The following is a 231,636-nucleotide window of genomic DNA, read 5'->3' as shown; positions in this document are numbered from 1 at the left end:
ATCTTAAATAATGTACATTTCAAAATTGTCAACAGAGTAAATTCCAAATGTTCTTACCACAAAAAATAAGAACAGTATTTGAGGTGATGGATATGTTAATTAGCTCAATTTGATTATTCAACATCATATTAATACATCATAACATCACTTCATACTCAATAGATACAACTGTTATTTGTCAGTTTACAATTAAAAATAAGATTAGGTCGGGTGCAGAGGCCCATGCCTATAATCCCAGTACTTTGGAGGTCAAGGCAGGCAGATCACTTGAGAGACCAGCCTGGCAAACATGGAGAAACCCCGTCTTTACTAAAAATATAGAAATTAGCCAGGCGTGGTGGGGGACACCTGCAATCTCAGCTAGTCAGGAGGCTGAGGCAGGAGAATCGTTTGAACCCGGGAGACAGAGGTTGCGGTGAGCTAAGATTGCACCACTGCACGTCAGCCTGAGTGACAGGGTAAGACTGTCTCAAAAATCAAAAATAGGCCTGCACAGTGGCTCCTGCCTGTAATCCCAGCACTTTGAGAGGCCAAGGTGGGAAGATCACGAGGTCAGGAGTTCGAGATCAGCCTGGCCAGCATGGTGAAACCCCGTCTCTACTAAAAATACAAAAAATTAGCCGGGCATGGTGGTGCGTGCCTGTAATCCCAGCTACTTGGGAGGCTAAGGCAGGAGAATTGCTTGAACCTGGCAGTGAGCCAAGATCATGCCACTGCACTCCAGCCTGGGCGACAAAGCGAAACTCCGTCTCAAAAATAAATAAATAAATAAATAAAAATAAAATTTAAATTAAAAAAGCATTATGTTAAGTGAAGCAAGCCAGATACAGAAGACCACATACTATGTGATTCCATATATTTGAGATTCTGGAGAAGCCAAAACTACAGGAACAGAAAACAGCTTAGTTGTGGCCAGGGGCTGCGGGTGGGAGGTAGAAAACGGACCACAAAGAGGCATGAGGGAAGTCCTGACTGATGGAGGTATTACATCTTCATTGTGGGGGTATTTATATCACTGCATATATTTGTCAGAACTCATCAAACTGTACACCTAAAAAGGGTAAATTTTGCTGTATGCAGATTATTTCTTGGCCAGACACTGTGGCTCATGCCTGTAATCCCAGCACTTTAGGAGGTGGAGGCAGGAGGATTACTTGAGCTCAGAAGTTTGAGACCAGACTGGGCAACATGGCGAAACCCTGTCTCTACAAAAAAATAAATAAATCCCAGCACTTTAGGAGGTGGAGGCAGGAGGATTACTTGAGCTCAGAAGTTTGAGACCAGACTGGGCAACATGGCGAAACCATGTCTCTACAAAAAATAAATAAATAAATAAATAAATAAAATTAGCCAGGCATAGTGATACTTGCCTGTAGTTCCAGCCACTTGGGAGGCTGAGGTGGGAGGATTGCCTGAGCCCAAGGAGGTCGAGGCTGCCGTGAGCCATGATCTGCACTCCAGCCTGGGCGACGGAGTGAGACCTCGTCTCAAAAAATAAATATATTTCTTAATATACTTGAATTTTAGTGAAGAAGTGGAAGGGGCAGTGGCTGTGAACCAGAAATGAGATGGCCTTTGATGTCATATCTGAAATAGAGTGTCCTCCAGCTGCAGCGAAGATCTCTTCCCTGGCCGAGAAGCTCCAGGCTACTGCAACTCCCGCAGAGGGCAAGGTCTCTTTTTCTCACCTGGCACAGGGGCACTACCAGCTGGATCATGTCCCTTGGGCCCAGGATTCGGTTTCCCAGGGCACCACAGGCACTGTCTCCCAAGTTTTGGGGGTATCCATGTTGATACAGCAAACAGGGCATCTATTAGGACTTGCTTATTCAATCATGTTATCAAACCCGCAGGGAAAAGGCAGAGAAGGTAGCCACCTACCAACAAGAAAAAAGCACAAAAAATACTTAAGAACTTCTCAACAAGGAAGAGAAATGACAGCCGGGCATGATGGCTCACACCTGTAATCCCAGCAATTTGGGAGGCCGAGGCGGGTGGATCATTTGAGGTCAGGAGTTCGAGACCAGCCTGGCCAACACGGTGAAGGTCCGCCTCTACTAAAAATAAAAAAATTAGCTGGGTGTGGCAGCAGGCACCTGTAGCCCCAGCTACTCAGGAGGCTGAGGCAGGAGAATCACTTGAACCCGGGAAGTGGAGGTTGCAGTGAGTCGAGATAGCGCCACTGCACTCCAGCCTGGCGACAGAGCGAGACTCCATCTCAAAAAAAAAAAAAAAAAGAGAAACGACGAACAATCACTCTTAACAGGATATTGTGGTTAACTATGTTGCCAGTCAACAACAGTAATCCAAGCTGTAGCCTTTCTGTATATTTGCAAGCTTTGGACACCTGCTGCATTTTACTCTCTGCTTCCTGAGAGGGGGTACTTAGGACCACAGAAATGAATGTTGTGTCCAAATTGCCTGGACCCAGATATCAGGTTCCAGTTTTGCCCTAGCACACATCTGGTGTAGGGGAAAGCATGCCAAACACGGGCTGCATCTGGCAGTACAATGGTACGGGATTCCACTGGTGGCATTTTATCCAGGACTTCTGTATTCGTAGCCAGGAGTAAAATTGGTCTGTGGTTATCAGCATGAGGGTGGGTGGTGCAGGATAGCAATCTTTATCAGAGTTTGGTGTTAGGATTAGCTTCATAAAATCAATTTAGAAGCATAAAATCAATTCAGCATTTTCCCCATATGCTCTGGAAGAGTTTAAATAACAGAGAAATTCACTGTTCTTCCAGTTTGAAATAACTCATGCTAAAACTCTCTAGGGCTGGTGTCTTTTTAGAGATGATAATTTTTAAATTTTCTTCTGTGGTAATTGGTCTTTTTGTGCTTTTCACTTGAGTCAATTTTGGCAATTTAGAAGTACTAGAAAATTATTATTTAATGTTGGGACACTCCTATGTATAAGCATGCACTAGTTTCTTCAATTTGAAAAGTCATCTCCATGGCTGTGTTCTTATCCCTTCTAATCCCGTATTTTTCTATTAATATTTTGTTGACTAGCTGATGGTTTATTTATTTCTTTATTTTTGAGACAGGGCTTCACGGTTGCCCAGGCTGGAGTACGGCAGCACAATCTCAACTCGCTGTAACCTCCACCTCCTGGGCTCAAGCAATCCTCCCACCTCAGCCTCCCAGATAGCTGGGACTATAGGCGTGCACCACCATGCCCAGCTAATTTTTGTATATTTTGTAGAGACAGGGTTTCACCACGTTTCCCAGGCTGATCTCGGACTCCTGGGCTCAAACGATCCACCCACCTCAGGCTCCCAAAGTGCTGAGATTACAAGCATGAGCCGCGGCACCCAGCCGGTTTATCGATTGTAATTTACCCCCTCTCTCACCCATAAAGAACAATCTAAGTCTGAATTACACTACCACACTACTTCTAAGAGGAATTATACTTCTCGCCAATCCTTTTCAAGCTGCGGTTTCCAGGAGTCACGCATGATTCTAGAGGGCTCGTGGAGGAAGGAGGTGACAGTTTGAACAGTGCTGTGACCATGTTTCAGAGCACAGACCTATGGCTTCTTTGCTGGTCCCAGACGCCTTTGAGGACCTGGAGGAACCCATGCCCTGTCTCCAGAAATGTGCCTGTGTTGGAATTCTGGCTCTCCCATTCACTAGCTGATGGAACTGGGGCAAGTCACATGACTTCTCTGTGCCTCAGCTTGTCCATCTGCAAAATGGGAATGACAGCATCTCCCTCATAAGGCTCTTGTGAGAATTAAATGGCCTTAACCTTCGTAGAGCATTTAGGGCAGGGCCTGGCCCATGGCTAAGTGTTGAAGAAGTTGGTGAGTGTCACTAACATTATTGGCATTCCCCTGCTGGGTCTTTTCTTCTTTCTCATTTCTAGAAGGTACCTGTGATTTCTCATCTCAAGGGCCAGAATCCAAAGTTGATCCGTGAACCAAGGCACATGGCAGGGATAATGGAAGGTTGCCCCAGAGAGGAAGAGGAAAGGAGTGAGTAGTTAGGAGGCAGTGAAGACAGGCCGAGGAAAGAGGCTGGGAGAGTTCCCCAGGCTGGGGAGGTAGTGGCTATGGTCGTGGTGGTGGCTCTGACTCTGCTAATAGTGAGGACAGTGCCTCCTGGCAGTGCCCTGGGGAGGTGGCGAACCTCGAGGGACATGGCTGCCCATGTGCCCAAGCTTTGCAGGAAGTGGAGACACCGCCCCTAGAGGAGAGTGAATGAGCCAGGGATCGGTGACCGGGAGGACTGAAGACCGCAGGACTCCTCTCTGAAGTTCTGAAGTTCTAGGCATCTAGGGTGGGAGTAAATGATTCAGGTCTTTGAATTTCCCACCTAGTAGCCAGGGGGCTCAACGCATATTAAATGTGATTTTGAAACAGTTTTTTTTAGAAGCTATTTCACGTAAAAGGAGACCAGAATCCATACCTGCTTCCTCTGCCTTCCATATGTTGAGTTTTGTAGTTAAAACTTTTCCAGGACTTTGTCATGCTTCTCAGAAAAGCTCAGCTGCAACTTTCCGGGTGGTGTGTGTCACAGGCACCCTTGGGTCCCAGCATCTGGCTGCTCTCCTGACTCCTATGCATGGACTTTGGGGAGGTTCCTGGGTGTGGTCAGTGCCTCTCATTCTCTCTGGCCAGCTGGTGCCAACCCTGGCCAGGCCTGCTCACGGGCACCGCCTGCATGACTCAGTCTGGGGGATGCGAGGGGAAGTTGCAGGGAGGTGTGCAGTTGCTTTCCAACAATGCTGTGGTTGTGGTGTGGACCCGGACGCAGCTGTGGTGAGGAGCAGCTGGGGAGGGCCCATCCATATGAGTAGCCGGCAGGGACTCAGTGCCTGGACATCCAAGGGGGTGTGGTCTCTCTTGCCTTGACCACAAATGGGTGGAGAGGCCTGGCAGGAGCTGGGAAGTGGGCCCCCTAACCAATGCTGGAATAAGTAGGGAAAGCGGGAACCCCCCCCCCCACCCGCCAGGAGTTCCCCCCCCCCACCCGCCAGGAGGTGCTGAGGGAGCCCTTGCCAATGCCAGCGGCCTCAGGGGACATCAGAAGGGAGCCATGGCTTGTGGGCCAGCGTTAGGGTGCACAGAGTCAGGCTCAGAGGCCTCCAGTTCAGAGAAGAGGCTTGGGCAGGGTAAGGAGTTGGGGCCCGGGCTCCCACTCTCTCCAGGGTTAAACGTTGGAAGTTCTGTTTTCAAGGATCTGGAAATGTCCTTACAAGCCCTCCACCCCTGGCTGAGAAGTCTATTAAAGGGCTCTCTTCCAAGTCATTTTTTTTGAGGATGAAGAAACTCTTCATCTAAAAGTGAGACAGGACATGGGACCAGCGCCACCACTCTCACCTTGGTTATCAGGTGCTTCCTTAACATAGGCCCAGCTAACTTCTCAAAACAGGTGGGATTCTAATGGAAGGAGAGGAGACAGAATGGGTGGGATTTTAGCCTGGGCCCTCCCTGCAGGGGGCTGCTGCCCTGGGTGGGAGGGCACAGCGTAGTGCACAGGGTGTGTGGGCATCTGAGGTGCGGGGGAGGGAGAAGGTCAAGGCTGTGGCCGGGATGGTAGGCCATGGAGGGGTCAGGTCTGGGCTGGTCCTGTCGTGCTGGCTTTCAAAGCCCACCCCGCCCTGCCAAGGGCCCAGCGCACCTCTGTCTCTATCAGCAGGCCCTTCTAAGGGTTTCAGGCCAGCCCTGGTTTGAGGTCCAGTATCCCCACTTCAGGCCTCTGTCTGTGGCATCCTCCAAGCCAGATAATGCCCCAGCCCTCCAGGCAGCAGTCCCAGCAGTGCCTCTGCTGGCTCCCTGCTCCCCTTTTGAGGCAGTCCCCCTGCTGCCTGCTCACCTTCCCCCAGGTTGGACTTTGCCTACCACTCCCTACTCAGCTTTCTTCTACCTCCCGTTTCCTCCCCTCCCTCTCTTCTCTTCCCCTGCCCCCTCTTCTCTGCCAGGCAAGGACTAGCAAGACACTCAGTCCCCTCAGGACAGATGGGGAGACTGAGGCCCACTGAAGGACAGAGTCAGGGCCACAGCTGCGCCCCCTGCCAGGCGTTGCCTCTGCTCTCTCTGTCCTTCCTGCTGTCCAGTCACATCCACCAGTCGTTTACTTAGCAGACCCTGAGGACCAGCCCAAGGGAAGGCTGTGGGGTAGGGTGGGGGGTCTGTTTCACCTCAAGGTGTTTCTAACAGCAAATGTCTTGAGAAGCAGTGAGCTCCCCAGCACTGGGGCTGAGCAAGAAGAGGACAGGGAGGGATGCTGGGCAGGTGACTCCAGGCCCTTACAGCCCAAGTGGATTCCTGCACACCAGTGCCCAGTGTACCAGCAGAGACCCTCTTGGTCCGTGCAGCCCAGAAGGAGGTGCTGGGTCAGGAGCAAAGATGGCACCTATGATTGTTTGTTTATTTGTTTGTCTGTTTGAGATAGAGTCTCACTCTATCTCAGGCTAGAGTGCAGTGACACAATCTTGGCTCACTGCAACCTCCACCTCCTGGGTTCAAGCGATTCTCCTGCCTCAGCCTCCCGAATAGCTGGGATTACAGGTGGGTGCCACCGTGCCCAGCTAACTTTTGTATTTTTAGCAGAGGTGGGGTTTTGCCATGTTGGCCAGGCTGGTCTCGAACTCCTGACCCCAAGTGATCTGCCCGCCTCAGCCTCCCACAGTGCTGGAATTACAGGCGTGAGTCACTGGACCTGGCTGAGATGGCACCTACGTAACCTTTGTCCAGCATCAAGGCCTGGGTGCCTCCTCCCACACCCATGTGTGTCCATGGCAGGGTGGGGGTGGGAGAGTCCTCAGTGAGGCCAGTTGAAGGGGAGAGGGGATGGTTAAGGAAGGCTTCGAGAAATCAGGGTTTCAGCTGGCCTTGAAGGGGCAAACGGAAGGGTGAGGGGACCAGTGGGCCTGAGTCCCTGCGTCATGTGACCTGGCCTCCTGTGGGCCTCACACACCTCTCCCTGGGCCTGGCTTGGTGGGGTGAGCCCACCAGGTGAGCTCTATCTGGGGAGGGGCCCGAGCCAGGTGACAGCAAGAACAAGGAACAAGCAGGCTGTCTGCCACGCAGTGCCAGCCAGACAGATCTCAAGAGGCCGAGGCCGAGCTGGAAGGGCACTCCTCTCCCAGCCACCCCCCTCAGCTCAGTGCTTGCCAGGCTCCTGCCGTCTTGACAGTTTTTCTCTCCCCACTCCCAGGGAGACTCTGCCATTCTACATGGAGTCAAAATACCTGAGGAGACCCTGTCTCCTGAGGTGGGAGCAGTGCATCTCCTTTCCTGAGGGGCCATTACTGCTGGACAGTGCCATGAAGCTGCACTGATAGGGCACTGACAGGTCAGCCAGGAAGTGGTGAGGGCTGCCCTGGTCCCTGCGCATCGTGGCTGTCTTCTCTCTTCTCTCTCTCTCTCTTCTCCTTTGGGTGAAAGCCTTCTTTGCTTTTTGGGGGGGGCAAAGGGTTATCTGAAGCCCCTCCCCAGAGATCTAATCTCAGAGTCCTCCCAGCATGTGAGGACTGGCCCAGGTGTCCTCACTCTGAGGACAGGCTTGGGGACATCCACTAGCCCCCCAGAACCTGAACTCCAGGCCGAAGGTTCACGTGCATGCTGGAGCACTGTGTTTGGGAGTCTCCTTGTATGCTCCCCACCTCCCCACACTTCATGATGTGTGGGCTTTTTGGAAAAGCCACCCTTACTCTCTCCTTCCATCCAATTCTGTGTTCAGGGCCATAGCTCCCCCTTGAACATCTGCTGAAGGTACAGATCTCCCCAGAAAACTGCGCACACCCGGCATTTGGCCCTGGCCTAGGGCTTAGAGACGTGAGCTCCAGCACTGTGTCTGCCTTGAACTTGCCTGTGGTCTCAGACAGCCTTCAGTTTTCTGACCTGAGAAATGGGGGCTTTTGTCTCTACCTCATAGGGGCCTCCTGACAGCCTGGAATTGGTTGACCTTGTCTGCCCCGTCCCCAGCTCACTCCTGGGAGTACCTAGGAAGGAGAGGGGGTGGGGCTGCAATAAGGATGGCATCTTGGGAGGCACACACCGGCAGGGGATGCAGCAGAATTGCGGCCCTGGATGACAGACATGTGCCCGTACTCCTCTCAGCCCTCCTGGTCCAGCTCCAGAGGGAGAGTGGCAGAGCTGCAGCACCTACCCTGTCAGCAGAGTTAAATCCCAGCCAGACTTGCAGAGGGAAGGCGAGAGAGGGCTACAGCCACACCCACTCCACCCTACTGCCTGGGCTGGTGAGTGGCCCAAGGGCTCCAGGGTACTGGGCCAGGACCCTCCTGGATGCACAGCATGGCTCCAAGAAGCCCTCCCTCTCTACTGCATCAGAAAACCTCCTGGCTACCAGGGGCCCTGAGGCAAGGGTCACATCAGAGCCAAAAGCAGGGGACACCTCCTTGGAGGACCTCTGCTAATGGGCGGGGACCCACCAAGATCTGGAGGGGTGGGTGCCAACACCCTGTAGCTCCCCCGGTGCCTCCCTGGCAGCAGTAGCTCATCAACTCTCCATGTCAGTGTGGGAGCCAAGCAGGAGGGCATTCCCATCTTACTCGTGAGGAAACTGAGGTGAAGTCTCACTTGCCCACAGTCACACAGCAGTGAGCAGGATTGGCCCTGGAATCCAGAGCCCTGGTACTTGGACAAAGTCTCTTTCCCTTTCTCACTGGTGTTGCCCCCACAGGGAAGCAGGTGGGTCTGGAGGCATCCCGAGGGCTCACTGGTCAGGGGAGGAGGAGAGGCACCACCCTCTCGCTTCTTCCTGGTCCATCCCAGTGTCCAGGACCTCTGGGATGCCACAGCCAAGGCAGGGGACGGGGGCTGCAGGGCCATGGGGCCTCCCTCCATCTCCCACTCACACCATCAGCCTATAGCTCCACCCTATGATCTCTGCTCAAGGCGGTCTCTCTGCCAAGAATCCTCTTCTCCCCTCCCTGCCTGGAAGGAGGCCCTCTCCTATGTGAAGGCTCCCTGGTGCCCCTAGGTTCTGCCTCACTGGGCACTGCGTGCTCCCTGTTCCCTGTGGTTGTGCGCTCCCGGAGGGCAGGAGCTACGATGCTCCTGCGTGTGCCCTAGCACAGTGCCTGGCCTTCAGGAGACTGAATTCGGGAACCTGCAATTGTAAGGGAGTGGATGACTGGTAGAGAGCGAATGGTGTGAGAGTGAGAGGGCTGGGAGTGGGGGACGGTGGGAGTGTGAGGCTGAAGGCTGAGAAGGGGCAGCAGTGGGCACACGAGCCCAGATAGGAGCAGGGGCTAAGCAGGGAGAGCAGGCTGGCACTGCCCACCCCATTGCAGGGCCCTCCCCTAGTCGGATGTGGTCCCATTCCCATACAACAGGCTTGGCCAAGGGCTCAACCCCACAGGCTTCCACGATGGGCTCAGCGCCCTCATGGTCGCTGTGGTCCTGACCGGGTGGTGGCTGCCCTTTCCACATTTGGCGAGGGGAAGGATGACGCCCAAGGACATCCCCCAGGCCCAAACTAGCTGTGGCTGGCCAGCCAGCAGGCCGCACGCAGAGCCGCAGAATAGAAAAACCTTGTTTTATTCAGCCCAGACCTGGGCAATCTAGCTCTGTGGTATGGCCAAAGTATAAAAAATAAAAACCAACAACAACAAAACAACGCTGTAGAGAAAAGTGAAGTATAAAATGGGGTCTGGCATCCGGAATCCCTGTGGTTTCCATCCACGTTCGCTCCCTGAGGCCGGCAGGGAGGGATGCCCCTGCCGGTGGGTTGGGGGACTGGGCCCCTCGGCGGGAGGCTGCCAGGGGAGCAGGGCCTGCTTTAGAAGGGGAGAGATTGGCCATCTGTCCCTCCCAGAGATCAGGATCTGAGGAAGGAAAGACAGTGGGTCAATGAGGGGCTGCAAAGTGGGGCCCCCGTGGTCCCCTCAGCCAGGGCTTCCCTCCCGCAGCCCAGATCCCTCGTGGCAGGGCAGGCATGGGCCTCCATTTCCCTCAAGAGAAAGTGCCGACCCCCTCAGCCCAGCTCCAGAAGGAGGGGTTCGATGGACTCCCACCCACCCAGGGCACAGTCTCAGCACATTCCCCTCCCCATGCCCTAGTCCCAGATTGTTTTCTAGGCCATTAGCAGAGCTGCTACTGTCTGGAAATACTTTCTTGTTTTTTCTAACTCAGAACCTTTTTTTAAAGCCTCCTTTTTCCTCCAGAAGTACGATGGAAACCCACAGGCGTCAGTCCCGTGGCCTTTCTGGGAACGCTCTGTCCAGCTTCCTGTGCACGCTGGCCCAGCCGCCTGCCTGTGGTCAGGGTCACAGAGACTGAGACACTCTAATAAGACCCAGCCTTTCCAAGCACTTATGTAAAGAGCTCTTGGAAGGAAGGGATTTGGCACCCCCTGCTGCCCACAGGCCCCCGGGAGCTGGGAGGGCAGCGCAGGCTGCTTCTCCATCTGCCTTGCCGAGAGCCCCGCTGGCTGCTCCAGGCACCTGGGACATGGGACGCTGTTTCTGTTCCCATCCCCCTTTCCCAGCAGCAGGTGGGACTCCCTGCCTCCCTGAGCCCCCAGCAGCCTCCTTTGTTTCCTGGATACCCCATTCTTCCTTCCTCCTCCTTCCCTAGAATGGCTTCTACCACTTAGGTGACCCCTGGGTCTTGAATAGCTAAGACAGGCCCTGAGGAGCAAGAATGTGCTAGGAACCCAGGCCTACTAAAGAGCCAAACTGCCAGTGATGGGATAGGAGTTCGTCCTTTCAAACACGCTGTGTGCCCTCGGGAATTCTGATCTCATTCTACTCCTGAGGAACCTAATCTCTGCACTGAACTAGAGGCTGCTGTTCCCATTTTTAATATTCATGATGTGGTGGCAGCATGCTGTGAACAGTTAGGTTGGTGGTAGCAGCCAAATGTGAGAGGGCTGTCTCTAAATGAGCCTGGCCCTGGTCACAGACTGAGCCCTGGCCCTGGCCACACACTGAGCCCTGATCCTGGTCACACACTGAGCCCTGGCCCTGGTCACAGATTGAGCCCTGAGTCTGGCTACACACTGGGCCCTGACTCTGGCCACACACTGAGCCCTGATCCTGGTCACACACTGAGCCCTAATCCTGGTTACACACTGAGCCCTGGCCCTGGTCACAGATTGAGCCCTGAGTCTGGCTACACACTGGGCCCTGACTCTGGCCACACACTGAGCCCTGATCCTGGTCACACACTGAGCCCTGGCCCTGGTCACAGATTGAGCCCTGACCTGGCCATACACCACACCCTGACCACAGTCATAGGCTTAATCTCTCATACCTGCCATCCATTAATAAGCATACACTTTTAGGGAAAGATACCTCTCTGGGCCTTGAGATCTCTACTACCTTTCTCCCAGTTGATGAAGTAAAGCCGAAAGCTCTAGGACTTTTTTTTTTTTTTTTTTTTTTTTTTTAATGGAAAAGGATTCCTTTGATCTGGAGTGTGGTAGGGTTTCCTTGTGAGCTTGTAAGGAAGGGGGTCCCTCTGCAAAGTACTTCACGTGGGGATCAGGAGAAAGACTGAGGACCCTACCCAGCAGCCATGTGCTAAAATCCCAGGCCCAGGTTTTAGGGACTTCCTCTACAACAGGGGCCTAGGGACTGAAGATGGCTCCTTTTAACCAGAATCACTTCTAATCTGTGACTGTTTAATCCAGTCCACTTGATAAGGACACTAATGATCACAGCTGCTGTTCACTGTGTGCCACTGTGTGCTGGGCTGTTGAACATGCGGACATCAGGCCTATAGATCCTCAGCCCCAGCCTATGTGGAAATACCTATTTTATAGTTGAGGAAAGTAGCTCAGGGAAGTGCAGTAGTTACCCAATGTCACAGAGCGAGGAAGCTGTGGAACTGGGACTGCAGAGCTCGTGGCCTTGCACCAAATGACTCTGCCTTCTGCTGGTTTTCACTTGGGACATCTCAGGGAGCCACAGGATACAGCCCCAGATCAACACCCTACAGCCTGAGCCCCACCGTAAACACTCAGCTTGGGGTTGGCACGGACAAGGCTCTTTTTGCTGGGCCCTGCTGCAGCTGCATTCGGCCATCAAGGTGACCTAAAGTGCAGGTATCTTAGATATTTCAGGTGGCCTTGCCTGCTCCCCAGGCAGGAAAGGGACAGGGCTAGGAAGGATGGGGGGCAAGCACTTACTGGACAATTTTGCAGTTTGTTGTAGAAACGTAGCGACCTGTGTAGTGAATGTTGCATCTCACCACGTTGTTGGTGAAGTCAGACTCTAAAACAATATACTTTGGGTTCACGTGCACCTGAGGAAGAAGAGAAACAGGGAGAAAGGGAGTCTAGTCGGGGGGCTGCACCTCAACCGCTCACCAGAGAAGGTGGTAAGGAGGCAGACAGACAGACAGAGAGGGGACATAGACAGGAGACAGAGAAAGACCATGTGAGGCCAAGAGACATGGAGACAGAGACACACTGCTAGAGAGACACAGAGGGGAAAGAAGAGGCAGCTGGTAACCCAAGCAAACATCATCTGATCCCCCTTATCAGAAGATTGGATGTTTCCCTAGAGCGAGAGACTGTGCCAGGTGGGCCCTGCATGGGGCATTTGGGGTTGGAGAGGTTGGATCCTGCCCCTGGGAATGCAGTAATGAGGAGCTGAGCAGGGACTCGACACCTGGCCTCCCCAACGCCAAGGCTCAAAGTTGTTCCCTATGCATTCCTGTCTATGCTTTTTGTCTGAAAAGGAGCTGTTGGGATACAACACTTTTAAATGTTGGATTAACTAGGGAAGGGCCAGCTTTATTCACAGAACGTCTAAGAACAGATGCAGGGATGTGACTTTCAAATCCTGGTATGCTCCCAAAGCGCAGGGACTGTGAACTGTATTGCTTATGTGGTTTTTGTGTCCAGTGCCTAGAACTCAGAGGGGACTTCCTATGTGTTTGACTGAGTGGATGAATGAGGAAAAGAAAAAATATACTGGACAACCCCAGGCCCTGGAGGAGCAAGCTTGGAGCCTGCTGAGGGGCACTCAGGAGGGAACCGCAGAGAACCACTGCTGGACGCATCTCTCCACCAGCTGACTTTCTGCAGGGAAGGCCTCCGCCTGCAAATCTGGCTTCACTGCTCTTCCCTTACTGAGCTGCTTTTCTGCTTCTGAGTGGGTCCAGATGAACTGGTGGAATGATCCCTACTCATTTTATACCTGTGTGGAGGAGGCTGAGACATGGCTTCCCCAGGTGGGCCCATGACAACCTGGCCTACACGTATGTACCAAGTCTGGCTGTGTGTTGTTAATATGCTTTTCTACTTTTCTCCCAACCAAGGGAAGAGGCGATGGGGTGAGTGTCCATCAGAGTAGGAGAGGTTCAGGCTAAAAGGGTCTTGGTCACAGGAGCCCTTGGCTTTGCAGGGGTCCCTGTAAGGAGCCAACGGCCTCTCATCTGTCTCCCAAATGATACAAAGTCTGCCCTGTCCGAAGACAAGAAGAGAGACCACATGGTTCTCCAAGTCTTCCTTGCTCTCTCTGGTCCTTTGTCACTTAGGGAGACAATATCACCACTGCCTCTAGCATTACCACAGCTGGGGCAAAGGTTCCTTGGGTTCTTTATGGAGAGAGAGGCTATGCCAGCCTGAGACCTAAATCTTCGGCTGGGAAGCCTGAACCTTGAGGGATGCCTCGGATGCTGCCTCTGCTCAGCAGCTGGGGAGAAGGGAAGAGGCCCAGAGGCTGAAGCTTCTTTCAGGAATGATGAACATCCGGTTGGAGAGAAAGCCCCAGACTCAGAGGCCCACCTTGAGGATGTAGTTCCCAGGCTGCACATCGGTTATGTCAATCCACTGGCAGTCGATATCTGCGTTGTAGGTGTCATAGCAGCCTGGGCTCAGGCCCTGGGAAAGGGACAAGAGGAGCGGCTGATGCTGCTGGTTCCCCAGAGCCACCCCATGCCCACTTTCAGGAGTTTCAGGCCCATCTTCCCCTGGGTTTCTCCCCTGACCCTGGCCCAGGGCAACTGCTCAGGGTGGGTCCACCCCTTCCTAAAGTCACTGGCTAGACGGACCAGAGGAAAGACAGAGATCTCTAATAGCCAGGTGGGAGGGATGAGATGGATGTGCCGGTATGCGTGGGCAAGATGGATGGCAGAATGGATAAAGAGAGACGGGACAGACAGACAGTTTGTGGATGTTTAGGTTGGCTGATGCAAAGAGGGATATGGGTGGGTGAACAGGCTAATGGGACATGTTGCTCTCCAGACTGTTGCAATGTTTCCTTCTCTCCATGAGCAGATCGCCTGGGAATAACATGGGAAGGGGCTTGGGCAGGGAGAGAACAGTCTCTGCAGGGCACTGTGGCAGCCTGAGGACTGGTGAGAAGACCTTCACTGTGAGCAGAGCTGAGTGGCCAGAAGCCTTGGCACTAGCCAGGCCTCAGCCGGCCTCAGCAGGCCTTGCTCTGTCTCCCCACTCCTCATCCGCCTGTGCCCTGAACCCCATCTCTCCAGCCCAACCTGGGTATGAGAGGTGCATGCATAGCGCTTGAGGTTGCCGAAGTCACAGGTGCTGTCCTCCAGGCAGAAACTGGCCTTGTGGCCCTCAGCCACCTTCTTGCCTGTGGCTGCATCCAGTAGGTCGTAGTGGCTGAACTCATCCATGCTGTGGTAATGTCTAGAGGCAGAGGAGAGGAGAGAGAAAGAGAGAGAAGAGGGCCTAGTGTTCCCTGGGCCTCTCATCCTGTCCTCATCCTGAGATGGGCTCAGGTGACCCCGCTGTGGCACAGCCTCCTGGCCAATCTAGGCTCTCCTGTCCCCTGAGTCCTGCGGGGTGGCCCCTCTGTGCGCCCCACCTAGGTGGGTCACTCCAGGACAGCACATGCTCTGGACCCCTCACTTCCTTTTTGGGCTCCCACCTGTAATGGCCTCACTGGGCAATGCCCTGTATTCTAGACATTTCCATCCCTTATTGAGACCAATCCTTCCATTTTCCAGCCTACCTTTGGCTAAGACTTCTCTGAGAAACACTTGCCCCAGTGGCAAGAGTTGGCAGATAACACCTCCCTGGGCCCTCTAATCCAGTATCTGTGTCTCTCAGAGTGCTCGTGGCAGGAGGGGAGCTCAGGCACCAAGGTCCCTGGTCCAGAGGAGAAGTGGAAGAGGATGGGCCCAGCCCCTCCCCACTCACTGGTGGCAGCTGTGCCACTCCCAGGTGTGCCGTGGCCGGTTGGGGAGGAAGTCCGCTGTGCCCTGGTTCTTCACACGCTGGGGGAAGCGCAGCAGCACCCGCACATCGTAGTCGGTGGCCTCAGGGGCATAGGCTGTGCTGCAGGGACGACAGGGGAGGTAAGGGGGGGGTTGGGGCATAGTGACACCAGAACCCAGCATGGGCCCCCTCAGTCCCACCCCCAGCCCTTGGCCACTGGTTCTGCAGCCCCACCACTTGTCCCTGAAGATCTTCTCCTCTGACTCCCCGAACTGTGGCAGAGGCTCAGGCCTCTTCCTCTGTCTTCTGACCCCGTGAAATCCTGGCTGTCCCCTCCTTTCTGGCCTCCACCATGTGGCCGGCAGCTGCCAACAGCATCTTTCTAAAGCGGTACCAGGCACGGCAGTGTCCCTGATACCTGCAGGTGACTCAGCTGGGGTCAGCCCCTGGGTGCAGGAGCACATAAGAAATCTCTGAAGGGCCTTTGAAAAACAGCCCTGTTGCGGGAGCCAGGCACTTTGGCTCATGCCTGTAATTACAGAGCTTTGGGAGGTTGAGGCAGGAGGATCACTTGAGGCCAATAGTTTGAGACCAGCCTGGGCAACACAGTGAGAAAATTTAAAAAATTAATTTAATTAAATAAATTTTTTAAAAATTAAAAAATTAGCCGGATAAGGTGGCTTATGCCTGTAGCCCCAGCTACTTGGAGACTGATACCTTGAGCCCAGGAGTTTGAGGCTGTAATGAGCTATAATTGCGCTGCTGCACTCTAGTCTGGGCAACAGAGTGAGACCCCCTTTCTAAAAAAGAAAGAAAGAAAAAAAAAGTCTTCTCCAGGAGATTCTGATAAGTCTTCTTTCCTCCAGACAGAGCCCTAATTGTTGACAAAAGTATGCCATGTCTTGGGTGTGGGCCTGAAAAACAGACTTGAGGTCCTCTGGTCAAAGCCTCTTCACTTTTCTAGTCCCATCTGCCCTTCCACTCCCCTACACACGCTGGGTTCCTGCTTCAAAGCCTATTTTCCAAACAGGCTGAACTTTTTCCCTGACCCATACTTTTTTCCCCATGCTATTTGCTTGACTCAGAATTCCAAAACTCACCCAGCCTCCTAGGGTCAACTCAAAAGTCCCCTCCTCCAGGAAGTCTGCCTGGATTGCTCTACTTAGAGGATCCGATTGCCTGTGAGCTCTAACAGCACTGACTGCGGCACAGCCCAATACCACCTACATCTTGCACTGGGTTGGGTATGACCAGGCCACCTCTCCCTGATTGCATGTTTTCAGGCTGGCAACCTGTCCTTTTCTATTCAGGGATCGTGGGTCTGGTATGAATTGCCTGCTCACAATTCACCTGCTGACTCCAGATTTCCAACTGAGGCAGGCCTTGTGACAAAAGGAAAAAGGTGGAAAGAGGAACGAGAGGCTGCAGTGAGGCGAGACACACACATATGCACACATACACACACGCGCACACACGTGTGTGGTAGGAACAGGAAGGGGGGCTGAAGGCCCCTCCCCTCTTCAGCTGATGGCTGACAGCTAACCCTGTTGGCCTCAGGGGCTCTTCCCTGGCACTCATTAAAGTCCAGTCCTAAGGCCAGAGGGGAGTGGTGGCCAGTCGTAGGGATTAGCGCTCTCTTTGAGAGAATGTCTGGACAACAGGCGGCTCAGACTGTCTGCCAGGATGAAAGGCCCTCAGCCTTGTCTGGGGGAGGCTTGGAATCTGTCTGTGTCTGGGTTGAAACAAAACATCCTCCTTCCCTCTGTTCAGTTAAATCCTGCCCTTCTGTTCGGCTCAGCACACCGTGGGAAACCATAAGGGTCTAGGTTCTAGGCCCAGCTTGGCCACAAATTGGCGGTGAGACTTGGAAGCGGTCCTTTTCTTTCTCTGGGTTCTGCCTGCAGCGTGTGAACTGGCACCAGCCTGTGGCCCATACTTCAAATGATCTCAGAGGCCCTCCTGCCCCAGGGCTCCAGTTCTGCAGGGTTCTCCAGGTCTGAACTCTTGTGCCCACCTCCTCTGAGGCCTCAGCCCTTGCTGAGCCCTCCCTCCTCTGACCTCCAGCAGCCCTGGCCTGTGAACCAATCCTTCTGGCTCTTGTCCCACTCGTGTCTTGGTTCTGTCACTGGGGTACAGGTGAGGGCTGTTCTCTCCAGCTGTACCAGGAGACCCTCCAGGACAGAGAACAGGCTGCCTCCTCTCCCCAGCTGGGACGCAGGTCCGGGCACTCAGGATCCTTCATGAAGAGGCGTGATATTAACAGTTTGGCTTTGACTAATTCTCTTAAGACTGGAAGGGCTGTCATAGAGGCTGTAAGTTCCTAATTGCTGGAGGAATTCCAGCAGGACCATTACGTTCTCTTCCCCAGGACAACTGAAACAAGACAAGAACTGCCCAGACAGGCTGGCTGAGTGGTACTCAGCCTGTGGTCCCTGGACCAGGGGCAGTTTCCACACGGATGCCCGTCTGGGATGGGATCGGGAACTTGCACCAGAATGTACATCGACAACATTCCTAATCACTGTGCTTAGTTGAGCGGACACTTTTTCTTTTTTTAAACGAGACTTTCTCAATGAAGGAGTGAGTTGAGTTACATTCTGGTGCAAGCTCTTTTATCTTGTTACAGATAGATAAGGGTTTATGATCAGCTACTTATAGTGGCAGTGAACTAGAAGTTCTAGAAATGAGAAAATGTTGAGATTCTGAAGGGTTTCCTAGATAGTAGAAAGTCAAACTAAACACAGAGTTCAAATGTCCAAAAAGCAGGTAATTAAGAAAAATAGGTGCTTTCAACATAGAGGGATATTAACAAAAGAAGCAGATAACATAATCTTAACTAATTATTTTAGCCCAGGGAGGTATCCCCAAAGAACCTATATTCCAGCAGAATATGAACTGCTAATAAATTAGAAGCAAACACTGTGAGAGGCAGGATCACCCATGAACAATGGCGAGCCAGCTGTGCTCACCTTCTGGGTTCATGGAAACTGGTCTCCTTCCCCTCTTTCCAGTGCAACATACAACTGAAGCTTCTTTGTCTCCGGGGCTCACTGCCCCTGCTGTGACCAGGCAGAGGCAGCCTGGGCCAGCCAAAGCCACAGCTGTCCTCTGTGGACATGGCTCCATAGTCCTGGGCTCTATGCTGCAGGTACATCCACCCAGTAGGACTTCCATAGGTCCCTCTATGAGCACTGGAAGCCTGGGTTCCCAAGAGGAACCTTCTCATTAAGCAGCTCAGATCCAAAAGGTTTGAGTTCCTTTCATTGCTCCTCAGTTTCCTGAGGGGGCAACCCATGCCTTCAGGGCTTGTGTGAAGATGAAGTGCCACAGTGAAAGTGAAGTACCTTGTATAGTAAGGTACAGTATACAGAAATGCTGGGTCCCCGCTTGCTCCCCTCCCCTCCTGACTCCCTCAGGGCAGGCAAGGCTCACTGATGAAAAGGTCAGGGTCCTGGGAGGCCAGGGCATTTGGCCAGGGTCATCAGCTTGCAGACAGCCTAGCTGGCAGCCGCAGCTAGGCTGGGCTCTGGGTGACTCCCAGGGACTATCCCAACACTCTACACTTCTGCCTCAGCTGCTTACCTGGCCAGACACTTCTCCTCCGCAGCACAGCGCAGGGAGTACAGGTGGGCTCTCTGCACATAAGTGGATGCTTGCACATAGTTGGGGTCTGGGACCAAGTCAGGGAGACCTGGAGTGGGCAGTGGGAGAGAGGGAGGAGGGAGGAAGAGCATGACATTGAGAGCATCAGGTTGGCCACTGTTAATGCCCAGACACCTCCTCATACCCCAAACATCCTCTCATACCCCAAAACCCTTTGCCATTCTCCTTGGGCATTGGGTCCTGGGCTCACGTGTGGGGTCAGGGAAGTCAGGCAGCAAGAGCTTGCATCTCGAGCTCTGTGGTGTGGGAGCTGCTAAGACTTCCTGGAAAAGCTTGGACATGAACAAGATCTGGGAGATGGGGCAGGATTTAGAGAACCAGAGAGCAGGAAAGGGTGTCCTCGGCAGGGGGAACAGCATGAACGAAGACCTGGAGGCAGGAATGAGTGAACCATGTAACTTCCTGACAGAGGCCCTCCCTCGAGTCCTTACTCCCCAGGCCTCTGGACAGCAGCCCCCAGACACCCTCCGTTCCTCTCATCCCTGCAGTCAGCATTCTTTGTGAACCACCAAGAGAGTCCTGGGCTTCTGGCCTGGAGTGTGTCCCTGAAGGTTCATGGGCAGAGCCAGGTGGATGCAGGCTGGCAGGAGTCGGGGTGGGCAGGAAGGGATGGGCTAGAAGGAAAACATTTCCCCAGAGCAGGCTGCTGACAGGGCAAGATTCGCAGCCTGGGCACCCAGCCCGACCTTCTCAGAATTCCTTTCTGCCTGGCACAGCCACTCCTCCCCGTACCCCCGCCCCCAATCACCTGCCACCACTTCCTGCCATCAGCCCCCTAGACCTGACCACACCCTCCTCTGTCTGCAACCTCTGGCCACCAATCTGAGGGAGACCCTGGCTCCCTACCCTGCAAGGCCTGGGGTCAAGCACCCAGGGGAAGTCTGGAGGCTGCCCCCGTCCTTGTGGTCCCTTGTTCCCCAGGATGTGCCAGAGCCTGGGGCCTGTCCATCCTGTTCCTGCCCCTCCACCTTCCTCCCTGGGCATGCATTAGTCTGAGCAGGAGTTACTAGGAATAAGCAGAAACCACACTTAGGTGTCCAGACTCCATCCCGCATTGGAATGAAGAAGGAATACCTTAATGTTGGAGTGACGGGATGTGGGCTGGGGTGGGTGCGGGCAGGGGTGGGTGTGGGCAGGGGGGACTCCAGGGCCCTGGGCTCTATCCCAGCCCAGCCACTGACTTAAAGGGGAGTGGTCCTGGGGCCTCTAATTCCCTGTCCTCTCTGGCCTCAGGGATTTTGTCAGGAAAGTGATAAGATGAGGCTATAAGCTCCTCTTAGTTTCTTTGAAGTACTCTGCTCTTGAGGGATTCGGGAAGGGTGACAGCAGGCAAGGTGGGAGGACTTAAGTCCCATGGAGGGGTTTCCCACCCCTTTCCTGCTGCCAAGACCCTCTCATCAGCTTTTAGGTCTGGAAGATGAGGCCAAGGAGGGGAAGGCTGGCTTCTAAGCCATTGGCAGAAGTGTCTGCCTGCATGTTCCCCTCCCCACACCACCCTGAGTTCCCAGACCCTAGCGTTGCTCTCCCTGGGACCTGGGCCTCATGGGGGAGCCTGGTCCAGGCAGCCAGGGTGATCTCACCTACTTGGAATGAAGAGGAAGCTTGGAGTGCAAGGGTGGGTGAGGATGAGGTGGCTCCTGGCTGGTGGGGGACTTCTTGGCCAGCCTAGGCCCTGTTACTTGAGCCCCTAGGAATGTTTGCAGTCATTTCCCAAGGGACCCATAGGCCCTCAAGCCAGCTGGGAGCTGGTTCTCACTCTCTGGACCCTGGAAGCCTCTGGGGGAGGGGTGAGGACTGGGGATGGGCCCCGTCCCCATCAGCCAGTGCCTTTCCCTCAGCTGTGTATAGGGTGGGGTAGCTGGGCCTTTAAGACTCAGGAGACCCAGCATTTGACATCAGACAGCTTGCTGCCCCCACCCCAGGCCCAGTTTCAAGAAATACTGCACAGATGGCTCCACAAAGCTTTTCTTGCCTGACCCTTCCTCTCTAGGCTATTTCATGAGCTGGCTACGCAACCCCGGGAAGTTGGAGGAGTGGGGAGGAAGAGGCCAGGTGGGGCCAGTGAGGGCCAGTGCTGTTCCTGGCCTCTCCCAGCCCTGACTATGTACACACACTGAGCCCTGTGCCTGATCACAGTCTGCGCCCTGACCTTGGTCACAGACTGACCTCTGATCCTGGTCACATTAAGCCCTGACCTTGGTCACACACTGAACCCTGGCCCTGGGCACACCCTGAGCCTTGATCACACACCAAGCCCTGTTCCTGACCACAGTCTGAGCCCCGATGCTGGTCACACACTGAACCCTGATCCTGGTCACAGACTGGGCCCTGATCCTGGTCACAGACCAAGGTCTGATGCCTATCAGCAATTCTGAATCTCAGGCTCATTTCTGTTTGTCCCCTGATGATGGGCGAAAGCTCTTCAGCTAAAGAAAAAAAAAAAAAAAAAAAAAAAAAACCTTAAAAAAGGAATTGCTGTGATATCATCAAGCCTTTTGATTAAAACTGAGTGGGGTAGGGTTATAAGTGTCAGAGGTATGGAGAAGGGGCATTTGTAGAGTACTGCATGTGGAGATTTGGAAGAGAGGCTGAGGACAAACAGCTTGGGGCTGCTGGTCACAATCTGAGCCTTGACCCTCCCACAGATTATCATCTTCTTCCTCTTATTGTTGAGGAATCTCATGCTCAGGCAAGGGCCTCTTCCTGTGGGAAGTCTCCCCTGATTGTAATGATATCTCAGGCTGCACACACTTCTCCTCTCTCACTACCCCATTTGTATTGATCTACACTTAGATTTCACCATACTAACCTGTGTGTGTCTCCTCCCTTCCAGACGGGGTTCTATGGGCAGGGCCTGAGTCCTACTTGCCCTCAGTGGAGCAACTTTTGTTTTAGGGGTGACTGACTGGCCCAAAGCCCCTCAGGCTCTGTCAGGAGAGCCTCTTTAATGACTGTTCCAGGCAATCCGAAGTGTGTTCCATGTCCTGCCCCCAAGACACCAAGGCACACAATGTCTTTGGAAGCACTGGAGGAAACTGAGGCTCAGGCCCATAAATCTGCGCAGGGTCACACAGGGAGCCAGGGTACCCCAGGAGGGGATCCTAGGTCTCCTTGCCCTCCCAGGACTCCTCCTGTCACTCTTTATAAAAATAAACTTTTTTGAGCTATAATTTATACACAGTGAAATGCACAGATTTTAGGTGTACAGTTTGATAAGTTCTAACAAATGTAGAAAGCCGTGTAGCTTCCACCACAATCAAGCTGTGGATTGTTTCCATTACCCTCTGGTACCTTCCCTGTAAGTCCCCGCCCCGCCTCCACCACCCCAGGCAGCCACTGCACTGCTTCTAATCACTGTAGATTAGTTATGCCTTTTCTAGAACTTAAATGGAATCACTCTCACCATTATTTTGTAATTTTCTTTGTTCTACATCTCTAACCATCACCGGGGCCTCCTGTACTCCCCCAGTGGCCTCCTCTCTGTGCTCTACTCTGTCACACCCTCATGGCCGTGGGGGTGACACAAGAGGCAGCAGCTTGGGGAAGCTGCTGGAAAGGAGTAGCCTCAGGAGTTCAGGCCAGGCCCCCCCGCCTCACCCTCAGGATCCTTGCCGAGGTCCCAGAGAACAGCAGACCCCCTCCCACGGCTGGTATGTTTTTCCAGGAAGGAACAATGCCTCCTTCTCTGGACAGCTCTCCCAGGGGACATTTCGTCAGCAGTCAGGCCTGTAGGCTTGGGCTCTTGGCCCCTCTGCAGGGCTTGGGGCTGGGGGCTTATGTGAGGTTGGAAGGGGATAAGGAGGGGTTGATTGAGTTGGGGGCTGGTGGACACGCTCAGTGTAGGAGTAGGGAGGCTGGTCTGCAATTTCTGGCTTGTAAGGTACAATAGGCCCTCCAAGCAGAGTGGCCAATGTTGGGTGAAGTCCAGTTACTCTCAGACTGTGTGATCAGCCCTCACCTCAAAAAGTATGCATTTTAAAGGAAGATCCTGGACTTGGTGAAGGTACACATTCAGCTCCCCATGCCACCTCCACCTTTTCTTTTTTCTTTGAGACAGGGTCTTGCTCTGTTGTCCAGGCTGGAATGCAGTGGCATGAACTTGGCTAACTGCAGCCTCGATCTTCTGGACTCAAGTGATCCTCCTGCCTCAGCCTCCCAAAGTCCTGGGATTGCAGGCGTGAACCACTGCACCCAGCCAAATGAGGTCTTTTTGCTTACTCCAAATACAGGGGAAACCATCAGCCCAGGCTGGAGTGCAGTGGCACGATCTCGGCTCACTGCAACATCCGCTTCCTGGGTTCAAGCGATCCTTCCATCTCAGCTTCCCAAGTAGCTAGGACCATGCGCATGCCACCATGCCTGGCTAATTTTTGTATTTTCAAGCAATTCTCCTGCCTCAGCCTCCCGAGTAGCTGGCATTACAGGTGTGTGCCACCACGCCTGGCTAAATTTTGTATTTTTAGTAGAGATGAGGTTTCCCCATGTTGGACAGGCTGGTCTCGAACTCCTGATCTCAAGTGTTCCACCGGCCTCGGCCTCCCAAAGTGCTGGGATTACAGGTGTGAGTGACCGTGCCCGGCCAGCCTCCTGTTTTAGACCCCCAGGTTGCCTCTGACTCGCTCCACAAACATGCTACAGTGAATGGCTGTACATTCCCCTCCTGGGCCTAAAGATACACATCCAGCTCCCTGGGTCACCTACAGCCCTGCTCGGTCTTCTCCCAAGCCCCCAGCACCACTGGTCGGGGGTAGGCTGGGGCGGGCCTCACCATCCAAAGACTGGGTGGATGGGCTTGCTCAGACTGCCCAAGGAAACCCTGGCCGCCATCCATTTCTTCCTCCCAGGAGGGAGACAGGAGCCTGGGGTCTTACCCTACTGTGTTATAGGCCTGTGTGGCCTTGGGTTGACCCAGCCCCACTTCAGAATTCATTGTCTCCATTCTTCCACTTCTAATTGTCCTCCACCTGACTCGGGGCCTGAGGCCCTGTGCTGGCCTCTGTGGGCGTTCTTCCTTGGATGCAGGCTGCACAGAGCCTGGGCCAGGATGGCAGGGATGCTGAGTCACAGGGTGGCGAAGACCCTTGAGATGGCCAAAGCCAGGCTGCTTGGCTGGGGAGGAGCTGGGTGCAAGGAAATAGGGTCCCGGGGCCATTCATTTCACAGGGAGACAGCCAGCCACTGGTGTGGGGTAAGCCTTTTAGCTATAGCAGCCCCTTCAACCCTCCAGGGCAGTGAAGACATGTCCTGGCTCCGCCCCTGGAGCTTCCTCCGTGGGAGTGTGCAGGGGCACAGTAGGAGGAACCTGTCATACTGACTCTTGGGGCCCGTGTGCTTGGGACAAGCCCACCCTGTCCTCCTGCTCAACGCTGGGTCTGGAGCTGCTGATGTCTCCTGTGCCAGCCCTCGGGAACCGGGGACAAAGACCATCTGCCCCTTCCCTGGTGGGATGCAGCTGGGGCCTTCTCAGGGGTGAGGCTCCAGGGGCGAGTTCACTGTCTTGTCCGGTCTCCCCAGCCACCTTTCTGAGGCTCACTTTCTCCATCTGGACGATGAGGGAGACTGAACTAGCTGGCCCTTGAACACAGGTTGGATGGATCGATAAACACTTGGAGATTAAAATACTTTTTAGGAGCTCTTCAGTTCATTCCCCAGCCTTGGGCAAGAGCCCGAGACCTCTCACAACCCCTACAGACGATACTTTAGCAGTCAGGAAATTCTCCCACCGTCTGACCTAAATCCTTCCTGCTTCATTAGAAATCTGTTCCCTCCTGCCCAACGGTTCCTGGAGGCTGCCCAGTGCTGAGGGCCCTGTGGCTGCCTTCCCATTGCTCGTCCACACCTCACCTGTTTCCCTCTTGGCTTCCTTTTTTTTGTGGTTCAGTAAACCTTGTTTCTGAAATCTTTCCTCTCCAAGCCTCCTGCTCATGAGGGGCAGATGATGGAAAGTGGAACGCAAAAGAGCCCTAATCTGTTGAGCCCAGGGCTGGAGGATAAACAAAGTCCAGCAGGAACTGGTCAGTTGCTTGTGAAATATGTGCTGAGAGGGATGTTTTGGCTAGCACGGCCAGACTCCAGAGGAGCCCCTAGGTGGGGGAGAAGCAGAAAGCTCTGCAGAGCAGCGCCTTGAATAAAGATGAGCCAGAGAGGCCTCCAGGGCGGGAGCTGGCTGCCCGATTCCCTAGGAAATGATTATCTCATAATCAGGAAATTAACTTGTCAGCACCGGCCTGGTGGTGCCACACCTACTTGGTGAGCAGGCAGGCAAGGTGGTTGCAGATTCCACTTTGCCCCATAATGAAGGTGTAATCCCAGCTCAAGCCTGAGAGCTAGGACAGCCATCAAGCCAGGCCCAGAGTCTTCAATGGCTCCCCATTGCCCACAGAATCAAACCCAGAAGTCTTAGAGTGGCAAACCACAGGAGTCTGTGGTTTGGCCTTACCTAGCCTTCCAGAACTCTTAACCCTCAGGATCAGTAGGCAGGTCTCTAGCAGCATACCCCAACCTTTCTACCCGCTGATCCCATGGTGCCCTTGTCCTGGAATTCCCAGCTATGCATGTGTGTGCGTGCACGCACACACAGACACAGACACACACACACACCAGCTCTACCTATGCAGGGGTGCACAGTCTTTAGCTCCAAAGCCCACCTTGTCAGACCTGACCTCCCCTCCACCACCCTGCACCGTTTTACAGCACTCGTCTGTCCACCCCACTGATGGGGAGAGACAGCTAGCAGCAGAAGGGCCTGACTCACAGAAGGGATTTGTAAGTGTGTGCTTGATTGCACCAGCTGCCCAGGAGGCAGGCTGGGCTAAGGGGGAGGCAGACGACACTACCCACTGGAGAGGTCAGCTCCCTGCCCAGAGGCCAAGCCTCTGCTGCCTCTCTGCACACCTAATGCACATTTCTTCCCAGCGTGAACCCAACCCCTGCCCTTGCAGTCCTCCTCGCCCTTGCAAGCCCTGCCTGGTGCCCCCATCCCACCTCTAGGAGCTTCCCCTGATGCTTCGGTTACTCCAGGGGTTCCCTCTCTGCCCTCTCAGGCCCTGCAGAGTGACTTGAAATTTTTATATTTCTTACAAAACTTACTCTGCCCATAGCCTTCCCATCTCAGCTCAAGGCAATTGCATCCTTCCAGCCACACCAGCCATAAACCACTGTGTGATCCCTGACACCTCTCTTCCTTTCATAGCCCATATCCAACCCAGCAGGAAATGCCCTCAGCTCTATCTCAAGAACAAACCCTAAAGCTGGCTTCCTCCATTGCCACCACTCTTCCTGGTCTCTGGAACAGCCGCCTCTCAGTTTCCCCGGCTGACTCCCCACTGTCCACTCCTGGCGCAGCAGTCAGGGGCCCTGTTTAGCAGAAACCCATGTTTCTGCTCAGCTCAAACTCTGAGGAAGAGGATGCACAGAAAACAAAAGGCAAACCCGTCACAATGGCCGACAAGCTCCCCATGGCCTGGACCCCATTACCTCTCTGACCTGTCCCCCGTTATACCTCCATTTCCACTCCACTCTGTTCTAACCACACTGGAGCATACCTGAAAAGCCCAGAGAACTCCTGCCTCAGGGCCTTGCACTGACTGTCTTCCTATCTGGAATGCTCTTCCTGCAGACAGCTGCATGGTTCACTCATATGCCTCAAGTCTTTGCTCAAATGTCACCTTCATGAGGCCCGACCACCTTTGCAACCTGCCCCTCTCCTATACTCCCGATCTTTCTTATCTCTATTTTTCCACAGCACTTATTACCTTCTACTTTTTTTTACATATTCATTATGTTTATACATGAAAATAGAAGATCCACAAGGGCAAGAATTTTGTCCCTTTCTTTTCACAAATACCCAGCTCTAGAACAGTGCCCAGCATACAGTAAGTTGCTCAATAAATATTTGTTACATGACTATTTCCTCACGAGATGATATCTGCCTTCCGCAGCCAGGCAAGAGCCCATGAGGGCAGGGGTGAGTGGTATTGTCTTTTGCCTGTACTCAGCTTCTGGTGCACGTCTCCCAGGTGCACAGCAGATGCTGGGAGCTGGCAAAGACAGACGTGGGCTTGGGCCACTCTGCACCCCAGGTGTCTGTTTTCTTACTGCCAGGCTGAGACGTCAGTGAGGCTAGGGAGGGGTCTGAGGTGCCCCCTGAAATTCTCCATGCCCAGCTCAGGGCCTAGCACCTGTATGCCCTTGGCAAGTGCGTGAGCCAATGCCCACACTCCATAAAGGGTCTGGTGGCATTGCCTGTGTGAGCACAGACTTCATTGTCAAGCCGAGTCTGGAATTGATTCCCAAAGTCCTTTCTTTTGCAAAAGGATTTGCTTCGGGTTTGGAAAACCTGTGGTTCCAACTGGCCCACAAGCAGGGGGAAGGTTGGGTTGTCTCCTGAGGTTTGGATGGCAAAGGCCTCTGGGGCCTCGCTTTCCCATCCTGTGTCTCTTCCTGCTTTGGCATTCTGAGACCCCTCTCCCCATTTCCAGGTGGTACTGCAATGCCCAGTTTCTGGGTGCTCATCAGCAAGAGGGAGAAGGACCCAGACCCAACCCATGCCCTGTGATCATGAGTTCAGACGAAAAGAAGGCCCTTGGTCCAGCTGCCTGTGGAAATGAGGTGGCTAGGTCAGGGCCAGGGGAGGGGGCAAGTCCAAACCTCTCTCTCCAGCGTCGCAACCCTGACTGCTCTTCTGTAGGAATGCAGGGCACAGCAATTGGAAGCAGGTGTGGGCCACCTGGGTGGACCCCAGCTCCCTCCCTGCCCCTTTCCTCTCCTGCCCATGTCAGCCACTGTCCTGGGAAGTCTTCCATGTGTTTCCAGCTTAGAAAGGAGGTAGAATGGACTCAGGAGCTACTCAGGAGCTGCTGGAGAGGGGTACCCCTTCTGAGACCAGAGGATGCTGCAGTGGGGCCCCTGAGGTTAGGAGGAAGGAGAGAGGACAAAAAGCCAGAACTCCCAGGTCAAGTCTAGCAGTAGCCTAGGGCCCATAAAGGCACTAATGGCTCCCAACCCAGCTCTGCCACCATCCACAGCAACTCTGTGGGGCCTGCAAACTTGAGGCGAAAACCCAAATTTTGTTTTTTTCAGGTGTTCACACCTCAGGGGAACAGTGAACACAGAGACAGGTGACACAGAACATAAAACACCCTTCCCTAAGAGACAGAACAGAGGCCGGGCCCACTGGAGTGGACAGTCAGCCTAGGTCTAAGCTTGACCACTCATTAACCCTGAGACCTTGGGTAAGTTATTTAATTTCTCCAAGCCTCAGTTTCCTCATCTATAAAATGGAGATGATAGTACTATTAATCTCACAAGGCTGTTGTGGGAATTAAATGAGAAAAATAAAATGCTTAGCATAGTGTCTGTTCAATAAATATCAGATATTCTTACTCTTAGTATTGAAAACAGGAGCTGTCTCTTCTTGCAGGGATGGTCCGGTTTGAGACCAGGGGAGACAGAAGGTGTCTTGCAAGTGGCTGATAAGAGAGGAGACAGGAAGTCTGCCTGGGATGAGGCTGCTTAGGACTCTACTTGTTTGTTCAGACACTGATGACTCTCAAAGGAGAAACAGGGAGGCAGGAGGAGGGCCCAGAACCCTCCGATTCCACAGCTTGTCTGATCCAACACAGCTTTCTAAGCCTGAAGACTCTTTTTCTTTCTGAAGGAACAATCTGAGACAACTTCCGGGAAGGAAGGAGGGATGCTGATCTGTGATTCTGCCTCCAGGGCAAGTCGCTTAACCTCTCAGGGCCTCAGTTTGCTCATCTGCAAAATGGGGATAACAATCCCACGGTTGTTACAAGAATAAGTGATGCTTTTTTTTTTTTTTTTTTTTTTTTTTTTTTTAAGAGAGAGAATCTCACTCTGTCACCCAGGCTGGAGTGCAGTGGCACGATCTCAGCTCACTGCAAGCTCCGCCTCCCGGGTTCACGCCATTCTCCTGCCTTAGCCTCCCGAGTAGCTGGGACTACAGGTGCCCGCCACCATGCCCAGTTAATTTTTGTACTTTTAGTAGAGACGGGGTTTCACCGTGTTAGCCAGGATGGTCTTGATCTCCTGACCTCGTGATCTGCCCACCTCGGCCTCCTGAAGTGCTGGGATTACAGGCGTGAGCCACCGCGCCTGGTCGAGGCTTAAGTGACTCTAACTGCAAAGCTCCAAGAACAGCGTCCGGCACTTAGTATGCACTATATGAGTGTTTGTTACACAAACATTCTGGAATCAGCAATGACCATGACCAGGCTACACCCTAACACCACACTGGGGAGAGACTCTGCTTCCAAAGTCTTTCACACTCACTGTCCCATCTCACCCTGTCACAACCAGTGCCCAGAATCTAGCAGGCAAATATCTGTTGAATGAATGAATGACCAAATGAATGAGTGAACAAATGAGGTGTACAAGATAAGCAGTAATACACAACAATTTTTAAAAAATGCATGGTTGTTAAGAACTCAAGATAGGGAGTCACACAGACTCCAATACTGGTTCCACTACTAAAAGCCAGCAAGTGAGCTTGTCACCTTATCTGTAAGATGGGACAAAAAACAGTACCTGGCTAGGACCTGGGAATTAAAGGAGATGATGTGTAATGCACTCAGCAAATGCAAGCATATTCTTCCTCTGGATGCAGATGGGGGAGGTGAGGACCATGAGGCAAAGCTGGCAGAGGGTCTATGCTCACGCCCTGCCCCGCCCACAGGCTGAACATGGCATCCTCCTGGGTCATCTCACTGTGATGCATCAGTTTGAATTCAAGCTCGGCTGTACCCTTCTGTGCCACCTCCCTAGGCCTCAGTTTTCTCATCTACACCAGGAGCACCATAACCTGCACCTCATTAGGAGGTTGTGAGGATGAATGAAACTGCACATTGGAGTCACTAACCCCAGGAAGTGGTCTTCCGCAAATGGCCAAGTTGGCACTATTATCCCTGCCTCTGGGCTCTAACTCTAGAAGCTTGTTGGGTAAAGCCTGCTTTGGTCCTTCCCTGCATCTACTCCAAACTCTGCAGGGGAACGTGAGTGATCTGGAGGGCAGAAGAGGGCAGGCAACCTGTGGAGGTGGGGTGGAGCAGGCCCAGGTGAGCTAGGGGCTCAGGCAGGAGGGGTGGTAGCAGGCAGTCAGGGCTGCTCTCAGGGACTGAGGGTCCAGACAGGTCTGGCCTCTTGGGTGCAGGAGGCTGGACAGAGAAGGGGGTACCCTAGAAACACCCTTGCATGTGTCTAGGGAAGTGTAACATCTAGGCCCACGAGCAGCATGGTCCGATGGGGGCTATGGAGGCTTGAGAAAAGGAGGAAGAAAGGACAGGAAGGGGGTGCCTCTAGCTCTGAAGTGCTAGGCTGAGACACTAGATTTTGTCCTAAAGGCCCTGAGGAGCTACAGAATCTTCTTGAGCAGAGGAGTAACCTGGTCAGACTGCAGGGGTTTATCTGCCCACATGTAGGATAGACTGGAGACAGAGAGACTGGGAGCAAGGGACCAGGGAGGAGGCAGCTGCAGTTCCCTCCTGGCCTCTGATTGGCCATGTGAGGTCAGGGATAGAGGACACATGCCAGGCAAGGCTAGCACAGCCATCCGAGATGCCCTGGGAGGATGCCCAGGGCAGCCTGTTCCATGTTCCTTTCACAGGATTGCCAGAACCGGTGAGTCAGGCGGGGGGTGGGAGGGTAAGGCCTTGGGAGGGGAGCTTTGGTCTTCTGGGGCTGCAGGGCTTCTTATGTGGCACTAAGACCCCCAGCTCAGACAAGCTGAAACTCCAGGGAGGCAGGAGCTGAGGCAAGGATCCCAGGAGAGGAGGGCCTGGTTGGTGGTAGAGGGAGAGGTCACATCAAGGGAGCCGACACAGTGCAGGGGACCCAGCTGGGCCTGGGAAGTGGCTGGCCACCCTCCAGGCCTCTCTTCAAGGATTTGCTATGAGAGCCAGGCAAAGTATGTGACCCCCTCCGGGCCTGTTTCCCCTAGTTTCTTTTCAGTTTCGTGTTTCAGAATTGGTGAGAATGGTACTGCAGGAAGCAGTACCAGTGCCCAGGGCAGGAAGAAAGAGGGCACAGGTACCTGAGGAAGAAACTGGACTTGGGACAGGCGCTTGGAAACCACCCACCCATGGAGGGAGGTGGGTGGTGCTCACATGTGCTTGGTGTTGTGAGGACACGTCCACGCCCACACACACGCTCAGGCTGCCAGCGCCCAGCCTCAGACCCCTGGGTGTGTGGCCAGGAGGAATGAAGTCAGTCTCGGAGAATCTGCCTTGGGCTCCCACACCAGGCCTGGGGGTCTGATCTCAAGTACAAGGCTTGGCCTTCCTTGGGCTGGGATTTTCCACGGTCTGGCCTAGCAGGGTGGGGAGGGAGGAACCAATGATGGGAGAGACTACTGCTCCCTCTCTGGCCTCTTTGTGAGCCCTAAACTAGCCTGCAACCCCCTCCCCAGCAAAAAACACACTCCCACCCCACACCCTCAATGATTAGGGGAAGGGACACCTGGATGGTGCTGACGACCATCCCTTGCAGCAATGCTTAGACACTGCCTCCTCTGGAAGTCTCCCTGAGCCATAGCCCCTGACTGGGAGGGCCCTCCTCTGGGCTCCCAAAGCCCCTGGCCCCACCAATGCTTGCCTAATTACAGCACTGAGATGCCGCTCCTGCTAGACTCCCCCAGGGAAGGGCCTGGACTTGATGCATGTGAGCACACTCAGCTTGGCACCTAGGATGCTGCCTTCAGGGGAGAAATGTTTCCGACCCAAAATGAACTGTGGGGCTCAGGGGTAGTGGCCAGAGGTCTGCTAAGCACCAAGCACCCCCACTTCAGACATGGCCTTGCCCTGTCCCATTCCCCTCTCAACCAACTGGCTTCCTTAAGAACTAACAGCCCAAAGAGAGGCCCTAGAAAACCCACTGACTTGGTGCCCAGATGCCAAGTCCCAGGCCTGCCTCTGCCAGTATTGTGGCATTTGAGGGCTCAGTTTTCTCTGCCCAGAGGTGGGGCCCATCAGGCTGAGCCTCATGCTGAGGTCTTGCATTCTAAGAAAAGCCACTGCAAAAGCTCAGCACCCTCTAGGTAAAACATCCTGTCTTCCAAGGGGCCCTAGAGCAGCTGATGCATGGCTATAACGTGCCCTTCTGCAGGGATGCTGCAAGTACCTGATAAGGACCAGAGCAGGTGGATGCATCCTGCATCACACCACAGAAGGACCTGCCATCTGATTTTTCCTGAGCTCCTGCAGGTTCTTAAAGTGGAATTCAGCACACAACTCAAATGAGTCCCCTTGGATGTGACGGAGTGAGTGTTCCCAGTGGAGACACTCCTCTCGCCTAGTCTTGGCCTCCAGCAGTACCCAGGGAGACAGGCACCCCATGAGCAGCAGCCCCTTCCTGAGGTCAGCTTGGCTGGAGACAAGGCATCATCCCTCTGCTGACAGAGGCTGAGGAGGAGGCTGGGGTCCTAGCACCTATGCTCTGGGGCACTGTAGGGCTCAGCCCTTACTTGGTGGGCCAGGCACAGCAACCTCAATGGGGAGCAGAGGATTACGGGTAGAGGGAACTGACGACAGCTTGAAAGAGGCAAGGCAGGGTGGGACTGCATAAGTACCAGGCACCGACCAGAAAACCTTGACCCAAAGGCTGTCTGTATGGAGGGGGTAGCAGGGCGGGGGATTCTAGGACAGCAGAGAATGGATGATGGCCATCCGCACTAGCCAGACCCACCCGTCGGCCCTTGTCACAGTAGCCCTGACTGGTAACAGCATGGGTGGAAGCTGCCTCTCCAGTGTGTCCTCATGCGCAGAGGGCTTGGGCCTTCCCAAGAGGAGGACGTATCTTCACCCGCTGAAAAGCCAGAGGGAGCCCGTCCACAGCTGGGGCTCTCCCCCAGGACCAGGACCAGGGTGAGGGGAATGAGGCCAGCGAGGTGTTTTGTTTTTTTCTTTTTTTGCTTGGGGTGCAAAATTTTAGGGGGTGCCAAAAAAACTCAGTAATGGAGATAAGTAATATTTAACCCAATAGTTTTTAAAATAAAAATTAATGCAAAAAGATCTGTAATGAACAAAATATCCAAATTTCAAATTAAGACAAGATCCGTGTTGCTGACTTTTCAGTTTGCCTCAGGCTCCAATATGGCTTGGCATACCACTATTACTGACTCTATTTAAAATTTGGATATATCGTTTATCACAGGGTTGTTGTTGTTGTTGTTTTGCATTAATTTTGACTTTAAAAAATACATCTCAATATTACTCATCTCAACTACTGTGTTTTTTGGTAGCCTCTGAAATTCTGCATCCAGGCCAGTGCCTGAGTGGTCTGTCTTGCCCCAGCCTTGCAGACTCCCCCGAGGAAGTCTGGACTGCCGCCTGGAGCACAGGCTCCCCTCTAACCTCCTGCGCACTCAGGCCAAGCTCACACATGCCCAGTGATGGGCAACCTGCCACACCTCCAGGGGCATCCCTTAAGGCCTTTCTGGCCCTGAAGACTCAGGTTTCTGATGCTCCTTGCCTCACCCTGTAAGCTGGCATAGGACATCTCTAAGGGGAGAAGGAGATGCCCTCACTGAAATGAGGGAGAAGCTGGATGAGGGGTTTCTTCCTTTTGTCCTCAGATGACCCAAGCCAGGTGCAGAAGGCACACCTCCTCCCAAAGCTCGGCTAGTCCCTCCACCAAAGCCAGAATCAGAGCCCACACCTGCCTGGCCAAACCCTGGCACTGATGATGCCTGGGTTCGGGTTAAGCTGGGAGGTGAGGTGCCAGGGGGGCTGTTGGCTGGGTCGGGGGAGGTCGGCAGGGGGCGCTGCTCCGTGCTTAGCAGCTCAGGGGAGGCCTCCGGGAAGTTCTGAGGGGCCCGGCGCCCGGAGCAGTTTCGCGCGGCCAGGGGCACGCGCGGCCGGAGGGGCGTCGGGGGCGGTACTCACCGCGGCCGTTCTGGTTGGGCCGGTACACGCTGCCCACGCTGAGGCGGCCCTGCTGCGCGCCGTTCCGCTCCCCACCCAACGGGGGCGCGTCGGAGCTGCGCACCGGCAGGTAGGGCGGCTCCAGCGCGCGAGGTGGCCCGTACGCCTCGGGCGGCGGGTTGGCGTAGGGCGGGTACCAGCCCAGGCGCGGGTCTCCGCCGTAGGCCTGCGGCGCCTCGGGACCGGGGTCGGGGTAGGCCTGCTCGAAGCCGGTGGTGCCCTCGCTGTACAGGCTGTGCGAGTAGCGGCGGTCCAGGCCGTCGGGGGGCGGTGGCGGCGGCGGCGGCGGCACATAGGGCCTCTCGGGTGCTGGGTAGAAGCCCTGCGGCGGGTACTCCGGCAGCTCCTCGCCGCCGCCGTACTCCTCGTAGCGCGCCCGGGGCTGGTAGGGGTAGATGACTCCCGCGGAGGCCACGGCCGCCGCCCCCGCGCCCATGCCGCCGCCCGCGGGCCGGTAGTACACGAAACCCTGGTCGTAGGTCCGCGACGCGGGGTCGTAGTTCTCGTACTGGCTGACGAAGGGCGCCTGCGGGTAGGGGAACTGCTGCGGATAGGAGGGCGGCTGGCGGTAGGCGCTGGCGAAGGCCGAAGCCGAGACCGAGGAGGCGGAGCCCCCGTGCCGTTGCTGGGAGACGGAGGTGCGGGCCCGGGCCATGCCCGTGCTGTCCCCGACGGCCACCTCGCGCCAGTTGTCGGGCACCTGGCCGAAGCCAAATGGGTGCCGCGCCTGGCCGCGCACGGTGTCCGAGCCCACGCGCCCCGGCAGGGGCAGGGACGGCGCCTGCCGACGCCGGGGGCTCCCGTGGCTGCGTCGCTGCTGGGCCTGGGGCGCGCCGGCCAGCAGCACCCGGGAGCTACTCTCGGAGCGCTGAGGCCCGGCCGGCACGTACTCTGAACCCGAGTTGAGCAAGCTGTACACCTGCCCGTTGTTCTCCCACTGGATCAGCTGCCGCCAGCGCCCGGGGTCCGAGCCCTGCCCGGGCTGCGCCTGCTGCCCGTGCACCATCACGCACAGGCAGGCGCCCCACACCAGGGCCCCCAGCTGCTGGCTGCTTCGGGCCAGAGCCATGGTGACCCCTCTGCAGAGGCCTGGTGGACAGAGAGGCTCTCAGGAGTGGCCCCCTGGGCGTGCTTCTCTTCCCACGGCCTCGAGGACAGGAAGGCTCCTTGCTTGCCCCAGCTCTAGCTTTGTCCATGCTGGCCTTGTCCCGAGCGGGACGGCTCCTCCGATGACAGCATTTCGAGGCCAAGGGGTCAGGGCAGGGCAGGGGCGGTGCCCAGGGCTGCACGAGGCTCTCCGCAGGGCACCGGGCGGGCAGGACCGCCTGTGGGCCTTACATGGCCAGCCCCGCACTGGCTGGCCGCTCGGCTGGCGCTTTCCCACTCTGAATGAATAAGCAACAGGCTGGGAGCGTCGGGAGGCTTCGGCCTCTTGGTCCGCCTGCTGGGGCCTCCTCCGCGGGGCCCTATGGCCCGCCGGCTTTTAGCTATGTGCCGGTCCTACAGCTGCAGTGCTCCCTCCGTCCCTGGAGTTCCCAGCCAAGCCACAGACCTGCCTCTGAGGAAGGGAATCGAGCAGGGAGTAGGAGAGGACCTCTGGGGACTCGGGCCTGGTAAGTGGGGCTCTGGCAGGCAGAACAGGGCTGGAGTGTCAGCACCACCCCGCCCATTCCTCTCTGCTTTGGACACAGCATCCCTGGTCTCCACCTTGCTCACTGCCTTCTCCTTTGGGCTGGAATGGGCCTCTGACTCCTGTCTGCTCCAGCCTCCTCCCAGTACTCCCGAGTTTTCCCTTTTCCTTGTTCCCTAGAGCCAGTGCTAATTAAGAGACACCCTCTTTGTATGTTCCTTCCGCCATTATCCCACACCCTCAATAAGAAAAAAAAAAAAAAAACCACACACCCTCTTTGTTTGTGGGCCTCCTCGGGGAGATGCTGAACAGGGACCACTCTCTAATTCCAGGCCTCAGGTGCACCGCAGCTCTTGGACCTGTGTAGAGAGGCACTGGAGCTGCTGCTTTTCCCTCGTGGCACACCTCAGGGGCTTACTTTCCCAGTCTGAAGAGTGGGGTGTATCCCTCGGCTGAATAGCACTTGTGAGATCCTCGGAGAGGGCAACTTCCCAAACATCACGTATGGTTTCTGTCCTGCATCTCTTGACTCTGCATAGCCCGGGAATAACTTGAGTGTACACATGGATAAAACAAAACCAGGGGCTGTCTTTGATATGGGACAGGGGTCACTGTGAGACAGAGAAGCCTGTAATCATAAAACAACAGAAGGGTGGTTCCGGAGAACTAGCCTGGTCCTGTTGCTGTGTGGCTCAGTCCCTTACTCTATCTGATCCAGCTGCCACATCTCACCAATGGAAGATTAGGCCACTCCTGAGAGTGCTTTGGGTGATTCTCTGTTCCTTCTGGGAATGGCAGGGATAGGAGGCGGTCCCAGAAATTTGAACACTTCACACTCCAAATACTGCTCTTCCGGCCTCCCCTGGGCTGCCTTCTCCAACCGTATTCCTGGGAACCGAAGGGCAGAAATTGCCCTCTTGGGCTTATAAACAAGGTATGAAGGACCTGCCCTTAATTTGGCTCCTGTATATTCCTTCTTATTTTGGAAATGCCTGGAGCCCACCTAGGGAGGAGGTAACTAGAGTGGACATTCTTCGGGAACTGTAGACCTCCCAACCCCATCCTTGCCAGGCAGCATTTGTTCACCCATTGCACTGTTCTTCAGGACTGAGGCTTGGATTCTGGCATGTCTCTACCCTTTAAATGCCCGGAATTCAGCCCAGAGGTCAGGGGCTTCCAATATCTCCTGGCCAGCAACCTGTCAACGCTCACACCTCAGCTCCCTAGCGTGGGGTTTCCATCTCAGACTCCAGACAAGATTCCTCCAAAGAGCCATTGGTGTGACTGACACCAAGCAAGATGCTGAGGCAGGACTCACTAAGGGCCGGGACCTGGAGGGTTAAGCCTTCCCTCCCTCCTGCTTGCCCCCTGCAGTGTTGGCCTCAGCTGCTTGGAATCCCTGGGGTCCTGTAGAGCCCTCCCGCCAGCCAGATGGGCAGCTGCGGCAGCAGAGGAGGGGGAGAAGTGGAAACAGGCCTCAGGGTACCCCTAGGCAGGGAGGGAAGGGAAGAGGAGTGGAGGGAGGATAGAGGATGACTGTGAGGAAGGGAACTCAGTTGCCCTAAAATGAAGGCAGAACCCCTCGCCTTGATTCAGACAGCAGAGTAGGGACTGCCTCAAGGCTTTGGGTGTGGGGGGATCAGGGCACAGGCCATTCCACTCAGCGGGCCTCGGAGCCAGCTCTTGGCGTGAAACCTTACCCGATGCTGGCTCCTGCTCCTCTCTCTTTTTTCTTAATAAGGTCGAATCAGAGTGAGTCAGAGGAGCCAAGTTTCCTGTTAGGCTCTATTTGAATAAACTCTGCTCTGAACATAGCTTGGGCCTCTGCACAGACTTCCCTGGCCAGGACGGCGCTCCTGCCAGCCATCCCTGCTGAGATGGAGACCCAGGATCCACACCATGACTTAAGCGGGGGACCTGGCCTGGCCCAGCCACTCCCCAGGGAAGGTTTTTAAGCTCTCAGAGCTTCAGAGTCCCGTCTGTGACCTGGGGGTAATCATACCTTTCTTGTGGCATATTTGGGAGGATGGAATGAGAGGATTTTGAAAAGTTCCCAGCACAGAGCCAGACATGTGGCCACTATTTTCTTTCTTTCCTCTTGACTTGTGAGAGAAGGGAGGGGTGTATCTCTTGGGGTTGACCCCCATTCCCACTTCCTCTGTCTTTCCTGTTTTTATCTGTCTTCAGCATCTTTCCTTGCCCAGGGTGAACCTTGTGCAGGGGGGCCAGAGGTGGCCCCTCCACCAGAGCTGTCCTCTCCCTTCCTCTCTACTCCCTCCCTCTGACCTCATTCTGCTTGGGTTTAGGTCTCCTGCAGTGGCTGACAGGCCCAGCAGCTCTGTGAGCCCAGGGGAGCCTGCCTACCTTCACCTCTCCTCATGCTGAGCAAGGCCTTGCCTCGGTGGCTGGAGGTGTCCTGGCATCCTTAGGTTGAAACCTTCAGGGTGGGGTCCTAAAAGAGACCTGGGCAGGCTATGGAGGGTGCAGAGCTGGGGTCAAATGAGGGCGTGGACTTAAAGGCTGAGCTGAGCCAGAGCTGTCTGGGGGGAAGGGCAGCTCTCTCTGCCTGTCCCTACAGGCTGGGATTCACACCCACATTTTTAAGACCCAGGCATGTGCTTGAGGCTTGTTGCCAGTTCTTGGCACTAGGAACCAGTGTCAAGGGACCCTCAGAGGGGTGGTGATAGAAGGATGAAAGAGCCTGTTGATCGGGCACAGCTTTATTAAGCCCCTACCGCATGCTCAGCTCTGTGTTGCTGGGGCTCCCACGGAGCAGCCAGGGTCCTGTGACCCTGTCATGGAAGGCCGGGTTCTGGAAAGTCCATGGGGGAGCCAGGAAGCAGCAGGCCTGACCAGCAGCAGGTCTAGGGAGGAGAGAGGGGTCAGGAGCTGTGGGATTCCTCACTTGCTTTGCAGAGGAAAGTACTAGGAGGCCCACTGAGGGTCGGAATTTTCTGTGGTAGTGCGGAAGCCATGAGGGCAGGCCCCGGAGCACCCAAGCCCTCCATCTTCCAGGCTGCACTGTAGATGGGTGTTGGGCAGCACTGGGAATCCAAGACCCAACCCAGGCAGCTGCTGCCTCTGGAAAGTGGGCTGGAGGAAGTGCTGAGTGAGGAGGCTGGGCGAGCTGGCACAGAAAGCGCTGACTCTGCAGGGAGAGGACCACCAAGTGACCACTGCCAGCTGGGCCCCGTGTCTACCCCTCCCCCGCAGCCACATCTGGTGCAACGGTGGGGCGGGGGACCCAGTCCCCAGGGCCGAGGCAGCTGAGGAAGGGGCCTGAGGAGGGGGCCAGAGCCATGGGTTTGGAAGTGTTTCTTCAGGGCTGGAACTCCACTCCGGAAGTGGGGGAGGTGAGGTCAGAGCCTTTTCGAGGGACTAATGGGGTTGGGGGTGGAAGGAACCCACCCTTCTCTAGGACCCAGGGGAATTCTGTGGCTTTGGCTAGTTCCCAGTCCTTTTTCCTCCCAGCTCTCTGGGCCCCCTCCCCCAGGGCTCCCAGGGGATTGGGAAATAACCAAGCTGATACAGTACTCTGGGCATTCAGGTTGGGTTCTGTGGAGGCGGGAAGCCCCCTCAGCCCCTTAGAGCTTCTCCCCTCTCTGACTTTCACCCCTTCTCAGAGTCTGGGGCAAGCAGGCTCTGTGTGGCCTGCAGAACGGTAACATTCCTGTCTACCTCCACCTCCAGCCCCAACCCCTACCCAACCTGGGGGCCCTGAGCCCAGAGCCAGTAGAGGCAGGGGCCGATTGTTATTGCAGGAATGAGGACCAGCTGGGGAGAGGGATCTTCTCCCAGGGACCTGCCTGCATAGTTGTCTGGGCCTTCTTGGTGGGAGGGCCCTGAGCTGGCATGCCCTGGGGGGAAGAGGGCAACTGTCCCCTGCCCAAGGGAGAGAACTGGCAAAACCAAGCAGGGCGCCAGGCCCTGGGGACACAACCCAGCAGAGGCCTGCAAATCTAGGAGGGAAACTAAGGCAGGAACCACTGGTTCTGACTACTAACGTCCTGACAAGGTAAAGGGAGGGCTTGTGTGCTCTCTCTCCCTCCTTTTCTTTTTGTCTGTATATTTAACTTTCACTGGGATCTCTCTGGGTTTCTCTAGCTTTTTCTTTGTTTGTTTGTTTTTGTTTTTTTAAAAAAGCATAGTCTTGCTCTGTTCCCCAGGCTGGGGTGTAGTGGATTCACAGCAACCTGGAACTCCTGGGCTCAAGCCATCCTCCTGCCTTAGCCTCTGGGACTACAGGTGCACACCACCATGACCGGCTTTCTATCGCTTTTAAATTTTCTGCAGTAACCTCCCTCCATCTTACTCGTTCATTTTCTGTCTGTGGCCAACTGTGTGACTTGCAGCCTCCATCTGTCTCCATCTGTTTCTGTTCCTCCTCAACTCTCTTACACACTCCCTCCCGTCATCTCTATCTGCTGATGCTTCTCCCAATGAACGATTCCTTCATTCATCCACTCACTCACTCACTCACTCACTCACTCACTCACTCACTCAGCATGTTCCCTGGGTATCTGTGGAATACCAGCCCCTGTGCTGACTACAGTTGTCACAGAGAGCAGCCAGACCTGCCAAGTCTCCTGTGGGTGCCCAGGCTGGTGGGGGTGTCATAAGTGATAGTCCTGGGTAGAGGTGAAGACATGGCACTGGCTCTCTGTGGCCTTTGGGAGGCATTTCTATTTCAGTCTCCATGTCTGTCTGTCTGTCCGCCCATTTACCTATCCATCTCTGTCAGTGACTCAGTCCTTGACTCACCTTCATGAGGTGGCTTTTTTTCTGCTTTCTCAGAGCTCATGCAGTTTACTTATTTCCCCCTGGTGGGGGTTGGTAGTGGACCTGGAGAAGGGGAGGTGGTGTAGGTTGAGAGTGGAGGTGGGTGATGGAAGTGACAGAGGCATTCCAACCAGAGGGACTCCATCTTGAATGGGGGACTGGGTAAAATGAGGCTGAGACTTGCTGGGCTGCATTCTCAGGAGGCTAGGCCTTGGTAGTCACAGGATAAAACAGGAGGTCCCAAGATACAGGTCACAGGGACTCCACTGATAAAACAGAATGCAATTAAAATTTTTAAAAAGCCAGCTGGCTGGGCATGGTGGCTCACACCTGTAATCCCAGCACTCTGGGAGGTCGAGACGGGCAGATCACCTGAGGTCAGGAGTTCAAGACCAGCCTGGCCATGGTGAAACCCTGTCTCTACTAAAAATACAAAAAATTAGCCAGGCGTGGTGGTGTGCACCTGTAATCCCAGCTATTTGGGAGGCTGAGGCAGGAGAATCACTTGAACCTGGGAGGCGGAGGTTGCAGTGAGCCAAGATGGCATCACTGCATTTCAGCCTGGGCAACAAGAGCGAAACTCTGTCTCAAAAAGAACAAAACAAAACCCCAAAAACAGCCCAAACCAAGATGGTGGTGATCATGACCTCTGGTTGACCGCACTCCCCATTGTACGCTAATTATAACACATTAGCATGTGAAAAGACACTCCCACCAGTGCATGACAGTTTACAAATGCCATGGCAACATCCGGAAGTTACCCTGTGCGAGCTAAAAGGAAGGGGAACAGGGAAATTGTCAGTTCTGGGAACTCCCTACCTCTTGCCCAGAAAACTCATGAATAATCCACCCTTTCTTTAATATATGATCAAAAGATAATCATAGATGACTGATAATCAGCAGTCATTGGGGCTGTTCTGCTTATGGAGTAGCCATTCATTTACTCCTTCACTTTCTTAATAAACTTGCTTTCACTTTACTCTGTGGACTTGCCCCATATTCTTTCTTGTGTGAGATCTAAGAAGCCTCTCTTGGGGCCTGGATCGGGACCCCTTTCCTGTAACAGAAGGAGCAGGCTCTTGGGGCCAGTGGAGACTAGTTTTGCCCAACTGGGCGCTGGAAAGGAAAGGGCCACAGGGTGATGAAAGAAGAGATACCAGCAATCTCTCCCTTAAGGTTTTTTGTAATATAATTTTAAATCTCAGATTACAAAAGAAATAGGTCAATTATAGGAAATTTAGAATACAGAGTAAAAGAGAAAAAGTAATTCATTCTGTAACCTAGAGAAAAACCATTGTTCTAGGCTCCACACCCCCCCCCACCCATTCATTTAAAAAAACAATTACATCATAGTGTCTATGTCATTTTACAAGCTGCTTTGTTTGTGTGATAGCAGTTGATGAACATTTCCTTGTGTCAAGGTAACTGCTGTTTCAATGTTCATATTGATCACAGGAGCTCCTGCCTGCCTAGATGAAGAGGAGGTCAAGACTTGTGTCCCCCACTCCCCAAGATACCCCCTCTGTTCTGGAGTGGTGATCCCCTCCCCTGTTAGGACCTTGTCTCCCTCAGGACTGGACCTGTATCCTGGACCTGCAGTCAGATTGCCAGTTTCACTTGGAGGTGGAAATGTCAACCCACCGGTTGGAATGGGAAGGTGGGGTGTGAGGTGGGGGAGGACCTTCATTTCTATCTGCTGGAAGGCCAGCCACTTCCTGCATAGCATTTCCTTCCTGCAGTATGGGAAGGACCAGGCTTTCTCAGACCACAGAATCTTGAGAGCCAATTCCACATGGAGCAAGCCGTGGCTACCAGCCTTGAGTCTACGTAACTATGGCCTCATCCCTGACCCAAGAAGCCCGCTCCACAGCCTTATGGTGTCCCCGTAGGGAGAAACACCTGGCAACTTAAATTTTTAAAAATAACTTTTTTTTTTTTTTTGAGATGGAGTCTTGCTGTGTCGCCCAGGCTGGAGTGAAGTGGCGCGATCTCTGCTCACACACAGAAAAGTTCACAAATCCGAAGTGTACCACTTGATGAATGATCCCAATGTGAGCACACCTCTGCATTACCACCTGGATCAAGAAATAGGACATCACAGCAACTGGCAGCTTCCAAGGAGAAGCTCCGGAAAGTTCTGCCTGTATCAGCACCTGGCAGGATGGGAAATGAGTTTTCTTTAACCAGATTTTTAATGACTCACTTATGTGGACAAATCATAACTGAATGAATCACCTCCTTTGTTGATTTTTTTGGGTACTTTATTTGCTATTATAAATGATGCTGTAATAAGCACCCTTGAAGAAATCTGCATATCTGCCTCTGCTGTGTAGCAGGTCACAGTGCCTGGGTTTGGTTCTAGCCCTCATTTGTGAACGTGTGACTCTCCATGCCTTTTTTCTTTCTGTAAGATGGGAATAATGGTAAGAATTTAAATGAGGTAATGTGGAGTGTGTTTAGTTCAGAACCTGGTGCGTACAAGCACTCACTAAGTATCAGTAATTATTAGACCTTTAGATTAATTTATTAGAAGTTGCATTTCTGGTGAAAGGGTTTGAGTGTTTTTAAGGCTTTAGCACAGAATACCCAGCCAGATCCAGAAAGGTGGTTCCCATTTACCTGCCTGAAGTGCCCTCACCCTTACTCATACTGGGTACCGTTTTCTAAAAGAACTTTAAAAATTGGATAGGTTAAAAACAGGCGAATACATTTTTTTAGTTGCATTTTTTTTTTTTGGTTACATGTGAGAGTGAACATGTTGCCTTATGTTTGCTGACCTCCTAAATGGTCTATTTGCTCCGACTTTTGTACCCCAAAGTCTGCTCTCAAGACGGTAGCCAGAATGATCCTTTTGAGACATTTCACTCTTCTGCTTAAAGCTCTGCAATGGTTCTCAGGTTAAAAGCCAAAGTCCTGTTCAAGGTCTCCAGGATCCTCGCCACTTGGTCCCTTGCTCTTTCTGTTCCAGCCACCTTGGCCTTCTGCCCCTCCACCGCACCATGGCAATTTCCCCTGCTCTGTGTGGTCAACTCCCTGAATCTGTTCAAAGCTTTGCTCAAATGTCTCCTTCCTAATGAGACCTCCCCAGCCCCTGAGCTCCCCATGTCTCACTCCTGATCGCCTTACTTAACTCTTCTTTTTTTTTTTTTTTTTTAACCAATAGTACTTGTACCACTGTCTAAAATACTTCATAATTTACTTGTTTATTGTTTGTCTCTCTCCAGTAGAATGTAAGCTCCTTGGGGCAGAGACCTTTGTCTTGTTCACTGCTATGTCCCATGTGTAAACTTGTCCGGCACAGAAGAGGTGCTCGATAAATATTTGTTGAGTGAATGAATGATAAATTTTCTGTTCATATCCTTGACTATTTTCTAATGTAATGTTCATCTTTTTAGTATTGGTTTATAAGGTGTGTATTTAGCACCTTTTCATATATCGCTCTTTGTCACATATTATGCAATTAATTTATCATTTCCATCAATTTTTAAAATACTTTCTTGATGCTTCATTTTTAAGCTGTCAGATTATTAATCTTTTCTTTATTGTCTTGGACTTTATTGTTGCATAACTACTGCCTTCACCAGGAACATATACATTTTCAATTAAATGTGCTTCTGTGATTTTATGATTTCATTTCACTTTTTTATATTAAACTCTATTTTACCTTCATGTGTGGTGAGAGGTAAGAACATAACTTTAAAGCAAATTAACCAACTGTCGCCAAATGAATTATAAACAAATTAATCATTTTCCAATGATCTGAAAGGCCATTTTATCATACACTAAATATTTTTGTATGTTTGACTGGGTTTACCATTCTGTTCTGTTGGCCTATCACATCATTCTTACATTGGTATTTGTTGCCCTATTTTAATGATTGTAACTTTTTAATAAGGGTTAGTGACTGAGAATACAAGTCCCATTGTTTTATTTTATTATTTTAATTATTATTTTTTTTGAGACAGGGTCTCACTCTCTCGCTCAGGCTGGAGTATAGTAGCACTATGTCGGCTCACTGCAACTTCCACCTCCCTGGTTCAAGTGATTCTCCCACCTCAACCTGAGCAGCTGAGAGTGTAGATGTGTGCCACCACACCCGGCTAATTCTTGTATTTTTAGTAGAGACAGGGTTTCACCATGTTGGCCAGGCTGGTCTTGAACTCCTGGCCTCAAGTGATTCACCTGCCTCTGCCTCCCAAAGTGCTGGGATTACAGGCATGAGTCACCGCACCCGGCCCATTTTTTTTCTTTTGAGGTGTTCTTTGCAGTCATTCATATATTCTTTGAGATAAATTCTAAACTTTTTTTTTTCTGCCAAGATAAACCAGCAAAGAAAAATCCCACTGGACATTGCAATTGGATTAGTTTTTATTTTTTTATTTTTTTTATTTTTATTTTTTTGAGGCGGAGTCTTCACTCTGTCACCCAGGCTGGAGTGCAGTGGCGCAATCTCGGCTCACTGCAAGCTCCGCCTCCCGGGTTCGTGCCATTCTCCTGCCTCAGCCTCCCGAGTAGCTGGGACTACAGGCACCTGCCACCGCGCCCGGCTAATTTTTTGTATTTTAGTAGAGACGGGGTTTCACCATGTTAGCCAGGATGGTCTCGATCTCCTGACCTCGTGATCCACCCGCCTCAGCCTCCCAAAGTGCAGGGATTACAGGCGTGAGCCACCGCACCCGGCCGGATTAGTTTTGTAGATTAATTTACTGATAATCAACTTCTTTGCACCATTAAGTGTTTCTGTCCGGGAACGTGGCATATCTTTCTATTATTAAGGTCTTTTTTACTATACGTCTTTAGGAAGCTTTATTTTATAGGTGAATGTAGTGTGTTTGGTGCTTATTTTCATAAAATAAAGCAATGACATCTGTGGCAGGCAGCTTCTGTAATGGCTCCCAATGATCCTTACCTTCTGGTATTCACCCCCTTGTAGAATCCCTTTCCTTTGTGTGTGGGCTGGATCTAGTGACTTGCTTCTCATAAATAGAATATGGCAAAAAATGATGGGTTGTTACTTCTGAGATTAGGTTATAAGAGGCTAATTTCTGTTTTGCTGTAATTTTGTCTCTCTAACCCTCTTGCTTGCCTGTGCTCATGAAACCAGCTGCTGTGTTATGAGCCACCTTATGGGAAACCCGAGTGGCAGAGAACCAAGGCTGGTGGCTGGCCAACAGTGAGCCAGGAGCTGAGGCCCACAGCCCAACAACTGGTGAGGAACCACATGCTGCCAGTAGCCATGTGAGGTAACTTAGAAGCAAATCCTTCCCCAATTGAGCCTTCAGATGACACCAGAGCCCTGGCTGACCCCTTAATTCTACTCTTGTAGACTTTGAGCCAGAGGACTTAGCTAAACCACACCTGGATTCCTGACCCACAGAAACTTGAGATAATAAATGTTGTTTTAAGCCACTCAGTTTGGGGGTAATTTGTTACATAGCAGAGATAGCTAATATAGCCCCTGTTTTTTGCATCATGTTTTCTAACAGTTTATTAGGAAACGAAAATTTATTTTAGGCTGGATGCAGTGGCTCACACCTGTAATCCCAGCACTTTGGAAGGCCGAGGTGGGTGGATCACCTGAGCTCAGGAGTTCAAGAACAGCCTGGGCAACATGGCAAAACCCTGTCTCTACTAAAAATGCAAAAATTAACTGGGCATGGTGGCGTGAGCACCTGTAGTCCCAGCTACTTGGGAGCCTGAGGTGGAAGGATCACTTGAGCCCAGGAGGCAGAGATTGCAGTGAACCAAGATCACCCCCATTGCACTCCAGCCTGGGTGACAGATCAAGACCTTGTCTTGAAAAAAGAAAAGAAAAGAAAAAGTTATTTTATAACTAGCCACTTTACTAAATTCTTCTATTTTGGTAATTTTGTATTTTCTTAGTTTTTTATGGGAAGACAATCATATTTGCAAATAATTATAATTTGTTTCCCTCTCTTTATTTTCTATATAATTGTGTTAGCTAGGATCTTTAGAATAACGTTAAATAACAAGATACTAGAACTGTTTGTCTTGTTCTCAGATTTGGTGGAATGCTACTTGTATTTTACGCTTTTGATTTTGGCTGTTGGTTTGAGATTTATTATTTTTTATCATGTGAGATAAGTATACTTTGATTTCCCGTTTACCTGAGCTTTTAAAAAGAAAATCAGGAATGGATGTCCCAATTTACCAAACATCTATTCAGTATGTAAAATGATCTTTTTCTCCTTTGACCTATTGCCGTGGTAAATCAGTTCACTACCATTCTAATGTAGAATTATCCATGCATTCCAGGAATGTTTGCTCATGCCGTATTCTTTTAATACATTGTTGACATACATTGGACTTATCTGATTAAATTTTCATTAGGACTCTACATTTGTGTAAATGAGGCTGGTGTATGACTCATTCATTCTGTCTCGCTTTGTGCCACTTGTCAAGTTTTAGTATCAGGGTTATTCTGGCTTTACAAAAATAATCGAGGAGGTTTGAGTTAAGGTCCTGGCAAGAAACACTCACCCAAGATGGTTTAACTAACAAGACTTTAATGAAGGGACTTCTTATAGAAATGTGGATAAGGGGACTGGGTGCAGTGGCTCATGCCTGTAATCCCCAGCACTTTGGGAGGCCGAGGTGGGTGGAAAACTTGAGGTCAGGAGTTCGAGACCATCCTGGCCAACATGGCAAAACCCTGTCTCTCTAAAAATAAAAAAATTAACCAGGCATGGTGGCTCATGCCTGTAGTCCCAGCTACTCGGGAGGCTGAGGCAGGAAAATCACTTGAATCCAAGAGGCAGAGGTTGCAGTGAACCAAGATTGTGCCACTGCACTCTAGCCTGGGTGACAGAGTGAGACTCTGTCTCAAAAAACAAAAAAGGAAATGTGGATAAGGTGAGGTACCCAGAGACTAGACTAGACATGGTGAGTGTTACTGTCCTTAGGGCTTCAGGGACAATGGGAGGAATCAGTGTAACTGGAGCCCAGGGAGAGCTGGAACCTTGGAAAAGAGGTGCAGGCAAGAGCTGAGCTTGTGGAGGAACAAAGGCCTTGCCAGAGAGAGGGCACAAAAGAGGCAGGGCACAGATGAGATACACCAGCTCTTCTTACCTCCTGCCTTCCACACTCCTGCCCATACCCTCCATTGTCAGAGTCAGCAAGGAGCTGGAGGACAAGGGAGCCTGGGTGATGAATGCAGTTTGTGGGGCTCAGGGCTGGGCAGGGAAGGAAGTCGCTCTGGTGTGATTTCTGTCTCCTGACTGATACGTGCATAACCATGTGTTTAACATGTTTTTAATATTCACTTCCAGGGCTTTTATACAATTTCTCTATTGATTTTTTTTGTTTTTGTTTTTGTTTTTGTTTTTGTTTAGAGACAGGGTCTTACTCTGTTGCCCAGGCTGGAGTGCAGTGATGCAATCACAACTCACTGCAGCCTTGACCTCTCCTGCTCAATCTATCTGCCCACCTCCTGAGTAGCTGGGTCTACAGGCTCGTGCCACCATGCCTGGCTAATGTTTTATTTTTTATTTTTTGTAGAGATGGGATTTTGCCATGTTGCCCAGGCTGGATTTTTTTTTTTTTCTTTTTTTTAATTTAGAGAGTTTATTTGGGCCAGGGTTGAGAATTGCAGCCCAGGACTTGCTTTTTCACTTACTATTATTTTACTTATTTTGACTCTCGCTGGCTTGGAAAGAGTGCGTCTCTGAGTACTTTTTTCCCCGTGAAAAGTAGAGCCATACATGGCATGTGTCCTAAGTTCTGGCATGTAGGAAAGTCTTTTTCTGTTGTCCTCATGCATGAATGCACCAGGCAAATTGTTAAAATGTAAGGTCACAACTGTTCTCTCAAAATTCTATAGAAGAGTGGTTCCCAAAGTGTGTTCTATTGAACACCAGTCTTACCACATAGTCTATGGCAAAGGATTTCATAGTCATTATAAGTTTGGAAAACTGTGCTTGCTAATATTGCCAGTTTAACAACATGCATGAACACATTAAAAGCCCTGAGAAAGCCTCAGCATAGGGTTTTATCTTGTTTTGTTTAATTCAGCATTTCCCAAGCTTATTTTATGACAGAAACTTTTTTCCCCAGTATAAATAGTTAACAAAATTCCATGGACTCTCTCTTCCAATTATACACTTTAAGAAATGCTGGGCTGGGTGTCGTGGCTCACACCTGTAACCCCAGTACTTTGGGAGACCAAGGTGTGAGGATCACTTGAGCCCAGGAGTTCAAGACCAGCCTCAGCAACATAGTGAGACCCCCCATATCTACAAAAATCAAAAAAATTACCTGGGCATAGTGATACATGACTGTAGTCCCAAGCTACTTGGGAGGCTGAGGCAGGAGGATCACTTGAGCCCAGGAGGTTGAGGCTGCAGTGAGCTGTGATCACACCACTGTACTCCAGCCTGGGCAACAAAGTGAGACCCTGTCTCAGCAACAACAACAACAACAACAACAATAAATGTTGGAGATATTTCTCCATATTTCTGTCTGCATGGGTGCTGACAGAATTCTTTCCTTACCCTTGCAATTCAGAAATTCTACATGGCATTTCTAAGTGTTCATTTCTTTTTATTAATTTGACTTAAGGAGGAACCTTTTAAATGTATAAGCTCAGGCTTCTCATCAGCTCAGGAACATCTTTCTCCTGTAATTCTTGCTTTTATTTCATTTGTTTAGTGTCTTCTGTAAGCCCGGATACCTATCATGTTCTCCCTTTGTTTTTTTATCCTGTTGGGCTTTTCCTCTGCAGTCTCAGAGAACTTCTATCTGTCCTTCATATTTACAGATTCCATTTTCTGTAGTTCCAATTCTGTTCTTTACCATCTTGATGGAAATTAAAATTCTGCTGCATTTTTAGTTTCTTTGCAGTCTTTCTTTCTCTCCTCTGGTTTGTTTTTGATTTCCACCTGCCTCTCAGCCAGCAGCCTTCTCATTTCATTCTTTCCATCTTATTTTTCAACTCTCATTTCTTAGAGTGCACACTTTAATTAAATGAATTGAGTACAGAGCAGATGTGGTCTGCAAGTTATTTATGTTTATGTGATAAATCTTTTCAAAGGAATTACTTTTCTCTGCCCTTTTAGGGCTACATTCTCTTCCTTGCCTCATGCAGAGTCTTTTCAAAGGCTCTGTGTATTTCCAAGTATATGTGTGCGCATGTGGGTTTATGTGTGGGGGTGTGTGTTTGCTTTTCTCTGTACTCCTACTTTAAAGATGAGTGTTTTAAACTTTTCTACATTTTATTTTTTTTAAATTTATTTATTTAGAGACTGGGTCCCACTACATTGCCTGGGCTGTCCTCGGACTCTTGACCCCAAGTGATCCTCTGGCCTCAGCCTCCCAAGCAGCTGGAATTATAGGCAGGCACCACCACACTGAGCTAAAAATGAGTGTTTGATAAAATCTTGTTATTTTCCCCCAAACGAGGAGAAGGAAATGGATTCTCTTTAGGTCACCCTTCGCCTGGATGTTGCTCCAATTGTCCTGTCATATTTTAGGAATGGTTAATGCAATTTCACATCACCAGTTGGCTATGAACACAAACCGTCTATGACATGCCTCCCCACTCACTCATCACCAGAGGCACCAGCCAGTAGTCGAGCTGGCTGCAGCTTTGTGTGAGTGTTTGCGTGCAAGTGTCCCATTCTTTCCCCACTCCAGGTAGAGCTTCTAAGGGCATTACCAGCTCAGAGATCTAGCTGGGACGAATGTGTGGAGGTTGGCCGGGGCCAGGCCCAGCAGGGAACCTTGCCTCCTCTGCACCAAGGACCAGCTCTATTTGCCCGGTGTCCAGGGTTTCCAGGCTGTTCCTGTAGGTATTCAACATAGCTATGATAAGACTTCTGCCCACTCTAACAGGGAAGGAGGAACATGGTATTAGAGAGAAATTGATTGAGGGAGGAACTCCTCCCACCCCACCCAGCTCAGTTATCTACTTGACATGGCAACCACATACCCCACCCCAGCCCACCGCCCAGTCAGCTCCTTCCCAAGGCAGTTGGTAGTATGGAAAGGGCTTTCCAAAGATGCCCTGCAAGCCCGTGTCCCACCATCTGCCCTAATTGAGGGTCAGTACTTTCTGCCAGGACCTCATCTACTTCTCATGGTATAGTTTTGCTTTCTCAAAAATTAGAGTTGTGAATCAGCCCTTGGGGTCTTCTTTTAATCTGTCTCTTGCACATTTTACAGCAATCCCCAGCTTTCCTGGCACGAGAATGTACCTTCTCTGGCTTTCAGTCCAGGCCAACAGGCGTTCTCTTCTTTCCTAGTCTTTTGATCAATTCAGCTGGGATCTGGGAGGGAGGAGAGTTCTGCACCAGCATAACAGGATATTATTGTGTGGGACTCTTCCTCCTGTTCTGGAATTGCAGCTAACACCCAAAGCTGAGTACAAAAGGCACCGGGGACCCTGCCTTCTGCATTCAGAGAGTTGTCAGTGGGTGGTCAGCAGCCAGTACCATCTCCCTCCCGCAGGGCTGATGGCTCTTCTCTCATCAACCACCACCACCTCCCACAGCGACTGGAAGAGCAGGGGATGGAACCGTCAGTGGTTGCCGTGTGGGGAGGGCAGTGTCTGTGGTAGAGGCTGCTTGCTCCCCTCTTCACGGGAGATGAGGGGTAGGGTGGGGTGCCTTTCCTCCCTGATAACGTAAGATAATTTCTTGAGAGACAAGCATAGCATCCCCCAGGGAGGCATCTCCTTAGTCTGTGAACCCCCTTGTATACCTCTGAGCTGCCTGAGTTGGGGAAGAGGGCAATATGAGACAGAGGGCAGGGTGGAGAGAAAGAGCTGTGTGAGGTGGCTGGGCTCAAGTGGACAAGCTGGTGTCTCACCCATGAGGGCATCTCTCTAGGGCTTGAGAGAATGCACAGGCTGTCCACAAGACAGTCACCAGGGCAGAGAGGAGGCAGTGGAGTAGCCAGAGAAGCAGTGACAATCCACCCAGGAGAGGACATGTGAGAATTGCTTCCAAGTCCCTTTTCTGGGCCCCCTGTCACTAAGAGACTAGAAAAGTGATAGGGAGGTTGATCAGGAGCGGGATGCTCCCCTCCATTTTGGCCTTGTTGGGGTGGGAGGGACAATCACCGCTCTTGTCTGGGCGGAAGTGGGAATGGCAGGAGAGACAAACAGGAACAAGTCTTGGTTACTGAAATGAGACAGTTCTAGTAGATGAAAGTGACAGCGGAGTTGTGGGATGCAGCCACGATGTCATTAAGATCCCTACCACCCAGCAGGAAAAGGATTTCAAAGAGCACAGTTGACTCTGTGTGTGTGTTGCGGGAGAGATTATTAACAATTTCCCGTCTACATCCTAGGAAATTGAGGCCCTACAATAAATGTGCTACACTTGAAAAAAGTCCTTAAAAGTAAATGAGAAAGAAAACAGCTTTGGAACTTTTTAGGAGTAGAGGATTGCAAAACTGTGGGATGAGAACATGTGAGTAGTGAGGACAGATGGAAGAGACTTTCAGCAGAGGACCCAGGGGGTTGAGAAGCTAGTCCTTGTTCTCTGGCTTGCAAGTGACAGAAGCCCAACTCACAGTTAGCCTGAGCAAAAATGAGGATTTGTTGGAGGATCTTGGAGCATCTCACAGAATCTAAGAAACAGCTCAGTAATTGAGCCAGCAGAGGGGCAGGGATGTGGGTGGGCCTTAGAGACATCTGGGACCAGGGATCTGCAAGCCACGGCAGCCCCACCAGGTTCTTGTTTTTGCTTCTTGCTGCAGGTCAGCCTCATTCGTTCTTTCCCCAGAAGACTGGTTTTGTCTAAGACAGAAAATACGACCACTGACAGTTTCTGCGTGTTGTAACTTGGAGGTTATGTCATGAGAAAGAAGTGAGTCTCCGCATCCCTAAGTCTGAAAACACCAGAAGAGGGGCCTCCCTGGCTGAGCTCAGGCCAGGCACACAGCCCTGGACAGTCAGCTCGGCCTAGGTGAACAGCCTCATGTAGGGAGATGAGCGGTGAGTCCTGCAGAGGAACAAGGCTGTGCCACCCTAGAAGAAAGGTCAGACAATTGGGACAGGTGTTCCCAACAGGAGTCTAACAGCCTGACATCATGGCCTTATGCAAACATGAGATTCTGATGATCCCACCTTCCCTCCACTTCCCAGGAGTCATGTCAGCTGTAGAGGCCCTGATGAAACTATGTCCTTCATCTCTCGTGAAGCCCGTGGGAAGGGCAACAACACGACAACAGTAATGCTAGTAGCTAGCATTTAGTATGCACTTTGTGTCAGGTCCTGGGCTGCACTCTACATGGATTTTTTTTTTTTTTTTTTTTTTTTTTTTTTTTGAGACGGAGTCTCGCTCTGTTGCCCACGCTGGAGTGCAGTGGTATGATCTTGGCTCACTACAACCTCCACCTCCTGGGTTCAAGCAATTCTGCTGCCTCAGCCTCTGGAGTAGCTGGGGATTACAGGCGTGTGCCACTATGCCCAGCTAAGTTTTGTATTTTTAGTAGAGATGGGGTTTTACCATGTTGGCCAGGCTGGTCTCGAACTCCTGATCTCAAGTGATCTGCCTGCCTTGGCCTCCCAAAGTGCTGGGATTACAGGTGTGAGCCACTGCGCCTGGCCTCTACATGGATTTTTATTTCATCCTGACCGTAGCTGTCTTACTCCCCTCACTTTGCAGACGAGGATGCAGAGACATGGAGAGATTAGGAGCCCGAGGTCACACAGCTAGTGAGGGGCAGTGCAGGCATTCTACCTAGGTCAATCTGGTTCCCAAGTCCATGTTTTCCATCATCAAGCTCCCTAGCCTCCAGGATTGAAGTTCTGGGCCTGGGCATTCCCAGAGGAGGTGGAAAAGTTCACTGGTCTGGTGGATGTTCTGCCACGTGGAGTTACAAGGCATCACAGCCAGAGCCTGAGGAACTTTCTGGAGCCTGTGCCCTTCACACCACCAGCTGTGCCACTACAGGGTCTCTAGAGAGTCATCATGAGCACCTGGGAGGTGATGCTCCTGTCTGTAAGCAGCTGCTGTGGTCAGTGAGTGGCTGCATAGCTGGGTCCTCCATCCTGGTGGCTTTGGGGACAGTAAAGGCCCTGGTTCTCTTCTCCCTCATTCTTTACCCCCTTTCACTCTCTTCCCTTCTGGTTTTCCCCCTTCCTAGACTCCTGGCTTCCCTGGGCCTGCTGCACCGGGTCTGGCTAGGTTGGAGAGGGCTGCAGGCAGGACCACAGTCAGCAGAGGGCGCCAAAGCCTCTCAACACACCCATGGCCCAGGCCTGGCCCAGAAGGAGAGCGCTGGGAGCCAAGACAGTGGGGCTACGTGCGCCTGTGGATTCCCCCATTTCCCATGCTTCATCCAGCCATGGCCCTGCAGTGCACTCACAAATGTGCACATGCCCTCGTGTGTGTGCATGTGTGTGTATTACAGTCATCAAATTGTCTCTGAATGTGCTTGGCTTCATGTGTTCGTGTGTGTGTGTGTGTAGGGGGGGTGTCTGTTGTGTCTGGTTTCCCTAGGAAGCATATTTGACAGTCCCACAGTCAGGGTCAGGGCACAGGGACAGATACTGTGTCTATAACGATCTACAACACTGATTTTGTTCATCTCAATAAATGTGAGGATGAAATAAAAATTCGTGTAGAATATTTTGTACATCTCAATAAAGCCACTTCCTGGGGGCAGGCATTATAATTCTAGTCTCTGTTCTACTGTGTGATAGGTAAAGAATAACTTTCCACACAGGGAGAGGAGTCCACACCGTGCCAGGCCTGGGCTACAAGCTTTCCATCTAGGTTCCCTGGTTGACTGCACTAGCAGTCCTGTGAGCCAGGCAATAGTAGTCCCATTGTACAGATGAAGACAGTGAGGCTCAGGGAAGTTAGAAAACAATTTCACGTCTATACCCCAACAAATTGAGACTATACAATAAGTGTGTTACACTTGAAAAAAATCTTTCTTAAAAGTAAAAAAGAAAGAAAACAGCTTTGGAACATTTTAGGGGTAAGAGATTGCAAAAATGTGGGAATGGAACGTGTGAGTGAGGATGGATGGAAGAGGCCATCAGCAGAGGACCCAAGGGGTTGAGAAGCAAGTTCTTATTCTTCAGCTTGCAAGTGATAGAAGCCCAACTCACATTAGCCTGAACCAAAATGAGGATTTATCGGAAAGATCTTAGAGTATCTCACAGAATCTAAGTAAGAGCTCAACAACTGAACCAGCAGAGGATCACACAGCTAGGAAGTGGTCAAGCTAAGATTTGGTTCCTGTCTCCAATTTCAAAGTCTCTGCCCGCTTCACACTTTCTAAAGCTGCCCTCTCGAATTTGTGTTTTCCTCCCATGCAGACCCCACCAAACATGAACTTGAGAGCAGCCCGGTGAAGTATCAGGAGCAGCAGCTGCTCATGGCTAGAACGACTGAGCTGAGAAATTCATGTTGACAGACAGTTTGTGGCTGATTTCTACGAGTCAAAGAATAAGGAACTATATTTAGCTGCTTGCTTTGGGCTAGTTAGCTGGTGGGGAGTGAGGGCTCAGACTGGAGGAAAGAAAGAGGAGGAGGAGGAGCAGGAGGAGGAGGAAGAGGAGGAAAAGAGAGAGAAAGAGAGATGCCCAGTTGTCTGCTGTCTGGCCTGGGGTCCTTGCCCTCAGAGTTCAGTCTCTGCAGCAAGCTTTGCATGGAATTGTGGTTGGTGGGGCCTCTTCATGAAGTTAAGACCTGCCCATATTACTAGGCTGGTGGGACAGAGAACAAGAGCCTGCAGAGGAGAATCTTCCAGGCTTGCGGGTCTCTTCTCTACACACATGACATCAGTGAATGAGTCGTTCTACACTTGGGGGTTCTGGAGCTCTGTAAACCAACACTCAGCACAGCTCAGATCCAAAGAATAGTACTCAGCATGGCACATACATCCTTGATGGCATAGGGGTTAGCTTTGTCCCTTTGATTGACTTGACCTCAGTTTTCTCTTCCTCCTGGGTCAGGATAGCCCTTTTCTTCCTCAAAAGGGAAAATCAAGGAACTTGCTCTGGATGGACTTGTGCTTGGATTTCCCAGACAAGCTGCTTCCCAGAGGAAGAGAGAGGCAAGAACCTGCCTCCTCCTCCCACAGATGTCTGAGTTCTGCCAAGCCTGCCTTCCTCCTCCACATACCTTGTCCTCTCCACATGTAACCAGTGGGGCTGGTCCCTCATCCTTCTTTCCAACCTGCCGCCACGCTCTCCCCTCCAGATTCCACTCACTCAAAGACATCAGGGAGCAAGGTTGAGTTTACTGACAATTTAGGTGGGAAGATTCAGAAGATGGTCTCATACCCCAAGGAGACACATGAAATCCTTCTTCCATAGAGGCTTCCAGAGTTCTCTCCAGCCTCTCCCCAACCTCCTCCCACATAAGTCTCCCACTTCCCTAGCCCCTCCTGTCCCTAATTTGTCTACCCAGCTCCTCAGGATGGCAGCACAAAGGGCCACCAGTGACCAGGACTCAGCTTCCTGAGAAGGCAGTGGAGAGTATAAATTTATAGAGACAAAATTTTTCTCTATTTAGAAGTGCACAACAACAAACTTTCTGGGACTCTGAGTGTGAGGAGCTTAGAAAAACAGGACATGAAACCAAAGCCCAGCAGACATGCCCATCCCACCCACCCTGCTGGTGACCAGGAGCCAGTCCCTTGCTGAGCCTGGGTTTCCTTGACCAACACTGAGTGATACCTGAGTTCTCCCAATGTTCAGGCAGGCGCTCCTCATTCCGGACTGTGCTGTCTTGATGGGGAGGCACAGTGATCCCTGGGACAAAGGCCAGGGAAGGTCCCTGGTATCCCCAGCTTGGTCCTATGCTGCTCAGTTGACTCTCCCAAACCTCCAAGCCAACTGATTCTGTTCTGCCCCTTTAGGGAGGCTCCCAGCTGGGCCCTGGAGCAAATACTGTAAACCCACAAATCTGCTCAGGGTTTTATAACACTTGGGGGCCACAGATAGGTGGGAGTATGGGAGGTGAATAAAGGCAGTGGTGGCTCTTTAAAGAAAAAAAATGCCCTGGGTTGTAGCAGTTGCCAATTTCCATAGTGTAAATACTCCCACCACAGCCATTTTCAAGCTATCAACATGATGTCACTGAATGCAGAATTAAGAAAAGGTGTGAAAATTGCATTTTTTTATCCAGCAAGCTGACTTTAGCACACCACTGGACAAGGTAAAGGGCCTAAATCCGGGGACTCTAATCTAAAGGTTGTGCTGAATTCAGCCAGGTAGAGCCATGAAACAGACTGCTGAGTGTGCACCTCCCTTTCTCAGGTTGATTTAAGAAGGGAGAATAACTCAAGGGAGCGTTATGAGGGAATTTCTTTCAGAAACAATCAGATCACTTAGCAACTGAATTGTCTAAATATTTTTTCCTAATTTAAAGTTGTGTGTCATGTGGGTAACTGGACAATGCACTATTGAATTACTGAGGGATTTAATGCCTAAATTGGAGAAGCAATCAAACATTCACATCTTCAAGTAGTTGATGGACAGCTAAGGAGGTATTCACATGATAGCTGGGGCTAGGGGGCAAGGGAGGCCTTGTCCTAAGTGGGCCCTGAGCCTCTCTTACAAGCTGCCCCATGCACCATGGGCCCCAGCTAGGCCTGGGCTGCACCCTCCTGGGCCCTCTCTGCTGCTACGGTCTTTGTTTGTCACTCTCCAGTTTATGTTTTTGTCGCTGAATTCTTCTATTTCTGCCCTTGGCTTCCTCCACTCTGTCATTTCTTCCCAGTCTCAAGCTGTCTCTCGCTCTCTGTTTCTGCCTCTGTCTCTATTTGCTGTCTCACTCTGTCTTCCTCCCTCCCTCTGTGTTGTTTGTTTTGTCTGTGTCTTCATGTCTCTCTCTTCTCTCCATGTCTCTTCCTTGCTGTCTCTCTCCATTTCTCTTGGAGTCTCTCTCTTTTCTACACACACACACACCCCTGGCCCTTGTCCCCAAGTCCCATGTGCTCCTCTCCTCCCTCCTTCGGTTTCCACTTCACCCAACTGCACTGTAACCCCTGGCTCCACATCTGTCTTGGCACCATGCTGCCAATCAACACCCCTTCCCCCAAGCTGATTCTGCCCTGCCTCTTGAAGGACGTTCAGAACTGGGACTTGTACTAGGAACCCACAGACATACTCAGGACTATGGCACATGGTGGGAGGCCATGGTCACTCTTTGAAGAAAATGAAACTCCTGATTTGTAGCATGTGCCAATTTCCATGGTGTAAATACTCTTGCCATGGCCGATTTCAGACAACCCACATAATGCTACTGAATGCAGAACTGGAAGAGGTACACAAGTTTCATTCTTTTGAGCCAGTGCAAGCTGACTTCAGCACACCACTAGGCAAGAAGGGGCTTCCTGAATGGCTGTGGGGGCTGGGAGAGTGCCCACATGGCTGGCTACAGAGCAGCCCACTGTAGCCTTACGGAGCTCAATTTTGGGCCAACAGCCCACTCCAGCCTGGTTAGTTCTTCCTTGTGGCTGACTCATAGAAGTGCTCACCTTAGGATGGGGCAGGAAGCCCACTGACCTCTAGACTTGGAAGGAAGACTTCCTAGATGAAATGCTGGGCTAAGACACAAAACAGATGAGAAATTTTGTGTTGCCAGAGTATACTTTTTTTTTTTTTTGAGATGGAGTCTCACTCTGTTGCCCAGGCTGGAATGCAGTGGTACGATATCAGCTCACTGCAACCTCTGCCTCCCAGGTTCAAGTGATTCTCCTGCTTCAGCCTCCTGAGTAGCTAGGACTACAGGCGTATACCACCACACCCAGCTAACTTTTTGTATTTTTAGTAGAGAAGAGGTTTCACCATGTTGGCCAGGCCAGTCTCAAACTCCTCACCTCAAGACCCTCGGCCTCCCAAAGTGCTGGGATTACAGGCGAGAGCCACCGTGCCCAGCCCAGAGTATACATTTGAGGCTGGAAAAGGTAAGAGATGGTGTCAAAGAGGCAGACTGAGGGCAGGATCACTGAGGTCTTAAATACTGAGTGAAGGGGCCTGGTCTTTTCTTATTAGCATTGAGGAGGTAATATGATTGACTATGTTGCCCTAGGTTGGTTCCCCGCCCCCACTAAACAGGCCTTTTGACAAAGATTTGGGTGAAGTTGTTTGTTTGGAAGGTGATCCCAGGCAGCATGTGAGGGAGTAGGGAAGTGAGACAGGGAAGAGAAAAAGGTAGATAAGAGTGAGTTACCCAGCAGCTACTGCTGTGGAACACGGAGGTTCAGCCCCCTATGGACTCTCTGAGTGTACAGAACAGGTCTCATACTTGTCCCATCGAGGGGTGGGGAATCTGGGGTATGTATCCACCAGCTCCCTGCCCTTCCTTCAAGGGCTGCTCCTGGGGTGTGAATCCCCCTGGCATTCCATGTGGGCCAGATAGTTCCCTCATGAAGAGATGCAGAAGCCGGAGGCATTCGTGCCAGGACAGGAGGCAGCAGCAGCCTGTTACGGTAAGGACTGAGTGGTGTCCTGTGGACTGGGCAGCACAGAGGTGGTCGTGACTTTGGGGAGGGCAGTTTCAATGGGAAAAAGGGGAGCGAGTTACAGGGAGAATGAGAGAGAAGGACACACAGAGACTATGGACTACTCTGAAAAGTATGGACAGTGGGAAAACTGTTGCACGGTCGCTGGGGCTGGGGAACCGGCAAGCTTGGGTCTGCTTATGGAGTTGCTCTGAGCCAGGGAGACAAGCAGGCAGACCTGCAGGAGCAGCAGCGTGTCATCTCACCAGCTGCCAGACCCAGACTGATGGAAATGTAGAGGGGGGCCTCCCCAGGCCACCCCAGCCTGCACTGATTCAGACTGAGCAGTCAGGACATTCGGCTGACACCTCACACTTCTGTCTTCCTCCTTGGAAATTGTGGATTGGCTCAGCATGACCCAGTTCTGCAAGCATTTATTTGACTGATTGGAAGCAGACAAGGTCTCTGCTCTCCAGGGGAGCAGACGCCATGCTAATCATCGAGCGGGTGGGAAAATGAGAAAGACCTACTGCATAGTTGAGGGGAGAGGTAGGCATGCAAAGACAGACGCATGCAGTAGGCTGTGGGGTGGGCACCAGTGGTGCCACCATCGAGCATGGTGGAGGCTAGAGAAGAGGCAGCTGTTCTGTCTGCTCTGGGGAAGGCTTCTTGTAGCAGCAAAGTCTTGAAATGTGACATAGGCTGAGAGGCGGAGAAAAGAGGGGACGGGTATTTCTGGATTTCAAAGGCTTCCAGCTTGCTTAAGCTTTCCTGATAGCTGGGTATCACACATCCTCAGGACGATGGGGCTCACTGACTCCAGAGACAGGCCTTCCATAGCCAGACCCCTCCTACCATCCTGTGATGGAGTCAGACTGCCCTTGCTGGGGAGGTGTCAACAAGAGGATGCTTGGTAGGTGATGAGGAGGGCCACGGCAGCAGGCAGCTGCTTTCTTTGGTTAGGTTCTTTGGTGTGGTAGGCTAAATAATAGTCCCCCAAAATATCCACATCCTAATTTCCAGAACTTGTGAATGGCAAAAGGGACTTTGCAGATGTAATGAAGTTAGGGATCTTGGCCAGGTGTGGTGGCTCATGTCTGTAATTTCTAGAACTTTGGGAGGCCAAGGCAGGAGGACTGCATGAAGCCAGGAGTTCGAGACCAGACTGGGAAACAAAGTGAGGCCCATCTCTATAAAAAATAAAAAATAAAAACAATTAGCTGGGTGAGGTGGTGTGCGCCTGTGGTCCCAGCTACTCAGGAGGCTGAGTTGGGAGAATTGCTTAAGCTTGGGAGGTCAAGGCTGCAGTAAGTCATGATGGTGCCTCTACACTCCAGACTGGGTGACAGAGTGAGACCCATCTCAAAACAAACAAACAAAAAAAGGGATCTTGAGATGGGAAGATTATCCTGGATTATTTGGGTGAGCCTTCCTCTTATAAGAGGGAGGAAAGGTCAGAGGAGGATGTAGGAGATGTGACAATGGAAGCAAGGTTGGAGTAACATGAGAAAGCAGCCACTAGCCCAGGAATGCAGGCAGCACCCAGAGGCTAGAAAAGGCGAGGAAACAGATCCTCCCCTAGAGTCTCCAGAAGGAACCAGCCCTGATGACACCATGACTCAAGCCCAGTGAAACTGATTTCAGACTCCCGGCCTACAAAACCGTAAGAGAATGAATGTGCATTGTGTTAAGCCACCAAGTTTGTGGTAATTTGTTACAGCAGCCACAGAAACAATACACCCAGGAAGCAGACGCTGTGATGAAGATGTACACACGGGAATTTGCATGAGGAGTGCTCTTGGGGGCATGCCCCTCACCTGTGGGGAGAGAAAAGCAGAGGTGGGCAGTTGCAGGTGATTCCTTGGGCAGCTCCAGGGCGTGGCAGCCTGCAGAGTTACCGAGATTGAGGCAGGAAAGCCTGGCCCGGGGACTCACACAGTCATTGGATGGGGCTTCCCTGTGCAGGGGATGTGGCCTTAAACAGGGCAGCTCCTTTTGACCAAGAGCAGTTCATGGAGAGGGACCCTACTTTGAGCCCTCGGCCACTCTCACCTTGGTCCTGAAGCAGGCCCCGGGGACAAGCTATGCATCCCCCAGAGCTGTGGAAGGTGCATCTCTCTGAATCTTCTTCCTTTGCTCTATGGGCCTGGTACTTTGACAACTTTCTAATATCCCGGACTTCGTCATCTATTGAGGAATTCTGCAATGCATCCACATCTCTCCCTGGGCAGGAAATTGGGGTTTGAGTCCCAGCTTCTGTAACTGTCATTAAGTGCTTTACATACACTGCTGTCTTTAATCCTAGGAATAACCGTAGCTATGAGCCCCGTTTTACAGGTGAGCAGACTGATACTTGAAGAACTTCAATGAATGTTCAGAGTCAGAGCCAGGACTCTCCCTAGGCCACCTGATGCCTCTTCACTGCCCTGTGACTTTGCCTCTCATTGTCCACCCTTACTTATTAGCTGGGTCATCTTGAATAGACCACTGAACTTCTTTTGGCCTCAGTTTTGTTTGTTTATTTGTTTGTTGTTGTTGTTTTGTTTTGTTTTTTTAAAAAAACAAGACTCTAGTCTCTGTCCTGCCTCTCCCCTAGGGCTGTTCTCACTTGACTCCAGGAGAGAGGAGATGTATGCAGGCTTTGTGCCTGGGCCCGAGACTCTGCTGCTATGACTCCCTGGACTCATCGAGTTTGCTCTTGCCGTACCTCCCCTCGCCCAGTCCCCCAGTAGCTCTGGGCCCCTGGTCCAGGGGAGAAGGAGAAAGCAGGACAGGTAGGGGGTCTCATTTGAAGGTCTCTTCTCTGGTGCCTTGTGGTTTTCAAGTATGACTCACCCCTTTCATACCATTTCCCCCAGCACTGGGAATTATGCAGGACTGTCGTGCATGGTTACATGGTTCATGTGCCGGGCCTCAGCCAAGGGTGTGGTGGGGACTGAAACCCAGCCCGCGCCGGGCACTTTTTGCTTAGCACAAAGACACCATCTGCCAAGAGGCTGTGTCTGCTCAGAGGGGCCTGTCTTGTTTAATTCTCACAAAAGCTTTGCCTGGGTTCTCAGTGGCCCGGAATTATATGTTGGCTTTGCAGGAGCCCAGAGCTGGCAGCTCAGCCCTCAGACCCTGGCATTCAGGGCAGAGAACGGGTGGTGATGGATGTACAGGAGGGAGAAGCAAACCCACACCCAACTCACAGTCACATCCCCAGAAGCCACTGATTCTGCAAATCTCTCTGTAGGAGCTGTCCAGGTTCTCCCGGAGACAGGCAGAGGAGGTGGGGCCCCAGGGCTCGGTGCCCACCTCAAAGCCCTTGGCCCAGTTCCCTGTGCAGACTTCTGGCACACAGGCCCGCATCCCAAGCTGAGCTCCCTGGGGCCAACCACAGAAGGTCCAAGTGCTCTGCGTTCCTGCCTATGTTTTTAATTACCCCATTTACTTCCCCATTCATCTTTCCCTTCCTAGCCCTTTCTGTACAGCCCCCAGACTAATGTGCCTCAAATCCTGATCTCACTGAAATTCCTTCCCTGTCTCAGAGACTTCCATGGCTCCATTCTGTCCAGGCTCGGCATTTAGTGTTCATACACACACCCCTCTCCAAGGGCGATGGCTGTTCCTCTCTCTCAAGAGCCCAGCCCTTGAGAACCTCCTGGGAAGTGGGTGAGCCTTCTCCATGGCCCCTTCTCTTCTCTTCTCTCCCCTGATTCCTCCTGGGCTCCCTGTCATCTCCTGTCACCCAGGCTGGAGGGTAGTGGTGCGATCTTGGCTCACTGCAACATCCACCTCCTGGGTTCAAGCGATTCTCCTGCCTCAGCCTCCCGACTGGCTGGAATTACAAGCATGCGCCACCACGCCCGGCTAATTTTTGTATTTCTAGTACAGACAGGGTTTCACCATGTTGGCCAAGCTGGTCTTGAACCCCTGACCTCAAGTGATTCATCTGCCTCAGCCTCCCAAAGTGCTGGGATTAGAGACATGAGCCATCGTGCCTGGCCCATATTGAAACAATATATTATGAATATATTTGGCTAAACACATTTTTTTCACTTTTTTTTTTTATTGTGGCTATTAAAATTTTAAAATAATTGTGGTTCACTCACATTCTGTTTCTATTGAACACTGCTGGTCTTGGGAGTAGAAAACCACAGCAGAGGTCCATGGATGGTTTTTCACAGTGAAACAGGTCATGTTTATGAATCAGGTTGAGAAAATGGAGGAGGCCTCTGATTCCAGCCCCACACAACCCTGACCCTGGCGGGGGATGAGTGCTGGCCTAATGTCCTGCCCTGTGGCCAGAGGGCATGGCTTGCACAGCTGCACCCTGTGCCACACGGACCTGGAGAGGCACAGCAGGCCCCCGCTGGTGAAGCAGCAGCTCCCTGGGTAAGCCTGTGCATGGTGAGGGGATGGAGACCGAGAGCCCAGGGAGGAGGCTGAAGGACAGATCCTCTCCAGACTGCCCTCATTACCATTTGGGAAGATGACTCATGTGAGGTCTCTGCTGTCCTCAGGCCATGATGCGGGCCATTAGGACGATGATGACCACTCACAGTAAATCATATGGAACCACACTGAGAATGTGTGTGTGTGTTGGGGGGGCAGGCGGGATTCCCAGCCAGGAAAGGAGGAGTAGAGGCGGAGCGTGGGTCCCACTGCACCTGCTCACGGGGTCCTAGGGCTGCCGGGAAATGCTTCCGGGGGGACCCGAGGCTACCCTGGTCCCAAGCTCCTTCCCCAGCAAATCTGCAGCCAGAGTAGAAGGCATAGGGCCTCTGAGAGCCATAAACAACAACAGAGTCCTCCCTGACCCCCTTTCAGTCCCAAAGCAGCTCTGGGCCAGCCAGCTAGGCTTCCTCCCTCTCGGTAACACCTCTGCCCTACAGTACAGGGATTGCCCAGGACTCTTGCAACCTGGGCAGGGTGCCTGGTCCCTGGGGCAACCGGGCCTCCCCATGGAGTCCTGGGCTTGTAGAGGAGGAGGAGCGCCCTCTGTAGGCTGCCACACGCAAGTGCAAGCTCCACAGGAAGGAGAAGGTGGCTCGTCTTGGAGGCTGCACTTTATGGCTGTGGGAAGCCACAGATCCTGGAGAGGTCCTCTCTCCTGTGGCTACAGTTTCTTGGGTCACAAAATAATTCTGAGCCTGGCTCCTGTTGTGCCTTTCCAACAGCTACCATTTCTTTGAGTTGAAGTTTCCTGGGCTAAATGCATCATAGACGTAGCCATATTACAACCTGTAAGGCATGTATTGTTATTTCTAATTTCTTGGTGAGAAAACAGAGGCTCAAAGAAGTTAAGTATATTGTCCAGGGTCACACAACCATTACCTGGAGCCCGATTTCAGAGTACAAGGACTAACCAATTCACACTGCAGCCCACTTAGGGTCATTGACAGGAGACAACGCAGTCCTCCATGTCAGCCATGCCCATACCTAAAGGGACAGCTGCTGTCTAGTTGAACAATTGAGGCCATTAATCTGGGCTGCCCTTGTTTGCATAATGATTGCATACATTTGCATCCTATTTGCTCCCAGCCTCTGAATGCTGCACTACCAGTGTTCGGGTACCATTTGCATATTACTGCAGGTAAGGGTCAGACCTTTGAGACTGTGGCTCTTATTAACTCCCTAAATAAATTCTTTTATGTGCTGGCTTAGAATAGAACTTGGAATGCTTAATTCTAGAGTCAGTCAGCTGAAGGGCACTAAGGTGGGAGTGTAGGGAGGTCTATTCGAGAGCTCCTGGAAAGAGGGCAGCCATTGGTGTGGTCCAGGGAGGAGAGTAACAGGAGAGTCGACTGCGGAGACAAGCTCTGCTCCTGGACAGTGCCCTGCACAGTCACTCCTGTCCTCTCTGGGCCATAATCACTCACTGTGAGGACTTCCTTGAACTCCCTCTAAGTGGAAGGAAGGGGTCAAACCAGCTGATCACTAATCCCCCTTCATTAAGCTCCTGTTCTGAACTCAGGTGTTCTCATTCCTGACCGCACTTTAGAACCACCTGGAGGCTTTTGAAAAAGACCAGTGCCCTGGCCCCACCCCCAGATATGCTGTTTTAATTGGTGGGCCCTGGGAATTCGTTATTTTTAAAAAGTTCCCTTGGTGATTCTAATGTGCACCCAGACTAAATGCTATTGCTTGTGACTCCGCCCCCCTACGCTTGCCACCAGCCTCCCTCATTTCTGGTTGCAAATCTCTTCTGCACTACAAGCTCAGCGAGCCCCAGGGTCTGGCAGGACAGTTTGGAGCTAGTGCTTTTGTTTGAGGTCCCAGAAATAAGTCCTTTTCCCTCTTGGGCAGTGTGGCTGATGTCACTTGGCACCAACTGGAAATTCCCTCCTCTCCACCTTGGTCTTGTTCCATCCAAGGGGTCTCTGCCCCGGGGACTGGTCCAGAGAAAGGTCAGCAGGGGCAGGGATAGGAAAGAGAGGCTACTTCTGCACAGTCTTCCTCCACCCTGTCTCCCAGAGCTGCGCGGCTCTCCCCTCACACACTTGGCCCACCCCAGCTGCCCAGGCTTTGCTGCTGCTGCTGCTTCTGTGTGGGAACTGCCAGCCCCATCTTCGGTCCCCACACTCACCCCTGCAGACTGCCTTCCTGCAACCCCAGATCCCCAGCCCACTCCCCATCCTGGAGAAGGAATGCAGAAGGAATGTTCAGAGCCTTGTTTCAAAACAAGATGCAGTAAACATGGCTGCGTCTGGGCCCTCCCACACTTACTGGGGTCATCAAAAGCATGGACAGGGATGAGGGAAGTAGGGCAGAGCCTCCTGCACACATCACCCCCGTCATCCAGCCCTGGACCATCTCGGCCCATCGGTGGGGCTTCTGTTGCCAAGGGTGGGGTGGCCTGTGAGGTGAGGGCCTGCTCTGCAGAGGACCAGACAGGAGACTCAGTGTGGGCTGCGGGAGGATGGCAGACGCCAAGTGAGGCTGTGGGCAGGGAAAGAGGTGAAAACGGAAGCTGCCCAAGAGCCAATGCCGCGGCATAATGGTGGGGCCCTGGGGTTCACCCATTAGCATTCAGATCCTGACTTTGCCAATCACTAGCTGTGTAACCCAGTGCCTCAGGTTCCTCGCTGGTAATGAGAGGGCAATAACTGCACCTGTTTCTGAATTTGAATTCAGTCATGAGGGTGAAATCAGAATCAGAATTCTGATTCTGTTAGATAAAGCATGTAAGTGCTTAGCACAAGGCGTGGAACATATTAATTACCCAATTAGTACAGCTTCTGTATAATTGTGAGGGCAGGGGTCACGTGACCTTGTTCGTGACCTCCTGAAGCTCCAGCCCACTGACTGTCCTTTGGAGTTGGGTCCTGAGCAGTGGAGGCCCTTCCTGGTAGCTCTGTTCTTCCTCCTCACTGACCAAAAGTCTGGTGGCTTCAGGCCAGGACTGGGTTCTACTGGCAAGCCTGAGGGTGGGTGCAGAAGCCCACCTTCTTTCTTCCTCTCTGAGGGGGGAAACACAGACCCTGGGGTCCGGAGAACTTGGAGTTTTATCCATGATGCGTCTGTGCAGTTGTTAGTGGGTAGAGAACTATTATCCTAGCTTCAGGAGCAAAGAGTGGCCTTGGGGTCATTCAATGTAGCCAGAGAAGAAGGAATAAATGAATGAATTCTCCAGGGAAGAGGCTTAGAAGAAGAGTGAAAGAAAGAGAGGTGAGAGTGAGAGCATGGAAGGAATGCAGCCAATCCAATCCAAGCTTTCATATCTGGCTCAGGACTAAGTTTTGGAAAGCTTGGATAGGGCCTGGCTGCTTCCATTTTCTTTATCTCTATGCTCATGGCCACGGTGAGTCATTTAAAGATATTATGTCTAGGCCTTACTCATTGGAAGTGGACTGGGCACTAGTTTTTTCAGAATGAATTAGTCACTGCTTTAGTCTCCACCATGATTGCCCTCATCACCACTGCCATCATCAATATCAGAGCCCTTCCCACTGCAATCCCCTTCAGTCCCTTCCTTGAATCTCACATCTTTTCCTCTGGCGCTACTTAAGGAATACCATTAGAGACAGTCAGTTTTTGTTGGCAGAATGAAAGTCAGCACTATTGTCACCACCACCAGTGATGGCATCATTACCACTGACAGATTCTATATCACCTCTGCCACTGATGTCACCATCACTAGCACCTCCACCATCATAAATGACATCACACCTCTGCCACCAACACCACCATATAATTAGCTTCACCACCATCACTGACGTCTCCGACATCACCATCACCATCACCACCATCATCTCTGACATTACTCTTTTGTGTTATTGTCACGGAATCCTTGAGGTGTTACTTTTCCAGCTGGAAACCTCTCTGGACAGTGACACCTTTGCCTGGTTTTGCTTGGGCCTACTGGGCTTGTTTGCCCACTCGGCCTGGCAGGCTGCATTAGGCTTTCACTATTGGCCTGGCGCCCACACCTGCCAAGGGAGAGCCAGACATGGAGTGTTGAGGGGTGTGCAAACGAGTGAATGTGGGGTCTGGCCACTGCATACAGCCAGGCATGCCAGCTGTGGTGGGAGGGGCAGCTCCAGATGCTGGCATGGGTGCTGGCTCCCTGCAAGGTGGTGGCTGGACCAGGAGTACCACAAGCAGCATCCATGGCTGGCACAAGGGAATGCAGTCGTGCGTGGAAGCTTGGGGACACCAAGAACCACAGAGCCTCAAAGAGGGTGTCACAGCCCTGGCTCAGGGAGCTCCTAGGTCTGGGCTCCCCAAAGGGCTATAGCTCTTTTCTCCTTCTCTCTTCTCTCCTTCCTGTCACCTGCAACATGTCAAGGAAGGAGTGGGTTTCAGCCCTGTTTGTGTTATAGCTCTTTCAACCCTGCCATTCGGTGGATCTCAAGTTCTTGTCCCACATCCAGGAAGAATGAGGCATGTGGACAGGTGGAGGGTGAGCAAGGCAAAGAGTTGCTTTACTGAGCAACAGAACAGCTCAGAAGAGACCCTCAGTGAGTAGCTCCTCTCCACAGGCAGGTCATCTGGTAGTCTGCCTGAGCTGGCTGAGTCTGGGGGTTTTTATGGGCTTCAGAGGGGAGGAAGTATATGCTGATTGGTCCATGGGTGGCCACGGGCAGGCCCAGAAAAAGCCCCATAGGTTGTCACTGCAGTCCACGGAACTGGCAGCCTGGCCCACAGGCCTCAGACCGTCCCTGGCCTGAAGGTGGGGTTTCACCAGGATCTGCCCCCTTCCCACCCAGGGTCTGCCTGCCTCCTGCTGTCATTAACCTGCCATCCATGGTGCCCAGGCTGTTCATGATGAGGGGTGCCTGCAGGCCCATGCTGAGCCATCCTTAGCACCCCCTCAGTCTCTCAGCCTCTCTTCCATGCTTGTTGGTGCCCAAAGTCCAGAGGGGGCCAAGAAGGCATGGGGCTGGCGTGTCAGTGCTGCCCAGGTGTGCACACACCTGGCCAGGTTGTGATAGCACCTGGGCTCAGCCACAACTTTGCTCCGAAATCAGAGTGGGCACCAGGAGTGGAGAGAGGCCAGGCAGTGGGAGCAGGAAGTTCCGAGTCTGTGGGGGCATGGGGGTTTCCAGGGCCCCCAAGAGTGCAGAGATGCCTGGGTCCACAGCCGTGGCAGGGTGGCTGCAGCTGTGCCTGGGAAGGTGGGGCTCCCACCCCTCCAACTAGGAAGGGGGCGGGGCTCCTACCTGTTTCCGGCCCCCACTGGCTCCATGGAGCATGCAGCCCTCACTGCGCCTCCCCCACTGCAGCTGGCATCATGGCAGTGGCTGCTCCAGATGGGCCGCCACTGCCATCATTAGAGCAATCCAAATGGTCTAAGACAGTACTCAATAAATGCATGCTGAAACAAACTAGACTATCATAACACAAACTTAGGCTCTAGGATTTCAATGCTTCCTATGGTTCTGTCTCTGGAATGGACCCTACTAGAGAAAAACAACACTGGGCTGTATAAATTATAAACTAAGTGAGTTCACTAAGTGAGCCAGAGAAGGGGGAATAAATGAATGAATTATACAGCCCAGTATTATTTTTTAGGACCTGCATAGCAGCATGGTGGGAAGATCCTAATCTACAGTCCACCGGGCTGGGAGTGCTGCAGATGAGTTGAGAGAAGCTCCACTCTTCCAAGATTGTTACTTTCATCACTCTATCACCTGGAATTTATCTGAATCCGGATCAATTAGGTGTCAAGATTGAATCCACCTCGTCCTTAAGACCTAACAGGTTTTCAAATATGTGCTCTAGTAGACAAGAGGCTCCTTGCAGATAGCACAGGAAATGATGTGAGGTTCAAGGAGGGGGGCTTGAGAGGGGTTGTGCGGGGAGAGGGATCTGGGATCTGCACCCAAACTTCATCCACTGGGCTTCTGGGAAGGACCATGTAATAATAGCGCTCCAGTGATTTTAAAAACAGGTTTGGCAGCAAGTGGTCTAGAAGGTGAGTTCTTAAATTTTTGTTTTAAAATAGATGTTTGGCATTGCGTGTAGGTCCCAACAAAAAAATAATCGGCCATCTAAAGTCACCAGTCTAAAAGAAGCATTAGAAAATGTTCATTTGATGTTTCTATTGATTCTTCTCTTCCCAAGGCCAAAGCTAGCTCAGCAAGATGTCTTTTACTCTGGTTCTCTGCCTCTCTGGCAAAATGCAAACACAGCTTCATCCTTGGAGAACTGTCTTTCATGCAGGAACCCTTATTTAAATAAACTGCCTTAGGAACATAAAAGCAAAGGAGAAGTGTAGTATATGAATTTACCCATGTGCCTCCCTGCCCAGCAAACACGAGCTCTTTAGCCATGCAGAGAAGATGTTGCTGGGGGGACAGTCCCTCATTCTTCAGCATTCCTCCCTGACCTTCCAGCAAAGATACAGCCGCTAACAGACTCAGAGCCAGTCCTGGATGGGAGACTGTCACCTGAGGGGAAGGAGACCAAGCACTCACTGGGGACATAATGGCTTTGGAGTGATGGTCACTAAGAGTGCCAGGATGGGAGCAGAGGGAGGGGCAGTTGGCTAAAGAGTGAGAGGGATGGTCATGCCTTACCTCTAAGGACCATTTCACAGCAAAAACAAGGGACCCTCCGACCCGTGTATAATGTCAGCCCTCCTGAAAACTTACAGTCACTGGGCAGGGCAGTGTGTATGTGTGTGCGTTTAAGTGTGTGTGTGTGTGTGTGTGTGTTGCTGAGCAGCTCTGGGGGCACATAGCAAGCCCCAACCCTCCTGCAATTTCAGCCTCTCTGGCCCATCTACATGTTTTCCCTCAGAGGGGCCAGCCAGAGCATGGGGCAAGCTGGGCAGGGGCTCAGGGCTGTGGCATAGCCCAGGGGAGCAGGTGTGATGCAGCTTTTCCTCACGGAGCAACTGACTGCCTGGCCAAGGACAGAGTGCATTCTCAAAAAAGATTGATCAAGGCTGGAAAATAAAATGTAGCTTGAGGACACATTTACAGGCTGATAAATGAAGGCACAATTATGAGGGAGCCTTTGAAACCAGGAAGGGAATTGCCTGCTCGTCAGATATTTCTCCCTTCCAGGCCAGCCCCTTCCACAGACTAGCAGGGAATCTCTGGAAAAAATGACTTAATTGTGCGACTGATATGGGGGGACTCAGGGGAGCAGTGGGGGTGGGGTCAGAGTCCCAGGACCAGCCTTCCTCTCAGGACCTGAGTCCAGATGAATTAATCTTTATTAAATGTGCTCAATTTTGTCTTCCACGGGGGTCTGGAAATCTTTCAGAGTTGGTTCTACTCTAACCATTTGTTTCCAGATGTGGATCCACTGCAGCCTTGGAAAACTCTCCACTGAGGAGGAGCCACTGACCCAGTCTCTTCCAGTAAGCACCCTCCCTAGCCTCAGAACGTGTCTCTTAGCCAGCTAGCCTCTCTTCCTATCCTACGACCCTGTCTCAACCCTCACGTGCATCCCAGCCCCTAAGGTCAAAGAAGACATAACGCCCACCACAAACCATTATTCCAGAGGACTGTTTATATTGCAGCTGTTTCATCTACTCCCTCACTCCAGTGCCCCTGACCTTCATCCTGCCCATCGAGGGCATCGGTCCACTGTGGGCTTTGGTGTCCTCAGAGGAAGAAATCCTTTAATGTCTGAGGAACCTAGGGAGGAGGCAGGTGGGAGGTGCACAGACATTGGTCTGTCACTTTCATTCTTCAGTTCTTCTAAGCAGTGACATTCTCCTGAGGCCCTAGGTACCCAGACCCACTGGGATGGACACGGAATGTGGGGGGGATGAAGGCCATGCTGTCAAGTAGCACAGCCTGCTCAGGGAGGAAGGAGCTACATGTGCAAACAGAAAGAAGACCATGAGGAGCAACATGCGTGGGTTGGTGGTAGAGAACGCGGCACAGTCTGTGTCTCTGAAGTTGAATGTGCCTGCCATGGGCTGTGTTTGGGAGATCAGGGTAGGCTCCTTGGAGGAGGAGGAGGAGGAGGAGGAGGAGGAGGAGGAGGACAAATCACTGGGGTAACTTACATCCTTCTGGATGAGCTCAGCATAAACCACGCAGGCAGCGGAGATCAGCTCATCAGCATCAAGGTCAATGAGCTTGTTGCAGGCCTGCGCGGGAGCGTGGGAGCTGTTGTGGATGGGGCTGGGGCAAATGTCTCCCTGCACTCTTGGGCACAGGCAGCTGCCTGCAGCACCCAGGGAAGAAGGATGCTGCTCACAGCAGTTGCTGGGGACCACCTGACCTCTCCCCAGCCTGCTTGGCTCAATGCCTAAAATTTGATGTTTGGGGGCAATGGTAAATGTTAGCTTTCATGTTAGGCTCTAGGGAGTCCTGGAGTTCCACCAAGTGTCTTAGGGTCTTCGAAGGATGACTTGGTTTATATTTGGGGTGCCACCTAAGATTTGTTTCTTCCAACAAAGACTTCAGTAGCTTTTTTAAAATGATGGAAAACTCTAGGTCCTTCTGCTTCAGGAATATCCCAGGGCCACGGGGTTGACTGCGAGATGGTAGAGCTTAATGGTTAGGGAGTGTTCAAGGCCTCCGTTTCCTCATATGTTAACTACGAGTGATGACGATGGTTATAGCCTCTCTGTGTCAGGCTTGTGGTGAGGCTTAAATGAGCTAGTCTATTAAAAGCCCTTGGCACAGTAATCCGTACCTTAGCTCTCATTGCCCTTCCTGCCTGGGGGGAAAAGGTGGCACTGGTGCCCAGCACCCCATGAGCCCCGGTCTTGCAGCTGGGGTGGGGTGTCAGGGCCTCCAGGAGCTGGGCTGGTGGCTTGCCCGAGGGTGCTCTCACCAGGAGGATGTCGTCCCCGCCCATGCTTTCCTGCAGCACCTGCTCCCGCACCATCTGTAGCATGCTGTAGGCCACCAGCACCTGGAAGTTCCTGCAGGGCTTCCCCGTCAGCAGAACCTGTGGGTCAGGGCGTCTCAGTCTGGGCCCCGTAGCCTGAGACTGCAGATGCCCTGAGGATGGTGAGGTACCCACCAACCACGTGCCCGGGGTCAGCCATTCCTGGGTCTTGCTGCTGACTTGCTCATTCATTCCTTCCTTCATTCACTCACTCATCCATTCACTCAGGCATGTGCTCACAGGTACCCCTGACTCTAGGCATTGTGCTGTCTCCTGGGGGATTCAGAGATTGAGGCTTCAGGGAATTCATTAGATAGAGGAAGGGGAGGGAGGCAATGAGGGGTGGGAAACTGTCGAATTTGAGTGAGGTTTTGGCAAGCAAGGGTTGATGGGAATTAAATGACACAAGGGTGTCACCAAAGGCCTGGGTGTAGTCATGGACTTGGGCATGGAGACCAGCCAGCCAAGAGGGAGGGACAGGCAGGTGGGAATAGATCTGTGGGACCCTACATGTCAGGTGGATGGTTGGGCTGGACTCTGCAGGCAGCAGCGGCCATGGGACGGCAGTGATGGGTGGGCGTGGCATTCCTCAGGGGGTTCATCTGCTGATGGCTCTGGGTATTGTGGTCACAGGACTACAGGTGTCCTTGGGGACCCACCTTCTGTGAGAGAGTTCCACAGGAGCAGCACTCTGGGGAAGGGGAAGGCCAGGGCTGGGGGGACAGCTGGGGAAGTGGAAGCGTGGGGAGGCCACCTGGGCAGGGAAGCAGGGAAGTGAAGCTGCAGGCCCAGGCTCCCACCGCACAGGCCAGAGGGCCCTCCTGTGTTGACTGCCCACAGAAGTCACAGCCAGTGAGGCCTTTGTGTTAAATGAACATATGGACAAAGTGATGCTCCAGCTTCCTCCAGCAAGATGGGAGCAGGGTTGCTGACCCAACAAAACCCCAAGATACTGAACTCCATCCAAGCCAGAAGGAAAGGGAGACGCAAGGAAGACTTGCAGCTTCCACTCTGCCCGAGGGGTGGAGCCCAGCCTGATGATCCCCAGTTGGGCACCTCACCTCCCAGAGCCTCCAGACGTCATCGAAGGACTTGAAGGCACGCTGGAAGCAGAAGCAGAACCAGGGGAAGAGGGACTGCACAGCTCCCGCACCCTTCCCTTCTGTGGGGAGAGAAGCCGAGGCTGTAGTCAGGGAAAACACACATGATGCAGCAAACACATGCAGATGAGGCCAAACTATGGAGCCTGCCAAACACTTGGGAAATACAAAAAGCTTGCTACCCTTTTACCAGCTGCCCTGGGAGATGGTTTAGAGTCAACTTTCAACTGCCCAGACTCCAACCCCATCCAGATAACCCTCTTCCCAGGGCCTGGAGAGGCAATCAAATGACTCTGCTGCTCTCCAGCCCCCCATGATTAGGGACGACAGTTGGGTCCCAGCCCCTCTCCCATGCCTACCCTGGGGGGTGGGTGAGGTGGCAGGAGGTGGGAGCCACTCACTTAGGTGCTCAGCAAACATGGGGTCCAGGAAGGTGATCAGGGTGCTGAGCATGTCTAGGTTCTTGCTCACGCCAATGTTGATGACACAGCTGTGTTCCTGCACACGACGGTGGGAGACAGACCGAGTCCTCCTCGGCCTCAGGGCACTGTAAGAGTCAACTCTGCTTCCCCCAGCTTCACTTCTGGAGGCTCTGTGTGTCTATCTGTGCGCTGGGCCCCCATGTCTCTACAAGTCTGTGTGTGTGTGTGTGCACATATCTGTGTGACTGTGATCTGTATGCAAGTTTGTCTGTATATGTTGTGCACCTCTGGGTGGCTGTGTAGAGTGTGTGTGTGTGTGTGTGTGTGTGTGTGTGTGTGTGTGTGTAGTAGAGATTCTCAACTGCAGTTCACAGTCTAGTGAGCCCAGTTGCCCAGTTCTTCCCTCACACAATAGTGTTGGGGCAGAGCCGACTGGGACAAGGGAAAGGCAGCACGCACATTTGCAGGGATGGTGGGGTGGAGGGAGGCATGAGGGAGTGTTCTGGGCAGCCTCTCACAGATCACGAGGAAAGGCTTTCCAGGGAGGTGTTCCAGGGAGCTGCACCTTCAAAACCCCTCAACTTGGACTGTGAGGGAGTTCCTGGGAACTACTGAGTCTCTTGGTGTGCCTGAAATTCAGGTTATGTGAAGGGAACAGCCCTGAATAACTGGCTAAGGTTATTGGATTTTATTCTGGAGGCCACGGGGAGCCATTGAGGAAGGAGAGGTGAGGAGGGAGGAGAGCCGTGCTTGGGGAAGAAAATGCCAGGAAAGGGCGCCATCCCTGGGCCTGGCGGATTCATGCTCTTTCAAGGTTTGTTGAGAGGTGGACCCAGAGCTTTGCTCCATTCCCCTTCTCCACTTCAATGCCTCCCCACCACCACTACTTTGAACCACTGGGTTTAGCATCACCCTCCCAGGCTCCTCTGAGACCCAGAAGACTGGAGGGAATGGTTGGGGTTGGAGGGAATGGCTGGGGCTGCCAATGCCTGCCCAGCCTCAAGAAGTTGTTTGGGGAGTAGTAGGGGGTGGAGAGGGGCGTCCCTGAGCTCAGGCCTTGCCCTCACCGTTTTCTGCAGGAAGAACTGGAAAAGCCAGAAGGTTTCGTGGTCGTGCTCCACCATCAGCTGGAAGAGCATCACCATCTCATGGAAGCCCTGCTGGTACTCTGTGGCAAAGAGGGGGTTGGGGAGGAGGGGCTGGGTGGGAGGGCCTGGACCCTTGGCTTAGGCTGGGCCAGGTCCCAGGAGGACTTGACAAGGGGAGGCTGAGGCTCACCTGCCTGCGTGTTGCAGACGTAACTCAGGAGCAGGATCTTCTCTAGCCTCTTCTTGTCGATGAGGACGTTGCCCAGGGGGTCTTTGTCATAGAGTTTCTGAATGTCACGTGCTAGGTTGGAAGCAAGGGGCAAGTGGGTGGCACCAGATCACATCCAGCAGGGCTATGGGTGAGTTTCTTCCCCACTCTAATGGGCAGGCCCTAGGACATCCTGGAGGGAGAGGGAGCTGTGAAAGGTACATCAGCCCCTGCCAGGCTCAGTTCTTCACCACACCCTGAGCTGTCTGTGTTTCTTCCCACCTCCAACCCTTTGATGAGGCCATACCCTCGGCCAGGAATGTCCTCCCCCACCCTTCCTCTCTGTCCAGTTCAAATCCAACCTCATTCAAAGCCAAAGAAAGGAGAGAGGAAGACCAGACAGCAGGAACGTCATGCGCCCAGGGAAACATGGTATGGGGCATCTAGGGCCACACAGGAGAGACTGGTGGGGTAGATTAACCAAGGTTCAGCTGGCAAAACTCCAGGCACAAGTCAAAGCAACTCCCAGGATCCTGAAGCCATCCCTCCCTGGAAGTGACTGAGAAGGGGGCAGAGTCGGCTTCAAGCCCTCCCTCTGCCCAGCCCTCTCCACCCCACTTTGCTCACCAATGTTATTGCGAGTCTCTATGAAGTTCCGGTGCAGGTTTTCCAGAAGGGGCTGAATCTTCTCATACATTTGGCATAAGGCCTTGTAGTTCTTCCTGTGAGAACAGAACTGAGGCTGAACAAGGTGGCTTCCCCCTTCTGATAAGTGGAGAACGAGCAGCTGCAGCTACCTGCGATGCTCTCCCTCATCTCAACCTGTGACACCCTAACTGTCCTCCAACATGCACCTGGAGTGCAGAATGGAGACGGTTTAACCTCCTGGGCTCTGTACTCCAAGCGCTGCACCTGAATCCTGGCTCTACACCTTAATAACTGGGTGTCTGCCACTGGGGGCAAGCCTTGGGGGCATCGTTTTCCATCTCTAAGCCTCAGTTTCCCCATCTGTAGAATGGGCATAATACTGGCACCTGTGCCTAAGAATTGGAAGTGCTGAGTGAGGCGGTGTTTTGTCCTCATTATTAGAATATGATTAGTTGGTATTGCTGGCTGCATGGTGGCCTCCAAAAAAACATATCCATGTCCTGACCCCTAGGACCTGTGAATGTAACCATATGGGGAAAAGAGTCTTTGTAGATGTGATTAAGCTGAGAATTTCCAGATGAGATCCTTAACTTAAGACTTTCCAGGTGGACCCCAAATCCAATGACATGTGTTCTTATAACACACAGAGAGGAGAAGGCCTCACGACCACGGGGACAGGGAATGCAGTGAGGCACACCAGCCGAGGAACACTGGGAGCCACCAGAAGCTGGGAGGTAAGGAAGGGTTCTACCCTAGAGCCTTTGGAAGGAGCCAACACCTTGATTTTGGGCTTCCAGCTCCAGAACTGTGAGAGGACAGGTTTCTGTTGTCGGAAGTCACCCAGCATGTGGTACTTGCTAAGGCAGCCTCAGGAAACCAACACAGGTGGGCTCTTGTCAGAGCTCCCGAGCCTCTCTGAGCTCCCCAGCCCGGCCCTCACACCCCCGTCCCACCCTCGGTCACTCTGGCTGGCCCCGGCGTGTGAATCTTTTCCACATCCTGTCTGGACGCTCCCTTGGGGCTGGGCCTAGCTCCTGCTTCAGGCTCCCAGACCCGTGAGTCCACCTCAGGCTACACCGTGATGCAGCCACAATCCAAAGGAGTCCGTTCCTCTGATGGGAAGATATTCAGCAGTGGAGTCAGTCTGACTCAGCCAGTGTGGACGGAGACCTCCCATGGACAGGCAAGGTCAGGAGAGGGCCCAAGACAAAGGCAAACTGGCGGCAGCCTCTGCCCTTATTTGCATTCAACCTGGGAGGGAAGACACAGGCTCCAGTCTCACTACTGTGGCACCAAGTGCCCAGGGTCGTGGAAGTGCAAGTCAAGGGCCTCTGGTTTGAGGGAGGGAGGATTCCTGTCAAAATCATAAAAGCTACTCATTCCTCCCCTGTGCAAGGTGCCTTACCTGTATTATCTGATTCAGCCCCCACAACCACTCTGTGAAATAAACTGTAACCCGAATTTTATGAAGGAGGAGGCTGAGACTTCAGCACTGAAATTCTTGGGCAAGTTCACCCAGCGTGTAAATCAGAGTGCTGAAATTTGAACCCAGTTTCCAAATCCAAGACGGTCCAAGTTCAAAGCTAGTGTGTTGTCTACTGAACCAAAGTGCCTCATCCCTGGCTCCATTGGGAGATCTGGGAGGGCTGCTTGGAGGAGGTGCACTGTGGGATATGGGCCTTGAAGGAAGGGTGGGCTTTTGATAGGCGAATGATAGAAATCCATTGTGGAGGAAGGAGAAAGGGTGAACCAAGGACAGAGAGGAGTGCAAATGTGGTCCGTGCTGGGGCAGGGGTGGGGCAGGGGTGGGCAAATGAGGAGTCAGTGAGGCTGTCAGTGTGGTTGGAATGTCAGGCTCTGGGATAGTGGGCGATGTGGAGCTACGATCAGGAAGTTTTTGGAAGAGATGTGCTATTTGAAACGTTACCAATTATACCACTGGGAGTGTTTCATCTAAGGACACAGGCAGCCCATACTGGGTTTTGTACCTTCCGCCTGGGCACTGGGAGGAAACACTGGACACAGGCGGGGAGTGAGGAGACTAGACCCAGGAGGCAGCTCAGCCACAGGGGGCAGGGAGGAGGTGGAGTTGGGGTGGCACCCAGGGAAGTGGGTGGCAGACTGTGTTCAAAGGCTGCTTCAGAGGGAGAATGCATAGACCCTAGGGAAGGATGGGACTTGGGGACCCAGGGGTGGGAGGAGTGGCTGGGACCAAGCCCATGCCTGGCAGTTGGTAGGCTGGTAAATGGAGCTCAGGGAGAGAAGGCACTGGCATGAACTGGCCGCACCTCCTGTGGGCTGTGCCTGGGTCAGGAGGCGTGGGGTTCCTCTCGGAATGAGAAGTTGCATGGGGGCAGAAGACAGTCTGCAGCCTGGGGAGGCAGCACTTGCCACCTGCAGGCCCCCTCCCGTCCCAACAGGGTCTGGAGTGTTCTACCTCCTCATGCTGTCCACCGTGAGCCGCTCATCCTGGGAACTCTGCCATGAGAAGTAGCCCGTGAGGAACTTCCAGGCTTCAGTCCTCACGAAGGGGTGCAGACCCTGGGGTGGGGGTGGGAGGTAGGGGTCATGGGCTCTTCGATGCCTACCGAAAGGGCCTTATCCAACGCCACACCTGCCCCCTGCCCGTCCATGCTCCCAGTTCCAGGGCAAGGCCAAGGGTAGCTTGGGGACCCACCCTTTCCAGGATGTTAACACAAATGAAGTCCCGTGACTTGGCCAAGTGGCCGTTCTCATCAAAGAAGCTGTCCCATTCTGTCTTGTCAATGGGTGGTTTTCTCTTCACCTGGCAAAAGCAGCAACCAGTTCCACCTTATGTTAGGAGCCTTCAGCTTTTAAGTGTGATTTTAAATAATACGTTCTGGACTTTGCAATATGAATCAAAGCGCACAGCCTGACTTCTGGAAATCTATCTTGAGGACATTACTGAAAATATACAGAAAAAATCCTGTATGCACAATATAACTTTCATTGCACATTACTTACCAACATGAAAAATGCAAGCACTCTAAATGTTCTGCAATAAGGGGGTAGTTAAGTAAACTGTGGTTTATGTGCTCAATGGAATATTTTGAGGCATATAAATGTTGTTTACAAGGAATGAATAATAATCTGAAAAAATACAAATGTTAACAGAAAAAAGCAGAATACAGAATTGTGTATCTAGCATTTTCTCTATGTGCTATACTCTGTAGTACAACTATGGCACTCATAGTAATACCTCTCTATGTATTGTGTCTGTTATATATTATAATAACACCCCGCATAAACTCTAATATATAATGCATTGACTACTATAAAGTTGTTAGAAAAAGACTGAAAAAATACAAAAAAAGTCCCCCCCACAACTAAAAACAGCAGTGATTATCTTTGAGTGATAGGAAATAAGTACTTTTTATCCATTTTCTTGTTTTTTTTTTTTTTTTTCCTTTTTTTTTTCTTTTTTTTTTTTTGAGACAGTCTCACTCTGTTGCCAGGCTGGAGTGCAGCGGTGTGGTCTCAGGTCACTGCAACCTCCGCCTCCCGGGTTCAAGTGATTCTCCTGCCTCAGCTTCCTGAGTAGCTGGGATTACAGGCACACGCCACCACACCCAACTAATTTTTGTATTTTTAGTAGAAAGGGTGTTTCACCATGTTGGCCAGGATGGTCTTGATCTCTTGGCCTCAGGTAATCCACCTAACTCAGCCTCCCGAAGTGCTGGGATTACAGGCATTAGCCACCGCACCTGGCCTTTCTTGTATTTTAAAAATTTTCTATAATAATGTATACTGCTTTGATCATAGGAAAATATAAAATAAGCATTAATTAGACACAGTTATGAGCTCCACTTTACCTTTCCTGGAAATGTAAAATGGTTCATTATGAGGGATGATTTCTGCTTTTGATAAGGGAGTGTGTGTGTATGTGTGTGTGTGTTGTATATATCTGTGTGCTATGTGTATGTGGACGTGTGTGTGTGTGTATGTGCTGGAGAGAGGTGAGTGCACTGTATGCAAAGTAATTCAAAATGCTTATAAAACAATAACTAGGGTCAGGTGCAGTGGCTCATGCATATAATCCCAGCACTTTGGGAGGCCAAGGCAGGTGGATCACTTGAGGTCAGTTCAAGACCAGCCTGGGCAACATGGTGAAACCCTGTCTCTACTAAAAATACAAAAACTAGCCAGGCATGGTGGTGCATGCCTGTAATCCTAGCTCCTCGGGAGGCTGAGGCAGGAGAATTAAGTGAACCCGATAGGCAGAGGTTACAGTGAGCTGAGATCATACCACTGCACTCCAGACTGGGCAACAGAGCGCATAATAATAATAATGTCTCTAATAATAATAACAATAACAACAACAACGACAACAAAACAACTAGGAGTGAGGGTTCCTGTTGGAATAAGAGAAGATTCCTTTCTTCCTGGGGTATTCCCTTCTACTGGAGAGAAGACTATCTTGAAATGCCACATCGCAGACATAAAGATGTGCTGATGGACAAAGCTGAGGAGACAGGTAAATATACACACTCCCAACTTCCCATTAGTATATATCTGAATATGTGACTCAAAATTAAATTTGCATACAAATCACTTAAGTATCTTCTGCAGGTTCAGGTTCTGATTCAGAGGGTTTGGGGTGGGCCCCAAGATGATGTATTTCTAACAAGCTCCTGAGTAACAGGTGATGCTGCTGGTCCACAAACCACATGAGTAGTAAAGTATTAGAAGGTAAAACAGGCCGGGCATGGTGGCTCACGCCTGTAATCCCAGCACTTTGGAAGGCCCAAGCGGGCAGGTCACTTGAGGTCAGGAGTTCGAGACCAGTCTGGCCAACATGATAAAACTCCGTATCTACTAAAAAAAAATACAAAAATTAGCCAGGTGTGGTGATGGGGTGCCTGTAATCCCAGCTACTCGGGAGGCTGAAGCAGAAGAATCACTTGAACCTGGGAGGCGGAGGTTGCAGGGAGCCAAGATCGTGGCACTATACTCCAGCCTGGGTGACAGAGCAAGGCTCCTTCTCAAATAAATAAATACAGAAATAAATGAAGGCAAAGCAGCCTTGTTAACTAAAAATAAGAGCCCACAGGCCCCAAATCGGGATAATTTCCACTAACTGTATGTTTGATGGAAATGGATTGAGAAACACATTCTTTAATAACTCGTGCATGCCCTGTCATCTGGACCCAAATAGGACATATGGGCCAAGAAGTTACAAATCTCGGTGTGGGCCTAACCCTGGGAAGCAGGGTCTGCCCTGATGTGTTCCGCACCTGCATAGACACTGCCACTCATCAGAGCGAGCTTTCTGCCCCTCTGACTGTCATCATGTTCTCCCAACCTACACTCATTCAGAAACTGCAACACTCAGCATGCAATGTGGCAGGAAGCAGAAGGGAACAGGCAAAGCTGGGCTGTGTCCCGGGATCCTTAACTATAAAAGGAAATGCTTTAACTTTAGAAATGCATTTCCATAAGGATTTTAGTCAATTTGTCCATTTCTATAATAAAGGCAGCTGTGATTCTGGTGGAGACTGCATTGAATCTGTAAGCCAGTTTGGGAGAACTGATGACACTATTGAGTCCTCTGACCCATGAACACAGTATATTTCTCCGTTTATGTAGGTCTTTTAAAATTTCTCTCGGCAGTGTCTTGTAGTTTTCAGTGTCTACGTCATTCATATATTTTGTCAAATTTATCCGTAAGTATTTTATATTTCACATGCTACTATGAAAAGCATCATTTTAAAATTAAAATTTCTAATAGAAATACAATGTACTTTTATATATCGATCTTGTATTCCTGCAACCTAGTAAAACTCACTTATTAGTCCTAGTGGTTTTCTTGTGGATTCCATGGGATTTATGACATAGACCAGGGGTCAGCAAATTGTGATCCATGGGTCAAATGTGGCCTCCAATCTGTTTTTCTAAATAAAGTTTGATTAGGCCACAGCCACACCCACTCATTCATTTTCGTCTGTGGCTGCATTCATGCTATGATGGCAGAGTTGAGTAGCTGCAACAGAGATTGCATGGACACAACGCCAAAAATTCTATTGTGACCGTTGCAGAAAAAATTTGTCAACTCTGACATAGATGAGCATGTTCATCTGTGAATAAAGGCAGTTTAACTTCTTCCTTTCAAGTATGGATGCCTTTTATTTATGTTTTCTTGTTTTACCGCACTGGCTAGAACTCAAGTGCAACGTTGAATAAAAGTGATGAGAGAAGACATTCTTGCTTTGTTCCTAATCTTAGAGGAGCGGCATTCAGGCTTTCACAATTCAGTATAATGTGAACTCTAGGCTTCCTACAGATGCCTTTTATCAGGTTGAAGACAGTCCCTTCCCGTTCTAGCATACTGAGAGTTTTAAATTAGGAATGGATGTTGGATTTTGTCAAATAGTGTTCTGTATCTATTGAAATGGTCATATGGCTTTTCGTTTTTGAGTTTGTTAGGATGGTAAATTACACTGAATAATTTTGAATGGTAAATAAGCCTTGCATTCCTGGGATGAGCCCCACTTGGTGATGATGTGCTATGCTTTTTATACATTGTTGGATTCTATTTGCTAAAATTTTATTTAGAATTTTTGCATCCATGTTCACAAGAATCATTTGCCTGTGAGTTTCTTTTCTTGTAATATCTCTAATTTTGGTATCAGGGTAATGTTGGCCTCACAGAATGAGTAGGGATGTGTTTTTGTTTTTTTTTTTGTTTGTTTGTTTTTTAGTTTTCTGGAAGTGTTTTTATAGAATTGGTATCATTTCTTTTTAAAATATTTGGTAGAACCAGCGAAGTCATCTGGGCTAAACTTTTCTTTGTGGGAAAGTTTTTAACTACAGATTTCATTTCTTTATTAGATATTAGGATGGAGTCAAAAGAAATTGCTTTATTTTTGACTTTAAACATTAGGAATTTAAAGGAACAGGACATCTTCCTTCTAACTCACTTTAAAAAATAAAAGCAAGCAATACAGGAAACAATAAGGAATTAATAAAAGCATAAAGCATAAAAATGATAGAAATCCAAATAAATTAATTTTGAAAACAAATGCATTACATTCTCTTATTAGCTGTAAACATTAAAAAGCAACTGATGATGTGCCAGACACTGTTCTAAGCACTTTATATATATCAACCCATTTAATCTTCACAAGTATCTATGAGGTGGTATAGTTCTTGAACTGTTTTACAGATCAGGGAACTGAAGCCATAGGAGGGTTAATTAGCATATCTGAGACCACACAGAAAGTATCAGAGCTGAAGTTTGAACCCAAAGCTGTTTGATGCAAGAGTCAGAGGCCTAACCCTAATGCCATGCTGGGGGTGGGAGGGGCAGTGGGAAGGAATTAAAAGGCAAGGATTTTCCACTCAAATAAAAAATATGTATCTTACGTAAGCTGTGAACAAAAGAAATACCTTAAAATCAAATGTCCTACAATGATTAAAAAATAAACGACGAACAAAGGTATGAAAAAATGTCAAACACAATGGAGAGGTAATATTGAAATTAAAGTAATATGCACAGCACACCATAACAAAACATACAGCATCAACACAACAAGGCAGAAATAGTTAGAAACATCACAAGAAGACATCTGTTGAGTATTCAGAGACTTTGCATCTCTAAACCTCTACCTGCAACAATTGGCCATCTGCCTACTTTGCCATGGTTGAATTTGTTTATAAAACGTCACTGCTTCTTCCTTCTAGGAAACTTCATTCACCCACCAGTTCCCTGTATCTCTCCAAACCTCAGCAAACTATAGGCCACCCAAAAGACTATCTAAGACACTTGCTATTAAGCCAAGGACCAGAACAAGAAGGCTGTTGACCCGTAGAAGGCCAAGGGGGAAATGTCACTTAGAAGCCCCCTGTCTACATGCACACTACCTACCTGCCTATGCTAGAAATCAGAGAAATGTGTATCTAGGCTCCTTTAACGTGATGGAGATTGTCAGCACAGTGGCTTGTCAAATCAACCTTCATCTTCCCATGTTCCTCTGTTCATTGCTCAACCAACCTATTAACACACTTTCCCATACACTGGATATAATGAGCTGGTAATCCAGGAGGGGAAGTATGCAGTTTGCGAGGGGCTGGCTACCTCCAGCTCTGCAATGGTGCCTTTCCTAGTCTCCTGGGAAGCATAGTGCTAGATAGAGCAGCTGTGGAAATCTCTCACCTTCAGGGTGTGTCTAGGCAGGTTAAAGCTCTACATCAGCAAATCTGAGGAAGCCTTGGCCATTCTTCCCCTGGGGAAGGGGATCAGAAGTGGAAGCCCTAAGTGGCTCAGCCCCTCTAAAAGTTTCCTGCGCTAGAGGCCTTGGCTTCAGGCATAAATCTCCTCTCGCCACTGCATCATTGGGTTAGGGCTTTTCTCCCTTATTTTCAGTAAAATAAGAAAGCCTTTGGAGGACAAGAAAAACTTTTTATGAGGATTTTGATGCCAAGTTTCTCTGAATACTCATAGCCACAGAGCCTCCAATAAAGCCCAGGGAAGGTCATTGACTTTGCTTAAGGTTCCTTCCCTCCCTCCCTCCCTCCCTCCCTCCCTCCCTCCCTCCCTCCCTCTCTCCCTTCCTTCCTTCCTTCCTTCCTTCCTTCCTTCCTTCCTTCCTTCCTTCCTTCCTTCCTTCTTTCTTCTTTCTTCTTTCTTCTTCTTCTTTTTTTTTTTTGATGGCGTCTCGCTCCGTCACCCAGGCTGGAGTGTAGTGGCACAATCTCAGCTCACCGCAACCCCCACCTCCTTGGTTCAAGAGATTCTCCTGCCTCAGTCTCTTAAGTAACTGGGATTACAGGGCTCACTACCATGCTTGGCTAATTTTTTTGTATTTTTTAGTAGAGATAGGGTTTCGCCATATTGGCCAGGCTGATCTTGAACTCATGACCTCAGATGATCCACCCGTTTTGGCCTCCCAAAGTGCTGGGATTACAGGGGTGAGCCACTGCGCCCAGACAAGGTTCTCTTTTCTACTCCAGTTCACCTGAGGACAAGATACACTCCCAACCATAACAGGGGGTCCCCACTTCAGCAGTTATTACCACACCAGGTGTGGAGGGTGTACCATCAGTACAGCACAGTGATGAAGAAAATGGTTTTAAACAGTGGTTCACAAAGCTAATTGTGCATCAGAGTCCCCTGGAGGGATGAGTTACGAAAAACACAGATCTCTGGGCTTCGTCTCAAGTTTCTTGTTCAGAAGATCTGGGGCCCAAGAGTCTGCATTCTTACAAGTTCCCAGTTGGTCCTAATGCTGCAGGTTTGGGTGCTACACGTTGAGAATATTGATTTTTGCACCCCACCTGTCTGGGTCTAAATACAAGTTAAGCCACTTACAAGCTGTGTGACTGTGGGCAAGTGACAAAGTCTCGGTGGCTCCATTTTCTCATTTATAAAAAGAAGACAACAGCATTATTCACCTCATAGAGTTGTGATGAGAATGAATGACTATAAAGAAAGCATTTAGAACAGTCATCGTATATAATAAATGCTATGTGACAGTTTATTTTATTAGCCTTCTCTAAGCTCAGAGAAATGAGAAAGATGTAAAGAAAATTTAAAGCAAGGCCTGGTGATAATTTGCAATAAAGCAATAACATTTAAAATTCAGGGACGGGGTGTCCATTTTGCATTTTTATGTATCACTCTCTTAATCACTATGATTAATGAGACCTGAGATTGGCTAAAGTTATTGTAATTAGTTATGATTTTGAAAAAATACTGTGTGGAAAATTTTTATGACTGAAGCCGACTTCTAACAAATAGCTGTATCTTGTAAACTGGGTTTAGAACTAGCTACTAACAAAAGCGTTACTGCCACCTGGTGGCCGTATACCAAAATTGTTGGCAAAAAGCGCTGATGAAAATCTATCAGCATCTTCAGGGACGTGCTTGCAAACCTACACAACTCAATAAAGTTAGAATAGCACATTTGGGGAGAAGGTTTTGCTGGCTTGGAAAGAAGGTGAAAGGGTGCTTGGATATCTCAGTCCTGTTCTTGGGCTGATGGTAAGAGTAAGGTACAACCGCCCTTGCTCCACCTTCTATGTTAGCTCAGGGTTCTAGCTTTTCCCACCCAGCAGGGGAAAATGGTCCCAGTGTCAACCAGAGGCTGGGGAGGGAGGCACTCAGAACTGACGAAGAACACGCACCAGGATGAAGGAGGCTGACTGTCTGGCAGAGAGGCTGTTTTCAGGAGAGAGGGTGGTCATGGCCTCTGCTGTCTTCCAAACAGCCTCTGATCAGAACTCACTTGGAGCCCTAGTGATGCTTAATCAGCAGAGGAATGTGATCTTCCTTTTCGGAGATGGGTTGCATTCCCAGGAGGAACTGGCTGCTCCTGACCTCCCACACTGGAACAGGGCCGGCCAGCGGTGTGTCACAAGGCCCCCGGAACCCTCATCACAATGACCTGGAAGATAGGAGCACCCACCTTTAGAGATGAGACACAAGCAGGAGAGGAGGGATTAAAGCTGCTAGTTAGGAAAAAAAAAAAAAAAAAAAAAAAAAGCAAAACTGCAGTACACACAGTGGAGGTTGGATTCAGAGGACATGGGGATCAGTGTGGGCTATGCTGGTTAAGGAGGGCTTCCAGGGAGAGGTGGGTCATGAATCCTTGCTCTCTATCTCAGACTCTTCCTCTGGACTCTCTTAGCTGGACTCCCTCCCTATTCCATCAGACCAGTGCCCAAAGTTGGAGAATAGCTAGAAACCAGGCTTCAGATGTCTTGGGTACCAGTTACAGATTCAGAATTAGTATGTTAGGGCTGGGGCCTGAGGGGCTGGGGAATGTTTTTGATATGCCTCCTGGGGTGACTCAGCTTCAGCACTGGAATGGTAGCTTCTGGGGTGGAGATCAGTTTTACTTAGCTTTTTATCCAGAGCACTCAGGATCGTGCCTGAGTAGCTGAGTTAATGATTTAATTGAATGGGAGAATAAATGAAGCAGTCTTAGACCTCATCTCACTTCCCTCTCTGTATGTATGACAGAGATTTGTGCATGCCCCTTATCATCTCCTACCCTGAGTTCCTTTAGGTCAGGGTCAATATCAGATTCTTCTGTGGTTCCCTCTCCCGATGCCAGTTCTGCCATCAGTTGGCACTTGGTATGTGCTCAATATTTGTTGCATGGATCCAAGGAGTTGGCTCTGCTTGTCTCCAGCATCACTGTTCTCCACCTTAAGCATTGCTTGCTCTTCTACTCAGGTCCTATCTGGCTCTAAAGCATCCTTAGTCATTAGAAGACGACAGTAATTAGACCAACCAAATTGGAATCAGGAGCTGGGAATTGGAATTTGGACTCTGACCTCAAATTTGGATGCTCCCCGCTTCTGAGCTACAGATTCCCCAGACATGAAATCAGAATACAGTCAACCTCTGGCTTTCACCTCCTTATTAACATAATGAATCACCATCCATATGGAAGTCTTCCGCGGACACAATTCATTGTCTCATTTACTGTTTCTGTTCTGCTTGCCTGCGGCACTGCAGAAGCCCTTTTAAATCAAAATGCCTTATTATCAGCCTCTCTCCACTACCCACTACCCTAGCCCAACCTAGGAGAGAGTTAAGAGCCTCTTCCCTTTTATCTATTGCCCCTAGGTCTTCATGGAGTGGGAGGTGGGCAATGTTGAGTAGGGAAGGTGTGGAGTAAGGATGGGGCCCCTTGCATATTAGGGTGGCTTCATTCTAAGATCTGCAAGAAGTTTCCGAAGCAAATGTTTAGAGCAAGGGACATAGACATCATTTAGAATTATATATGTCTCTATTCTTCCACATTAACCACATAGGCAACTGAGAATTCACTGCAATTTTTCCTCGAGAAGATGAGGATCAGGTCGGGAATTGGAAATATCTGAGGGCTAAATTCAACCTGGCTTCTAAAATGAACATGGTGAATATAGATCAACTACCGAACTTCTTTTAACCTCTGGCATCCTATCTGTGAATTGGAGGTGATAACCCTTCCCCAAATGAGCAAATACAGTTTAGTCATATTACAAAAGCCCCATAGCAACCACATGGAGGCTTAATATTTAAACAGAATTGCAGGACTCTGTGACTGAAGCAAAAAGGGCTTTTATTCCATCCCTCTTTCTTCTTTTTTCAGATTCTGAAAGGGAATTACATGTGTCCATCTTTTTCCAGGGCTGAATGATCCTTACCATGTCCATTGATTTACATAATTGCCCAAGTGCCTTAGATTCCCGTATATTGCTTTTCTGTTATGTATTTTCTCATCTCTGATGGGAATTCAGCTTTCTGCTTTAAACTTCTGTACATGGGGATTCTTCAGGGAAAATATCATTTTAGGTGTTTGCATTAAAGAAGTCCAAGAAGGGAGAAAACCACTCAGTCCATTTTTCTCTGCAGAATCTGGCTGTCCATTAGCTGATGTGGCTGTGGTGTGAGGAGAGAGAGGAGACTTGGAGGGGCCTGGGGAAGACCTCTCATCCGTGAGAAAGCTCATAGGCTTTGGTGCCAGAAAGACCCGGTTCAAATCCTGGCTCTGCTGCACACCAATGATATGACCTTGGTTGAGAAAGGCAGTCTCATGCATGTGGTCTTTTAACCTCTGCTCAGCCCCATACAAATGGCCTTGAGCCAAAAACACTTGCTTACCAAGAGATAAAGAGCTCTCATAGCTTGTGTTGGGCTTATCGCCTTGTGTGGGAATATGTTTTTCCTGTTCCAGACTCAGTGTGTACTCTTTTGTTCTGCTTAAGCTTGTGCGTCATGTGGCAGGCACCTGGCCAACCCCGCTGTTATATCTGTTCCAGGTGGGGAGGAAACAGGGTCCACCCCCTGCTGCACAAGAGGGAGGCATGCAGACCATCACCTTATGTCTGCTGTAGGAAGAGACCCCTGGCCATGCAGGACTGAACCTGCGATTGTAGCTGATCTTGCTCTGTCTCTTCTCTGTGTGAGTAAAGTGTTGTTCCATCTAGTGCCTGCATGAGTCGTGTCTTTCGTGGCGACACCTATAAACCATGGAGTGGGCTGGCATCCTGGTTCTGCTGCTCCTGTTGGCGGGCATTGTTGTGCTGTTTGCCATCCTCCACACATTGCGACTTCTCTACCCTGCCCGAGTCTCGGCATCTTCACATGTGCCATGAGGATGGTAATGCTTTACAGAACTGAAGGCTAACTGAAGCAGTGTACGTAAAGAGCCCAGCATGGCCCTGGAGTGCAGGGTAGTTATTATTATCCTCAGCATCACCAGTATTATTACCAATGCATGGTAGTTATTATTATCCTCAGCATCACCAGTATTATTACTAATGCCTAGGACTTGTCCACAAAAATCACTAGGAAAATTTCCTTCTGTGAACTAGACTCACGTCAAGATGCTGCCTGCTTCCATGAGGCTTGTAGTGACATCCATGTACAAGTTCAAAGACCCTCTGAGCCAATTTCCACTTCTCTGCATGTCTCTGGGAACCTAGGGGACCAGGATTACTATAAAAGCAGGTAAGGCCAGTATTAAAAACCAGGTTCACTCCAGTCCCCTTCACATCAATGCAACAAGACACAACTCTGTAAAACACCGTGCAACTCTGTCTCCGTTAACAAGTATCAACCCCTTCAAAGGATACCTACCCATGACTGTCTAAGTCTGCGGCACTTTAGATCTTGATATAAATCACGTGCGTTCTGATTTTATTTCATTGCAAAATGCCAAAGATCTTCCATGCTGAAGCTGTACTTTTCTCTTTACCCCTCTTTGTGGGGGACCAGGGTAAGTTTAGATTTTTGGCACCAGGCTTTCTGCCCTCAACTTCATGGAGCATGGCATTTCTGACAATGCTGGAGATGGCTGCATGTCATGTGTCACTAGCATGGGATAGCAGGGACGGGGAGTGGTGGAGACCGCTCCTTTCTGAGCACCAAGGTAGTTGGATTCCCCAGAGCAATAGCCAGCCCAGCCACCCTAGAAGTCCCCTGACCTAGTTGGAGGGCTAAGGAGTTACTGCACTTTGGGCCATCTCTAAGGTCTTGGGGAGCCCACCTCCTAGGTAGCTCTCTTGCATTCCAGAAATAACCCATAGGAGCAACTCTGGACAAAAGGGGGACACTCAGCTGTGGGCAGCTGAGGCGGAGCTCCTGAGTGCTCTCTCCACTCAGTGGGGCTTGCTCCATAAGGGGTCTTCCTCATGGTTGTACCTGTCACCTGTCCCCCAGCCCAGGCTCCTGGGTCACCACAAAAGCAGGTAGCTCTGAGTCACCAAGCCCAGGCTATGCCTTTCCTGCTACCCATATCTCCTGTTCATTCTGTCCCCAAGTCTCCCTCTTGCCTATGGACCTCCCAACTACAGCTGCCTTTTATTGGGCATTTGCTGTATACCTCCAGTGAAGTGCTTTACCTAAGTGAGTGCCAGCCTTGAACACTGTGAGGCCAACAGAAGCTCAGAAAGGTTAAGTAACTTACCTGGGATTATTCAGCCAGAACGTGGGGAGCCAACAACCTTCCTAGCTCTGCCTAGCTTTGCCACTAGCCAGGCCGTCACAGTGTCACGTGGAGCTGCCTCCCCTATCCTGTTGGCAGTGGTGGGCATCGTGGAGCTCCTAGCTGGCTCAGGGGACTGTAATCCTACAGCCCAGTGGGGAGGGTGGGGGGAGTTTGCTATAACTCCCTCTCCAGATTTTAAAATAGTTATTCAGTCTAAAAACAGACTAAGTGGTGCTGGTTGGAGGTGGGGGTGGGGAAGTATTGCAACCTAGATTATAAAGAGGATGGAAAGAGTGAAATGGAGAGGAAAAAGGACAAGAAACTCCAGCAAATGCCAGGGACTACTGATGGAGAGAAATAACGTGGCTAATTACATCTCTGAAGACCATCCATTCCAAAACAAATTTTTAATGAAAAAATAATGCATTTTCCCTGCAACTTAAATCTGGGAGTGAAGGGAAAGAGCAGAGTCTCCCAGTGGGCACTAGAGTAGCTGTGCATGTGCAGGGGTGCCTCTGACCATCTCACCTTGATGAGTTGCTTCACCAGCATCCTCATCCTGAGGGTGACCACACAGCAGTCTTCCCAGGGAAGCTACAGGAGCGAGCCAAGGGAACCTCACACACCAAGCATCTGGGCTCCAGGACACCGGGTGCAGACCAAGGTCTGTAAATCCAATTCCCTCCCCCACCAAAGCTCGCGATGTTTCTCTCCATCAGCTCCAGGAGGCCTTCTCTGGTTATTTTCCTCCGCCCACCTCTCCTTTCCATTCTCTCCATCCGGGAGTTCCAGATCTTAAATCTATGGGTATAAAGTTGAGGTCCTTCTGCGAAATAAACGCTCACCTCTAACAAGCTAAACAGATCTGTTTGGTAAGTGTGATTTTTTTGGAGAAGAGGAGCTCCTCCACTCTCCCCTCTTTCTAGCATAATCTGTAGACCAGAATAGGGAGAGAGAATCATGAGTTTTAGAGTCAAACAGACATGGGTTCAGATTCTGGTCTTATAACTTACTTGTTATTTGACCCAACTTAAGTCATTTAATTTCTCAGACTCAATTTCCTTATCTGTAAAAGGGGGTGCTTCGTAAAATTATTGTGTGGTTTAAATAATGTCTGCAAAGTGCTTTGCACCGTATCTAGTATATTCACCCTTGCAGTAAACAGTGGTTGTTTGTGTTATCACTTGTTTCAGAGCACAACAAGGCTAACCTTGAACTCCTCAAGATGCTTGCTCCTGGGATTCTCCAGCTGCAATCAGCATCCCCCACCCCCACTTGCCTGCTGTTGCCACATGGATCAGACAGCAAGGACCATGGAGTACTAAATTTGCTGCTGACCCTTGACCTTGGATGGAATATTTGGCCAAGATTCAGCTCTTCCTCCAATGTAGAAGAGGCAGAGAGGAAGGAGCCAGGAAGAAGTTCCTCCAGGCAAAGGGAAAGTGGCAAAGTTACTCAAGAGCTCACAGGTACCCAGCACGCATTGCCCATGGGCACACATATCACTCTGCAAGCTATACATGAAACTCCTGAAATTCAGGAGTACACAAACCTCCATAAAATGCAGGACCACATGCTTCAATATTCACTCTCCAACATATTCAGATCCACAGAAATACGAATAGCCCCACGTAATGTATGTACAAGCACATATATATCATGCTGCAACATGCCTACACCTACATGTTTCCCCCCAAACAGCATGAAATCAATCCGGGCACCTCACTTCTACGCAAAACTTGCACTCTGAAGTGTGAACATTTGTACACACACGCAAATACACCCACCCTGTAGGTCCAAATACCTGGGCAGGATGCCAAGAATGGCACCCCTGGGCCTTACCAGTCATGGCAGCAATTCACAGATGATTCACTTTCCTGGAGAGATCCCAAGCTGGGGGCCACTGAGGGGCCTGGGCAGTGGGCAAAGGGCTGACCCTGGGGACTTATTAGGGGTCAGGGTTCATGAGGGCAGAGCAGGAGACCCCAGGAGCCTGGAGTGATGGAAGGGACACACGAAGCTGGGGCTGGGGAAGGAAAAGGAGGAGGACACTGACACCCTCAGTCCTAGAGGCAGAGAAGAGGTTCAGATCTGGCCTGGTGTGCTCCAGTGTCGGGCAGAAGGAGGGAGACTGGAATTACTTCTTTCTCACTTCATTCCTCATTTTTTCCCTTTTCTGGAACTATTCCATCCTCTATACCCTGGGAGACTCTGAGTGGGCCCTGGATCTGGCCTGACAGTAGACCTGTCAGTATCCTGGAGACCAGATACAGGAAGCTTATTACTGAGCTCTCCAAAGCCTGATGCCTGGAAGCAGCATCAGCTCACTGGGTTGGCTTGGAGGAGCACGACTCCTGTGGCCTTTGCCCTTTGTCTTTGGGACCTCCTCTAGGGGCAGGGGGCCAGGTGGAGGATCTCACTTCCTCTGTGTCTGAAACTCTTTCATTCATCCAATGAAATGGGGAGGGGCTACACCTGCATGGGGTAAACCCCTGACCCTTACCCAAACTCACCAGCCTGCTATGGTCATAAAGACACAACACCCAGAGGCAGGAGGTCCAGGACATTCCTCCCACGACCCCTTATTCCCACCTCGACTCCTCCCTATCCTGCCCCATGTCCTGTTCTCTTCTTCTCCCAGCCTTTCAAAGGCAGAGTGACCCTGCAAGCCCTCTCCTCTGCTGTCGTCAGTCCTCGAACAAGCTGGAGGAAGCCCTGATGGGAATTGCTCCTGCCCCTCATGGGCAGAGCCTGCAGACTCCGGATGCTGCTCCACTAGCCAAGCAGCTCTTTCCACTAATAGATTGTGCAGAAAAACACTTGGCCAAGATAGGAAGGAGTCAGTGAGGTCAAGGTTATGGGGGCAATTCCTTTGTGAGAGGATCGGAGAAAGACAATTCTACAACCTGAAGGCACAATGAAGTCTGGCCCTGGCCACAGTCTGGTCTTGACTACAGAGTTTTAAGTTGAGTCCTGAAAAACATTTGCAGCAACTCTGCTTCGTAGATGAGAAATTAAGCTCCAGAGAGGGGCAGTAACTTACTCAAGGTCACACAGCAAATCAAAGGCATACCGGTAACTAGAATCCAGTCTCCTGCCTCCTATCCCGGTTATCTTTAGATCGCAGCAGAAGGCAATGTTTTAAAAGTCAGACTGTGAGGAAAAGAGGAGTACCCAGGTTAGCTAAAGTTTGATGAAGGAGCCCTAGAAGGTCTTATTTCCTGGTGCATAGGTATTCTTTTTTTTTTTTTTTTTTGAGACGGAGTCTCGCTCTGTACCCAGGCTGGAGTGCGGTGGCGCGATCTCGGCTCACTGCAAGCTCCGCCTCCCGGGTTCACACCATTCTCCTGCCTCAGCCCCCCGAGTAGCTGGGACTACAGGTGCCCACCACCATGCCGGGCTAATTTTTTTGTATTTCTAGTAGAGACGGGGTTTCACTGCATTAACCAGGATGGTCTCAATCTCCTGACCTCGTGATCCACCCACCGTGGCCTCCCAAAATGCTGGGATTACAGGTGTGAGCCACCGCGCCTGGCCGGTATTTTGTTTTCCTCCGTTTTCCTTCCGAAGCTGGGCCAAATGAAGGCCAGAAAGTGGCAGATTCTGTTCATCCCTGGGATGGAGGGGTACAGGGAGGCAGGGAGACGGGGAGACGGGGCGGGGGTGGGGGAGGAGACAGGGCTGGGTTGGGCTTTGCCTCCTCTGTTCCGGTCTTCTCTGAGAGAGTAGCAACCTCAGTGGCTGCAGGAGCACGTGATGCCACTGTGCAAAGAGGCTGAGATAAGAAGAAGGATTGATCTTTTTTCTGCTTCAAAGAGAACAGAAACCCTCTCTGTCATGGTAGTTGATCAAAGTCACTGCAGAGGATATTTAATATGCCCTACCCTGCTTCCACTCTGGGTCCCTGGAGGTAGGAGTCCCACTTCTTGTCATGCTAAGACCTTCCTCCAAACCTTACTGCAAACTATTGAGACACCTTCCCACCTACCTTCCAGCTAGGGTCCCACTGCAGCTACCAGAAGCCAGGAGTTCAAATTCCCTTCTAGCCTTTTTTCCAGGCGGCTTAGCCTGAGACCAGGGCCCAGTCAGTGGGAACTGATATCATCCCCATCATACAGATGAGAAACTGAGGCATAGAGAGGTTAAGTAACTTCTCTAGAGCAATAAGCTAATTATCTCTTGGGAAACCCCCATTCTTGCAGGGTTATATGGCCTTTGTCTGAAAGCCCCTGTCTGATGGTAAAGACGGGCTCCTCCCTCTAGAGCTGCCAGCTCATGTAACATAGTTACAACCCCAAAAGACTATGGAAATAACCTCTGTGAAAAAGGAGGGATGGGCTCTGTTTCAAAAATGTCTTAATTTAAAAAATCTTGAAAAATCCAAATCTTTAATTTCACTTTGCCTCCCTGGCGGGGCAGAATAGATTTGTCTTGCACCTTCTCCTGCCCCTTCACAAACTATACCCAACTCCATCTGTTTGCAAATAGTGCTTTGTCTTATATGTGAAAACCCTTAAACACTCATCCATTGAATAAATGCAAATTTCAAAGTCCTTAGCCAGGCATTCAAGGCTCTGGAAAACCTTGAGAGGCCATGTGGCCTACTGATTAAGAGCATGGGCAAACTTCCCTGGCCAGCATCCCAGCTCCTCAACCTCACCATTCTTTAACCCATGAATTTTTTATGTGTTGCTTAATTTCCAGTATTTGAGAGATTGTCCAGATATCTCTCTTTTATTCATTTCGTTTGACTTCATTACAGTCAGAGAACATACTTTGTATGATTTCTATTCTATTAAGTTTGTTAAGGTTTGTTTTATGACCTAGAATATGGTCTATATTGGGGCAACTTGAAAAGAATGTGCATTCTGCTGTTGGTGGTGAAGTGTTCTACAAATATAAATTAGATCAAGTTCATTGGTAGTGTTGTTCAGGTCTTCTATGTCCTCACTGATTTTCTGTGTACTTTTCCATCAGTCAGTGAAAGATGAGTTTTGTTAAAGTCTCCAAGTATAACTGGGTTTGTTTATTTCTCCTTTTACTTCTCTCAGTTTTTTGCTTCATGTATTTTGAAGCTCTATTGTTGGACACATATACATTGAGGATTGTGACAACTTCTAGATGAATTAACCCTTTTTTTGTTGTGTGATATTCCTCTTAATCTCTGATAAATTTCCTTCTTCAGAAGTCTACTTTGCTTTAAATAAATATAGCCATTCCAACTTTCTAAAAAAAGTTGCATGGTATTTTTAAAAATCATTTAATTTTAACCTATCTATATCATATTTAATGTGAGTTTCTTATATATAGCATAGAGATGATCTTATTTTTTAAAAATCTAATCTGACAGTCTCTGTCTTTTAATTGGTGTGTTTAAACCATTTACACTTAATACATTCGTTGATATGGTTGGATTTAGGTCTACCATTTTATTGTTTGGTTTTTGTTTGTCCCATCTATGTTTTATTTCTTTGTTTCCCCTTTTCTGTCTTCTTTTGGATTATTTGAATATTGTTTTAGTATTCCATTTTTCTTTTTCTGTTGCCTTTTTTACTATATCTTTTTGTATTTTTAAGTGTATTTTTAAAGTATCTTTTGTACTTTTTAAAAATTTCTAGGGATTATAATACAAATACCTAATTCTTCATGGTCTATCTAGAGTTAATATTTTACTGCTTCAAGTGAAATATAGAAACCTTGCAGCCATATAGGTCCTTTTCCCTCCTCCATGCTGTACTCGTTATATACATCTATAAACATTAAAAACCTCATTATACCGTGTTTTAACTTTTGCTTTCAGCTGTCATACATATTTTAAAGTACTTAAGGAGAAAATAATTTATTATGTTTACCTAGCTTTATAATTTTGTCATCTTCTTTTACTCCTAAAGTTCCAAGTTTTGAGTGGGAGTATGACCTTCTCCAAGAGAGTAGCAGCAGCAGTGGGCTACAGGAGCAACTCAAAATGAATAAGAGAAAGACATCTGGAAAAATCTCCCAAATACTGGAATTATTTCTCTTTCTCCTGAAGAATTTTCTGTAGCATTTCTTTTGCAGCTGGCATGTCAGCAATAAATTTTCTTAGTTTTTCTTCATATAAAAATATATTTACTTTGCCTTTAAAAAAGGTTTTGGTTTTTTTTTTCATTTGTTTGTTTGTTTTCTTTTGTTTTTTAAGTGGGTATGGAATTCTGGGTTGACAGCTCTTTTCTTTCAGCATTTTAGAGAATTTTTTCCATTGTCTTCTGGTTGTGATGGTTTCTGATGACAAATCTGAAGTCAATTTAATTGTTCTTCCTCTATATGTACTGTATTGCTTTCCTCTGGCTGCTTTTAATTTTTTTCTTTATCCTTGGTCTTCAGCTGTTTAAGATGTCTTTGGGTGAGGTTTTCTTTGAATTTATTGTTTTGGGGGTTTCTGAATATACTGAGATTGCTGAATCAATACACTTATGTCTTTTTACCAAATTTGGGATGTTTTCAGCCATGATTTCTTCAAGTTTTTTTCTTCACCAAGCAAGCCTTTTCTTCTCTTTCTATGGAAACCTAATGACAAGAATATTCGACATTTTGATATTATCTCACAAGTCCATGAAACTCTATTTTTTCTTTTCAATCTTTTTTTCTCTATTGTTCAGATTAGATAATTTCTATAGATTTATTTTCAAGTTTATTGATTCTTTTTTCTGTCATCTTTGTTTTGCAGTTGAGACCATGGGGTGATTTTTAAAATTTCAGTTATTGTATTTTCTAGCAAGAAAATGTCCATTTTATTCTTTTTAAAATGATTTTCAGGTTCTTTTTTGACAGCTTCTATCCTTCCATTCATTTCAAGATCATTTTTTCTTACTTGTGAACTATGGTGATAATATCTGCTTTAAAGTTTTTGTGTGATAATTCCATCATCTGGATTATTTCAGGGCCAGCATCAGTGAATTATCTTTTCTTTGAAAATAATTGAGATTTTCCTGGTTCTTTGTGTATGGAGTAATTTGGGGCATTTTGAATATTACGTGATCAATCCTATCTGGTTCAGACCACAAGTCCTGACCTGCTTTCTGCTTTGGATCAGTTCTACACATGCCCTGCTCAAGGATGAGTCCAGGACTTCACCCACAGATTTAAGGAAGTCTTTTCTTTAGCACTCCATGATTTCCCTTGCACTCTCTGGCGCCCAGAGGCCCTTTTCCTGGTCTTTGTGCTGCAAGGCTGGAGTTTTTCCCTCCCCAAATTGTTGCATATTTCCCCTGCCTGGGGTCCACCTCCTGGGTGAAGCAAAAAGATGAAAGAAAGAAAAACCAACAGAGTTTTCCCCACACCTCCATAGGGGCTCCCTTTCCCAATTCTGGCCAGAGAGAAGGATTTTCCTCATGGTTTTAGATCTTGCACTACCAACATTACAGGAGTATAGTTTCATGATTGGGGCTTTCCTTGAGACATACCCAGGAGAGTAAAAGCGAGAACAATTGGGGCCATTCTCTGACCTGCAGTGTCCCTGTTCCCAGTCCTCTGGCTAGAAGGAAAAGTTTCTCTTGGAGCTTTTTTTGCTTGTCAACTGTGTAGTGGTATTTTGGCCCTCTAGCATCCAAGCCAGGAGATATTGGAGGGAAAATACCAGAAAACTCACAGTCATATTGATCATTCTTTGAGCATTTATTTCCCGCAAATCTGCCTGCTCTTATTTATTTTTTTCAGAGTTCTTAAACAGTGTTGTATGCATTCATTCCAGGGATAGTTTTTGTAAGCAGTGGAAGAGAGAGGATGAAGTTTGCCTACTCCGTCTTAGCTGTAATCAGAAGCCTGTAGACATGTAATTTTAAGTTGAAAGGTATGGGAGAATGTAACAAATTTTGCAAACAGTATTGCAATATTTAAGATAATGTAAAAAGTCATTCTATTTATAAATTTAATTAACTTATTTATTTATTTATTTTTATTTATTTATTTTTTGAGACGGAGTCTCACTCTGTTGCCCAGGTGGGAGTGCAGTGGCATGATCTCAGCTCACTGCAGCCTCTGCCTCCCGGGTTCAAGTGATTCTCCTGCCTCAGCCTCCCGAGTAGCTGGGATTACAGGCACATGCCACCATGCCTGGCTAATTTTTGTATTTTTAGTAGAGATGTGGTTTCCTCATGTTGGCCATGTTGTTCTCGAACTCCTGACCTCAAGTGATCCGCCCACCTTGGCCTCCCAAAATGCTGGGATTACAGGCATGAGCCACCACACCCAGGCAGTATTTTTATAAATTTAATTTATTATATTTACAGTGGATTTTCAAGTACATGATAAGAAGATTTTGCTTGTTCTATTAGATATTTAAGTTACATAGGAAAATCAAATATATTAAATGTTTAAATGTAGCTGAAATTGTTTAAGCAAATTTAATTAAGTTGTAAATGGCACTGATTGTTTAAAGGAGTAGCTTTTTCAATCTGAGTTAATCAAACTTTAATTGAAGAAAAAGTGAAGGTCTTGTTCTTATTTTATTGCATTTATACATAGAACAATAAGACGGGTAAGTGGAGCTTAATCCTTCCTTCTAAAAAGCTATGTTTTTATATGCGTATCCTTAATCAATTGCATATTAAATTTTAAAAGGTAGCTATAAATAGTATTTCTGTGTGCACAAGCCCCCACACACTCACCAAAAAAGCCTCATCTACAGGGCGCTTCCTTCCAGCCCTCTCAAGCAACTCTCACTGTCAGAGAGATGATTTTCTCTCCATCTGAAATCCATGGGTAGTGCAGACTGTAGAAAACACAAGCTTTTGGAGACAGACTGAAGAGGAACTTTACTCCTCTGTGCCTCAGTTTCCTTATGTATAACATGCAATAAAAAAGACCTGTCTCGAAGATTTGTTTTGAAGATTAAGTGAGGGAGTTTGCATGCAGTGTACGTATATGTAAAGGGCTTAACAGAGAAAGCTCTAGAAGTAGGCACCAGTTAGGCCGGGTGCAGTGGCTCAAGCCTGTAATCCCAGCACTTTGGGAGGCCAAGGCGGGTGGATCACGAGATCAGGAGTTCGAGACCGGCCTGGCCAACATGGTGAAACCCCGCCTCTACTAAAAATACAAAGATTAGCTGGGCGTTGTAGCGGGCGCCTGTAATCCCAGCTACTTCAGAGGCTGAGGCAGAAGAATCGCTTGACCTGGGAGGCGGAGGTTGCAGTGAGCTGAGATCGTGCCACTGCACTCCAGTCTGGGTGACAAGAGCAAGACTTCATCTAAAAAAAAAAAAAAAAGTAGGCATCAGTAAGAGAAGAAGTTATTATGACGCAGGTCGATAACTTGAGCCCAAGAGTTTGAGACCAGGCTGGGGAACATGGCGAAACCCTGTCTCTACAAAAAATAAAAAAATTAGCCAGGTGTGGAGGCACATGCCTGTAGTCTCAGCTACTGTGGAGGCTGAGGTGAGAAGGATTGCTTGAGCCTGAGAGGTCAAGAATGCAGTGAGCCATGATTGAGTCACTGCACCCCAGCCTGGGTGACAGAGCGAGACCCTGTCTCAAAAAAAAAAAAAAAAAAATTATTGCTGTTGCTTGTGGTGCTATTCTCTGAGCCAATTCCCGGAGGTGCCAGGCCCTAGTCCTCACCCTGGAGGAGGTTGTGAGAAAGCCAAGGTGAAGCAAGGGCCCACAGTGGGACCCTCACTCCTATCCTGCCTACATGACTCCTTCCTCCCTGGCCCAGCCATTCTTGACAATGCAGACAGTTCTCTGGTGTGGGCAGGTGGTGGCTGAAAGATGCAGAACTCAGGCCTCAGAGAGACTGGTGTTGAGACCCCAGCTCTGCCACTTCTTCATGGGTGGTTTAGAGAAGTTGCCCAGGCTCTCCAAGCCTCTGTAGCTTGAAGATACCTCATTGTGGGGCTGGATTTGAGTACTGAATGAGGCACTGTGCAAAGTCTCCAGCACCATGCCTAGCACACAGTGGGCTTGTACACACAGTGGTCATCTTGCATCTCCACAGTTTTATTCCAAAATGGATCCCTTGTCCCCATTTTACCTAGTTAACTTGTCTGCACTGACCTAGGTTATTCAGGTAGCGAGGCTACACTGACTCAACTGAAGAGCAGGAGGCCCAGCTTCTAGTCCTGGGCCTTGAACTGAGGTCAAGCTCCTTCTCTTTCCTGGGACTCAGTTTCCTCCTCCCTAGGTTGATGTGACAATTCCCATTCTGCCCCTCCAAGCCTCACGTGGCTCAGACAATGTGTGGATGTGGAGGGCTTAGTTCTGAGGGGAAGTAAGTAGTCACTGACAGACCCAGGAGATGTGTGGAGAGTAACTGACGGACCCAGGAGATGACAGCAAGTAACTGACAAACCCATAAGATGTGTGGACAGAGCCAGATTCTCTGGTGTCCTCTTTCCTGACAGGAAGTTGGATGCCTTGTCCGGATAATTGGCCTCCATTCTGGCAGAAGCAGACAGCAGCTCAAGGGCTTGTGTTCTTAACCACCCATTCATCAATCTGGCATTTCTTCTTTCAGAGCAAAAGCTGCTATGACAGAAGCAGAAGGGGACACCTGGGCCATTAGTACCATCCCCATGTCTGCCTCAACGTCCTCCGGCCCCCAGCTACTGCTGGCTTCCAGACTGTGGACTTCTATGCATGGGGTCTGCTCCTTAGAACCAGGATAAGCAGGCAAGAACATGCCTTTGGAACAAGGTTCTCCTGCCTCTAGAGCTGTGTGACCTTAATGTGCCAAGCCCATGCTCACCACACAGCGATCGCGTCCTTTATGGCCCAGCTCAAGCCTCTCCCTTCCTCCAGCCCACGCCACCCTCTCCCTTCTCTGAGCGTCTACACTCCACACACCAGCTTCTGCTCACACTCTGTCCCACTCCAGCCTCTCACTCTTCTCTGGGTGATTCTGTACCCAGGGAGAGAGCTGGAGGGAAGGTCCCTCTCTATGTCCCTGACAGCCCTGCCCCAGGATGGGCTCAGAACAGGTGCTGAACCTGTGCAGGGACCGCTGGGGCTGCTGGCTGGGAAACATGAGGCGGGGAGCAGAGGCCAGGTCCTGGCTGTGTTTCCCAAAGCCTGGGCTGCAAAGAGGTTAGCAAAGAGGGGACAGTGAGGCCGCAAGCACACTGGGGACCACCTTTCTGGACTCAATAATGAAAACATCTGTGTAAAGTGCTTGATGGTTTCAGAAGGTCTTTTCCATCCTGCAGCCACTTGACAGTGGGAGTTATGACCTTTTACCTGCAGAAGAAATATCCAGGGTCCAAAAGAAGAATTGGAACTTCCAAGGTCACAAAGATATCAAGGGAAAACACCCAGACTAGAACCCAAGGCTCCAGACTTTCAGCCTTAGTCTTTGCCTCTAGCATTCACAGGGGTGTGGTGCGAGGAGATGGCGTGAGAACAGAGCAGTGAGTGAGCAGCTCCTCTGCATCCACAAACAGCCTCTCCCTGCTTCCTTCAAGCTTATCTGCTGGAAAGAGGGTCGGACGAGGGAGGAGGCAGAGCCCGAGAGGCTACATCGTGTCAGCCCCTCACTGTCTGTGATGGGTGCAATCTGGAAGCCCCGGTGGCCTAGCCCTCTACCCTAGGGCTGCAATAGAGCCCTACCCTAGGGCCACAGAGACCCCATGAACTTCTGCCCCAGACTTCTTCCTGGTATGCCAGGGAGATGCATGAGGTGAGCATCTCTGGAGCTTTCCCACCTCCTTGAGTGAGGCTGGAGTGAGCAGCGGTAATACTGGCTGGAGGAGAAGCTCTAGTTCAGATCTAGCCTCCCTTCCTGCACTGTATCCCAGGAAACTTTGTTCCCTAGGTGTGAACCTGGCTGGATTCTGGCTTCTGAGATCTTTCATCCTGGTTTTCAGTGAGCTGGAATGGAAAAGTCTTCTTCTGTGTGGTTAAATCTGCACTGGCCCATTTTCCCTTTCTCTCTCTTCTTCTTACTCGATTCTAGGGGATGCCAAGGGAGGAAGACACAGCCAGTCAGCATTCCTTCCTAGGGGCCCAGCAGAAGCTTCCAGGAGAGAGCCTTGGATGGTGTGTGTGTGTGTGTGTGTGTGTGTTTCCCGAAGATTGGCCAGGCCTCTCTGATCAGACAGGCAGGGACCCAGCCTTGACCAGTAGAGCTTTCAGAAGAGATGTCTCCCAACACCAAGGCCTCCTTATCCCACTGGCAGGTTCAGAAAGTAGAAGATGCTGGCAGTCAAAAGAACCCAGGCCAGCTCATTAGCCACCACTATCCAAAGGACTGGCCAGGCTGCTGGGAGGTGGGAAGCTTTGTCACACAACCCAGGCCAGTAAGGAACCAGGCCAGAGCTGGCAGCCGGAGGACCAGATCCCTGAGCACACTCCATAGATGCTCAGCCCTGACAGGGTCTGGGGAAATTAGTCAGCTTGGCCCCTCATTATACAGATGGGAAACTGAGGCTCAGAGAGAGGCAAGCCCCTGGCAAATGTTGCAGGGCAAGGTAGGCACTGAAAACAGGTCTTTGAATTTCAGTGTGGGCTTTTTACATAGCACCATGTCTCATTGTTCTGAAATCAGTAGATGGAAAGCTTGTTCATCTTTATTCATTGCCTTCTCCAAGGATACTTTTGGGTACCTGGGCTAGTGCTGAAGCTTGGGGGGACCCAGGATTACGTGAGAGCCACTCGCTTAGTGGGGCCTCCCTCCCTACTTAGTGGTCAGGAGCCATGGCATGGATTGATAACTATGAAAGGGGATGTGCTGCAATAAAGCTAGCGGCAGAGCACAGGGGGATACAGGAAGACAGGAGACAGAAGGGGAGATTTTACTCACTTATACCTTACTTCATTCCCAAAAGATTGATGGTGGCAGAGAGGCTGTGAACCTACAAAGTTTTCGGGGTATGAGCTGGTCTTAAAGGGTGAATAGGATTCAGAGGACAAGATGAGGATGGGTCTTCCAGGAGGAAGGAACAGGTTGTGCAAAGACACAGGACATGTGTGAGGTCTCATAGAGCCCAAGGTGGCTGAGGCAGAGGGGGCAGTGGCAATGCTGAAGGAGTGATGGTCCTGTTCAGATGGCCAACCCATCGTGGGCACCACTGTGGATGAGCCTGACCTTCAAGAGGCTGGTCGCCTCGGCCTCAGTCACTGTTGTTGTATAACAAAGTCCCCAAAATTCAGTGGCTTAACATAGTAGGTATTTAACTTATTATCCTGTGGGGCAGAAATTTAGTCTGGGTTCTGCTGGGTGATTCTTCAGTTGCAGATGGGGTCACTCCCTCTGGAGGTCAGCTGGCTATTGGCTGACCTAAGCTAGCCACAAGCAGAGACACAAGAAGGCAGGCTCCAATGTGAAAGCCCATTTCAAACTTCATTTTGCAGCATGTCTGCTAGTATCCCATTGGCCAAAGCAGGTCACATGGCTGGGTCAAATCAAGAGGTGAGGTAGTGACGTAACCACTGTCCATAGTGGGAGAGTAATACAAAGGCACGCCGCAGAGGGCAAAGACAGAGGGAGCAGGAAGCACTAGGCTATCAGTGCAATGCAGTGCACCAGTCATTGGCCACCCAGCCTTGGCTCGGGTGTCTACACTCACATCCGCAGAAGGTGCAGAGCATGCCTCTGGAACCCAGCTCACATCCTGCCTTCTCAAGGGAACCCTCCTTGCTGACTCTGCCCTCAATTTAGCTTACACGGTCCTGTGAGAGCTCAGTAGTTCTGTGCGTGTGTGTATGTGTGTGTGTGTGTGTGTGTGTGTGTGTGTGTGTGCATGTGCGTGTATGTCTGCCTCAACCATATGGTGGGAACTGGTGCAGGGCTGCCTATTTTTCACACTACATGCTGGGCTGTGGAGCCACATGGGTGACTTGGAAATGACCCCTGCCCTCCGTGAAGCCCAGTTTCCTGTAGAAGACACACCTGCCAGCAGTGACAGCCCAGCATGGCAAGTAGTGAGATCAGGCACACGGGGCACAGAGACAGCCCAAGGGAGGCACAGGCCCAGCCCAGCCTCCAGGAAAGGCTTGCTGAGAAAGCAAAGCTGGAATGGAGTCTAGAAGTTGAGTAGAAGGTTAGGATAGACCAGTGCCTGTAGGCAAGAGTGGGAGGATTCTGTCATAGCTGGGGACAGCATGGCACAGGTACAAGGGCGAGAACAGGTGGACACGTCTGAGGAGCAGCCATGGTTGCCTGCAGCTGAGTTCAGGAGGGGACCTTGGATGCAGAGGTGGGGAGGAAGCTGGAGAGGTCGACAGGAGCCAAGTCATTGAGCCCTGGATGTCAGGTGAAGGATGAGTGGAAGCAAGAATGTGAGACTGCAGGGCCTGACCTGCATATCAGAAAGCCGGCTCTGGGTGGCTAGGGCAGAACAGAAGCCAGAAGATCATGGGCAACAACAGTCCCGGGGGAGATGAAGAAGACCAGAACCCGGCAGAGGTGCTGGAACCAGAGAAGAGAGAGTGGATTAGAGAAGGGATTTCGACTCTTCAGGCCTTGGTGACCTGCAGGATGTGGCGCTCAAGGCCCGGGGCTGAGGGTTTTGGGGGTCCCCTGGAGTCTAAGGGCTGGCTCTGGGAGTCTGCTGGTTAGAAGCCATAGAGACATGGGGCAGGCCAGCCCAGAGCCAGGGGTCTCTAGAGGTCAGGGTACCAACAGGCTTGGGGTCCTTGACTCTGCATAGCAGCTCTGGGCCAAGGCAGCCTGGCACACCCAGGCTCCACCACCTGCTTCCTCTTAATCTGGCACACCCTGATGTGGTACTGCTGACAAAGAGCAGGGCGAGCTTGAAAAAGCCACCAAAGACAGGCAGTATCAAAGCACCTTCCCAACTGCTCTTTCCCCAGCCCCAAAGCCAGCTTCAGATGCCTCTTGTGCCACAGGCCTGAGGGGCACGGTTGTTCACCAGGGAGGCCCTGAGTGGCATGTCCGTCCCCTGAGGAGCTTCAGAGGTGGCCCTGCCAAGTCGGCCTCCTGTTTCCCCCCAGGAGATGGGGTCTCAGTCCTGCCAGCCACCTGGGAGTTTTTGATGTTTTCACCTCTGAGCCTCTGGCTGACACCAGCTCAAAGAGCATTCCTTCCTCCCTAAGGCTTCCTTTCGTCCCTGGGCTCCCATTGACTGAGAACTTGTCACCAGCTGTGCCCACCTGGCCCAGAGCCAGGGCTTCTCTGCTCTGCTGAGGTCCCAGCCAGGTTGAGTCTGGCTCAGTGTGCAGGTGCCTTGCACGGTCTCTCCTGAAGAGCTGGTTCTATCTCTCAAGCAGCTGCTAAGGGCATTGAGGCCCTGGGATCTCAGATGAAGAACTCTCTGAGGAAGAACTGTGCTGTGTAGAAGTGTTTTTTCCCCTTCTTTTATTGACAGGCAAGAGCTGTGTTTCGGAGCAAGCCCTGACTAGGGAATCAGGGGGCCTGGCTTCCTACCCTAGCCCTGGTGATTTGACTTTGTGTAACCTCTTTGGGCTTCTGTTCTTGCAACTCTAAAATGAGATTAATAAGACTGGTCTATGAATTGAATAAGATAATACATCTGAAAATACTCATGTGTCTGGCTAAGTTTTTAAATTTATTGATTTAATAATACACATAAGAAGTTACCATGTACCCCTTATTTCCAGTACATGGGGAAGCCCAAGAAGGGAATCCACTGAGGGGAAGGACCTCCGGAGAGTTTGCAGGCAGGTCCTATTATTGCCCCTACTCCACACTCAGTGTCAAAGAGCACAGTCAGGTTAAATCCAGCCAGCAGGTACCATGATGGGAGAGCTCGGTGCCGTGAGTACACAATAGCTTACCAGGGCTGCAGTGCCTGGGGCAGGAGACAGTGGAGGGGGCTCCTCTGGAATGAGGAGAAGACAGAGAAGAGGCTTTGGTCTATGAATCCTGAATCTCTTGATTGACAAGGAGCATGGGCTGCTGGTCTGACCCAGTGTCATAAATTTGTTTTAAGGTAGTTGCTGTCTCAGCATCCATTCTAAGGCTTAATATAAATTATTTAAAACCCAAAAAATTTCCCTTCCCCATGTAGTTGTTTGCAATATAGCCTGCTTGTTCCTCATCCCACTGACCCAATACCACTGGTCCCACAGCTTCTGACCATGATGAAACCTAATGGTCAACACCAGAGTCATGTAAATGAGTCCCCCCTTCGTGTGTCTTTTCTCTAAACCAGCCAATCCACAACCCCTGTGGGAAAGCCCAAATGATAATACTATAGGCTTTAATAATGGCAAAGTCCCATAGGTCCCCTCTTTCTCTCTCTTCCCCCTGCCCCCAAGCTGAACTCCCTGTCACCTTTGGACTTCCTTTGGACACCGTTGACACCCCTAACCTATCTGGGACCTGAAAGTAATAAATTTCTCATCCTTCTGCATTTTAATTTCACGTCCTCATTGTGTCTCACACACGCAAACCTAACTTTCCCCCCATCACGGCTCTCCTAGAGAGTAGCTATCTTGGCTTATGGCCAATCTCAAGAGACAGACCTGGAGACCAAATTACAGTGAAATTCACCACACAAGGGAGACCAAATGGTTCTACGCTGCAGGCATGGGGCCAGGTCTCTTTGGGGCCAGGATGGTGGGGAGGCCTGGCCGTGGGCCTCTTGGGCATTTTGGAGCCTTTGCTGCCACAGATTCACCCTGGAAATGCCAGCCCTTCTTTTTCTGCTGAAACTGGAAGCCTGGAGGACAGAAGTCCCCAGCCTCTAAAGCCAGAACTGGGAACCTGGGGCACAGAAACTGGAGGTACAGAAACTGCAAGTGGACCAGGAGATAGGACAACTGGAATGTGAATCCTCTCTTTGGCCTTTAGAAGCAATCCTTGGGTTCCTGGGCAGGGTGAGCAGGGCGAGCAGGGCAGGTCAAGATGCAGAAATGGTCAGAGAGAAGCAGAGAAAGGCAGACCACACTTCAGGGCTCTTCAAAGTCAGGGACCTGCAGATCGCTTCTTCTCCAGAGCCCAGCCAGGGCCTGGTACAGTGGAGTGGGGAATAAGTATTTGTCAAGTTGATTTGATAAGAGAGATCTAGAGTGAGATCCAGCCACAGAGATGGGGGCAGCTGGAGAGACGGAGGAGCTGAGAGGTGAAAATAAATGCATACTCAGGTAGAAAATCCTAGAGAGATAATGGAAATGGAGAAGGGAGAGAGGAGAAAAATAAAACTGAGATGGAGGAGAGAGCAAGAGAGAAAATAGTGCCTTCACCAAGTCCCAAAATAGCAGCTGCTGGTGCCGGCAGCCTGCCCTGAGATGGCCCTTTAATTGGGGCTGAATTCAGCACTCTCTGAGCCCAGTGCTTGTGTGTGGGTGTAGCTGTGTGCTGGTCCAAGGTTGTCAGAAAAGGCCCAGCTGGAGTAAAATGTGTGCCCAGGGTGTGGCTTCCCTCCCTGGGCTCCCCAAGCCCCTTCCAGCTCCCACCCTACACACCCAGGCCACAGATGCCACAGTGGGGGAGGAGCACCTGTTCTGGGGAGGTCAGGGCTTCTCCAGCTTGCCCGGGGAGAGGGGAACAAGGATTTGGGGGAAGTAAGTCTGAGAGAGCAGGAAGATGCTTGAGGGAGTGGATGATCATTGCATTTGGGGAAGAGATCATTGTCAGAGAGTTGGATACTTAGAGTTGTTATTTTAGGGACAACTTATACTTTCATAAAACTCTCTTAACAGGCTGATTGTCTTCTCACATCCTCTCTTCCAGATGCTAGCACCCAGTTGTGTGGCCAAAGCAGCCATAATTTAAGGTACCACCTCCTCTCCAATCCATTTACCTATTGCTTAGGAAGAAGGGCTGATTCTGCTGTCTTATGGGGATACATTCTGTGCCCCAGCCAGGTATAGAGGTGGCCTGGCTAGGTTCCATTTTCCTTTAGGATGCAAAGAAAACACCTGATAGTCTTTGCACTATGAGGAATCTTCTTTAGATGCCAAGAATTTTCCAATGATGTGAAGAAGAAGACTAGCATACAGGGAGAGTTCAGTTGAACGACCACCTTCCCGCCTCCCTGATCCATCACATGAAAAATTTGCAACGTTTTCTGTAGATTTATACCACACTTGTACTTGTGATGGCCAATACTATTAAAATGTCATATTTCAATATTAAAAATATTAATTGGCAATTTGTTACAAAATGCCCTCAGACTCAAAAGAAGGGAAGGGAATTTATATTTGTTGAGCACATATTTATATGTCAGGAACTGTGCTTTGTAAATGTTTTTACTTGTGTTGTATGACTTAACCTTCATAATGGGCCTATGATGTCTGCATTACCATTTCTGCTTCCAGATCTGGGAACAGTGGCTTGGGGAGATTGGGGAACTTGCCCAAGGGCACCTACCTAGTACCTGGAGGCACTGGAGGCAGGATCTGCCTACCTTCAGAGTTTGTTTCACTATGCCAGAAGACCCAGAGGACCTCCGGGTGGTGGGGCTACTTCTAAGAGCAAGGCTGAGGACTGTCATAGACTGTGGCGTGAACAGAGTCTTTCTGAAGAGTTGTGGGAAATTAATAAACAGGGAAGCTCCACTCCGCCTTGTTGGGCCTCATCTGAGTAGCCAGCCTGGTGGCCATTAGAACCCTGATCCCACAGGGCCAAGACTTTAGAGATGTCACAGGTTGGGGTTCCCTGGAAGCATACTCTGAGAAAACTAGTATGCAGAAAGCATTAGGAAGTGGTCTCAGGACCAATGCCTGTAGGGGAAGGGAGGAGGCAGGATTGGGCAGAGGGAAAAGTTGGGCAGCAATGCAGTTTCCATGAGAGCCTCCACCGATTCCATAGGAGCTCTGAGGTTGGGAGGACCCTTCAGAGTCATCCAGTATTGGGGTGAGGGAACTGGGCCCTAATACCCTGTCTTTGGATGTGGACTGCCCTGGGAAGAGGGTGTTATCTTAGGCACGGATGCTTTCTTCAGCTGAGACAACTCCCAGAGGGGCTGAGAGATGAGAAGTGTCAAAAAATCATCTTCCTGGCAGCTGGGAGAGTAAGCCCTTTAGTTCTTCAGGGGGCATATGGGTGGTGCAGCACAGCACCTGTGACAGTGCTGCTGGTGGGGAGGTGGCTGGGGATGGTGTTCTTCAGGCTTGGTGAGGCTAACTCCAGGATGCACAGATAATTCCAGGGAAAGTACCATGAATGAGGATTCCCAAGGGGCAAGGGTCTTACAGTTTATGGGAAAAGGGGAAGGAAGCTTGGCTGAGAAGTTCTGGAAGGCAGACTGAGGTTTGAATATGCTCCCTCTGCTCCTTGTCCCAATAGTGCCAGGGAGAAAGGATGCCCAAGGTGGGATTCTGGAAGGAGAATCAAATAAGGACAGAGCCATCCCTTGGCTAACATGTCCCCAAGAAAGACCCTGATTTCCTAACCCTTTGTGGAACTACATTGGGTGGGAGGAAAAAAGGGAGAAAATGGAAGAGACAAGTGAAGGACAAGTTGGTCTTTCCTCCAGGCATTCACATTCTGGCTGGGGGTGCGGCTTCATATGTGGGAGCAGGCAGAGAAAAGCACATGGTGTGCTCTCGGCTGTCTTGGATGGTGCTGCCAGTTTTTGGGGTAAATTAATTCAGAGAAGGGAGCCAGCAAGGTGGGAAAGTCAAGGAGAGATCCTCAGAACAGAAGAGATTGAGGATAAGCTTTGAATAACGGGGAAGAGTCAGGCAAGCAGGGATCTCTCTCCTGAAATGCACCCCTCTTCCTTGCCCTGCGCCCTTGTTTGTTGGGGGAGGGGTGCAGTGGGTCACGTACTCACTTAGAGTTTCTCTATCTCCAGACTACGAGGTGACCCAGAGAAGCACCCAGCCCTCTCTTTTCTTTATGAACCCTCTTTGTCTTACCCTGTGCCCTGGATCTGTCCGTGGTGCTGAACCTCAGGGAACTGGTCCAAGACTCACCTTGGGAGGACCAGGTTTTCAGGGTTTCAGTTTCTCCTTCCTTAGTAACGTGATAAGTGAGCCTCTTCACAGGGGGTTTGTGCAGGGGGCTTCAGGCAACCTCAGAAGATCTCTCTCTGGACATTCAGTCCCCAACTTGCTTTCCCTGGAAAGGTCTCTTTGTGCGGAGCAAGATAGGATAGGTAGGCTTTCCTAGAGTGATGAGCAGGCACACATCCTTAGTGCCTGTGCAGGGCATAATGTGGGCAATTTAAATTTAATGTGGGGTGGTGGCTTACACCTGTAATTCCAACACTTTGAGAGACCAAGGCAGGTGGATTGCTTGAGCCCAGGAGTTCGAGATCAGCCTGGAAAATATGGCAAAACTTTGTCTTTACAAAAAATACTAACATTAACTGGGCATGGTGGTAGTCTCTAGTCCCAGCTACTTGGGAGGCTGAGGTGGGAGGATCGCTTGAGCCCAGAAGGTTGAGGCTGCAGCAAGTTGTGACTGTGCTACTACACTCCCGCCTGGGCAGCAGAGCAAGACCCTGTTCCAAAAAACAAACAAACAAACAAAAAAGGTGCCCTTGAGGGAACTCCTATGTGGTGATCAGTCATTCTATGCCTTGATTGTAGTGGTGGCAATACGGATTTATACATGTGATAAACTTCTAGAACTATACATAGACACATACGAAAAAAAGTGCCTGCAAAAAGTTGGTAAAAGCAAAGTAAGATCTATAAATTAGTTAATCATATTATGCAAAGTCAATCTTCTGGTTTTAATATTGTGCTGCAGCTATCCCCACATTCCCACATTTCACTAGGGGAAGATTGGTAATGGGTACTTGGGGACTCTTTGTACTATTTGTGCAACTTCTTGAAGTCTGCAGTTATTTCAAAATTAAAAAAAAAATAAAAATAGGGAACCCAGTGGCCTGCTTATGAGCCTCTTATCAGTTGCCTGCTCTTCATGCCTTCAGAACATGTGGAGGCCCAGGTCAAATTTGCCCTTTTCCAGGAAGCTTCCTGGTATTCCATGCCCACTTCGGGTCCCTATAGCACTTATACTGTGAGCACATAGCCAGGCCTCTCTCCTATGTTGTTTTTATTTGTCAATCTTGCCTCCTCTACCATGCTGAGAATTCCCACAAGGTAGGGGTTGTATCTTCTGGGTCTTCCATCTCCTTCTCAGATCCCAAGGATACACGGCTGATGCTCAATTATTACTTGGTGGCAGACTGATAAACATTCTGCCTCCCACAGGACCCAGGCTTTCCCAAACTCTTAATTGCTTCCTTCCTTTCCCAACTCCTAAGTCCAGCTCTATAGCAGCCTGTCTCCAAAAACCATGTGAGGAAGTGAGAGACTAGAGGGCTTGGAGCCACAAGAGACTCTGCATCATGAACCACTTATTGAGTACTCATGTCATGCAGTGGTTAACATGCACTGTATCTAATCTTCATCAGCACCTTGCAGAGAAGGAGCTGCACTCCCATTTTACAGATAAAGACAGACACACAGTAGGAAGGGATGGTAGTAACAGAATTGAAAACCAAGTTCTGCTTCTCACCTTTGCCACATAAAATGGTATAATTTTAGGTCAGTTGCTTTACCTCTCTGGTCTTCCCTTTCTTCATCTGTAATGTGGGAGAAATAATACACTGCTCCCAGAGATTTTGAAAAAAAAATAAATGAAGTAAACTTCATAGCATTTGTTATCCTGTGGATTCCTCAAAGGCAGGTCCTCAAAGGACCAGGCCTAACATGTGGTGGATGTTCACTATGTATCTGTAGAAGTAATCTGTGAATGAATTCATAATTGAAAGAATGAACAAATGCTTGCAAAGTGCCCCCACAGTTCTGAGCACAGAGGAGGAGCTCTCTAAATGTTAATTCCTTCCTAGTTTCCTGCCCTTCTCATCTTCTTCCGTCTACCCCAGCCCTTTCTGGCATGAATCCTCATCCAAACAGTGCCAGAATGGTAGAGAAGCTGCCAGTTCCTTCTGGTTCCAAAGGAAGAAAAATGTGCCACCTGCAGTTTGAGAGTTTTGGCATGGGGCAGAGGCATGCCCAGGCTGAGGCTTCTTCTGCACCTGAACTCATTCTCAGGCTTGTGGCTGGGCAGGGCTGGGGAAGGCTGTGTAGACCAGCAACCTGGTTGGGGGCTGCTCACGGGTTCCTTTTCCAGAGGGCCTGGAGAGTAAGTTCCAGGGGCTGGGCCTGCAGCCTGGTGTTCTCCAACAATGTCACCTCATACAAAGGGGTCAGAGAGTCCAAGGGGGCTTGTGGGACACCCACCTTTGGGGAAAGGGAATAGGGCTTTACAGTCCCTGCCTGTTTGTCCCTCACACAGAATCTTAGAATCTGAGCCTTTCAGAAATATAAGAGAGCCTGCATGCTGTCAATGCAAGCTCCAGAAGGCTATTCCTAGGCTTGAACTCCCCAGGGGTGGGGAACTCACTACCTCACCGGCATGGGGGCATTCTCTGCTTACCCTGGTTGGAAGGCCATGATGGACCATTCCAGCATCCTGGAATCCAGAGGTGCTTGAGTCAAGCTGAAAGAGCAGTTAAGGTGGTAGTTTCACAGTTAAGGTGGTAGTTTCAAGAGTCTTTTACTAGGAGACGGAATCTTGCATTTGCCTGGAGGGTTCCAGCTAGTAGGTAAGTCCTTGGGGAGGGACAAACCAGCCACACAATTCACACCAAATTGTGAATGATTGACAGGCTAGGTTCTTTCCTGTCTGAACAATGCCTGGCCTGCTCTCAGGGGCCATTCCATGCAGTTCTTCCCTCCAGAGCTGTTTGGCCAGTTGGATAGATCACACATTTCTAATGTTCTCTCCTTTTGGCCACAACATTCCAGCCTCTTCAAGCCTCAGAACTTTACTTTAGTGTAGGATTATTGGGTTTAATTCACATTTCCCTTATTTGGCATAATTTCCCTCATTCTATCCCAGAATGGATGGGAAATCCAACCAGGTGTGCAGGCTTGGCTCCCTCTGTGTATTCCTAATTTGAAAGCTGAATCGGAATTCCTAACATTTTTAAGGCCCTACCCCAAAAATCATCCCCCATGGTTGAACTTGTATGGATGAATATTCTTATTTTATAGATGGGGAAAGTAAAAATCTGCAGGTGAGGGAAAAATACTCGCCTAAAGTCACACAGGGAGACAGAGTCAAGGCTGAGTTTACATCCCAGGGCTCCTAATTTCTGCTCCTGCACTTGACTCTGGGTTCCTGAGCCCCTAACTTGCTTTTATGATTTACCAGCAAATGCCACCTGCAGCAGCATCCTCAGCCACTGTTTTTTACCTCCAGGTCTTCCATCTTCAACGTAAGTGCCTATTTTCAGGAAGAAACAGGGCTCTGTTCTCAGGATGCTCCTGTTAGGGTCACAGAGAGGAGTGTGGCCCAGGGAGCAGGAAGATGCAGCAAGGCAGGGCTGAAGGGGTCAGAGCATGCAGATCAAGGCAAGGTGGGAGTCAGGGAGGCCTTCCTGGGTAAAAGCACCTGGTGAGGGCTTGCAGCTCACTGTGGGATCAGGGCAGTTCTGTGAGAAGAGTGTCAATGAGGTGATGGGCTCCTTTTGGGAGATGGGGGACCTGGGAGGCCCAGGGAAGATTTCAAATCAGTCCCTCACACTGGTAGACATTTGCTTCTTCGACTACACAACCCTTCACTCAGCAGTGTCCTCAGACCACCTCTTAGGTCCTCCAGACCTACAGAGTTCCTGGTCATAAATGAGGCTTCCATCCCAGAGGCCAAATGCCCTTTCTGGGCCTGCAAGCTGCCCCCACAGCCTGCCATTTCTGAAGATTTCCAAAAACTGAGGGCTCCAGTGGGAGCCTGGATTCCATTCTCACCCTTTCACCTCCTTCCCCCAGGACCCTCCTTCCCCACTTCCCCCCTTGCCTGGGAGCTTGTCCTGTCACCAGCAGCCTCTGCCTCTCTGCAAGGCCGCAGTGGCCTTGATAAGACCTGATAAGCTGAACTATGGGAGTAGGGCTAGTTCGTGCCACCCACACCCTAAGCTTCCCCCTGAGGGGTCAACATATTTTTCTAAAATGTTTAGTGGAGTGAAGGCTCAGGCTGGGCCCTAAATTAGGTTCAATCTCGGACAGAGTGAGGGTTTAGTTACAAGAGTTAAGGTGTGTATTGGTCCATTCTGATACTGCTGTAAGAACATACCTGAGACTGGATAATTTATAAAAGAAAGAGGTTTAATCAACTCACAGTTCTGCAGGGCTGGGGATGCCTCAGGAAACTTACAATTATGGCAGAAGGGGATTGCAAACATATCTTTCTTCACATGGCCGCAGGAGAGAGAAGTGCAGAACAAAGCAGGGAAAAGCTCCTTATAAAACCATCAGATCTCGTGAGAACTCACTCACTATCATGAGAACAGCATGGGGAGACTGCCCCCATGTTCTAATCACTTCCCACGAGGTCCCTCTCCCAGCACGTGGGGATTACAATTTGTATTACAATTCAAGATGAGATTTGGTGGGGACACAGAGCCGGATCATATCAGGGTGCATCCCAAAGAGTGATACAAGCACATTCCTTCTCTTTGGTTTTGGGGAAAAATGCCTATGTCCCTATTCACATTGTGTGTCCTCTCTCTCCCATCCCTCGGGACCCAGCCCTGAGCCAGGTGCTGTGGGGGAGGTGGAGGAGGCAAAGGCTCCCAGCCTAAGGGTCAGACCTGCCTCACACAGGGAACAGTTTCCTCACACAGGAGTTTTCTATAGCTGTCATAACAAATTACCACAAATTTGGTGGTTTAAGACAACACAAATTAATATTCTTATAGTTCTGACATCAGGAGTCTGGTGAGGGCTCACAGAGCTGAAATCAAGGTGCTGGTGGAGCTGTGTTCTCTGCAGGAGGTTCCAGGGTAGAATCTGTTTCCTTGACACCTCTGGCTTCTAGAGGCTGCTGCATTCCTTGGCAAAGCCTCCAGTGGCCAACTGAGTCTTTCTAACATTGTGTCACACTGACATGGACAACAATAAAGTGGGGAAAAGCCCCTTATAAAACCATCAGATCTCATGAGAACTCACTCACTATCATGAGAACAGCACGATAGTGCCTCCTCCCACCTTTAAGGACCCTTGTGATTACATTGGGCCAACCTTTATAACCTCTCTATTTTAAAAGGCCGGCTGATTGGCAACCTAAATTTAGTCTGCAATCTAGTTTTCCCTGTACCACATCATTTAACCTACTCACAGGATCCAAAGATTAGAATATGGACATTTGACCAGGGAATGGGGGGTATCACTCTACCTGTCACACCTAGTGAAAGAGACTATAGTGCTCCCACATCTACACACGGGGCTCAGGCTCCCATTTGGGAGCTGGGGCTTGGTGTTCCCATTCTCGGCAGGTCCTTTTCCTCTTGGACCCCAGCATCCCCTTCTGTATTTAAACGAGTGGGCTAGATGACTGCTGTATTCATTAGTGTCAAGTTGTGCTCTGAACCATAGAGACCCAGCAAGAACTCAGTTGCTTTAAAAAAAGACAGTCTGATATATCAATCCAAGATGCACATTCTGGGTGTACAGAGGCTGTGCTTCATGTGGTCATTCAGGGATGGAGGTGATTTTCATCTCATCCTTCTGTTGTAACTCAGGGACTTGCTACTCAAAGTGTGGTCCCTGGACCAACAGCATCAGCATCACCTTGGAGCACACTAGAAATGAAAATTCTTAGCCCTCACCCACAGAGATACTGAATCAGAGATTCTTGGGCTGGGGCCCAGCCATCTATGAGCTAACAATTTCTGCAGGTGATTCTGATGCACATTAAAGATTAAGAACCACTACTCTAGGGCATTGCACTTATCTGCTTGGTTGCAGCTGGGGCCCAAGCCTATCTGAGTTTGGACTCATGGGAAGTGAGCACAGTGGCACACATTTCCAAGGTTTTGTGAGCCAGGCCTGGAAATGGCATATAATGTGTTCACTCTATTGTTGAGAACCTGGTCCCATGACCATGCTTAGTTGCAAGGGGGGCTGGGAAGCATAGCCCCTAGCTGAGCAGCCACATGACTAGCTACAACTCTATCATTATGGAAGAAGGGGACGATGGATTTTGGTGTATAACCAGCAATCTCCACCATCATTTCCAAGGTCTCATCCATCTTAGAGGAACAATAATTTCTTGCATCTGTCCTGGTTCACAGGCCTCATTTGATCAGCTGAATGCACTCCAGAGGCATGCACTCATCTATCCCAACTTAGCTCTAGCCTCAGTGACATAGTTTCCTGAACATCCTGATGGCAATCAGGAGTCCAAGGTCATTCTCCAGTTTGGAATGAGGGAGAGCCAAAGAGAGAGAGGAGGGATGGGCTTTACAATGTCTTGGCTTGCCTAACTTTAAGCACACAGGACCGGGGTTGAGTACCTTGTTTAGGATATTAGGCATATGTACTTCCACCTGTCCCTTGGAATCCATAGAACTCTAGAGGTTTTCAAGATATCCTAGGAACAGCAGGATGAGGAACATGTTGGTTACTGTCCCCTCCTTTCATGAGTGTTTACCGTGTTCCAATCCCTGAGCTGTATGCTTAATGAGAAAGTGGCCCCAGTTGCTGAAGGTTCAGAAAATACTCAAAGCTTTAGGTGGGAAAATGGGGAAACAGCTATCTGTCCTCCTTTCCTTCCTGCCACATTGTTCCGGGGAGCTTCTTAAGGTAAGGTGAGAGGCCTCCTTCACACTGGGCATGGTCGGGGACAGGGACCCTGCCATCCCTTGAGTTCAGAAGCCATAGGTATGGGGTGTGCCTTCGTGTTCTCTCAGGCACATTGAGCATCCCCATGCAGATTTTCTGATGGTGTCACAAGAGGCCTGTACTTTCACTCTGAGGTAGCCCGAGTCTTCTCATGCCTCTGGCTCACATTGGCTGAGCTTCCTGCAGAATTTTGTCCTGAGCTGGGTTTGGGGATGGGCAATGACTTCGGCAGAGAAACAGTGGCGACTGTGTCTATGTTTTCCGTGGGGCTGTTGAGGAAGATGCTGCCCATTGTGTAGCTCAGGGTATCTCAAATAATGACCCCCATGATAAATGTTGCTTAGAATTTAATGCCAGGAAAACATTTATGTCTCCTGAAGAACTGGTCTTTTGTTCTGGCAGGGAGAAGAACACTATATCCTTTTGGTTCTACTTTGGTCTGAGCTGCCAGAAACCTCAGAGCTAAGTTTAATGATTAATTGCAACAACCTTAATATTTTCAGTGTAGGATGTAGTTTTAACTTCCTTTCCCATTGACCAGGGCTCCTCAAACAAGACTGTAGATGCCTGGAACAGAATCAACTTCCTCCAGTGCAGCTGACTGGTCTGATATCAGACCGACTGAGCTCAGAATCCTGTGGTGGGGCTGGGGGGTGTCTTATGCATCCCTAATCAATTCTTATGCAAGCCGAAGTCTGAGATCCCCTGCGATGAGTCATATCGATCTTTAATCTTAGACATCCTCTAATGAGGATATGCTCTCCTTAACCTCAAAATGTATTTGGATGCAGGAAAATTTTTTTACATATAATATACATTTAATTATATGTTTAATTATATGTGTTAAAATGAATATAGAAGTGATAAACCTCTACACATAGTACTTGAAAACCATTATAAGAATAAATGATTGATGATAGGATTAAATGTAGAAATAAAGTATAAATTTAAAATACATCCTAAGCCTTAAATAAGAAAAAATTTTAAACCCCATCATTAAAAACTTACAAAGAATTAAAAAATGTTACTTTAAATTTTTTGTAATAAACCATAATGACTATTCTTAAAAAGTCAGATAAAAATGCATCATCTTGTTACCAGTGGCTTTCTCTGGACAATGGTACTTGAGTGAGTCTAACTTCCTATGTTATGCATTTCTGCAACAGGAGGTAGGAGGATTTTGAATTGTAGGTTAATCCTGCAATGGAATACTATGCACCTGTGAACAATGAATGAGGGAGCTTATTAAGAAATAAACAAGTCTTCAGGATATTTCATTAGGTAAAAAAAGAAAGGAGCAAAATGGTGTGTATGGGATACTAACTTTTGTGAAAAATAGGGGGAGGTATGAAGAAATATTTGGTTTTGCTTATACAGTTATACAGAAACTCTAGGCCAGGCACGGTGGCTCACACCTGTAATCCCAGCACATTGAGAGGTCGAGGCAGTAGGATTGCCTGAGCCTAGGAGCTTGAGACCAGCCTGGGCATTATAGCGAGACCACATCTCTCTCTCTCTCTCTTTTTTTTTTTTTTTTTTTTTGCACTCTTGTTGCCCAGGCTGGAGTGCAATGGTGCGATCTCAGCTCACTGGAACCCTTCCCTCCCGGGTTCAAGCGATTCTCCTGCCTCAGCCTGCCGAGTAGCTGGGATTATGGGCATGTGCCACCACGCCCAGCTAATTTTGTATTTTTAGTCAAGATGGGGTTTCACCATGTTGGTCAGACTGGTCCCAAACTCCTGACCTCAGGTGATCCACCTGCCTCGGCCTCCCAAAGTACTGGGATTATAGGCATGAGCCACTGCTCCCAACCCCATCTCTTTAAAAAAGTAAAAATTAGCCAGGCATGGTGGCACACACCTGTAGTCCCAGCTACTCAGGAGGCTGAGTTGGGAGGATCACTTGAGCCCAGGGAGGTCGAGGCTGCAGTGAGCCATGATGGTGTCACTGCACTCCAGCCTGGACAATGGAATGAGTCCCTCTCTCAATAATAAAATTTTTTAAAAATATCTAGAAGGCTTCACAAGAAATTAATAGCAGTTTCTGTCAGGGGGTGGTGGGAACTGGGAGAATCTCAGCCAGGAGTGAAAGAAAACTTTTCATTATATACCTTTTATACATCTTACTTTTGAACCATGTGACTATATTTCAAATTTTTAAAAAATTCTAATATGTGTGTGTATATATAATACTATATATATATATATATATATATATATATATATATATATATACACATACACACACACTGGGTGTATATATCTGATCAAAAGAGTCTCTACTTGGTCACAGCCATGCAAAACTGTTTTATTAACACCAGTGTTTGGAGCCACACAATTTTGTCCTATGTCGAGCCACACCTCATACAATTTTATCACAGGACCACTGCCTGTGAAAGGGCCCCTGCAGCTCATGGCTTTGGATAGAACCAACTACAACCTCAGAAGAGTGCCAAGCAGACTGACTGAGGAAATCAGAGTGAAAGTGTCTCAGTTTCTGAGAACATTCAATGTTCAATGCTCTGGATCAAGAATGTTTCTCCATCATTGCTGTCTGCCCAAAGGGTTATCTTACTGAGACAGATTCTAGGGTCATTCGATGTCAATGGATGAGTTTGCCTGGGCTGCCATAACAAAGCACCACAGATTGGGGCCTCAGACAACAGAAATGGAAGCTGGAACCTGAGATCGAAGTGTCAGCAGGAGTGGTTTCCTCTGAGGCCTCTCTCCTTGGCTCACAGATGGCCTCGCTCTTGCTGCCTCTTTTCAGGGCCTTTTCTCTGTGGGTGCTCAGCCCTGTTGTGTCTCTGAGAGTCCAAATTTCCTCTCACAAGGACACCAGTCAGACTGTATTCAGGCTGACCCTAATAGCCTCAGTCCACCTTAATGACCTCTTCAAAGATCCTGTCTCCAAATACAGTCACATTCAAGGTACCCGGGGTTAGGGCTTCACATGTAAATTTGAGGGGACACAAATTAGCCCATAACAGTCAGAGTTCAAAGACTGGGGCTTTCGATTCAAATCTTGGCTCAGGTTGGGGTCAACGCTGGCACTATTTCTGGTCTGGCAAGATGTGGTTTGAAGTAAGCAGTTGGTAAAGCAAGGTGGCAAAGTTCCAGGCAGACATAAGCCAGATGAAAAAGAAGAGAGGGGGAAAGAGAGGACGAGGAAGGGAGGAAGGAAGGGAAAGGAATGAAATAAGAGAACCGAGGAACAGGTGGGGGGTAAAGCCAGCAGTGTCACCCCAGCACCCCCTGCAAAGGAACAGCTCCCACTGGGATCCCTCCAGTGTGAGGGTGACTAGGAGCATTCACTTCACAGCCCAGCCTCCGTAGTTGGCTCTGACTTCTCTCTGGAACAGTAGAATGCCTGCCCTTTGCCAGGCTTAGCTCTGAAGGAGCGAAGGCGTCTAGGACACGTGGTTCCTCCATTGTAGAGTGGGGAGAAGTTGTAGAGGTCATCTGTGAGCCCATTTGTTTATGGAGAAGGTGAAAGACCCAAGTGAAGAAAGTAACTTCTCCATGGCTACACAGCTGGGACTTGGAATAGCTGTTTACTCCCCTACAGCCATCACCGGTGAGGGACTTGGGGCGCCTCTGGAACTCCCATATCCTCAGGGGGTCCAGCAGCAAATCGGGATAGGGGCCTGTCTCCTCCGCATCACATAGTTTCTAATTCTGGAGATCCTTTTTCCCAGGTTAGGGGCAAGGGCTTCCTCAGGGCAAGAGGCTGACCCATGGGATTGGGAGAGGTAACAGAGAAAGCACCCCCAAAAGCAGGCTGCAGGTGGGCAGGCAGAAACACACACTTGGGTCATTTTAATGGTGAGCCAGGAAGACAGAGATGTTTCAGAAAGACTGTCTTGAAAAGGGAAATAAAATGGCATAAATTATGGCTTAATGCCCCCCATAAATCCTGATGTGCTTTTCCAGTGTCCTGGCTGCAGGCATAAATGCTGGGCCCATGACGGATGGATGGATAGCGTGCTTGAAGTGATGGAGCATCTCTCCAATCTCTCAGATAATGTTGGCCTGTTCTATGCTCAGGATCCATAACAAGGACATGTCCTGTATTGAAAGATGGAGGCGGCAAGACCAACCTGCCTCTATTACATTTTCCCTGGCAAGGAAGGACTGCATGATCAGCCTCGGAACCAGAGGAGCCCGTGGCCCAGCTCCTGCTAGAAGGACAGTACGTGGGGCACAGGTCTCCTCTCCCATTGCACGTATCTTGCCACCTCTTGGCCATGGTTGGGGAAGGGTGCAGAATGACATTGATCCCTCACCATCAGCATAGCAGAGGGGCATCCTTTAATCCAATCTGGTTTCATTTTCTGTGGCCTGGGGAGCTGGGGCTTGGGACAGCTGTTCCACAGACCCAAGAGTCAGGGGGAAGCCTGAGCCCTTGGCCATTCAGACCTGGGACTGACCTCTTGCTGATGGTTCTGTCCACTTGGGGACAGTAAGTCATCCCTGGGCACAAGCTCTTCTCACAGAGAAACGTTTGGTCCCAGAGTGGCCTTGGATCTGCTGGGATCACCCAAGGATCTATTTTCCACCCCGACCTTAGTTCTACCCTAAGGTTCAGAAAATTCTTATTGAATACTCTTTCTCACCTCTACATATTTACTTATGCATGAAACCCACCCAAGATATATGCTCCTCTTTAATCTTTTAAGCTACTCTTCTTCATCCTGCAAAGGCCTGCCTCCTCTAAGAATCTTGCACCAAATTCTTCCTTCCCCCAGCTCCTATGCACTTACCATGTGAACCACATGTCACCTTGAATGAATACCTAAGTATTTCCTTAATATCTGACTGCTTCATATATTTTAATTCACACCAAAACTGTAAACCTCTTAAAGTATTGCTTTAAGCATCACAGTGAGCCTCTGCCCTGCTGTTGCCTAGCATGGAGCAGGTGCTTAACAAATGTGATGTGAATGACCGCCTTGAATGGGAACTTGAGTCTCTTCCTTCCCGCCAATCTAGGAGCTCACTGAACATAAAGAAGCCACTTTCTTGGCCTGCCCATTGCCTCTCATGGGGAACTGGCACAGAATATGAAAAGAATGGGGGCTGACAAAGCTGGCCAGTTCAATCCATCATGGTGAAGCTAAACCTGCTCTCTCCGTTGTGGTTGGCAAAGCAAGGCTGCCCCGGATGTCAGTGCTGAGCTCCCTAATTCTTGCATGAATCTTGCCACAGATCCCAGCCATCCTACCCACTGTGAGGGTCTACACAGGCTCTTCTGTAGTCCCTTGGTTTCCCTCCATCAGAGCCTTGCAGAACCCGGGGTCAGGCTGCCTGGCTGCTGCTTCTGTGGGTGCAGGAAGTGGCCACCATGCCCTCTCACTCCTGATCCAACTCTTCATGAAGAGGTCTCCGAGGGACCCTTTCTTCTCCTTCAGTGCTGCTGCCTCTGCATGGAACCCGCATGGCGCCTGGCTGACTCCTACTCTCCCAGCTCTGGTCAGCAGGAAGCTGTCTGGGGCTTGCTACACATTCAGCCCACTTCCCTTTGTTCTCTTCCCAAATGCCACCCACCTCCACCTGTAAAGCCTTCTCATTTGGTAATGGAGCTATTTCACATTCCCACAGATCTTGGCAAGGTCAGGTTGCCCAGGTTCCCGTGTCCAAGTCTGCGCAGGAGGGATATATATGTCCTTGGGAAAAGGAGAAGTTGTCTCACTTATACCAGTGTTTAACCACCCTCCTCTTCAGGAAGTTCATCCTGTATCTGACCTAACTCTTTCAGTGTGGCAAAATCCCAGTTTGCTCACTGTCCTCCACAGAGCTTGGCTCCTGTCCTCAAGCTCATTCCCTCGCCTCCTCTTTGCCAGATGTGTGGCCAGGACAGGGTCGTCCTGTGACCTCACTTTAAATCTCAGAGCCTGGGGAATAGCTTTTATCATCCCCGCCAGTTAGTTCCATCTGTCTTAATTACATTTTCAATTCTGTCACTTACCGTCACTTCATATTTCCTTCAGCAGCAGAGCGTGCCCACGAGGACCTGGGGCGGGTTGGGGGGGTCCCTGCCCTTCCAGGCCACTCAGCGGTTCCCAGCTCCATCACTCAGGACTAGAAAATTGCTGGCACCTGCCCTGGGGCTGTCTGTAGAGCAGGCTGAATAAATCGCCACCCCCATCCTCTGCCCCAACAAAACATCCTTGGCTGTGGCCCAAGGCTCTGATCCGGGACATCCCTGCTGCCAACTCCTCCAGCCGGCTGTCAGCCCGCCTGCCCACTGCCTGCCTGTGGGTTTCAGGGTGACCTGGGGCTTGTCTCCAAAACACTGCAGGAAGCTGTGAGTCCACCAGGCTGCTCTGTGCTGGGCACCTGCTCAACTGGCTTCTCGCCTGGCTCTAGCCCTTTGTGAAGTTGCATGAGAATTCAGGCAGCTCGTTTTCCTCCTCTGTGTCTGCATATCCTCTTCTACCAAAGCGTCAGAAGGTCTAAACCACAAGTTTTGGGGAGGAGTAAAGAGGGCCCCCAGAAGTGAAATGAAGGTTAACTATGATATAAGGGAATAAATCACAATTATAGCCTTTCATTTTAGTTTATTACCAGGGGAACTGATGAAATTGAATTCATCTATTGTGTTAGTTAAACACTCTTTCCCCATGAAAAGTGAATCCTTCAGCCTGGGCCACACAGTGAGATCCACCACTACAAACAATTTTTTAAAATGAGCTGGGCGTGGTGGCACATGCCTGTGATCCCAGCTACTCAGGAGGCTGAGGAGGGAGGATTGCTTGGACCTTGGGAAGTGGAGGCTGCAGTGAGTCATGATCATGCTACTGCACTCCAGCCTGGGTGACAAACTGAAACCCTGTCTCAAAAAACAAAACAAAACAAAACAAAACAAAAAACCCAGACTCTAGTACTAGACTGAGCGGTGGTTCTGGCACACATGAAGCTGTGGCCACACGTTGGTCCTTGTGGCTGTCTAATCTCTGATCCGTCCCTGGACCATTCTCTCATCCGGAACAGTCTAAACCTTGGTCATAAACTGAAACTCAGCCCTGACCCTGGCCAGTTTGGGTCTATCCCCACATCCTAATCACATACTTCTCACAGAAATGGGTGAAGAGAGAATAGCTGGTTGGGTGCGTCCCAAGCCCTGTGCCTGTCATGGGTTCATAGGACAGCCCTGTTCCCCAGGTCACAGGCCTACTTGAGGCCCCCTGTGTGAAGGGCGAATAGTGTTTCTTCCTGGGGAGGAGCTGCAAGGCAGAGGAGAGAGGGGGCAAGGCAGAATCAAGCACCACTTCATGACCTTGAGGCCATTCCTTGAATGTATCTGTCCCCATCTTTGTCCTCAGAGTCTTGTAGAGACAGCTGAGAACTGTCTCAGAGTCACGGGCCTCTCCCTCAGCAATGCTGAGCCCCTCCTTTCCTCCCATCTCCCAGGCCATCCTTCTGGTCTCTATTGTGCCCTAGCTCATGAGTCTGCTCCCCAGGTTAACTGCAGGCACCCTGCCTCCTTCCTCCTGGCCTTTCACAGCCTTGACCAGCAGAGGCCAGGGTTGGAGGCAGGGTGGGGCAGCTCCCTGGCTGATATGACTCTGAAGAGGGAAGAGAAAAATGGCCTCCACTGGAGAGCTCTTCTCCTCTCCATCTCCAGCGATGTCTCCTCCAGGAAGGCTTCCAACACCCCTATATCCTCTGAGCTCTCTCCAGCTTCCCTCAGCATAGACTCAATGGCTCTCATTTGGCAACAGCTATACACAGCCCTGAATATTGCTTTGTCTGTCAAAGAGTTTTTATTGCTGCACTCCTGACAGGCAGGTTCAACTGAAACTACAGTAATATCAACATGACGCATGCTGGAGTAGTGACAATTCTCAGACCTCATTTTACTCTTAATAGTGGTGTGTGAGGACACGGGCTCGGCTGCTCGGTGACTTCAACTAGGTAGAAGTTTATTTCTTGTCTGTGCAAAGGTCCAGCCTGGGTGGCATTTCTGTGACTGCTACCATGATTCTCTGCCATCCTAGGAAGTTGTCCTTGCCACCGCATCCTACCCCAGCTGGCAGGAAGGAGCAATAGTGAATATCACCAGGCAGCATTCAGCCTGCTCGCCCTCCCCGCCTGCTATGCTTTCACTGTATTACAGAGCCTGGAACCCTCAGTACTGTGTTTGTCAGACTCTTGCCACCAGGATTCTGGATGTCACTAGTTCCAATCAATGAGCTTTACTCACATGCTATTTGCAAGGGAGAAAGAAGGCTGAAGCTGTTCTGCCTTAGGCGGCAGAAGCACCTGGCCTGCAGCCTCTGACCCCTGGGATCCTCCAGTCCACTGTCTGGCCTCATTGCAGCTGGGGGTGGCTATGACATTGGCAGCAGTTTCCCGGAGCTTCCTGACCTCTTGTTTGTAGCTCTTGTGATGTGACTGGAAACCCTAACAACATCCCACAACCTTCATGCTTCCAGCCCTGCTCAGGAATTTGTAAACAATCAGATCCCTCTATTAAATCCTTTCTGTTTGGAATACCTAGAATAGTATTTGCCTCCTGCGCTACACCCAGACTGATTCTCAAGTGACATCTACCACACCCCACTGGCCAGAACCTGGTACCATGACACCACCAAGGGAAGCTAGGAAATGCAGATTTTGTTCTGAAATGCCATGTACCCAGCTATAATGCAGGTCATCTATTTAGCCAAGGAAGAGGGAGAGAACGGACACAGAAGAACACTAGCAATCTGTCCTGGGTGCTGTGATAAACCCTAAGAAGATGAGAACAAGCCTTGTGAGAGCAACTACCCCAACTCTGCTAACTCTGAAGTACTCCAAGACCACTTAACTACTACAGATTCCAGAACCCAGCCGTGAATCCAAGTCTGCCAGTATGACAAGTTCCTCTGCCACTGATGTTCTGACCGTGGTGTGGAGAGATAAAGCAAAACGAACGAGGGCTTGGAGTACAGGCTCTGGGCTACCTTGCCAGCCGGCCTGGCCTTCTGCCCCACACTGACGAGGCCCCATGCTGAGTACCGGGAATCCAGAGAAGAAGGACTCAGACATGGTTGCTGTCCTCAAGGAAGCCACTCTTCCCAAACACAGCAAGCTTTTTGCATCTCCATTTTGGCCCCTCTTGTGAGACATTCACCTCTCTCCCTCTCAGCCCTTGAAAAAAAAAAGTCCCTTTCACCTCCAAGACCCTGTCTCCAAATACCCTGTTGTGCAGGAGGACACCTTCTCCATCTCCCAGGCAGAGTACATGGCTCCCTCCCTGGGATCCCCCACTCCAGTGATTGGTTCCAATTCATCCCTGGCCACACTGGATGGTGCTGGTCTGTCCGTGACCCTGGCTCTGCCATTTGATGGGCTTGGTGTGGTCTGTGATGACAAGGACCCCGTCTGTCTGATGAATTTCTTATGCCCAGACTCCAGCACTGCTTGCAACCCCAAATCTAGCCTCCATCCACACTCACCCCTACCCTTCCCAGATTTGCAGTAGTTTCTCACACTTCTGAGACTCCAAAAATCATGCTCCCTCCTCTTGGGACACCTTCTCCATCTCCCTCCCCAAGTGCTTACCAGCCAAGACCCACCAGTTACCTACCACCTTCTCCAAGAAGCTTTTCCCTGACGCCCAAAGGTGGGCTGAGTACTTCATCTAAGCCCCCTCAGCCTCTTTGCTCCTTCCTACACCCTCCCTATTCAGAGTGTGGTCAGGGACTAGCATCGTCAACGCCACCTGGGTGCTTCTAGGAAATGCAGACTCTCGGGCCCCACCCCAGACCTGCAGAATCAGAGTGTGCAGTTTCACAAGATCCCCAGGTGCCCCCTATGCACATCACGTTGAGAAATGCTGCCACCAGACCACTGACTATGTGGGCTGGAATCATCTGAGCTCTGTGATGTCCAACCAGACTGTGAGATTGTTCTGAGGGCAAGAAATATTTCTTGTTCTTTTTATCCCTCCTACCTTCCCCGGTAGGGTACCACACACTTAGCAAATAAAAGCATAGCACACCCACTTAAATGTGAATTTCAGATGAACAACAAATAATTTTAGTTTAAGTATGTCCCATGCAATATTTGTGACATAGTTATACCACAAACCGACTTCTTGTTTCTCTGAAATTCAGATTTCATTTTAATTTATATTTTAATCAGCATTAAGTTTATTTATTTTTTTAAATTTCTTTGTGTGAAGCAGAACTAAGTGCCAGAAAAAAATAAAAATAAATGAAAATAAAATTTATCTTCGTAGAGTTGGGGGTCTTGCTATGTTGCCCAGGCTGATCTTGAACTCAAACCCTCCTCCCACCTCGGCCTCCCAAAATGCTGGGATTATAGGTGTGAGTGACTGCACCCAGCCTTGAATTTATATTTAATTTGCATTTTATCTACAACCCTATCCCAGCCCCTGTCCTGTACCTAACCTGCACACAACACATGTTTGTTGAATGCGGCCTGAAAGGAGGAGCAAATGGGAGCCTCATCTATCAACCGAAGAAGCTTACCCACTTTGCTTACTTTCCAGAGTTGCTGCTAAAATAAAACTGGTAAAAAGTGCTTTAGAAATGCTAAAGCTGTGTATAAATGTGGTTTGTTATTACAGTCATCATCATCATTGCCATCACCTAAATAGCCCCAAATATGTCTAAGCTAGACTTTCTGAGCATTTGTGTATGTCAGTAATTCTTTTATATGGCTCAGACCAATCTGGATTTAGCACATTAGGGCAGATGACATTATATTATAATCATGTTATTACTATTATTACCAATATTGATGTTGTTACAGTATGTTTCTTTACGAATCACAATGATTATTTTCCCTGAAGAGAATTTTGTGTTCTATGTCAGTGAATTTGTTGTAATAATGAAACCCAAGACCTTCCCCAGGGCTCTGGGTGGCAGGTGCCTGGAAGCGCTACCTTCCTATCAAGAACCACATCCACCCAGGTGCGGTGGTTCATGCCTGTAATCCAAGCACTTTGGGAGGCCAAGGCAGGCAGATCACTTGAGGTCAGGAGTTTGAGACCAGACTGGCCAACATGGAGAAACCCGTCTTTACTAAAAATACAAAAATTAGGCGGGCATGGTGGCACACAGCCTGTGGTTCCAGCTACATGGTGGGCTGAGATGAGAGGATCGCTTGAGCCCAGGAGCCAGGCGTTGCAGTGAGCCAAGATTGCACCACTGCACTCCAGGCTGGGCGACAAAGCAAGACTCTGTCAAAAAAAAAAAAAAAAAAAAAAAAAAAGAGCCACAACAACCGTCAGTGGGTACCAAACCAAGAGAGTAAGAGTGCCGGCATTGGACCCTTTGTTTCAGGGGAAACAGAGATACAAGGTTAATTTCCGAGCCCAAATCCAGGTCAGCAGTTCCTAGAATGTGGTCCTTGGACCAGCAGCATTGACATTACCTGATAGCTTGTTAGAAATACACATTCTTGGACTCCATTCTAGGCCTCTCGAATCAGAAATTCTGAGTGTGGGGTCCAGCAATTTATGTTTTAACAAGCTATCCAGCTGATTTGATTTCTCCCAAAGTTTGAGAGAGAATCACTGATCTAGGTGGGGGTGAGAGAACATGGAGCTCTCATGTCCCTTCCAGCCTGAAAACTATAATTCGATTGTGTTCATGGGATCCAGGAAGATGAAGCCAAAGGAGTTGCAGAGGGAATGAGGGCACAGGGAGAGAGGAGAGAGAAAAGTAGAGGAGAGCATTGGCAGATGTGGTGTCAGATCCCCCGTGGCCATGGTCCTCCTTGAATCTCAGGTCCCCCAGGGAAAGAGTGTTTCTACAGGTGGAGATAGGAAAGTGTGGAGCGCTCCACACAGAACAAATGTTGTGCAAAGGTCCCGAGGATTGGCAGCAAGGGGCAAGTATGGGAAACAGTGGGTTTCTAGGTGTGGCTGTAATCTGTGATAGGAGTGAAGATGGCTTAGAGCCAGAGTATGGCAGCCCTTTGATGCCAAGAGGCCCATTCAGATTTCACCCAGCAGATGTTTGAAGGCCTCTAAAGGCTTTTGACCAGGAGTGAGGCATAGTCATAGCTGTGCTTGGGTAAGATGAAGAGTGGAGGTAAGCTGAAAGCACAGCAAGGAAGCTTCCATCAGGGCTGACTCTTCCAGTCACAGAGGCAGGCCCTGGGGTTGCACAAGGCCACTTTGTGGCACAATGCCCTGGCTCTAAGAGTAAAGTTGGTCTCCTTCCCTGCAAAGGTGTCTGTTTTTATTTTATTTAGAAAAATAAAAAACCAGTCCTGGCTGGCTGGACTTTACAGCTTCTACCAGCTGTGGATTGGGATCTGTGACAGCCACAGCCACAACAGCTCCAGTTCCCCAACAAGGGCCTCAGCGGAGCTGTCCAGCAGAGGTTTTGATCTGACAGCAGCTGTGCTGTGGACACTTCTGAGGATTGGGATTTGGGGGCAGGTGAGGTGGGTGGGACTCACAGAGGGGACAAAGGCAGATGAAATGCTGCCCTGCACTTCCCTGCCTCCCTGGTCTGTGGGAGGAAGCTGCCCCTGGACATGGTCTCCCTAAAGTTTGGACAAGGAGGAAGTCAGGATAGGGGAGAAGAAAATAAGCAATATTTATACTACTCCTGTTCACCCTCCCTCACTGCCTTCCCCTTGGCCTAGCCCCGCTTCAGGGGACTGAGGGGGTTCTCCTCTTTCTTTGAGGAGCAATGAAGGTCAGAGAAACCATCACACTTCATGGCACTTGTGGACTGGCAGCTTTGGAAGCAGAGGGAATGTGGCTTTCTCATAAAAGGCCTCAGCAGCAGGGTCCCCTCCTATGACTCCGCAGACAGTGAGCATTACTGTGAGGGTCTCAGGAAGGGAGAGTAAGGACACAGCACACCCCCTATTTAATGACAGAAAGCATGTATCCCTGAGTACAATGGAGATACCCATGGAAAGTCCAAAAATGGAATGTATGGAAGTGGGGTGTCTTTACATGGGATTGGTCCTTCAATGGTAAGTAGGGAAAGGGTCAATGAATTGATGGCAATTGCTGTGATTGTGCCTCATTGCGCCCTAGCTTGGGGAGACATGAATTACACGTGCAGAGTCCCTGGCATGAGGTAGGCACCCTGTAAGTGCTTGTTGATGAATAAATGTTCCATACATGGTCATTGAGCAGTCACTGTGACCTACATTCTTCTGTGGCCCTGTGGATCCCCTCCTCAATCCCTTGGGGACAGAGCCATTGATGCTCACAGGTCATGGAAAGTAGCTCCTCTGCCTCCCATGGACATCTGTTCTCATCCTGTAATGGGGGATCCCCTGGGAAGGACCACTTCATAAAGTGTCCCCACTTCATAAAGCCAAAACATTATAGCTGGGGCTCTTCAAGACTTTATCACTAACTCATTCACATAGTAGAGCTGAAGAAGCAAGGGCCCACTGATGGAAAATGACTCATCCCAAGTCACAAAGAGTCAGAGACACAGTGAGCACTAGAATTTGGATGTCTCACTTTCACTCCCCAGCACTTGTCCTGTTGCACGATGCTATTGATCTTCAGACCCATCCCCAGAGGGGAAAGTTTGCCTAAAAGAGTGTTCTAGGCCGGATGCAGTGGCTCACGCCTGTAATCCTAGCACTGTGGGAGGCTAAGGCGGGTGGATCACCTGAAGTCAGGAGTTTGAGACCTGCCTGGCCAACATGGCAAAACCCCGTCTCTACTAGAAAAAAAAAACCACAAAAATTAGCTGGCCATGGTGGCAGGTGCCTATAATCCTAACTACTCAGAAGGCTGAGGCAGGAGAATCTCTTGAACCCTGGGGGCAGAGGTTGCAATGAGCTGAGATCGCACCACTTCATTCCAGCCTGGGTGACAGAGTGAGACTCTGTCTCAAAAAGAGAGTGCTCTGTCATCATGGGGACAGAGCTCCAGGGTTCCAGACCCCCCTGTTCCTCAATCCTTCTGAAAAAGGACCTGGAGAAAAGCTCTCCCTCACACTTTAGTGGCTCAGCCTCTTGAATTACATCAGCCATGCCTTTAGGGAAGTTGCTGGAGGTCAGTGGTTCCATCTTGGGCAGCATAATGGTTAAGGGCACAGAGTCTGGAACTAGAGTCCCCGGGTTCAAGTTCCTGTTCTGCACTTACAGTCTATGGTGCCCCTGGGAAAGTCCCTTAATCTCCTGTTGTCTGTTTTCTTATTTCAAAATAGGGACACTAACAATACTTACCTTGTAGGGTTGCTATGAGGAGGACATGGATTTCTTTGCATAAAGGACTCAGAACAGCATTTTGTACACTGTAAGAGGAGGACAAGAGTTTAATATATAAACTATTGTTGTCATTTGGGTTCCCCAGAAGCTGAGCCCAAGACAGAGATTCAGGTGCATGGGATTTACTAAGGGAGTCCTGGCAGGAGAAAGGGAAGGAAGGACTTAAGCAAAAATGTGGCCTCAGCTGGATCTGGCTGCACCACTCTGGAATACCAGCTGCACCACAGTGGCAGACTCACCTTGAGGCAAAAGGGAGGGGGACTGAGGAGAAGGGATGCAGCCTTCTATCTATACAACTCAGTGCTTGTGCACAGAATGTCCCAAGCCATGGGTAATGTAATTTCCCAGAAGAGGTGAATCCCATTTGCCAAAAGCAACTCTAGAGAAGGGGTAGGCTGTGAGCTGATAGCAGCTGACACCTGCAGCAGCTGGGCAATGCGGGCATTGGCCCAGCAAAGGGGATCTGGACCAAGACCTCTTAAATGCCTCTGCTTGATGGAAGGGAGGGCACTGTCCTTGGTCCTGACCCCTTCCCTGATTCTTCCAGGAGAGCCGGGCTTCCTCTCCTGCCCCATCCACTGTGACTCAAAACTCTCAAGAGCTAGAAAAACTCAGGGTACCTTCAACCCCTGCACCACCTTATCAGCTCTTGCCAGCCCCCTCTTAGGGGAAGAGTCTCTCATGGACCTCGGAACTCCCCAAGGACCTCCTGAACCCAGGAGATGCTGATTCCTGACACTCAGGCAGGAGTCTGGTCTTCTGGTGGCAGGCCGACCCCAGTTCCTTCCTTCCCCACCCACTCCAGGTCCCTGTGGTGGGGACTTCACCATACAGGAATTTTCTATCACACCGTGAGCACCTCGGAGGAAAATCGGCAAAATTAATTGGAAATTAAAGTCACCAAATGAGCACTGAATTAAGAAACCATTAACTCCAAATGACTGCTGGAAGGGAGCGGAAGTTAATTACAAAGGCTGCCTGGTTATTCTGTGTATTTTGGGCGTCGCAGTTATTGTCTGAGATCCTGATGTCTGAGTCTGATTGGCATTCTGTGGCCCTCAGTGTTGCTTTGGTGAGTGGTGCAGCCTTCCCCAGGAGTCCAAAGGACCAACGCAGGCACTGAGGAAGTGCCCCATCTGCCTGAGACTGGACCTGCCTGCACACTCCCCACCTGATCCTCAAAAGCATCTTCCCACAGCTGCCTCAGTACCCTCTAAGGGAAGTATTGTCAGTGGTATCCCAGGGAGTCCTTGCCCACTCATTATCATTGCATAATGGGCACCAACACCTACCTCATTAATCTCTGCTGGGGATCGGGATTAAATGGGATAAAATGGAAGAAACACATGGCTTATTAGCCATGGGGACTGTAGGTGGGGGGATGTGTGGACTGACTGCTAAGACTATCTCTCAGTTGTGCCATCCTGAAAGGCAACTTTGAACCAGGCTTCCTTTCTCCCTGGGAGCCACCTGCAGCCATAGAGATGACTATTAGAATGGAAGTTCTATGAAGACAGCCAGTATTGTTTTGTTCACAGTTCTATTCTCAGTGTCTAGCTCCATTCCTGCCTAGTGCAATAAATATTTGTTGAATGAATTGGAACCCCCAAGAAACCTTAACTTGGCCATGAGCTAAGGGAAAGAAACTGTTTGGAATGACCTTCTTATTACTGGAAGCCAAGTTATCGCAATTGAAGGACAAGGCTGAGGTTGTCATAATCTTTCACTAGTTCTATGACAAAGCCCCCAAGTTGTTCCCCTATATCCTATCTTGCATTCCCCATCTGCCTCCCCTATTCTCTATATTATGCCCAAAGTAATTTTTCTAAAATCCATATTTGATCACACCCCTCCCCAGCTCACTACTCTTACATGACTCTTTGCTGCCTATGGAGTAAACTATAAAAGTATAAAAAGGCCAGGTGCAGTGGCTCATGCCTGTAATCCCAGCACTTTGGGAGGCTGAGGCAGGCGGATCATGAGATCAAGAGATCGAGATCATCCTGGCAAACATGGTGAAACCCCGTCTCTGCTAAAAATACAAAAATTAGCTGGGCATGGTGGTGCACACTTGTAGTCTCAACTACTTGGGAAGCTGAGGCAGGAGAATAGCTTGAACCTGGGAGACAGAGGTTAGAGTGAGCCCAGATCATGCCACTGCACTCCAGCCTGGCAACAGAGTGAGGCTCCGTCTCAGAAAAAAAAAAAAAAAAAAAAGGTATAAAAGGTACCCAGCCCGGCACCGAAGACTGTCAGAGATCTGTAGCCCCAGAGCCTGCCTTTCAGAATGCCTCTCCTGCAGGAAGCCTTCCCTGACCACTTAGGCCCACCAGGAACCTGAGCTCTCCCTTCTGTGACTTTCTGTGTCATGATTTAGCATGGAACCACTTCCAATATTTTGACTCTTCACTTAATGTTCCGTGAGTGGTCCTCCCCCGTATTGATTAAGATCTCCTTGACCAAATGAATTAGTATTTTCTTGGGGCTCCCACAGAAAAACCAGGAAAGGGCGGAGAACATAGAGATGTCATTACAGAGGACACTGACTGGTCAATCAATTAATTCATTGGTTTCTCTTCCATGCATTCCCCCACCATGCTCTCTTATCACAGTTCTCAGCATATCTCTGCTCAGTAATTCTCACACAGTCTTGTAAGCATTGATTTTTTCAGTTCTCTGGGCCACAGGATCCTTGAGAACAGGGGACAAAGGCCCCTTCTCTCTGAATCCCCAACAACCAGCATGTGCCTCAGTAAATGAGAGATGATGAAAGGATATTCTCAGCACTCTTTTCTTACCCCATACTCTGACACAGCCTTATGTGTACCCTCCATAGCATTTGTTCCCTCACTTACTCATTTATTCATTTATTTGTTCAGTGACTGTTTATTAAACATAGCCTATGTGTCAGATACTAGGTTAGATATTGGCCAGAGAATGAGGGAAATACAAGCAGCTTGATAACTTCACTTCTCTATTCCATAGTAATTTCTTGAGATTGGGAATATGCCCGAATCACCTCTGTGGTCCCATCACTTAGCACAGCGCTTGGCACTGAAAGTGTTTGCTAGATGTCTACTGAATTAATTAGCAATGCATCTACTTGGCTTTATCCCCCTTTTTAGCCTATATTCTCCCACTAATCTTATGGGATTTTAGAGGATCTAGCATTGCTCTAATGCTGGAGTTGGAGAAGCCACACAAAGGCCAACTCCCTGGGAAGATGTTTTCATTCAACAAACATTGCCTGAAAACATCCCTGCCATTGAGGAGCTCATTGTCTAAAAGAGAAGACAAAGATGAGCAGAAAGAGACAGAGAGAGAGACCCCATGGAACTCTAGTACAGGGCAGTGATAGCGCAGATGAGGGGGTGCTTTCTTCTGTCCTAGAGGTGAGGATGTGACTTCCCAGAGGAGAGGACTCTTGATATGGGCAGTAAATCAGAAGTGTGCCATGCAGACTAAGTGGGAAAGGCAAAAGAAATGGAAAGTGCTAAGCTAGACTGTAGACCTGGGACCACTGGGGCACAGCTGGTGGAAGTTCAATGTTGCCAGAGCTTGTGAGATAGAGGAGATGGTGGGACGCAAGGCTGATAGGCAGACAACAGGGAGGGTGTATTTTAGCCTAAGAAGCAGCACAGACTTTATCATGTAGGCTGGGAGAGACTTGAACACTGTTATAGCCCCTTGAGAAGACCTCAGAGAAGAAGAAAATGACAATCTGTGAGTGAGAAGTCACACAAACCAGGCAGGTGAGGTGAGATGTTCACCTATTGTCCTTGCCTGGCCAGCCTGCATTGGCCCTTCACCTGGTAGGCAGAAGCATTCTCCACTCTGGATCACCCCTCTGCCACTCTGCCTGTCCAGTGGGGTTACCTCCCCAATATTTGCATTGCCATGTGGTCCAAGCCTGGCCAATCCTAACATTCCATCCCCCAGGCCATAGTGATTGGCTCAGAGGTGATCATGTGATCCACCTGAGCTGTGAGACTCAGCTCTGGGCTCTTTTGTTAGAACGAAGGGGATCTCTCTGCTGAAGAGATGAGCCAAAGCTATTTGGAGGCCTGTCTAAACAAAGCCAATACTGAGGAATGCAGAGTCAAGATGGAACATGGGTCTGAGTTCTGACGGCATCACCTGTGTGCTGGGAGGAGTAAGATCTACTTCTGGAATTTTCTGCAGAATTGTTTTTTCTTTATTAAGCTAATTTGGATCATGTTTCTGTTATTTTCAACTGAAAAAGTCCTGACACACTGAGAAAGATTATAAAGAAGTATGTCTCATAGGGGTGACTCCTGTATTAACTGCTGGCCTTGTCTAGACTAGAGGCTTGGCTCAGGGAAGCTAAGTAGGCTGTGTGCTCAGCCTTGGATGGGTTTGGGAAACATCTGTGGGAAGAGGCCAGAGAGGACCACTGAGTTTGTATCTGAGAGCAGTTTGAATTTAAAGAGATGGGATGGACGTAGGACCCATATAGATCATAAAGTCAGTTTACCCAGGAACTGAGAAAGCTGGGAAAAGACCCCTTCCTAGATGGTCTGGGCCGTAGTCCTGAAAGACACATCCCAAATGCCATAATCCTGGATGTCAAAATCTTAAAATATCAAAATCCCTAAAGTCTAAAATCCCCACATTCACATTCTTGAAAGATGAAAATCCTGAAAATATAACTCTGAAAAAAATTTTATTATTTAAAAAATATTTACTTTCATTTTTAAAAGGGATTATTTGAGAAACATGTAAAAACATGACAGAACACTTCATTGACCCCTTTACACAACAATACAGGCAATGATGGTATGTGTATTTTTGTAATCATAAACATTCAGTGTCCTAACAACAGTCACATGGGTGTAACAGTTACGAGCAGAGGAGTCACATTCATAAAGAAATAGATCAAAAAGTGAAAGCTCTACATGCGTATCACTATGTTTGGTAATTGTGTGTACCCAGCTTTATAACTGAGGTCATCTGAAGTACCATGATGGACACACTAAGTCTTTAGATGAGATTGATCCGAAACTACAATGGGTGCAGCCACCCAAAGAGTTGAAATCTCGAGAAATTTTATCTTTCACAAATGCAGATGTACAAACAGGACATCTCTTCATTTCTTGAGGAAGTTTAGACATTTTTACGTACATACACAATACTTACACACAAAGCCAACATTGTGATAATGCACTTCCATGGAGTCAAACTTGAAAAAAAAATGCATAAAACAAATTAGAATTCTCTAAAGGTCTACACAATTTGTACCTCCAATAGTGAGGATGATGCAAAGATGAAATACATAGCATAGCAAATAGGTGCTATGCATGAAGGGGCAGAAGTCACACATCATTGACTAATTTGGCAAGGGAGATTCCTTGTATTTTTCACCTGCATTTTCAGTTCGTGTATGTTCTTCAAAACACTCACTGCACTTGTATTTGGAGAGTGATTGTGGTCTACAAATTTTGTAAAGATGTGTTGTCCATTAGAAAGTCTGGTTATTGCTTGGCCATTGCCATTAGGCAATTTTCTGCTTTTGCAGCACCAATAATAATTAGCTTTTAAAATTTTATCTTTCACCATTAAGTAGACTTGTCACTTAACTTATCACAGCCTTTTTCTGAGGGAACAATTTTACAGATCTCTTCTGTTGTGTTGTAGGGAATACCATAAGAAGAAATAATATTCAGCTTCCCCAAGACCAAATTTACATTAATGAGGTTTCTCCAGAGAGACAGAACCAATAAGATATGTATACAGTCATGAGAGGTGATTTTTTAGGGGAATTGGCTTACAAAACTATGGTGGCTGATAAGTCCCTTGACAATCTGTCTACAAGCTAAAGACCCTGGGATGTCAGTAGCATGGCTCAGCCTATGTCCAAAGACCTCAGAACCAGGGAAGCAGATGGGGTAACTCTCAGTCCAAGACAGAAAGCCTCAGGACTTGGGAGGCCGCTGGTGTTAATCCTGGTGGGCCTGGAGTCAAAGGCTGGTGGGCCTGGAGTTCTGATGTCCAAGACAGCAGAAGAAAAGCCTGTCCCAGCTCTCGGAGAGTGCAGTCCACTCTCTGTATGTGTTCTCTCTGGGCCCCTGGCTAAGAGGATGGTGCCTGCTAACACTGAGGGCAGATCTTTTCCAGCTAGTCCACTGAACTCACTCACTAATCTCCTCTGGAAACACCCCACAGACACACCCAAAACAATGCTTTACCAGGTTTCTAGGTTTTCCTTAATCTGGTCAAATTGACATCTAAAATTAACTCCCCAAGTCTACCCCTTGTCAACCTGGCCCCCACATGCATCTCCTTAAACCGACAAATACAATAACAAGATAATAGTTCCGCTTAACAGGATGCAATTAATATGACGCAGCTATGCTGCTGTAACCCAGACTGCACTAATCCCTTTCCCAGAATTCAGCTTTCAGGATGTAAACATTTGGGATTGTGTCTTTCAGGATTTCATGGATCCTAAGCTAGGGGGTTGGGTGTCGATAGGGATAAAGGGAATTATTGGTAACACAGGCTTGTGCTCAGAACAAAAATCGGCCCAAAAGAGAATAAACGAGAGCAGAAGTTGGCAACTTCTTTCTGTAAAGGACCAGTTAGTAAATATTTAGCTTTGTAAGTCATACAGTCTCTGTCACCACTGCCTAACTCTGCTATGGTAGAACAAAAGCAGCCACAGACAATAAGTAAACAAATACACATGGCTGAGTTCCAATAAAACTTTATTTACAAAAACAGGTGGCAGGCCAGATTTGACTGTGAGCCATAGTTTGTCAGCCCCTGAATTAGTGCTATAGACATGTGCTAAGCCAACAGGAGAGCCCGGGAGCTTGTGTCTTGAACTTGCAAATCCATTCCTTCCTTGCCTACCTGATGCGATTTGGATATTTGTCCGACCCAAATCTCATGTTGGAATGTAATCCCCAATGTTGGAGGTGGGGCCTGGTAGGAGGTGTTTGGGTCATGGGGGTGGATCCCTCATGGCTTGGTGCTGTCCTCGCAATAGTGAGTTCTCACGAGATCTGGTTGTTTAAAAGTGTGTGGCACCCCCACCCCTTGCTCCCACTCTTGCCATGTAAGATGCTTACTCCCACTTTGCCTTCCACCATGAGTGAAAGTTTCCTGGGGCCCTCACCAGAAGCAGATGCCAGCACCATGCTTCCTGTAAATCCTGCATAACCATGAGTTAATTAAACCTCTTTTCTTATAAATTACTTAGCCTCAGGTATTTCTTTATACCAACTCAAAAACAAAACAAAACAAAAAAAAAACAGCCTAACACACTACCATAGAAGAATTCTATGTGGGGTAACACATAGAATTACCCCAGTGGGGTAACAACGTGTGATGTTAGGGTTGACTATAGTTCCTGTAATCCCTCTAGATCTTGGTTTAAGAATTCAGCCTTGAAGCTGAAAAGGAAAGGCAATTGAGGACGGCCAATGACAGGAAGTAGTGCCCAGTACCAAGGACAGTACTGCTCCCTGTATAGCAAGGTTGATTTAGGAAGCAACTTGTTTCCAAAATAATAGAAAAGGCCTGTGCTCTGCATCAGGAAGGAGGTCTTTGTATCTCCTTCCGTGAGTTGGAAGAGAAAAAAGGTCATGGATATTCTGGAAGCTCCTTGAATCCCTGGACACTTGACTCCTCAGGCAGACCTCTGGTGAGACTGGTGAGAATGAAACTTTTTCCTAAAAGATCTAAAAATAAGTCACATGACATGCCAGTATATCTAGGTGGCGTGACTAAAAGATGCCTGGAAGGGGTCTGGGAAGTCACTTTAGCTCCTTGTGTTTCCTTTTTCTCACCAGTCAAGGGGAGATGATAATCATTTCCCTGCCTTACTCACAGGGTCATTATGATTATTGAACCAGACATTGGACAGAAAAGTGCTGCGAATAGCAGAAAGTACAGATGGGAAGAACTCTGAGTCTAAATGTCCAGTTTAGCCCCTGATCTGCCACAACTCTCATCTCTTTCTTTCTTACTATTAGAAAGATTGCATTTTCTTTCTAAATAATGCAGAGAAAGAGTCCAGACTGGTGTCAATCTCACCCTGCTGGCCTTGGTTACCTATCCAGTATCCATGCCCCCACCAATCATTTCTCCCTTTCCACGGATCCTGGATTGGGCTCAGGGACAGCCGCCTCCTCTGGAAGGTGAAGGGCTTCCCCGGGGTGGTCCCAACAGTCCCATGTCCCTTGCTAATTGTTTTAGAAATGGATCTTTGAATAATCCTGGCCAATGAGATGTGAGAGAAAGTCTGCTGGGAGGTATGAATAATGATCTCACATTGATTTTTAAACATTCCAGGAAGAGAGCCAGTCTCCCTCAGAATAGAGTGCGGCTGACGGAGGAGCAGCAGAGCTGGAGCAGCCCACCTTGGTGCCCTGGAGCCCACTCCACCTCTGGGTTTCTTGTTCTGTGAGATGATAAAACTCCTTCTTGTTTGGGCTGGATGACCTACAGCCAGAGGCATCTGCTCTGATAATCACCCATCCATGAGGAAAAGGCCAGGGAGCCCTGGACCCTCTGGGTGCCCCCTCCTCAGAGCCTCTCCTTCTCTGCCCAGAGTTTCCTCTCCATCTCCTTTACTTGGCTTCACCTGGAAACAAAACTGACAAACCATATGTTCCACAGGCCCGAGCTCATCTCTAATTAGTGCTCAGAGGCAGTGGTGGGGCTGCCAGGAGGGGCTGGCTTAAGAACTCTGCTCCCTGCCTCCCATCTACAGAGCTAAGGGAGCCTCTCAACCCTGCACTCACATTCCTCTCCCACAGTGCTCATGGATGGAGCATTTTGGGGGAAATATTCACTCTGACATCAATATTTGATGTGAATATTCACCAAGAATGGGAGAAGGACCTTTGTGGCTCATGGGGTGTGTGCAGAAGAGGAGCTGGGAGTTAAAGACCATACCCTTGGGAGCCCTGAGCCAGGACTTGGGCCTTTGGCTTGATCTTATAGCTTGGGTCTGGGATGGGTTTGTCTGAGGTGGAGAGTTTAACCCACTCCCAGAGTAAAGAAGCCACTTTTTTGGACTCAAGCCCGCTTGGTTCCACTAGGCACCAGCTCTCCATGAATAGAAGACTTTCAGAGCCAAGAGTGCTCAAAGGCATAGAGCAAGTGGCTGCCTTAGAGGTAGGAGCGTGGCATGAGACATTCCTTGGGGAGGCACAGGACTTTCTTACAGTGTGAGGAACTGGATCAGGGGATTGAGAAGCATAAGCGGTGGCTGGGCTTATTCAGGTGGGAAGCCTCAGAGGCGAACAGGCAAGAAGGAAGCTCATATGAGAACAGGCAAGGCGCAAAGTGACAGGTTGACGCTGGCCTGGGGCTTAGAGGAGGAAGCAAAGCCGTCTCCTCCTTCCAAGGGGATTAGCCTAGAGGCTAAGTCCTGTTGACCTGAGGCCCATCCTGTTAATGGCATGCCGCAGGCTTTCCTCCACAGCTCCAGCCCACACAACCCATTCTCTTAGGTGTCTTCCTCTCTGACAACAGACTACAGTGCATGGGAAAATGCAGCAGGCCCCCAGGCACTCTGCTGGAAGAGGAAGCATGGCCTCCAGTCTGGGTTAGCTTATTCTTCCAGCCTCCAGACTTTCAGGCATCCTCCCCACTTCCTCTTCCTCTTGCTCTTCCTCTTCCTATCACCACCACTGCCCAGGTCCAATCCTTCACCATCTCACACCCTGAGAGCTTCCTAACTCCCCCCATCTCCAATATCTTCCTCTATTGCCTCCACTAGAGAAGCTAGAATGATCTTTCTAAAACACAAATCTAATTACTTCATTCTCCTGTTTAGAACTTTCAGTGGCTCCCCATTAACTTCAAGGGGAAGTCCAATCCTGCCTTCTTAACATGGCTTAGGAAGCCCTTTGTTATCCTGCACTGCCTCCTTCTCAAGTCCCACCTGCGACCAGTGAACTCAATGCGTGGGCCGTATTAAACTTTGCTCAGGCTCTCAAAGATGCCATGTTCTCTTCCATCTCTGAGCCTTTCTGTATGCTCTTGCCTCTGCCCAAGTTAGTCTTCAGCCCTCCAAACCTTGCTTGTCTCCTCTCCCATGCCCATCCCTGCCTGGCTACCCCTATCTACACTTCTACCCTTACAGATACCACTTCCCCTGAGATTACAGGCATTCCCTACCACAACCAGTTAAATTTTGTATTGTTTGTAGAGACTGGGTTTTGCCATGTTGCCAGGCTGGTCTCGAACTCCTGGGCTCAAGTGATCAGCAGCCTTGGACTCCCAAAGTGCTGGGATTACAAGCATTGAGCCACTGTTCCTGGCCCAATTTGAGTTTTTATGCCTGATGTCCAACATCTTCAGAAATCACTTCAGTGATAGAACCAGAGCAGTATGAGGAAGGGGACTCCTAGGATCATCTGATCCACTCTGTCTCCACTCAGCACTGACCAAACAGATGAGGAGCATCACTGTATTGCCTGGGCTAACTTAGTCTCAAGCTGTCCCTAGCCTGAGATGTGTTCCAAATAGGCTTAGAGCATGTTCTGAAGCTGGGGGAGGCCATTACTTCAAAACTAGGGGTGACATCACCGTGACCACAGATGATAATTGTCGAATGTAAATATTTTAGTGTTTCTTTGGTCAAAAGGTTCAGTATGCCTAGTATATCCTGGCAAAGGCAGGCCAGATCTTATAAACTATGAAATCTTGCATTGCAAAGTCCCATTAAAGTTCTTGAAACCAGCTGGGCACAGTGGTTCATGCCTATAATCCCTACACTGGGAGGTTGAGGTGGGAGGAATGCTTTAGGCCAGGAGTCCGAGACCAGCCTGGGCAACAAAGTGAGACTCTGTCTCAAAAAACAAACAAACAACAACAACAAAAAATCTTGATCCCTGTAGCATCAGAAAGACCAGCCTCTGACTTTATTGGCATGTTTATGTTGTGCTGGTCCAGGGACCACGCAGTTTCTTGGATCAGGAATGTAGTTATGATTGCTGACCTTAGAGAACAGCTTTAGATGCAGAAATTCTTTTGTCCCACCCGGATTCTCCAGTCATGGCCCCAGTATCCTGGCACTTCTATTGCCACTCTGCACGTTCTCCGGGGTGCTTCCCGGTTCCTTCCAGCTACAATTCTGCCTCTGGTTTCAGCAGTGCCTCCTCCAACACTCACCAGGGAAGTCCCTATCCTCTCCAAGTTAGCCCCAACTCCCAAGCCCCATGAACTGTACGCAGCACCCTACCTCTGACAGGCCATATACCAATCTCTTCCTTGCCCTAACCTGGGGGACCCAGACAGAGAACAGAGGGTCTGAGTACTAAGAGGAATGGTTTGTACTCAAGGCACAGGGAATTGTGCTGTTTTTGACCTAGGGAGGTCAAAATATTCTGGGAAAATATTTTGGCAGTGGTTTCAAGAAAGAAATAGGAGCCATTGGCGATTTCTGTAGCAATTTAAGACAGAGGCCACTGGCCATCTGAACCAGGGTGGCAGCCTTGAGAGGGGACAGCCATGAGAGCTGCTTCCGAGAAAAGTGCAGCACACGTGGAGCTGGCTGGGTGTGGGTGTTCGGAGGTGAGGGAGATAGTGGGGAAAAGAAACTCAAAAAGAGAAAGAGATTGACAGCAGAATTATAGGGATTTCCAGGGTCCAGGAGGAAGATAAGAAAGAAGAAGAAGAAGAAAGCAACTACCAAGAGACACAGAGGAAAATGGACAGAAAAGCAGAGGTGGAGACACACTGAGAAATACAGACCACGTGGCCCCTGCCCCAAGGATGGGAGCCTGCTCTCTGCAGCAGTTGCAGGGCAGACCAGCTGCTCACACCCGGCCCTGTGCCACGGCCCTGCGCCCCAGCCCCATGCTGGTGCAGCCCCAGGAGAAGCCGGCATCCTGCTGGCTGTCAGGAGGTGCCTGAGGCCTGGGAGAATTCCTGGTTTACTCAGGGAGGAGGCAGCGAATGCAGAGTGTGGGGTGGAGCCCAGACCCCAGCCTTTGGAACTGGCCTCCTCTTCACCCCACCGTGCCCTGGTGCCTCCTGCCCCTTGCCAGCAAACCCACCCATTTGGTTTCACTCACCCCATAGAAAGGAGCTGGAGCCTGAGCCCAGTATCAGAGTCCTCAGGAGAGAGGAGGAGCGATGGCAGCACTAGGGAGGGAGGCCGGCTGGCAGCCCTGGAGAGCGGTGGGAGCGAGTGTGCAGGGAGTGTCCCCACCAGCTCTGGAATGCCTCAGGGCGATCCTTCTCTAGCCTGAAGACAAATCCTCTTCTCATGACTGATCGATCACTCAAGGCCCTGCACAGGGATCCTTCCTGCTCCCTCCCCTAGGATGAAGGCCACCTGGGCTCCACCAACACCAGTCATCTTTCCTTCTGCTCAGAGTGCATCTCCCTTCTCCTGGGATCCCTCCCCTGAGTCTGCCTCCCTCTCCAAAGTCCTTCTGTCTTTCACATACCTCCTCCCGGCAGCTGCCCAGACTACTTCAGTCCTCCCAGCCCTCATTTTCTGGGCGTGGTCCTCCCTCCAAGGGCAGGGGAGCAGAGGGGGACACCATGTTGGGGTGGGACAGCACAGCCGCCTTCAGGTGGCTTGACACATGGTCAGGAACAGGACAGCACACACTGTCCCCAAAAGAGGAGAGATGGCCCAGGATGCTGTGTAGCCTGAGTTACAACCCATGTGGCTAATGGTGGGACCAGCAGAGGCAGGCCTGGGCCTGGGGTGCTGGCTGAGGTTTGGAGGGCACCAGGCCTGCCCTGCCTTCTCCTCCTGTTTTGCCACCCCTGCTGCTGCTTGGGGGAACAAGGCAACCCAGGGCTTTGACCTGTGTGGCTTTGGAGCTATTTTGCTGGGTCCAAGGCCCCTCTTTGGGCCCTCCATTCCTGCAGCAGCCACTCTTGTGCTGGCCAGGGGAGCAGGGGTGCTGGCAAGTCCCTTCCCATCCCTGGCCTAGTTTATCTGCTCTATATCTACCTCCTTTATCTGTCTGTAAAGGGCATAACTAGGCCAGCCTGTCTCCCACCCAGGCCTCTTATCCCGACAGAGTGAGGTGAGGCATAGCCACTGAGCATGCCATGGGTCCCTGTGTGGAGGAGGTGCGGCTACTGCAGGAAACCCCTGCCTGGCCTGTAAGGACTTAGGGGCACAATAGACCTCCTGATTTTAGCCAACTAATTACACACATCCCCAACCTAACACCAGACCCAAGATATAAAAGTGATCAGAACTGGACCCTGACCCCCGCCCACACCCTGGCTCGCTGCCCATGTTACATTCACTCCTCCCATCCCATCCAGGGCACCGGGCTCACCCCAAACAGTGAAGATTCCAAGTCTCCCTTAGTTTCCTGCTTCCCCATGGAGGCCCCAGCCCCAGCAGTTGGTGCCTTACCTTCTAGTCATGAAGAAAATGTACTTCCCTCAAAGACTCAGTCCCTCAAGGACTCAGGCTGCGACCCCTCTCAGTGGCCTGCATGGTAAAGCAGATTGGGTGCGAGTGAAATTAAAGGGGCTCTGTGAGAGGCTCGTAGCCAAAAGAGGAGGGCCCTCCAAAGACCCTCACAGTGCACCAGCAGCTTCCCCAGGTGGAGAATGGTGACTCGCCCACAATTTGCAGAACACCCCTCACCCCTTTCCAGATCCCTGCTTTGGTGGCCTGGCTTCTACCTTCAGGACCTGCAGTGTGGGTCCAGCTACAAGAGACTTTTCTTTTTATTTAATAAGACAACAAAATAAAACAAGAAAAGGGATATGGAAAAAGAAGGACTCGAGATGCCATCAGCCAAGAATCGCAGTCATCCTTTCCTGCCCAGCACTGGAAGTCTGGACACACGCAGGGCTACCTTGGCTAGCTTGGCCAAGGAGAAGGCAGCCCGGGCGTGGGCAGCCTGGGGTCACATTGGCCCAGAAGATCCCTGCCAGTGCCTTTACACAAACCCACCTTCCTCTCTGAATTCCCAGCCACACAGCCCTGGACTCCCGATTTTTGCCCCAGTTCTCATTAGCCCAGCTCCTCTCTCTGCAGCCCAGGGCATTAGAAGTTATCCTTAGCTGAGGTCAGGAGACCAGCCCTGCCTTCATCCTTTGAATGGCTTTAGGCAAATCACTCCCCTCCCCATCACAGGTATCCCCCGGCAGGGAGTGGATGTGGACTCATTGGTCACTAGGGGCTCTGGGTTATCAACTGACCTCCCTATCTTCTCTCTGTGCGCCTCGGACATGTCTTATGGCACCTGCTTGCTCAGAGCTGCATCCCAGGAAGGCCTCCCTGCCACAGCCCCTGAGCCCCATGCTTTGTCCCACCAGCAATCGCCTCACCTGGCTGCTGCTGATGGGACAGAGTTAGGTCAGCACGTGCTCCAGTGTTAATGAACCAGTGACCTGTGCTGATGAACACAGAGCTGGGAAACTGTCTTTGTGGGAGAGCTTCCTTGAAAAAGTGATGTTTAAGCTGAGGCTGAATAGTAAGTAAGTTTAGCTGGGTGGTAAGGAAGCACAGCATGTGCAAAGGCCCCAAGGTGGGAAGGAGCTTGGAACACTGAGAGAATGACAAAAAGGCCAGTGAGGCTGGACACAGCAGATATGGAGGAGCAGGGGCAGAAAGGGCCAGAGAAGTGAGCAGGGCAGCCATATAGGGCCTTGTAGACCTCCATAAGGCATTTGAATGTCATCCTGCCTGCTTCCTTCTGTTCTGCCTCCAACTTGCCATCTCTGCTCTTACAGCCTAAGGTCACACGGGCTCCTACACAGCTTCTGCTCCTCACTCACTTCAGGTGCACATGACCTAACCCAGCCTCTCTGGATTCCTTGATCTCCTGGCTTTTCTACATCAGCATTTGCTGCTAATAAGTACATGCTGTGAATCTCTTCCCCAGCCAAATAAAAAATGGCCGCTATTACTGGGCACAGTTCCACCCTCGTGCCTCCCAAGGACCCAGAGAGCATTGTCTCCATTTCACAGATGCAGTCCCCAAGTCAGAGAGATGAAATCAATGCCCAAGCAAATAAAGCCGGCAAATGACAGGGCCAGGATTTGAGCGCGAGACTGTCTGATTCTAAGCTCTGCCCGCATCCCTATCCTCAGGTTATTGCTCCCTGAGGCTATAAGGCTGCAGGCAGGGAGGTGCCAGGCATGTAGGAAGCAAAGGAGTCCATTGTAACAGGCACCTAATTCGAGGCAGTAGGCTCCACAGGCTTGTCTGGAATAGTCTGAGAATAGCCCTCTTCTCACAGCATGGCCAGAGGGCATAACCAGAGGGCCTGCCCCTCTTCCTGGGCTGTGTTGCTGCTGAGGTGTGGCCCTGAATCTCTGGGGCATTCAGAAGGCCTGCAATCTTGGCCTCTCCAACCCGTCCACCAGCCTGACCTGAGCTCTGTCTGTTCTGAGCCTGGGGCCCCCCATGGAACCAGGAGCCAGTGACATTTGAGGCCCTGAGATGGGGTTCCCCCACTGAACCAAAGACCCTCATGGATCCAGGTAACATTTTATCCACAGGGGCATCTCAGGCCATGCGCCTGGGATTAGTTTTGTCTAGTGGTAATGGATTTCACTTCTTGATTGTGTTTTGCTTTGATGGAAACTCAATTAATTTGTGTCTCCCTCAGCATATGGCAGTTAAAATTGCAGTGATTGGACAGGGAGGACCCTTGCAAGTCGTTTTGTTCACTCAAGCTTTTAAAACTCCTGCCTCCTTTTGCTAAATATAAAAGTCTCATTCTCGCCTTTAGCGGTAAGCGACATTTCTAAATTATTTCACCTTTGGTGGTAGTAGGCCAAATGATAGCCCCCAAACATATCAGCCCCAAATCTCTGGGACCTGCAAATATTACCTTATTTAGAAAAAGGGTCTTTGCAGAGGTGATTAGGTTAATGATTTTGAAACTAGGAGATTATATTGGATTAACGAGATGGACCCTAAATACCATCACATGTATCCTTACAAGAGAGAGGAAGAGGGAGATCTGATGGGTTCACAGAAGGATGGCAGTGTGACCCCAGAGGCAGAGCCTGAAGTGATGTGGCCACAAGCCCAGGAATGTCAGCTGCCAGCAGAATTTGCAGGAGGTCAGGAATAGCTTCTCTGCTAGAGCCTCCAGGGAGAGTGTGGCTGTGCTGAAGTCCTTGATTCCAGCCCAGTACTATTGATTGCAGACTTAAGGCCTCCAGAACTGTGAGAGACTAAGTTTCTGTTGTTTTAAGCCACCCAGTGTGTGGTAATTTGTTACAGAAGCCACAGGAAACCAGTAAAATGATTTAAAACAAATAAGAGCCTCAGTGAATTAAACGAGTAGTTTGCAAACCTCTAAAGCCACCCTTGGAGGTTCTGACCATCCCCCAGGCCAAGGGCTTGGTGTTGCTTAATGTATCCGATTTATACAGAAGAAAACTGAGGTCAGAAAAAGGCAGAGACTTGCACAAGGTGATTGGCAGAGACAGGACTGGTACCCGAGAGCCCCCCAAGGACTCTCAGTCCTCCCATGGCCCCAGGCCACCTCCTCCCACCCCTCATTCTCCTGTGTGTGGAGAGATGAGGGTCCAGAAAGGTCTAATGAGGCAGAAGAGTGAGTTTGGGGAAAGGCTAGAGAAAGCCTGGAGCAGCCCCTGGGGTGGGGAGCTTATCCAACAGACAAGGTGCAGATGTTCTAATATTTTTCTTACGGAAAGGTAACTTCCAGAGACTGTGAGAAGTGTCGAATCTGATTTATAAAGCTTTAAGGAAAATATTGCATTTATAAACAGTATTCTTCATATACCCACAAACTGAATTAAATTGAGCACCTGTCAGTCAGGAGAGGCACCTCATGGGGAGTCCAGTACAGAAAGGAAGGCCTGGCTGGGAAGGTGACAAGGGCCAGGGACAGCAAAGCATCCTTGGAGGTGCCAGTCTCAGAATCTTCAAACTCCTCAGCTTTGCTATAGATTAGCTCTTGTCATGAGCAGAAGACAGGGGCAGATGTAGCCAAGCCTTGGCATGTATACATGCTTGTGTGCACATGTGAGCTCAGAGGCAGACATTGGGCCAAGTACGTATACACATAACCATATGCACATGCACACAGACACACATAAGGGGCCTGGAACCAAGCTAGGCAGCCAGAAAGAGTAATTCATAATTTGTCAGTTGCCCTTTGGGTTACACTTTTAAGTCCAAAAGCCAAATGGAGCGTGTTGCCACGATTTGTTCTCCTGCCATCACAGCTCCTGAGTGAGACTAGATCCCCAGCGTGAAATGCAATGTGGCAGGGACTCACATAGTGTCCTCTCTGGTGGTCTGCTGCTGAGCCCACCAAGGGCCTCCCTCCCTCCCTGGGTCTGAGTTCCTCTCCCCTCCCTTATCACTGCCCTGCTAGAGCCCCAGCATGGGAAACAGCTGGCCCAAATCTCCGGGAACAATCACCAAATTCCGGTACTCCAGGATTTAGGAAACACTTTTCTAAAACTATTTTTAAGGGGAGAAAGAAATTGGTCAGCTTAGAAAGGGAAGAGAGGGTGGGATACAGCAGCTGATTTGGGGAAATGGAGTCACCCAGGCTTGGGCCTCCAGCGTCTATCTCGGAGAGACCATTGTCTGAGAGAGGGGGAGATAGAGGCGTGAGGAAACCAGCCAGACACCTGGAACAGAACAGAGAGTGGAAGGCACACACAGAAGAAGGTGAGGACACAGCGGGGCAACAGGCACCTTGACCTAGAGCACACAGCTGCCAGCAACAGCACAGCCACCTGGGATGCAGGGACCAGAGGGCAGCTGGGCTGACACTGTGGGAGGAAGGCCTGGCTCCAGTGAAAGGAACGACAGCTCCAACGATTCTGTGCTGAGGTTTTGTTGTACTGTTGCTGTTTTTCCAGAACTGCCTAAATAGTCTGGAGGCAGGCCCTGCTGCTGGAACCGTAGCCAGGGCTAGTGGTCAACACCCGGGGAAGACCAGCAAACAGTGTTTGCTGTGCCTGGCCCAGGCTGGCACATCTGCTCAGAGATGGGCCAGGCTCTTTCCCAGGGCTGGGGCAGGCAGCCAGGCCAGATACACCCTGGGTCTCCAGATCTGGTCTTCCCCTTCATCCCCCAAAAGTTTATATGGAGGCAGCTCAGGATCAGGGGATGGGGGCTGGCTGTCACGGTTGGGGGTGGCACCTCCACACCATCCAGGTTCCATTCTGCTATGTTGGGTGCTCCCTGTCTGAGGTCTGTCTCCCTGTCAGGCTTAGAGTCTCAGGGGCACAGACTGTCCCATTCATCCTTGACCCCAGCATTGCCCAGACTGGACTTGGACAGAGCATATGTGCAAGGTGATCTCCCCATCTTGGGAGAGGTGAGTGGATATCCGTCAGGGACCCCTGAGTTCTGCATAGAGACTTCATTAGGGGCTCTCAAAGGTCCCTTCTCCTCCAATCTAGGAGGCACTACCTTTTAGGGCCCTTGTAGTAACAAATGATGGAAACTCAATTGGAGCTAGTTGGGCACAAAGGAGATGTTACTAGATCCCAAAACCAAGTGGTAGGTAAGGCCAGGGAAGTAGCAAGCCTCGTGCAGACTGAAAGTGAGACTCCTGAGCCACACGGCCTCCCTCTCGGGGTCTCCCCTGCTTCCACTGGCTGCCAGCCTCTTTTTCTCCTGCCAGTCCTCTCCACAGGCCAGCGTATTACCCACAGGCTGCTCCAGGGCTCTCTCTGCCCAGAACTACCTGTGGAGAAGGGCTGTCTTTCCCAGGTTCTATATTTTCAAGGGATGTTGACTGGCCATGCTTGGGTCACGTGCCTGTCCCTGTGGGCGGGGGCATTCTGTGATTGGCAGGTCCCTGAGGAATGGAACTCTGTTACTAGAAGAAGGGTGGGGGTTGGACAGACAAAGCAAAAGGCATCTCAGTTCACCTACAACATCCCCTCTTCCTCTGAGCCAGGGGTGGGGCTGATATAGTTAGGGAAGTGTATAGGGGTCATGCAGGAACTATCATCTCTCCTACTCCTTGTCACCTATCAGATCAGCTCTCAAATCCTCTCTTTGGCATTTCAGTCCTCCATTTTTTTTTTTTTTTTTTTTTTTTTTGGAGATGGAATTTCGCTCTTGTCGCCCAGACTGGAGTGCAATGGCACAATCTTGGCTCACTGCAACCTCCGCCTCCCAGGTTCAAGCCATTCTCCTGTCTCAGTCTCCCAAGTAGCTGGGATTACAGGCACACACCACCACACCCAGCTAATTTTTGTATTTTTAGTGGAGACGGGGTTTCACCATGCTGGCCAGGCTGGTCCTGAACTCCTGACCTCAGGTGATCCACCTGCCTCGGCCTCCCAAAGTGCTGAGATTACAGGCGTGAGCCATTGCACCCGGCATTCAGTCCCTTTACAACTCCCTCCCCATGTCCCTGCCTCTCCAACTTCCCCCACTCTAAACCCTTCTTCTAGCTGGGTAATTTCTACATACATAGCAGATCTAAGTGGCTACCAGCATGGTCTCTGAGCTAGATTGCCTGGGGTTCACATCCCAGCCTTGTCACTAACTAGCTGTGTGACCTTGGGCAAATTATTTAACTTCTCTGTGCCTTAACTGTTGTGAAGGTTAAGTAAACTGAGCCATGCACAAGCACTGGGACAAGGGCTGGCTCATGGTGAGCCCCCAGGGTATGTTCACTGTTCCCCTGGCTGCTGAGTCTTGGCTCCTACCAGCCCTGGCTAGGATGCCCCTCCTCTTGTCCAAATCTTCCTTCTCTTAAGGCTTCCCTGACCACTGCACCACCATGGAGACTCCTCATCTCAGAACACCTGGGGCACTCAGGGTTGGGCACCTGACTGCACCAGGAATCTTCCTACTGTTGGTGAGCTCTGTCCCCAGAGCACCCTGGCTCAGGCCTAGGCACAGCGGGATGTTGGGAAATGCTTGGACTCCTCCCCTGCAGGACGGGCAGGCCAATGGAAAGGGAAAGCTGTTGATGACCCTGGAGACCAGCCCTGACCAGGGACCACTGGAGCTAAGCAGTGGAGCAGGCACAGGTCTCCCTCCCAGCTGCCACTCCCCCTGAGATCCAGGAAGTCCCTGTACCTGTGACATCACACTTCATCCACAAAAATAGCCAGCATATCTCAGCAGCCAGGGTGCAGCCTGCTCTGTGGGGTGACAGGCTGTGAGTGCGAGTCAGCATCTGCTGGGTGGATGGCACCCCTCCCTGCTGACCCCAGAGTGGGGACACGCTTACCCATCTGCAGAGGTGACTGAGGCTGGGAGAGGTGTGGGAGGCAGGAAAACAGACATAGGCAGAGTCCAGAGTTTCCAGGTTTAATTCTGAAAACCAGAGCCCGTCTGGGTCCATGTGTCTGAGGTGGTGTCTTTCTCTGGCTCTGGAACTGGGTCTCTGTCCCTGCTCTTCCCTTCCTTCCTCCTTCTCCTGAGTCTGTCTCAGCTGAGGTAGTGCCCAGGGCTGTGGATGGCTGGGCTGGCAGGGGGCAGAGTGGCAGGGTTTCAGGAAGACCAGCACAGATTAGTCACGGACTGTCAGACCCAACTACATCCCCATGGAGCCTGGCAGTGACACGATTTTAGTCCACAGGCCCCTCTGAACCAGACACACGTGACTCCACTGCCTCCCATGGGGTCTTCCCTGGGTTCTGGCCAGTGTTCCTGGAGTGCCCCCACCGACTCCGAGTGAGCCCAGGATTAGAGCAGGTGCCTACACTGCTGGGCTCTGCACAGCCAGCGCTGGGTAGGAGCATTGCATGTGCCCTCCCAGCCTGGGGGAAGCAGACGGCAGCAAATGGGAGGCTGGCGTCCTTCATAGGTCCTGGACCCCCCAATTCTTCTGTTCTCCAGCCTCTAGAAGGTTATTAGAAGCAGCAGTGGAGCGGTGGCCTAAGGAAACACCCGGAACAGCCGCGTGTGTGTGTGTGCACGTGCACTTGTGCACAGAAGCAATAACGTCGTAAGTCTGGGAGACTGCGTATGCTCACAGGTGAGTGTAACTGTGCCTAACTATTTGTGGCAGGGTGCTTGGGTGGGGTGTGAGAGAAATTCTGAATGTAGGCTAAATGGTGCTAGGATGTGGTGGTGGTGGTGGGGTCTATCTATGTGTGTGCCCATGAGGGTAAAAGCTAGGAAGGGTTTCTGGAGAGGGAGACAGTGAAGGAGACTAATCCCCCTTATCCTCATACTGCATTTCTATCTCACCGGGCAAAACATAGGGCCAGATAATTCCAAACGCCGAGTCTATTTAACTTGGGACCTCATTACAGAAGTATTTTTTCCATCAGAAAATTTGCTGAAACAAAATGGCATTTGGCTTCAGCAAATATTGAACCAGTTTGCTTTCCCAGAGCTGACACTGGAGGGAGGATATGCGGAGCTCAGGCCATGGGAGGCCAAATTGCCACCCTTCATTGGCAAAGAGAATCCCCCCAGGACTGCCCAGTGAGGCAGCCTCACGCCTGGGAGGGACACATGTCTCTTTCTGCCTCTGCTTGTGCTGGGCCCTCTGCCTAGATGTTCTGGAATGTTCTTCCCTCTCCTTTTCCACCTGAGGAACAATGGCTCTGCCTCCAGGAGTTAGTACACCTGCCATTTCTGTGAAGGGACCTCTGGTTCCCTTCCTCTCGTCACCCCACAGCACCCCGTATCCTCCACGACAGTTAGTCAGTATCGCTCCCCCACTAAATGGGCGCCTCCTTACATAGAGGGTTTTCTCCAGTTCTCTAACCCCAGCATCTAATGCATAATAGAGATTTTTTTAAACACAGAGTCTTCCTCTGTCACCCAGGCTGGAGTGCAGTGGCACGATCTCAGCTCACTGCAGTCTCCGCCTCCCAGGTTCAAGCAATTTTCCTGCCTCAGCCTCCCAAGTAGCTGGGATTACAGGTGGGTGCCACCACACCCAGATAATTTTTGTATTTTTAGTAGAGACGGGGTTTCACCATGTTGGCCAGGCTGGTCTCAAACTCCTGACCTCAAATGATCTGCCCCCCTCAAACTCCCAAAGTGCTGGATTACAGGTATGAGCCACCGTACCCGGCAGAGACTTTTTAAAGTTAACACATGTTGGCCAACTACATGTGCCAGGCACTTGACAAGGAGTCTCTTTTTTAATTCCTCAAAACAACCTGTGAGGTCAGTTCTCTTTGTAACATTTCCATTTCATAAAAGAGATTGAAACTCGCACTGTCCAGGAATGGGGGCGGGCATTGAACTCATGTCTTTCTGACACCAGAACCCAAAGTCTCAACCATTCTGTGATGTTACACTGCTTCTCTGTAGAGACAGGAGTCCTGGACTTGAGGTCAGGAGGCCTAAGACCCATCATGGCTGTGTCTGGTTCTTTGTAATCTGAGGCCTTGACTTCTTCACCTATAAAATGGGAGGACAGGTGCTTCCAGCTTAAGGTCTGTGCCAGTGGCAAGAAAGGCAATAAATGTGCTTTCCAGTGGACATCTTGTTTTAAAGGTGTCTTCCCTTTGCTTTGTTTGTTTAATTCTTATTTTAAAGGTTTTCTTCTCTTTGCTTTATTTGTTTAATTACAGCCTTCTGTCCACGGCCTCTGGAAGCCTGGCTAAGTGAGGCAGGTGTGAAACCAACTAGGGTTTATTTCCTCCTGGCAGTTTGGAGTAGGGGACGGTGTCTGAAGCAAGGATCTCAGACTCTGGGTTTCAGTGCCCCGACGTCTCTGGCACCTCTGTGTGGTCTGCACTACCCTGCCCAGGGCCTACATTCAAGGCCAACAGGAGCCAGCTGAGGCAGGGTCAGAGCTGGCTCTGGACCACAGGACGGGTGCCACCAAATGCAGAGAGAGCCCCCTTTTCTCAATCTTTGAGGGGCCTGTCAACCTGAATGCCCCTAAAGCTCAAGCTGAATCTTGCCCAGCCTCCCCAGCTGCTCAAGAGGAGACAGAAACCCAGTCCCCAGCTGGGCAGAGGGAACGTGGGAGGCCATAACCAGAACCTGGCTGCCTGAGCACCCAGCTGTGCCCATACCACCCTGGGCACTCCTGGACAAGCTCGCCCACGCCTCCCAGGCTCAGGACAAAGGAGTCCTGGAAGAGGAAGAATGGATCAGTGGGCCTGGAGCCACTGCCATTTGAACGCTTTGCATGCTTCCTACAGGACAGTGAATCTCTCTCCTCCCCTCCTGCCTTCTCCTGGGCTCCTTCTTGTTCTGTCTCTTTGCTCCCTCTCCCCTTCCCCTCCCTCACCTCCTCTTCTTTTTCTCTCTCTCTCTCCCACACAGCTGCCTCTTAAGAACTCCAGACGACGCTTCACAGTCTTGAAGCAGAGGAAGGCCGCAGGGTCTCAGTAGTGCTATTCATTCTCCATCAGAGAACATTCTCCCTGGAGATGGACAGCCTGCCCAGGGTACCTGAAGCCTGAACCACTGGAGAGACCATGGTCTTCTCACCAGCCTTTCACCTCTGATAAAAGTTTCAAACAAAGCTGGGCGTTTGTTGAGTTGTGAAGGCCGGGTGATCTGTGGACGATCTCAGGTCAACAGAGCTGAAGAATGGCAGCAGTTCAGTAAAGGGACAAAGGTTACCAAAGGGAGAGGGGTCGGCAGACTTCTATAAAGGGCCAGCAGGGAAATATTTTCAGCTTTGCAAGCTAAACAGTCTGTTGCCACAATTTAATTCTGCAGTCGCAGCGCAAAAGCAACCATAGATAATATGTAACGAACAAATGTGGCTGTGTTCCATTAAAACTTTATTTTGGGGCACTGAAATTTGAATTTCATATAATTATCACATGTCATGAAATATTATTCTTCTTCTCATTTCCCCCTCAATCATTTTAAAATGTAAAAACCATTCTTAGCTTGCAGGCTGTCTAAAAACTAGGCGGTGGGGGTGGGAACTCACTGACCTCCAGGCCAGAGGATGCCTGAGACAGATCTGGGGCTGTGGTGGGACAGGCGCATCAGGCCATTAGACAGCAAATCATATGACCAACAACCCCATGCCACCTTAGCTCTCTAATTCAGGTTCACCAGAGAGCCTTTGGATCATCTTCTCCTGTAACTTGCTTTTGGGGAGAGAAGTGGACCCAGGAGTATACATGTACCCAGAAAACCCTCAGAAGTTCTATTTCTCGCTGTGAATTCCTAACCCAGCGTTTTGATGGTAATTTGACTTCCTACTGTAGCTTGCCTACTGGGAGCGGTGCTATCCTGCCAAGACAAACATCCGCTGCACTTGAGTAGCGTTTCTTATTATAAATTAATAAATTGGCATTGGGGTATGTATATAAATATCCATCCCTGTGAGCTTGGTAAATGTGAATCTGCCACAGAGAAATGAATCTCCTTAGCACCCAGCTCACCAAAGCAGATTCCTCTGTCTCCAGTGCTGGCAGCGAGGCCCGTGGTACTTTCTCAAAGTAGACGCCACCATGAGAGACCTCCAGGCAGCCAGCCGGGTTGCCGGCGAGGCTCGGTGCTGGCTCTGCTGGCTCCATTGCGTAGGGCTGACTGCATCGGAGGCTGGGTGTGGAATGATGGGTGGATGGGTGGGTAGATGAGTGAAGGGGCTGATGATGAAAGGGAGACTGGTGGGTGGGAGGGTGGATGCATGGGTGAATAGAATTCGCAGGTTTGTGCCCACTGGCAAAATTGGTCCTGGGGGACATGGCAGGTGACAAGGTAGCCACATATGTCCTGAGAGGGAAAGAAGGAGCCAAGAACTAACATGTGTTATGCACCTACTACGTGCCAGCTTTGAGGCACAGGGCTGGCTCCCTCTCCCTTGCTCCCATCAATCCCCTCTCCCTGCTCTTATGACCTGTGTGCATGAACTTGACCTCCATGGGTCTTCTCAGGCCCTTCCTGGCTCAGTTCCTAAGTACAAGACAATTGTTTTATGTTCCCGGGGCTTGCAGGAGTTGAGGGGAGGTCCTTCCATGCCCTTTCATCAGCACCAGCCCTCGCTTTATTTGCAGTAGGTACAGAGCGTTTTTGCCCCAACCCTCACTTGTAGAGGCAGAGCCTATCTCAGGAGAGATGTTGCAAAAATTTAGGCTCCCCAAATGGCCTCCTTCCCCTCCCCACTTCTTCCTGGCAGTGCTGTCCCCATCCCCGCCTTTGGGCTATTATGGGTCAGGCTCAGACTCCTTCCCATTCTCAGATCCCTGGGTCCTTTCCTCTAGGAAGCCCTCCTGGATTGCTTCCAACGGAGCCCAATTTCCTACAGGATGTTGCAGCTGTGCACCTGAGCTTCATCATTTCACACAGAGCGATGTAGCAGCTACAGTGTGTGTGCATGTGTGTGTGTGTGTGTGTGTGTGTGTGTGTGTGTGTGTGTTGGGGGTGCTCTGAGGCTTCCCTGCCTCCCTCTCCCCTGCAGCTGAGCTGAGATGAGCTCCCATAGGTGCTGAGCAGCAACTAGCTCAGGGCTGATTGCTCCATCTTAAATGAGGAGCCGTTTAATTTTCCCAGCGAAGCTTCCTTCAGCGGATGAGCTAAGGGAACACGGCAGGCCTATTGGAGGAGGGAACCGCCAGAAAATAAACCCTGAGCCTGGCTATTATTACTTTTTGTTGTTGTTAATTTATCCCCTGCTTGGCTTCTGATAGGCTCCAAGATGACTAAATAAACCCAGGAATCAACTCCCCACCCTCCCAAACTCAATCTTCAGCAAGGGAGAGCTCAGTCTGCGGCATAAATTAGCGGAAGCCAGAGTGTAAAAATATGATTCTGTGAACAAACAAAAGCCTCCAGTCATGAGACCAGCAGCGGCTGAGCTGTTCCCACTGCCGTCAGCTCTGTTTCCAAGCAATTAGAAGGCAGAGGGAGAAGAGCCCGGCAGGCCCCCCAGTGGAGCTGGGAGGGAGGGAGGGGTATGCGGCAGCCCCCCGGAGCCCTGCTGCAGCCTTCCAGACGCTTGGAGCTGATGCTGGGGCTGCCTGGTAGGCAGGAGAACTGTCTGTCTGGCCCCAGGCTGCTGGGGGACCCCCCTACCCCTAAGCATGATTTTTACCTCTTGGCCTCAGTTTCCTCATCTTTAAAATGAGCATAATAACTCCTGATGGCTTTTCCACCAATCTGTCTTGGGGATTAGACAAAATAAAAGGTTGGAAAGGGTTTGAGGAAAGGTAGAGGGAGGTGAGGGGTAAATGCTGGAACTTGCAGCAAGCCAAGGGGCTGCCAGGAGAGTGGGTCCCATTGGAGAACTCCCTTCCTGCTTGAAATCTCCTCCCACCCCCATTCTACAGATGTCAAAAGTGAGGCTCAAGGAGGTTGGGCTTGGCCTCAGTTGACTCTCTAGAAATGGAGCCTGCCAGACACAGAAGCCAGTGGCTTCCCCACTCCACCTTGGAGTCAGAGTGCCTTTTGGCAAACTGGAACCAGATAACTGAGGCTACTGTGAGCTGTGGGCTGAGCTGGTGGGTGAGTGTGTTGGTGACCTATGCCTGGTTCGTCTGGGCTGAGCTTGGTGACAGACACGGGGCATCCCACAGCCTGGCACCCGCCAGCATGGTTTAGACTAAAACCACCCTCCATCAGTTCTCTGGCCTCTTATAGGAAGAAATTCTGATCCCAAGAGGGCTCATGTAAGCAAGCCCCTTGATAGGCATTGAGGACCCTGGAACGGGAAGACAGTCCCTGTCCCTAAAGGGTTTGCAGTCTGCTACTGGGGACAGGCTTATGGGCCACCTTCAGGATTGGCCTTGGATGGACAGTGCTTCCCCTGCCTGCAATGCCAAATCTGGGACTCCAGACATGAAAGGGCACAGAGCCAACATTTACTGTGCCCTGATGCAGAGCCTGGTGCTCGTCCTGCGCCATCCATCCGGTTGGCTCCATGGAGCCTCCTCTCTGTGCCAGGCATATGGCAGTGAGCAACGCACAGGCACTCCTGCCCTCCTGGAGTGAGGGCAGACAAGCACTGAACAAAACAAAGCATAGGATGTGAGATGGTGCTAAGTGATGTGGAGCAAAAGAAAGCAGGAAAGAAGGTATGGTTTGAAACCCAACCATGATCCTCAAAATACCCCTGGTTTAGTCCTCAAAGTGCCCCTCATCTGCCAGTTGAGGAAAGTGAGACTCAGAAAGCTTAAGTCGGTTGGTTGCCCAAGGTCATACAGTGAGGAAGACAGGAGCTAAGATTTGAACCAGAATGTTCTGATAGAGGAGCTCTGCTTTCAACCACCAGGCAACCGCCACTCCAAATGACCCTGGAGCAGACAGAAATCAATCAGAAATCAATCTAGAGGGTCCAGCAAGGAAGCTAACAGATCAAGGAGTTCCATTTACCCTGGGCAATCAGGAAGGCTTCATGAAAGAGGCAGCAGCACTTGAGGCTGGTCAGGGAGAGCTCCCTGCCACCTCCATCAGAGGCTCCACTGGGCCTGGTGAAGGGTGCTGGTGCAGGCTGGGGCTGCTTCCTGTTTCCCTGCTGGCCACCTTCTCTCAGCCAACCCCTTGCCTTCCAGAGCCAACTTGGCTCAGAAATCAAGCAGGGACAAGAAGTTCCCTTCCTGTGCCAGGCCTGCAGCCAGTCCAAGGCTGTGGCCTCTCCTGCTTGCCTGCAGATGGCAGAGGAACCTCCAGCCCCGAGTTCTGGGCATCAGCCTGTTGGCCCAGCAGAAAGGCTGCTGGGGGAAGTTTGGCTGAAAAAATGTAGAGTGAAAGAATTGATTTTTTTTTTTTTTTTAATCTACACAGTCGTAAACATAAACTGGAAGATACATCTCTTCCTTTATGGGAGACAATCAAAAACACAATACAAGTTTATGGAGGGAATGTGTCTTTCTTATACAGGATATTTTCCCCAAAACACTTGGCAGCCTGAAACCACTTCATTCCAGAGACAAGTAATCAAGTGAAAAGAGAAGGGAGGGAGCGGGATCCCAGGGCTTTATGAGCCAGAGACCTGACTCCGTTAATGACAAAAAAAAGGGTGGCTTTCCTCCTCATTTCCCCTGTCCTGGAGACCCAGGGCCTTGTGAGATGAGCCCAGAGACCCACATTCAATCCTTGGCAGCCAAGATCCGAGGCTGGGCCATAATTCCATGCTGGATTTTCAGGGTGGCTCCTCTGGGCGTCTAAGGGCTGGGCCCTGTGCTGGAGCTGAGCACACGGATGGATAGCACTTGATTCTTGCCCTTGAGGAACAAGCCAGCCAGCAGGAAGGGGAGAAATTGAGGGAACTGATGATGGTATGCAAAATGAATGAGGAGTGTATATACGTCTTTTTCTTCCCCTTCCCCTAAATCTTTACTTCTCTCTCGACCTGACTCCGGGGCTCCCAGCCAGGCGCCCACCAGCAACTGCTCAATGAAACTTGCCCACTGGGTCACTGAGGCAGGGCCCTCCATGGTGGCAGCAGGGCCTACGATGTGGTTGCCCGGAACCACACGTGCCTAACTCTCTGCAGCAGAAGCCACTTGCAGCCCAGCCACACTCTGGGGTAGGCAGTTCTGTGCAAGTTCAGCATCCACTTCAAGCTCTTGAGGCCAGAGATTCCACTTTCTTTCCGGAGGCCAGATGAGCCATCACCTCCCTGGAGAAGCCCACCCAACCAATGGGTGACAGCAGCCAATTTATAACCCCCCCTGCCTTCCATCCTTTAGGCCCTCCAGTCCTGGGAGATGCCAGGGGAGTAGAGCCCTGCCCTCCACAGCAGCTTCTCTGTTAATGCTCTTTTATATCAGCTTTTCCTCCTTCCCTGTCTCACTCCCAGCTACCCTCTTCCTGAAATCTCCCAAATACACTTCCTGTAACTAAGTCCTGGCCTCAGGCTTTACGTTCAAGGGAGCCCAAACTAAGAAAGCACTCCACCACTTCCATACTCCCCAACAGACAAGATCTCTGGCCTGCCTAGCACCTCTGGAATGTGCTCAAGACAGGCGTATTCTCATGGTAAAGGAAGAGAGCCCAGCCTCAGTTGGAGGAGATGGGGAGAGGACAGTGGGCCTTCTCCTCCTGGAAGCCATCCCTCCTTCCTTTCCAACTAGACCACAGATGCCAGGCTCTGGAGCCCAGGGAACTTGAGGCAGGGCCCAGCTCCACAAGCACCTACCTGACCTGGACAAGTCACTTAACCTCTCAGAGCCCCATTTTTCTCATCTGTAAAGCAAGGATGATGACACCATGCTGAAGAGCTGTGGGAACTGGATGAGGTCGTGTCTGGGAGTGAATGCACAGTCCAAACAGAAACGCATGAACCACTGTTTGTATGAATTTCGTCTCCCTAGACAGACTGCCAATTCCTTGAAGGCGAGGCCCTTCTTTATTTTTTCCTGTCTCCCCCACAGCTCCAGCATGGAGCTGGGTACCTAGGAGGCTCTCATTGAAAACTCCCTGGATGGAGCGGAGATTGGCCCTGAGCCCTGGGCTCCTCTCAGACTGGCAAAGCTCTGTATGGCCGGATGATGAGGGCCATTCTGAGCGTGCCCTGGACTGCACGGAGCTGGTCTGGCTCTATGCCTGGTGCCTGTGAGAGGACAAGTTGCCCTCCCAAGTTGGGAATGGATGGCAGGCAGGCCAGAACCTGGGAGAAGTGGTGCTAGCTGACGCAGCCATCCTACCCTCCTGAAGAATCCAGGATGACAGTGTTGGGGGCTTTCATCAGCCACAAGCTCTTTTTGAGTAAAGGGAAAAAATTGGCTTCCACTCTGAGCCCAACTGCATCCGACATCTGGCAGCTCAAAGTGAAGTGACTCATGCAATCCTTAGATACAAGGAAGTGGGGGGAGGAAAGAGAGAAGAAGAAGAAAATCGCACAGAAGGAGGGAGGGCAGGGAGGCGATGTGGCCCCAGACAAAAGAATTGGCCAGAGTGGAGAGCAAAGGCTGGTCTCATGCCCAGGTGGCCAATGACAATGAGTTGCCCAACCTTTGTCTTGCTCATCCAGCTTTGGGCCTAATGATAGGACCTCTGGCACCAGGCACTGCTGACCTAAAGAGACACAGGTTTTGACCAGCCCAGGTAGGATAAGAAGTGGCCCTGTGGATAGTGAGCAGCCTGTCACTGGAGGCATGCAAGAGAAGCTGGATAAGCCCAGGTAGGAGTGTGGTAAAGACTCTGGCCGAATACGTCTAGGAGAGATCGAAAGATAAAGATGTCCAGTAAGACCCTTAGGGGAAGGATGGATAAAGTCATGGAGATTACAGAGCCTATAAGCCTGGTTGTCTGACTGCAGGGACAGAAGCCATTTCTCTGTCCATGCAGGTGACAAGGACAGGCAGTATGAGCTGGAGGGGTCTTCTTCAGCTTCCCCTGGGACCCAGGCCTTGGTGGCCTTCTCTTCTCCAGTTTGATTGCTCTGGGGGTTGCAGAGAGGACTGGAGGGCAGCCTGCAGCAGGGTCACCTCCTCAGGGAGCTCACAACATGGCAGGGGAGGAGCAGCAGGCCTGTGGAAGGATGAGGGAAGAAACCCCAGTTTCACAGCACCCCATTTGTCTCGTCAGGGCCAGACTCAGGTTCAGAGCCATGCAAGGGAGCGAGAGGTCAGCAGGTACATGCGATCACGGGAGAATTCTTGGAGGAACCAGAGCCCTTGGAGCTAGTTCTAAGGGTTGGGCCCAACTATGTATAAAAGTCCAGCCAATATCAAGTGAGTGTTGGAGAGATAGAAAGATAGAAAGTGGGGGTGGTCGTTCCTGCTGGAAAGAACTGCTGAGCAAAGGTGTGACGACAGGGAAGAGACTGGCCTGGGCTGGGAAGGGAGGTAGAAGCAGGAAGTCAGGGGCTGTGAGGTCAGGGGCTGTGAGATCAGCCTCTGTCTTTTCTAGGTCTTAGTTTATGCCTCTCTCTGGAATGTCTTTTCAGGGTTCCTCCTACATGGTTGGAAACCTCAGGCCGGGCTCAGTGGCTCACGCCTGTAATCCCAGCACTTTGAGAGGCCGAGGTGGGCGGATCACGAGGTCAGGAGATTGAGACCATCCAGGCTAACACAGTGAAACCCCGTCTCTACTAAAACTACAAACGAATTAGCCAGGCGTGGTACTGGGGAGGCTGAGGCAGGAGAATGGCGTGAACCCGGGAGGCGGAGCTTGCAGTGAGCCGAGATCGTGCCACTGCACTCCAGCCTGGGTGACAGAGCGAGACTCCGTCTCAAAAAAAAAAAAAAGAAAAGAAAAAAAAGAAAACCTCAGACAATGTTTCCTGTCTGCTCTTCCCATCCAGGGGGAGGGCCACACACCCGAGCAGGAGGTAGGGAGGGTGCAGGCAAGTCCCTCCTCCCTGGATCTCCCATTTCCCACCTGCACAAGACAGGCGGGGCTGTGCAGTCTGCCAAGGCCCTTCTAGCCCAACTGTATCCAGATTCTTAGCTCTGTGGCCAAAGTCGGGCCAAAGCAGAGGTCACCTCTTGGCCCACTTAGTGCAACATAAGTGCCAGGCCTCTGCCTCAGCCAGACGGGTCCAATTCCACAGTGGCCTGCTGGTCCTCAGCACCCCCTCCCCCACCAAGTCAGGCATTACCTCCTCAGCCTGCTCTCCAGGGAGGCCTTACCAGAGTCATCCTCACCTCCAGACCTTAGCCCACTCTGCAGCCCTTCTGCTCATGTCCTTGCTCCTCCTCTCTGAGCAGAGGACACAGCCTCCAAGTGCCAGAGGAAGATCCGCACGGTGTTCTTTCATTCAGCTTTCCTGCCAGGCTGGGAGCAGGTGCCAGGCAGGCTCTGCTCAGGATCTGCCTTGAGGAACCCCCTTGCCCCCTCCCGTAGGGCCCCTCGCTGAGTGTTCCGTTTACAGGGGCGGCCTCGTCCCCTCTGAGCACCAACAGGCTGATGTACTTTTGTCCTCACCTGTCGTTAACCATGCCACGCTGTTAGGTTTGCTTCGTAGAAGGGCGCCATGTGGCCGTTAGGAGCACGGGCTCAGCAGTCAGACCCTGAGTTTGTGTGTGAGGTCTCACTCCCCGGCTGAATGATCATGAGCAAGTGAGAGCCCTCCCTACACCTCAGTGTCCTCATCCATGAAGTGGGGATAGTGATAGTGCCTATTCTGGGGTTACTACGAGCAGTACATGTGGATTTGTATGTGAAATGCTAAGTGTGTCACCTGCCTTGTCACAAGGGTTCCACGTCACTTGGGGTCAGTGTTAACGTGTTACAGTTGTTAGGACCCAGACAGGTCCCTCTCCATGTGTCTCCAGGCTCCCCAAGGGCAGGGCTTTGGAGGGGTGTGGAGATGCAGAATGCATGGCTGAGGGGGTTGTATAATAAATGTACTTTGGGTTATTTCATTGATCCCTCGAGTCCCATTGACTCCCAGGGAGTCTGAAGGAAGGGGTGACAGGACAGATGAATTTTGAAGTACAGAAGGCAGAGTTTGCAGCTTCTCAGAGCGGCTTCTGGGGAGCTGGGGTGCCTAGTAAGCCCTGGGGTGGAGGACCCTGCTGAGGATGACATGGCTTTGCCCATACTGGGCTTCATTCAGTGCCGGGAAGACTGAGGGAATGACATCGAGGGACAGGCAGGCACAGGCTCCCTGATCAGGCTCCCCAGGCCCTCAGTCCCTGAGCCTGTTAGTCAGCAATGTTTCCAAGCACACTCCAGGCTGCTCCCTTGGACCAGGTTGGAACCCCAGGACCCTGTGTCTACCTTACTGCAGACCTGGACTGGTGATGGAGAAGGTAGGGGGTCCACTAGGGAGGGGGCCAGGCCAGGAGGGGGCATGAACCACACCCCTGGAGAAGCGGAGGCTGCCAGGGACTGGCATTCTGGCTTTGGCCTGTTTTCTCTTAAGTTCCTCCAGGGCCAAGGATGGGTCCTGCAGTTGGCAGCTGCTCAGTAAACCTCTGTTGAGCGAATGAATGAATGAATGAATGAGTGAGTGAAAGCCAGAGTTGGGTCACTCAACAGAGCATGCCCATGGGATGTACCCCCAGCTCCCCAGGAAAGCCCATCCTCCAATCCTCCCACTCTCCCAGCCCCTGACCAGGCCCAGACCTTCTCCCTGCCCCATGAGCAACCACAGTCTCTGCCCCACTCTGACCCCAGCCCCCGCTCCTGCCTGTCCTGCAGCCCTGAGTAGATTTCCAGGCAGGCCAAGGAGGGACGTCAACATGCGGGCTTTCTGTTGTCACTGGCTGACAGGTCTCAGGTAATAGCGCCTGTGGAGAACCAGCTGTCTTAGCCAAAGAATGCATTGCAAATGCATGCCAGGAGTGGGTGGGTGAGCAGAGGATGGCAGAACGCCTCGGACTGGCTCCTTTCATGGGCGCCCCACTCCCACAGCAGGCTGACAACTGGGCGAGATTTCTCCCACACTCTGAGAGCTCCTCCCACAGGACAGGCTGCAGAGGCGGATGATGCTGTCCATCTCTGGCCCCTTCCTGTCCTGCAACTCCTAGTCCCAATAACACTACTGGCTCCCCCTGAGTAGCACTACCAGGCTACTCCCGAGCTAGAGGAAGGGCAAAGGGAGTAACTGAGGCTCAGACCAGGCACATATCTTGCTCCAGGTCAGATAACAACCCACCTGTGGAGCAGGTAGACAGGTAGATCTACTTGTCTAGCCCCCTACCAAGGGGGGAGGTAGAGATGGCGGGGCAGAACGCACAGGTGGCTAGCCCAGGAGACAAGCTGCTCCCACAGACCGTGTGGTCGCACCGACCCAATGTTGGCACCTAAGGTCAGGGAACAGCTGTGGGAAGAGCGGAGGGGCAGTTCCCCAGCCATCCAGGAGTGCCTCAGGGACAACTCCCCACTTCCCAGATCTAAGGCTGTCAAAGGGGCTAATTGTTTTCCAGCCAGGGTGACCAACTCATCTGTTTGTCTGGAACTTTCCTGGTTTTCGCACGTCCAGACAGGTTCCAGTAGAGGCCCTGATGGGCCACTTGGAGCTTGCCACATTGCCCCGTCGGGACCCTCAGTGGCCATAATGAGACAGTGACAAATGGGGCATCTATGGTAGCCCTCCCCAGAGGACGGGCCAAAGTGCAGGCCTCTGGCCTCTGAAGGAGCAGGCCCAGGGCCCAAGGCACAACTGCTCCACGGTGGCATTCCTGGGGCAATTGGCCAGCATGCCCAGTCAGGCTCAGGCTGCCCTCTCGTCCTCTCCTCGGCTGGCTCAGTGCCTGGTCTGACAGGGGCTGAGCATCTCTAACTGGGTCACCCCCACCCCCACCTTCACCATCGCGCCTCCACCAGAGATAGCGTGTCAGCTGCAATTAAGAATTTCAAGTTGCAATTAAAAATTAATTGGAAACCGTAGGTTGTTTATGTCTCTCTGACCTCCGTCACCCTTATGGGGGAAGACAGGTGAGAGGAGGAGGAGGACTTTTTAGAGTGGGTATCTGTGGGAGGAGGGGGGCCTCTGAGCTGGCATAGGTTGCGTGGTAGCAGATTTCTCCTCGAGGCTAGAAGGAGTGACATCAACCAGCTGGCCTTGAATGCCACAGTCCCTGAATTCTTTGAGAGCCCCAGAGCATGGAGATCTGTGGGTGGGAGGAGAGAGAGACTACAAGGAAGGCATGGAGGGGAACTGCTGGCAGAGCGAGGCCTGGAGGCAGAGGTCGGGATAAAATTTAGGTCTACAGAGGGCCATAACCAGGAGGTGCTCTGGATCTCAGGAAACAGTGGCCTGCAGGAATGAGAGAGGGCTTCCTGGAGGAGGAAGGAACACTAGACCTGGAAGGGTCAGTGGAGGGCACAAGCCTTGAGAAGAGAGGTAGAGGGGCAGAGCGAGGCACTGACAACCAGCAGTGTAGGCAAGGAATTGGGACCACGTAGGGCGGCTTCCTCAGAGCTTCATGAGCTGCACCTGGTACAGGGTGTGAAGTGTGGGGACCTCCAGCCTCCCAGTCTCTGAAATGGCCCACATGGTCTCTGGCCCCACGTCCTGCCTGCCAGGCCCAATGGTCAAGGCTCTCCCTGATATTCTTAGCATAAAAAGACTGAGTTCACACTCCTCAGCCTCCCACCGGGGCTTGGTCTGACAATAATGATCTCTGTGTCTCCAGGAGAAGGTATTTCACCTGCTCAGTCCCCTATGGACTCCGAGGCCAAAGTCCCCTTAGCATTGTCATCTTAATTGCTGCCTTCAGGTGACCCCTGTCCCCTCTACATCTCTTCTCAAGGCTTACTGCTCTCAGCTGGCCCTTTCAGGTCTAGTGTTCCTTCCTCCTCCAGGAAGCCCGCTCTCATTCCTGCAGGCCGCTGTTTCCTGAGATCCAGAGCACCTCCTGGTTATGGCCATCTGTAGACCTAAATTTTATCCCATCTGTATTGGTAATAAACCAGTGTAGTGTTCCTTCCTGATCCCCACCCAGGACTTGACAAGAGCAGGTCCCGTGTTATTTTCTACTCCATGATGCAAATACTTGATCTAACAGCAGTGAATGCAAAGGACTGTCAATAAAACGCATTCTAAATGCCAGATCATGGGTTTGCACCTCAAAGCCCTAGCTAGACACAGTGAGCAATAGGGACTAAAGCCTGGGTGACAAACTAAAAGAATGATTGAGTCTGCTTACTTGGAGAATGTCTATGGCTTTTTCTCCCCCACTAATTGTGTAAAAAATAGCGAGAAAGAGAAAAAGAGAGAGAGAGAGAGCACACATGTGTCCATGTCTGTTGCTGTTGTATGCATCTGTGGAGTGAGGTCCCACCTTTTACCACATTCTTAAAGAGGTCAGTGAATTAGAGTTTGCTTTCAGCCATTAATAACAGAAACTCAACTAAATTCGCAGTTTATTTTCTCTCAAAAAAGAAGTCTGGAGTTAAGCTGTCCAAGTTTGTATGGAAGCTCTATGATGCTCAGGAATCTACCTTCCTTCTCTCTTTTGACCTACCATCCCTTATATAGGGCTGTCATCCTCAAGGGCCCAAGATGGTTACTTGAGCTCCATCCATCACATCCACATTCTGGGCAAGAAGCAGAAATAAGGAGGATAGTGAAAAATAAAAGGGCACATGTTATCTGCCTGTCTTCCCCTGAAGGGATGTTCCCCCAAATCTTCCCTACAACATCTGCTTAAAAATCCACCCTACAAAATCATTGGTGACGTGTAGCTGCAAGGGAGACTGGGAAATGTAGTCTTTTAGCTGGGCATCTTGCCACCTAGAGGAAAACCGAAGTGTTCTTATTACTCAGAAAAAAGAGGGAGACTAGGTACAGGGAATGCAGTCAGTAGGCTCAGTAGGCTCTGCCATAAGCAGTAACTCCGGCAAGCTGAATAAGCCTTAAGACCTTGAGCTTGGCTGGCCTGGGCCAAGATTTTATCTCTTCCAGGGAGGAGAGGGGCTGCCCACAATCCCAGGACCACCCCTGAGCCACACCTCCCTGCCCACAGATGGCAGGAGGCCAAAAGTCACCTGGGCAGGTGCTCAGCAGATTTGCTGCTTGGCCGGAGTCTGTGGCTATACAGGAGAGAGTTGATGGGAGAAGGAGAGGCAGGCGAGGCCCAGGCCCTGAGAGGGGGAGACAGATCAAGGACTTGATTCTTTCATTCTCATATTTGCTGTTTCATTGTGCATCTAAATTGTGGGCCTCCAGGAGGCAGTGGGCACCATGACCACTCCCTTTCCACAGCTCTCTTAATGAAACACCTTTGCCTGCCTCTGGCTCCTGCCAAGAAAGCAAAGGATGCTGCCCAGAGCCTACAATCCACCCTGCTGTTTCAATTAGGAAAGATGTGTCTTCTGAGGATGTCCACAGTGAGGCTGGTAATTAGGGAGCAAAGTAACTGCCTGCTCTTTCAAAACTGACCTGGAAATCTGGAAGGGGCTGTCTGGGTGGCTCCTGGGCCCTCCTGGTTCCCTCTTATCCAGCACTGTTTGGATCCTCACCCCGAAAAAAACTTGAGCACTTTAGGGGGCTAGGTGATGGGGAAGCTAGACCCCTTCCCAACAAGTAATTATACATGTGATGGATATGGTGAAGGGGAATGCCAGATGGGAGGGACCAGCCATTAAATTGGAGCATTGATCAATGGGAGAGATGGAAGAGGAGAAGCCCCTAGCCTCTCTCCTATGGGCCTAGGCCAGGGGAGAGACAGGATTCAGCCTCATGGGATAGTAATGGAAACACATTCATTCAACCAATGTTTCCTGAACACCTGCCGTGTGTCAGGTTCAGTTCTAGAACCTGGGGATGCTGCAGTTTACAAAGCAAAGGCCTAACCTTAAGGAGCTTACAGCTCAGCTGGCAGAGGTGGACAGTAAAAAACAAAACAAAACAAAAAACAATTAAACACAAGGGCTATGGGAAAATCAAAGCAGGCTAAGGAAATAAGAAAAAAAAGAGGTGACAGGGGTGGTTTGCTATTTTCTACTGGCTGGTCAGGAAAGATGTCATCTGAGATGAGATGGAAAAGCCATGATAGAGTAAGCCTTGAGGGTCACCTAGGCTTAGAGGCCATAACCAGCAGAGGGAACAGCCAGTGCAAAGGCCAAGAGGTGGGGAAGTGCTCAGCATTTGTTGAGATGCAGCAAGGAGGCCAGTGTGACCGGAACAGAATGAGTGAAGAGGAGAGCAACAGGAGGGGAGTCAGGGTGGTAAGGGAAGGTGGTCGTCAAGGGCCGAAGAGGCCACAGTGTCAAGGACACTGAGGGTATGGAGCAAAGGATCAGCCTGCTGCAGTGTAGAAAGTAGTCTGAGGGGCCAGGTGTGGTGGCTTACTCCTGTAATCCCAGCATGTTTGGAGGCCAAGGTGGGCAGATCACTTAAGGTCAGGAGTTTGAGACCATCCTGGCCAACATGGTGAAACCCTGTCTCTACTAAAAATACAAAAATTAGCCAGGCATGGTGGTGTGTGCTTGTAATCCCAGCTACTCGGGAGGCTGAGGCAGGAGAATCACTTGAACCCAGGAGGTGGAGGTTGCAGTGAGCCAAGATCACGCCACTGCACTCCAGCCTGGGCAACAGAGCAAGACTCTGTCTCAAAAAAAAAAAAAAAAAAAAAGAGAGAGAGAGAGAGGGAGAAGAGCCATCAATGAGGGCTTCCTAGAAGAGATCGGACCGATTCAGAGGCAGAAGAGGACAGGCACGTTTGTGCAGGGAGCGGGCAGACTGATCCATTGCACTGGACAGGCACAGAGGCTGGCAGGATAACTGCAGAAAGACAGTGAGTAGCAAGGGTAAGTCTGTGTGCCTACCCCATGCCCTTGGAATACGTCCCACCAACTGCCTCCCTGGCCACCTTTCTATTTGTGGAGCAGTCATCACGCCCCATGTTAGACACGGCTGCTGTTCCAAATGGATTATTGTAAATGATTTAATCACCCACATTAGCACTCCCTGGCTCCCACGTGGGGGCCCTGGAGCTTCTTTCACATTGGCCCTGGCAGAAGCTTTTCTGCAATTTACTCAGGCTACCGGGACATGAAGAGGTTTCCAAAGTACTGTTCCTGCCTCCAGTGGGGGCAGAAAAGGATCCGCTGGGGTATGGGAAGAAGGTATTAGAGCTTCTATTTATATTTTGTTCTTTATCTTATTCTTTTAACATGACTATTGTATACATTTTATAACATGTAGACTACATTAGCACTGAAATACACGCATATAATTTACAAATTAATTAATATTGATATGTATTGGGGACACACTTAAATTTTTTTTTTTTTTTTTTTTTTTTTTTTTGAGATGGAGTCTCACTCTGTTGCCAGGCTGAAGTGTAGTGGTGTGATCTCGGCTCACTGCAACCTCTGCCTCCTGGGTTCAAACAATTCTCCTGCCTCAGCCTCCCAAGTAGCTGGGACTACAGATGCGTGCCACCATGCCCAGCTAATGTTTGTATTTTTAGTAGAGACGGGGTTTCATCATGTTGGCCAGGATGGTCTTGATCTCTTGACCTCATGATCTGCCCACCTCAGCCTCCCAAAGTGTTGGGATTACAGGCGTGAGTCACCACGCCCGGCCCACACTTACTTTTTTTACTGCTGGGAGCGAGCTGCTGGAAGTGTTGAGGGTCTGCTACAGTAGATGATAATAGCTAACAATTACATGGAACATGTGCTTCGTGCTCCTTTACTTCTCACAACAGCCCATTTTACAGATAAGAAAACTGAAGCCCAGAGAGGTTGAGTGACATGCCCAAGGCCACTCAGCCTGGAAGATGCAGGGCTGGGATGTGCCCCCAGTAGTCTGGCTGGGAATCCATAATGCTTCTCTGATAAGACTGGGGTCCTCAGACAGGAAACAGAGATTCTAGATTACTCAGTTCATTCTTTGTTTCTGACAAAACGTCCCTATGCTACTCAAGATTAGTGGCCAGAGTCCCAGAAGAGCACCCCATCCCCAGCTCGTGCCTGCCTCCCACAGCTCTCCCATGCCAACACAACCTGTCTCAAATCCTGTTGCAATCTCAGCCGCTTGTTTTCACTTCTCCTCTGGGAAAGTGGAGAACAGATGATCTGTTTTGTTGGATGGGGCAGGAAGGGCTGGCTGGTGGTTAGAATTCTGTCCTCTTAGAAAACATGCAAATGGAAGATGGGTGGGAGAGGAAGCCAAAAACAGTGACAGAATCCTGGAGTGTTGTGATGGGAGAGGCTAAGAAGTGGGTCATGGGACTGCTGGAGAAGGCAGGAAGAGGCACCCAGAGCTTGGGCAGCAAAGGGCCCTTGGAGCAGAGTAGGGCAGACGGGTGGGAGTGCTACGAGCTGCATCTAGGAGACTGGGGTCCTCATCCCGAATCTGCGGACTAAAGGCACCAGGTCTGCAGGGCTCATCTGCCCACCAGAGAGCACAAGCAGCAGCCAGGTAAAGTTCTTGAAGCCTCTGAGAAAAACTGATGGTCATCAAAGAGGTGAGATCTTGCCCCAAAAGGCTTCCCTACCCCAAGCCTTCCTGACTCCAGGGAAGTTTCCCAGGACCCAGTGACTCCCTTGGCCATGGACAAGCAGGGAGACTGGACCCTTTGACTCTCTGACTCAAACCTGAATCAGGAGGGCAGGACTGGAGCTAGGTGTAAAGTGTTGAGATCCTGATCCTCTAGTATGATGGTTATAATGGATAAAGCAGAGGTTGCCATTTCCTGAGCATTCACTAAGTGCCACATTCAGAGATAGGTGCTTTTCACCTTGTTAAGGCTTCCCAACCTATGAGGCACTGCTATGGTTTGTGTGTGTCCCCCAAAAGGCATGTGTTGTAAACTTAATCCCCAATGCAATAATGTTAAGAGGTGGGGTCTAATGAGAGGTGATTAGGCCATAAGGGCTCTGCCTCATGAATGGATTAATGTCATTATCATAGGAGCGGGTTTGTTATACTGGGAGTGGGTTCCTTATAAAAGGACAAGTTTGGCCCCCTTTTATGCTCTACCCACCTCCCCATGTGCACATGTCTTCTCTGCTTCCACCATGGGATGACACAGCAAGAAGGCCCTTATTAGATGCTGACACCTTCATCTTGGACTCCCCAGCCTCCAGAACCATGATCCACTAAATACCTTTACATTTTAAGTTACCCAGTCTCAAGAATTCTGTTACAGCAGCACAGAATGAACTAAGACAGGTGCATCCCCTTGTTCTCATTTACAGGTAAGCAACTCAAGGTTTGCAGGATCAGGATATTGCTCCAGGTGAGTTGGCAAGTGGTAAGCCAGGATTCGAACTCAGCCTGTTTTGCCTTACCTTGCTCTTAGCAGGCAGTCCCTGAGCCTGTAATCTTGCTCTAAAGGAAAGTCAAGACCCGGAAAAGATTAGTTTCTGACAGCAGCTCCAGGCTGAACTCTGATCGCATTCATAGACTGAGCCATGACTCTGTCTATGCAGCGGCTCCTGACCCTGGTCACACACTGAGCCCCAAACCTGGGCACACACTGAGCCCTGACTCTGGTCATAGACCAAGCCCCAACCCTGGTCGTACACTGAGCCCTGACCCTGGCCACACACTGAGCCCCGATGGAAGTCTACATTGAGAATAAAGGCCAGCACCACTATTTGTTGAATAGACAGTTGCTGTTGGACTCCTGAGAGATATGCACAGATCGCAACTTCCTCAGTAAGGATTTGGGAAGTTTATGCCACATGAGATGCTGATGAGGGAACATCTGAAGTTTGTTGGAGGCTCAGGGTCCAGATGTGTCTTTTCCAGTGGTCACTCTCTAAGTCTTGGAAGATAGGCCTTGAGAGACACACCAGGCAGGCATCCAGCAGCTAGGACAGCCAGGGTGAAGCAGCTCTGCCTGGAGTCTGAGGCTTCTGGGAAGGCCATGGCTGGCACTACTTGGGCCTAGGCAGGGACAGCCATGTCTGCCCAACCAGCTCACCAGTCCTGCTACCTGAAGCCTAGGCCACTTGATCAGGGGAGAGGAGCTGTCACAGGGGCCCTTCCTCAGGAGCTCTGGGCAAGACTAGCAAGAGAGGTACCCTCCTGCGTGGCCCCCACCCCCACCCCGCACTGAGGAAGACACCTATTCCCCTCTAGGCAAAGTCAGGTGCATTTTCCAGGCTTTGTGCTAGCATCCCACAGCAGAATCTAAAGAGGGAAAGCAGCCCATCCGCAGTCCTTCCATACCTGTCTAGGAAGCTTGCTTAGCACCTCCAGTCCTCTTAGAGCTCTCCATCCTCCTCCTACCTTGTATCAAGGGCCCAAGGCTTCTCCTTTTACAAGGTCATATTCTGTTTTCACAACCATGCAGGCCCACATGCTGAAGTAAGTGATGGAATGAATGAATGAATCAATGCATTCGTTAGGGGGTAGCTGACTTGTTGTGTAGATAGAGTCTCTGTCAACATCACAGATCCTCCAGAATGGCATCTCCAGCCCTCCCCAGTAGCTTGGCCTCAATTCCTCTCTCCCTTCACTGCAGAGATCTTGCTCATCCAGCTGTGGTGCATGGGGTTGTTAAATGGCTGGGGGGTCCTGAGCAAGTCACTTCCCTCCCTGTGTAGTTCCCTCATGGCAACTTAGGATAGCAATAGTGCCAACCTTCAAGGTCTGCTGCAAAGGTTACATGTGGTGGTGCATGTAAAGCAGCTTATAAGTGAGTGACGTCCAGCAAAGCACCTACTACCATGCCTAGCCCCCAGCAGGTGTCAGTGCAGCAGAGTCCTGGTTTCTGCCCTCTGCCTGCCACCTTCTCTACACTCCACTTGGCAAGAGGTGGGTGGGGCTGTCCTTGACTGACCAAGGAATCCCTAACCCCCAACCTCTTATCCCAAATGAGTCTACAGACACGCCCTCCCCTGCCAGCTCATTCTAGCCATTTTTCTGCTCTGCCTGCACCCCCACCCCTTTGCTCTGGTAGCTGTTGTTTTAATGTGCACAATACAATTAAGGCAAAATGGGTTTCCCATCAAACCCCCAACAACTTCTCTCTCCCCTCCTCATCCCAGCGTCACCAGGCCCTATTCCCTCCCTCCCTTGGGGACAGTGGAGTTTAATTTCAGGACATAATTCCCTGAATAACTCTCTTCTACTGGAGCTTCCCACATACCCCCAGAGAACCCTTGGAAGCCAAGATGTGGTTTTGTTGGACTGGAAGCCTCAGGAATCAGGGTCAGAGCCCAGTGAGAATAAGACTCCACAGTCACAAAATTTCCACTGCATAGCTCACTGTCCTGAGGGAGCAGGAGAGCAAGCCAGGAAAGACGGACAGCCAACCTAAGGGAACAGCCTTAAGGGCCCCTCAGTGGAGGGTGGGGCCTCTGTCTCCAGAACTCCCCACCTGGAAGGTGGGAGCCTGGAGCAGCTACACACTGGCTCCCATCCCTGCTGGTTGAGGGCAGTCCTGGAGGTGTTAGCTCCCCTGCACTTCCAGCCTGCCTTGATCCACCGGTCAAGCTGCCTTTCCCGGCGTTAGTGCACTTGAGGGGAACAGGGCCAGCATAGGGTGAGCCCAAGTCCATCCAGAACCATCCATACAGCTATGGTGGAAATGAGAGAAGAGCAGGGGAGATGTGGTTCTGGGCACAGAGAAATCCGGGATACTAAGCAGCACCCTCCTGCTTAGGTTTCAGTGGCTTCCTTTTGTTGGAGACTCTGCGAGAGTGAAGACCACAGCCTCCTTCAGTTGGAGCCATCCTGTAGAGTCACTCATTTATTCCGCAAACATTTCCCAAGCCATGCTGTGTGCCAGGTCCCATGCTGGGCACTGGAGTCATGGAGATGAATCAGGCAAGGCCTCTTCCCTCAGGACTTCCCAGCCTAGGGCAGGAGACAGAGCCGCACCTGAATGATGCCACACAGAGGCTGGGGAAGACAGGAGTATGGAGGTAGGTGTTAGCTTGGGAGAGTCAGGGAAGCCTCCACCAGTGAGCTGGGGTTTGAATTGGGCCTTGAAGGAGGAGTAGGTGTTCTCCTCTGTAGGGAGAGATCGTAGGGAAAGATTGTCCAGGTCCAGGGCCTGCCCCCAGCATACCCCATAAGCCATCAGCAGATCACCTTTCCAAATTCCAGGTCAACTCAAGAGCGCCTACCCATCTCCATCTGTTCCTCTACCCCAGCCTGGCCTGGGGGCTGAGAACTCAGACTCAGCACCTGCGGAGACTGTCTGCTGGACCTGAGCCACCAACTAAGTCCTTTTCTGACATGCGGGTCCTGCCTATGCCTGTACTACCTCCAGCCTAGACTGTATGTGCCAAACCCCATGTCCCTCACCTCCCAGGACCCCCTGATGCCACCTCGTGGCTCATCAGGCCTCCGAAACCACCAGCCCCATGAGTCCAGTGGAGTGCACACACCTGCACTTGGATCCTGGCACCACAGTTGCAAGGTCTGGGGCAAATTGCCACTCTCTTTGAGCTTCATTTCCATGGGCCGCACAGTGAGGGTTACAGGAGATAACTAAGATGCATGGAGCACCTCCCCAAAGCCTGGCACAGGAGGGCTGCAGTAAACAGCTGCTATTATTGTCAAGCAAATTATTATTTGCATGGGGAGAACTGGAAGGGGCAATTGTCCAGCAAATAGACCCTGAGTTGTAGAATCTACCCAGCCCACCAGGGGACGTGCCAGGACTGCTGGGGCATGGGGCTGGAACTCAGCACTGAGTACTGGGAAGCTACACTGGAAAGGACCCTAGAGGCTCTAGCCCTGTCCCCAGGGCCCCAGGCTTGGGCCGGGTTTCCTACAGTTGGCAATTTCCCCTTCAAGCATCTCCCAAACTCTCTCTGTATTAGCATGAGAATAGGGCGCCGGCTGAGACCGGAGGGTGCAAAGGTATTTGTATTCCAAAGCGCTTCCTCTGTTCCCTCAAAGTCCTTGTTGCCAGAGCTGGGAGGCTGGGCTGGGATCCAGAGGCCACTGTGGGCCAGTGAGGGAGGAGGGACACCCACCAGAGCCCACCCTGTGCTCCTGGCCCTCCACCCTGAAGCCTCTCAGAGGGGGGCTGCCAGTCCTCCCAGCTCCCACCCCTGTAGTGAGCCTCAATTGGGTGTGTGTGGTCGGGGGTTGCGCTGTCTTCTGAAAAAGCATATTCCATATAATAAGTGCTTTGATTTGTTTTTTGCCTCAACCTTTTATTTCTTTGACGTTTTAAATCCTATGCTATTAATGGGAGGAGTATGAAGTTTGTATGCTTATCAATCAAAAGTGAGCCTGGAATTTAAAAGGTGGAGAAACGTTGCCCAGTGGGATTAATAATAATAACTGTAATAACAGCTAACAGCGGGGAGCATTTGCCCCATGCCAGGCATTACGCTGAGCATTTTACATACACTATGTTTTTTTAGTCCTCACTACAACCTTGAGATACTGTTACAATCCCCATTTTACAGATGGGGCAACTAGGTCTTAGAAGAGTAAAGTAACTGGCCCAGGACCCTAAAATCAGTCAATGACAGCATGTACCACAGTGCCCCCCAGCACCTACCTGCCCCTCTGAGGCCTCTTTGGGAAGAACTAGCACTAATGGGGAGTTTGGGGGACCATGACCGGGGCAGGTGCTAGTCCAGACAGAAGTACTTTCCTCAGGCCCCTCTCCACCAGTCCTGCTCTAGAGGTGCCCACACCAGGGAGGACAGACTGGCATTCAAGCTAAGCACCCTGCAAGCCTCGTATGCAGCTGTGGGGCCAGAGCCCTCAGGGTTTCCCTGTTGGGCTGAGCACAGTGCCATTTCCAAGGGGTGGCCCAGGAGTTAGGGAACAGGAAGACAAAACACCCTAGTTCGCCCCACAGCACCCCGTGCCCCCCACAAGAAAGAACCCAGGATCCTGGGCCTGCCCTGCAAGAATGATCTTTACTTGTCTGCCCAACTACTGTCCCTCATCCTTTGTCACTGTTGCCCAGACACACTTGACACCTCCTCGTCCCCTCCTCCCGGCCGGCTGAGAGCCAAGAACACACCAAGCCCTTCAGCTGCTCTGCAATGGAGGGGAGAAAGTCTCCAAGCCCAGCCATGTGGTCCCAAGCACAAATTCCCAGCCAAGCCCCATGAGGAGGCAGGCCTATGACCCCTTCCACTGGCTTCCTTCTGTGAAATTTGTCCTTTGCTTCCCATTCCATCACAAATTTCAGGTTTCATACAAACCAGAAGCCTTAACGTCTGGCTTCCTTATCCAAACTGTCCCAGGATTCCAGTGTGGTGTGAAAAATTCTAACCACTCTTTCTATATCAGGTAGGAGTGCTTGGTGTGACCCCAGTAGGAAGTGCTAATGAGATTTCAGGCACTGTGGTAGAGAGGATCCAAGGTAATCCCTGTGATCTGTGAATCACACAAGGGCCATGGGTGCTGGGGCCCTCTGCAGACCAGGGTGTAAGGCCGTAACCTGAGGCCAAAGAGGCTGAAGGTGGGGCCAGGGGCAGCCTGGGTGCTAAGAGGTGGGGGACTCTTGAAGGAGCAGCCTCCCCAGGTTTTTCATCTGCTCCTCATTATCCTCTCCCTCTGCCTGAGGGGGTAATTAAGCCTTCCTTCCATCAAAGACTGAGGGCTGGCTTCACCACAAGGCCTAGCTGGCATGGAAGCAAGGTAATGAGAGCTCTCACCAGGCCCAGGGCGGGTCCCCACCCAATCAGGCTCACACATCCAGGAGACCAGGTTTGAAAGACACCATTAGTGCTCTCCAGGGCTGAGGAAGAAAGCCTAGCAACTCAGGCTGTCCTGAGATTCAAAAGTGTGAGCACTGTTGTCCTGGGCCCTGGAGTTCAGGGGTTCAGGACCCAGCCATGGAGGAGTCTGAGGGAAGGGGCGCATGCCCACACATTGCTCCTCTAATTAAACAGAGCACAGGACAGGGACCAAGGGGGCTCTGACAGCTCAGAAGAGGGAACCACAGAGTCCCTCTTATCATCCCCTTATTATTCCACAGAGAGGAGGAGGAAGAGTGGTTGAAGGTGGTGATTGTATTAGTCCATTCTTGCACTGCTAATAAAGGCATACCTGAGACTGAGTAATTTATAAAGGAAAGAGGTTTAATTTACTTACAGTTCAGCATGGCTGGGGAGGCTTCAGGAAACTTACAATCATGGCAGAAGGGGAAGCAAACACGACCTTCTTTACATGGCATCAGGAGAGAGAAGAATCAGTGCCCAATGAAGGAGGAAGCCTCTTATAAAACCATCCGATCTTATGAGAACTAACTCACTATCACAAGAACAGGATAGGGGAAACTGCACCCCATGGTTCAATTATCTCCACCTGGTCCCTTCCAAGACACATGAGGATTATGGGACCTACAATTCAAGATGAGATTTGGGTGGGGACATAGCCAAAACACATCAATGATGATGATGAAATCGACCCAACTCCCTTTGTTGGAATCCTCATTGTACAAGAGGCACTGTGATGTGCCCTGGGCATGCAATATTTCATTGGTGACAGCCTCACCGCAACCCTTTGGAGGCAGCATCTTGCTATTCCCTCATTTTTTCCGAGACAGGAAGGCTTCCTGGAGAAATGGCTTTTGAGGGATGGGAGGATGGCAGGAAGGCCATGGTGGAGATGGAGGAGAGGGCAGAAGGCAGGTGGGTGCTGAGAGTGGCAGGCAGTCCAGACAGAGTGAGGCTGGTGATGTGGGGAGAGGGCCAGCAGGGAATGTTGCAGCAGACCCTGGAGGTGATAGGGAGCCATTGAACGTTTCAGAGCACAAAAGTAATGGAAACATGCCTTAGGGACAGTGTTGTAGGGTGGGGAGAAGAAGCCGGAATATAGCAGTGCCAGTAGGGTGTTCTGAACCCTGGCTCCAAAAGCCTGTACTCCTGGCTCTGATCCAACAGGAGAGGAGGTTCCTGGAGCCCAGCAGGAAGGATTCTGGCCCAGAGCCACCTTTGGCCATACCACCCAACCTCAGGCAGCAAGCTGCCATGACACTTAACCTGGTACAGTGGGAGTCAGCTACTCCTCTCTGAGCCTCAGTTTCCCCATCTGCTCTGGGTTGCTACTGGTTTCCTCCAGCCATAGGAGGGCCTGGTTGGGCTCCCTGCCTTTTGAAGAGAGTTCTTGAATCCCAGGGACAAGCACATTTAATGGGAGGGTTTCAGGCCAACCTCCAACTTTTAAGCAGCAGCTGCCTCATCCAGAGCAGCTGCTCAATTACCTCTTAATCTTCTTGATGGAGTGGAGCCAGCCGACCACTGCAGGTCCACGCCAAGTCTCCACGCCACATCCACAGATCATACCCTACCCCAGAATTCCCAGATGGCTGGGTGGAGGTGTGGAAAGCTCAGGACAGCTTTTCCCTCCTGCCCAAAACTGCTTCCTGGTGCCACTGGGTCAGACCAGTAGTCTGGAAGAGAAAATGTTTTAGCCACAGAGACCTGGTTTGAAATTCCACCAATAGTACTTGGCGCTAGGCCTGGAAGGCCCTTCCCAACCTATCCATCCACTCTAGGCACCCCTATTAGCCATGAACAGCTGCCTCTAGGAGTGGTTTTATTAAATCCATTTTAACCTCTGGTTTGGAGCAGGTTTGGATGGTGGGATTGCAAGACGGAGGGTGTAGATGGGGCAGGAAAGGAAGCCAAGAAAACCGAGCACTGATAACTAACTAGGTTGGGGCATTCATCTCAAAAGCCAAAACCGAGGGGCCCTGTCCCAGCTAGAGCTTCGGTTGAAACCATCCCATTGCAGGAGCCTGGCAAGAAGTTCCCCAGGTCCATGACAAAACACACACACAGGTGTATGTGTACACAGATGTGAACGCACATGTGCACAGACACACACACACAAACATATGATCAAGCAGTAATCTAGGAGAGGCTGTGGACTTTTCCCTTCTGAAGATTTTCTTTCCTTTTTTTTTTTTTTTTTTTTTTTGATACGGGGTCTCGCTCTTCACTCAGGCTGAAGTGCAGTGCCGTGTTCACAGCTTACTGCAGACTCGACCTCTGGGGCTCAGGCGATCCTCCCAAGTAACTAGGACCACAGGCATGTGCCACCACGCCTAGCTAATTTTTAAATTTTTTGTAGAGACAAGGTCTCATCTCACCATGTTGTTCAGGCTGGTCTTGAACTCCTGGCCTCAAGTACTCCTCCCACCTTGGCCTCCCAAAGTTTACAGGCGTGAAACACCAATGCCTGGCCTCTGGAGATTTTCTGACGTCATGTGATAAGCACGTGTCCATCATGTCGTCATCTTGGAGCTGATGAAAGTACTAGTGCTGTGCAGGACTGAGTTCTGCAACTGGAGACTGGAGGACTGAGCCGCTACTGCTTCCCTGGGAAATCTTTTCACTGATTCTTCCAGGACGGTGGCTGGAGAGGTGGGATGGGGAGGTGTGTTGGAAGGCTACCCTTCTGTGGTGATGTGACTCAGACCAGGGCATAGTGGCAGGGGAGTAGTGGAAGGGAAAAATACAGGTTTTTATTTTCACCCAAGCACTTTGGTGTTGGGCAGAAGCTGCCACAAGGTGTCAGTAAAGGCTCAGAGAGGTTGGCTGACTTGCCCAAGGTCACACAGGCCTTCTGATGCCCAGCCCTGGGCATTTCCTACTAGACCCAGAGTGATCTGCTCTGAAATTGGTTGGCAGAATCACGGGGCAAGTTCAAGAAGGCCTGAACGACCTTGCTGGGTGGTAACATCAGAAGGTAACTTCTTGGGCTCAGGCCTCCAAGGGGAAGGCTATGTCAGGTTACATCAGTGAAACGGGAGGAGTAGAGGACGGGCCTGGGCTCTGCAATACTGTATGAGGCTGACACTGATGGCACAGCAGTGACCTCTCCCCACTCCCACACCACCCCAATTCTTCCTGAATGATCGTGGCATAACTGCACTACTCACACTCATCTGCACGCCTTCCTTCAACCCCTAGAGGAAACCACTTCATCAGTCAGTCAAAGAGGCCAGGTCCTTTCTGCTGGGGTTTTGAGGCTGGTCCTATTTAATCTTCTTTTCTTCAAAGGCAAGAAAAGGCCTTGGCAGGCTCGGGACCCTCTGATGCTCCCATCCAAGGAGAGACTCTCTGCTTTGGTGTTTTGCTCTCCTTTCTGCCTGGCCTTGTGTTGAAAGCTCACTTCCTCCACTGGGCTCCAGGACCCACGTTGCCGGGCACAGTGGGGGCAATGGTTAGCATTTGTTGAATGACTGTTGAAGGGAGGCCTTTCTGGAGTGGCCAGCTTCCCCCCTGCCTCTGCTATAGGGTGACCACTATAGCAGATGCTGCTGGCTGGTTGACCACTATAGCAGATGCTGCTGGCTGGTTGACCCAAGCCTCTTCCCTCACGCCCTTTTTTCCCCAGCCACCTTCCAGTGACTCATCTAGAGACGGCCATGGGACCCACTTCTGGTCAATGAGATAGGAGTGAAGTCATTGGCTAGGGCTTCAGGACATTCTTTCTAAAAGGTACAGAACTGGCATTCCCCTCAGCCTTTCCATCTTCTTTCTGCCTGGAAGTTGGACCTAGGTATGGAGTTGCTGCAGCCATCTTGCAATTATGAGGCAACAAGCATGAAGACAAAAGCTTTCACACTAAGGTTGGTGGAAGGGACAATGAGAGGAGCCTGGAGTCTTGACGGCCTGGTGGCCCCAGACTGCCCATCCCCGAATTTCTTGTACGGAATAAATACTTTCCTCACCCCACCACACCCTAATAAACAGTTAGGATACTGTTTATTAGGTTCTCTCTTACTCACTGCCAAATGCATCCTTAATTGTTTTACCATCCTCCTCCAGATAGAAGTGCGGAGCTCAGGTGGAAAGCGATCTCTTTCCCCGGACCTTGGTGTTGGCAGGAAAGGTCAGAACACTGCCCTTCCATGCACTGTGAGTCCAGGATCCTTCGGAGCAAGAAATGACCTGGAAATGAGGCTGACTTTTGAGTGACCAGTAGCTTCTCTAACAGACCGAGCTCAGGGACCAGGCAGTGTCTTCCCCTTCTGTGGAAGTGCCCTGCTTTTCTTACCCCATGCTCTCTCCCAGCTCCACCAGCCTCCTGACTAGCTCCTAGGTGTCTTTCAAGACTCAGCCTGTGTCCCCTCTTCCAAAAAGCCCCTGCCACCCCATCACCCACCCCCAGGATGGGTTAGACATTTTCTCTTGTACCCCTACAATACCCCATGCCACCTGTAGCACTGCATTTGTCACCAAAGATGTCATGGACCATGTGTCCCTGTGTCTGCCTTGCACCAGATGAAGTGTCTTTTTACCTTTCTAAGCTGGGCACCTACAGCAGGTGTTTCAGTTATTCGGTGAGTCATTGTTCACTTGCTCATTCATTCATTCTAGGTTTATTGAGCTTCTCCTAGAGATCCCAATGCCAGGTGGAGCAGCTCTGCTGTGCCAAGTTGTCACAGGGCCTAGTGCACCTTGCATAGTGGATCGTCAGGAACAGTTCCAGAAGGTTGGCCTCAGGGATGGGTCCTCCAGCCACAAGCCTTGTTCTTACAGCTTACCAGAGCAGGGAGAGATGCAAGCTTGGAGCCAAGATAGCAAAGTCAGATCTCATTCTTGGCATTTTGCCTTCTCCCCAAGGAGGATGGGTCAAGGCCAGAAGGCATTTTGCCTTCTCCCCAATGAGGAGGAGGGTCAAGGCCAGAAGGAGAGTCATTGTCCACATGGGTACAATAAAGCTGGGGGTACCTTACAGGGCCTGCGATTATAATCACCTCCTCCAGGACTCAGATTTGGGAGCTGAGGATTAAGGAGGAGGCAGGGGCAGAGGAACAGGATTGCTTCTAGAACTCCTAAAGAAATTGAATTTATAGTCAAACTCTTTTCACAGAGAAAACTCCAGGCCTCGATGATTTTCCTGGTGAATTCTTGCGAATATTTAAGATTAAATAAACAAACCTTATTATACAAACTCCTCCAGATAACAGAAAAAGAGGAAATTCTTTCTAAGTCATTTTACGAGGCCAGGGTGATGTTGATATCTCAATTCCCACATCTGTAAAGCGGGAATAATAATAGGTGGTGCCCACCTCTGAGGTAGGCAGCAAGATTTGGATTAAGGGAGTTGTGTGTATGGCCCTTAGCATGATTCCCGACATCTAATATGTCCTCAGTGTTAGATGCCAAGAACTGACGCAGCCAAGGCCCGATTCACACCAAGGCCTATGTCTCATCTGCACCATGCTGAGTCTAGAATGGCATTCCTTAGACAAAGAAAGGGAAGATAAAAGAGAGTTGGGAAATGATGTTGAAAAGAACCTCTGTCCTGTGATGGCCACTTAGCAAACTTGACCTCGCTGAACCGTCATAAACACTCTTCAAAGGAGGTATATCAATCCCATTTTACAGATAGGAAAACTGAGGTTCAAAGACTCTGTAACTAACTGTATAAAGTCAAAGCCAGGTCTGTCTTCAAGATAAAGCAAGTTACTAAGCAACTAATCCATGGCAATGAAGCTCTCTGACCTTGGGCTGAGGCTATCTAGATTTAAGCGTTCCTCACGTTTTTTCTTTTTCTTTTCCTTTTTTTTTTTCTTTCCTTTTTTTTTTTTTTTTTTTTTTTTTTTTGAGACAGAATCTTGCTCTGTTCCCCAGGTTAGAGTGCAGTGGTGAGATCTCGGCTCACTGCAACCTCCACCTCCTGGGTTCACGCGATTCTCTTGCCTCAGCCTCCTGAGCAACTGGTATTACAGGCATGTGCCACCATGCCCAGCTAATTTTTGTATTTTTAGGAGAGGCAGAGTTTCACCATGCTGGCCACACTGGTCTCGAACTCCTGACCTCAAATGATCCACCCACCTCAGCCTCCCAAAATGCTGGGATTACAGGCGTGAGCCACCGCGCCCCGCCAAGGGTTCCTCACTATAAAATGACTGAAGGAGTTTCTCTCCAGGCTGTTAAAAGACAAGAAAAGCACGCAGAGAGTTCTGACATAAACCTGCCATTCTGTCTCCAAAGTTCCCATGAGCCTACATTCCCGTGCAGGTCACCACCTGCCCCAGCCCTTACATGGCTCATGTCATAAGGAGATGGGTCACTCCATCTCCTGCCTCATGGGAGAGGGAGGTTGTTATTGCAAAAGTAGTACATAAATACATTCTCATTGTAATAAAATCTTAACCACTTCTGAAATATATTGAACTCCTCTACCCAGGGGGAATACCGTTCAACCCAGGATAGACCTCCCTCCGACCTGCTTCTGTGCATTTATCTCATTATATAGATGCATCATTTCAAGTAGTTCTTTTACATGACTGCAGTAATCCTGTAGGTATTGTTCTGCAACTTGCTTTTTTCACTTCACAATCCCACGTGCTATTTATATCTCCTTTACTTCCCTGATGGATTCAGGAGGTCTACCAGAGTTCCAGAGGGTGGGTGCAGAACCCCAGAAAGAACATGGGGCTGGAGACACGCTGACCTGGATTGAAATCCTGGTCCTGCCATTGCATCTTGGTGACTTTAGGCCAGTCCTTAAACTCTCCGAGCCCCAGTTTCCTCACCTGCAAAATGGAGAGGGCAATAGTGGTTACCTCAGAGGCTCCGTGTGAGATTTCACTACAATATGACAAAGCGGTGTTAATAAATTCAGATCTTCAGCCTCCCTAGGGTTTTGAGTACAAGGATTTAAGGGTCTGAAGGTCCCTGGTGGGCAAGATGGTCCTTAGAACTCAGATCCCAGGGCCTTGAGCAAGTCCTTTCTTACCCAAGACACACAAGACACAGGAAGGGAGAGAGCAGCAGAGCAGCGACACGAGACATCCAGAGCCGCTGTTCCATGGCTGCAGACCTCACTGGGCCTCTCCAGCCACATTGGGAGTGCTGGGTGTCCTGCTCCCCCACATCCCATAGAGGTAGCAGTGGTGACATCTGTCTGGCTTGTGCTTTCCCTAAGCTGGGGAAAAGCAAGCTGCTTTTTTCTTTTTCTTTTTCTTTTTTTAATATTTCTTTTTTTTTTTTTTTAACATACAGGGTCTCGCTCTGTCACCCAGGCTGGAGTGCAGTAGTGCAATCATGGCTCACTGGGCTCACTGCACCCTTGACCTCCCAGGCTCAAGCACCCTCCCACCTCAGCCTCCCAAGTAGCTAGGATTACAGGCACATGCCACCATACCTGGCGTTTTGATTTTTTGATTACTCTTGCCCAGGCTGGTCTCGAACTCCAGGGCTCAAGTGATCCTCCCACCTCGGCCTCCCAAAGTGCTTGGACTACAGGCATGAGTCACTGTGCCCTGTCCCAAGCTGCTCTTAGTAAATATCTGTTGATTCCACCATCCATTCCTTCCCTTCTGGAGCCTGTTGGAAGATTCTTCTCCCTATTTCAAAACTGGGGAAACTGAGGACAGGGAATGTCAGAGGCTCTAGACATCATCTGGCCCAGCTCCCTCATTTGACAGATGAAGAGACAGAGACCCTGCAGGGAGGAAAGCAAAAGGCATGGGACAGTCCCGGCATAGAATGAATACAATAAATGCTGAATGAGGGCCCAGATGTTTTATTTAATCCTCATCTAGGCCCGTGAGGTAGGTATTGCCATTTCCCATTTTACACGCCAGAGACCTTAGGTGGCTTTCCACAGGGAGCACTGCCAACAGGAGCCAGAGTTAGAACTCCAGTGCATGAGTCTCTCACCCACCGGCTCCCGGCGCTGCCCTCTCTCACCTCCTGCCAGTCCCCACCCCTGCCTCATCTTCCTGGCCTGCCCCATGGGCTGCAGCTCCCTAGGAGGGCTCTCTGACCACCCTCCTATGCCCCACTGCTCCCATACCGACATCCGTCCTGACCTTCAGGACCCCTGAGCTCTCTGACTTGAAGAATTTGTCTTCTCTCCCAAGACTGTGGGTCATCTAGGAGAAAGAGTCTAATTCTGAAACATCTCTGGGTCTTCACACCCAGCATAGAGCCTGGTCCAGAAGAAGCAAATGTGAATGTTTGTGGAAGAAAAGGAGGGACAGAGGGAGGGACTCCAAAGCCATGCTCTTTCCTCTATTCCATAGCTTATTTGAGTAAGTTTTTTTGTTTGTTTGTTTTGTTTTGTTTTTTTTGAGACAGAGTTTCGCCCTTGTTGCCCAGGCTGGAGTGCAATGGCGCGATCTCGGCTCACCGCAACCTCTGCCTCCCAGGTTCAAGTGATTCTCCTGCCTCAGCCTCCCGAGTAGCTGGGATTACAGGTATGTGCCACCACGCCTGGCTAATTTTTTTTGTATTTTTAGTAGAGACAGGGTTTCTCAATGGTCCAGCTGGTCTTGAACTCCTGACCTCAGGTGATCCGCCCACCGCGGCCTCCCAAAGTGCTGGGATTACAGGCGTGAGTCACGGCGCCCGGCCAAGGCTCCAAGATTTAATCCCACGTTGCACATCCCCTTCCCTCACCTCACTGCCACTGGCCCTCTCCCTACTCCCCAGCCTCCCTCTCTCAAGTGCTAGTGCTCCCCACTGGTGAGGGCAGCAACCCCTCCCCGCCTCCCCTGCCACACTGCCAACAGCCCTCAGGGACTGCCCTGCCAACTTAATCCCACCAGGGCCCAGGGCCTCAGTGAGGGCTCTCTCATCAGGCCGCTTCCCTTAAGCAGGTGACAAGGCCTTGACCACAGACCCACGGAGGAAGGTCTTGGAGGCCTGGCCTTGCCTGGCCCTTCGAAGCAACTGAGAAAGTGGCCACCTCCTCCACAGTGCCGCCCTCCTGCTGGCTGGAGCCTGTGTGGTCCACGCTCCCTCTCCGAGGTGGGTAGGGGGCTGGGGAGACTCCCAGGGTTTGTCAGCAGAGAACCATAGTTGGGGAGGACTGCGTTTCCATGGATACAAGCCATGGGAGCTGCTGGGAGATGGGGCCATGGTGTACACAGACACAGATCCACACGGACCTGCAAGAAAAATAGCAACAGATTTGCTGAGTCATTGGCCCCACATATTTATAGTCTCTGGCAAAGGCAGACCTGCCTATCAGAGGCTAATAATACTGCAGCAGTGTGTTAATTGCAAAGACGGAGCCTTCAAGCATCCATTCAGACACCCGAGACCGCTCCTTGAATAAAGAGTGGGGCCCTCACAATGAGAGCCGGGATGCGTGGAGGCAGCGTGTGTGCTTAGGAGTGTATGTGCATGCAGGTATGTGGAACCCGGCTCTGGCACGTTCGGAAAGCCAGACGGAAACCACCCCACAGCAGAGTGTTAGAAAGCGCTCTTCAATCACCTAAGGATATCTAGGATTCAGTCCACTCTACAGATGGGCAGGGTGTGAGGAGGTTGACAAGAGGAGAGCAGGCTGGTTGACTATGTCCCAGGGGTGAGAAGAGGTGGACAGGATGCTGGTCTGCAGCCGTGAGAGACCTTTGTGGGGACAGCTACTGTCCTCTAGCTCTGCACACTTGGGTATTAGGAGAAAGAGAGAAACAGGGCTCTATCTTCTGGAAGGTCAGCCCCAGTGGGCCACCTGACACACCTGAGATCCCAGAGGGGCCCAACACAGAAGGCAGAGTCAAGGACGTTGGTGCCAGGAGCGTGGGTGACGTGTTGAATAAACGCCCAAAGGCTAAAGTCAACCCTAGAAGACCATCTGTATCCCTTGCCTCAGGGAGCCAGGAGGCCCATCTAGCTCTGAATCAGGCAAGCCAAGTCCTCACCTCCTATGACTTCCACCGGACATGGTGGTCCTGCCCTTGGAGCACTGCCTTACAGTGGCATTAGTTATATCTCACTGCCTCTGCCCCTCTGGGAGCTTCACATGTTCCCAGCACCTGGAAGAGCAGGCCCTCGGTGAGGGCTTGTGGATAAAGAACCAAATCCCTCTGGTTCTTTGAAAGCAGTTCTCGGTCCCCCAACTCTTCTGAACTCTAAGCCAAATCCTCCCATAACTTGGGTTCAAGTCTCATTCCTGGCTCTAGTCCTTTCTGGACGTGCTTCTTCTTACACTGAGTCCTTCACTGGATGCAGAGGACAGAAGATGGGTCTCTGAAGGGATCCCTGCCTTCTTATTTCAGCACACACACTACTGCCTTTGGGACAAGTAGGGCAAGGATTGCTGAGTGCAGCCTTCCCTTTGCTGCAGCTGAAGCAGCCTCCTGGCCTCTAGCCTCCAGCCCAGCCTAGGAGGACAGGGTCATACTCACCCCGAGGGATCTGACAGCAGATGGGTCGTGGCCTCCAGGGACCCCTGAGGAGCAGCAGAGCAAGGCTCTGCAGGGAGGAGGAGTAACCAGGCTCACTGCATGAGCTGGGCCTCCATGTCTCCCACTCCTACCCCCAAAACAGCTCAATCATTCGTGACTGAGTTCACAGCATTCTGAAGTAAGGAGGCAGAAAAGGAGGGAGGAGGGGAGAAAAGAGAGGGACATCCTTTCAGTTCTCACTTCTCTTCAGGAGAAGGTTGACTCAAGAGCTATTATTAATAGTAAATTAAATAGTGCAGTTATTCTGAATAATAAAAAGCTCTTCTGTTCCAAGTTTTCACTGTCCTCTCTCGAGGGAAATACCTGCTGTGGCCTGAGATGTGGCATCTAGTGAATGGCATTAATAGGACAAAGCAGATGCTCCCACTGTGCCCAGTCAAAGCCACCAAGTCCCCTCCAAAATGCCTCCTCCACCCGAGCATCAAGGTGCAGGGAGAAGACAGGCTTCAGGTGCTCCAGACACCCCAGATCACCCTGCGGTGATCACACCGCAGAGCCCAGGCTGTGTCCACCTCAGGGTGGAAACCTTGTCAGTGGCATCCCTGCTGGTGAAGAGTGGCCCTCCCACCTGCTAGCCGTGTGACCTTAAGCAAGCAAGCCCTCGAACTGTTCCATTCCCTCATCTGTAAAATGGGGATACTGATAGTATCTCTCTCACAGGTTTGCTAGAAGGATTAAGGTTAATATGCATAATATTGTTATTATACATATAAAGGGCTTATAACTGTGCCTGGCATTTAGTGCAATGTAAAGGTTTGTTAAATAAGAGGCTGCCAGGTTGTGCAGAAGGCAAGCCCAAGATCCAAGACTCCATGCGTCAGGCTAGTTGTGATTTAAACCATTACAGCAGAGAGCTCCTCAGTAGGTGTCAGCCCAGGCCGATGAAGGGGACGCAGCAATGTGATGTCCTGCTCCTTTCTGGGCCTCAGTTTCTCCGCCCATGCATGCCCATGCATGAAGCAACAGCTATGGCCCAGTCTGAGCTGACCTGTAACTTATAAAACAGCTAATGTCCATTGAACTCCTACTACATTCCAGGCACTGTGTTAAGTGCTTTATAGTCAGTCAGTCATTTCATGTAATCCTCACAACACCTCCATAGGTAGGTACTCTGTTTCACAGACGAAGAAACTGGGGCTCAGAGAGGCTAAGTAACTTGCCCCAAATCACACAGTTAGCAAGAGGTGGAGCTAGAATTTGAACCTGGGTCTGCCAGACTCCACAACCCAACTCCGATGCCCTTGAAGTCATGTCACCTAACCTCTTATTATATTGTAGCCAGGAATGTGTTGTATAACTCAGGATTGCTTGGATGAAGGAGAGAGCAAAAAAGAAGAGGCAGGTCTGGGCTGCTCTTGTCCCACCCCAGGCTTAGCAGCCAAGCAGGCCTCCATTTGATACAGGTTGAACATCCCTTATCCAAAATGCTTAGGATCATAAGTATTTCCGATTGGGGATTTTTTTTTCAGATTTTGGAATATTTACAAATAGTTACTGGTTAAGCATCCCAAATCTGCAAATCTCAAATCTGAAATGCTCTGATGAGCATTTCCTTTGAGCATCATGTCCACGCTCAAAAAGTTTCAAATTTTGGAGTATTGCAGGTTTCAGATTTTCAGACTTGGGATGCTTCATCAGTATCGGCTTATCTGAAGAGGTGAGGACTCTAGCTGGCTGCCTAGTAGTTGGGGGGAACACAGAGAGTTGAAAATGGATCCCATGGAGAGTGAGGTGAGAAGACTCTGGGGGAATCAGGGGATGAACCTGAGGCCCAGTGGAGAGCCAGACACAGAGTTATTGCCAGGCCCAGGCCCAGAGCAGGTGCCAGCATCTGGGATGTGCAGGAAACCCCAAGGGATGCAGCCTATCACAGCCTCTCCGGCTCCCTCCCTCCCATCTATCCCGAGTCATCTGGTCCCTCCTGGGCCCACTTGGCTTCCTCTACTGCGTCTCCAACGGCAGCAGCTTTTGAGGGGGTAACACTCTCCCCTGGGGCCCGGACGCTGTGCTAAGTCATTGTTTCTGAGGAGGAAACAAGGCCGACTGCATTTTCTAAAGAGGCTCCAGGGGGCTGCAGCCACCTGTGAGGCCTGCGCCTGGGGCCTCTCAGCGCCCACCAGTGGGACAGCGAACCCTGTGGGTTACAGGAGGTGGGTCAAGCAGGTGGTCCACGAGTGTGAACAAAGTGTTTAACGTAGGGCTGACTGAGAAACATTTGCGGTGGGGCAGACACTGGGCTGGGAGATGAGATGGGGTGGATCAGGCTGTTCCTCAACCTCCTGGGGCTTCTAGAGATAGAGGTGAACATAGAAGCTACCCTCCCCCTGGTAAGTAGCAAAGAGGCAGGTAACTGAGCTTTGCGAGGTCAGAGGAGCAGGGACTGATAAGTCCTGCCTGGGAAGGAAGGTGGAAAGGACATTCCAGGCAGGGGAGCAGCCAAGTGAGAGGGCTGGAGGCATAGGAGACGTTGGGGAGCCGCCTTCCAGGAGTTCTGGTCCTGTATGGTTCTAGGGGAGATAGATATTAGGGGTTAAAAGCGGGGGTGGGGGCCGGGCGCGGTGGCTCAAGCCTGTAATCCCAGCACTTTGGGAGGCCGAGACGGGTGGATCACAAGGTCAGGAGATCGAGACCATCCTGGCTAACCCGGTGAAACCCCGTCTCTACTAAAAAATACAAAAAACTAGCCGGGCGAGGTGGCGGGCGCCTGTAGTCCCAGCTACTCGGGAGGCTGAGGCAGGAGAATGGCGTGAACCCGGGAGGTGGAGCTTGCAGTGAGCTGAGCTCCGGCCACTGCACTCCAGCCTGGGTGACAGAGCGAGACCACGTCTCAAAAAAAAAAAAAAAAAAAAAAAAGCGGGGGTGGGGTGTGGACAGAGGCCAGTTGTAAGAGGCCTGGAAAATGCACACAGAAGCTCGAGTTTCCTGCTGAAGGCAATGAGGAGCCACTAAAGGGAGTCACGTGATCAGACTGGCCTTTAGAAAGATCACCCTGGGACAAGCTGACACCCCATCCAGCTCTCCAGAGCCCCAGCTCAAGCCCTTAAGCATCACAGTGCTCCGCCCGACAGGCCATCCTGGAGTAGGGGGTGACGAGGGAAAAGTTACGAGTTCACATCCATGGGACTCAGCACACTACAGATCCAGCCAACCCAGATTCTCCCCGGCAATGGATCTCTTCCCCAATTCACAGATGTCTACGTTAGAAGTGATGACATTTACATATCAGAAAATCAGTCCCTATGATTAATCATGTCAATTACCAGAAAGGAAATAGTTTTGTGATAATCTTAACTGACATCAAAAACTCATTTGATAGAACTGAATATCCACTCTATTGAAAACCCTTAGTAAAATAAAAATAAAAGAACATTTCCTTGGCATAATAATAATTAAAAAAACCTATGTGCAACCAACCATCAACATCATTCTTAGCAATAACACACCTAGCCAGGGTCATTCATATTTTAGTGAGGGTGGGATGAGAAAGCCTGCTATTATCACAATTATTTCACATTGTTTTGGAAGTTTTAGCCAAGGCAAGAGTACATTAAAAGACAAAGGGAAACACAACATTTGGAAAGGAGGAGAAATTGCCATCATTATTTGTACATGATATTATTGTTTATCCAGAAAACTCAAGAGAATCAACTGGAAAACTAATAAGAGACTATGAGCGAGGTCAGTAAGATGACAAGTTTTGAAATAAATACACTGGCAAAATCCAATTAGAAACCTTAAGAAGAAGAAAAGTGAGGAATAGAGTGAGGCAGTAGCTCAAGGGTACTCAAGGTCAGAGAATAAGCTCAGGCACCTCAAAGGTCTCCTGTTGGGGCCCAGCCTAGCAGGGAGGGGGAGAGGAAGATGGGGTGCACCAGCTGGAGCTGCAGAGGGCAGGGAAGCTGGGAGGAAAGGGGTATCCTGAAACATCTTTCTGGGCTGGTAACAATTGGGCTTGGACTGGGAGCTGCCCTGTTGGGGGAATATCCAGCCCTGTGGGCCTGGTTAACAGCAGCCCTGGCAGACAGCAGCTCAGGGCAATGGGACGCAGGCAGTTCTGAGAGCCAGTACCTGACTGCTGGGGGCTCCAGGATGCAGCAGGTCCAGGGTAGAGAACTGCAGACCCTGATGGAGAACTGTCATCCACTGGGGGGCACAGAGTCCAGCAATGAGATTCCAGCTAACTGTCGCTGAACATTTGATGGGCTGATTACAAATTGCTCCTCTGGATTCATTAAAGTAGATTTCCCAAGAGAACCTGTCCACAGCAAAGAGTCACACCCAGCCAACCTTTAAGCTCCATTCTGATGTCAGGGGCTGGCTCCTCAGTTCTCTGCCTCCAGGCTCCTGGCAACTGGGCCCTTTCTTGCTTGGGGTGGCATGATTCACCTGGAGGCATTCAGCAGGGCTGCAGATGCACAGGCACTAGCTGCAGTGCCCCCAGGGCCATTCTCAGAAAGTGAACCTTGATTTTTTCTCCATCCATGGTGTGAGTATGGCATGAAATGCATGCACGGCTCCTCTCACATGATAAACAATCTCTGGGATTTCCAACCAAACTTCTCCTTTCTCTTTTGTCCTCCTCACTCACAGGCCCCATCTGCATGAGAAGAAAAGAAAAGAAAGGAGAAGAGAGGAGAGGAGAGGAGAGGAGAGGAGAGGAGAGGAGAGGAGAGGAGAGAAAGAAAAAGAAAAAACAAAAGTCAAACAAGACATCACTCATTGCCCCCCGTCTGCCCTCCCACCCCGCCCCACCCTACCCCACCCCACCCCATTTGCTCCCCATCCACTCAAACAATTGCCCTTGTCCAGGAAACAAGACAATTACTTCCAGACAAGATGTTGCCATTTACAAGGAGGTTTGGTGCAAAGCAATGGTTGGAGCTTCCATGGTAGACTTTTAGGACAATATGTAGGAATGTAATATTTTAGACATTGAATTATGTGAGGATCAAATAATTGAAAACTGGAATTTTTTTTTTCTTTTTGAGATGGAGTCCCACACTGTCACCCTGGCTGGAGGGCAGTGGCAGGATCTCCACTCACTGCAACATCCACCTCCCAAGTTCAAGTGATTCTCATGCCTCAGCCTCCCAAGAAGCTGGGATTACAGGTGCCCACCACCATGTCCAGTTAATTTTTGTATTTTTAGTAGAGACAAGGCTTTATCATGTTGGTCAGGCTGGTCATGAACTCCTGACCTCAGGTGATCCACTCACCTTGGCCTCCCAAAGTGCTGGAATTACAGGCATGAGCCACCACGCCCGGCCAGAAGCTGGAAATTAATGAGTTCAATGCAGACTCCAAACTTCTTGAGGAGGCTGTGGCTATTGAGTGGTGGGGAGGAAAAGAAGGGAAGGAGAAAGGAAACAAACACATATTGAGCACCTACTCGGTGCTTTCCCTGTGATGTCCCATGTAGGCCACAACCAAAGAACGCAGGCATTATTTACACCTAGTTTCAAACCCTGGTCACTTGGATCCCATGATCTTGTGTTCCCGAGTTCCAGAACCCAGTTGCTCCTGAGAAAGCCAAGCTTCGGAGAGCAGGGCTCTCACTCCCAACCAGACTCTCATGGCTTTCTCCGTTCACTCCCAGGCCTCTACTCTGCTGCTCACCCACCTTAGTCTTCTCATCTGCCTTGGTGCCTAGAATTACCCGATCACTGTTTCCTACCTTGGGGTCAGAATTGCCCTCCCACGGGTGCTCTGTGACCACACAGACATCTCTGTGAGGGCCACACTCAGCACCAAGCCCTCACGGAAAGGAACTTTTCAGGCAGGACGAGGTGGGGCACAGAAAGGAAAGGTGGGGCAGCGGTTTCTGTTGCAGGTCCTGGCCTGGCATGTCCCCAGCCCCCAGCCTTCCCTCTTCAGCAAGCTCACTGATTACCTGGAGTCCTCCTCCTCAAGTTCAGCGTCTGGGAGAAGACTCTTGGAGGTGGGTTTGTTTGGCCTAATTCACCAAGTACCCCTGGCTCCCTTGGTCTTGTCACCATGGAAACCCTGTGAGGTCACCAGCACCATTCAAATAAGAGAAAAAATGTTTCTCCCTCCCACAAAGTGAGCTCCTAGTTGACTCCAGTGGCTTCTATGGAGGAACAGGAGGGCAGGGCTCAGTCCAGGGAAAGACCTGGCCCAGCCCTCAGGGATGGGTTAACCCCTTGATGCCCAGATCATGGCTGCTCAGACACACGCCTTCCGCCTCCCTGAAGTTTCTCAGGCATCTGTGCCCAGGAAGAGTGAATCCTGCAGCTTTGTGTACACACCAAATAGCTTCATGCTGTACCTGGAAAGGTGGGGAAGGGGCTCCAGGCAATGCTACTGAACAAAAACTGCCTACTGGAGATTCAGGGAGCTGTTGGGAGGCAGGAAACTGGGGGAGAGAAGGGAGTTGGAGCTCTGGGTCCCTGCTCCAGAGCCTTCTCCCTCTCAAGCAAAGGTGAGAGCAGGAGCTGCCAGGTACAGCCGGTACAAGAGCACAGGGTATTGATTGGGCTCTCCCCATGCCCATGCATTCTAAGGTTGGCTCAGCTACTGAAGGCCCTTCACACACTCTTCCTCCATGCTGCCAGCATGCCTGGGACGCTTGCCCACAATGGAGAGGACCCAGCCCACCTTCTGCCTCCATTTGAGGCCAGCATGAGGGCCAACAGCCAGCTCCTCATCCACTTCTCTTCTCTAGCAGGCCACCCGGCTCTGGCCTATCCCTCCCAGGACCCAGAATGCCTCCCTGTGCTGCCCTCCTGGAGTCCACATTCCTCTCACTACCTCCAGGACTTTTCCCAGCACCCACTCCCACTGCACGTCTCCCCAACCATCCCCTCTGGCCAGCGGGTCTCCTCGCTATTCTAGGTCTAGAACATGCTGCTTCCTTTATTCACATTCCTAAGACAACCTCTCCCTCCCTTTGTATCTATTTTAATCCTGTATTACATTCCTTCACCATCATCTATGCACTTTCACCTTTCTATTTACACAACACCCAGCACTACCATCAGCACCAGGCTTCCCATCAGCACCAACTCCACTCACCACTATGATGAACAACCACCATCCCCCTTCTATCACACTGCTCCTCTCCACAGTCACATCTTCTCACCACTGTCACCACCACCCCACAGTCAATTCCACACCACCATTTCTACCATCACCACCACTGTCATCAACACCATTCTCACCACCTTCATAATCACCATCACAACACGGCTGTCACCACAACCACCATTCCTACCACCCTCCTGTCAGTACCACCACCACCATCTCCCTCATCAGTGCTGAACTCACTTTTACCACCACAGTTACCATCACCATTCTTACCATCATCATAAGTCATCACCACCAACATTGTCACCACTACCACCACCATAACTGCCATCCTATTGTCAACACCAGCACCACCACCATCTCCATCATTGGCACAGCACTCACCATCAGAACCACTGTTAACCTGTTACCACCATTGTCCATACCCTCATCAATATCACACTGTCATGATCACACATTGCTATCATCATGACCATGCACTCATCACCACTACCATCATTTGGAGGGAAATAATGTGTTCCTTCATAAAATCAATCAAGCAATCAATTTCAAATTCTTCAAGACAGGCCATAAAAGAACCTACATAGAGTGGAGCAGCTGGACCTCACAGCCCCCATTCTTGCTCCCTAGGATTCTGCATCCTTTGGATAATCTCACACTAATTGGCTATTGTTGCCACCAAACTGGCCCTAGGAGCTCTTTCTTTAACACCTCAAGACACAGCTGAGATAGAGATAGAGCATTCATAGTAAGTGGGACAATAACATTGAACAACAGATGAGAGTATAAACTGGCACGAACTTCCTGAAGAGTAGCTGGACAATACAAGAAAAATATTTGAAAAGTGCATTCTCGGACATCTTATGTCTAAGAAGTTATCATAAGGCAATAATTAGATAAATTTGCAAAGATGATGTGTGGATGTTATAATAGCAATCATTGGAAGCAGCCTAAATGTATAGCAAAAAAAAAAAAAAAAAAAAAGAGAGAGAGAGATTGTTTGAAGAAACTATATGGATTAATATGCAGCCATTAAAACAGGAAATATAGATTTACCTATTGACATAAAAATATGCTGACTCTATATTGTTAATGAGCAAAAGCAGGTTTCATATCAGCATTTATAAAATTATCCTCTAGTTCTAAAAGTGTAAATGTCTTCATGAAACAAGGTGAAAATATTTTCACACCTGGCATCAAAATTCTTCTTAGATGGAAAACTGTCTTTGGGAAAAAAAAAAAAAAAACTTTGGTCATCTGGATATACGGTGATTGCAAACCACTAAGCACGAGACAAGGAGAGGAATTCCTTTTGCTCCTGAGGAAGATGGAAGAGAAAGGTGAGATGATCAGAGGAGAAGGGAAAGCCAAAGAAGTTAGCATAGAGGAGATGGGGCAGATGCCAAGAAAAATGCCTGGTGAGGCCGAGGAGGGAGGATTGCTTTAGACCAAGAGTTCGAGACCAGCCTGGGAAACATAATGAGACCCCCTACAAAAAATTATATTTCTACAAAAAATATAAATAAATAATTAAAGTTGTTCATGTCACTACAGTATGAACCATTTCTTCTTCTCCCCCACACCAAAATTTCAGTCCAGTCTACTGGATGCTCAGAGTTTCTGAATGAAGGATTTTTCTGTGAGAATTGGAAAAGGGGCCAAGTTTCAGGTCTGATCCACCCCAAAGTGGTTCTTTCTGGTGGAAAAAAAAAATTAGGGATGACTTATATATTTGTTAGTTTTCTTTGTATCTTCTAATTTTCTAAAAGAAACAGAAAATAAAAATAGTAAATATCAGGGACCACAAATGGGGAATATATCATCAAGTCAGAGGGAAGTGAAGAATTTGGGCTACAAAATGTGGCCTATGTCCTCTCCCACAGACCCCAGGCTGTTTGCACACTGTGGGCACTGTCTTGATACCCAGCACCCAGAAGCATCTATCTAGATGTCTCAGCACTCTGAAGCATGATCCCAAGAGAGGAAAGTTCTGGGGAGACACAGGGAATCCCCGCTCCAATGCCTAAATGTAGCCCCACCTTGTCACTCTGATGAGAAGTTCAGAGGACCCACATCTTCCTGCACGGTGAACGACAGGAGGTGATCCCCCTTTTCAGGGGTGTCCTGCCACTCACAGGGACTTAGGCATGTAAGCCTTCACAAGATAGTGTCTTAAGATGACACCACAGCAATCCTAATAATCATATAAGAGGCACACACATAATCGCAGTGTGGTCGTTGGTTTTGGTACACCACCAGCACCATCATCATCACCATCGCCACCATCGCCATCATAACTGTAAGTGACCGTTTCATTCAAGCAGTGTACATCTGTCCAGTTCTGCCCACCTTCTGGGTCAGCTTGAGGGGGCCTGAAAGGACAAAAAGGAGAGGCCAGTAGAGGGGGAGTGCTCTTTCGTTCCCATCTCCCAACATGTCCCTGATATGCACAAAACCCTGTGAAGTTCATTCACTTGGTATTCAATGGAATAATGTAACTGGTAATGAATTTGTTTTGCATTCAGTTGGATAACACTGTTAGTTATGAATTTATAATTTGCAGAGGGATAAGGCTTTTTTTCTTCAAGGCGTCAGAGAAGCTGTTGCTTACAAACTTGTAATTCGCCGCTGCAAATCCGTCTGTAAATGACACTATTGCAAGCTGAAAATCTCCCAGGCACAAGGAATACAGCCTCAGAATTAAATTGTGTGTTTGACAAGAACCTGCTGTTCTTGTCCAGCCCTGGCCCCCTTGTCCTGCCCTTCCTCCTGAGTTCAGCCTCAGTCTTGCCAGCTTCCTTCCCAGTCAGTTCAGCCGCCACCACCCTCACTCCCCAGCAGTACGGCCTTGAGCCCTTTGTTCCTTTCCTTCCATATCCAGAGGGGTGTAAATAGCCCAGCCAAGGTCACATAGCTCTCTGGGGGAAAGTGCAGACGGGCTCAGCCAGCACCAGCATAACCCATATCTGTGGGATAAACACAGAACTCCATTGTCCATTTCTAACTCTCACTGGGCCTTTGTTTCCCCATCATTGATGGGACCGTGCTATGGTTTACATGTGTCCCCTAGAAAGCATGTCTTGGAAATTTAGTCCCCAATGCAACAGGGTTGGGAAATGGGGCCTAATGGGAGGTGTTTAGGTCATGAGGGCTCTGCCCGCATAAATGGATTCATGCTTATTATATAAGGGCTTGAGGCTTCAAGTTCAATCTCTCTTGGCCTTTCAACCTCTTGCTTTCCACCATGGGATGATGTAGCAACAAGGCCTCAACAGATACTGGCACCTTGGTATTGGACTTCCCAGCCTCCAGAACTGTGAAAAATAAGTTTCTTTTTAAAATACATTATCTAGTCTGTGGTATTCTGTTATAGCAACACAAAACAGACTAAGACAGACCCCAAGCCTTTTAGAAGTATTTTCCCAGATTTGCCAACTAGGGCATGAATAGGAAGTGAGTTTGCCCAAGGAAGCCTTGCAAAGAGTGAGAAGTATCCCCTAACCAGGACTGAGCCCAGAGAATGGGGTAGGAGCGTTGGGAGTCAGGGGAGGGAGATTGGTTCAAGAACCAAAAGGGCAGAATTGGGTGGGAGGGGAGGGGGACAGTGACTTGTGGACAACTTGGCACAGATTCTTACTTGGCACAGATTCTTTTTTTTTTTTTTTTAAGATGGAGTCTCGCTCTTGTCACCCAGGCTGGAGTGCAGTGGTGTGGTGCAATCTCGGCTCACTGCAACCTCCCGCTCCCAGGTTCAAGGGTTCTCCTGCCTCAGCCTCCTGAGTAGCTGGGATTACAGGGGCCCACCACCACATTTGGATAATTTTTGTATTTTTAGTAGAGATGAGTTTCACCATCTTGGCCAGGCTGGTCTTAAACTCCTGACCTCAGATGATCCATCCGCCTTGGCCTCCCAGAGTGCTGAGATTACAGGCATGAGCCACTGCACCCAGCCTTGGCACAGATTCTATATGGAGCTGAACTTCGGTGCCTCAATCTTTTCTAGCATCCTGTATTTTATGCTTTTTGTCTTATTTCCTGTGTGCTTCCCTCCATTATTCACTGATTTGTTCTTTTTTTTAGTAAAAGTTACTTCCAAAGAGTTAACTTTGAATGAAAATTCAAAGAAAACACAATCCATAGCTGGGCTAAGGAATAAGATTGGTGCTTGGTAGGAAGTCAGACCTGGAAACAAATCTTGGGGACTCATCACCAGAGAGTCCATCAACAAGCATTCATAGTTCTCCATCCCCAGCACACTCCAGATGCACAGCTAAAAGTGAGGGACACAAGAATAAACAAGACAGCATGGGCTCTGCTTTAGAAGCTTACGGCTTAGTGGGGAAGACGGGCCATTGAACACACAGCTACAATAAAGTGTGATTACTGTTTTGATAAGAAGAATCTGTGTGTGGTGGTGCCCCATGGCAGAGGCACGAAAACTAGTCTAAAAGGGTTTAAGATGAGACCTGCTGCTAATGAGCTGTGCGACCTCAAGCAAGTTGTTTAACTACCCTGAACTTCATCAGCTGTATTCATTGAGCAACTGTATTGTAGTCACTTCGTATTGGAGTCACTTCAAGGGATATACATTCTAGCAGGGAATGCAAGTGTTATGCCATGACAAATAATGGGTAGGAGGACATCTCCCTGGGGGATGGCTTTCTGGAGGCTTGAAATTTAAGTCAAGTCTTCGAGGGTGAGTGGAAGTTAGCTAGGTGAAGAAGGAGCAAGAGTGCCCCAGGCAGAGGAAACAGCATGTGGAAAAAAAAAAAAAAAAAAGAGTCAAGAGGTAAAAAATGTGCACATCCAAGGCACTGAAGGCAGGCTGGAGTGACTGAAGGGCAGACAGCAATGAAAGTGAGGAGAGAGGGGCACAGGAGAGAGCCACAGGAGCCAGCCCTCAGGGCCTTGTGAACGTAGTGAGAACTTGGGGCTTGGAAGATGTGAAATCATGAGAGGTTTGGAGCAGGAGAATGGTATGTTAGACTGTCACACTCCTATGAGAAGAATATATGGAAGAGGACCGGAGAGCACATGGTGGGGGCTGGGGGTTTCATTGCCTGGTTGAGATGCAGGTGCCTCAGACAAAGGTGGTGGTAGCAGAGAATTGAGACAGGAGGGATCTTCTGGAGGAGAATTAGCAAATGGAAGTGGATTTGAGGCAGGAGAGAGGGGAGGAAGGTATAAAGGAAGACTCGCAGAGTTCTGGTAAGAGTGACTGAGGTAGGGAACATGGGAAAGAAGAGTGTCTTAGTCCATTTCTGTTGCTACAACAAAATACCTTAGCCTGGGTAATTTATAAACAAAAGAAATTAATTGCTCACAGTTCTGGAGGCTGGAAATTCAAGATCAAGATGCCAGCAGATTCAGTGTCTAGTGAGGGCCTGTTCCCCACAGATGGTACCTTCTGCATCCTCACGTGCTGAAAGGGGCAAGGCAGCTCCCAAGGGCACTAATCCCATTTGTGAGGGTGGAGCCCTCACGATTTAATCACTTCCCAAAGGCCCCATCTCTTCATACTATTACACTGGGGATTAGGTCCCAACACATGAATATTTGAGAGACACCACATTTAGACCATAGCAAAGAGTTTATCCTGAGGTCAGTTTTGAATCTGAGCTTCTCAGAAGACATGAAGACGGATCCATGAGTCTGGAATTGGAGAATCTGAGCTGGAGATGTGGATTTGGGATTCGTGGCCATATTGGTAGTAACTGCAATCAGCAGAGAAGAATATACAACTGAGGAGGCAGAGAGAGACATGAGAAAGCAAAGGACCCAGAACTGAGCCTTGAGCAACTCCAGCATCCAAAGTCGGGCAGTGTGGAAAGTGGGCAGAGGAATCTGAGAGCCAGCCGTGAACATGCAGCCTGCAGAAATCCAGGAAGGCTGGGCATCCCTGAGGCCGAGAGAGGACAGGCGGCTGACTGTCCAAATGCGGTGAGAAGACAAGTCAGATCAGGGCTCAAACGTGTCCTGTGGATTGAGCATCTTAGAGGTCACGGGTGTGTTTAGCATTTAAAGACTTTTCAGGGGAGTGGTGGAGGCGGATGCCAGATTGCAAGGAAGAGGGATGAGTGAGAGCCAGGGAAGGAGAGGCAGGGAATGGGGACAACTCTTGGCGTGAGTTTGGCTGTGGAAAGAGGAAAGACGAGACAGTACTTGGAGAGGGAAGTGGGATCCTACTTGTAAGACGAAAGAATTTAGAGAGCCAGTTTAAATGCTGATGGGAAGGAACCAGGAGAGACAGAGAGAGAGAGAGAGAGAGAGAGAGAGTACGTGAGAGAGAGATATTTAAGGATAAGAGAATGGGGAGTAGGGTAATGGGCAGCCTAAATTCCCCAGAAGGCAGGCAGAAATGATAACAGCATACTTCTTCCATGCCGTGGCAGGCTAACTGAAGATTCTTTGGAAGTACTCTGCAGAATATTGTCTTCCCATAATGCCCCGACATCCCATTTTCAGAAGAAGAAGCCGAGGCACAGAGAGGGCATATGCTTGGTCTAAGTCACACAGCAGGGCTTTGCATACAGGTCTTCCCTGGAGAAAGTGATGTTGGAGTGTTAAAGGTCTGGGGAAGGCCATTAAGGTTCAGGGTACTTGTTGAGGGGACTTCTGAGCTATGTGCCATGCCCCTTCCTTCCAGTTTTTTCCATCTTAGGGTCATCTTTAAAATAGTGCGTTTAACAACGATGCAAAATAAATAATTATTTGAGAGAGTCATTCAATATTTACAAAACATACCTTGGGAACTGACTTTGACTGGCTCTACTGGATGTCAAGGGCATGGAGGTGCTCTCCAGCAGCATGTGGTCTGTGGAAGAGAGCTGGATTCACCATGGCAAGGAAGTGTGGCAAGCACTGTACTTGTGGTGGACGAGGGCTCTGGGGTGGTGCAGAGGAGGGATCTCACACACTGGAAGAATATTTCAGGAGGGCCTAGGAGCTGGTCTCAAGAAGAGAGAGGAGAGAAGCATTCCAGGCAAAGAGGAGAGCAGGTTAAGGCGGTAGCGAGGAAAAAGCTGAAAGCAGCTCAGCATGGCAGAGGCACAGAGAGCGAGAGGCAATAAAAAGAGATGAGGTTGGAAAGCTAGACAAGGGCAGGTTCCTGGAAAGATGTGGACTCCAAACTAGGGAGACTGGACTTCCTCATAGAGACAGAGAGCTGTGGATGATCCTAAGTGGGTAGATCAGAAGGCTGGTACCAGCAACAGCAACAGCAGACTTTATAGAGTAAGTGTGAATGTTAGCAGATCCATCAGGAGGCTGCCGGCTAATACAGGGGCTCATGGGTGCAATCAAGAGCCTGGCTATCAACAGGGAGACAAAGTGGGTGGAAGCAACAGGACTTAGTAACTGAAGAAATGTGGAAGAGCTCTGGCTCTAGGGTGGCTCTAACTCTGGCTCTGGCTCTAGTGCTATCACAAGTTTGTGGCGTGCATGGAGGGGTGGAGAGCGTTGACATTCTCTGAAATTAGGTAGACAAAAGGGGATACATTTGGAGGAAAGGTAATGGGTTCCAACTTGGTCATGCTGAGTTTGAGGTGCCTGCAAGACAACCTCATGGAAATGTCCAGTAGGCAAGTGGCAATATGATCTGAAGCTTTGGAAAGGTCTCCTCTGGAGACAGTGAATTGGAAGTCAAAAAATTTTGGGAGGTGTGGAAGAGCTCCCTTAGGGAAGGTGTATAGAGTGAGAAGAGAGTCTAGACGAGAATCCTGAGGACTCAGCATTTTTTTGTTTTTTTTAAGACGGAGTCTCACTCTGTTGCCAGGCTGGAGTTCAGTGGTGCAATCTCGGCTCACTGCAACCTCCACCTCCCAGGTTCAAGTGATTCTCCTGCCTCAGTCTCCTGAGTAGCTGGGACTACAGGCATGCACCACCACGCCCAGCTAATTTTTTGTATTTTTAGTAGAGACGGGGTTTCACCACGTTGGCCAGGCTGGTCTCAATCTCTTGACCTCATGATCCACCCCGCTCAGCCTCCCAAAGTGCTGGGATTAAAGCCATGAGCCACCATGCCCAGCCCTGAGGACTCAACTTTTAAGGGGCCAGAGAAAGAAGATAAACGCTTGAAGCCAACTGAGAAGCAGCAGCCAGAGAGGCAGTAAGGCAATCAGGAGAGAAAGGAGACATGAGGCCACACAGGAGAGGGGACCCGGAAGTAAGACAAGCTCAGCAGGGTCAGGTCCCACAAGGTCACTGCCTTGGATAAGGAAAGAAAAGTGTCTGCTTGTCTTAGCAAGGATAATGTCCTGCACAGTGAGGGTTATTCCAGCAATGCAGTGACAGCAGGCACGGGTTACAAGGTTTGAAGAGTGAGTGGGAAGTGAGGAAGTGGAAGGAGTCAGTGTAGAAAACTCTTGAGAAACTTGACTCAGCTGGGGAGATTATTGTGGGCAGCAAGATGACAGAAATGTCCTCAGACATGGCTTTCCCAGTGTGAACCCGACCACTGTCCAGCCACAGAAGGAGATACGTCACCGTGTCATTCTGAAATGGCCTTTCCTTGGCGATTCAGATATGATTCTGTATAACTCCTTTATTTGGGGACTTTCTCATGAAAAGTTTGCCTCTGATGCTATCCACTTATCCCAACCTTTGTGTTTAGAAAATTTCCCTAAGCCCCCAATAGTAATAATAATAGGTAATATTTATCAAACGCCTACTAAGCTCTGTACTGAACATGATACATGGACTGTTTTATTTAGTCCTCAAGACAGCTACCAGGAAGGTATTTACAGAAGGGGAAACAGGTTTGGGAAGATAAAATGAGTCACATGGTTAATGGAAAAGCTGGCATTGAAGCCCTATCATTCCAACTCTACTGCCTACTCTTAGCCTCTCTACTGCCTCTATTATCTGTTTGAAGCCCAAACATGCCCACCGTCACCCTGGCACTGCTTCTCTGGTGCCAGGATCCATTGCTTCTGAGAATCCAGCTTGCAGATTGAATCCTCGTTCTCTCCTGAGCTGCATGCCAATCTCAGTCCTGCGCTATTAGAGAGAGTAGATTGCAGACTAAATAAAAACAGTTACCATTTCTTACCATTCTTCCAACTCCTGCTCCCTCACCCCCACACCCCAGGCACTGGGCTTGGTGCTTTTTGCTCCTTATCTCATTCCATCCTCAAAGCAACCCTAGGCAGTCACTATTTCTTTGCCTATTTTATAGACAAAGGATCTCAAGTTCAGAGAGGGCAAGTAACTTGCCTGAGATCACACAGCTAGCAAATGGCAAAGCTGGGGCCCAAATCCAAGTTAGCCTGATGCAATAATCTCCCAAATGCCTCCACTTCCCCTCCATGGCCACAGGGCAGCAGGTCCCAACCCTTTGGCTTCAGGATGTGGAGACATCTAATCCCATCTGGGAACCCAATTACTCAGTCAATCATTTAGTCAGCTCATTTAGTATTTCCTGAGTGCATCTGTCAGGCTCCGATTGGTTACACAAGACAGAGACCCCACCAAACAAGCTGGAGCAATATGAGGAATTGATTGGCTCTGATAGATGGGTAGGATGTTGTTGCAGCTCACAGGACTGAAAGGACTGCAGGGGTGAAGGCCATGAGAACCAAAATTGGGACTCAGTGCTGCTAGCATGCTCTCTAAATTCCTCTCCTCTCTGCTGCCTTGCTCAGCTTTCTAGATTGAGTGGGAAAGATGGCTTGTCAGCAGGTTTGGGCCAAAGCATACAGTTTTGCACCCCACTAGGAAGAGGGGTTCTTCCTCCCAGCATCCACATATCAATCCCAGGGAAAGAATCTGATTGGTCCTGCTTAGGTTATGTGCCCACCCCTTGGACCAATCACTGTTGCTGGAGGATGGGGTTCCATGGTTGGAACTGGGTCACATGCCTACTTAGTGGCAGAGGGATAGGGATGGGTGGGAGTAGTGGGCACTTTAACTGACAACCCACTAGGATTATGTGATGACAGCAGGGGGTTTCCCCAAGAAAAGGAATGCTAGAACTGGATGGTGGAAAACAGGCAGAGAGGCAAAAATCACGGTCTACTGTCTACTGTCTACTCCAGTGGTCCATGTGAGAGATGGGCAGACACACACAGACGCATCATGAGGAATTCACAGACTCACAAGGAAATAAGGCTTACAGACATGAAGCCATGAATAAGAGCTGATAGCAGCAGTTACCATTTATGGAGCACCTACCAGGTGCCAGGCACTGGGCCAAGTACTTCCACATGCATTATTTTATTCCATGCTCACAATGACCCTGGAAAATAGATACTATTCTTGTCCTGATTTTTCTGAATCAGAGAGACAGTGAAATACATCCCCCCGACTCTTTTTTTGACAAGAGACCCAATTCAAGAAAAAATTAAAATGTTTATGGGCTCCCATCCTTGCTCAGAGAGGTTAAGTGACTTGCTCAAGGTCACACAGCTAGCACAGTAAATGAATGCCCTGGGAAGCATTTGGTTAAGGGCAAAAAAAAAGTGCTTCCATTTCTTTCTGTAGACTAAAGCACTAGAGAAGGCTGCCTAGAGGATGGGGGTTGGGGGTGAATAAGCAGAGATCTAAAGGATGGGACATCTAGGCAGGTGGCCAGGGAGGTTGGGTGGAAGAAAGGATGAATCAATCCCCAAACACTAAGGAAGGCAGGACTGAGCACCACCCAGATACTGTCTATTCCCTCTCGCCGGCGGTAGCTCTTTGGAGATTTACAATCGGAGACCCCTTCTCCTGAGTCTCCTCTTCTCTAACCTGCCCTGACCAGCCCTACCATCCTTCATAGAATATATACACCAGTCGCCTCCCCTTTTCTACCTGGCTGTCCTCCTATGGACACAGCCAATGAATTGAGGTGCTAGGCATGGTTTGATCCACACAAATGACAGAAGAAATGTTACCTCCCTTTTTCAAAGCACCGCGCTTCTATTAATGAGACCCGAGATCAATTATGTATTAAGCAGTCACAGTCCACCCTCTCCAGTCAAGCTCACTGTCTCCTAACCTTGCCAGTTCAAACACGACTGCCTCATCCCAAATGAGGGCAGATGATTCCCTGGACCTAAGACTAGAAACATTTTTTTCAGGCTCAGTCCATTTTTGGTCTCAGCTGTTCCTTAGCATCACTACTTCCACAAAAGTGATTGGTGAGCCTGTGTGATTCCACTTATATGAGGCACCTAGAGTAGTCAGAATCACAGAGACAGAAGGTAGAATGGTGGTTGCCAGGGACTGATGGGGGGAGGGGTGATGGAGAGTCACTGTGAGATGGAATAAGATAATGCATGTGGAAGTACTTGGCCCAGTGCCTGGTGCCTGGTAGGTGCTCCATAGAGAGTGGCTGCTATCAGCTCTTAATCACAGAGTTTCAGTTTGGCATGATCAAAAGGTTCTGGAGATGGGTGGTGGTGATGGTTGCACAACAATGTGAATGTACTTAGTGCCACTGAATTATGTACTTACGAATGGTTAAGATGGTAGATTTTATGTTACGTGTATTTTGCTACAATTTTTTTTTAAGTGATTGGTGGGCCCTCTGGATCCACCCCCTCAGGAGAACCTCTCCCCAACCCAGGGCAGCCGGATTCCCACCCTCACAGCTTCTGGTTCTCCAAAGGCAACCCCTGGGCTGAATCTCAAGGAAGTAGGAGTCAGTTTCTCCAGCAGCCCCCTGTGAATACACCTCTGAGATAACTCAGAGACCAAGGAACATCATTAGCACCCACAATACCATCACTGTCTGGAATTCAAGCCCCCCACAGGCCAGCCTCAAACCACCATCTAGCCCCAGCTTCCTTGACCCCTCCTCTGCCTCTAGTTCAAGATCTCTACTTCCCTGTCACTTGAATTTTTGAAAATGTCATCTGTACTCACTCCTGTTCCTTACTGTTGGGCACATAGTCCTCGATGCCCAACAGTTTGGTTCCTGTCACCTTCTACCCGCCAAAACCAATTGCCTCTGCCATGTCACCAGTGGTCTCCTGAGTACCAAGACAAATAGACACTTTCTGTTCCTTCTCTCACAGCCACTCCCTGCTGCCTTTGACACTGATGAGTACTTGCTTCTCCCAAACTCCTCCTACTGGAGCTACATAGCTCTCCACTTTCTGGTCCTTCTCCTATCTTCCTAACCACTCCTTCTCCCTCTCACTCATGGGCTCTTTTCCGAGGTTCCAGCCAGGAACCACTGCTTTTGTTACTTCTACACAGTGTCCCTGTTCATCTCACCCCCTCTAATGATGGTTCAAAAAAACAAACACAAAGTTACTCTCAAGCCCCAGCCTCTCTCATGAGCATAGATTCATAGACTCCACTGTCTTCTGGCCAGCCTTGTAACAGCCTCCTAACTGCTCTGTCTCAGTGGCACCTCCTCAAACCCACCCACAATGCCCCAGAGGGATTTCCTGAGAAGGCAGGCAGGCCCAGGTTCCTCCTCATATCATAGCTCCCTCTGCCCCTGGATAAAATCTAAGCTCCTAACCATGGTCCCTGAGTCTCTCTGTGGTCTGCAGTCAAAATGGTATCTAAAAGGCCACAGTTGACTTAAACTCCCCTCCTCCCATTTCTGCTCCTGAGCCTGTGCTCCCACCCTCCTCCTTGCCTGGAATGCTGATCCTCACCCCCCCACACACACACACACTGACAGTCACTCCTACTCCTCCTTTGAGATTCAGCTCGGGGGTTGCCTACCTGGCAGAATCTGCCAGGCCCTGGCCTGAACTGCACCCCCCCACCCACATTTCCCTACCCCCCGTTAACATTGCTTCCAGAATTTGCCTCTGTTGTGACTCAGGAGTGCCCCCGAGCCAGTGAGCTTCCTGAAATGCTCCGGTGGCCCCGGAGCCTAGCATGGAACCTGATGCACAGAAGGTCTCTAATACATGAGTCAATGGCTGAATAGCTGAAGGAAACGATGGGTGTCCAAGACAGCCTCCAACCCCCAGCCCTGTCGACCCAGAGCTTGGCACAGAGTAGGTGCTCAGGAAAGATTGGCAGTATTCTATTTTCTGAATTAACGTGATTTCAGGCAATGTCGGGGGTGGGTTATGTGGGGGGTAGAAGGGAGGGTCTGGATGCAGGAAATGTGACCAAAAGGGAAGCTTGGGGACAGCGCAGTAGGGGAGGGGGGCAATAGGGGTGTCTGGAGAGGTGGGAAAGGAACAAAGTACCTAGAACGCTGCCCCTCCGTGCCTCAGGTCAGCCGGCGTGAGGTCCAGTCAGTTCGCCTCCAGCCCCGCCAGCGAGACCCTTCCCCCTCGCCCGGGTAGCAAGACCCCCCAGCCCGGCTCGCGCGCTTGGCCCTCGGGGTTAGGAGGCGTGTGTGTCGCTTTAAAAGCTCCCTCCCGGCGCGGCGGGCCGGCCCCTTCCCTGACAGCGCCGAGGCGAGCGGAGCCGAGCGAGCCGGGCGGCCTTTAAGGGAGCCAGCGCCCGCCCGGGCGGCCAGTCCGGCGGGGGGCGGCGGGGCGGGCCGGGGGCGGCCGGGGCGCGGGCGGCGCGGCGCCGCGGCGCTCGGGGAGCGGGCCCAGGCCCCGGGAGCCTGGCGGGGCAGGGCAGGGCGAGGCTGCGGAGGGAGGCCCAGCCCCGACCCAGCGCCTGTTTGCCCCACCGGCGGCGACCCGGAGCCCGGGGGCTGCAGAGGCGGGGAGCCGAGAGCGAACCGGCGCGGGAGGTAGCGGAGCGGAGCGGAGGCTGCGAGCCCTGAGCGCCCCGGCCCGGCCCGGCCCGACGCGCGCCCCCTCCCCTCACTTCCCCTCGCCGCGCCTCCTCCCCTCGCCTCTTCTCGCCTCCTCTCCTCTCCTCCTACCGGCGCTGCTCCCGCCTGCGCCCGGGCCGCCGAACCCAGCCCGGCCAGGGCCCCCGGCTTCGCGCGCTCTCGGCTGGGCCCGGCGAGGACTGGGTCCCCGCGGCTGACACCGCCCCTCCTCGGGGACCCGGTGGATTCCGGACCTTTCGGAACGTGAACTGAGCCGTTGGAGCGATCTCGCCCAGGGCCAACCGCGGGGCTGGGCTGAGCGGACCTTCGCGGCCGCTCCGGACGCCGCGGGTGCCGGGGCGCGGACGTTCTGGGTCCGGGCTAAGCGCGTCCCGGGCGCCCGGCGGTGCCAGCTCACTCCGGGCTGGGTAGGGCAGGGCAGACCCCGGCGAGCCCGGATCCGGGCAATCTGGACTGGACAGAGCGAATCCCGGACAGTGCAGAGCCCGGGGAATGCCGGACGTGGGCTGAGGGGATCCCGGCGCCCTCCCAGCCCTCCGACTTTGGCTCACGCGCTGGGACCGGCCCGGCGTCTCCTCGGCCTCCCCGCGCCCCGGTCACCTGTGGCCTCAGAGCCCCGAATCCGCCGAACCCTCGCTCGTTCCCGACCCCGAGCCTGGAGAGGCTTGAGAAAGATTTTTACTGCCCCCTTCCCTGGAGCGCGGAGGCCCCGCCCCCCCCTCACCGCCCAGATGTCTCCGGTCACGGCTCGGAGGACCTCCCTGAGGCCAGGGGCCGAAGGGTCCAGAGAGAGAAGCCCGCCCTAGGGAGCCTTGGGGGCCCCCCAACCCCGTCTTGGGGCTTGGCCCCCGACGCTGCTTGGAGGGAAGGCCGGTGCCCCCACCCTCGGTGAGTTCAGGAGTGGGGGTTCTGAGGGAAGGCGGGGCTGGGGGAGGGAGGGTCCACTGGGAACGAGGGCACCCTGAGGGCGCTAGGAGGGAGGATGGGTGACTGGAGAGGCCCTCTGGTGAACCAGCCTGGGCAGGCCTGGCTGGGGGGATGGGGGGGTGCGGGAGCTACGGCCAGGGTGCCCCGTAGCAGGCTGAGGACTTCTGCTTCTAAAGCAGGGGCTCCCTCCCTTTCCCTCTAGAGGAGGGGCTGTGCTGTAAACCATCTGCCTCCACCACCCCTCCCCACAAAGAAAAAAAAAATCTCCAGCGAGGAAGGGTGCAGGCTGGCGAGAGGAGGGAGGCAGCGGCATTGCCGGCTGGTGCTGCAGCCTAGGAGGGCTGACGCCAGGCTCACTCTCTCCGCAGGGGGCTGCCCTCTTCCAATCCAGCTCCCTCCCCAGAGCTGCCCATATCCGGAGCCCCTTCCACATCTGGAAGACCCTGGCCACCATCCCTCTGCAGGTGTCAGTTGCATCCAGAGACCTCTGCCTTTGCAACTGCCTAGGAGTTGTGAGGGGATCCCTGCTGCCTTCCCCCATCCCAAGGGCATCTCTTACCCTTAGTCCCTGCAGAGTCATCCCCCTGCCTCTGTGTTCAAGCTCAGGCAGAGATCAGCTCTGCATACCCACAGGCACTTCAAGACCTGGAGGCCACTCCTGGGACCCAACGCCCCTCCCCCTGCCCTCCCGTGTCCTCACCTTGACCCCCTCTGCCAGACTCTGTCTTCTTCTGGGTGTCCCACTCCCCACCCAGAGGCAGAGGAGGCGGGGTGGCAGGGGGCAGGGGCTGGTTGAGGGCCGCCCAGGGCCAGGGTGGGCTGGGGGGCCGTTAAGATGTGGAGCTCTGCCCAGCCGAGGGGGGCTCCGTGGAGGCAGACGCAGCGTGTGCCCAGCTGGGGGGAGTATGGGCAGGCCTGCGGCCACGTGGTAAACGATGAACATTCGGGGCGCCCCGGACCTCGGGCAGCCCAGTGACGACCCCAGCAGTGGTGGTGAGCGGGAGCGGATTCGACAGCGCATGAAGATGGTCATCGGGCAGCTTGAGGGCATCCTTCGCGAGCTCAAGGAGGTGGCCAAGGAGCTGAGGGAGGTAAGTGAGGGATGAGCAGCGACCAGACAGACCCTAAAGCTGGCCTTCCTGGGCTTGGCACAAAAACATACTCACAAATATGTTGGAGTGTGCAAAGCTGTGTGCACATGTGTCACTCTACTGGGGACCTTCTTTCTCCTTGCTCTCCTTTCCCCAAATCCGCTTTGCTAAAAGTCTCATACCAAGGCTGGAGGGGCCTTGGTGTTGTAGAGGTTGCTTGAGCAGCATGTCAGTGGGCCTGGAGCTCTGGATTAGCACCAAGGGCTGCCAAGATGGCCAGTAAGGACTGAATCCCCGGCAGCTTCTTAGTGGAAGACACCCTTCTGGGACCCAAGCTGACCCTTGACCCCACCATCTGTCTCCCAGACTCTGACCTGGTCACAAGGGGCCCTGGGAGAGTGTGGATGGCTCTGCTGAGGTGATTCCAACTGCTTGAGGCCCAGCTCAAAGCATATCCCCAGAAATCACACAGATACTGAGAACCCTTGATCTTGGAAAAATTTAAGCCAACTATGTCCTCTTTGTCCTGGGGTAAGAATGGGTCTGGGGGTGCTGTAGTGGATAACAGAGTTCCTTGCATATTGTGGCAGGGGCAGGAATCTTCCCTAAGGGGATGCATGTCTCCATCCCACTGTTCTAAATATTTTTGCCGAGGCTGAAAAACCACTGAGAAATGCTGGGATGTGTGTGTCCCTCTCTGTCTTTCTAAGTGGAGCCGGGTTTAATTACTGCTTCTCACATCGCTGGGGTAATGAGGTACACATGTCCTCAGCCCTGCCCCCTGGGCTGCGTTCGAGTCCAAAATGCATGACCAGCGTTCTGAGCTGCTAGCCTGAATTTGCCCGCTGGGTGCCATTATACCAGCCAGGTGGGCTTTAGGCAAATTTCAACTCCTTGTAACGAGGGCCTCTGCAGAGACGGCAGGGAGAGTGATTGAGCTGGAGTTATGGGCTCAAGCTCTCCATGACTAGCTGTGCAGGAAGGTTAGGGGCTCTAGGAAGGCTGAAGAGGTGGGGTGATGGTAGGTACCAACTCCAGACTGACAAAGTGGCATTGCAGCCTGGCCTGAGAGCCAAGGAGGAGGGGCTGTTTGACAGGCACTGTGTTCAGAATGGAATAGGGAGTGGGCATAGAGATGCCAGGACAGGAGCTGTCCAGGGTCAGCCTCATGGAGCCTGTCAGGAAATTCCATCTCAGAAGATGGGAATGACTATTGCTTTGGGCAGACTGAGGTGGTGGTGCTTCTGCCCATGGACTGGGCTGGCCATAGTCTGGGTTGCACATCTTTGGACAGTACAATTTGGAGATCAAATGCCAGATGCCCCTGTGCAACCCTTCCTCCTCTAACCTCTTGGGTCCAAGGCACTACAGTTTCCCCCCTGCCCCCATCTTATTTTAAATCAGGGCCATAGGAACTGTCCAAAGTCTCAATCTTGGCCGGGGACATGAGACCCATGCCCTGGCAGGTACCTACAAAGAGCCAGGATTGACTCTAAACCTGGGAGTCAACTTTGATACAACTCCCAGCCTTTTCCCAGCTGGGCATCTTCCAGGCATCTGTGTTCCCTCTCCCCCCAGCATAGCCACCCAGAGCTCAAAGGGATCTCATGGGACAGCCATTTACTATTGAAGAAACTGAGGCCCAGAGAGCAATAGGGGCTTGTCCAAGGTCACACAGCCTACCAGTGGCAGAAGTAAGCCTAGAACTCGGGTTCCTGATGCCTTTTCTGGGGTTTCAGCAGGTGAGCAACTGGGCGATCTCTTTGCATTTTGACAGGGGCCTTCCAGAGATGATCCCTTATGCTCATCTGTGATGCAATAGCTCTAGAATTTATTTGCAGATCTTTTAGATGCCCTCTCCTTCCCTTTCACACACACCCACTCCCATGTCTCTAATAGCAGAGCTCCAGGTTCATAGGCTATGCAGCCCAGAGGCCTAAGCCAGGACAGAGAAAAATGAGTCCCCTCCCCCCACACACCCTGTAGGCCATGTGCCTCCACCCAAGACTTTGGCAGGTTGCTACGGCAACCAGAGCCTACCCCGTATGCCACTGCCTGCCCGCTGCCAATGGCACCCAGCTGGGGGAGTGGGTAAGCCTCAGAACTCTCTCATCCCCCAGGCGGGGTCTAGACACAGGGTGACAGGCAGAGGGGAGCGTGGAGGAAGGCAGGTGAAGCTCTGGGAGGCCCAAGCAGAAGAAGAGATGCCATCACTGTATTCCTGTGAGATGGGATTTGCCAGAGATGGGGTTACCAAGGGGGGTGCCACACCCTGGTTTGGAGAAAAGGGTTGGAACCTCCCTGCTCTCTGGAACCTGTGGTCTTGGCTCTTGGTTCTCCAAGGGAGTTGTAAAGCTGCATCTGCCTGGCTCTCCTCAGTCCCTTTGTGTAGCATTTTTTTTATCAGGGGCATGGGTAGGCTCAAGGTTGAGAGGCATTCACTTGTTCCCTTACCTCACCCCATGACCTGGGCAGCACCAGCTTAGAACCCACCAGCTGGGTTCTTGTCTCAGGCCAAGCACTTAGAAGTAGAGATGAGAATCACGTACAAGACTGTTGTGGATGGGGGGCTGCACAGATGCTTGGTGAAAGAACAAGGCCAGCGGAGTGGAAGGGCTCAGCTTTATTCCCCTCGGCCATCTTCCTCCTCTGCCTGCTACTCCCCTTCCCCAGCCCCCTGATGCCACTGATTGTGGCAGACCCTCCTCATCCTCTTGAGCATATGGCCTGAAATTCACTGAAAGATGAGCCACACCAAAGCACTTCCTCCCCAGGTCCCTCAGCCTCAGTTTGCTCATCTCTGAAATTGGGATATGGTGATTTGCACTGCACGGTGACCTTACAAGGATTTATTAGGGGCTTGGCATGCAGTGCGGGGGGTCAACACCTTCTCACACTCCTAGAGGAGTTGGAGTTCCCTCTCCCACACCTCCCTTGCCCTCGCAAACCCCTGCTATAGCTCTGCCACTGGCTCCCTGGACGATGAGCAAGTTCTATCCCATTGGTGGGGAAAGTCTTTTAAAGGATCAAGTGAGGTGAGGAACGTAAAAGTGCTTTGAAAGCTAAAATTGTGCTGCAGAGGGACATGATGGTCAATCATTAATTAGCCCTTATCTCTCCCAGGCTCCCCAATACTCCAGGATGCTGGGCCAGTCCCAGCAGGCTCTCTAAGCTCCTCAAAGTTCCGTAGATCTTAAGTTAGAGATGCAGAACCGCTCAGGGGCTACAAGCATGGGCTCTGCAGCTAGATGCCTGTAGTTCACATTTGAATTCCACTCTCTCCCTAGCTGTGTGAACTTGCAAAAGTTACCTTACCTCTCTGTGCTTCTGTTTTCCCATCGGTAAAAATGAGGAGACTACATTTTAGGCTTCCTCCCCTACCCCTGCCCCAGGGTGGTTGTGAGAATTAAATGAGACATATATAAAGCACTTAGCACAATGAGAGGCACAAAGCTCACTCCGTATCTGTTAGATGTTTTTAATGAATTATTCTAGCACTGGCCTGCTCCTCAGCTCCACGTACGGCCTTGTTTTCTGGAATCACATCAGTTTCTTAGCCATGACCAGGGAGGACAGGACCACATCCTGGCCCTTAGTTTCTCCTGCAGTCAGCATTCTCACTCCCTGCCAGTGGGGAAAGCGGATAGAGAGTGACAGGGATGGGGGCAGGAAGGGGGTCTCCAATAAGGTGGCCTTTGAACAGAGACGCCACAGAAGTGAGGATACAAGTCACTGGCTATCTAGGGGAAGAGCATTCCAGGCTGAGGGTGCAGCCAGTGCCAAGGTTTCAGGGAGGAAGTGTGCTTGGCATATTCAGGTTCGGTAAGGAAGCCGGAGCAGCTGGAGGGCAGTGAACAAGGAGAAGAGCAGAGGAAAGGTCAAGGAGGGAGCAGGGAGTCAGATTCCATTGAGCCGTGTACAGCATGGCACGGAATTTGGATTCGTTCTCAGTGAGAATCCCACACACTCTCCAGGAATCTGCTGGTCATGTTTCTGGGTGGGAATCTGCCTCCCCACTGCTTCTCTGTTACCCACCCACCAGAAGCTCCCAAGGGCAGGGTTAAGGGCCCTCGTCCTTAGCCCCCAGGTATTAAGCTTACCTTGAGCAGGTACTTGGCCTCCTCATCCTTGGTTTTCCCCTCCCCGAGGTGTCACTTAACATGGGGGCCCAATAGTGATCCTTGCATTAATACCACCAGTGTCGCCCACATCATCGGTGACTCTTAGGTGGGATATAACTTAAGGGCATAGTTGCCCACTTTGGCCCAAACACCTTAGGAGGATGGAGAGGTTGGCACAACCTTTCCCCACCCTGGGGTGGCAGTGGAGGATCCCCCCACCGGATTTGCCTAGGAAGCAGGCATCCTGGCATTCTGTTACCTGGCCATTCCATTGTGCAGTCGCATCGGCAAGGGGCTTTGTCTGAAGGTGGCAGGGAAAGCCACAGGCCATGCAAGTGTGAGATAAATGTGGCCCAGCCAGGAAGCAGCTGGAGCAGGAGAGGCTGGGGACCACGGAGCTGTGCCAAAGTGGGTCAGCTCCATCACCCGCAGCTCAGCAAGAATTGCGCGGATTTTTTTCTTATTATTTTTGTTCACGCCTTCCTTTCCTCCCTTTTCTCTTTGCCTTCTCCTCCTCCGGACAGATTTACCGAAGCTCCCTGGCCAATTAGGCCAAATTGCAGGATGAGAGCCATGAATCATGGTCAGCTCCCTGCCCCTCCAATTCCACAGCCCCCCCAGGAAGATAATAACGTAATCACAGAATTAAAAAATAATCAGTGGTCATAAATAATGCAGAATCCCCAGTTATGTAACCAACTGCCTTGGGGAGCTGGGAGAGAGAGAAGGAGGTGGCAGCTTGTCAGGGGAGGTGAGGTAGGGCAGGTTGGAGGGTGTGGTGGGAGATCCAGGGGGTACAGGATGCTGGTTCTTGGACTACAGGTCCTCAGTCCTAGCTCTAGGGCCTTAAGGAACACAGCAAAGCTTCCACTGGAGAGGGGGCTCAGCCAGGGCTGGAGAGAGGGTTGGGGTCTGGCAATATGGAATTGTCTAGGACTATAGACCTCTTCCTCAGAAAAGAAGCCCCCAGCAGTTTTTTGTTTGTTTGTTTGTTTGTTTTGAGATGGAGTCTCGCTCTGTCACCCAGGCTGGAGTGCAGTAGTGGCGCCAACTCGACTCACTGCAAGCCCCGCCTCCCGGGTTCACGCCATTCTCCTGCCTCAGCCTCCCAAGTAGTTTTTATTAAGCCATCTGTCTCAACTCATCACTCATCCAATGGTTGTGTTTGCAAAAAAGTGCCGATCCCTGTGCCAAGCTGGGGATGTAGCGGTGAGCAAAGAGACCTAGTCCTGCTCCTCATGGGGTTTACTGTCTAGTGGGGAGACAGACATCAACCACATTATAACATATAGGTGCAAAATTGTAGCCGTGTTCAATATTGGGTAACATTTTAAGGAGAGGTGCAGGGTGCTTTGAGAGCCTTTCATAGGGAACCTGACCTCAACTGGGGATCAGGGAAGGCCTCCTTCTCGAAATGATGACAGAGCGAGTAGGAAAGGAGGGAGGGCGCATCAGGTGAGGCCCAGAGGCAGAAGTGAGCTCGATGGAGTGTGTAGGGGTGGTGAGGAGGCAGGCCTGGCAGGGTGGAGGCTGCTTGCTGGAGAGGAAAGGGGGTGGGTAGGGAGTTATGTTTGGGAGGCTTAGGAGTTTGGGGAGCACGGAAGGGCTAGAAGCAGAGGGGTAACGTGGTCCTGTTGGCTGATGGGAAAGTTCCCGAGGTGCAGCATGGAGCAACAGCTGGGAGGAAGTTGCTATCAGTGGGAAGACTAGATGGGTGCAGTTTTTCAGTGAGGGGTGCTAAGGCTGTGACCAGGACAGAGGCTGGGGACACCCCTGGCACGAGGCCTGCAGGTTCTGTCATAGCCCTCAGTCCTGCCTTTGCTCTCTCTCTAGGGCTCCCTCTTGGTCTCTTCAGAGCAAGTCATTCCTGGTCTTAAGGTGCAATGCCCAGGAGTCAAGACTCGCCCTCTGGTCCCAGCTCAGTTCCTTCCAGTCTCTGAGCCTCATTGTCCCCCTCAGCAAACACATTGAGACAGGTAGATTCAACAGTGCCTGCAGTCCCTTCTGGCTTGGAGGTTGCCTGATTTTGTGATTTTATGGTTCCATTTCTCTCTCCACTCTCTCTCTCCCCCTCTCTTTCCTTCTGTGTATATAATTATTTCCATGCACTCCAAGACAATCCCAAATTACATGTAGACAAAATGATTATTAAACCTCAGGGAAAAACCACAGATTTCAAGACATCCAAAGCAGAGAGAAAGACTAGGGCCTGCTCCACACCTGCTCTCACCATTGGCCCAGGAAACGAGGCACCAGGGAAGGGCAGTAGGGATTGTGGACTGACCCAGGCCCCCCACAGAGAAGCTGCTACCCTCGGGTACCTGGCTTCCCTTTCACATCCTCACTATGTCATTCATCAAGTGGTGTGACCTGTCTCACCTAATAGATTGGGCCAGATTTGTCTGTGGGCCTCATAGCCAGTTGGCTTTTAGACCTCTTCTGGTTTTGTTCTTTCTGGAAACAGCCCTACTTTGGGCAAAATAGGTACTGTCCATGTGCTAGGTTTTGAAAGGCCCAATGTGTCCCATTATTCTGCCATAGGCACTGGAACTTCTGCCACAGACACTGGACCCACATCAGAGGGTCATTCCTTTGGTGCAGAACTAATTCCCACTGCTCTTGGGCCTGGTGCCGGGGCATGATCACATGTTAGCCCCCAACGGTGCATTGTGGATGTTGGTAGTCTGCCTTGTTCCATATGCTGTCCAAAGTGCATTAACTCATTAAATCCTCATGACAGCCCTATCAAGTAGGTATTACTAGAATTCTCCTTTGATGATGAGACTTAGGCACAGAGACGTTGAGTAACTTGACCAAGGTCACACAGCTGGTAAGCAGTGAAGCCAGGGTTGGATCCCACGTCTGGCTCCAGAGCCTAGGTTCTTAAGTGTTTAACTATATTGACTCTGTGATGTAAAACACATTCATATCTGTTAAATTTTCTTTTTCTTTTTTTTCTTTTTTCTTTTGAGACAGAGCCCCTCTCTGTCACCAGGCTGAAGTGCAGTGACACAATCTCAGCTCACTGCAATCTCCGCCTCCCGGGTTCAAGCGATTCCCCAGCCTCGGCCTTCTGAGTAGCTGGGACTACAAACGCACACCACCACGCCTGCCTAATTTTTTTTTTTTTAGCAGAGACGGGGTTTCACCATGTTGGCCAGGATGGTCTCAATCTCCTGACCTCGTGATCTGCCTGCCTCGGCCTCCCAAAGTGCAGGGATTACAGGCATGAGCCACCGCGCCCGGCCCGTATCTTAAATTTTCACCACCATGGGTGAGGAGGGGAGTGTTACTTCCTTTTACAGGACAGGAAATCAAGCCTCAGAAAGAGATAATCATCTGCCTAAGGTCTCTCAGCCAAGAGGTGGCAGACGTGGGACTCGGGAATGCAGGCCTCCCTCTTTCTCTTTCCTCCATCCCCCCAGGTTGGAACCAGAAAGGGGTGTACTAATAAAGAAGAGGAAGGGCTTCTCGGGTTGGGGGAGTGTTCCAGCCTGAAGGCTTGGGCTCCTGCCACGTGTACCCTGGATCTTCCCTGCTGCTGGGCCTGAGGCCCAGTGGTGCTCATCCTCATTAAGCATCAGGAGACCTAGCTTCTGGGCCCAGCCTGGCCTCAGCTGACCCTGCGAGGTCACAGCCAAGTCATGCAACTCCAATTCCTAATGGGATTCTGCCCCGCCCTCAGGCAGCAAACTCCACAGCTCTGGCTTGATCAGGGGAGTCTCATTTGAGGGCATAGCTGCCCTAGAGGTGATGGGGCCTCTCCTGAGGTCATCAATGCCTTGAGTTGCTGGTCTTCACCCAGCTTAAATCTCCCGGTGCCCTAAGCTAGTGGTTTTCAAAGCATGTCTCTGGACCAGCAGCAGCAGCACCTGGAGGTATGTTAGGTAGGCACCTTCTCCAGCACCACCTCAGACCTGCAGAACCAGAAACTCTGGGAGTGAGCTGAGGGACACTCAAGTCTGAGGACCCTTACCCTAGGCCAGCGCTCCCACCAGCCCTCAAGTGGAGCTTGGGTTGAGCAAGGGCTTCTGGGAGATAGGAGTTTCTCTGAGGTTCCTTTGGTGCAGGAAGGCATCATCCTGGGAGAAGCACAAGAAGAGGTGGCCTGATTGGAGGGTAGGGCCCTATCCCCACCGCCTGCCCAAGCCCAGCAGTCACAGCAGCACTTCACGATCATGTGCACTTTTGCAGGGGGCCACAGAGGGAGATTCTCAGCTTTCCAGGGACTAGCGCCCAAGACTCCTCATCTGTAAACACAGGAGATAATGATCTCATGGGTGGAGGTGAGCACTCGAAAGTATGGTGCATCATAGGTGCTCAGAGATGGGAGATGGTGTCATTTTCTTCCCCAGTGCTTCTCAGAGCCCTTTTGCTGCCCTTCTCACTGTTATTCATGAAGCTCTCATAAGGTTGGCTGGGATTGTCATGCTCACTTGGTGGTCTGGGATTGTCATACCCACTTGGCAGTGAATGAGGTTGAGGTCCAGAGAGGTTCTGTGACCTGCCCAAAGACACTCAGAACAATGTCAAAGCTAAGTCTGGAATCCAGATGTCCAGATTCCTCCAGCTCTTCTGGAGGCCTCATCCCACTCCTGTCCTGGGCAATGGTTGAGGGGGCCATCCCGAGGCATCAGCACTCAAGCAGCTTCTCAGAGTCATTCCTATAAACAGAGTCCTAGAATCTCAGATGTGGAAGGAACCTTGGAAGTAAACTAGTTCACCCACCCTCTCTGCATACAGACTGAGCAACTGAGACCTAGAGAGGGAAAATGGTTGACCAGGTCTCCTTCATCCAGCCCCTGACTCCTGACCAAGTAGTCTTCCCACTGGCCCAAACCACTCTGGCCATCACTTTTGTCCTTGCTTTCCTCTCACTTTGGGGCACTCACTACCCCAACGCCTTGCCAAATACCTAGCACATCCCTGGACAGCATCAGTCCTCAGCAAATGTTTATTGAATTAAGGACTTACTGAGTTAATTAATTAATTGCCTGCTCTGACCCCAGGTGAAGGGCACTGGAGAGGCGCTGTGGGCTGGATTCTGATCTGGATAACTCACTGTGGGTCTCTTGGTCTCTGTCACTCTGACTCTTGGCATCTCTGCTTTGTTTTCATTGTTTTTCTGTTTTGTTTTTGGTTGGAATCTTCTCTCTCCCTTCTCTTGCTCTGTCCCGTCCCTGTGTCTCTGACTGAATCTCCCTCTTTCTCCCACTGTCTTCCTCCCTGATTTATGTGCTGACAGTGGCCACCCAGGCAAGGGAGTATCCCAAGGCAGAGCCGCCTATATAGAAGCTGAGGGCTTCACTTTATGCGAGGCAGGCCGGGGTGGAGTGATCTCCACAGCTGAGCTGCCCCCTGAGTGCATTGAACAAGCAACTCTGGGCCCAGAATAGATAGCTTCTTTATTGCTTATCAAATAATGCTTGCTTTATTCCTTCTCTCAACAAGCCAGGATTGATCTCCACTTGTCAGTGGGCAGGGAAGGGGAAGGAATGAGGAGGCTCTTGGAGACGGAGATGGGGGTGGGGTGACCCCGCCGGTGCTGTACACCTGGTGTTCTTGCCCTGATGGATGGTGGAGACCCAGGGGCGACAGTCACCGGCCAGCTGCAAGGACTGGTCCAGGATGCTTTAGAAAGCCCACACAGGGTCTTCCTTGTGATCACCCACATCATTTCCTCTCTGAGGGTGTGTGGGCTGCTCAGCTCCTTGTGGAATGCGCTTGCTGGAGGCCCTCAGCCCCTCTGAAATGGCCCCCTCTCAAACTAAGGAAGATTCATCCCTGATCACCAGGGCTGCCCCCAGAGCAGCTGCTGTGTTTGGGAGACAGGGGTGAGTGAATGGATGGTGTGCAGGGCTGGAAAGCAGTTCCCTCTCCCCCAGGACACTGAAAAAGCTCTGTCCAGCCTGATCTGATTTGGGCCCTCCACAGGGCAAACCAGCCTGTGACCTCCAGGCCGGTCACCGTCCTGCAGGCTCTCCCCTGTCCGGTATGCTCACCAGCCAGGGGTTCTACAGGGACGGGACAGAGACACACACACCTGGCTGACGCAGGGACCCACCTGGCCCCTCTCATCTCCTCTCCCCTTTCCTGGTCAGGTGGTGAGCCAGATCGATAAGCTAACTTCGGACTTCGACTTTGAACTGGAGCCGGACGACTGGACCACAGCCACTGTGAGCAGCACCTCTAGCAGTGACAAGGCGGGCGTGGGCGGCCCCTTTGACCTGGGCCACCTGGACTTCATGACAGCCGATATCCTCTCAGACAGCTGGGAGTTCTGCTCCTTCCTGGACGTCTCTACCCCCTCGGACTCCGTGGACGGTCCTGAGTCGACTCGGCCAGGGGCTGGCCCTGACTACCGCCTCATGAATGGTGGCACGCCCATCCCCAATGGGCCACGAGTGGAGACCCCAGACTCCTCCAGCGAGGAGGCCTTCGGTGCTGGCCCCGCAGTGAAGAGCCAGCTGCCCCAGCGGACCCCAGGGACGCGGGAGAGGGTGCGGTTCAGTGACAAAGTGCTCTACCACGCTCTGTGCTGTGACGATGAGGAGGGGGATGGCGAGCAGGAGGCGGAGGAGGAGGAGGTGGGCTTGCCCCCAGAGCCTGCCCATACAGAGGCCCACGCAGGCCTCCACAAGCCCTCCCCAGCCCCCTACAAGTCACGGCGCTCTCCACTGACCAGCCGCCGCTCAGGCTCTACCTTGGCCCCTGAACAGACTCGAAGGGTCACGAGGAACAGCAGCACCCAGACAGTGTCAGACAAGAGCACACAGACGGTGCTGCCTTACACAGCCACTAGACAGAAAGCCAGGGGGAAAAACTAGGGGCTGGGGAGGGGGCCAGGGCGGTGGGCACATAGAGCTATAAATATATATATATATTTAAACAAATGAAGTCATAATAAAATTTAAAAATGCTAAGGATCTGGCCCCACAGGCCCCAAAGCTTTCACAGAGCTCCTCTTAGACATGAAGATGCCCACTGGCCTCCTAGGTCCCAGGAGGTGTGGGCAGGACTGCCCTTCCTCCCTTCTCATTGTGGGGCTCCTGAAGGGGGTGTCTGAAAGTATGTAAATCTTATGGGAGGTCTGATCCTCCTCTTGCTAGCCCCTGAACTCTGTGGTGAAGTCTGGCTGCTGGCCAGGGCCATGTCCTAGAGAGGACTCCCCTGCAGGAGGCGGGCTCTAAAGGGAGTGGTGTCCCTTTAGGCCAGGGTTCACAGTCAGGGTGGTTTGAAGACTGCAGGACTCAGGGCCTGGGGGTGGCATCACTCTGGCCAGGCCCTGCATCACTTGCACCCGCCATCTTTCTACTCCAAGGCAGACTTACTCTGCGATACATAGCCCTGCCTCACCCTCTTCTATCTTAGGGTTGCCTGGGATATAGGGGCATGGCAAGCTGCTCCCATGGCACAGTCCTCCGTGCTGGGATGCTGGGCATCCACAGAGCCTGGAGGATCGCCTGGGCTGGGCAGGGGTTTGATTGGAGGGTCTGGACCATCCTCAATCCTTTCAGCTTTGATTTTCAGCCTGGTCCTGAGACCAAGAGCAAAACCTCAGGGCAAAGCCTCAGCCAGCCCTGGCGTGGCCCTAAGCGGACCTGAGATCTGTGCGAGGAAGTAGGCAGCCACTTCCGTGGGGCTACAAATTAGAGCCATAGACAGGCTCCTGGCCACCTTCACCAGGTGGGCAGCCTCGGAAAGGAGCCCAGTGGCCCCCACTCTGTCCCCACATTTCCACACCCAGCCCCTGAGCCCACCTCAGCAGGTCCTGAACAAAGACGAGGTGACAGCCTAGAGGCACCAGGGCTTCATCTGAAGCATGGTCCGCACAGGGACAGCAGCTGAATATCCTTAGGATAATAATCACAATTATATTGCTCACATTTATTGAGCAGGTCTCTATGCTACTTCTATGCCCAATACTTTTTATAGCATCATCTCATTTAATCACCACAATAACCTGACAAGACAGGAACTATTATTAACCCCATTTTTCTTTTTCTTTCTTTTTTTTTTTTCTTTTTTTATTTGAGATGGAGTCTCGCTCTGTCACCCAGGCTGGAATACAGTGGGGCGATCTTGGCTCACTGCAGCCTCCACCTCCCAGGTTCAAGCAATTCTATCACTTCAGCCTCCAGAGTAACTGGGACCACAGGCGTGTGTCACCACGCCTGTCTAATTTTTGTATTTTTAGTAGAGATGGGTTTCACCATGTTGGCCAGGCTGGTCTCGAACTCCTGACCTCAAGTGATCCATCAGCCTCAGCCTCCCGAAGTCCTGGGATTACAGGCGTGAGCCACCATGCCCCTGCCTGTCCCCGTTTTACAAATGAGATGACAGATTCAAAGTAGTTCGGTACCTGCCCCAAAGCCACAAAGCCTGTGCTACTCTGCCCCCAAGACTTAGTGGTTTCCAGGCTGTTCCTGGCTCAGCTAGCTAGCTGTGTGACCTTGGGCAAGTCCATTTGCCTCTCTGAGCCTATCTACCTCCCCTATATAATGGGTCTGGTAGTCTTCACCTACCTCACCAGCTGCTGTGGGGCTCCAACAAGATGGTGACTGTGAAAGCACTTGACAAACTGAAGGCACTGGACATGCCTTGTGGTCAGTGTGGCCTCAACCCAGATGTCCAGTGATTTCCAGGGCACAGGGGCTTTGAGTGGGGCCAAAGAAAACACCCTCATCCAACTGGGAGCCACCCCTGGGTCACAAACACTCCATTGCTTGGTCCCTCGCAGTAGCTCAAGGTCAGAAGATGACTGCCCCTTGCTCGGCGTGGGGAGGTGGGGCTGGCAGCACAGCAAGGACATCATTGTCCTCCCTGTTGCACATTTCAATTGAGGCAGGTTTACAGCCCCTCAGCGTCTATCCGGAGGGGGCCTGAGCAGCAGGCCTGGCAGCGTCCACTGCTCCTGCCTGAGGAGGTGCTATCCAGCCCTGGCCGTGGACATACAGTGAGATTGTACAGGCAAGTCTGGAGCAGTTGCAGGGGATATGATCTGGACAAGACTGAGCAGACCTAGGGAGCTCTACAGTGTAGGGCTTGTTCCTCAAGCTCATGGTGAGATCAGAGCCCTAAAGAGTTAGCCAGGGTGCAGCCACCAGTGTGGAAATCCAGGGATGGCGCAGGCCATGGCCAGCTCTTCCCAACTCAGGTCTGAGAACCAGGGGTCTGAGCCCCTCTATCAGCCCCAGGAAACCCTCAGGCATTTGATGCTGATCAGCGATAGGGCTCTGGTTCAGAGGATGAAGGCCAGGGGCTCCTCTGGGGAGAGGGGCCAGCTGCATTCTGCCCCACCCTGAGAGTGAGGAGGGGGCAGTCTCCAGGAACGGGCCCACCTGGTGCTGAGGATGGACATAACAGTTCTCCCTCTGAGGCTTGCATTTCATCTCTCATGGCAAGATCACTTTCAGGCTTACAGTTTCTCATCTTTGCAACAGTCAGGGAAAAGAAACCTACAAAATAGCTCCCATTTCACAGAGGAAGAAACTGAGAGCCAGAGCTAGGGATCTCTGATATAGCCATGGGATCCCCCACCCCACGCTGGCTCTATATGACTCTGTGGTCGTGGCTAATGTCCATCAGTCGCCCCCTGCTCCCCTCCCTGGCTGTTTGCCCCAAAATGGGGCAGTGGTGGGAGTATGTCCTGGAGGAGGGGGAAGTGGGATACAGGTAGTACTTGGCTGACTTCACAATTTTGCCACACTCAGTCTGGGCCTCCTGACAGTGGCGTGGGATCCCTATGGCTTCCCTGTTTTTTTTTTTTTTTAGATGGAGTCTCGCTCTATTACCCAGGCTGGAGTGCAGTGGTGCAATTTCCGCTTACTGCGACTTCTGCCTCCCAAGTGAGTCTCCTGTCTCAGCCTCCTGAGTAGCTTGGACTACAGGCATGCACCACCACTCCCAGCTATTAATTTTTGTATTTTTAGTAGAGACGGGGTTTCACCATGTTGGTTAGGATGGTCTTGATCTCTTGACCTCATGATCTGCCCACTTCAGCCTCCCAAAGTGCTGGGATTACAGGTATGAGCCACCACACCCGGCCAAATTTTTTTTTTTTTTTTTTTTGAGATGGAGTCTTGCTCCGTCTCCCAGGCTGGAGTGCAATGGTGCGATCTCACCTCACCGCAACCTCCGCCTCCTGGGTTCAAGTGATTCTCCTACCTCAGCCTCCTGAGTAGCTGGGATTACAGGCACCCGCCATTATCCCCAGGTAATTTTTGTATTTTCGTAGAGATGGGGTTTCACCATGTTGGCCAGCCTCGTCTTGAACTCCTGACCTCAGGTCATCGCCTGCCTTGGCCTCCCAAATTGCTGGGATTACAGGCATGAGCCACTGTGCCTGGCCTTGTATTTTTTTAGTAGAGACATAGTTTCATCATGTTTGCCAGGCTGGTCTCAAGCTCCCGTCCTCAGGTGATCCTCCCGACTCAGCCTCCTAAAGTGCTGGGATTACAGGCGTGAGCCACTGCACCTGGCCCCGGTGGCTTCTTCCGACTTGAAACACAAAATGTGGCCAGCTAGGGATAGAGAGAATTCTGACTTTCAACATTGCTGAGCCTGGCATGGGCTGCTTCTGGGTAGTGAGCTCTCTATCCTTAGGGTAGACACAGCCATCCCTTGGGTCCTTCCTCCAGACCTTCCAAGTACAGCCCTTTGCTGCTCTTCCCTGCCTCCAAACCTTTGCCAGTTTCTGGGTTTCTTTATCCAGGATGTTCCATCAGATCTCTCTGCTTCCGGAAAGTCCTGTTCCACTGACCATCTACTGTGTGCACAGGCTGTGCTGAGTGGTGCTTTGGAGGGGTGAGAGGGAGCTGGAACCTGGTGATGGAGAGGATTCATAGCATGATGAATAACTCAAGTCCACTGGGCACGTGCTAGGCACTGGGCATTGTTCTAAGTGTATGTCTTATCTCATTTATTCCTCACAGCACGTATGAGATAAGCAATGTTACTTATGTCTAAGTAGCTTCCAGATGACGAAATCGAGGCTCTGGGAAGTGAAGCAACTTGCCTAAGGAAACACACAGGATGGGCTATGGAACCAGGATTCGACCCCAAACGCAGTGACTTAGCACTCAAACATCTACTGCAGTTAAAATGCCTAGAGTGGGTGGCCTGGTCACTGGAGGTGAGGGTGGGGGCTGGGTAGTCTGAGAGCCAGGCAGGCCTTCGGGGTGAGGGGAGTGTTGGGGTGAGGAAACATGTGAACATGCCTCAGTCTTTGGAGAACTTGGTTACTGTTAACCTGAATGTCACCACCCCTGACTCAAAGACTGGCACCAAATGGATTATGGGTTCAATAAATGTTTGTTGAATGAATAAATGAGCCCCATTTGTAGAGGGGTATCCACTGTGCATTCATTCAATCAGCTTTTATTGCAGACCTCCTGTGTGCCAGGTCTCATGGTGCTTGCACACACAGATACACACAACTCCCCTGTGAGGGTCTGGTCTGGTGTGTCTTGGGGCTGGGGAAAGTCAAAACTGAAGGGTGTGGCGTTTCGGCACTAAGGGAGCCATAGCTCTGCTGGGTCTAGCCTGGGATGCCAGAGAAAGGAACCAGAAGTGGGAGACATGTCAGCTTGGTGAGGCGACCACTCTGGGAGATGTCCTGGGAAGGGTGGGGGTCCCCAAGCTGACACTCCATTAACAGGGTGGGCACATTGCCATGTCCTTGGTGTCTAAGAATGAGGAGGCATCACTGTCTGTATTTTATAGATGAGGGACAGATGATGTCGTCCCCAGAAATGGTCTAATGGGATCAAGGGACAGAAAGGAGGGCAAACTATTCAGAGACCCCAGCACTATCCCCTGTCCTTAATGAGGCCTTGTCAACAAGAAGGGAAAGTAGGGTGTAGCGGGGCTGGGAATTCCAGAGGCAACAGGACCAGCCTTCCACCCACCCTGTCCACTGCTGACTTCCCTTTCTCTGTTCCAGCCCCTCCCACACCCACCCATCTCCCATTCCACAACTGAGACTTGTATAAGAAAACTAGTATATGTCAACCTAGTATATGTCAGGTACCATGCTACATCTTTTAACAAACACTGAATGACAGATTTAGTTGTACCTAGAACAGAATATGTTGCTCAATAATTATTTATTGAGTAAATGAAATAACCACAATCTTTATTTTGCATGTCAGGGGAGGAAACTGATGAACAAATAAGGAATTCGTTCTAAGTTACACAGTCAGAAATTGGCTGATCTGGGGACTGACATTGCCATCATTATTTACACTATATATAAGTGCTACAATTTATAGAATACATACTATGTGATTGTTAGGCACTTTACATAGTGCTCACCAGGGTTTGGGCCCTGACTTCAACTCCGCTTTAGGCCAGACTTTCAGAACCACCCCCTAGTTTCTGGCGGGTCTGGGGCACTGACTGGGTGACTAGCAGAAAAACAGCTCCAAGCCCAAAGCATCCTTCCCCCTTTCCATTTCTCTGACAGAGCCAAGACTAGCCTGCCCTAAGCCCAGTGAATGTCCCGGCCCTTTCTGGTCTAGGCTGACCTGACAATGGGTGGGGCTGGAGTATCTAGAAAAGGCTTCTGGGGGCCCAGCGCGGTGGCTCATGCCTGTAATCCCAGCACTTTGGGAGGCTGAGGCAGGTGGATCACGAGGTTAAGAGATGGAGACCATCCTGGCCAATATGGTGAAACCCTGTCTCTACTAAAAATACAAAAAATTAGCCGGGTGTTGTGGTGGGAGCCTGTAATCCCAGCTACTTGGGAGGCTGAAGCAAGAGAATCACCTGAACTCAAGAGGCGGAGGTTGCAGTGAGCCGAGATTGTGCCACTGCACTCCAGCCTGGCAACAGAGCAAGACTCCGTCTTAAAAAAAAAAAAAGGAAAAGGCTTCTGGAAGGAGGGTGAATTTTGCATGGAACTTCACTTGGAATGGAATAGAGCTGGGTCACCTCGATGTGGGAATGAAGGACACAAGGAGCTGGGGGAACCTTATAGGAGACGGTGGAGAGAGCCCTCATTGAAGTAGAGGTGCACGTTGGTGCAAAATGGAAAAGATAAGAGCACCTTCTGCAAGGGAGTTTTGAGTCCCCAGAGCCCCACTCAGAGCCACTCCGTCCTCTTAACTGTGGGGGAAGAAGCCAGGGTATCCTGATACTGGGAGAAAAGCCTTATGATAGCTCAGCAACAGTTATTCAGTAGACCATCACGATGGGGACCCACTCTCACGAATAGATAAGAAGAGCACACAATTAGCACATTGGTAAGTATCACAGATATGCTAAGTCCTTGAAGGTAATTGGATCTTGCAAGTGGGTTAAACGTCCCTCCTGCAATGCATTTGCAGTACCCTTTTCTTTCTCCCACAGGGCAGAGGGGTGGGATGCAGGAGCTGCCTCTTCCTGTAACATGTTAAACGGGAGCTAGCTGAAATTCTGATGCAACCTGACTCTTCCATTGGCCTGCCCTGAACCCCTACTACAGGGGCAAGCACAGCTGCCATCACCACCTGCCCACCCCCACCTTACCTGTACCAGTCATGCCAGCCTAGGGGACCAAAGGGTCTTGGCGGGTGACCTCAGGCTGATGCTATCCAGGACCCAGGCGCTGTGCTGATCAGACCTGACTCCCTGCCAGGAACACTCAAGCTCACACACCTGCCTGAGGCTCTTGGCTCTCAGTTCCTGCTCAGGCTGCTCTCTTCCTATTATGCTGGGACGTGTAAAGTCAGGCGCTTCCCACTGTGGACAACAAATCTGATGGTGCAGACCCACCCTGGTGTCCTCTCCTCCCCCACCGTCTTAGAAGAGCCACAGAAACCCAGTCTCCAGGCACCACCCGACCTGTCCTCCACCCCCAAAGAAAGCAGGATGGGGTGGGGGTTGCAGGTGTCACCGCAAGGCACAACCTGTGGAGCAGCGGTGGAAAGAGCCCAAGGGGCCCTGATCTTTGTGGGGTTCCTGGATGCACCATGGCCAGTGGTGGGGCCTTCCCAGGAGACCCCGGTAAGATGGACAATTTTTCCTTAAATGGCTGAGTGTGAGCAGCTTCCCAAAGGAGGTAGTGATGGCTGAGCCCACCTGGTGAGGTGGGGAAGGAGAAGGAGGTTCACTAAGAGGTAGTGACCCGGGAGTGTGAGGAGGGGACAGAACCCTGATGCCTACCCATAGGCAACAATCTCGGCACCATCTCTCCCTTTTGCCCTCCAGACACGACCATTCCCTTAGGGACAGTACTGGGAGGAGGCTTATTTGCCCCTGAGACCCAGCGGGAGGGTGGAGGGTTAAATACAGAAAACCACCCAGTGAGAGCAGTGATGAGCTCTCCAGGCGTGATGAGCTCTTCCTCCGGCCTGCATGGGGTGAGGATGGTTAGGGTAAACCTGTGATCCCAAAGGCACCAAGGGGAGCACCAGCAGGTCCCTGGGATACGGGCTGGGAGCAGGAGGCAGGAGCCCCACTTGGCAAGGAGATAGCTCTAGGACATGTTCCCAGGGATGCTCAGTCTGACACCACTTTAATGAGTGGCACATGCTACCATGTCCTGGGACCTGAGAAAGAGCTGCCAGCCCCTCTCAAGACAGACTTCACTCCAATGCCTAGTGTAGACAAGAAGAGAAACTTTTTCAGGGTGGTGCCCCAGACATGGAGTTCAGTCTTGCCAGTCACATATGGGCCTCCCAAAGGGTTCCAGTCTTTCTTAAGGAAAACCATTTCCTCTGGCTTCCTAAAAAAAATATGGTTCCTTGTGCTTGGGCTGCAGGCTGGGAGAGGTGTCAGGGAAGCTGCAGATGGTCCTCCTGCCCTGGGTGGGTGGGGACGTCCTGAGAACTTCTATAGCCCAGAGAACACCTTTTTTCAGGTTAAGCTAACCCTGCTCACCCTTCAATTCCCTGAGTATTTCTCCTTCTCTCATCCACAGGTTGCAGACTGGTGGCCTGCACACCTGTTTTGCTTCCTACATTTTTTTAAAAAAAGAATTTTACGTAAAATTCCAGATTTCAGATTTCTTGGAAAAAAATCAGTAGCTGTGACAACACTGGGATGGCATTTCCACACAGAACCAGTCAGCAGGAACTGAGCATCAGGGCCCTTCTGGGGTGGAACAGGCACTCACCAGTGTCCCCACACTGGCCCAGGGACTCTCATTTATTCACACTGGCACCTGCGGGCGTATGAGGCTGACTCCTGCCAATTCAGCCTACCCCAAACTCATCTTTCACCATGGCATCTCTTCCTTTCTGCCCTGCCGTGTCTTAAGTGTACCTCTGACCCACCCTCATCACTGCACTAAGGTTTATTTTCCTCCATACAGCTGTCTCCTCCAGTTGATTGCAAGCCCCTTGAGGGCAGGAACAATGCTTCCATAAGATTCTCAGTGAATGTACATTGAATAAACACACCTCTTGCCTTTGCTTAGCCCACCCTTGTTCAGGGGGCTTAACTCCCTCTCCAGATTCAGAGTTGGGGGGTCAAGACTCCCAAAGGCTTCCTGAAAGGGAGGAAGTTTCATTCTGGGTCATGGGGCAGTGAAGGTAGGCGCAGGCCACTTTGCCTGACCCTCTGGTTCTTTGAGGCAGTCAGCCTCTGCTGGACTTTCCAAAGCACCCACCCAGTTTTGTTTGGTGTTTTTGTTTGTTTGTTTGCTTGTTTTTGGTTTTTGTTTTGTTTTGTTGCTTTGTTTGCTTTTTAATTCAGAGCATCATTGCAGGGCTGAGGGATGATTTCATGCTTTTTAATAAGGGAATCTTCAAATCAAATAGCCCTTGTTGCCACTCCATCAATCCACGGTAGTGCCAGTCACAGGGATAACTCTTTCACCAAACAATTGCCATCGTTCAAGTACTGGATGGGACATAGCAAGATGTCAGTAAGTGAATTTTTCTTAATTAAGTGTCTTTGTCCCATAGGCTTTTGTATTCTGAAGGCCCGGTGGCGTTCCCGACAAGCAAGGTCTAGCTAAACGCATCAGCATCAGATTCCCCGGTTCCCCTACTACTGCTGGCCTTGGGAGGCTGTCCCAGAAGCCCTCCAATGTACCCCTCAGACAAGCTCTCTTCCCTTTGCCCCTCTGCCCCTGCCCCATCCCTATCAGAACGTCCTTCCCTCGGGAGTATTGAGGGCACCTGCCAGGGCCACTGCACAACTCCAGGGACACCACTCACATTGTCACCTATGTAAATGGCCCCCTCAGTACAACTATCCTGGAGACACCACAGCAGTGTGCCCTGGAGGTGGGCAGCATGGTGCTTATCACACCTGCACAGGGCCACAAGGACCCATGGCCCTGACACCAAGCTGAGACTGCCGGGACTTCTGGACCATGTTCAGAGCCTCAGACCTCATGCTTCTAAGCTCCAGCTGCCCAGGATACCCTCACCACACACACTGCGGCCCAGCGGGATTCCTACATGGAATAGAGCAGGGAACAGAGTGTGGCTGGTTAAAGGGTCCCTTCCTGGCCTCAGGCTTGTCCCAAGAGGATCCATAATCCCCACCTCACCACCCTCTGCCCCTGGCGGAGACCTCATCCCAAAACTTCAGATGCAGAGGACAGGATCCATGGCAGGCCAGCCTGGCAGCCACCATCCTAGAGTGATGAGGCTCAAGATGGCTGACCAACCCTTGCCCTAACCGTGGCCAGATTCAGAAGCTGCTTTGTACCCTGGACCAAATGGTGGGCAAGTGATGGAATGTGAGGTCCCAAACCCTAACCCTAAACCCTAACCCTAACCCTGGCTTTAGAGCCAGAAAGCCCTGGTTCCAGACTGGGGCTCCATCTCCTCCTACCTTTGTGACCCCGCACCAGCTATTTCACCTCTTGGAGCTTCATTTTCTTAAGGATGTAAAACCCACCAATGGCTCTGCTGTGAAGGCTCAATGACAAAATATGTGTGAAGCCCCTTCTCCAGGGACTGCCAGAATATGCACCACCACTGCCTGTTTCCTTCCCTCTCAAGGGCGCTCTGCCTCCCTGTCATATTGGGCCTAGGAAATGTCCCGAGCTCAGGAACAAGGGCCCAGGGTGGCATTCCTGTGGCTGCTCCCAGGGTCAGTTTGCAAGGTCCAGAGAGGGATAGTACCTGCCCCATATGTCATCATAGAGGCAGGACAGGACGATGGGGCTGGAGCAGAGCCTCACAGGCAGCTGCGCTTTGCTGGAAGTAGGCCCACCAGAACCAGTCATGTCCTGGGGATTTTAACAAGCTGCCCATTGAGAATGGTTTCTCTCCTCCACCCTGGAGACGACCACACCTGGTAGTGGGTAGAACCCATTCTTGAGCCCTGGAGACTTTAGGGACAGGACAGAAGGCTACTAGAGTGGTTTAATTCCAGTTTTAATTGGTGGAAATTTGTTTGGCGGTGTAGAGAGGAATAGCCCAAGTGACTTCTAGAGCTGGAAGGGGAAAGTAGGAGGGGTGGGGTGTGGAGGGCAATGCAAGTGACTCCAGCACAAGGAAGAGATTTACCCCATCGGCAACCACCTTGGGGTGACTCAAGTATACTGTGAATACCTTGTCTGCCAGCAGACAAATGGGTTGTTATCTCAGGGCCGAGCCCCAAGGCCACTCTGCCTGCTGTCTCCTGTGACATGCAGGATCTCACTAAGTAAGATCCTGCTGGCCTGTGGCCGTGGGAGAGGCTGAGGTCTGATCTCTCTCCCGGAAGCCCAGCAGGCCCCAGGCCAGAACACAGCTAGTCCCAGGTTGTTGCTACGCCCTCTGCATTCCTATCTGGTTGGCAGGGAGCTCTAGATTTGTAGTGAGAGCCCCCTTCATTACAGAAAGGGAGCTTAATATTCTAAGAACTCGCTTCCCTCTCCTCTTCCACCTTCTCCTACTCCTTGACTCATCAAGCACTAAGTAAGCATGTCCAGTCATCTTGCACGTCACAGAAGCAGATTTCTCTGCTTTTTAAAGATGTGAGTCCTGGGCTATGGACACAGCAATAGCGAAGGGCTGTAGCGAATGAATCACACTTGCGCCTGACTGCTCCGGTGATCAGTGGCCTCCCTAGTGTGGTTGGATGGG

The 231,636-nt window shown here is 50.7% G+C and overlaps 3 protein-coding genes and 2 long non-coding RNA genes across 8 annotated transcripts; 2 read left to right on the top strand and 3 right to left on the bottom strand.

Moving 5' to 3' along the window:
• Window positions 1–9,499: 9,499 nt before the first annotated feature.
• LOXL1 (lysyl oxidase like 1) lies at window positions 9,500–35,104 on the bottom strand. The gene is made up of 7 exons (XM_005560003.4): window positions 33,675–35,104; window positions 18,697–18,805; window positions 15,097–15,234; window positions 14,427–14,583; window positions 13,714–13,809; window positions 12,109–12,224; window positions 9,500–9,802 (listed from the first exon to the last, which is right to left on the bottom strand). Exons 1-7 carry the CDS (start codon window positions 34,780–34,782, stop codon window positions 9,796–9,798), a joined length of 1,731 nt encoding a protein of 576 aa, XP_005560060.4. The 5' UTR covers window positions 34,783–35,104; the 3' UTR covers window positions 9,500–9,795.
• Window positions 33,598–43,791, top strand: LOC107130250 (uncharacterized). Its single transcript, XR_001492146.4, has 2 exons — window positions 33,598–33,783; window positions 42,067–43,791. It is a non-coding gene; the product is annotated as an uncharacterized lncRNA (long non-coding RNA).
• A 26,926-nt stretch (window positions 43,792–70,717) lies between these two features.
• On the bottom strand, window positions 70,718–208,149 carry TBC1D21 (TBC1 domain family member 21). Its single transcript, XM_073998448.1, has 12 exons — window positions 206,942–208,149; window positions 190,827–191,355; window positions 85,448–85,707; window positions 77,982–78,089; window positions 77,742–77,845; window positions 75,284–75,378; window positions 74,639–74,749; window positions 74,428–74,528; window positions 73,340–73,436; window positions 72,900–73,000; window positions 71,782–71,898; window positions 70,718–71,089 (listed from the first exon to the last, which is right to left on the bottom strand). The coding sequence occupies exons 3-12, from the start codon at window positions 85,505–85,507 to the stop codon at window positions 70,718–70,720; spliced, it is 1,266 nt and encodes a 421-aa protein (XP_073854549.1). The 5' UTR covers window positions 85,508–85,707; window positions 190,827–191,355; window positions 206,942–208,149.
• On the top strand, window positions 207,187–224,954 carry INSYN1 (inhibitory synaptic factor 1). 4 transcript variants are annotated; one of them, XM_005560000.5, is made up of 3 exons: window positions 207,187–208,374; window positions 208,782–209,504; window positions 219,727–224,954. In XM_005560000.5, exons 2-3 carry the CDS (start codon window positions 209,349–209,351, stop codon window positions 220,450–220,452), a joined length of 882 nt encoding a protein of 293 aa, XP_005560057.1. In that variant the 5' UTR covers window positions 207,187–208,374; window positions 208,782–209,348; the 3' UTR covers window positions 220,453–224,954. The 4 variants fall into 4 exon arrangements, with proteins under 4 accessions (XP_005560057.1, XP_045251657.1, XP_005560058.1 ...); XM_045395722.2 differs by lacking the exon at window positions 207,187–208,374 and having other exon boundaries at window positions 209,385–209,504; window positions 219,727–219,801; window positions 219,893–224,954; XM_005560001.5 differs by lacking the exon at window positions 207,187–208,374 and adding an exon at window positions 217,820–217,911 and having other exon boundaries at window positions 209,385–209,504.
• Window positions 212,969–214,072, bottom strand: LOC135971842 (uncharacterized). Its single transcript, XR_010588145.1, has 2 exons — window positions 213,885–214,072; window positions 212,969–213,128 (listed from the first exon to the last, which is right to left on the bottom strand). It is a non-coding gene; the product is annotated as an uncharacterized lncRNA (long non-coding RNA).
• Window positions 224,955–231,636: the final 6,682 nt, after the last annotated feature.

This window comes from Macaca fascicularis, chromosome 7 (genome assembly GCF_037993035.2).
Source record: "Macaca fascicularis isolate 582-1 chromosome 7, T2T-MFA8v1.1".
NCBI lineage: Eukaryota > Metazoa > Chordata > Mammalia > Primates > Cercopithecidae > Macaca > Macaca fascicularis.
The sequence above is the reverse complement of the archived record's forward strand: the minus strand, read 5'-3'. Positions and strand labels throughout refer to the sequence as shown.

Bases quoted from the DNA above. Each gene is read 5' to 3' on its own strand.
- INSYN1 (XM_005560000.5), top strand. From the start codon at position 209,349: ATGAACATTCGGGGCGCCCCGGACCTCGGGCAGCCCAGTGACGACCCC. The intron at 209,505-219,726 runs GTAAGTGAGGGA...TTTCCTGGTCAG, and splicing joins TGGCCAAGGAGCTGAGGGAG to GTGGTGAGCCAGATCGATAA.
- TBC1D21 (XM_073998448.1), bottom strand. From the start codon at position 85,507: ATGACCACCCTCTCTCCTGAAAACAGCCTCTCTGCCAGACAGTCAGCC. The intron at 77,846-77,981 runs GTGGGTCCCCAA...CCCCCACCCCAG, and splicing joins GTGTTAACATCCTGGAAAGG to GGTCTGCACCCCTTCGTGAG. The intron at 73,001-73,339 runs GTGAGTGGCTCC...CTCTCCCCACAG, and splicing joins CATGTTTGCTGAGCACCTAA to AAGGGAAGGGTGCGGGAGCT.
- LOXL1 (XM_005560003.4), bottom strand. From the start codon at position 34,782: ATGGCTCTGGCCCGAAGCAGCCAGCAGCTGGGGGCCCTGGTGTGGGGC. The intron at 15,235-18,696 runs GTAAGCAGCTGA...TCGTCCCTGCAG, and splicing joins GAGGAGAAGTGTCTGGCCAG to CACAGCCTATGCCCCTGAGG. The intron at 12,225-13,713 runs GTGGGCCTCTGA...CTTCTTCCTCAG, and splicing joins CTGGGAACTACATCCTCAAG to GTGCACGTGAACCCAAAGTA.